Consider the following 286,067-nt stretch of genomic DNA (forward strand, 5'->3'; position numbering starts at 1 on the left):
TCTCATTCACCAGGGCCCAATCCTAGGAGCCTTTATGCTAAGACACAGGTAAGGACCTGAATGTGCCTTCTACAGGAGCCTTGGCAGGAAGACCAGGAAGAGAATCTGGAGGACCAGTCCCCACCTCCCTCCTCCTCCTCCACAGAGAAACAAGATCACCCCCCAACACAAGCTTCTCCTAATGCTCCCATCCACCTCAAGTTCTCGGCTATGCCTTCCCTGCCCTGGCTCATGGTCTAACCGAGTCACTCACACCTCAGCTTCCTCCTTGGGAACCTAAGCTGCAGAGGGCTGGCTAGGTTCCCTGCCACCTCTCCTATGCTTCAGAACAGTGCCTGATGGGGCAGCTGTGGTCACACACATACCTGCAGATTTCAAGTGGCAGGATAGACAAGGTCATGAGTTTAGAAAGGCTTTAGGAAGGTAGGCCAGGAAAAGCCATTCATAGACAGAGGGACTAATCCCAGCCCACCAAGAAGTCCACGCAGCTCAATTTGGTGAGGAAGAGCAAAGCGAGGAAGACCCACCCACATCATGTAACAAGATAGGAAAACTGAGGCCGAGCAGCAGCTCACCCACGGATGTTGGGAATTTAAGCCCCCTCTATCCTGACTTACAGACTCCGTGGGCAGCATAGGGAATGCTTTTGACCATCACCTCTCAGGCACCCCTTCTCCTATAGACCTTATGCCAGAACAGGGATCAGAAGTCCCCTCCTCAAAATGGATGAAAAGCAAATAAACTCAAATCTTCAGGAAAAGTATTTTTCTTCCTAAACTGAAATGCGAATTAATTTATCAAGGAACGGACATAAGAACAGCTCATTTAATCCCAGTGCAGTATTCAATTTTGAGACTTTGAAACGCTTGACTAAAACCTGCTTCCCTCTAAACGGCTTAGGAAACGGAATCGGAGTTGGCAAAAATTAATCCTCACGTTACGCACCAAAGGGAGGCAGGATCTGAAAATCTGCTTCCGACTTCCGTCTGCACCCGACACGCGAGGCAAAAACGTTTATTCACCTTTGTGTTGCACAAGGGTAAGAACCACATTATCTAGATTCACTTCAGGTAACAATAATTTAAAAGACAGCCACCGTTACAGAAATTTTTAAATTGACTATTTGACAATTTATACAATAAATGAAGAAAACTGACAAAAAAACAGGTCAGTGATCACCCAACACAAAAAGACAGGTTAACAAATGTGGCCAAAGGATCAGTGCGTATCATCCACCACCTTCTCGTAACCTCCTGGCTGGGTTTTTTGTTTTTTTTTCTTTTTTTTTTTTTTTGATGGGGAGGGAGAAAGCAGGGGTAACACAAAGACAGGTTGATTCAAACTAATCCTATTAAGTATATTATTTTATACTTCTTTCTAAAATTACTGTGTGAACAGAACCTGTATTAATATAGCTCATGCAACTCTAGTTTTCTACTGCAGGTCAGGAATCCAACAAGGTAATGCTCAGATTGAGGCAAAAGCTGGAAGTAAGTGCCCTGAAGACTATCTGCTCCAATCATGAACTGCACTAACTGAGCAATTATTTCAAAATATGAACCAGATATAAAAGAACAAAAAAACAGAAGAAATATCTAATTGAAAAAACATGTAGTAGACACAAATGGATTAGGTCAACATTACCTACTTACAAATTAGACCAAATCAGAGAAAATGCTCAACTTTCCGGGGAGCCAATTTCAGTTCTGGTTGTGCCACTTAATTGGAGCAAGATCCTAAGCGGGTCAATTCGTGCAAGGATTGATTTCAAAATCAATTTACAATATTATCTCAGACCCTACAGCTAAGGATCTAAGGATCTTCTTTCTATAAGAACTCAAGGTGGGGGAAAATGTGGTTTGAGAAATAAAAGGATGCTGATCCTCGCACACCCCCAGGCGACCAGCAGTCAGCCTACATCACACTTCAAGCTCTAATGATTTAATTGGAACCTCCTTTCCCCTCTTATCCACAATACTTGACCTGGCCTCCAAAATATAAAACACAACCTGCGTTTCTTCATGGCACCAAGTGGCTAATACCTAGGTATATGAAGGATTGACTTTAAAGTTGATTAAAGAGAACATCAATTCATTATAGAAAATAAACAGAAATAACATGCTTGATTCACACAGGTTTGATGGACTTTTTGGTTACCTAGTAAATTGCAAACTGGCTCCCATTAGTGGTCAATAGAATGCTCTGCATTTGGGCTAGAAACCAGATTAAGTTAAATCAAGCCTTTATTTCAACAGTACAAACTATGTTTATTTGTGTGTAAAGTGCCAGTTTTATATAAAAATCGGTACGTAAACTTAAAAATCTGCTTTGAAGCACAGAGGCTGACACCGCCCGAGGGCCTTAGACTAACTAATTAATCGTGCTAGATCAGACTCACTTGAGTCCCCACACTTTTGAGACCTGACTGCCACCAAGAGCCACTGTGAAGTCAGTGGACAGCCAGCCTGCCCGCAAAAGCCAAACACGGCCAATATCTTTCATTAAGAATCCGAGTAGCTTTTTGTCTATGCTTCTTTCTGGGTGAGACGACTAGCATTAACTGATCAACAGGCTTGCTTATGAGGTAGCTACACAGTTTTAACAATACTATTAATGAACGTTATGGATGATTCATGGTGTAGCTGGTTTGATACACTTCAAGTAGCTGATTTTTTTTTTTTTGGATGAGAAAGGGAAAAAAAAAAATCAGCAAAGAGCACATCTTCATTCACTTAGAAGTCAGCATCCAAGGTAAACGAATTCTCTGTTGGACTTGACATCACTCCCATCCTCTGATACTCGCCTACTCTCTTCTCAAAGAAGTTAGTCTTCCCTTCCAGTGAAATATTCTCCATAAAGTCAAATGGATTTTCTACTCTGAAAACCTGAAAAGGTTCACAGGAAAATTTAAATACAGAACAGCAGTTTCAGGAGAACCAGAAGGCTATAAACAATACTGTACCTTGCTAAAACCGAGCTCCAGCATAAGTCGGTCTGCCACGAATTCAATATACTGCTTCATTAACGTGCAATTCATCCCAATGAGCTTCACTGGCAAAGCCTCCGTGAGGAACTCCTAGGGATCGAAACGCAGCTTCTCAATAGAACAGAAGCATAAAGACCTCTTCTGGTGAGCACAAGAGACCCTCCTGTATCACCCACCTGTTCTATCCTAACGGCATTGATAATTATTTCCTTCACCCTCTGCTCTGAAGGTTTGTGGACCAGGTGTTTGAACATCAGGCAGGCAAAGTCACAGTGTAAACCCTAGAAGAAAAGGTTTAAGATCACTATAAAACCAGACGTCTATCGTTAACGTGAAACAGGAAATGGCTTTACCCTTTTCTGCATTCTCCTCATATGTCTCATGCGAACATACTAAAAGCACTTAAAACTGTCAAAGGGAAAAGGATTTCAACTGCCATCTGCTCTGTGTAGGTCACGGCAGGTTCAGCCTTATCCCAAGGCCCTCAACACTGCTACCCAGGGCAATGACAGCAGGCCAAGTCTGTTCCCTGCTGCCCCATACAGGAGCACAGGACAGGGTAGGACTTCAGCTCAAAGCATTTTTTTCTACATCCGTGAGCTCTCATTTTGCCACTATTCCCAGCAGTGACTAGGCTGCTTTGAGATTGACTTGGCTGGTTTTGAGATTTACAACCTAATGGTCAGGAAATCAGTGATGCAACTGCCAGTGAATGGAGTCTACAAGTCTTAGTGCCAAGTAACCCTGATGTTCCTAGATCAGAAGGAAGAACTTACAAAGCAAGATCAACTTATTGGTCACTGGGCTCTAAGCATGACAGGGTCTGTGGCTCTGGCTTTGCCAACTAGAATCAAATGAGAGCATCTAGACATCTTCGCCTTTCCCTCCAGCTTAATCCAAGTGCAGTCAAAGACAGGACACTGGACCAGAAGGATTCTCACTTCCTTTAGGATGCTTATCGACCAACTTTGGAGCACAGTAGGCTCATACAGGAGACTGGACGAGTATTGAGAATACAAGTACTTTCAATATATTTCATGTTCTACCAAGCCCAGATATGGCTGAATTCATGTTCAATGTGGACATGAGGCAACATTTTATCGAGTTCCCTTCAGTGAACCAAAGAGTTGTAGATGTTTGGGGTGCACATTAGCCTGAATTAGACTCACCTCATCTCTGCTAATAAGTTCATTGGAAAACGTGAGGCCAGGCATCAGGCCCCGTTTCTTGAGCCAGAATATTGACGCAAAAGAACCCGAAAAGAAGATTCCTTCCACGGCAGCAAAGGCCACAACCCGTTCTCCTGTGAAGAGTTAACACCGACATGGTTCCGGTGAGCAACTGTACATGTGCACAGGAAGGGCCAACAAACCATGATGTCACTTAGAGGATGAAACTCAGGCATCCGTGGGGCCAAGTGGCCTTACCATAGGTAGCTTCTTTGTCCCCAATCCAACGCAAGGCCCAATCTGCCTTCTTCTTTACACAAGGCATCGTCTCAATGGCGTTGAAGAGAAATTCCCTAGGAGACACCCAGAATATCAGCAATTACAGCAAAGACTTCCTACCACAAACATGTAGAGAACACTGGGACCAAGGCGAAATTGAGACTCAAAACTGAAATGTTTTCTCATTACCTTTTTTGCTTCCCACCCCCCACCAAGTGTTCTTTTTAAAATCCCAACATTCATTTGGCTCCTGTTAATACCAAAATAGGTATTCTTTACTTCACAAGGAGCCCTGAGATCTACTAACCTTAAAAGTCTTAGTCCATTACACCAAGAACATTTATCGGCTTTTATTATATCAAGTCCAGGTCATGACAAAGTTCACAGGCCCTATCTTTAAACTTGAGAAGCCATAAAATCTTAACTGCTAAGACTATTTAAGCTACGCTGACCATTATCTTCCTAGGTAGCACCATCTTCACTAATCATATCGGGCTAATTATATAGGCCCCAAATGCCATATGGATATAATAAAATAATTAAAGCCAATAAACCGAATAATCTGAGCTTGCTTCCTACTTATAAGTCTATACTTACACTGATGATCCCAGATCAGGAAAGTAAATCAACTGTCCCCCCGACTTGCCTAGTTCTTCCTTATTATCCTCTTCCGCCTTCTGTGCCCAGCTTGGGAGTCTAGATTCCCCAGCCTGTCCCTTTATCAGGTGACCTTGTCTTCTGAACCCAAGGTCATTAGAGCAACCACATTGCTCTCTTCATTCTCTTTCCATGTCGACATCCTGAGACCAGGGTCTGCCTCTCCCTAGCTTTTGAACCACCAGACCCTCCTGATCCTACTGCCCATTCTGTTTATTTATCTCAGTCAGGCCTACGTTTATCCTTCCTCATTTCGGTCTATAAACTTGTCTCCCGAAGCCTGCCAGCCCTTCCAAGCCACCACTCATTTTTCCCCTTCACATTATTCCAGATAAGCCACAAGAGCCTACTTTACAGCTCTATCACTTCTGTACCACGCAGGACTCTCATCCTGAAGTTGACCTTGGTATCTAGACCACTCACACGGCCATTTCTAACTTTCTCCTCCTCTCCAATCTGGAAAATGTAAAACTGGCCTCAAGCTACCTTGATTTCTCCTCTGTGATCCCATAATGCAAACCCATCTCCTCACACAGTCCTGTGCCTAAACTCATCTATCAGTAAACTGCTGCCTTTGCTTCACTCTAGAATCTCTCTCTTAAACTTATTTTCTGTACCACATTACAAGGTCTTTAAGAGGAAAAGTAACGTTCTATTTGGATGTGTCCTCTATTCCCCTCCACTTTGCCCCAGCTTCTCGTTTGAGGTTAACAGATTTGCACATGAGTAAAAACTGTCAGACCTAGGATTTCCTTCATCGTACAGCCTCTATGGATGTGTTTTGTTTTGGAAGAAAGACACTGGATTCAATGACCAACAGTATACTCCCATCTCTAAAAATGGAGTAACCTCATGACTTTTTTTTTTTAAGATTTTATTAAAAAAAAAAAAAAAAGATTTTATTTATTTATTCATGGGAGACACAGAGAGAGATGCAGCAGAACACAGGCAGAGGGAGAAACAGGCTCCATGCAGGGAGCCCAATACAGGACCCGATCCCGGAAACCTCAGATCATGTCCTGAGCTGATGGCAGACGCTCAACAACTGACCCATCCAGGTGTCCCTCATGACTTGTTTTTAAGTGACTGGCTAATAAAGTGAGTTTAGGCCTCTTCCTCAGAGCACACAGGACGAGGGGCAGTAGAAACTGCCTTGTCTGCCTGCCTAGTCACTTGGAATCCTTCTACCCCTATGTAACCGCGAAAAGTTGAAATATTTTAACAATTAGTGAATCCTGAACACGTTGGCAGACCACCCAAATACTCACCTTTCTTTGGAATCTTTAATATAAGTGTCAATGAGGAGACTATACATCTCAGAGTGGATGTTTTCCATGGCAATTTGGAAGCCATAGAAACAGCGGGCTTCCGTAATCTGAACTTCTTGGCTAAACCGCTCCACCTAGTGGTAAAACACATCACAATTCAGCTCCAGGAACATCCACTCAGGATCCTGGATACATCACACTCCCTTTGCAGTATTATAAGGTTTGTTTCTATTTTTAGAAACAATACGTTTTCACTATTCTGGGGTAAAGCTGGACATTTTATGCCAAAATTTTACCTCAATTTACAGATCAGGAAACAGATAAGGTCTATTTTATAGGGATTATGCAAACATTCTTCATTTCTTCCTAGTCCACTGCAGGAAGGAACCACTCACAATAAGACATATATGGAATCAAATTTTTTTAAAAAAGCAAAGCCACAAAAAAGAAACAATGTCATAGTCATAAGGAGTAAACCTATTCCTACCACTTGACATTGTCTTTAAGCTTCTTGAGCCCGGAGGGGGGACAATGACTAACCCTAAAGAAGAAACAACTGCAAAGTAGATTATAAAACAGGAAACACCATGTAATAGAACTACCAGCTTACAAATACAGAACTTAAAAAGATGAGGAAAGAGGATTAGTTTTTTTCTGGAATGACTTGGCCCGTTTCTTTAATCTGGAAGCGAACGAAAGCAGATGTTTTTTTGGAAACTCACCAAGTTTTCATTTACTATGCCATCGCTCGCTGCAAAGAAAGCCAGAACATGGGATATAAAATATCTCTCCTCAGGCTTCAGGGATTCCCAGTGCTGAATGTCCTTGGAAAGATCCACCTGAGGTTTAAGAGGTTCACAAGGGACGGTAAGCATGTGGGGCCGTACACACACATACCTAACCCTTAGACCTTCTTCTGTTAGGTGTCCTGACACCACTTGATCGGGAACATCCCTCCCATGCTCAGCTCCCTTTGCCACTTAGAACGTCTCACATCCTCAGTGGGCAACCATCCCCAAGAGGGGCAAAAGGAAGAGTTAAGTATATTTCAAGCAAGTTGCATCCACTCCTGCAGGGGGCTTCCTCTGGGGGCAACGCTTACTACACTTAACCTTGTAGGGCCCCAGCTCCTGCCTCGGGTTACCTCTTCGGCTGTCCAAAAGGAAGCCTCCGCTTTCTTATACATCTGCCAAATATCATGGTACTCGATAGGGAAGATGACAAAGCGACGGGGGTTTTCTCTCAGCAGTGGTTCCTCCTCCGCGCTGGGGGCAAGTACCTTAGTTTTCTGTGGGGGTGAGAAAGTAATGAAATGTCTCTGGTAGGGCGAACCACATGAAATCGCCACTTTTTGCGGCCCAGCGCGTTCAGTTACCGGCAATCCCGTGTGGTTCGGCGTGTCAAGTGTCGGCTGTCACACACGGCATGGTACAGAGAACACAACCGGGGTGCAAGAGGGGAAAGGGGGGAGTGTGCGCAAGTGTGAGGAAGGGCAGACAGGAGCGGGAGGGAATGCCTTGGCGGGAAAGGAGCGCGGGCCGGGGAGTGGCTGGGTTAGAAACGCAGGGGAGACAATGAGGCTTTGGCGCCAACAGGCGGCGGGCGCCCCCTGCCGGCAGCGCCCCGCCCGCACAGGCCGCTTCCCCGCCGGCCGCCCCGCCACTCACCGGCTCGGCGGGCTCCTGGAAGATCCTCCGGGCGGTCTTGCTGGCCAGCACGCGGGTGCCGCTGAGGGCCGGGGGCTGCGGGGAGACGCGCGGTGAGGGGCAGCCCCGGCCCTCAGGTCCCCGCCCCCGGGCCCGCGCGCGCGCTCACCGTGTTCTCCTTGTCCGCCAGGCTGAGCCCCTTGAGGGGCGAGAGCTGGAGCTGCTGCTGCTGCTGCTGGGGGTCCGCGATGGTGGCGAGCGGGACGCGGACGGAGAGCATGGCGGCGGCAGGCGGGCTCGGCGGCGGCGGCGGCGCAGGTCCGGGGAGCCCCCGCGCCGCCGGGCCGGCCTTTAAAAGCCCACCGCCGAGGGGCGCGCGCGGTGGGCGTGGCCAGGCGCCGCCTTCCCATTGGATGCGCCGCCGGACGTCCGCGATTCGAGAGCCGCGCGGGAGCCCCCGCCGCCGGCCGCCCCGGACCCTGCGCGACCCCTCGGGGACCCCCGGGACCCCCGGGACCCCCGGGCCCGCCCACCGCGCGAGGGGCGCCGCCGCCCGGCCCCTGCGGGCCCCCGCCCGGGCGAAGGGTGCAGCCCCCGCGCGATTCGGTGGCCGTGGCGCGCGCGGGACTCGCCTACCCGGGAACCGCTCGGGATTGAATGAAGCAACGCGATTGGAGGCCGCCCGGGAGCGGGCGGGAGACCATTCCCCCACCCCTGAACCGTTTTCGCGGGTTGAGGCGAGTGGTTTTGCAAATGAGGTTGGTGCAAATGCCTGGAAACGCCCCTGGCTGCGAGAGACGAGCGCGGGGTTGCGACCGTTTAGGTACGTGTCTCTGGGTGGGGGGTTAGGGGTCCTCGAGTTCCGGCTGACCTGGCGGCCGGAGGGTCGGCGACAACCGTGCTGCCTAACGGTTAGGGTCGCTGGCCACGGAGTCCCGCAGTGCAGTTGCTGTGTCCCTCACCTGGTTGTAAAACATTCCTTGCCCTCCTTGGTAAAATGGGACTTGTCGCCCGACCTAACCTGTGGGATCATTAATAAAATGAGATCAGTGCGATAATTCTGGTAAAAATGCACAGTCCTTTGTAAAGCCGAGTTAACTAAATGCCAGAGAGGGCCTTTGGTACAGTTTGCCCCTGAACTTGTGCCTGGTGTCAGACCACCTTCCCCTGTGTCAGCATTTTTAAAAATCAGAAGCTGAGCAAAAACATCTTGAAAGCTTGAAGAACTGGGAATTCATCTACTGCTTATTGGGCATCAAGTAGTCTGAAGAGATTGAAAACCTGCATTGTCATGAGGCAGACACGAATTCATTAACAGTTTTTGTTTTACTTTGTATTTGGTTTTTCAGATTTGCCAGACATTTGCCGTGCAAGTGGCAAAATGCCAGAAGTGAAGAGAAAGAAATGTTAATAACCAAGAAATAAATGATTCCCCTGTGAAAAGTTCCAAAATCTGCAAACACTCTTAGGGCTGTCACTAAGAGAAACACTGGACTTTTTACAGGGTCTTTTCTAGATATTATAAAGAGGTCAGAGGTAGGGAAGATCCCCCTCCTCACTTGGGTCTGTTTCTTCCATTTCTTAGTACCACGTACATACTGTGTTTAATGTATTCTCAAGCCTCAGAGAAAGATCAGTGACGATCCTAGCCCTTAGACAAAGCAGTAACTAAAACTTTGGTCTAGCATCCTTAGTTTTAAAGCAACTCGCAGGCATTGTCAATGCCACCTTCCTTCAGCATCCAGCTCCAGAAAAATGGGTATTGTTAGAGATGATTTTATGGCTGATAAAGCCATTATCACATCTAATAAATGTATCAAGGATGCCCTGGTATCCTCCACTACCCAACTCACATTCCGATTTCGCATCATCCATAACCGAAGTGCTCCTTTCGGTTGCTGTCTCGGGCACCATGTGCTTTTTGCTTAGCTCCTGTTATATACTCTGTATGTACAGGAACCCATGAAAGTATCACTCTGTGAGCCAGCCAGAATTTGACTTCGTTCTTAGCTTCACTTTTTCCTGACTCCCCAAACAACACGGGTGCACTGTAGAAAACTGGGAAAGACCAGAAGTAGGTAGCACGAGGCAGAAAGAAAGGTCGCCGCCATTCTCCCCTTCAGCCCTCCCGACGGTGAGTCACGGGGGCACGTCCCGTGCTCCCTCCTCCGCGCTCCGGCTGCTCGGACTTTCCAAGAGGAAGCGGGCGCCGAAAGCTACGTGGCCCCGCTCGGAGGTGGGCTTCGGGCCCCCGGTGCCTCCTCTCTGCCCTGCGGCCGGGAGAGAGACGGGGGCGCACGGCCAGACCGGGGGACCCGGGCGCCGCGACGGGATGCGCGCCGCGGCCGCCACGCGCCAGCACCAGGCACCGCGCGTCTGCGGTTCCTTTTCGTTTCCTCTGGGCGCCCGTTTTGACATCTGCTCCACGATTGGCCGGCGGGAGGGAGAGGCTCCGCCCCCAGCCTCCAGAGGGCGGGGCCTCGGCGCCCAGCCCCGCCCCCCCCACTTCCGGGCCCGCGCTCCCGCCGCCCCGCCCCTCGCGGTTGCGCCTTTACCCATCCTCCTCCCTCCAGCGGGCAGGGCGAGGTGGCCCCTAAGGGGTCACTTCCCCATCCACCCCCCACAGGCAGAGGCCCGGGCCGGGAACTCAAGCGGCTTTCTCAAAGCCACTGCTCACTCCCCCAGACACCTGCCAGGGACCGCCTGTTAACCCTCATGGCGACAGCCACCCCGCAGCCCCTGGGTACCTGAGCCAGGTGCTTCGGGCTTATAACCCAGACAACCGTGTGGGGGGCTTTCAGGCCTTTTCGGGTGAAGAAAGGAAGGCCAAGGAGGCAAGGAGACTGCCCAAGGTCACACAGCTCCAACCGCACAGCTAGAATTTTTCTGCCCCAACTTCTTATTCATTTTAGAGGTAGGATTGAGTGTTCATCAGTTGCACAGAACACCCAGCACTCACTCCTGCCCTCCTGAAAGCCCATCACCCCTAACCCCGTCCCCCTACTCACCTCCACCCCAGCCACCCTGTTTATTTCCTGGAGTTAAGAGTCTCTTATGGTTTACCTCCCTCTCAATTATCCTCTTACTTTTTCCTTCCCTTCCCCTATGTTCATCTGTTTTGTTTCTGAAATACCACATATGAGTGAAATCATGGTATTTGCCTTTTTCTAACTGACCAGTATTGCTTGGCATGATACCCTCTAGCTCCATCCACATCACTGTGAATGGCAACGTTTCATTCTTTTTCATGGCTGAGTAATATTCCATCGTAGGTATATACCACCACATCTTTTTCTTTTTTAAGATTTTTATTTATTCATTTGAGAGAGCAAGAGCACTAGCAGATGTGTGTGTATGGGGGAGGGGGTTAGAGGGAGAGAGAGAAGCAGACTCCCCTCCCCCACGCAGGGTGCCTGACCTGGGGCTCAATCCCAGGACCCCAGATCAGCACCTGAGCCGTAGGCAGACACTTAACTGACTGAGCCATGCAGGTGCCCCTACCACATCTTCTCTATCCATTCACATGTCAATGGACATCTGGGCTCTTTCCATAGATTGGCTATTGTGGACATTGCTCTAAACATTGGGGTGAATGTACCACTTTTAGTCACTTATCTTTTGGATGAATACCTGGTAGTGCAATTGCTGGGTCATAGGATAATTCTATTTTTAACTTTTTGAGGAACTTCCATACTGTTTTCCAGAGTGGCTGCATGAGTTTGCACTCCTACTAACAGTGTAAGAGGGCTCCCCTTCCTCCACATCTTCACCAACATCAGTTATTTCCGGAGTTGTTCATTTTAGCCATTCTCTCCCTCAACTTTTTATTAGGAATATTTCAACAGACACAAAAATGGAAAGAATTCTCCAGCGTTCACCCACCACCAGTGTAGGATTCAACAATCATTTCCCCTTTGCCATATTTGCTTTCTCCCCTTCACTGGGTATGTGAGGCTTTTGTTTTTTTCTAGATCATTTGAAAGTGAGGTGCAGATGCCATGCCATGTCACCCCCAGACTTTTCAATATATCTCAGCAGGTATCTCCTGAAACTAAAGACATTCTCTAAACATAACCACAGTAACATGTTCACACCTAAGAAAACTAACATTAATTCCTTAATACTATCTAATATCTAGCCCATAATCAAGTGTTCCCAGGTATTTCAAATATGTTTTTTCAGTTTGTCCATTTTAAGTGCACACAGTACATTTGGTTATTGTGTCTTTTTGTTCTCTTTTATTCAGAACAACTCTCCTATTTTTTTTTTCCCCGTGACATTGACTTTTTAAAGTTCAGGCCAGTTTTCTTGTAGATTGTCCCACATTCTACACTGGCCTCATTGGGTCTCCATAGTGTCATTTAACTTGTTTTGCTAACCCCTGTATTTGTGTGTGTGTGTGTGTGTATGTGTGTGTATATATATATATTTTTTAATATTTTTAATATAAAAAATAAATATATTTATATATATAATGGGAGTTCTATCTAAAGGCTTTATTAGATTTAGCTTTTTTTTATTGTAGTAAAATATACATAAGCTATGATTTACCATTTGAGCCATTTTCAAGGAGCAAATCAATGCCATGAAATTCACTACACTATTGTGCAACCTTCAATCACCACCCTGCATCTCTAGAACCTCTTTGTCCCAAACCGAAACTCTGTCCCCATTAAACACTAGCTGTCCATCCTCCCCGCCCACCAGGCTCTCATAACCAGCATCCGTCTTTGCCTTCCTGAACTTGACTAAGTGCCTTAGGTAAGCGGAATCTTAAAATATTTCTCCTTTTGTGACTGGCTTATTTCACTCAGCATAACATCCTCCAGGTTCATCCATGTTGTGACCTGGGTCAGGATATCGTTCATTTTTAAGGCTGAATAAGATTCATATTTAAGAAGAATAATAAGAATAATGATAAGAATAAGATTTAATAAGAATAAGATTCATATTTAAGGCTGAATAAGATCATAAGATATGCCGAATTCTGTTTATGAAATTTCCTTCCTACAACCCACCTGTCCCTTCTGTCCGGGGAGTTCTTTTGTTTCCCAACCACGAGGCAGCAAAGTCAGCCATTCTCAAAAACTGTGAACTGCTCCCTGTGTGGCTCCAGAGCAGCCCCTTCCTCCCTCTGAACTTGACATTCGCCTTTCACATCTTCAGGATGCTCAGAATCCTGTTGAGGAAACTGCCTTGGAGGGAAGCTGGAAAACAGAATACTCCATCCCAAGTGTGACTTGCTAGCTGTGGGACTGCAAGAGTGGGGCGGTGAGCCAAGAGTAGAGTTGGGTCAGCCTTTTTCTGCCCTCCGGTCCTCCTCCGTCAACCACAGAAAACCCAACTGGGGACCTCCCCCTCCACTCATCTCTCATGAAAATGCTACCCTCCTGCTCCCTGCAGTTTGCCCCAGGGCCCTCTCTTTCCCTCCCTCTTTCTGGGCCTGATCACCAGGGCTTTCCCTACCAATCCTCAAACTCACTACTCTCACCTTCCTGCCAGGCCAAGCCCCTCTCCAGGCTATGTCTGAAAGAGGATTCCAAGGTTGACTTGAAAAAAGAAAGAAAAATAAAGGGCGCCTGGCTGGCTCAGTCCGTGAAGCATCTGCCTTTGGCTCAGGTCATCATGATCTCAGGTTCTGGGATAGAACCCCTGCATCTGGGCTCCCTGCTTAGCAGAAAGCCTGCTTCTCCCTCTGTCTCTGCCCCCCAACCCCCATCTCTCATGAATAAATAACTAAAATTTCAAAAAGAAAGAAAAAAATAAGGATGGAAGGGCACAATGTTGTAGGCCCAGGATAAGTTTATTTCCTCACAATCAAGATCAGCTTCCTGTTGGCTTATTACTGATAATTTTTTCTTAATCGCCTCCTTCCCTGGATAAGGGGCCACAATAGTGAGTTCTTTCTAGGTACTGTGGTCACATACATGTATGTTTGGGCGGAGAGGGGACAGCAGCTGTAAATGTCATTCTGAACTGGTAGACTTAGAGCAACCTATGCAAACGGGTTTGCAAGTAGGAACAAATCCCCATGGGGTGGGGGGGAGGGCTGGGAGGGGAGGGAAGGGAGGGTGAAGTCCTCAGAGAAGAACCCAGGAGGCCATACTCACCTCTCATGCATTTGAGCTAAATGATAACTTCAGAAGGAGGAGAAGCAAAGCCCAGGCAAATCAATCCTCCAAAGCCCTGAAGACAAACTTCCTAGAAGTTCAGCTGCTTCCAGACTCAGTCAGTGTGATGGAATGACGGGGACCAGCCCTGGAATCAAGTCTGAATTCCAGGCTCGCTTCTTATTTATTAGATGACCTGGGACAAACCTCTTGATATTTCCGAGTTGGTTGCTTTACTGATAAAATGGGCATGATAATTCCTACTACATGGGGTTCTCCTGAGGATTAAAGGGAGCAGGATATTTAAAGCGCCTTAAAGGTGTTTATGAAAGTCCAGTCCTCCCCATTTAGCAAGCCTTGCTGACCTCTCCTAGTCTCCTGAAAGACAAAACTGAAGCTATTCCAATGTGTCTTTCCTACTTCATTTGCAGGTCCCCAGTGACCCACAGCCCTGGTCATTATTTCAGCCCCTCTGTCCCATCTTTCTTCTGTCTCCTCCCCCCCACCAGCACAGTAGTCTCTAGGCAGGCAAGCAAAGCAGAAGTGGGGGCTCCCACTCAAACCAGAGGTCCATGCTGCACCTCTGGCCATCACAATGGGGGGCCAGCCTTCCCCCAAGGAAATGAAGGAGTGAGTCATGAGCAAGAGGGGCCAGCCCTGCGTGTCTCCATCCACAAAGCCCCACACATCCCCCCTCTGGCCTGATTCCTACTCCCGTGAAGCATCAGGCCCCCTGACAGACACGTGAGGCTGATCTGAGGACACCCCCCGCCCCCAGGTTTGGTAACATCCATGCTCAAGTGTGTGCCTGGCCTGGGCTGCCACCTTGACTGCTTTCTCCACACCGTGTGCCAACAGTGTGCTGCAGAGCTGCCTCGTTTTCCTCCCTGGCACTGTGCACCCTGTTTGGATCGGCCCCCTAAGCAGACAGGTAGGGCACGGTGGAGGGGAGGAAAGAGGCAGCCCCGGTGAGCAGACATTGGTTGGATTACATGAATAGGGAAGACGAGGCATCGTGGAAGAGAAGTCGTGAACCTGGATGGAGAATCCCAACTTCACCAGTTAGCGGCTCCTGAGAATTTCCAACACATTGTCCTTGCCACCCTGGGTCAAACATGGCCTTGCACCAGACTGCGGCACACATAGCCTCCGCCCAGAACACGGCAGAGATGTAGAACCCTGGAGAGCAGCTTGGGGCAAAAGCCCAGACTCTCGCTTATTTAGTGAGCAGGAGAAATTTTTTCATTGCTCTAAGGGTACTAGCATTTGAGAAAAAGAGCGTCTCTTCTTAGATTCAATGTTAGCTCTTTAAACTCTGTTTTGGGGACACCTGGGTGGCTCAGTCGCTTAAGTGTCTGCCTTGGGCTCAGGTCATAATCCCAGCATCCTGGGATCAAGTCCTGTATCGGGCTCCCTGCTCAGTGGGGTGTCTGCTTCTTTCTCTGCTCCTCCCTCCTGCTCATGATCTCTCTCTCTCTCTCTCTCTCTCTCTCTCTCTCTCTCGTTCTCTCTCCCAAATAAATAAAAAATAAACAAACACACTCTGTTTTGGTATTGGGAGCTGTTACAAAGGAAAACACAGGCCCCCAAATGGATCCACTCCTATTAAGATCCCCTGGTCAGCAAACCAAGATTTAATACCTAACTGCAGTTGCAACATCCCCCCCCCCCAACACCGGAATGTAACCTTTAATCAGGACACCTGGAACCCTGACACTAGTAAGCACTTGGAAAGTTACAGAAGTTACAGACAGAATCTTTCAGTAAGTTACCAGTAGGAGGACACCTCACCTGAAACTTAGGATTCTTTGCTACTAATTTTCTTTTCCTCAAGTCCTTCCTTTAAAAACACTTCCTTTTCTGCAGCTCCATGATACTCCCCTCTGCTTGCTAGATGGGATGCCGCCTGATTTCATGAATCAATTAATAAGGCCAATCTGGGGCTCCGGAGTGGCGCAGTCGATTAAATGAGGGACTCTTGATTTCAGCTCTGGTTGTGATCTCAGGGTGGTGGGATCAAGCCCCGCAAGTAGCTCCATGCTTAATGAGCAGTCTGCTTGAGATTCTCTCTCTAACCTCTCCCTCTGCCTCTTACTGTCGCTTGTATGCACGCACTCTTTCCCTAAATAATTTAATTAAAAAATTTTCCAAGATTTTATTTATTTATGCATGAGAGACACATAGAGAAAGGCAGAGCCATAGGCAGAGGGAGAAGCAGGCTCCCTACAGGGAGCCCATATGGGACTCCATCCCAGGACCCCGGGATCATGACCTGAGCCCCTAATTAAATATTTAAAAATAAACAAATAAAGCTGGGGCACCTGGGTGGCCCAGTCGGTTAAGCGGTTAAGCATCTGCCTTCGACTCAGGTCATGATCCCAGCATCCTGGGATCAAGCCCCTCATTGGGCTCCCTGCTCAGCAAGGACTCTGCTTCTCCCTTTCCCTCTGCTTCTCCCAACCCTGCTTGTGCACTCTCTAGCTCCATCAAATGAATAAAATCTTTTTTAAAAACTAAAAAAAAAGTCCGATTAGATCTTTGAAATTTGCTCAGCTAAATTTTGGTCTTTAACACAAAAAAATGAACTATTACTTCACTCAGACATAAATCAGGGCCATGTGCATGGTAGCCTCTTAAGCCCAGGGAGCAGCTCCCTGCTTTGCTCCAGTCTCTTTAGGTTAAAACTTTGTAGTTAGTTTCCACGCAGCTCACTCAGTCCTGGGCAGGAAATGGTTAAGCAGGAAGCTCTCCCATTCCCTGGCCCATGCCCCCAAATGGGTGAAGCTTTTGGATGTGGGTGTTAGCCACAAAGTGACCCTATTTTTGTTTCTCCCAAAGAGGGGCAGATGCATTTTTAAGCTTGGATTCCAATCAAGAAATTGCTTTCTAGCCAGAGTGTAGACAGTTCTTGCCTCACAGCCTTAGCAGAGCTCTAAACCCAGGATGTGCACACTCAGAGCTTGGGCCTTCAAGAGGCCAGAATCAGGCAGCCAGCACAACGCAGGGCTGGGGTCGGTGTCTGCTTTTTACTTCAGTAACCCCTAAAACGGTATAGAAAAGTGATGTGCCTCTTTGCATACACTGAATTGACATTTGAATTTTTTCATCCTACATTTAAATAGTTGCAGGGGGTCAGCCCTGGTGGCTCAGCGGTTTGGCACCACCTTCAGCCCAGGGTGTGACCCTGGAGACCCGGGATCAAGTCCCATGTCGGGTTCCCTGCATGGAGCCTTGCTTCTCCCTCTGCCTGTATCTCTGCCTCTCTCTCTCTCTCTCTCTCATGAATAAATAAATAAATAAATAAATAAATAAATAAATAAATAAATAATTGCAGGGGATGTAATTCCCACCACGTTGCAAATACTAGCATTTTTAAAGCTTGACTGGCATGACTTTTAGAACCTCACATCCACAGACTTTATTTATTTATTTGGAAAGGGAAATACTTTTATTTTTTTAAATAGAAAGCACCAATTTTAACAGCACTAATAGATTTACATAGTTACTTTGTAAAGTCATATGTAAAATCTAAGCTCATATTTAAAACATAATAATAATAATTAAATAATAAATTAATAAATAATTCCTTACCCAAAAAAGAAAAAAAGAAATGACAACTGGATTTATCTCAAAAGGCTTTAAGATAAAAGAAGTTCTTATGAGATTAAGTTTCTTTTTTTTTTTTAGAATTTTTAAAAATTTACTTAAATTCAATTAATTAACATATCGTGTATTATTAGTTTCAGAGCACAAGTCAGTGATTCATCATCTTATATAACACCCAGTGCTCATCACGTCACATGTCCTCCTTAATGCCAGTCACCCAATTACCCTGTCCCCCCCAAACCCTCCCCTCCAGCGACCCTCAGTTTGTTTCCCAGAGTTAAGAGTCTCTTTATGTTATGTTTATTCTAAATTCTTGGTGTGTCCCTTCTAATCTCCAGTTTTTGATGGTATTTGGAATCCAGTTTGTTGTTTTTCTTTTGAAGTAGTTTTACTTTGGCCTGTGATCTCCTGTTCCCTGGGGCGGTGTCAGCTGCTCAGGGAGAAGCCAGCCCTGAAGAGGCCTGGAGAGGGTGGCCCACCACCTACCAGGAGTCAGTACCTACTATAGCTCCAGGACATTCTTCTACCTTTACCTTCTGGGGCAGGACCTCAGCCAGAGGGAGACACTCCCATAGCAATGGGGATGGGGAGTGGAGCAAGTGCCCGCAGCTGTTAAATTCCTATCAGGTGTCTCTCTCTCCCTCTCTCCCTCTCTCCTCTCTCTCCTCTCCTCTCTCTCCTCTCTCTCCTCCTCTCTCTCCTTGCTCCTCTCTCTCTTATATGTTTGGGGTCTGTTACCTTTAAATATCCTTATAATCTCTCCAATCATAAAAGTGATACATTTTGTATTGTAAGAATTCAAATAGTATAAAAATGTATAAACAAAAGAGTAAATGTTTCCCATAATAGCTAGCCCCAAAGATAAAGTCAGAAGTTTCTTTATATAAACACACTGTTGTCTGGGATCCTGTTATACATACTGATTTTCTCACTCTAATAACACCTGCACATCCGTCCACATTGGCACTTGGAAATGTGGTATTTGGCTAAGGGTACAGTTTCTGGACCCAGGCTGCCTGGATGCGAATCCCAGCTTTCCCACTTGATAATGAATATGTTTCCCCAGTTGTGAAATGAGCCTAACAGGACCTAGAACCTATTTCATAGGATTATTATGAGGATTAATTGAGTCGACACATGTAAAGCACTTAAGAAAGTGCCTGGAACATCAAAAGCCCCAAATAAATATCCATGGCGTTTATTCTATTTTGTCTAACCAACTGCCTGTAACGAACATGTCAGTCATCTCTAATTTTCCACTATTAAAAACAGTGCTGCAGTGTAGGTCTTTGTATTTCTTGGGTGTAGAATTATTTGGTCAAATGCTGTAAACATTTAGCATTTGAGTTGGTGCCATCAAGCTGCTTGCTAGAATGTTGGCCAGTGGGCACGTGGGTGGCTCTATGGTTGAGCATCTGCCTTCTGCTCAGGTCGTGATCCTGGGGGTCCTGGGATCGAGTCCATATCAGGCTTCCCAGGGGAGCCTGCTTCTCCCTCTGCCTATGTTCCTGCCTTTCTGTGTCTCTCATGAATAAATAAATACAATCTTAAAAAAAAAAAAAAAAAGAATGTTGGCCAGTTTATGCCTACCAACAGTAAGTGGGATGCCCCTTGTCTATAGCCTGGCCAGTCTTGTATAGATGGAAACTAATATTTGCTTATTGTCTTTTTTTTTCTTTTCTTTTCTTTTCTTTTCTTTTCTTTTCTTTTCTTTTCTTTTCTTTTCTTTTCTTTTCTTTTTTAAAGGTTTTATTTATTTACCTGACAGAGCGCACGGGTAGGCACAAGCAGGGGGAGTGGCAGGCAGAGGGAGAGGGAGAAGCAGGCTCCCCACTGAGCAGAGAGCGGCAATGAGAGGCTTCATCCCAGGACCCTGAGATCATGATCTGAGCCAAAGCAAACACTTACCACTGAGCCACCCAGGCGCCTTTGTCTTCCCCCCCCCCCCCCGCCCCCGAGATTTTATTTATTTATTAGAGAGAGAGAGAGAGAGAGAGCAGGGTGAGGGGCAGAGGGAGAAGGAGACTCCCCACTGAGCAGGGAGCCCAACATGGGACTTGATCCCCGGGCCCCAGGATCATGACCTGAGTGGAAGGCAGAATGCTTAACCCACTGAGCTACCCAGGCACCCCTGATTGATTATTAATGAGATTGAATATGGACACATGGATATTTGCCTAATGTCCATTTATGTTTCTCCTCAGAATTACCTGATACCTGTCACTACATTGATTGGGTTATTCACCATTTTCTTATTGATTTATAGGATCTCTATTTATTTTGGATGGTACCTCTTTTTCCATTACATATACAGCAGTTATATTTTACTAATTTTTTGTGTATGTCTTTTTAAAAAGGATAACTTTCTAATTTCGAAATAGTTTAAGACACCTAAGAAGTTGCAAAAGCAGTACAGAGTCCTGGCATGCCCTTCACGCTGACTCCCTCAAAATCTTACATAACCGCAGTGAATTGTCAAAATCAGGAAATTGCCATTGGCGCAACTCCATTAAGCACATTTTGAAGATTTTTTTAAAAAGATTTTATTTATTTATTCATGAGAGACACACACACACACAGAGGCAGAGACACAGGCAGAGGGAGAAGCAGGCTCCATGCAGGGAACCTGATGTGGGACTTGATCCCGGGTCTCTAGGATCACGCCCTGGGCCGAAGGCAGGCACTTAACCGATTAGCCACCCAGGGATTCCCACATTTTGAAGATTATTTGGATTTCAGCAGTTTCTACATGCGTTTCTGAGAGTGTTTGTGTGTAGATGGTTCTTGGAAATTGGTCACGTGTGTAGATTTGAGTAACCATCACCAAATCAGGATGCAGAACTGTCCATCACCACAAAGAAAGTCCCTGTGTTACTCCTTAATAGTCCAGATCACCCCCCTCTTCAACTGCTGGCAATCAGCAGTCTGTCTCCATCACCATAATTTGTCACTTAGAGAATATTATATACATGGAACCATGCAATGTGCAGGGCTTTTTGCACTCAGCATAAGGAGCTTGAGGTGGATCCATGTTGCTCAGTGCATGAGTAGTCTGTTCCTTTTCATTTCTGAGTTGGTATCCCATGGTACGGATGTGCCACCATGTGTATAACCGCTCCCCTGGTGGAGGACATCTGGATTTTTCCCCCAGGTATTGGCTATTACAAATAAAGCTGTTGTGAATACTCATGTATAGATTTTTATGTGAATATAAGCTTTCATTTCTTTAGGATAAACATTCAGGGGTATAATTGCTGGCTCAGACACTAAGTGTCTGTTTAACTTTACAAGAAGCTGCCAAGCTGTTTTGTGGAGTGGTTGTACCATTTACCTGTTCACTAGTGATGAACGCTAGTTCCAGTCACTTCACATCCTCACAAGCACTTGATATTGCCGGTAGTTTCTATGTGACCATTCTAGCAAGTGAATAGTGATGTGTCGATGGAGCTTTAGGGATTTCCTTCCTCGTTCATGGTAATGAACTTTTCCAGTGCACTTACTTTGAATTCACACATCCTCTCCATCGAAGTGTCTGTTTGGGTCTTTTACTCATTTTCTACTTCAGTAGTTCTCAGCTGGGCGTGATTTTGAGCCCCCAGGGACATTTGGCAATGTCCGGTGACATTTTTGGTTGTTTGCTTACTGTTGAGTTTAGAGAATTCTTTATTATATTTTGGACACAAGTCCTTTGTCAGGCAGGTGGTTTGCAAACATTTCCTCCTGGTCTGTGGCTTTTTCATTTATCTTTTAATATCACTTATGGTGTCTTTTACCATTCAGAAGTTCATAAGTGTTCATGCGGTTAAGCTGTTAAATTTTTCCTCTTCTGGTTTCTGGTTTTGCTGTCCTGCTAAAACACCACACAAAAATACATTCTCGTGCAGACATTGATGACTTACTTTGTACCCTTGACTCTCTGGTCTGCTGAATAAGGTTGAGGTCTACTCTACTTTTTAATAGCTGAGCTCTACTTTTCTTTTTAATATTTTATTTTTAAGTAAACCTGACACCCAGTGTGGGGCTTGCACACACCACCTGAGATCCAGAGCCTTGTGCTCCACCAAATGAGCCAGCCAGGTGGCCCTGAGTTCTACTTTTTAAAATCAATTGGTTATTGTTCCAATATCCATATTGTGTAATCTACTTATCCTTTCTATACTAATTTTAGTTGATAGGTATTTTATGTTTGTTTTGTTTTGTTTTTTAAGTAAGTTATACTTAGCTCAAAGTAGAGCTTGAACTCAACACCTGGAGACCAAGAGATGCATGCTCTACCAACTGAGCCAGCCGGCCGCCCCTTTTTCTATACTAATGTTAAATGTATCTCTATCCTATAAAATACAGTACTAAATTTCCATATGTATGATTTCTGAATGCCCAATTATGTGTCATTGATCAATTACCATATTCTTTTAATTTTTGTAGTTATGTAATTTACTTTTTATGTCTGCTGGGGCGTGACTCTCTCATTCTCCTCCTCCTCTTCCTCCTCCTCCTTCTTCTTCTTTTTTAGGCTCCACACCCAACATGGGGCTTGAATTCAAGACCCTGAGATCTAGAGCCACATGATCTGTGGCCTGAGCCAGCCAGATGCCTCTATTAGTCTTTTATTCAAGTATTTCTGGACTATTCTTACACAGTTACTTGTCAGATGAATCTTAACAACCCATTTGTCAAGTTCCAAATTAAAACAGACTAGAAACAACAACTAGAATTTTTAAATTATAATCACACTGAGTGTGTAGATCGTTTGGGGGAAAATATTATCTTAAGCAATGTGTCCACCCATTCATGAACCTGATATACTTCTTCAGTAAGGTTTTGTTTAACAACTACCAGTGAATCTTATCATATTTTTCTTGTAGGTTCTGCACATTTCTCCTTGGATTTAATTCTCAGTAGTGCTTGTTAGCTTTATAGCTTAGTGCTTGTTACTTCTTTGTGTTTGGTGGCCATTCCAAGTTGAGCCCACACAGAGCCCTCAGGGTAGCTGTTCTCAGGGTCTGAGATGCCCTTTCTCCTGGTCTCTTTCACAGCCCACTCATCTCATTCTGGTCTCAGCATACTGTCACTGGCTTGGTCACTCTGGCACACCCCCCCCCCCCCCCCGATTGTAATGTTATGCATAGCACTTGTTAATCACTTGAATTTTTTCTTGTTTAGAAAATAACCTTATGAGAGTAGGACCCAAAAAAACTGTTTTTCTTCTGCATTTCCTGCTTGGGATCCCAGTATGCAGTATGTTCTTTTTTTTTTTTTTTAATTTTTATTTATTTATGATAGTCACACAGAGAGAGAGAGAGAGAGAGAGAGAGAGGTAGAGACACAGGTAGAGGGAGAAGCAGGCTCCATGAACCGGGAGCCCAACGTGGGACTCGATCCCGGGTCTCCAGGATCACGCCCTGGGCCAAAGGCAGGCGCTAAACCACTGCGCCACCCAGGGATCCCTTTTTTTTTTTTTTTTTAAGATTTTATTTATTTATTCATGAGAGACACAGAGAAAGAGAGAGGCAGAGACACAGGCAGAGGGAGAAGCAGTCTCCATTCAGGGAGCCTGACGTGGGACTCGATCCCCGGTCTCCAGGATCACACCCTGGGCTGAAGGCAGCGCTAAGCCGCTGAGCCACATGGGCTGCCCCCCAGTATGTTCTTGATAAATATTCATTGAATGAATGAATAACAAGAAAGACAATCTATGATCTGGCTTCACTTCATCTTCTTTATCCAGAAGCATCTGTTGTCAATGTTTGATACATATTCTTTATTACATTCAATAAGTGTCACAGTACTCCTAGATCACAGAGAGCTTTTATGAGAAGTGTTGAATTTAATCAAAAACTCTTTTGGCATCTACCAAGAAAACTGTGTGATTCTTCTCCTTAAGTCTGTTTAAATGTAATTTGCTACATTGCATCCTGGAATGATGTTAATAATAACAGCCAACTAATATGCAGAATTTACTATATACTGGGGTTGTCCTAAGCACTTTTTGTATTTACTTCTTTTAACTCCTGACAACTGCATGAGATAGGTGTATAGTAGTGTACATATTTAAAAAATGAGACAGAGGAGTTAGGTATCTTACCCAAAATCAAACAGGTGAAACTAGATTTGAGCCTTACAGTCTTGTTCTTGAATCTGTGCTATTAACCACAAAGTTAGTCTTTGTCTGTCATGGTCTTCTATTCTTTTACTACTCTCCTGGAACCGATAGGATTATTGAGATTTTGCATCAGTCACAAAAAAGAAATGCTAATATTTAAATTATGTTCTTTAGCCTCATGTAGTTTGGAATACAAGTAGTTTCATTAGAATAAAATTCAGAATCTTTACACATTTTTCTTTGCTCTAATATAGTTTAAATGATCTCTCTCTTGTAAATTTGATAGAATTTGCCTGTAAAAACTATCAAGGATTGGCACCTTTTTCTGTGCAGAAGGAAGTAAATTTTTGATAAACTTTTTCACTTCCTTCTACAGAGTATACATATTCAGTATTTCTATCTGCATTTCAGTTAAGGGTCATTTGAGAATAGCAGAAACTTCTATAGCCAATTTAAGCATAAAAGGGTTGACTAGGGGGAGTTAATGCTCACAAAATTATAGAAAGTGCTAGAGGGGTGGGCTCTGGATGGAGCTTTCAGGAGCAATTCCCAGATGCTGTAGAACTGCCCACCTCAAGGGAGCTGCTATCATGACCAGAGGACTGGCATCAAGAGGCCAAAGCCAGCCCCAGTGCAGGGTTCAGGTCCACACTGCTTAGCCAGGAGCCTTGCCACCAATTGGATGCTCTGTGCCTTTCCTCTTGACACCCATGTAGCTACAAGCTGCTTTGAACTTTTTCTTTTTTTTTTTTTTTGAACTTTTTCTTTTGAAATAATTTTAGATTTACAGAAAAATTGCAAAGATGTTATAGAAAGTTCCCATGTACCCTTCATTTAGCCTCCCCGAATAATGACATCTAACATTTGTTAAAAGTGAAAAAAAAACTAACAATGATGCAAAATTATTAACCACAGATTTTATTCTGATTCTACCAGATTTCTCGTTGTCTCTGTTCTAGCATCCAATCCGGGATCCCACGTTGTGTTTAACAACTTTTTGTTTTGTATGAAATCATTAATGCCCTTATATGTTCTTTTGAATATATTTTGGCTAAATTCCACAGGTTTTAGTGGGTTTGGTCTCATTTTTACATTCTTTTCCTAAGTAGTCTGAATTTTTTATTTTGATTTCCACCCTGATCAGAGTGGCTCAGAAAGTAAAAAATGTTAATTATCCATACAACTCAATTTCAATTTTAAACATCTTTTCATTTCCACTCTCTTTTTATTGCATTCTGGTCAGAAAAGCAGGCATGTACTTTTTCCTTTCTTCCACATTTTTTAAAAATTAAAAAAATACAAAGAATAATGTAATTTTAAATTTTTTGAGGGACTGCCATGGTGTTTTCCATAGCGACTACATCACCTTACATCCCACCAAGAGTGTATAAGGGTTCCCTTTTCTCCACATCCTCACCAACACTTGTGATTTTATGGTTTTTTAAAACAATAACCATTGTGGTTTGGGTTTACATTTCCAGCATTAACTTTTATAGGAGCATTTTTTTAAAGATTTTATTTATTTATTTGACAGAGAAAGAGAGAGAGAACACAAGCAGAGGGAGTGGCAGGCAGTGGGAGGGAGAGAAGCAGGCTCCTCATTGAGCAGGGAACCCAACATGGGACTTATCCCAGGACCAGGATCATGACCTGAACCAAAGGCAGATGTTTAACTGGCTGATCCTCTCAGGTGCCCCTATAGGATTATTTTAATAGGTTGACAGTATAGAATTTGGAACAAAATTGATTCTGTTATCTGTTGCCCATCACATAACCCTATATGGTGAAAAGGTTGACATTGTTTGACAAGAGACCAGCGATCCATTTGAGGTGGGATGTGAAAATACAGGAGCCGTAACTTCAGCACCTGGGCTTTGAGTCACACAGACCTAGTCTCCTGCCACATCCTGGCTGTGTAACCGAGCAAGCTACCTCTTCATCGAGCCTTACCTCCCTCATCTATAAAACGGGGACATTGATATTTCAGTAGGTTGCGAGAGGCTTCAGTGAAAGAATTTATGGCATCTAGTGCAGTACCTGGCATTTGGTAATCCTCAGTAAATGGTAGCTATTATGAGGATTAGGAGTTTTGTTCTAGGGTGTTCCAGGTCTTCCCCCTCTCCATCCAAAAGCCCCACTGCATTGCCTGATGAGACCCAGGAGAGGTGTCACTATTCTTTCTCTGCTGGTGCCTGATGGGCAGGCCCAGGGAAGCTTATCTGGGCTTGGCCCATGGCTGAGGACAGCAGTGTGGGGAGATTACAGAGGTTAGAGACTGGTACTGCTAGATGGGCAGGTTCAAAACCTGCAGAATCACACTTTGGGTGGGTTAACATAACCCAAAGTGTCAAGAAAGTGTTCCAGGAAGTAGAGGGCCAAGATGCCTGCATTGCACACCCAGCATGGGCCCGATCACTCTGACTTCACTGGTCTCATCTTGGGCAAGTAGACATCCAAGTCCTTGCAAGGCCCTCAAAGCCCATGGGTCAGCTCCCCACTTGTCTTTCTGGTCTCCAAAGGTATAGGGGGGAAGACATGACCCTGGCAATTTCTTGGCTCTCAACCCATTAGGCATGGGCAACCAACTCAAGCCCTGGGCCAAAGAAGCCCAATTTCAGGCCATTTGCTGGCCATGGGTGGAAAGAGAAGCTCTGATGTCATGCTGCGTTTGGAGCTTAGGAGAATTAAGTCTGAGATTCAGAAGCACAGAATGGAAAGTGGACTCAGTGCAGAGCCGAGCAGAGTGAAATGAGAAGGGGACATAGAACTCTACTGGTTCCAAGTGATAAGACACTTGGAGCAAAAAGGGTGTTTATTGATTTAGGGGCCTGAAAAGCCCAGAGTAGCTGTCCCACCCTGCCTGTCCCAACCCCCAGCACCCAGCGGTGCTGTCAGTGTGGCTGGTCACCCTCTACCTCCACCCCATCTCTGGTACCATCATTTGGCCGTGCTCATGCACTCACCCCCTGTTAATTCCCAAGCATCTTCTTACATGCAGCCCCCCTTTCCTGCCCTCCTGCCCCTTCTAAGACCAGAGGGTGTGTGTGTGTGAGACCCTCCAGTTCTGTGTTAACAATTCAAGGAGAGCTAAAGAAACGGTGCAGAAAAGGTCTAAACATTACTTACTGTTACTTAATTAAAAAAAAAAAAATCCTCCCGATATTTAGTTCTTTAAAATCTGAACTTTTTACTTACTTCCTCATAGAGACTGGCAATTACTTTAGGCCCTAACAACAAAAGACATGTCTGGAATTTAGACAATATTCCCTTGAAGACATGTACACACACACACACACACACACACACTCCTACCCTTTCTGGAGCACCCAGCTCAGGCATCATGTCTAGGAAACCGTCTCTTGTCCTCCTGTCCCCCTGCACTGGGCTCTGTCCAGCTTGGTTCTTGGACGTGGCCAGGACTGATTTTCAGAAGCACCAAGGACAGCGGCTGTCCCAGCAGGCTGCACAGAGACCCCCCCCTCCCCCAAAGCCATGGGGCTCTGTTTCCTCCTCTGAAAACTTATCCCTAAGACATACTCCTTGACAAAGGTTCTGGGAAATGGTGCCTCCTCATCTCCTCCCCGGAGGCCACATCAGCGGATTGAAGACCCAAGACAGTCCGGGAAGAGGGGCACCGCGGACGGTCGGCAGGGGGCGCGCTCGGCGCCGCGTCGGTCACCGGCTCTGGGCGTCTAGGCTGGCCACAAAACCCCTGGAGACCTCTGGGGCTGCCCAGGAGCTGGGAGGCAAGCCTGCCTGGGAGCTGGGAGGCAAGACCATGTAAAACAAACAAGGGTCGTGGAAGGGGAGGTGGGTGTGGGGGTGGTAACTGGGTGCCTGGCACTGAGGAGGGCACTTGATGGGATGAGCACTGGGTGTTATACTCTATATGTTGGCAAATTGAATTTAAATTTTAAAAATGTAAAAAAAATAAAAATGATTATCTTAAAAAAATGACATAAAGGAGACGCTGCAGGAGGGAGCTCAGGCTTCACGTTCGCCTGAGAGCAATGACACAGTGTTTGTTATATAGGAGACGCTGGGACACATTTTTATTGCAAAGGAGACATTTTTATTCCAACCATTGGTGATCGATACAGTCCTGCTGAACTCAAACGGAGCGGGATTTTGGACAGGAGCAGCTGTGTGACTCTTGGCAAGTTATTTATATCCTCTCCAGGCCTCAGCTTGCCTATTAGGAGAGATGGCATTTAAGTGTCCTTTGAGCTGCTGACAACTGATTTCTACCCCACCTGATGGTTCCAGAGCCAGAAGGTCCCTGAGAAGTCAGTCCTACCTGTCACGGGGACAGTGGCCGGCATGTGGCTGGTCCTCCAGAAATGTCCACTGAACTGGTACCAGGTTGGAGCCGGTTATATGTTCTCAGTTCTGTTACCAAATTTTCTCAGGAGCTCTAGGGAATAATTAATTTTTTTCATTAATTTTCTGGGGAAAAATGCATTTCGAATTGTCAACAGTCACCTTTTACAAATGCATTTTTAGCTCACATTCTTTCGAGTGCTTCTTATGTGCTAGACATTATTGTGTGCCAATGGCTTGAGATGCATGACCACCCTTAATTGCATTCACTTCTCACAACAACACGACCATGCAGGAATTATGAATCCCCATGTGATGGATGAGGAATCTGAAGTGCAGTGAGATTAACTAATCTATCTGGAGCTACACAGATGGTGGAGACCAAACTCATACCTGAGAGTCTTCGTTTGCAAGCATTACTGCCCCATAAAGCTAGCATTTGAGAACAGACCCCATTTCTGTTTTGACATTGGCTGGGCAGCATGCATGTAGCCAGACATATTTCTGCTCTAGGAGAACAAAAACCTATGAAAGAATAGTTCTGTGCTCCTCTTTGTCTCTGGAGAGGAAAAGGCCATCCTATATCCTTCTGGCCCACTAATCATTGACTCAACAAGTGGTCACTGACGTCCAGGTACTATTCTAGGTGCTGGGAGCAAATGGTAGGGAATAATACAGAAAAAATTCCTGCCCCCAGGAGTTTACATTCTAGCAGGAGGAAAACAGAAGCCAACAATAAACTAATAAGTATATTAAATTGTATATTAGAAGGAGAAAGAGCTATGGAGAGAAAATAGAGCAAAATAAAGAGGGTCTGAAATGTAGGGTGGAGGGTTGATTTAAAATAGGCCTCCCTACAATGATGAAATGGAAGAAAGAGGGATCCGTCCATGTGAATGGATGTGAGTAGTGCAGCTTTCTGAATGAGTGACAGATATAGTCAGTGCAAAGGCCCTGGGGTGGGCATGTGTCTGGCATGATTGGGGATGGGCAAGGACAGCAGGGAGGCTGGCAGAGGAATGAGAGGGGGTCATGAAGGTGGTCAGAAATGACCAGATTCTGGATCTGTAACTGGAAGGCCGAACCAAGGGAACTGCTGATGTTTGAAGGTGTGTTGTGACAGAGAGGAGGAGTCAGGGATGACCCAAAGGTTTTTGGCCTGAGTAACCCGAACAGTAAAGAATCTAGGTAAAGGCTGTAGTGTTAAGAAGAGGCCAGCTGCTCTTCGCTCTGTTTCCCCGCAGCTTCCTGGCCTGAGTGACATGTTTGTGTCACCCTATGGGAGACAAAGAATCAAGGCAGTCTGGCGAAATTAGTTTATGAGGTCCCAGGATCGGAAAGGAAGTATCTCCTTTTATGCTAACGAAGAAAAACACACGGTGTTTAAACATTTTATTTTGAAATAATTTTAGACCTATGGAAGGCTTGCCTAGATAGTACAGTGTTTGCATGGGGCACCCGGCTTCCCTTAGCGTCAACGTGTGGCATGACCACTGTAGGATTGCGAAACCAAGACCCTGACTGTGGACGATACTATCAACGGTCCTGCAGACTTGATTCCATGCCCTGAATATTCCCTTACCGTCATTTTTTGTGACACAGGATCCCTGCCACCTCTCCTCACTGTCTAACCTGAGACAGTTTCTCCGTCTTCTTGTTAACCGCCTGGCACCTCTCTTCTTTCCTGTTGGGCACCAGGTCTGGGCACCGGTCTGGGGCGAGTGGCACCTGGAGCTCCGGCCACGGGCCCAGGCAGCCAGCACCACGAGGGGAGCAGCCAACACAGGACTCTTTCCCTGGCCTGGCCCACCGCCCTGGTCCCCGGCTCGCTGCAGCTCTTGGCCTTGGGGACTGCCAATCCTTGGACACCCTGGCCACATCTGATCAACACAGCTTGGGGGGCACCTGGCTGGCTCAGTTGGTGGAGGGGGTGTATGGCTCTTGATCTTGGAGTTGTGAGTTCGGGGCGCATGTTGGGTATAGAGATTGCTTTAAAAAAAAAAAAAAAAAAAACACCAAACAACAACAAATCAAAATCAGAGCTGGGTCTAGAAGGCAGCAAAAAGCCCCCTTGTGATGCCAGATTCCCCAACAAACACAGATGGCTAAAGAAAAGCTCTGCTGGACTCCACCAAGATCAAAGTGTTCCTGAGGCTGGAGAACACGCAGCTAGTAGGGAGAGACTCCCCTACCCCGCCCCACCTCACCCCCGCGGGGCACCCCCACCCAGAGTTCTGCAACCAGAGGCTGACTCACCCCAGCGCTGGGTTGTAGAGATAAGACCAGGGCGCAGTTGCTGGCACTATTTAAGTCAGGAAGCATCTGATGGCCCAGTTACCACAGCAACCAAAGTTTGCTTTGAGAATAGCTGGTGCTCTGATCTTATCTGGACAGTGAAGAGACGCAGAGATGCATGTCGCCAGGACGGTCAAGGCTCCAGACACATTCAGATAACTCTCTTCTGCAGTCGGCCACCAGAGCTGGGCACGTGAGGGCCGGGTGATGCACACTGAAGATGGACTGGGATCTTTCTAAGGGGTGGAAGATGCTGGTACGGCCTCAGTCTGCAAGAGAGGCTCCTCAGAGGACAGGGGCACGTGCCACATAAGTGCCACCAAAGCCAGTTGTGCTACTGTCGGCTGGTCTGCTAGTTGGGGTGGCTCACTGGTGGTGGAGGGCACAGCCAGGGGCCAGGACACGTGGGTGTTAGGGGAGCATGGGCTCTGCAGTGGGACCGCCCAAGGCTCTGGCACTGATGAGCTGTGTGACTGTGGGCAAGTGTCCTGGGCTCTCTGAGGGCATTTGGAAGGAGGTGCCAGCTCTCATCTCTCTGCCCTCACACCAAGCTTCCCAATATCCCATGCCTTCAGAACTCTGCTTTCCAAGATGCAACTTCTGCTCCTCTTTTAAAACCCAGCTTTGGTGTTTTCCTTGTGATGCCTTCTCGACCACTCTTAGCGTTATTAACTCATGTTAATCCTCCTTCCTCTATATTTTGTATTTGTTATTTCCCAGGTCTCCCTTTATTTTAATTTTTTAACACTATTGTCTCTCCCACTGGTCTCCCAATTCCCTGAGGGTTGAGATTATGGATCATTTGTTTGTTTATCCCCCAGATTTATCATTTTATGTAGAATTACTCGAATATATGTGGGGTATATACTCATTCAAACAGATTGAGTTTCTTTTCTGATGGTTTCATTTTGGTATAAGTTTGCTTTTAGTTTAAGGAATCAAAGCGTAATTGGATATGTATTCAAATAACTTGAAATGGATTCAAATAACTCTTAATACATCCCTAGTGTTGATGCTTACAAAAACTGGAAATAGATTTTCCCCTTTGTGTGTGAATAAGAGAAAAAAATGAGGGGAATGGAATTGCTTTCAACATTTCACCTGTAAGAAAAAAACCGTAGAAGTAAAAATATAAGGATGGCTTGCAGATCTAGTTTCTGGCTCATACAAAAGAAGGAATTTAAAAATTGAGAAGGCTGGGGTGCCTGAGTGGCTCAGTAGGTTGAGTGTCTGCCTTTGGTTCAGGTCATGATCCCAGGTCCCGGGATCAAGCCCCAGGTTGGGCTCCCTGCTCAGCGGGGAGTCTGCTTCTCCCTCTCCCTCTCTCACTCCCCCGCTTGTGCTCTCTCACTCTCTGTCAAGTAAATAAATAACCTCTTTTTTTTAAATAGTTGAGAAGGGTGATTTGTCTACAAGAATCTTTTACTTTGTATTTCATAGTTCAACAAGCTCACCCAAGGCCTTGGGTGAGAATGTGCTGTAAGGTACAAAGGCAGAAATAAGTCACTAAAAATCTTAGGTGGTTAATATTAACTTCCTTTGCTCGCAGGAATAAGCTATATCATCTGGAACGACTGGGTGAAACTCAGAGGCCTTTCAACTAACCTGGGAATTGTCACAATTTCTGGGAAGGGCCAGATGGTAAATATTTTAGGCTTTGCAGGACAAAGGGCCTCTGAGGCAACTACTCAACCTTCAGAATGATGTAAAACCAGAGGAGGGCTGCACATGAAAAAATGAGGGCATGGCTGTGTCCAATAAAATTTTATTTACAAAAACAGGTGGACGCTGTTTTGGGCTTGCTGGCTGTAGGTTGCCGATCCCTGAACAAAATAGCCCATCATCAGGTCTACCTGTCTCTTCTCTTAAACACATCAAGCACAGATGAGCAGAAGCCATGTCGACCAAGGTGTAAGGTTATTATGGGGTGCAGTTGTTTTTTTAAGATTTTATTTATTTATTCATGAGAGACACAGAGAGAGGCAGAGGGAGAAGCAGGTTCCCTGTGGGGAGCCCGATGGAAGACTTGATCCCAGGATTCCGGGATCATAACCTGAGCCAAAGGCAGATGCTCAACCCCTGAGCCACCCAGGTGCAGTTTTAAGACAGAGAATCCAGTAAGTGAAAACAACTAAACCTCTCAAGTCTGAATGGTGGTTACTGATCCAGAAGGATGGCTGGCCTCTTGTCCTGGGTAGAGCCCCGCTCCTGCTCTCACGGACCCTTTCCTTACCATCTGCCCCACTGTCTTCAAGATCCGAGGTCTGCTGAGCCCAGAAGGGAGGCTGCTGGCCGTGCTGATCTATGGCAGTGTTGGGACAACACCGAACTATGCAGAGAAAGCCCCATGCTGCCCCAACCAGAAAGTGCTAACTTTTGATCAATGTAGGGAAATAAAATTTGCTTTCTTTATTTCTCAGGGATTTTACGAGGCTTGGTGTATTAGCCAGGGTTCTATAGAGAGCAGAACCAGTAGGATATGCAGAATGCGGTATATGTAAGAGGAGGCTTACTATGGGGACTGGCTCACACGGTCATAGGGGCTCAGAAGTCCCACAATCTTCCATCTGCAACCTGGAGCCCCCAGAAAGCTGGTTGCATAACTCACTCTGTGCCCGAAGGCCTCAGAACGAGGAGCACCAATGTCCAAGGGCGGGAGGACATGGGGGTCCCAATGCTAATGTCTTCTGGAAACACTCTCCCAGACGCTCCCAGAAATACTGTTCTACCAGCTATCTGTGTGTCCCCTAGCTCAGTGAAGTTGACGCCTAAAATTGACCATCACAAGTACTATTAAAGTAACTTTTATCAGAAGAAGATTATGGTCAAAGTTTAAAGAACTTCGTTTCGAAGAATGTATTTAAGACAAACCCTCTTACAAAACCTATTTATGCTTAACAATCTCAATGAGATAGACTAGGGTGGTCTTCGGAAACTACCAATCCTACTCTACTCCTCTCCAGAGGCCTATGCACAGCTCACAGAGTCAATGTCCGTTTTTTCACCATGGGGTGCTGTGGGGCTAGGTTATGCCACGGCAAGAAGCAACCCCCAGCAGAACAGGCTTTTGGCAGCAAATATTTATATTTATTTATATATTTTTTAAGATTTTATTTATTTATTCATGAGAGACACACAGAGAGAGGCAGAGGGAGAAGCAGGCTACATGCAGGGAGCCCAATGTGGGGATGCGGGCCGATGCAGAGGGGAGAGCATGGCTGAATTGTAGCCTCTACTTGCTCCTTGGCCAGGCACTTTTGTTCAGTAAATCACCTGTAGAACCCTACATGTGGGGCAACGGACTCATTGGGTGAAAGTCCCACAACCCAAGAATACCCTCAGTCCTGAACAAAGAGAAATGGTCAGTCACCTTACCTACATGGGTAGCCCTGGGTACTAGGTTGGTAGCTCCTTAGAGCTCAGTTGTGCAATATTTGGGTATAGCTAGCATAATGAAAAGACCATGAGGACCAGACAGGCTTGGGTTTGAGTCCCACCTTTGCTACTTACTGGCTTCTGCTGCTCCTCTGAGCCTCAGCTTTGCCATCCATAAAATGGTATCTACCTTATGAGGTTGCTGAAGGGCTCCTTTAAGGAGCCAACGTCTCTAAAGGGACCAGAAAGTGCCAGGTGTCCTCCCTGGGTGGTGGTTGATTGCATTCCACAGGCCAGGTGGTCCTTCCCGGCAGGAGGACCTGTACAAACAATTCCCAGGCATCCATCCGAATGAGCAGGCTGAGACTCAAGGCTGCTAAACAAATTAAAACACTATGAACGAAAGGGCCAACAAACTTAATGTTTAACCTGACCTTTAATAGGAGTCCTCTGTTCCTTTAGCTGATCAATTCACTGGGGAATTCTCAGGTCTTCCAGAAGAAGTTGGAATGTAGTAAGCATCTCCCCAGCTCTCTGGGACCATGCACTGGTTCTGTGCAAAAGCTACCAGAACAGGGTGGTCTCACGTTGCAGTTGCCCTTCACGGTGGGGTTGTTCGGGCTTAAAGTTGGATGTTTCGTGTTTGATGCATGGTCTTTTTTTTTTTTAATATTTTGTTTATTTATTCATGAGAGACAGAGAGAGAGAGACAGAGAGAGCGAGAGAGGTAGAAATGCAGACCGAGAGAAACAGGCTCCCTACTGGGAGCCCAATGTGGGACTTGATCCCAAGACCCCGGGATCACAACCTGAGCCCAAGGCAGACGCTCAACCACTGAGCCCCTCAGGAGCCATGATGCATGCTCTTTGGCCAGTGGTATCGCAAAGGTTAACTTCCATAATCAAAACGTGTTAAGGCCATGTTCGCCCTGGCTTCATTGCCCCCTCCTGCCACTGCCCTCTCCCTCCTCCCTTCTCCCCTCCTGCTACACAACTTTCACAGGATGAAACAGAACTCTCACAAAGCCTAGAGTCTAAGTAAGCTTTGAGCAGCCTCTAGGTCTCCAACTCCAAGTTGTGTGTGTGGGACAGTGAGTCAGGCTCTGGCTGTCTGTGCAATGGACCTACAAGGGAGAAGGGAACAGGTCCCCTGAGACCAGCAAGCACGGATGCTGTACTGGACAGTCGTGCTGCTCGCCCTGTCCACAGCCCCAGCCACACAGGCTACGGCACCATAGCTCACTGGGCCCGGTGTGGGCACCTGAACCTAGCATAGCCCAACTCCAGATGGCCTGCTTCCTGCCCCTTGTGAACACCCCACAACCAGAGCTCCCCACTCCAGGTAAAACCTCACCAGGAAGTGTCTTTTTTGCACAGCAGCAGAGCTCTGCACCAGTGACCCCATCCTTTTTCCTTACCCGTGAGCTGGGTGAGGTAAAGGATGATGCACTGTCAGTATGAAGACCTTCCATCAATCTTCTGGTTTGTACCCCTACTTCTTGCTCCCACTTTCATTCATACGTGCTGCCCAAGTCCCCGAGCCTCACTGTTGGAAGACTGACTCCTATCTCCTCTTCAGCCTCTGACATCACGGGCTGCAATTTCTCTTCCTGTTTCATCTGGACACCCTCTTCTCATGATGAAAATGTGCCAACTCTGAGGATTTAAAGATTTCTTATTTCCAACTAAATACTGCAAAAGAGTTTTGTAATTCATTGGTTATCCTTAATGAATAGCATCAACTCTTCCTTACACTTCTCTCCACCCGCTCAGCGGTGAAGCCATGAAACCAAATGCAAAAGCGTGGACACTCTGCAAGAAGACAATAGTAATTCTATGACATCGCTGCCATCCAAAGGTATCAGCAATAATTGATAGCATCGTGGCTCTCTCAAGTTACTGATTCAGCATTAAAAATAGAAACATGGCTTGCCTGTGTTTCAAATGCTGTTTCATTTTTCACCTGAATATAAATATGATCTTTCTGTATATTCATAATAACCAGAACCTGCACAGTGTATCTCGCCTCACACAATCCCTGGCGATGTCAGGAATGGTGGATGATTATAGAGGTCCTGAGCAGAGATAGTAGATCTGTAGAGTCCCTGAAGTAGGGCACTCGAGTAGGGCTTAAAAAGGGGGGTGGAAAAAAAGGGGGGGTGGTCCTTGGGTTGTGGTAAGTAGAGTACCTGCTTCATCTCCAGATGTCAGGCTAGTCCTGTTGCCAAGGAAAACATCACTCAGGACACATGTCCTGCTGAAAGTATCAACAACTACAATTCTCTCCCAAAGTTTAATTTGCTCACTGCAAGGAAGTTATTACTTTCCAGGAGTTAAGCAGACGGCTCCCCAGCTGGATCTCATCCTCCATCCCCCTCACAGCTACCACCAGGGTCACTGCATAAAGAAGTCCTTTCGCTGGAGAGGTAAGGTTGCCAAGATGCCTCCGTAAGAGGGATTAGGCCTCATTTCCTATGTCCCAATATTCCTGGGATTTTGTTAACCCCTTGGGACAGAGAGAGTCTTGTTTATTTCTAGAGATGATCTTAGGAGGCATTAGTCATGTAGGAAAACTTAGGTTGTTTGCTTACTATGGGAAACTACTAATAAAATCAATCTGGGTTTTTAGCATATTTGTTGGAAGCCAGGTCTCCAAAGCTGGATTCTTAAACGGATTCTCAGAGTGGCAAGAACAGTCTTTGGCTTTACTGTCATTGGAGCAAAGCAAGCTAGACAAGTCTGGGGAAAAAGATTGGGATCTAGAGCGGTCAGAAACATCAATTGCCCTGGGAGGTGAACACAGGGAGCTCTGAATATAGTTAAACTGAGTCACATGACTAGACTCTACTTGGGCAGAAGTAAAACATGTTTTCCTTTAAATGATTAAACTTAGTTGAACTTAGTTCAAGAAAAATGTCTTTCCCCACTGAATGTTTCTCTTTCCAGGCTTAAAGAGTTTCAAGATGAGATTTGTTTTTTTAAACAGAAAACTTCTATCAATAGCTTCCAAATTAGACACATCTGTAGACTTACAGCACCCAGATGACTTCAGATAATGTATTTGGCCCATCTCCTACATCTGGATGGTTGAGGCTGTATGTCAAAAAAAGAAGAAAAAAGGTGTGTGTGGGGGGAATGTTAGAAAGATTTCCTTGGTCTGTTGATAATAACATAAATAAAAATGAACTTGAGTCCCATGTTTATTCCATCTTCTCTGGCATAAAGCTTTTAATCCCTACTCGTGGAGCGATAAAACAGTAACATTTCAAGTCCATGGTTGGAAAAGGTTAGCCAACATTTCACCTCACCAACTGTTCTGCAACTCGGTCAAGATTCTGCTTGACGCCAAGTCGAGATGGGTGAGTGAGACTCACGATGTTGGCATTTGTCTTACTTTGGAACCAGAGTTGGGTTTTTAAGTAAGTGGAAAAGAGGAAGAAATCAAGTCTAAACAATACAGGCAAGACCAACAATAACATCGCTGGGGTTGAAGCAGACTGTTTCTAGGAGCCTTCTGCCCTTATTTTGGGGTTAGTTCATTTAAAATAATAACCATTTTTCTTTTCTTTACTAGCCAATGACCAAAATCTAGAATTATGATTAGTATCTACCGGTCTTTCCTTTGCTTTTTTTCCTGGGTGGGGGGATGCATTCTCTATTCCCTCTTTTATAATTTTTCTTTCCTAACAGTGGTTGCTTTTTACTATGAGGGTTTTGGAGAAGGCTCAGGGCTGGGGCACTGGTCTCGGATGGGGCAGGAGCATGGACCCAACGAGAGGGCCACCCTGCCTGCTGCTCGCCAGCCAGCCCATAGACTGGAGGGACTGTCCCCTGGGAGGGTGGCCCCTTCCCTCCTCCAGCGGAGGGAGAGGGTGGCAATTTGAGGCCTAGAGGCCACTAGGGTAGAAATCCCACGCATTATCAATCCTCAGGCGCTGGCTCCATCTGAGGAATGGGAGGCTTGGCGAGGCGACGGTGCCCACCACCCACCCAGGTCTGGTGGGGCAAGGCTGTGATGTCACCTCTCTACTCTCATCACGTCCTCATGCTGTGTTTTCCATAAATGAACCAAAAGCCCTGCGGAGTTTGTCCCAAGGCCTGTCGGGCCCCGGGCTTCCAGTCCCAGGCAGGGGGGACCTGGCTGACCTGAGGGTCATGGAGCCAGAGCCTTGCAGGTGGACCTGCGAGGGGATTCCCACCCTAGGCGGGGAGGAGGAGAGCGGGAAGGAGACTGAGGAGGAGGGGGCACTCCACCCTGGTATCCCCGACCCCCCACCCCAGTGCCCCGCACCGGGCTCCAGCTCCCAGCACAACCGCGCACAGGCCTGGGTGTGCCCTGCCTCCCGGCCTCCCCTGGCCCTGGCCCTCGCCCCGGGGTCTGGATCCCTCACCCCCGAGCCGGATCCAAGCCATCCCTCCAAGCCCGGGTCTGCACCCCATTTCCCGGGCGGCCCCTCTCTCCTGTGCCCTCGCTCTCTGTGCCCTACACTACCCCTCCAGGGTCTGCACCCAAAACCCCGGCTGCGCCCCCTTCCGTGTCTCCGCCCCCGGATCCCATCCCTGCTCTACCCCTTACCCTCCAGGCCCGGAGCCGCACCCCTGCATCTCATTAGCGCTCCCCCCCCAAACCCAGATCTGCATCCCCATCCCCTGGTCGCCCGCCCATCCCTCTAGCGCCTTCACTCCCACGCCCCCAGGCCCCGACTCGTACCCCAACCCCTTGCGGTGCCCTCTCCCGCGTCCCCGCCCCCAGATCGAGTCCCCCCTACTCTTCCCCCGCCCCGGCCGCACCCCCACCCCGGCCGCGCCCCCGACCGCGTCCCCGCCCCCAGATCCCGTCCCCCCCATCCCGTCGCCCCCCGCCCCCATCCTCGGCAGGACCGCACCCCCTCCCGCCTCCTCGTGCCCCCCCGCCCCCCATCCCCGCCCCGGCCGCGCCCCCGGCCGCGTCCCCGCCCTCACCGAGCTCCCGCCCCCGGATCCCGTCCCCCCATCCCCGGCCAGGACCGCGCCCCCGACCGCGTCCCCGCCCTCAGATCCGTCCCCCCCCGCCCCCCATCCCCGGCCAGGACCGCGCCCCCGCCCCCAGATCCCGTCCCCCCATCCCGTCCCCCCATCCCCGGCCAGGACCGCGCCCCCGCCCCCAGATCCCGTCCCCCCATCCCGTCCCCCCATCCCCGCCCGGGCCGCGCCCCCTCCCGCGTCCCCGCCCCGGCCGCGTCCCCGCCCCCAGATCCGTCCCCCCCCGCCCCCCATCCCCGGCCAGGACCGCGCCCCCGCCCCCAGATCCGTCCCCCCATCCCGTCCCCCCATCCCCGCCCCGGCCGCGCCCCCTCCCGCGTCCCCGCCCCGGCCGCGCTCCCGCCCCGGGGCCGCGCTCGGGCGGCGAGACCCGCTGCTGGGCGGGCGGCGGGGGCGCCATGGGCAGCGGCAGCAGCCGGAGCGGCCGGGCCCTGAGGCGGCTGCGCGGCCCCGACAGTCGGCGGGCGGGACCCGGCGGGGCGGCCCCGGAGGGCGGGACGCGGCCTCTGGCCTCGGCGACGGCGGCGGCCGCCCGGGAGGAGGCCGGGGAGGCGGAGGCGGCTGAGCGCGCGGCCCACCCCGGCCCCGGCCCCGGCCCCGGCCCCGGCCCCGGCCCCCGCCCCGGCCCCGCCGCGCCCCCCGACGGCGGGGACGAGACCCTGCGCCTGCTGGACCAGCTGCTGGCCGAGTCGGCGGCCTGGGGCCCGGGGGAGCTGGCCCCGCGGGGCCCGGAGCCGCCCCGACCCGCAGCCGGCGCCGGGAGCCCGGTGAGTGTGGGAGCCGCGGCGCTGTTGGGGCCGCGCCTGCCCCCGCCCCAGCCCCTGCCCCAGCCCCTGCTCCCTGACCCCAGCCCCTGCTCCCTGACCCCAGCCCCAGGTCCCAGGTCCCAGGCCCCAGCCCCAGCCCCAGCCCCAGCCTTGCGCTCCCTCCCTCCCTCCTCCCCCCTCCCCCCTCCCCCGCCCCCAGGCTCCCCTCTGTCCCCAGTGTCACCCACCGCCTCTGTGCCTCCGAATGCCTCCGAGCTCTGCGGCCCGCGCGGCCTCTCCTCCCCCCCCCCCCCCCGGGCTGCGGCTTCTGGGTGCGGGTCTCCCTGCGTCCAGTGTGGGGTGCGGGTGCTGGGAGCAGCCTGCAAGAGCAGGGACGCGCATCCCTTGGCAGAAACGCGTCCCCCGGGCTGCCTTCTGGCCAGAGCTCCGCCTCCCCTTCCCCTTAGAACCGGCGGCTCTGGAAGCACAGGCCGGCCCGGCCCCTCCAGCCGCGGGGCGCTGTCGGGGTGCTGGCCGTCCTCTCCAGCGAGGCTGCTAAGTGGTGGCACCGGTAGCCACGCAGCGGTTCACAAATGCCCTGCGTGTCAGACACATCCAGAGCCTTGCCTGGCTAGTCAGGCCATTCACATGCTACCGGCTATTTTTAAGATGCTGTGGAATCTGTTTTTGGCTTCGGGATCCTCTCTTCCAGAACACTTGTAATAACAGCCCCGTTGTTCTACAAAAACAATAAAAACAAGCCCTCGGCTTTGGCAACAGTCTTCACTCAGCGGAGCAGCAGGAACAAGATCTTTACCCTCGGCTCCTGGGCTTCAGGACGGTGCCAAAGGCGGCACCTCTTTCCCTGCAGCCCCGCAGGCTTTGCTTAACTGCTCGGACCGGGAAGCGGGAAGCGTCTTCTGGGGCAGCCACGGAGCAGAGAATCCTGCAGAGCCACTATCCCCTCCCGGGATAGGCCCCCCCCCTCCTGTCCCCCCCTACCCTCCCGAACTGATCGGCAGCAAGCAGGGCTAAATTCGTTCGCAGGATTCCTTCGAGACTACGTCACCATTCGGTTATATAACACTAGAAATGGATAAACAGTAGAGAAATTTGGGGGAAATTCTGAGCTTGGAAGCGATCGTCTAGTGTCCAAGTTTCAAACGCCTTGGAAACTTTAGAAGTGAAAACGAGAAGAAAAGAAAAAAATGGATTTGCCCCTGATATACTGAGCATCAGTGGCTCCCCGGGTGCAGGGCTGCCGGACTCACTCTTTCCGCTATGTCTGTGTGCCCGGCACCCCTCTAGGCGCTAAAGCGAGCACAGATGGCCCCCGATCCTTGCCCAGAAGAAAGCCACAGTCTCTTGGGTGGGGGGTGGGGAGACCCGCAGACAAAAGGCAGAGCACAGCTCGGTGAGAGGTGCACCTGGGTAGCGAGTCCAAGGGGGAGTGACAGATCCCCTGGAGAAGTCAGGGTGGACTCCTGAAGGACAGCACTTGACCAAATCTGGAAGGATCTGTGGCCTTAGGCAGGCAAACGAGCAGAGATGAGCATTTGTGCAGAGATAATCCTGGGTGCCTGTGCGTGTGCATGTGTGTGTCAAAGGCGATGGGGTGGGGCCTGCAGTGCACAGGCTGTGGGTGGGGGGTGAAGAGGCCCTGGAGGGCACGCGTCATGCCACCCTAGGTCGTGCAAGGGGTTCCCCACATTGAGGAGTTTGGACCTCCCCATAAGAGCTGTGGCTATCCCTGAAGGGCTAGGGGGAGCGGTGCTTTGTGTTCTAGGAAGCTGACACCCGGGGCTGTGGGGGGATGGACGGGGCCAAGTCTGAGGCCAGCGTGGCCAGCTGGGGGCTGCCCCGGTGGTCTGGGTGAGCAGGCCCCGGAAGAAGCAGGACAGTCGGAGGGCCGAGGAGATGGAGATAGGAGGGAAAATTGGCCAGCCGTGGCTGATCGTACGGATGTGGATTGTATGTATCCTCTGGGCCATAAATGTTTCTTGAGTGAATCCTAGCATCTTAGATTATTAGGTCTGTAAAAAAGCTCCTGGAGTCCAATTTTTTCCGGGTGTGGGGAGACAAAGCGAGAAGGTCAGGGCTCCTAATTTCTTGATTGTAAAGGTCGCGGAAGGTTAACTGCCTGTATATTCAAGTGTGAGATGTAGGCTTTTTGCTAGATTCCGTCCTTTGATAGATTGTCTCGGCAATTGTACCTCTTACAAGACTGAGTTAACAAGACGTCATTGAGCTAGGGAAAACTTGGTATGCACATGGATCAATATTGATCCAACATTTAATGTGCACTTGGGTCTCAAACATGCATTAACTCTTTTCATCTTTAATATTATTATCGCCCATTTTGACAGATGGGAAGGACAGAACACAGAGAGGTTAAGGCACAGAGAGGTCAAGAACTTCGCTAGAGCCACACAGTATGGCGGAGCAGAGGTCAGCCTCTGGATGGCCAGGCTGCTATACCCTTCTTACCAAAGTGGCCCTGACAGCTGAGACACTTGCTACTGGCTCTCTGCCTCGGTCCACGGTCTTACCACTGTCGCGTTTTAACCATTGTCGGTCTACAATGCAGCCAAGCAAGCTTCTCTGAGTCCCCCGGCCTCGTGGACGCCTCTCCGAGCTGCCCTCGGAGGGTAGACTCACATAACCATGCCCGCTAACTCTGTGTTTAAAGGAAGAGCAGGGCCCTCCGAGGGCGGGCCTGGGAGATGCTCTTTCCTGGCCCGAAGAATCATCTCTTCAGCCAATGGGCTTTGTGGCAATTATTTTAGTTGATCGAGTGCTCGTTTTTTGTCTTATTTCTTAATGATTGGTTGTTTTCCTGACACAGTTAAGGGTGCTGGATCAGAGTGAGGTATTGCCGTATCCTAAAACTGGAATTTTGCAAATTAAGTCTTAAGAAGTATTTTTATTTATTTATTTATTTATTTATTTATTTATTTATTTATTAAGACAGGGAGAGCTGGAGGGGATGGGGTGGGAAGGGGCAGAGAGAGAGAAACTTAAACTCGCTCCACGCCCAGAGCCTGACGCGGGGCTCTATCTCATGACCCTGAGATCATGACCTGAGCGGAAACCAAGAGTCAGACACTTAACTGACTGAGCTACCCAGGCACCCCTTTTAAGAGGTGTTTAAAGCAATCATATACATCTCTATATATGATCGATCGATCAATCGACCTATCTAGGTGTATGTGAGAAATGTATATCTACATGTATGTAGGGGCTACTTCAGTGGCCCTAGTGACATTGTGTTGTTATCACTGAAATTATAATATTGTGTTTTGAATTTTTATACTTAAACTATCTCATAAATGGCTTTTTATATTGCTGCATGATATTCATAATTATTTTAATAAGTGCAAAATATCCATCAAATTCATGTACTTCAGTTCTCTAAACCGTGTCCTCTTGCTGTCCTGGATTAATTCCCAACCCTGTGCCTGTGCCGTGTGAGGTGTGAGGAGAAGAATTCCTTTTCTAAAGTCAGTGGACCTTGAAAGTCAAAAGCATTTTAGTGGGATATTGAAACCGAAAACTATTTAGGATGGGAAAATCATGTGAGAAAAGCTAATGGTTTGGGTTTGGGTTTTATTGAGTTATTTAATCAAATTATAGTTTTTTTAAAAAATGTAGCAGTACCTCTACCACTTAGTGCTCTATTAATTGAGAAAATGTACTGTCTATTGATCCATGCATTCAGCATATATTTTAAAATATATTTTTTAAGACTTTATTTATTTGAGAGAGAGAGAGAGAGCATGAGTGGGGTGAAGGGCAGAATAAGAAGCAGGCTCCCCGCTGAGCAGAGAGCTCGATGCAGGACTCATCCCAGGACCCCAGGATCATGACCTGAGCCAAAGGCAGGAGCTTAACCTACTGAGCCACCCAGGTGCCTCCATTCAGGTATGGAGCGTCCGCACGCGTCAGGTACAGTTCTTGGTGCTGGTTATACATCAATGAACCAGGTAGACAAAACCTCTGCTACCATTCTGATTGTATAAAGTCCAACAAACTAAAGTATAAAGATCAATAAAGCAGGGCCACCTGGATGGTTACGTGTCCGACTCTTGATTTCCAGTCAGATCATGATCTCAGGGTGGTAAGACCAAGCCCCTTATCGGGCTCCCTGCTCAGCTTGGAGTCTGCTCAGGATTGTCTCCCTCCGTCTCCCACTGGCCCTCCCTCACCACTCTCTCTCTCTCTCTCTCAAATAAAAAAATACCTTAAAAAAATAAGTCAGCAGGGGCTGGGGAGAATAGGAGTGCATCTAGATTGTCATTTTTAATAGAGAAAGTGTCACCGAGGAGGTGGCACTTGGCGAAGCCATGAAGGAAGCGAGGGCCGTGGTGCTTCTGTGGGAACCGGTGTCGCAAGCCGAGGGGTCGTCCAGTCAGCAGTCCTGGGGGGGGGAGGACCTGGAGGGTCTGCTCAAAGAGCAGCGGGTCGGGCAGGGTGGCTGGAGTGGAGAGGGCGCGGTCAGGGTAGTGGGAGACAGGGTGGTGGCCCGGATGGTGGCCGGCGTTTGAGCAGAGCACAGTGGTCCTCTGGCCACCGTTAGGCCTTTGCCTTTTATTTTGAAGGAGGTGGGAAGCACTGGAGGGTTTTGATCAGAGGACACCCGATTTGTGCTGAGGCTCACCCTCGGGGCCGCGTGCTGGCGACACAGCGGGGGGCGGCAGGGCCACAGCCGGGATCCCTGAGCCGGAGGCGGTGTGAGCCGCGGGACCAGGGGCTGGCCTGTGGACGCAGACCAGGGACACGGGCAACCAGGTCCCCAGGGGATTGGCTGGGGGGGGGGGGGATTGTGAGAGGGAAAGGGCTCAAGGACGACCCCAGAGTTTTCGGCTTGGGCAGCTGGGAGGATGTCCTTGCTATTGATTAGCTGATGTGGAGACGTGCAATGCGGTTTTGAGTGTCTGTTAGACACCGACACAGAGAGGCAAGCGAAGGGGTCTCTGCAGGAGGCTGGCGCTCAGGGGAGAGGTGGGTTTGGGGCTGCGAGTGCGGGACGGGGAGGCCCGGGCAGAGCCCCGCCAACAGCCACACCCGCCGACGCCCCGAGCGCCCGGCGCTGGCCTGGGGCCGTGGGTGTGCGCCCAGACAGGAACCGAGGAGCCGGGCCTCGGTGGGCCCGCGGGGACCCCAGTAAAGGAGGGAGAAAACCAAGGGATGGCATGTCTGGAAGCCGAGGGAGGACGGCGTCTCCAGCTCGCAGCCAGCAAGGCCCTCCGGCCCAAGGCCGCAGGTTCAGGCCCCGGCTCCCCTCTGGTCCCGAGGCCCGCGGCCCGGTGGCCTCCAGGCGTGAGTCCGAAGGCGCCCGAGGCCCGGGGACGCGCACGTCTCCTTTCCCGGAGGCTCTGGGGCTCGACCCGGGTCACCCCCTCGGTGCCGGGGCTCAGGGCGCGGCTGGGGCGACCCAGGGCGTCGGGCCAAGTCCCCAGTGCTCGTCACCGCGCCGGGGCATGCGGACGTGCGTTACGGGGCGCGACAGCCCGGCACAAACGCGGTTCATCGTCCCGTCCCCGAATCCCACCCCTCGGCTCCTCCAGGTCGGCCCGGCCGTCTGTCCCTTTGGCAGCGCTTGGCTCAAGGCAATGGCCTCGTAGCGGAGCTGGGTGCTCTCAGAGCCACGGGCTTCTTTTGGGAAAAGTCCGGTTGTCATTATACGAACGGGGATGGCGGTCCCCGCGGAGCCCGCCTGGCCCCCGGGGCGGTGCAGTGGGCGTGTGCGGGCGGGCGCGCCCCCTGGCGGCGGGAGGCGGGAGGAGGGAGCTGGGTGCGGGCGGGCGCGCCCCCTGGCGGCGGGAGGGGGGAGGAGGGAGCTGGGTGCGGGCGGGCGCGCCCCCTGGCGGCGGGAGGCGGGAGGAGGGAGCTGGGTGCGGGCGGGCGCGCCCCCTGGCGGCGGGAGGCGGGAGGAGGGAGCTGGGTGAGGGCGGGCGCGCCCCCTGGCGGCGGGAGGGGGGAGGAGGGAGCTGGGTGCGGGCGGGCGCGCCCCCTGGCGGCGGGAGGCGGGAGCTGGGTGTGGGCGGGCACGCCCCCTTGCTGCAGGAGGGGGGCTGGGTGCGGGCGGGCGCGCCCCCTGGCGGCAGGAGGGGGGCTGGGTGCGGGCGGGCACGCCCCCTGGCGGCGGGAGGCGGCAGGAGGGGGGCTGGGTGCGGGCGGGAGGGGGGCTGGGTGCGGGCGGGCGTGCCCCCTGGCGGCCGGAGCGGGGCTGGGTGCGGGCGGGCCGGAACGCTGGGCATCGCTGAGGCTGAGGGGCCAGGTACCAGGCGTCCCGGCCCTGCTCTCACTGTAGGGGTTCAAATGTCCATAATGAAACACAGAAACGCCCAACCAACCGAACCAACCTGGGCTTCAAAGAAGGATAATTCTTTGACAGTGAAGAAGGGGAAATCTTCCAAGGCTGTGGAATAAGGACCCAGCGATAAAAGGGAGTAAACTACCGGGATGCCTGGCGGACTCAGTCGGTGGAGTGTCCAACTCTTGATCTTGGGATCCTGAGTTCGAGTCTCACATTGGGCACAGTAAACTATTTTTTAAAAGGTTTTATTTATTTATTTCATGAGAAACACAGAGAGAGAGAGAGGCCGAGACATAGGCAGAGGGAGACGCGGGCTCCCCACGGGAGCCAGATGCAGGACTCGGTCCCAGGACCCCGGGATCACGACCTGAGCCCAAGGCAGATGCTCAGCCACTGAGCCACCCAGATGCCCCGGACACAGTGAACTATTGATGCACAGTGTGGGCAGATCTCAGAATCGTTACACTGAGTGAAAGAAGCCCGGGAAGGGGTACACACTGTAGGATTCGCGCGTCGTGGCTTCCAGAGGGGAGAGTGCACGCAAACCTGCAGTGACCCCAGGCAGATCCATGGTTGCCTGGAGTCGGGAGGGCGGCGAGGGAAGGAGGAAGGACCACGGCGCTGAGGGACGTGTTCGGTGTGCTGGCCACGGTGATGGTTTCACAGGTGCACACATACGTGCTCGCCCAGCGAACCGAGTATTTACACATCTGTGGCTTGTTCTGGGTCAGTTCTCTGCATCATCCGTGTGTACGTGTCTATAAAACTGGTCAACGTGAACAGTTAAAGGGGAGGAAGGCTCTCTAGACAGAAGAAGCAGGACATACACCTTTTGGCAAATAAAAAATGCAGTGGATTTTCTAGAAATTAACCATTGATACTCACTTTTTCCCAAAAAACCCCAGTTGTAAGAGCGTGAGGAGACCGTAAAGATTGTCTGATTCACTTCCTCCCCCTTCCTGCTTCCCCTTCAGCTCTGGTGTGTTCCTCAAAGCCCGCGTGGGCTCCGGTGACACCTGCCGCGCCGCCCAACACGCTCACGCGCTCCCCGAGCTCGCCGGTTCCCACGCCGGCCCCCCCCCGCGCCGCGGCCCCAGTGTCCCCTGTCTGTGTGGCGCACAGGTGGCAGGCCGCCAGCAGGCGGGTGGCGGGGAGTTGTGTCTGCCCTGGGCCTGGAGCCACGGCAGGGGCTGCTGTGCTTCTGGGAGGGCCTCTAGCACATTCCACAGCTGAGAAAGTCAAGGTAAAGGCGGAGCCGAGTTGACAAGGAGAGGACTCCGGGGTTCAAACCTGGGGCACAGACAGAAACATCAGGGGGACGGGAGCAGATGTGACAAGGCTGAGCCATCAGGGAAACTGCAGAAGCAAGAGTCCAGTGCTCCTTCCGAACCCCAACTGTAGGGTGTGCGGTTCACCCGGGTGACGTGGGCCCGGCTGCCCCACCGGGTGCCCCGTAGGTGGGGGTGGAAGCAGCGGGAAGCAGAGACAGGCTGATCCCGCGAAGGTTTGACTCTCGGTTGCCCTCCCGATGGGAGAAACTGCATTTGTAACAACCTTCACGGAGCCTGGTGATGAGGGGCAAACCAAAGTAGGTGACAGCAAAAGCCGGTTCCAGCTGACAAGCGGGCACAAGGGTGCAAATAGGATGACGTCATAAAAAGCAGCTCAAAGACAACGGGGTGAAAGTACGACCCTTCTTCTCTGGCGCCCCTGGGAGCGTAAGCAGGCGCAGTGAACGAAAGCTGGAGGGAGGCAGTCTGGTGGCAGTGCAAGGGAGGACTGTCATGTGTACCCAAGGGAACTGAAAGCAGGGCCTCAGAGAGATCTCTGGACACCCATGTTCACAAGAGTGCTATTCACAACAGCCAAAAGGTGCAAGCAACCTGACAGACTAATGGAGAAACAAAATGCGGTGCACACTCATGACAGGATATCATTCAAAGGGGAGGAAATTCTGGCATCTGCTCCAACGTGGATGAACCCCACGACATGCCAACTGAAACCAGCCAGACACTTGGCTTGGGCTGAGGGGTGCAGCCCCTCAGTTGGGGATGGGAAGTTGATTAATGGGGACATCGTTTCTGTTTTGCAAGATGGAAAGAGCTCTTGAGATTGGTTGCACAACAATATGAATGTAGGTGATACTAAAATATACACTTCAAAATGGTTAAGATTGCAAATTTTAGGCTATGTGTATTTTGTCACAGAATTTTGTTTTTAATGAAAAAGAACATTCACAGGCACGTGGGTGGCTCAGTCAGTTAAGCATCTGACTCTTGATCTCAGCTCAGTTCTCAGTCTTAGGATCGTGAGATCAAGCCCCACACTGGGTTCCACACCCAGCATGGAGCCTACTTAGGAAAAAAACAACATTCAGATGGTCTGAGCTACTCTGAGGTGGGATGGGGGGCTTCAAGAGGCAGTGGAAGTGTGTGTGGGGGGGAGGTTTACTTCCCGTCCTCTTTCTTTGCTCCATCCCACTCTCTGTCCTTCTCCCTCTGTAAATTCTTTGGTAACTCCAGGAGTCGTCTCCTCTTCATCCTTACACTCCCCAAAGGCAAAAATGAGCGTCCAAAGAAATGTGCCATGATACTGATGCCCCCAAAGCAAGATCAGCAGCCACAGTCGACTCTTCAGGGCACCCCCAGAACAAGAGTGCACCTTTGCTCTGGGGCCGGCCTCCACTTGCAGTGTTGCACCAGCAAGAACAACTTTTTAGGGCAGTGCGTTGAGGCTGGCTGGCCTTCCACTGCCCATCCCCTGGCCTTACATCAGAGGCCATACCCAGTGTGTGCTTGCTTCCACTTGCCACTGCTAACGTTTTCAAAGAAACACATAAGAACTAATTTATCAGGGAGGAACATGTATGGGAACCTCTCCTTATACCTTGAAGACCAAGATGTTCCCTGGGCTCACCTCATCACACACTCTAGTTATCTTCCAGTGGGGCTTTATCAGAGGTTACTCTAGATTACACATTGGTTCAGATACTTCAAATGATGTTTAGTGGTCATCTAGAGGATAGGTGTTACACTAAGGATGAGCTGGATGGATAATCTCTCATCTCACAGTAGCCCTGAGGGGTAAGTCCCCATTATGCAGTTGGGTAAACTGATGCTCAGAGGGCCTCACAATTCCCCCAAAGACATATCATTATTGAATGGCAAAACTGGGATTCGAACCCTTTTTTGAATTATGCTATTTTGACTCTACTATGCCAACTGCTATATAGACCTTAAACTCAAGATTATAACAACCCAGCAATTTGACATTCAACTTAATTTGGGAAAGACTTCATGTTTATCCTGTGCCCAGCTTGGAGAGCTGTAAATTTGGGAGAAGTGGTACTCTTGCTGGGAAGCGCTGACTAACGCTAATGGGTTAATAGCTAGAGAACGGCATGGTATAGAGCATTGATCTGTATAATAATAATATAATAATAGAAATAATAACAGCTAATGTTTACTGAAAACTTACTAAGTGCCAGGCACTTTGGAATGCTTTAAAGTATCCCACAGTAAGCTTGCTTTACACATCAGGAAACCACTGCTTAGAAAGGTCAGAAAAACTGCCCAGAACTACATGGCTGGTAGGGCAGGGTTTGGTCTGTGTCTCTTTCAAAACCCAGGCTCTTAACTGCTCACGATCTCCAGTTGCACATTTTATAGCAACACCACCTCCCTCTCAACTCTGTGCTCTTACACATCTGGCTATGTGTTTAAGACTTACTTCTCTGGTGACATTGCCAGCGCCTCAAGAGTGTAGAGCCCGCTGGGCGTGCTGGGTAAATGGCTGGCGAATGATTGATCCATGTGGTTACATCTCTGAGTCAGAGGACAGAGGGGAGCTTTACAAGAGAATTTGGAGAGAACGTAAGCAGCTTCCTGTGGGGGCAAAAGCCCAGTTCCCTCTCTTGGCAGTGTAGGATCACGGAATGAGGGAACACAATTGCGCCACTATTAAAAGGAAAAAATGAAACCTTCAAAACTCCCCAATGTCTGCAGAATAAGTAAGGTCACGATGCCCGGCCTGAATGCGTAGATTTAATTTCAAATGGATCCAGACTGGAAATGCTCATGAGGTATCTGGCAAAAAGCCATCTTCCTCTTAGGCCTCAGAGAAACTCATAAGAAGTTTCCAAGGATAAAGAGCAGCAAACAATAAAAAATAATCAAGTGGGGATCCCTGGGTGGCTCAGCGGTTTAGCGCCTGCCTTAGGCCCAGGGCCTGATTCTGGAGTACCGGGATCGAGTCCCATATCAGGCTCCCTGCATGGAGCCTGCTTCTCTCTCCTCCTGTGTCTCTGCCTCTCTCTCTCTCTCTGTGTGTCTATCATAAATTAAAAAAATAAATAAACAAATAAACAAATAAAATAAAATAAAATAATGATGTTGGGGTGCCTGGGTGGCTCAGTAGGTTAAGTGTCTGCCTTTGCCCCAGGTCATGATCCCAGGGTCCTGGGATGGAGCCCTGCATGTGCTTCCCTGCTCAGTGGGGAGTCTGCTTTTCCCTCTGCTTTGGCCTCTGCCCCCTTTCCACTGCTTGCATGCTCTCTCTCAAATAAATCTGTTTTTAAAAAAGACATTAAAGAGACCCCTGTGTGGTTCAGTCAGTTAAGTGTCTCGCTTCAGCTCAGGTCATGATCTCCAGGTCCTGGGATCAAGCCCTGCATCAGGCTCCCTGCAGGGAGCCTGCTTCTCCCTCTGCCTACTGCTCTCCCTGCTAGTTCTCTCTCTCTCGAATAAATAAATAATATCTTTAAAAAAACACATTAAAGTAGCCATGAATGAATGGAGAAACAGGCCCTGTTTATAAATCAAAAGGCAGATTATTATAAAAATATCAATTCTCCCCAAATGATCTAAGGTTTAGTCCAACCCCAACAAAATCCCCCAGATTGTTTTTTTCCCATAGAAGAGGCCAAGCCAATTCCAATACATATATGGGGAAATGCAGAGTAGTCAAGACTTTTTTTTTTTTAATTTTTATTTATTTATGATAGTCACACAGAGAGAGAGAGAGAGGCAGAGACACAGGCAGAGGGAGAAGCAGGCTCCATGCACCGGGAGCCCGACGTGGGATTCGATCCCAGGTCTCCAGGATCGCGTCCTGGGCCAAAGGCAGGCGCCAAACCACTGCGCCACCCAGGGATCCCAAGACTTTTTTTGAAAAAAGTGGGAGGACGTGCATGAGGATGTCTAGGCTCATTCTGAAGCTGTGGTCACTGGGACGGGCTGGTGCGGGCATAGGGCCAGGCTTGACTACAGACGTGCGCTCCATCTAAACAACCCTGTCTCAGGACAGAGAAAGCTTGGCAGGGCCCAGGGGAAGGCGGATGTGACCCCTGGAGGTGAGAGATGGGGGTGCAGCTGGCCAGCTGGCCACAAGGCAGGGAGTTCCTCGTGTGAGCTTTGTAAAGTCACCCCTGCCCCAGCCTCAGCCTTCCCACTGGTGAAGAAAGCAGGTGGAACTAGGAAGCCAACGGGGACCTTCCCAGCTCTGCTTTATCCAGTCTTGTGTGTGTCGGACGTGGTGGCCATCATCTGCGGCAGAAAGCCAGAGCAGACGATGCTGCACCACTGACAACCTTTTGATGCTTTTTTCCTTTTGTCCTCCTCCAGGTGCCCTCAAAACAGAGCGCCGGCGAGCACCCAGAGGGCAGCAGCGTCTCCAGGTAGGTGCCAGGATGGGGCAAGCGCGTTTCCTCTGCCAGAAGCCACAGCTTCTTGTGTTGGCTCCAGCTGCCCACGGAGCCCTTGTGGCTCGCGAATCCCAGCTCCTCCACCAGATGCAGCTGCCTCCTGAGAGGGAAGGTCCCAGCCATGGGAGTGTGCAGAAGCTCCATGGCCTCACAGCCACCTTGATCTTCCTCCTGAGAGAGGCCCCGATGCAGATCATCCGGGGCGTGCCCAGTCCTCGCTGCTTCACTCAGAAATCATGTGCAGTAGCACGTCTGTGGATGAGGCTGCACGAGTTTGCAGCTACAGGGAGGGCAGGTGGTCCCCTGTAATCCCATTACAATTTTATCAGTAACATGCTTTTAAAACCCCTGGGAAGTGGGGGATCCCTGGGTGGCTCAGCGGTTGAGCACCTGCCTTCAGCCCAGGGTGTGATCCTGGAGACCCAGGATCACATCCCACATCAGGCTCCCTGCATGGAGCCTGCTTCTCCCTCTGTCTGTGTCTCTGCCTCTCTCTCTCTCTCTCTCTCTCTCTCTCTCTATGTCACTCATTCGTGAATAAATAAAATCTTTAAAAAAATAAATAAAATAATAAAATAAAATAAAATAAAATAAAATAAAATAAAATAAAATAAAATAACCCCCCTGGGAAGTGTTAGTGAAGGAACCCAGGCCCAGAGCCCAGGCCTTCGGTGTCTGCTCCAGGCCTTCCGCATGGCTCCGGGCCGCCTGAGGATTTCAGGGCAAGAGAGGCCCAGCACGAGGCTGGGCTGGGATGGCCTTGGGCCCCTGGCCACTCTGCCCCACCCTACCCATCTGGTTGCCTTACCTCTAAAGGGATTACAGTGACCTGCCCCCGTCACTGGGTTGTGGGTGATTCTGGTCCTTAAGACCGTGGATGTGAACAGGTGTAACACTGAAGGCTCACGGAGGAGCTGGTAATGATTAAACTGGCCTGAAGGCCAGGTGGGAGTTCACCCAGGAGACAGGAGGAAGAATCACCAGGGGCATCAGGAAGGGGAGGTCGGAGCTGGCATCTGCAGGCAGGTGGCGGTTAGCACAGGGCCCCGCGGGGCCTGGATGGCGGGAAGTTCCCCGAGGGACAGAGGGCCTAGGTGCCAAGCTGCAGCCACTGGCCCCCACTTTCAAGTGGGAACATCCTGGGACCCCTCGGAGGCGTAGAGGTGAAGCAGTGGGAACCCTTACCTGCCCCCCACCCCCAGCCCTGGCATCCCAGGCCCAGAGCCTCCGCCAGCATCGGGGAGAGCCCCGGTGCTCCCTCAGACCCTCCTCCTTGGGTCGTCTGGATCGCCGCTAGCCGTGCCCGCCCCAGGGTGGTCTCGGGTGCCGGGACAGGGAGGAGTCCCACTGCAGCAGCCACCCCAAGGGCCCAGGCCACTGCACTGGGCTGAGCCAGATGCCTGCACCCAGAGCTGTGCTGGGGACCCAGGGACACGCCTGCCTGAGGCCCCGCAGGACCACTCAGCTGCCACTGATTCTAAAGAGCAGGAGCGGTGACTTTCTTCAGCTTTCATCAACCTGAGGAATTCAGAAGGGTTAAATTCTACCTGGAATGAATTAGCTCTTTCTTCTGCCTTTTAAATGAAGAGGCCCCTGCAGCTGCGCACTCCAGGAGGTGCTTCAGGCCTCCTCACCACCCTCACCAGGACTCCCCCTTCCCCCCTTCCCTCCCTCGCTCACCTGCTTTCCTGGGAGGCTCCCTCAGCCCCCCTGCCCTCCTCCCGCCACCCCCACTGCAGACCTCGGTGGCTTCGGGCCCCCATTCCTTCCCGGCCTCCTCCCCTCCCCCGGCTCTGCTGTCAGAACCCAGCTGAACAGCATTTCTGGGAGAAATGTCCTAACATCTGCAGGTTACTTTGAAATACCTCCAGAAATCAGATGAAGTTAGATGTCTGATAAAGTAAATACAGGGAAAAATGTGTATTGAGTTAATCATTGAATCTACAATTTCAACCTCTCTGTATGCTTCGAAGTCTTTGTAATAAAATGTTGGAGAGAAAAATCCTTCAAAGCCCAGTTAAAATATCTTCCCCCAAACTCTTGCCCTGCCCTCCATCCTGGTCAAGCTGGTGTCGCTCCCTCCTTTGTCAGCGCCCAGCCTCCACACTTGTGACCTGTGAGGCAGCAGGTACACACGGCCTGTCTGGCTCCTATCCTCGCTCAGCCTCACGAAGGCAGCACGGGCATCTGACTCATCCCTGGTCCCTCACCACACCGGGCACATGGTAGGTGGCTCATGGATGCTGGTTGAAAGGACCGTTTGATGTGAAACTGGGCCATGAGGGCCTTGACCCGAGTCCTGATCATCCTTGATGACATCTGTGTCCTTCTCCTGAGGGGCCAGGTCGGAGAGACATGGAAGCAGCAGGGCTGAGCCGGTCAGGCTGGCTTGAGGACAGGGCTGGCCTGACCTGAGGTCCCAGGACTGGGTGACAGAAAGTGAGGGCCCATGGAGGGGAAGCCTTTCTGCACCTGCTGCTGAGGATCACCTGGCCCAGCTGCCTGGGTTCACAGGTGGGGAAAGAGGCCACCTGTTTGACTGGCAGAGGAGCATGGGCTCCTTCTCTAGCACGGCAGCAAGCCTCCGGCTGGCAGGTGGGAGGCCACTGTCCCACACCTGGCGGCGGGCAGCTCTGGGCTGCAGACCTCGCATCCCCTTCAGAAGCAGCCTGACCCCACGCCCACACCCTCCCACCTATCAAAGGTTCTGGGGAGGCCAAGGCCAGTGCCAGGAGAGCAGCCTGAAAGAAAGGAAACTTTGGGGTACAGCGACCACCACCCAAAAGTCCCTGTGATGTCCAGAAAGTCAGAGAGTGGGGTTGGGCCACCAGGTGTGGGCTGGGGAGAAGCACTTTGTGGAGCCCGGGCAGCAGGAACAGGGGTCTGACTCTGGTCGCTTCTCCCATGCCCGCGCCCGTCCTGCTGCAGGAGCTCCTGTCTGACCCCACAAGGGTGCAGGCGCAGGGAGTCAATCAGGAAGCGGATATCTCACAATGCAGCTCACATTTGCTAAGGGCTGAGCAGCGTACAAGATTCGGTGTCATGTGGTGCATTAGCTTTTTTTTTTTTTTTTTAAGATTTTATTTATTTATTCATGAGAGAGAGACAGAGACACAGGCAGAGGGAGAAGCAGCCTCCCTGCAGGGAGCCCAATGGGGGACTCGATCCAGGGACCCCGGGATCACTCTCTGAACCAGAGGCAGATGCTCAACCACTGAGCCACCCAGGCGCCCCTCTGCATCATCTTATTTATGTCCCAGAGTGAACGCCGTGCATACAGTTCTGTTTTAGAGGAAAAAACAAAACAAAACAAAAAAAACACTGATGCTCAGAGATGCAAATGCCTTGTCCAAGGTCACAAAGCTAGTAAGTAGCAGAGCTGGGATTCAAACTCCGGCCTTTCCACCCTGAGGGCCCGACCCTCAAACGCCCCGGGCGCTGGCTTCCTCGCAGGGAAGGTCCCATCTGGGCGACACCGTCCTAGGCCACGAGCCAGAGGAACAGGCAGAGGCTGCTCGTGTGAAAGATGGAGAAGGTATCCCCGGGGCAAAGGCTTTCGGTTTTGGTTTCAGGACGGATCAGAAGTCCCTGAGGGGCCCTCATAGAGATGACGCGTTTAAAGGTGACATCTTGTCTCCTGACCCCCCTGTCCATGTTTCTGGCCCACAGAGCCCCGGGCGGCAGCCCCAGGAGGCCCGAGAGGCAGCCGGGCACCTCGGTCATCTCGTACGACTACTCGGAAGAGGAGCTGATGGCCAGCATCGAGCAGGAGTACTGTCGCTGAGGGCGGGGACAGCCCTCCTCGGCCACCCGCCCCCGCCGGACTGGGGACTGGGCCTGTGCACCCCCGCCTGCCCCTGCCCTGCCCAGGCTGTGGCTGGAGCTGAGCCCCCTTAGACACGCGGTTACGCCGAGCTCCTTCGAAACATGCGGCTTCCTGCTTGCAGCGAGGGGGTCAGCTGTGCAGCTCGGCCCGAAGGCGGCACGGGGCTGCCCCAGGGGTGCGGGCCGGGTGATCCCTCCCACACCCCTCCCTGGGTCTCTGGGGAGGGCTCGGCCACGAGGTTGTCCCGCAGCCTGCAATGCTTCCCCTCCCTGCTGGCCCTCTGCCCCGCCCGGGACAGCTCAGACTGGCTCCCAAGGCACTTCCTGGCACGGGCAGCAGGCTTGCTGAGCTGGCGGGAGCCCCCCTGGTTCTGCACTAGAACCACCTGGTCCGGGCCTGAGAGTCTGCATTTCTAACCAGCTCCCGGTGACACCCAAGCTCCTGGACAGCCGCCTCACTCGGGGGAGGAAGGATTGAGTCCAAGCTCTAGACCTTATGTGACTCTTCCTTCCTAGCGCTGGGGCTGCTCAGAGCCACAACCCCCCTGGCTCTCTGAAGACAGGCCTGTTCCCCTCCTCGGCAGGTGTGGCGGGCGGAGAGTGCACGGCTGGGAGCTGGAGCCCTCAGTTCTGATCCTGCAACCACTTCCACCCTGTGGGCCTCAGTTTCTCTCTCTAGAAATGGGGTCCTGACAATCTGGGGTTAGGCAATTCCAGGCTTCCCCTTGCCTGATCTCTGCTCCCTGCCTCCCCCCCACCCCCCACCCAAGGGCGCAGAACTGCCTCTGTTGCTGCAGGGGAGCACCCCCGCCCACCTGAAGGAGGTCTTGAGGAACACCTGCTATCACCACACCACCGACTGCCCGGTGGGACCAGTTTACTCTCCTCCCACTGGGTAGAAGGTCAAAAGTCACGGCCATGAGGCCAGGAAAGCCCCAGAACATTCCCATCTGACAGATGAGAAAGCCGATTTGCCAGAGATGCCTGTGAGTCCCAGGCAGGCCCAGGAGAGCCACAGCCAGACTGGAAGATGGGACTCCTGCAGGGGCCCAGGCGGGGCCGGCCTGGGAAGAAGGCTCTGGTGGCAGGCGGTTCGGGGAGCAGCGGGGAGGGTGTCGGAACAAAGGGGCATGTGGGCGCGACGTCAGCTTTGGCCAAAACCAGAATGGGTCTCAGCTTGTCACATTTACCACCAACTCAGCAGCCTCCCTGGCATCGTCTGCAAGATGCAAGAGCTTTCCGGATGCAGACGCAGGGCCCCTTGGCACTGTCCCCAGACCCACAGGCCTGTTGCCGTCACAGGCAAACGGGTGTTTCCATGAACTTTTATTACTTGGCAAGACAGTCTTTGATCAGATGTTCCACGGCTGGAAGATTCTTACTGCCGAGCCAGAGGGTGGCGCGCAGAGCCTTCCAACTACTGCCCCTCGGGGAGCGGCTCCAGACCCACCCCCCCACGCCCCCCCCCCCCGAAGCGAGAGCTACTCCCCACCCAAGCCCAAATCATTTCTTTTGACCAAAGATGAAAGCCATTACCATTTTAATAATATAAATATTTCTTTGAAAAAGACAATAAAATTTTATTTCTCACCACCAGACCAGGTCTTCAATTTAATGATGCAAAATGTTTACAGTTTTACATCGTTATTCTGTTAAAACGGAACATGTTCAGCCAGTTTCCTGAATTTTCCAGTGGAAACCTCATACAACTCTTAATGAGGTAAAAGTGATAAGAAAAAGAATAAATTTCTCCTGTGGTTACTATGGTCTGTGTCCATGTCAAGGTGAATGCGCACAATCGAAGCAAAGCAGTTGTTCTCAGGCCTTTTTTTTTTTTTTTAACTTCCCTGAATTTGGGCAAGTGTCTTCTGAACAGTGGCCAGCCAAATAAAACCGTGGGTTCCAGCTGCGAGGTGGAGGGTGGCCAAGTGGCCTCGGGAGAGGTGCTAGCCCAGGGGGGTGCAGGTCCAGGGGGTGCCGGCCCAGAGGGAGTGCCAGTCTGGAGGGGTGCTAGCCCATGGGCAAGGGGGGGTCCAGGGACGCTGGCCAGGGGTGTGCCGGCCCAGGGGGCGGCGGGGAAGGCCTGGGAGTGCTCTTGCGTGCACTGCTTCAGCCCTTCCCGGGGCAGCTCGGTGTGCCTCCCGCGCCCAGCCTTCGGCTCTGGAGCTGAGTGCAGGACCTGCTCATGGGCGGGGAGGAATGTGGCTGAAGCAGAGGCAGGAAGAATAAGGCCTCAGAGTCTGAAGTGACAAGGACACACATTGGTGCCTGGGACAGTCTAAGCAGTGCACGTGCATCTCCTGGTTTCCGTGGTGGACACAGTCCTGTGAGAGCCTGCAGAGTGCCAGGAATTCAGAAAACACACCTGATTCCTGGCTCTGAGAAACGTCGTGGCCACTCTCTTGGGGGAGGAGCACCATCGCCGGCACCTCCCTCTGCCGTTGTCCGTGTGTTCCCAAGCTACTCCTCTCGGGCACCCTCCTCCTCACTGTGAGATGAGCTTTCCTGAGACACGCCCCTTTGATGGTCCAAAATCTTTTTTTAAAAAAATATTTTATTTATTTGAGACAAAGAGCACGTGAGCGAGGGGAAGGGAGAGGATCTCTAGCAGACTCCCCATGGAGCGTGGAGCCTGATGTGGGGCTCAATCTCACGACCCTGAGGTCAAGACCGAGCCGAAATCAAGAGTTGGATGCTCAACAGGCTGAACCCCCCGGTGCCCCTGGATGGTCCAACTCAGAGCCACTCCCATGGGCCGCCCATCATGCACCAAGCCAGGCCCGGTGAGGCCCCGGAGGCTTCCCTCTGTGCCCCCGACGGCCCCGTCTCCTGAGCCCCTGCTGCCGGGAGCCTGGTCCTCTGCCGGATGCCCAGGTGGCGCCTGAGCAGGAGCTGGTCTCCGCCCCCGAGGCCATGCCGTCTCCGGGGTGGGCACACCTGTAAACGTACTTGCTGCGAGGGGACGGGCTCGGAGGAGCGCGGCCGATGCCCCAGTGGAGGCCCAACCTATGTGCTGGAGGCTCTCCCGCTCTGGCCATGATTAGGAGAAAAGCCTTCTGGGGGGCCGTGGAGAGGACAAACCACATCTGAGGCTCTGAAGGTCGGTGCCCTCCTCTAGGAAGGAGGCCACCCCAAATCAGCCCTTTGGTGTGGTGTCATTGGGACCCCCTGGGGACAGATCTGACCTTCACAGGTAGACAGGGCTGTTTTCTGTGATGCAAGCATCCGTTTCCAGAGCTGGGGAGGCAAAGCTGCTTTTTCTGTGAGGTGTGGACCCTGGGAAGGGAAGGTGACAGGAAGTGAGCATCCCAGTGGCAGCGCAGGTCAGGACTGCCTGGCTCTGTCCCTGGGGAGCTGCCGCTGGAAACTTCGGGTGAGCTCAGCCCCAAGAGGTTTAGGACAGTTTGTAGGAAAGGGGAGGAACTGCAGAGGGAAGGGCCGAGTTTCCTACTAATCCGACAGGAGAGAATCTGAGTGGAAAATAAAAACAGGGACGCCTGGGTGACCCAGAGGTTAAGCACCTGTCCCTGGCTCAGGGCGTGATCCGCGGTCTCAGGATCGAGTCCCACGTCGGGCTCCCTGCACGGAGCCTGCTTCTCCCTCTGCCTGGGTCTCTGCCTCTCTCTCTCTCTCTCTGTGTCTTTCATGAATAAATAAAATCTTAAAAAAAAAAGAAAAAAAGAAAAACAACACGACCTTGGTAGCACCTATCGTGAGCTTACAGACATTGTGTGTGTGAGAGAGAGTGTGAGTGTGTTCACAGTCTGTACAAGTGCCTGAAGACGAGACGAGTACTGTGCAAGCCCAGGGGAGGGACCGGGAGCCGCTGCGGCCTGGCTCCTGCGGCCCCCGCTGCTCCCTCGCCCTTGGAAAGGGGGGTCGGAAGTAGCCGGGCTCCCTGAGGAGGCTCCCTGAAGAGGCCGATCTGCTTCTCTCTGCATCGAGAGCCGGGAGGGGGTGAGCCAGGAGAGGCCTGCGTGGAGGAGGAGGCCCGGACCCCACGCTCGGCCCCACTTTCCAGCAAGTGACCCGGGGACCGTAGCTCGCTCATCTTGTCCCCGGCAGAGGGCCCCGTCCTTCCTAGTGCCCACAGTTCCTGGGAGGCCCGCACGACAAACGGCTGGGAGCTGTCACTGCCCAGCCCGTGCGGGTAAGAGGTGGCGGCCTGGTCGCGACGGGGGCTGTGGGTGGAGGAGCTGGCCTGTGCTCCACAGGAGGCCGGCTGGGCCTGGGGCTCGGCGTTTGGTCTGCCCGGAGGCACAGCTCTTCCTCAGGGACACCCGGAGGTTACGAGCAAGGACCCACGGCTTCGAGCCCCTCCTCCACTTGCCAGCAGGAGTTGGGCCTTTTCCAGGTGTTCCCTCTCTTAATGTTGCAGAGGTCCCCCCCGCCGTGGTCTCACTGGGCTGGGAGCCCGTGCTCGAGGGGCCCCTCGAGGCCAACCGCAGGCCTCTGGGCCCTGGGAGTAAATGCAGCCACTGCAGAGCTATCTCAGGGTGGTTTGGGCAAGGGCATGTCCCCTCTGTGATGCTTCGGGAGGGGTGTCCCACAGCTGAACTGCCTGGGCACCCATGTCACAGCTCCCTGGGTTCGCACAGTGCATCCCTGGGTTTGAACGTTGAGCCAGGTGGGCATGGGGTTGGGGCCTCGGGCTCCGTGGGCACAGTTGCCTTGGGTTTCAGGCTGTTGCCACAGGTTGCTCAGGGCCACCCTGGGTCGGTCTCCAGACTTCTCTGCATCACCCCCTCTTCCTCGGCACTCTGTCCTTCCACCACTCACCACCCTAGAATCCTTGGGCCCTCGGTGTCAATCTCCTCAACTTGGGGACTCCTCTGGGTCCTGCCTGCTTTCCCCTCCCTCCAGGGCACCCTGGAAACGTCCTCAAGGCAGCAAACTGGGGGCGATCGCAGGGTTCACCCCACTTGTTTCCTCTCAGGGGTGACTGGCTTTCATGGCCTATGGTCCAGTTCCTTGAAAACACTAGGATGGCGATTTTATCTGGGTGGGTTTTCTCTTACTCGCTCTTTCATTCTTCTTTCCTTTTCTTTCTTCCCTCCTTCCTTCCTTTCTTCTTTCTTTCTCTTAAGAGTTATTTATTTACTTGAGAGAGGGGAGAGAAAAAGACCGAGCACGAGTGGGGTGAGCGGGGGAGGGAGAGAGAATCTCAACCAGACTCTCTACTGAGCAGAGCCAGATGCCAGGCTCGATCTCAGGACCCCAAGATCACCACCTGAGCCCAAACCAAGAGTCAGATGCTCAACGACCTGGACCACCCAGGCATCCCCTCCCTTACTCTTTCCGCTGAGAGGGTGTATTCGGTTCTTGTTACTCCATCTTGGGCAGAAGCAGAATTTGTATTTCTATTATTTTAATGTTCACATGGTTCGCAAGTTGGCCTGTGCAGTCCCTTGGAATGACTCCTTTGCTGTATAGCACGGTCCCTGACACTCTTGAAGGCAGCTGGCAACACGAGAATACTCTAAGCTTGTTCTGACGTTTCTGTGCCCCTTCAGGGAGCCCTGGCTCTTTTGGGTAGGAAACAACGAAGCTTTTTTTTTTGTTTAAGTAGGCAACAAACCCAGCATGGAGCCCCATGGGGGACTTGAACTCTCCACCCTGAGATCAAGACCTGAGCTGAGGTCATGAGTCAGATGCCTAACCCGAGGAGCCCCCAGGCGCCCCACCTAAGGCTTTCTGCCACATGCAAAATAAAAGCACCAGACCCTGAGATAGATGCGTGGCCTCTTCAGCTTAGGCCTCATTTCATATGTATGGAAATTAAAGTTTAGAAAAGTAGAGTATCTTTCAGCAACAAAGGAGTCGGCCTGCAGCAGGCCAAGTCGACACTACCTACCAAAGCAGCCTGCAGGGAATCCGGGGCCTGTCAGACCCCTTCACGGGAAAGAAGGCCTCTCGGGGCACCTGGGGGTGGGGGGTTCTGGTGGGAGAGGACTCAGTCTGTTAAGTGACCGACTCTTGATTCTGGCTCAGGTCACCATCTCGGAGTCCCAGGATTAAGCCTCGTGTTGGGCTCCACGCCTATGGGCTCCATGCCAAGCGGAGAGTCGGCTTCAGGATTTTTGTCTCCTTACATCCACACGCCCTACAAATAAATAAATCTTTTAAAAAAAAAAAAAAAAAAAAAACAAGGAAAGCAAAGAAGGCCGTTCTCTCCCATGCCACCTCTGCCCTGGGCCATCCACTGGTCTGCACGCACGCCCTTGGACTGGACACTGGTAGACAGGACTGGCTACCTCCTGGCTTTCCCCATCAAGACCCCACAGCCTTTGCTGCTCAAAGCCGATCTATTTCTTAGCATTTTTCTTCTCTCTGCAGGTCTGGAACCTCCTGACTGAACTCCTGCCCCAGCCTCATCACTCCAGCTCCTCAACCAGTGCAGCCTGACTCGAGCTGGAACTTCTCTCCATTTAGCACACGCTGAGGGAGTCACCTGCCCCTCGAAGGAGGCTAGGTCTTAGGGACAAAGACCAGCCACGAGGAAGGGCTGCCCGCCCTGTCTTCGGGGAAGCCACAGTCTACAGAAGGGGACAAACAGGTAAACAACAGGTGTGAGTACAGTGACAGGTGCCATGAAAGATTGGGGACAGTTAATTACTCAGGAGAGGCGGTAGAGTGTTGGCATGAAAGGAGGTTCGGGAAAGGGGGAGGAGGGGCAAAGACCCACACCTTCCCCAGATCCCTCATGGGAACCCAGGTGAGTCTGCAGCAGATGTGGGCTGCTTCCCTACTCCCACCTGCCCTGGGGAACCCTCAGCGATGCCTGCCTGGCCCTTAGGGAAGGCATGAGGCTGCCGCCCCGGCAGTGGCCCCTCCACTTACACCAGGGCCCTCACACTCCACCCTCTGGCACCTAGAGCCTTGGGGCTGAGGGGGTTGGACATTGGCATCTTTGTCCTGCGCTAGCTGCTGTTCTGGTCCAGGGCCTGGAAGCTGGAAGACCTTCCCTTCACCTTTACTTCCCATGTTCCTCCAGGAGACCTTCCAGTGGTACAGGCAATCAGCCACTCACTGCACAGTGCTCCCTGACCCTTGATCCTCTTTTATTCTGTGAAATGTTCATATGTTTTCACATCTTACCCGCAGGATGAGCTCTTTGGGGGCAGAAACTAAAACGACTCATCTCTGGGTTTCTGCTCCAACAGGACAGTTCATTGAAAGTTGTTGGATGGTGGATAAATGGATGGGTGGACAGGGAGTAGATGGGTGGATGGATGGGTGGGTAGGTGGATGTGATAGGATCCCCGTCATATGGGAGTCTGTATTTCAGTGAGTTTATTAGGTTTGCAATAAAACTCCAAAAAATACAAGTTTTAGACTTCAAGACAGAACCTGTAGGGATCCCTGAGTGGCGCAGCAGTTTAGCGCCTGCCTTTGGCCCAGGGCGCGATCCTGGAGATCCAGGATCGAATCCCACGTCGGGCTCCCGGTGCATGGAGCCTGCTTCTCCCTCTGCCTATGTCTCTGTCTCTCTCTCTCTCTGTGTGACTATCATAAATTAAAAAAAAAAAAAAAAAAAAAAAAAAGAACCTGTAGGCTCCAGAGTCCAGAAAAGGGGTGCCTGGGAAGGCTCCCTGGCTGCCATCAGAACTGCATACTGAGAGCTGAGGAGGACATGTGAGCACTGTCACTATATATGACTGTCATTGCATCGTACATGTGTTACCTCCTCAGTACTCAGCTTGTGGCATCTTGTTTCCCCTTTATCATCTTGCTTGTTGGCCAATTTGTCCTCTGAGCTCAGCAAGACACGCTGGGAAGAAGCCACAGAGCCAGCTCAGGACAATCCTGGAACCCACTGGGACCCAAGCTTCTTAGGGACTGATAAGAGGCCTTTGGGAATGAGCCTTCCTTCAAGGGGACTGTGTCTCACCCCTCTAGGGTGGGGAGTCCCGGTACCTGGGCTTTCTCCCAGGACAGGGCCTGGCTTTCAGGAAAATGTCTCAAGTTCCTCTCCATAGAAGTCCCTAAACAAAAAGGCAAGTGGAAAGCACAGGAACAGTGGATGTTAAGCAAGGAAGCAGAACCTTGGTGACAACAGAGGAAGAACAGCAAGTACAAATTCATGAAGCTTGAAGGTACCACACTTGTGGCTGTTCCCCAGAAACAAAGATGTTTGGAGTTGGAAAGACTTTTCCAGGGGGACTGCTGAATGCAAAGCCACCCCGTCCCTGCCACATGCACACACGACCAGGAGCAGTGTGGCCTTGGGAATCACACCCCAGGGTGGCCAGCTTTGGAAGGCAGGGAGTCCACAGGACTGCGACAGACTGAGCGTCAAGTGAGGGAGGAGTCCAGGTGATGCCAAGGTTTTACACCTAAACACTGGATGGACTCACTGTTCTTTTTAAAGACAGTGGGATTGACTGTGAGGAAAGTGAGCATGGGAGAGAAGATGAGCTTGGTGAAGTTTGCGATGCTGAGAGGACACTCATCAAGTAGACAGCTGGGTATGGTACTCGGTGCTCACGGGAGACGCGCAAAGGGCAGATACACAGGGGTCTCCACGGTCGAGAGGGTCTTTCTATCTAAGGCCCAAGACTAGAAAAGACCACCATGGTTGTGAGGTGAGTAGGAAAAGAGTCAGGGAGAAGGGGGGCGACCAGCAAAGGAGCGGACAGTGCAGCACGAGGAAAGCAAGAGAGTGTGGCCTGTAGGGGGCGATCAGCTCTGTCCAAAGCTGCTGGCGGACAAGGCCTGAGCTGGAAGTCTCCGCTTCTTGAGTGAGCAGTGGATGCAAAGTCCCAGCTGGAGCAGGCTCAAGAGAGAACATGCCTCCAAAAGGGAGTGAAGACCACGGTTCTCTGACACCTGTAGAGCCTGGGCCGGGGGTGGGGCATGGGGGGTGGGGAGTGGGAGGAGAGACTCCCTCCCACGCCAGCTCTTGTCACAGGTTACCCAGCACACTCAGTCCCATCCTGTGACAACTGGACCGGTGTGAGAGGGGTCACACAGAGGCAGCCTCCTTGCACATATCTTTCATATAGAACCCTCCAAGGAATCTAAAGGGAGCCCCAGGAAACAGAGAGGAGGGTTAAGGAGGGCCCAACTCTTTTCTGAGAAGAGACTGGGTACATTCCGGTGCAGCTGAATAACATAGGACACGAGTCCGGTTTGCAAATCAAAAAAGGTTTATGGGATTCAAAGAAAAAAATTACATCACACATATTTAAATAATAAGTCAAAGTCTGTTACATAAAACGTAATTCCAAAACGTCTTAAATTTTATTACTGAAACTAACTAAAAAGGCTCAAAGTCAAAAAAGATCAGGCAATAAAGTGCACCGGGGGAGGCTGCCGCACGCGCCCTGCTCCTGACCCCCAGAGCCGCCGGCGGAGGGCCTCTGTGCTGAGATCACACCAGGCTTCTGGTGCCCAGGACAGTATTTTTCAGATGGAAACTCTCCCAATTTACGGTCTTTCAATCAACAAACGGGAGTCGTTTACAGAAGGTATTTCTATATCTAATCAGGAAATGGAAGTGTAAATCAAAACCATTTTTAACACATCTATTCTTTAGAAACACCACGCTCAGAGAATGAAGTTTAATGTGACAAGTAATCCAGTATTCAAAGACCTTGTATTATCCACCAGAACATTAGTCGGACCTCCAATATTTTGCATAATTAAGAAAAATATCCAAATTTAATGCCATTCAACAGCATATACATAGTCAGAAATGCTTACACTGATTTCAGGTATAAGTGGGAGAAAAGACTGGGCGGTGGAGAATGTGAGCTATATACATTTAATCACTGTTCTCTTGCAACTGTATCATCCCATGGCCTGCAGGGGAAACTCAACTACGAAGTGTCCAAAAATATTAAAGCCATCTAAACATAGAGCCAGCACTCAGACACGTATGTCGATTAGGAGCTGGTGCAACTTACTGGATATCAGGCGACACAGTGACTGACCAGGTGATGGTTACCATAAAACCTAATTGTATTTATTCCATATTTCAACCTCACCATTATTTTAATAAAAATAAACGTCAACAACTAAGACACAAAGACAAAATCTAAATACATATACAATAAAAACCCGTTCCCAGGCTCACAAAGCAGTGCAACATTCCTACGTTCCTTGCATGAGCTGTGCTGCCTGGATTCCCAAAGCCGCCCAACGCAAGCAATCTCAGTGGCTTCCTGGACCCTGGGGCTGCGGTCTCTGTAGAATTAAGACCAGAGATCACACGATTCAAAGTGGTACCATGGGTCTATTTTCTAAGCAGACTGCAAAACACCTCATTCCGAGTAATTTTGTTTAATCAATTTCCTTCAAATAAAATGAATGAAAGAAAAGCTGAGTAGTATTACTGCCTTTAGCGTTACTTACATTTCCTATAGTCCTTAACACTTAACAAATAAATGACATCCGAATATTGGAGCTGGACTCTCTGCATGTACACTTCACCTCAGACAAACTGTATTTTTAGTGGAAAGTTCCTCCAACCAATAAGGACATTTTCTTCTCTAAGATACTCTACCCACAAAACACTGTTAAGGCCACAGCAAAAGAAGTCAACAGACAATTAACAAAGTGGCTGGATTTGAGTGCTTACATTATCTTTTTTTTTTTTTGGTGTTTGAGGTACAAACAGGAAACTGAGTAGGTTGCTCTCAGCAGAGCAATGGCCCCCAAAGACACAGACACTCAGATCCTACGGCTCACTGTTCACCAGGTATTTCTCAGGTACTCTGAATGACCCTCTGGGGCACATTCTTCACAAGTCACACCATGGACATAGGTAAATGACTAGTTCTACTTAACCAAAATTTTAATTCCTCGGGCTACAGCCTTAAAGGAATTGTTGCTTGGAATTTCTTGAAAATGCTATGAAAAAGCTAAATGCAAATTCTTCCCCTCCCCCTCCCCCATTTAAGTAGCCCCTATTCAAACCAGTTCTGGTTCTAAAAAATTCTTAGATCTGAACAGCCTGATTACAGACTTGTGGGTTGTTGTTTTTTTTTTTTATTTTTTTGGTGGCTGAAAAACATGTCAAATTTACTAAAAGTAGAGTTATTACGAAAACCATCTGAAAAGAAGACCATAAGATCACCTATCTAGGTGATTTGAATACCAACAATATAAATACTTTAATAAAAAACAGTATAAAAATTTGTACCCTGTCTCAGTTTTACAAAACATGAATAGAAAGGCTGTAAAAATCCAGATTTTGTAAACTTTATTGCCGAAACGTCGGTTTGAATGCTGGTGATTCAGATGATCAAATTTTCTTCCATTTCCTCAAAAAAACTTCTGAAACTACAAAAGATACTGAACAGGGTCCCAACCAAAAAGGAAAAGCTAACATACTTTCATCAGAACCAGCTCCCCACTTTCTCCTACCCCCTAATTTTTTTTTTTTTTTTTTTTTTTGAGAGAAAACCATCAGTTCCATTCCTGAAAAAATGCTTTGAAACTCCCATTGGCAATTCCCTGGCTGACCTTTCACACAGAGGCTGGCGTGCTTACTGGGGGGCTCCCAGGTTTCTCTGCTGAGGCAATTCTGTTCAGCTTGCCAACCTCTGCCTGCCAGCCCGGGATCTTCTTGGTAGTCATGTGGCGCCGGGCATGTTTTGTCAAGTGGTCACTGCGCATGAAACGCCGATCACACACCGGACACACAAACTTCTTCTCCCCAGTGTGAGTTCTTCGGTGGCGAGAGAGTTCGTCGGAACGAGCAAATTTTTTATCACAGCCATCCCAGTTGCAATTAAAAGGCTTCTCTCCTAAAAGGGAAGAAAACAGACACTAAAGAAAACGTAAATGCTCAGCACCTTATTGGAGGGGTTAACCCACGTCAGTTTTAAATTCCGTTCTTCAGGCCGACCTCCTAGTGGAACAGTAGCACGTCTTGACTCTAAATTCTGTTCTTCAAAATCTAAGAAAGCAATGTCCTGTTAACCTGGTATTGAGGTGTTCAAAAGTCAAGAAATCCTCTCCATTTCTTTTTGCCACACCTAAGATACATGTCAGGGCCCAAACCTGTCAAACGAATCTCACATTTCAAAAGTTTTTTGTTTTTTTTTAAGACCCATTTGAGAAAGGCAGCGAAAGCATGTGCACGGGAGAGGGGTAGAGAGTCTCAAGCAGACTCTGCTGGGCATGGAGCCTGATGCAGGGTTCAATTCCATGACCCTGAGATTGTGACCCAAGAGCTGGACACCCAACCGACTACACCACCCAGGTGCCCCTCAAAACATATTTTTAAATAAAAATAAATCTCTCATTGTTATAAGTTTGGGGCAGGGGGAAGATTCGTAAAAGGAATAATTCCTTCCCTCAAAAATAGAGCCCTTTATGGGCACCCATTGCTCTGATGCAGCCGTGACTGTCACACCTAAATACTAGACTCTGCTTCATCTGGTGAGTGGGAGCTGCCACGATTAGAGCGATCACGTGCTAACTAGAAACCATCAACCTGAAATGTATTTTTTTTTAAAGATTTCATTTATTTATTCACGAGACACACAGAGAGAAAGGCACAGGCAGAGAGAGGAGAAGCAGGCTCCCTGCAGGGAGCCCAATGCAGGACTCCATCCCAGGACTCTAGGATCATGCCCTGGGCCAAAGGCAGACTCTCAACCACTGAGCCACGAGGCGTCCCAACCTGAAATGTATTTTGGAAGACGACAGGAACTCCCTGCAGTCCAGCCCTTCCTACGCTGTATTCTACAACCCACTGTCACCCTCCTTTCCCTACAGTTACTCATGTTTACAGAATGTGAAGTGCACATTTTCTAAGATGCAAAAAGCCTGAGAAGTCTACTGCAACGTAAAGAGAAAATAACACGAGCATCACCCTAAAAATGTATCAAAGGACCACGAGCTTAGAACTACACTACATTTAACATACTGGGATGAGCACACGGCACATTCTAGAAAAAAGTGATGGGTGTACTAATGTGAACCCCAATCCCTACAAGACTATGAAGGCTTTTCAGAGCCAAAGAAAAACAGCCAGCTCTCCACCTTTTCCAGTGGTTCTTGTGTTTCCCTCCCACTCAAGGAAGGCTCAGGGTGCATTTCTTAAACACAGGATCTGGTGTCCCGATGCCCTACCTGCCGTGTACTCACCTGTGTGGGTGCGAAGATGGGCCTTGAGGTGGGAACTTTTGAAGTAGGTTTTCCGGCAGCCTGGGAAGTTGCAAATGTAATTTCTCCGTCGGGAAAAGTCTACCTGAGGGGCACAGTTTTGACCAGAGGCGATGAACACTGGAGCAGGGGCAAGGGGCAAGAACCTGGGACTCCCCACAGCCACTACACTGGATGAAGAGGTGGCAGGCTGGGGGAGGGCCACCTGGGGCAGAACCAGCATCACAGCTCCCTGAGGCACAGGGGGTCCCACGAACACAGGCGAGGGCACTGGAGCAGCATGGGGCAGGATGGGTTTGACGGTCCCTGCAGACACCTGGGGAGGAGGCTTCAAAAAAGCCGGTAACATGCCACTCTGTCCAGTCACAGGGATCATTTGGCAGAAGACAGGGGAACCGGAGACAGGGACAGAAATCAGAGGGGTGGCTTTCCTTGGCAAGTCACTTTCATAATTCTTTGGTGAGCAGGTTTGAATTGCGACAGGCCATCCTGCCTGCTGGCCTCTGTCAGCGAGCAGCAGGCCACCAGACTTGTGCAAGCAAGGCTGACACGACACCGGGTTAGTGTTCAGCAGATTGTCTGTGAGTTGTGTGTCCAGCAGAGCTGTGGTATGTCCCAACAACTGTGCTTCTCCTTCTGGGTCGACAGAAAGTTGGCATTCTTGAATGTGGGCAGCAGGAATGTGGCCAAGAGCAGGACTCCCTCCAGTATGGCGGATGACACTCGTCACCATGGGCCTGCAGGAAGGGCCAGGGGCTGGTTCCTGTGGCCCTGGCTTCAAACCAGGAAGGCCCCTCTCCACTTTCCTGCTTGGCACTTGGCCTGCCTCAGCGGAGGCTGGGGGGACGGCCGTGACCAAGCATGCTTTGGAATCAGTTACTTGGGCAGGAACAAGTGTCCCTGTCAATGGCTCCACAAGATCAGGGCTCTGAGGAGGAGTCATGCACTTAAAAAAACAAACAAAAACAAAACTGTGTGAAAAGGTTGTTTTGGTTAAATTTTAAAAAGGACTTACTTTGATCACAATGCCCCCAATGCCTTTAAAAACTATCTAGAAAAGACTCCTCTCAGCCTGCTCACAACAGCACCCCGTGGATTTCAAGTCTATGTGAGATACTTTACATTCCAGGCTTTTCCCCATTTCCTGATCTCTCCCAAACCAATCCACTTGCTTAGTTTTAAGAATGTCAGTGCCACCCCTGGGCTTGCACAGTTACCAAACTGAGCAATTAAGTATTAGGACCACAAATGAGAAAGCAAATTTATATTCAAAATAAGAGCTTTTCACAATATTTTTTGATTCTCATTTTTTTTTTTAATTTTAAATCCCAGTGCTAATCATTCAACACACACATATCCAGTCCCTACTAGTATCCCTACCAGACACTAGTAAGAATGGGGCACCTGGGTGGTTCAGTGGTTGAACATCTGCCTTCGGCTCAGGTCATGAGCCCAGGGTCCTGGGATTCCTGCAGGGAGCCTGCTTCTCTCTCTGCCTATGTCTCTGTCTCTTTCTCTCATGAATAAATAAAATCTTAAAAAAAAAAAAAAAAAAAAAAAAAACCAAACCTATCAGAATAATCCCCCAAAGGTCATGCTCTCACCAGTGGCTCTGCCTGAACCAAGCGTCTCCTGCAGCACCCAACAACTCCCACTTATTGTCAGCCTCCCTGTAGAAGAGCTGAAGCCATATACCTCCGCGAGGTGCTTGTACAATTCTCTCCACTGCCCACAAGTCCCTTCTCATCCCTCTTCCCACATCTGCTTTCCACATTCTCCTTCCAGTGCAAGCCTCTAGCCTAAGACAATCAGATTCTAATTTTCACTTCTGTTAGCCCATTCTCAACTTCTCCAAGCTGAGAAGCCATCTCTACCAGCCCTTGTGTAGCTCTAGCAAGTTAGGAAAACAAAAACCATGCTTGACTGGACCCAGCTCACACAAGTAGAAGTGGGTTGCTCCAGGGAAGCAGGGGCCAGTATTTCAACCCAGCTAATAAAGGCTGGTGCCAAAGCACAGGCTGTTTCTAGCTGCCACCCACGTATCCTGATCCCAGAATGGGTCATCTGGGGGGAAGCTAAGCCCCCTCTTTGCAATTCCCCAGAGAAGCAAGTACATTTTACCATCTCACATCAATCTGTAGGAGTCTTGTGAACATTTTAACCCTGTGGCTGCAAGCTATGATCTATTAATGGAAAGAACATATTTTCAGTAAGTAAGAGAAATTTTCGCCCTTAGGACCCACCTAGAGGAGGTTATACACTTGCCTACCAGCAGCCCGATGAACCCACCCATAAGTTCTTCAGCACATTTATTTAATATACTTCAGTCACTACACAAAATGTTCTCCTCCCCACTTCTTACCAGAGTTGATAATGAGTCGAAGTCCTTTGGTAGCTCAGGCGAGGCTGAGTCCACATGCACAGTGGTGGTGACATCCCCAGGGTCAGAAACAGGTGTGAGGGGTCTTATCTTTAATAGGTCACCTTTCTGGGATCTTTGACCCCAGGAGCTCATGCAAACAAGAGCCTCAACTGCTTCAATGTCATTCTGCTCCAAGATGCTGCATGTAGACCTTTCGCTATCATGCCTCTTCCTCTCCAGGATTGACTCACAGATGTCCATGATGTCCACCTGAAGGCGACACAACACAACGGCTTCTCAGTTCAGGGGAAAAGAGAGGGTAACCCCAATGGGAAAAACGGGTACACACACCAGGCGCCTGCACTATGCACTTTAACACACACACGATACTCCACGCACAACACAATCTGTATTCCAGGAAAACATGCCAACAGAACATTGATGACGATTTCACTTTTAAACCAATGTTCTGAAAAGTGAAGATGACTGGACTTGAATGGCAAGCATGGAAAACCCTGATATTGAAGAAAAGGTAAGTTTGTGTGTTTTCCTTTGGTAAATGATCAGTAAGACTTGAATCCCCCAGGTGTAAGCCAAAGTGGCCAGTGTGACACTGTCCAGCCAAGAGGAGAAACTGACACCAACTCTTCAGTTGGCTAAGAGGACACATGGTTCTTTAGAATTGGCAAAGCCACCAGAAGAGTGTCCCTACAGATGCATTTTTGCCAACTCTCTGAAGCACTCAGCACGGCCTTCTCAAGTCAGGGCATCACCATACACAGAAGTTTCCAGTGGCTCAACTCCATGGGTGCCAGGAAGTGGGGAGCTCATGCTGGTTGAGCCTTGTTCCTCAGACTGTGAGGAACACTCAGTAACTCCTTACTGCCACAAGGCTAGATAAGATAGAGAAGATAAGAATTTAAAAAATTTTAAAAAACCAGCACAGCCCAGGAAACAGATGTCCTTCCTGTGGGTCACACAGGTCCTTTTAGCAGGGGGAGGGATGAAGGGGAAGAAAAGCAACTGGAAGCAACGGATCTCTTCCCAAAGACCCTTTACATCTATGAGGATACACGTTTCCACTTGGCTCGCCCAAGCGCCAGGTCTCCCCCACTTCACGCCCGGAACGTAGCAGCCTTTGCAAGTGCAGCTCTGACCCAGCTTCTGTCTGCACCCCAGGCCTCGGAAGCCTGAGGTCACAGACATGGGGCTGCCGTCTGCCTGCTCGCTGGACCACCAGGGGCGCGAGGTCTGTTCTGGAGGCGCACAGGGCTCCCACACCTCTCTCAGGCCCTCAGGGTGCTCGAGTCTCCATGACCAAGGTCCTGGGTCTAGGCCGCCAACTCCCTGCAGCCCTCAGGCCCGACACCCGGCGGCCTGGGTGAGAAGAGAGCCCCACCTCAGCGCACTCAGCCCCCTCCTTGAGGGTGCCATCCCGCCAACCTGGCTAGCCTCGCCCCGTCCCGGTCCCTGAATACCCTCTGCATTCCAGCTTCGCCCGCCCCAACACCTTTCCAGTTTGGCTCCTCCCCCTGCGCAGGCCATCTCAGCCCCGCCCCTGCCCCGCCCCCCGCGTGCCACCTTCCCGCCAGCTTCGCCCCGCCCCTGCCCGGCCCCCTCGCCGCCCCCTGCCCCCCGGCGCGCCACCTTCCCGCCCGCTCCGCCCCGGCCCGGCCCCCACCCCTTCCCACCGCCCGCTCGCCACCCGCCGCGCGCCACCTTCCCGCCCGCTCCGCCCCGCCCCAGCCGCCCCCCCACGCGCCACCTTCCCGCCCGCTCCGCCCCGCCCCTGCCCAGCCCCTCCCCCGCGTGCCACCTTCCCGCCAGCTTCGGCCCCTGCACAGGCCATCTCAGCTCCGCCCCGCCCCTGCCCGGCCCCCTCTCCCTGCCCACCTTCCCGCCCGCCCCGCCCCTGCCCCGCCCCCTACCCCTTCCCACCGCCCGCTCGCCGCCCCCGGCCCCCGCGTGCCACCTTCCCGCCCGCTCGCCGCACCCCCGCCGCCCGCGTGTCGCTCTCCCGCCAGCCGCGCCCCGCCCAACGGCCGCCTCCTCGCACGGCCCGGTGACGTCATGGCTGGAAATAGCCCCGCGCCGGGAGCCGGCGGCCGCTGCGGAAACGCCAGACAAAGCTACGCGCAGGGCGGCGCGGGGCACACGCCCCCGGGCAGCCGGCGCGTCCCCGCGCGGCCGCTGCCCTTCCCGGCTCCGGAGCCCGCAAGGGCCCCCACCGGTGCGGACGCGGGTGCGGATGCGGCCGGGCCCCGCGCCCCCGCCCCCTCCCCGCGCCCAGGCCCCGCACGGGCGGCACGTCCCCGCCTCGCCCCTCGTTCAGATGGGCGCTCACTCACCGCACGCGCGTCGCCCGCGCCCCCGGAGCCCGCGGTGTGCATGGTGCCGGCGGCCCGGAGGCAACAAAGCAGCCTCGGGGCGGGAGCTCGGCGCGCGGCTGCAGCCGCACGTGCCCCACGGGCGGCGGCCACCCGGAGCTGCTGCGGCCGGCGCGAGCCTCCGCCCGCCCGCGCCGCTCTGCCCCGGCGCTGCCCTCGCGGTGCGGGAGGGGCGGGGCGGCCGCGGAGGGAGCGGCCGCGGGGGCGTGGCGCGAAGGGAAACCAAAATACACCGCGCCCCGCGGGGGCGGGGCCGGGCGCCCGCCAGCCAATCCGCGCGCGGCCTTTGCGCCGCCGGCCAATGGGCGCCGCGGGGCGCCGCGTGATCGGAGCCTGGCCGCGGCGTGATCTGGCAGGGCGGGATGCGGCACGTGTTTTGGTCGGAGTCGGGGGCGGGGCCTGAGGCCCTGGAAAGTAGGGGAAAGGTCCCGGCCGCCGCGGCGGCGGCAGCGCTGGCGGGAGCCCGGCTGGACGGCGGGGCGGCGCCCAGGGCCGGGGGAAGTCCCGGGGCCGGCAGGCTGGCGGGGCGCGGGGCGTGCTTAAGGGGGTCCCGCCCGCGGCCGGCCTGGTGCGGGCCCCGGACGTGGATCGCTCCCGCGCGGAGATCTCACCAGGTTTTGCTTGGTGGTTTGCGTTCCTTTATCTCTGGTTGGCTCCTAGGAGCGTATCCCTGATGGGGAGGAGTTTCGAAAGCGGGCTTGGCTCCAGGTGACGTTCCCGCATCCCCGGCTCCTTTCTGCGGGCGCCCAGAGCCCAGTCTGCCTTTGACGCTCCTTCCCAGGCAGCTCTGGGCTCGTTTCCACTCTCTTAGGCAGGGAGAGGGTGAACCAAGACCTGAAAGGTGCCTGGCGACACCCTCCCATTCTTCCCAGACACCGTGTCAGCATCGCCCCCTCCAAGAAGTCCTCTGACTTGAATGAGAGAGAGACCCACTGGCATCTTTCTCCCTCCCTGTACTTGAGTTGCCCTTGCCTGGGTGTGGCTTACCCACTTCTGCAGCTCTAAGTTCTTGCAGGCTGTGTTTACTTGTACCCCTACAACCTGCAGCCCCACCCCCACCCCCGTGGGACAACACTTCATCCACCCACAGGGCGCACAGTTGCTGAGCTGAGATACGGGGTTGGTGCAGCGGAGGGGCAAAGGCCACGGGGAGGAGTCCTCAGCCCTAAAAGCAAATGACTGGGAAAGCGGAGGATCCCATCCCTGCACTGTGGAGACTGTGCTCTGAGCTCTAGAAGCCCAGGGCCCAAGGGACAGGCCACAAGAGCATGCAGGGCTTCCCCTTTCTGCTAGTAAAGCAGTGGGTGAGGCCCAGGGGTCTATGCACTGCCCCTCCCCGCAGGCCTGCTCTGGTGGGGTAGGGTGGGGGGTAAAATAACTCCTCTCCGCTTCTCTTTCCGCCCCTTCCCGGCACCTTTCATGATCTGTCGCTTTTCAATTTTAGTTATTTGTTAATAAGCTCCCCGCCAGAAGGAACTCTCCCTAGGCTAGGGAGTTTATCTGAGCCACTCTGAAGCCCTGGTGCCTGGCCCAGTGCAGGCACACAGTTGCCATTGGTTGAATGAGCGAATAAAGGCAAACACGGCTCCCTCCCAACCCCCGCCCACGCCCCACCCAGTCAACTTGGACATCCTGCAGACACCTCTAATTCCATGTCCTTGACACTGAACTCACAGTCTATCTAGATCTGGACTTCTCCCCTCTGGAAAGGGCATCACCAGATACCCAGAAACTTTACCCAGAGATCAGAGTCACCTGGACTCTTCCCTTTCCTGCACTTGCTTCCCTTTGACAATTCCTTCATGTCCTTCTCTTTCCTAAATATCTTTCACGTTACTAGCGCCTTCTATCACCCACTCATGCCCCAGCCCAGGCCACCATCCTCTCTCACTTGAGTTGTTGCCAACTGCCTCCCAGCACATCTCCCTGCCTCCGGCCTCACTGCTGACCATCCGCCACCCTTCATCTCACTGCTAGAATGATCTTCTCAACGTAGAGATGGTACCAGAATGGTATGAAAACTCACAGCTGGAAGCGAAGTAGTTCCAAGACTGAACCTCACTTCTTAGGCAAGAGTCCATGACTCTGCATAACTGCCCCAGGCCAGAGCTTTCTGCATCATGCTGACTAGTTCCCCAAATCCCTTTTCATGCCTCCGTTGCTCCAGTACAGAACTCTGTGCCTACAGTCCCCAGCCCCACGTTGGGTCAAGTCACCCTCTTCTGCTTTGCACATGGTGTGCCTTATGCACAGCACATGGCAACCCTTCTCTCCTTTGACTGTGAGACTGTGACTCCTCAGTGAAGCCCTCCCTAACTTCCCTACAGCAGGAAGACAACTCAGCAGAATGCCAAGTGCAGGGCCTGGAAGTCAGACCTGGATCCAAACCCCAGCCGTGCCAGTGTGGCCAAGTCATGCGGCTGGAGTGTCTCCGTAGAATAAGAGATGGCAGCTGCTCGCTGTGAGCCTGGAACATGAGCTTCTCTACATCAGGCTCTGCGCTTGCTCCCCAGACAGCAGGAATATCTGGAAACTTGGGCAGCAGGCAGGCCCAGGGCTCTTCAAGCAGAAGGCTCTATCCTTCCCTTGTCTAGCCCATGTGACCAACAGACAGACAGACAGGTCTTTGCTCATGCCAGTCCCTCCTTATTCCTCTCTCACCTCTACCCAGATACTGCTTCTCCACGAAGCCTTTCTTCACACACATACATGCACGCGAGGCTGTGGTGACACCAAGCCCTGGATGCTGGTCCCACGTGGCATCAGAGGGATAGTGGCATGTTTGTAAACCTAAGACAGCTACAAGTCATTCATTCACTGGGAGACATCACTGAGGCCATCATCGGCACCAGCCCCTACAGGCTCAGATGGGTGTGGACAGACTGGATGTGGGCACACACAATGGCCACTGACCAGACTGCCACCATAGTCCATTGTGACCTTCCAGAATCTGTGCATGTGCAAACATGCCCTTGCACGACAGTCTTCGTGCTTCTTCTGAACCCTGTTTGGTCATTTCCAAGAAATAAATCTCATGACTTGTAAGGGTTGAATAATGTTCCATTATATGAATGTATCCTAACTTACTTAAGCACCCCTGGTTAAATCAGCAGGGTGTTCAGGTTAATTCCAGCTGCCAGGACGTGATGTCCGAGCATAGCTGGCCCATGTACGAGGACATCTACAGGATCGCCTCCTACAATTGGAATGGCTGGGTCAATTGTCCCAGCATTTCTTCTCTGCCCTTTTTCCTTTAGATAAACTCCAGTGAAATACAGTACAGATCCAAGAAAATGTGGAAATGAAAGGGTACAACTCACTGAATTTGCACAAGGCACACACTTGATGTCACTGGCACCTGGATCAAGAAACAGAATATCCTAGAAGCCCCACCCTGACCCCAGCTAAGACAATCGCTATCATGGCTTCTAACACCAGAAACTTTTGCATATTTTGAAACTTGTACAGAGAGAATGCTTTGGTTCTCTTTTGAGTCTGGTATGTAGTTGTGTGTAGTTGGAATTATTGTATTCTTGTTGCAGAATGTGCCATGATGCATTGGCCCATTCTTCTGTGGACTTCAGGATTGTTTCCAACCTGGGGCTGCTGGGAATACGGCTGCTGTAACCCTTTGGATACATGAGTACGTGCATTTTAAATTTAGAAAGATGGTCATGTTTTCCTGTAAACGTGAACTCGTGCCAATTTATCCCACCAACAATGGACTGCAAAGCCAGTCCCTTATTTCTTCACTAATCCTGGGCCTTCTCAAATTTTCTGACCTTTACTGAGCTAAGTGGAAAAAATGAGAGCTCATACTATCATATTGCATTTCTCTGATGGGAGTTTCCTTCTGAGTTTTTCATATGTTTAGAAGCCATCTTGATTTCTTTTTCCGTGGACTTTGGAAGGAATTTTAAATGACAGTACAGAAACTTGAGCATGTTTATATGCTGAAGACAAGGGGCCAGTGGAGAAAAGTGAATGATGCAAGACAGACAGGGGTTGGGAGGACGGGGGGAGGGGGTGAGGGAAGTGTGTTGGGGAGGGCCAGGGGGACACGCGACAGGAAAGTTGGCCCTGAGCAGGATGAAGGGCTTGCCTTGTGGGAGAACATGGGAAAGGAGAGGAAATGGCTGGAGATCCAGGATGATTCTGGGATGGAGAAGATAGAAGGCCCAGCCAAGGTGTTTATGTGTGACCCGCCTTCCTGGTGATGTGGGAGCTGTCCCTGGGGAGCAGGCCCTGGTGGGATGAGAAAGATTTGGAACAGACTCAGACAGTGACAGTGATTGCCCGCCACCCTGAAGTCCCAGTCATAATGGTGGAGTGACCCTGGACCAAGAATTAGGCTCTTGTCCTAGCTCCAGGGATTAAAGTGCTGGGTCACCTGGGGTGGGCCTCTTCCTCATCTTTGAGCTCAGTTATCTGACTCAGCTCTGTGATTCTAATCAGTCCCAAACTATGATCCAGTTCATTGCCATGGTTTTGTTGCATTTTTTTCCTCACCTAGCAAAGTACAATTTAAGGACTATCGTTTATTACAGAGATTATATCCTCTTAATTTTTTTCTTGTTAGAATGTCCTGAGTCTTAGGAAGAGGTAGTGAAAGCAGATGGTACAGAATGCCTTAACCTGTGAAAGCAAAACATTGGCAGCTCCCCAGATTTTTTCTGAAGTTTTATGGTCAGTGAAATGCCCAAATGTGGGAATCTGTAGGCTAGATGTTTCCAGAGGCCCATTCCATCTCTGACAGCCAGGATTCTACAAGAGCTGGCTGGACTCCTTTCCATGTTGAACCAGGAGGAGCTGATTTCAAAGCGAGATCAGAAACAGGTGGTTGGAGGGGCGCCTGGGTGGCTCAGTCGGTTAAGCATTTGCCTTCAGCTCAGGTCATGATAGCAGGGTGCTGGGATTGAGCCCCGAATCCGGCTCCCTGCTCAGTAGGGAGCCTGCCTCTCCCTCTCCCTCTGCAGCTCCCCCTGCCTCTGCTCTCTCTGTCAAATAAGTGGATACAATCTTGAAAAGAAAGGAAGAAATGAACAAACAGGTGGTTGGAGCTGACTCCACTGCACTCTGGCCCCTGCCTGGGTGCAGCCGAGATGCAAAGACCCACGGCCAGCAGACCCATTCCTCCTCCTGACCCTCAGCACCTCTCCCATGGGGCACTGACTGGCAGTCCCAGGCCTTGCCAGCTTTTGAGGGTTTCAGCTTTGGCCAGAGCCCAGCTGTGCAACTCAGAGCAGCAAAGCAAAGCAGGCAGGGGGCAGGGTGGAGGTGCAGGTGGAGCTGACGTGAGGGGGAGACCTGGCTCCCGTGGGCCCGGGTCCGATCCTCCTCTCTTCCTCCTGGGTTGGGCTCACTGGCTGGAAGCCACACAAGGACCAGAATGTGCTGCAGACCGACTAGCTGGTTGACTGTGGTCTGGTTTACTAAGCGACTTACCTCATTGCTGACTGATGAGAAGATGGATTAATGAATCACCAACCCATACAATCTCCCATCTGTTGGGTAATCGATCCACCAACCTGGCAGTGGGTGTCTGTCACCCCTAATGCCTTAGGGCCCCTGTCCCTCTAGCCCTGCCAGGGTGCTGGCACTGGGGCAGCAGAGGGGCTCGTAGGGGCAGCTGAGGCACACATCATCCTAAGCAACCCCTTCATTTTACAGATGGGGAAATTGAGGCCATTTTACAGATGGGGAAATCGAGGTATAGTCTATGTGGAACCACTTTGCTCAGAAGAGAAATAATAATGATGTCTGATGCACTTGAGTTATAAAAAAGGTTCAGCTCAACAGATGTTAATTAGGTACCAAATATGAGTCAAGAATTGTGCAAGGTGCCAGCTCTTCCTCCCTTTTAATCCTCTGGTTTGGCCCCATTTTACAGTGAAGAAACCAAGAGCTACAGAGGTGGAGCCACCTGCCTGTCTGGTGCTGCTGGTGCCATTTGTGCCACGGCCCATCTCCTGGACTTGAGTCCAGGGCTTCTTTTTATGGACTCTCTGGCAAACAGGCAGTAAGAAGACAGGGGAGTCCCTGTAAGTGGGCCCAGGTGACAGGAGGCGCTGCTGCAGCTCCCACCAAACACAAGGGGATGGCTGGATCTCGCCCCTCCAAGGGAGCGGGTGAGGAAGTAGGTGGTGCCTGGTCATGTCCTCCTGTGACTGTGTGTCTCCAGGCTGGAGCACAGCCTATATATTATGCCTTCAAACCTTCCAAGAGGGAGAACCAGTTTGTACCTATGGGTCAGGTCCCCAGGCTCCAGAAGCAAAGCCATGTGGGCCTCAGGCTGCAGCTTTTGCCAAAGGAAAGCCTCAGGATGGGTCCCCTGGAGGCTTCTTTGCAGGGGGGCCTTGAGAGCCCAGGCGCGATATAGTCTCTTGTTTTGGGAAGGAGACCCCTACTGTGTGCTGGGTGCTCCAGGACCACAGAGGAAGACCAACTCTTGCCCTTGAGGCTCCACTTGGCGAGAGAAACCGATCCACAAACAAGGGAATGTACTATCCACCAGGCGCCTGCTGGAGGCATGAGTGCAGGCGGAGCAGAGGAGTCCTGGCTCCCTCCGCCTGCAGAGCTGGGGAGAGTAGTCCGGCACGATTTCCCCCAGGAGCTGTCATCGGAACTAAGGAGCCAGTGGGTGGTAGACATCTGAGGAACGGAGGGGACGTTTTAGTGTTGATGACACACCGTGTCCACATTGCACACACAATGGGTGCCCGAGAGAGTGAAAAGGCCTTGGGAAGAGACCTTTGAGAGTATCCACGCCAGCTGTCCTCACACGAAGCAGCACCAGAGTTCCCTGGAGGGAGTGTTGTTAGAACACAGACTGCTGGGCTCAGGAGGTCTCGGATGGGGTCTGAGAATTTGTGTTTCTAACAAGTTCCCAGATGTTGTTGACACCACTCTTCTAGGGCCCCTGCTGTAAGAACCACTGATACAGTCCAACCGCCTCATTTGGGGAAGAGAAACAGACCCAGAAAACAGAGGCATCTTGTCCAAAGTGTACACAGAGAAGCTACTAGAACCCACACCTCCAGACTGACTTACCAGCTCGGTGCCCTCCACCAGGTGGTAAGGCCCCCTAGATGGATGCTCCAAGGCTGCTGTCCTGGGGAAAGCCCAACAGAAAGCCTTTGGCAGCCGATGTGGCCCTGGACAACAGCACAAACTACCCGCTGGCCTGGGAGGGCGACGATCCAAGTATCCCCGTGGCCACCCAGCCCGCCTGCCTGGCCACCTGCCTGGAGCTGGGTAGGCTGCCAGCACGGCTTCTGCAATCACCCAGGGCAGGCCTGGCCGCAGCCTGGACAGGCAGCGGGGCCAGCGGGGCGGCGGGAGAGGAGCATCTCCCGGGGAACTCGTCCCGCCTTCCTGCCCAGGGCCTCCCAGAGCTCTCCATGGCCAGCAGCACCAGCAGAGGTGGCACTCGGCCCCCTGAGGCCCCCCTGGCAGGAGGCAGAGGGAAAGGCAGTGAAGCGGCTCCCAAACCTGGAGCCCTGAGCGCTTGCTGCTCCCAGCTCTGCTGACGCCCTGATGACGGAGTGGAGGCCCAGAGAGGGACCCAGGCAAGGTGCCCAGGCAAGGTGCCCGGGACAAGTTGGGGCGCGAGGGTCTGTCCCACTTCCCGCTCCTGCCCTCCGGGGAGCACCAGGCTGAGCCTCTGGCCGGCTGCCCTGTTCCTGTGGCCCTGCTGGCCTGGCCCTGACCTGCCGTAGGGTTGGATTATAACTCTTTGCGGAAGATGCCCCGGCCCAGGGCTGAGAGTGGCAGAAGCAGGAGCCGGCTGGCTGGCCCCACTGCCAGCTGCTTGCCCGGCCACCAAGAGACTGGTGGTGGGGGCCCCAGCTAGCTGTGCTACCCCCTCCACCCAGGCTGCCATCCGTCCCCCTCTTCGGTGTCCCCATGGGGCGTCTCTTCACTCACATTTACCATCATCACCATCTTCTACTTGTCTCTACCCTGAACTGGAAGCTCCAGCCACTCTGACTGGAGAGCAGGAGGGTGTTGACCGGGCTCACTCTTCACCAAGAAGTTAGCGACCCGCCTAGCCGAGATGAGCTTAGGAAATGCCTCACGCCCTGATTTGTCCTGGGCACCTTGCCTGGGTCCCTCTCTGGGCCGGTCCGCTCTGGCATCAGGGCATCAGCAGAGCTGGGAGCAGCAAGCACTCAGGGCTCTAGGTTTGGGAGCCGCTTCACTGCCTTTTCCTCTGCCTCCTGCCAGGGGGGCTTCCGGGGGCAGGAGTGACACCTCTGCTGATACTGCTGGCCACGGAGGGCGCTGGGAAGCCCTGGGCAGGAAGGCAGGAGGGACTTGATGGAGGCAGTTATCAAGACAATGGCCTGGGGGTTTGCTGTGTTGCAGAGCAGGCATGTTCCTAAGGAAGCCTGGTGCTCTGCTAGCCACTGGGGAGGGATGCGTGTGACACAGTTCCTGCCCCCATGGAGTTCAGTCACCACCTGGGTGATCTTGAGCAGGTTGCTTAACTTCTCTGAGCCTTTTTCCTTATCGGTCAAAGAGGGATAGTAAAAATATCTACTTAGAGGAATGTCATGGGACGCCTGGGTGGCTCAGTGGTTGAGTGTCTGCCTTTGGCTCAGGGTGTGACCCCGAGGTCCTGGGATCGAGTTTCACATTGGGCTCCCCGCAGGGAGCCTGCTTCTCTCTCTGCCTATGTCTCTGCCTCTCTCTCTATGTGTCTCTCATGAATAAATAAATAAAATCTTTAAAAATAAAATAAAAGCAAAAAATAGAAGAATGTCATGAGGATTAAATGAGGTGATGTTCCTATAAATTCTTGGCAGAGATGCCTACCACATCCCAATTACTCAATAAGTAATGACCCCAAAACTGTCCTGTGATCAGAGGCTCACAAGGAAAGTAATAGTAACGATGTGGTCTGATAGGTGCAACAGGAGAGGAACGTATGGTGGGCAGTGCTGTTTAGCTACTCAGCTCTAAGGTTCTCCAAAGAGGAGATAACTCAAATGCATCGCAATTAAGCAAACAGGAGGGAAGGGACAGTTGTCTGGTACAGAAGAATCCCAGTAATACGTAGAGAGAACCCCCTCCAGGGAGTGGAGCTTCAGTCTTCTCCCCAGAGTGAGGGCTGGACTTGGTGCTTCTAACACAATTTAGAAAGGGAAACCTGGGTTTCTCAGTGGTTGAGAGTCTGCCTTTGGCTTGGGTCATGATCCTGGGGTCCTGGGATTGAGTCCCACATCGGGCTTCCATGAGGAGCCTGCTTCTCCCTCTGCCTGTGCTCTGCCTCCCTCTCTGTGTCTCTCATGAATAAATCTTTAAAAAAAAGGGGGTGGGGGACAGGTAACTTCCCTAGAGGCGAGAGCTGATAGACATGACCAAGCCCAGGGGGCAGGGGCTACCCTCACCGGGGCTCAGGTGTGTTGATGTTATAAACCCCTGAGGACACTTCGACCCTGTGTGATTCCTCCTGAATTCCACAACCCTGGTCGAATCATGAGCATTGTCGGACAAACCCAAATCAAAGGACACTCTACAGAATGCCCTGACTCTTCAAAGGGGTCAAGGACAGACCGAGCAACCAACCTAGATGGGAGGAGACTAGAGAGCATGAGGATGACTGTGTTGTGGTCCCTTGACAAGATCCGGAAATCGTGAGAGGGCACTGGTGGGAGAACTAGTGAGAACTCCGAATAAGGTCTGTGGTGTGGTCTGTAGTGTTGTCCCAGTGTTGATTTCTGGGTTCTGACCCTGGCATGTAAGATGCTAGCACTAGGTTGGGGGGAGGGTGTGCCAGGACTCTCTGTACTATCTTGGCAACTCTTCAGTAAATCTAAAATCATCACCAAAAATGTGGTTAAGTAATGCACTGTGAAAAATGCCTTGGAGCAGGTTTTCCAGGCAGGGTGTGTGTGTGCGCACACGTGTGCATGTGCAGGTTGGGGAGTGGTACTTGTGTGCAGAGTGGCCATGGAGACTCAGGGGAGCCATGAGCGTGGCTGGGTCTGTGTGCGAGGGGGTCCTGGGAGGCAGGCAGGGTAGCTAGGGGCGCAGGCTCCGGGAAGCCACAGTGAGGAGTTTGGATTTCCAGGGAAGGGATGTGTTGTGCCAGCCAGAGCTGACAGCCCAGCTCTCGGGGGAACTGAACGGATGCTTGAGGTGCTCCATCAGCAGCCATCAAGTCCCTCGGCCACTGAGCCCTCCTGCTCCTGAGACGTAAGGGAATAGCTTCAAGTGCTCAAGTACAACCCTTGTCCTGGTTGGAAACCCACATCCTTCTCAGCACCATCAGGGACCTCCAGGGCCACATCCCTCCCTGCTCGTGCAGATTCTTCCTTCTTTCCTCATCGCCTGGGCCTAGAGTCCTCTTGGACCAGCCTGATCCTTCACAGCCAAGCACATGGACACATGTCACAAAGGTCACAAAGAGGAGGGGGTACAAGTGAAGGCTTAACACAAAGCAGAATGATCCTGTCATAAAAGCCCGAGTCCTTGGGGCACCTGGGTGGCTCAGTCGGTTAAGCGTCTGACTTTGATTTGGGCCCAGGTGCTGAACTCAGGGTCCTGGGATCGAGCTCTGCATCAGGTCCCTGCTCAGGGAAGAGGCTGCTTGAGATTCTCTCTCCGTCTCCCTCTGCCCCTCCCCCAGCTTGTGCGTACACACACTCTCTTTCAAGTAAATAATCTTTTTTTCTTGTTTTTTATGATTTTATTTATTTATTCACAGAGAGAGGCAGAGACTCAGATATAGGGAGAAGCAGATTCCCTGCGGGGAGCCCGATGTGGGACTCGATCCCAGGACCCCGGGATCATGACCCGAGCAAAAGGCAGACGCTCAACTGTTGAGCCCCCCAGGTGTCCCTCAAAGAAAGAAAAGCCTGAGTCCTCCATCCTCCAGGAGCTGCTCTCCATAGGCAGTGCCCCCATGTCTCTCCTCCCCGCCTCCCAAACCCCGACCCTCTCCAACCCCACAGGGCTCAGGCCCCGGGGCCCTCTCTACAACCAGTGACCCACAGACCTAGGCAGGTCTCTCCTCCAGGAATGGTTCAGCGGCCAGCTCCCGGACAGACGGCCTTTCCTCCCGCTACACGTGAATGGGGAAGGAGGACGACAGACCTCCCCCCCAGATGGCCCCCGAGGGGCGAGCTCCCCGGCAGGAGGCCTACCTGAGCCAGGCCGGGCAGGCGCGCACCAGGCCTGAGAAGATTGCTGCCTTGTGGGGTGGGCTGGCTGCCCCGTGGGGTGGGCTGGCCGCTGAGGCCCCGAGCCTTGGGCAGTTCTTGCCAGAACAGGGGAGCGCCAGCAGCCGGCCTCCCTGCCCCTGGCAGCCCCCCGCCCAACGGGTCCCTTCCTCTGGCCTGAGCTCCCTCTGCGTCTGCCACGGCCGCGCACCGGGTCCTAGCTGGGTCCCTCCATCCCGGCGTCTGCGCCAACCAGCGAGCAGGGCCCAGCGGTCATTCGGACGCTCAGGGCCCCCCACCCCGCGCCCGCCGAGATGGCAGCCCCGAGGGCTGGCCAAGGTCCAGGGAGGAGGCCCAGGGCCCTTGTCAGTAGCTAAGGGCCCTGGGGCTCCCCTGGCCGGATCGGTCAGCGTGCATAGGTCCCCGCCTCCCTGGCTTGGGAAGCCACCTCAAGGCCCAGCAGGAAACACTAACTTGCCGGCAGCCTCCCGGGCCCTTCCCCCTCTCCTGCTCCCGGGCAGCGGCAGCACGTCGGGCCTCCCTTACCGGGGCTTCCTGAGGCCTCCGGCCCTGCTGGCGCCTGGAGAGCCTGGTGCCTGGGCCCAGGAGGAGGCCCGACGTGCCGGGTGACGCAGCCGGGTGACACAGCCTCCTCGCCCCCGTGGGAGGACAGCTTCCCAGAGGCCGGAGTCCCTGACCTGAGCGGTCCCCGCGGGAAGCCTGACTTTGTCCAGGTGGGAACCCCTGACCTCTGCTTTGTCCGATCCCCAGGCCTGACCCCAGGGCTCAGGCAGGAGTTAGGGGCTGTGCACGCTCGGGCTGTAATGGTGTCTCTCACGCACAGATTTACAAAGCACTTCTCCTTCATCACCCCCTCCTGGTCACAGGTGGGGACATCTCCACGGCGAGCGAAGGAAGGAGGCTGAGAGAGGCCAGGCGGTTCAGCCTGGGAGGGGCTCTCGTGTGTCCCAAGTGTCCAATTCCGTGGTGCTCTCCATGTAGGGTTGCTGGGAGAACCTTGCAGCTGGGCACACTTGTCTTCACCAGGCCTTTAGGGTCAGGGGCTAGGATGGCGTGCCCCTCAGGGTGGGCCACCAATGCGCCTGGCCAGCCATTCAGAACAGTGGCCGGGGGATGAGTCGTGGAGGAGCACCCAGCAGGGCTGGGCACAGGCTGTGCAGAAGAGGACACGGGCGGGGGATTTAGAGCCCGAGGCAGATGGCTCTAGACAGTGGCAGGCTGCTCCTGTGTCACCAGCACCACCTGGTAGAAACAGCCTCCAAGGCATGTGGGCTGGTCCCCCGATGCCAGGCTGACTCTCAGGGAGTGCATGGGGGTCCCCCAGAGGGTTAGTAGGGCAAGATTGCTGAGTGGCCAGGGGGTGTCTGTCCTTCCTCAAGATGGACCAGTGATGCCACCTGCACGGATGCAAAGGTGACCGGCTATGACTCGTGCGTACTTCCCACATGTGAATCCAGACCACCTCTGTTCCCTCTGCCACGAGGACGGGGCACCCTCAGAGGCAACACCAGCTACTTGCTCCTTGAAACACCGAGCAGATCTTCTCCATCAGTGCCAGGTGGGACGCGGCCTCAAGGTAATGCAGACAAACGTCCCTCCGGAACCTTTAGCATAACACGTGTGGACACTGATAAAGCTTCAGACTCCGACGTTGTCACTCCTACTGTGAGGAGTAGGAACGATACGAATACTAATAGACAGTAAACAAAAAGTTAATCATATTCCCCACTATTTGTCACACGAGGTGCACCTGTCACTGTCGGCACACTTAAAAAAAATTATTTAAGAGAGAGAGTGAACGAGAGAGGGAGAGCGATCACAAGCAGGGAGGAACAGAGGGAGAGGGGGAAGCAGGTCCTTGTTGTGCAGGCAGCCGGAGGCAGGGCTCGATCCTGGGACTCCAGGATCATGACCTGAGCCGAAGGCAGACGCTTCACCCACTGAGCCCCACAGGTGCCACAGGGCACGTGCTGACTTTGCCTCATAGGTGCAAATGACCCCCATCTTACAGAGGACGAGGAAGTTGGGGAAATTGCCCCAAAATCATGCAGCAGGTTGGGGGTGGTGCAAGCCCTGCCTTTTGCCTCCCACCCCGGCCCCCCGTTTCCTCCAGGCCCACACTGAGCGTGCCCACCAAGCCATCATGCACTGTGGCCTGGGAATTCCTGGGTTAGACCCTTAAATGGTGTCTGGTTGTGGCTGGTCCAATTGAAGATTTGTTTTAGTAATTTATGTAATAATTCAAATAAATGCGAATATCATTATTGCAAAAGCAATTGTCCTCATTATACAAAAGAGAAAGACACAGAAATGCACATAAAAAAATACAATTTCTCTTCTCCCTCCCCCTCTCTGCCTTTCCTCAGTTTCTCTCTCCCTGCGCTCACGCTGTGGACAAACAGCACAAGTCTTCCCCGCTTTCCAGCAACCTCCCTGGGACCCTAATCAGTGCCAGGCTTTTTTCTATATGTAAACACACACATGTGCACACGTGCATGCACACACACGTATGCACAAGCCCGCGTGCACCCCCTACCCCCACGTTTTCATTGGGTTGGGTTTGGCTTTCTGCAGTCACACACGTCTCCAGGGTGGTAGGTGTCACACCGCGGTTCTCTTTCCCTCCTGAGCATCTTCTGTCCAGGCCAACACTGACCGCCCTCGCCCTTTTGTTTTCTGGACCCTTAGGGGCCCACTTGACAGCCCAAATCCTGTCCCTCCAACTTGAAGATGGGAGTCATCATACTTCCCTCCGCATAATACCCTCTAGCTCCAACCACACCATTGCAAATGGTTCAATCAGAGGAAGACAATTGTCTTATGATTTCATGCATGTGGAATATAAGAAACCTGGTCAAACAGAGGAGCATAGGGGAAGGGAGGGAAAAATAAATGAGACAAAATCAGAGAGGGAGGCAAACCGCAAGAGACTCTGAACCCTAGGAAATGAATAGAGTGCTGGAGGGGGATGGGGCCACTGGGTGATGGGCATGAAGGACCCCACGTGAGGTGATGAACAACGAGTGTTCCACGCAGTTGACGACGCATCACCGAACTCTACCTCTGAAACTGATAATCCAGTAAATGTTAATTAATTGCTTTTAAATTTTAAAAAATGTAAAAAAAATGAATACTTCCCTAGCTGAGTTGTTTTAAGAACTAGAGGTTTTGTTCCACAAAACAAGGCACCTATAGCAATCCAGTTGTGCCCACCCGGAGCAGGTTATCTTTTTGGTTTCCTTGGGCCCAGCCTTCCCCTCATGTCAGGACTGGCTTGTGCATGATGTTGGGTGGAGGGAGCTCTTTATTTTCTACAGAGGGCAGAAGGCGACAGCTAGCAATCTCACTCTGGGGGGCTGCATCGACTGTCCTGAGTGTGGGACCCCAAGAAACCCTGGTGGGGGCAGAGCAATCCCACAGGCAGGGGGGGCACCTCTGGAGCTCGAGGGCAGAAAACGAGCTCCCTGAGTTTGCACGCCCAGGCTGGCAGGCCGGCCCCGGCTGGGTGGTCCCCGGGTGCTCTCAGGGAGCACGCTGTCCTGCAGCCGGGCCTTGGTGCATCTTTGGACACAGTCTCACTCTGTGCTGCTCGGGTGCTGCAGCCCAGGGCTTGGAGATCTTTCAAGTTCCCAACCCTCCGGCTCCCTGGCTCCAGTTCACAAAGCTCTGGGTGGGGAAGGGAGGAAGGGGACGAGGGTGTCACAGGCCCAGGGCATTCTTCTGGGTGGAGGCAGGTCGGAAGGGGTGCTGGAAGCTCCCTGTCCCACAGTGTCCCACGGAGGGCTTTGTCTAGTAGTCAGGGAGCAGGAAACTCCCCACCCTGGGGAAACTCCTCCCCACACATGGGGGGGGTGCCCAGCCACCACTTCCTCTGCAGAGGGGTACACCCAGGCTGAGTGCCTCAGCAGCCAGCGGGGAGTGGTCCCAGGGAGGCTGGCCAGTCTCTGTCCCTGACTCAGTTTCCCCTTCCAGCTGTGAGAGGACACTGTCAGTATGGTGGCAAAGGGCCAGCAGAAACTCAGCTTAAATAGTCCACGGAAGCTTCCAGCCTCTCAGGATTCCAGCAAATGTCTGGGCTCCATATGCCCTGGCATCCGTATCGACTTTGCTCCCAAGATCGCCCCATTCGTGCACGCCTCCCACCCCTCATCTAGAGGGCGTGGACGGGTTAAATGACCCCCGCCCCCAGGGATGGGCATGCTATCCATTAATATGCTCCCCCGTGAATATCCATGCTATTCACTTCAGCAGACCTCTGAGGTAGCAAGCTTCTGCTGTCTTCCCAGGGTACACACACAGTCTGGGGGAGTGTGGGGGGACATGCAGGTGACCAGGGGTTGGGGGTGGGGCCAGAGGAATTGTGTGAGGCATGGGAGCCGGCGGCAGACGGTGCTCATCCCAGGGTCAGAAGGCTGCCTCCTGGCCATGTCTGAGCCGAGCTTCGAAGAGGAAGGGGAAAGAGGAAGAGGAAAGGGGTGTGTGTGTGTGTGTGTGTGCGTGTGTGTGTTGGGGTGCGGGGCACAGAGAGCCAGAGGAAAGTGAGGAGATCACAAACATCTGAACATGAGAAGTTGGGGGATTGGTCTCCCCCCCACCACGGATAGGTGGGAGTTGGTGAAAAGGCCCATTTATAAGATTAGGTTATCGGGGGCCTTACAGGCCCTATAGAGGATTTGCATTTTATTCTGACGACCAAAAACAGTCATGATGGATCTCCACCAGGGGAAAAGGTGATCATGTTTGCACTTTGGAACCATGCTTCTGACCACAGCGTGGAGAGTGGGTTGGGCTGGAGACTGGGGCCAACCGCTCTGCAGGCAGCTGCAGGAATTCTCTGCCGCAGGGACAAGACAGGGGTGTTTTAGCTCTCTACGCTGTGTGACAAATTACCACAAACGTAGGTGCTTAAAACTATATGCATTTATGGGATGCCTGGGTGGTTGAGCATCTGCCTTCAGTCTAGGGCCCGATCCTGGAGTCCTAGGATCGAGTCTCATGTCAGGCTCCCTGCATGGAGCCTGCTTCTCCCTCTGCCTGTGTCTCTGCCTCTCTCTCTCTGTCTCTCATGAATAAATAAATAAAATCTTTAAAAAACCCACAAAAGCAATATGCATTTATTGTCTCAGTTTCCAGGAGTTACTAAAAGAGCAATCTGGATGTGGCTTAGCTGGGTCTTCAGCCTAGGGCTTCAGTAATCTATACTCAAGGTGGCATTTGGGCCGAATCTCCATCTGGAGGCTCGCCTGGGGGAGACTCTGCTTCTGTGCCCCCTCAGGCTGTGGGCACAACTCTTCCACTTGTGGCCGCGTGGCTGAGGGCCAGGCTTCCTGCCGGTGGCCGCCCTAGGTCCTCAAGGCCGTCCGCAGCTCCTGGCCGCAGGTCCTCTCTCTAGTCCTCTCCCACAAGTGAGTGGGGGGCAGCCTGTCCTTGTATCTGGCTCCCAGCTCCCTCTCTCTCCCTCTCTTCCTTCTGCCTCCCCGTCACCATTCACCCCTCTTCCCAGCTCCGGGTTCCAAAAGCCTAAGCTCACCCTAGAGGGAATAAAAAGGATTCAGGGCACCCCGTGTTCATGGAGATAAGGCTTTTCCACAGCAGCATCTGCCGCACAGTCCTGGACGTACCCACCTACCTCAACCCTAGAGCAGGAAAAGAAGCCCCTGCCTCGGCCGAGGGCCTGGAACTAGGGCTCTTTGCTACCGAGATCCACACTCACGACACAAGGGTTCTGGGCAGCCCCAGCGTATCAGGGTTTCCACCGGAGAAACAGAAGCAGCGTGTTCGTGTGTATGTAGATACACGTAGATACCCTCATATGTGGGTGTGTAATGCAGAAGCCAATTCCTTGCAATACATTGTTTTAGGTAAGTCTATAGATGAGATTTACATATTCAATACAGTATTAATATGGAGAGAGAGAGTGAGAGAGAGAGAGCGAGAGAGAGAGCACAAGGAACTGATGGGCACTGCTGGGAGGAGTCCACGAGGTCAGCAGCAGGCTGGACCCTCTTGGGCGGGACTGTTGCCACAGTCCACAGGGGGAGTTTCTTCTTCTTTCTTCTTTCTTCTTTCTTCTTTCTTCTTTCTTCTTTCTTCTTTCTTCTTTCTTCTTTCTTCTTCTTTCTTCTTCTTCGAAACTTTGTTTGTGCCACCCAGGCCTTCGCAGGGTGGGTGAGGCCTGCTTACACTCCCTCAGCTGGCAGTGACCACCTGGACGACGTCCCTTCCCAGCAGTCTCTAGCTTCCTGCTGCTTGAATAACGGGATGTGTGTGCATGTGTGTGTGTGTGCATGCACGTGCTAGAGTCTGGCCATGTTGGCACGTGAAAGTGGCCACACTCCCCGGGGCAGAGAGCTGCTGGAAGACAGGTCGGGAAAGACAAGCACCAGAGCCTCAGCCTTGGGGACCATGACTTTCGGGGGCCGCCAGCCTCACCCAGGCCATGGCCTGGTTCTGCCCTCCTGCTCTGGCCTTCATCCTCCAGCTTCCCAGGGCTGCTGTGCGTGGGTGTAGGGGAGGTCCGGGGTCACAGAGCAGGCTGCCCCGTCCCCAGGGCTTCATGGAGATGTGCGCAGGTTCCCCCACAGCTCAGGGCTCGGGTGAAGAGCTTCCCGTTGGCCCGGGGCTGAGCTCAGCATCGCTTCTCAGGCCCTCTCTCCGCTGAGCAGCCATTGCCCACAGGCCCAGAGGTGGGGAAGAAGCTCCCATCCCCAAGCCCCGGGCCCTGCCTCTGCAGCTCGAAAGGAAGAGGAGACCCCAGAGTGCTTTGCACCCTGACCCCCAAGATAAGGCCCAGCCCGGAACTCTGCGTCCTGAGGAGAAAAGTGTTTCTACCTCATACAGGTCGCCTGCCTGGAGCTCCGCTACCCCCTCCGAGCTGCTGATCCCGGCTCTGCAGGTGGTCACCTGCTGGAGCAGCTCGCACCTGCCACTGCCCGCATTTCCTCAATTCCAGGTTCAGTGATCCCAGCCTGAAATCAGCCCCGATGGGAATGTTGGCAGACATCGGCGGCCGCTGCAAACAGCTCCCTGTCCCGCAGTTTAGAAAGTCCCTGGGCTGCCCCCGCGCACAACCTGCCCGTCCTTCAGTTGGTCACCAAGCAGTTAAGCCTGGTACCCGTTGCTCCGCGGCTGGAGCTGGAGCCCAGTGGTCCCCTCAAGCTCAGAGGGTGGCTCCCGTGTGACTCCTCACCGGTGCGCCTGCAAACACCCTCAGCCGTCCCCAGGACGGCCCAGGCTTGGCCCCTCTGGCCGGGATGCTGACCGTCCCCCCGCCCCCCCCGGCCGAGAGGCCTAGGAGGGCAGGTCCCACCAGTGTGGTCCCTGCTGCACCCTGTTCCCATGGCCCCGGGCCTGGGACGTTTGCATGAACAGCTGTTGAGCAAGGGAGCTGAGCAGCACACTCGTGTGCACAAACACACAGGCGATTCTCGCAGCCTGTGGACGGGCCCAGTCTGCTCCGGGTCTCAGGGATGTGCAGTGCCCGGGGTGGGGGGCGGCTAGGAATCCCGGGGTGAGGGCGCTGGCACCCCAGCTCCTGGGCCCTGGCCCCTTCCCTCTGCTCAGCGGCGGGGGGGAGGTGGGCCCTGTCCCCGGCCTTCCCTCCCAGAGCCAGGCCCCGGGGCCCCGGGCAGTCGGAGGTAAGGGAAAGGCCGCGGGGCTGCTGTGTGGCTCTTCCAGGAAAAGGGGGCCGCCCTCCCAGAAGCCACCTGGCCTCGCTCTGGGGAAGGGGGCGCCCTGCGGCGGGCGATCCCGGGGCGCGGGGCGGCGCGAGGTGGGCCCAAGCCCCCTGCCTCCCCTCCTCCAGAGGGGCCGGTCGGCCAGGGCTGAGCGGCCTCTCCCTCCGCGGCTAAACGGCCTCCAGCCTGGGTCCGGGCCCCACTGCACCTCTGCTCGCAGGGCTCCCCCTGCTGCCCCCTCCTGCCCCTCCTGCCCCCCCACCCCATCCGGGACTGGGTCTCTACCGTGGCCTTCCCAGTCTTCTCCTACCCCATCTCCTGCCTGCCTCGTCCAGTGAAGCCAGAGTCCTCAGGTCTAGAATCTTCTTGCTCAAGGCCCCTCAGCGGCGGCCCCCTCCTCCCTGGGAGGGAACTATTCGGGGCCCAGACCCAGCTCTGCACCCACAGCTGCTTCCTGGCTGAGGCATGCAGGTGTCCAGGGAGGGCCTGGGGAGGGTGCCCGGGTCAGCCGGCAGAGGCAGTGGGAGGGCAGCCTGGCACTGAGGGGCTCAGCTTGTGCCCACCCTTCTGGGGAAGGAGATCCCTGGAGCCCCTTGAAGGAGCCCCGAGTGCCCGCACTTGGTCCCCGCATCATATCTGGGCCCACCCTTCCCAGGAGGCTCCTGCCAGCCTTCCTGAGCAGCAGCACTGTCACCTCCTCCATGAAGGCTTCCCAGATTGTGGCTGGGCCCCCAGCCCTCCCTGTGTAGCCCCTAAAGCTCTAGACGCTGCCCAGCTCTCCAGGATTTCTGAGACACTGGGGACATGTGCACACGTGCCCCCTGCCCTTCTTATCTCTGGGGGAACCCTGGTCAGGAAGTCTTACGGGGGCAGGCTTGTCTCTTTCTGCAGAAGCACGGGGCCAATCCTCCCCACCCCACCGGTGACTGCAGCCGAGCCTCCACACCTGGAGGGGGGCCCAGGGGGCCGGGTGGGAGCCCTGCATCCACCTGTGACAGGGTGGGGGGAGGACATGTCCTGGGCAGCCATGGGCCTGCTTCTGGGACACGGCCTTGGCCATGGCTCCTGCCATGGCTCCTGCCCATTTTCTCACTCTGGTTCCTCAGCTTTCCGCCTTCAAGAGTTTTCTTTCGTCTGAAAGCAGGAGCCATGCAAAGCCAGGAGAACCCCCCAAACCCGGCAAGGCCCAGCTTCGAGCCCAGGAAAAGGTAGCCTCATCCCTTCCTCTCCTCCCTCAGAAGGCCGCACCCCGTCTCCAGGCCCACGGCCCCTCCTGATGGCAGACTTCCCTGGGGCAGAAGTAGAACAGGCGACAGCGTCCCAGGAAGCAGGCCGACCCTGTATGACTTCCCAGGGATTCCGGGGTGGCCTCAGGCAGTCCCCGTGCCCCACTCTTCCTGAAAGCTGTGGCCAGGGCCCTGGCAAATCTGCCCAGCTGACCCAGCCACCACCACACACACACACACACACGCACACGCACACGCATTCGCGCACACATGCACACGCATACATGCACGGATGCACACGATGCTCATGCACCTGTCGCCACCGCTCCTCCTCTGCGGGAGGCCTTGGCTGCCACGTGAGGTCCCACGGACCCCGAGCCGTGCCTCTCGCAGCACCGCCGTCGAAGGGGGCTCCTTTGCTGAGCACCCCGTTTCAGGATCACCTTCGGCTGGGTTCTCTAACCATGCTGGAGCCAAACCCGCTTCCCTCCCCGCTGCCCCATCCCCTCTGCCCCTCGGGGTCAAACACTGCGCCCCCCGCCCCCTGTTCCTATGAGGCCCCCACCGCAGCCCCCACAGCTCTGCCCAGGCCCGCCCGCAGCTCTCAGGCCAGCGTCTGTGGGAGGTGCTCCCCGCGAATCCCCCTCCAGAGCCCTGGCTTCGTCTACACTGGCAGGCCTCTACTACCACTGGTGAGGTACTACCACTGGTGAGTACCCCAACCGGAGAGATCCCCGAGTGGATGTCAGACCATATTTGACGAAGCTATCAGGCCAGAGAAGTCTCCGGAACCTTCCTGAGAGGGAGGAAGCCCGGCCTGCGCCCCCAGGGGGCTCCTCGAAGCTAGAATCGGGGGTGACGTCTGGGGCAGGAACATCTCGGGCTGGGTGCGTGTCGTTCTGCGTGCGAGCAGCTCAGAGCCGAGAGTGGCTTCTCCCATCACGATCATGTTGGCTCCGATCGCTTGGCTAAGGTCACGTCTGCCCGGTTCTCCGCTGTACAGACACTTTGAGTCTGTGATTAAGAAATATTCTGAGGGGTGGTACTTGAGGGTGTGTAAATAGCTGATTCTTTTTTTTTTCTTTTTATATTTTATTTATTTATTCATGAGAGACACAGAGATACAGGAGAGGGAGAAGCAGGCTCCCTATGGGGAGCCCAATGTGGGACTTGATCCTGGGACCCCGGGGTCACACCCTGAGCCAAAGGCGGATGCTCAACCGCTGAGGCCCCCAGGCTGCCCTAAATACCTGATTCTTAATAAAATTCTGATGTGTTCCTGTGTTAGTCTATAGTCGTGTGGGGTCGTGATATTGTTTTGTTCTGTGACGGTCACTTATTCTGAAGCTCCAGTCATTCTAGATTCGCCCAGTGGAACCCCTTCCAGGTGGCACTTGGGCCCCTTTGCCATGTCCCCAGGCTCCTTTGAGCATGTTCTTGCTTTTTCTGCCCAACAAAGTGCTCTGGGCTCATCTCATGCGCTCCCCCCGCCTCATCCCTGGGATTGGCCGCTTCCCCCGGGGGCCCTGGCTCCTTTTGGTGGGAACGACTCTGAGAAGCCCAGGTTCGGGCCCCAAGTGTACACGCTGTTATCAGGGCGCACAGCTCCCAGGCCCTCTCACCGAGCCTCGGAGAAGAGCAGCACGCACACACACTCACACATATGCATGCACACATACACACTCCTGTAAGCCTCCACACACACACATGCATATATGCCTATAGTCACATACACACATATACAGTGCACGCACACACATACACACATACACACATGTAAGCCTGCATGCACACGTACATACACATATATATGCCTATACTCACACACATAAACAATGCACACACATGCACATACACGCATGTAAGCCTGCATGCACACATACACACATGCATATATGCCTATACTCACACACATATACAATGCATGCACACATATATGCATGTACATACATACATACATATATGCATGTAAGCCTGCCTGCACGCACATGCATGCACATGCATGCACACATATACACACATGCCTGTACTCACATGCATGCACACATACCTACATACGCCTATACTCACATACACACATGCACGCATACATACACATATGCCTGCACTCATGCATGCATGCATACACATATGCACACATACACATGCATGTCAGCCTGTACTCACACACATGCACACATACCCACATATGCCTGCACTCGCATGCAGGCATCCACGCATGGTTTGCCTGCACTCACATACATGCATGCCTGACCTCATACACACACACACACACACACACACACACACGCCTATCAACATTTATTCCTCTATCTGTAAATACTGAGAACTTGGAGTTCCCACAGGGAGCTTCTCCAGTTCCAACCAACAAGGTAGGTCCGCTCCAATTTCCTCTGCTCCCATGCTTGTAACCCTGCTCCCAAGGGGGAAAGCCGGCTTCCTTCCATTATGTATCCCCCTCACCGGCCGGCCCTCCCCGGATCCACCCACCCATGTGCCCTCCTCTCAGCTGGCACGGCCCACAGTGCTGCCCCCGGGCCAGGGCCCCTCGCCCGATCGGGGCTCTGACAGCTCTCATCAGCCCCCCACCATGGGGACCCACTGCGCACCCTCCACCCTGATGCTGCCCTCACCCCGCTCGGGAGCTGCACCCACCCTGGGCAGCACCTCCTCCTCTGCTGGGACCTGGCACCACGCCGTCCCACCTCACTGCTCAGTCTCCGACCCCGGACCAGGCCGTCTCCCCTCCCTCCCACGGACCTGTCAGGCTGGAGGTGCCCCCCTTACCCCGCTGTGTGCCCACACCCGCTCTCACCACAGTGTCCCCCAACCAGACAGACACCTCCCTTGCACCCCCCTAAGGACTTGAACCCAGTTAGGCTTAGGGTTAGGGAAGGAAGTGAAGGGGATGCTGGCAGGGGAGGGGAAGAGTTGCTGTTTTGTTCTTTGTTGTTTGTTTGAAGTAGGCGCCGTGCCTAGCTCAGAGCCCAGTGTGGGGCTCGAACTCACGACCCTGAGCTGAGATCAAGACTTAGATGCTTAACTGACCGAGCCCCCCAGGCTCCCCTGGTTTTTCTGTTTTTGTTTTGCTTTTTGAGCTGCTATTTCTTGAGAGAAAGTGGAGGGTGGAGCCTGTGTGCCACGAGCTCTGGTACCCCTGCCGTCCCGGCTCACACGCGGCAGCCACACGGGGCTCAGCCCCTGACACGCACCGTCTCGGTCCTCACACGAGGCGACGAGCTGGCTTTATCACGGCTCGGTTCTCAAACTGCAAGCCCGGAAGCTCGGGGAAGGCCCGCGAGCATCCCGCCCCGCGGCAGCCAGGCGCCGGCCCCCCGGGATGTTTCTGGGTGCCCGCGACACATCTAGAAATACAACTGGGTTCCCGTCTCCCTGTCCCAGGCTCCCGAGCTCTGCGCCCTCCTCACTGGGAACGACATCCTCTCAGGCTCTAGAGAAGGGCTGCAGCCACCCACACCCCGCAGCCTGTGAGCTCCCGGGAGCGGGCCCCTGGGGGACAGGAAGGCAGGGAGCAGCCCCCCGGGAGCTGGACGGGTGCAGGGGGACCGGCGCTTGCAGGGCTGGGAGCTGGCGGAGACTGGCCTGGGGAGGGCGCAGACCCAGGGGACCTCCGTGGGTGGCAAGGGGACCCCACCTCCTGGTTTGCTTGCTAAGGCCCACTACTCAGAGCACTGGCTTGACTCCGGGGCCTCCATCCTGCAACCCCCAAGAGGCTGGGGACGCTTCTGTTGCCAGGCCTGACAAGACAGCAGGCTGGGGGCTCCTTCAGGGAGTGGGGGTGGGGGGCGCCTCTGATGTCTGCAGGCTTCCATCTAATGGGGTTCCCTGGGAAGCTGGGGCGAGAGGCGTGACCCAGGGAGGGTAGCTCCAACCAAGATGATAGAGGCAGGATCGGGGCCTGGCCCTGTGCCCTCTGGGAAGAGGCTGGGAGCCCCTGACTCCATGCAGCCCAGCATCCCCCACCCAGATGTTTGTTCCAGGGTCCAGGCAGGGCTTGGGGTTGGGGCTGGGGGTCTCCAGGGCTCAGTTTGGCCCCCGTTTACCTCTGTGCCTTAGTTTCTCCATCCTCAGTCTCACTCCTGGAGTGGGAAGACCCACAGTCCTACCTGGGCCCTGCTGCCCCCACCGTGGCTCTTTGGGAAAGCCCCCACCCCAGCCTGTGTTGTCACTGTCTGTCTTGAGGATGGTGTCTGGGGAGTGAGGGATCGGGAGCCTCGTGGGGCAGTGACACGGCCAGGAGCACCAGCAGCTGGGTCTGTGGTGCCCAAGGCCGGGGGAATTAGAAGCAGCCAACAGAGTCTGGGGACACAGGGAGGGTCCCATGATGACTGGCCCATGCTGTTGGCAGCTGAGACAGCGGGTCAGGACCAGTGCCCACCAGGGACATTTGGGGCTTGGACAGGTGCCTGATGATGGACAGGGCAGGCACCATGCTGATCTGGAGCCGGTGCTGGGGGTCCTGGAGCACAGAGGGTGGCCCATCATCCTGCCCCCGCCCGGGCCCCAGCCTCACAGGCCTGCGATGGGCCTCCTCGGGGGCCAGAGTTCTCTCCCCTCCTTGCTCGTGATCCTCCGGCCCAAGCAAGTAAAGGGGAGGCAGGGAATGGCCTGGGAGGCCCTGTGCCAGCGACATGTGACTCCTGCAAACTTTAGGGGCCTGGAATCATCTGGAGGCCCTAGCTGGAAGTGGGGGAAAGGTCTCAGCGTCGCGCCAGGCGTGGGCTATGCGCCAGGGGCAGCAGGAGAAAGGCAGCCGCCGTCCAGCTGGGCCAGACGCCCACAGGCCAGCCCCTGGCTGCCAGCCACCGGGGAAGGCTGCACAAGCCTCACACAGGCCCGGCCAGCGTCTGGCCTCCCAGGCCGGCAGGCACAGTGTGAGAGACCGTGGAGGGAGGCCTCGTGGCAGCCGTGCATCCCCTCCTGCCTCCGACCCACACTTCTCCCCTGGCTTCCTAACAGGAGGGGTCGCTGGGGCACCTTTGCCCTCTGGAGCCACAGCCCTCCAGCCCGCATGGTCTGCAGGATGTTTGCTTATTCTTATCACCGCCAGCATGCAAACAGAGATGAAGTGCTCCGTGTTGGCACCTGGTAACTGGGCCATCGGTGTGGGCCGCCAGACTCACCACGGGCTCCCTCTGCAGTCAGGGGACAAAATGTCCACTCCCCGGTCTGGCCCAGCAGGACATGGACATGGGAGCACCCAACTTGTTGGGAGTTGAGGAACTGTAGCCAGGAGAGCTGGCTGGCCTCAGGTCCCAGGAGGCCAAGGAGGGCTGTGTCCATGTGCAACACCCTCCCTGCATGGCTGAGCCTCAGGTCTGGTCACACGGGCCACCCACAGTGCCCACGTGGGGAACAGGGTCACCCCGAGACACCACCTAGGGATGGGGAGCTGGGGAGGTGGCCTGCACACCTCCCAAAGGGGTGCTCTTTGACCTTGCATTTGACCATAAGTCAGAAACGGAGGGCTGGCCGGGTCTTCAGGGCCCTTGGCTTATTCCCGGGCATCTCAGGCCTGAAGGGGAGCAAGCCTGTGCATTTGTGTGTTTAATAAAATTGTTTTATTAAGACTTTACTTTTTGACAGCAGTGTTAAGTTCATAGCAAGATTGGGAAAGCACAGAGATTTCCCATATACTTTTCCCCAACACACGCACGCCTCCCCATTATCACATCCCCACCAGAGGGTGTATTTGCCCCAAGTGCTGAACCTACACGACACACCATCGTCACCCAAAGCCCACAGCTGACATTAGAGCTCATTCTCGGTGCTGCACCTTCTACGGGTTTGGACAGTCGGATGACGACGTGTGGACATGGATCCATCATTGTAACAGCCTAGAACACTCTCGGTGCTCTGAAAGTCTTGTGTTCACCTCTTCATCGGTTCCCCATAAACCCTGGAAACTCTAATCTTTCTTACTGTGTACGTTGCTTCACTTTTTCAGAATGCCACCGAGTTGGGATCCTGCAGCATGCGGCCTTTGCAGGTCGGCTCCTTTCACCTAGAGATATGCATTGAAGGTTCCTCTGTGTCTTCTCCTGGCTTGGAGAAGCGCAATTCTTTGCAGCACTGAAAATATCCCATTGTCTGGATGGGCTGTGGTTTATTTATCCACTTACCTACTAAAGGACACCTGGGTTGCTCCCAAGTTTTGGCAATTATGACTAAAGCTATTATAAACATCTGCGTGCAGGGTTTTGCATGGATATAGGTTTCCAGCTCCTTTGGGTAAATACCAAGGAGCGTGACTGCTGGATCCTATGGTAACAGAATGTTTAGTTTGGTAAGAAACCAGCCCACGGTCACTTCCAAAGTGGTCCCACCGGTCTGCATTCCCACCAGCGGTGAACGAGCATCTCTGCGGCTCCCCGTCCTCGCCAGCAGGCGGCAGTGTCCGTGCTCTGGACTTGGGTCATCCTAGGAGGTGTGCAGGGGCATCTCTGTTGTTTCCGTTTGTGATTCACTAATGACATATGACACGGAGCATCCTCCCACATCCTTACTTGCCATCCGTGTATCTTCTTTGGTGGGGGTGTCTGTTACGGTCTTTGACCTATTTTTTAATAGAGTAGTTTGTTTTCTTATGGTTGACTTTCAAGAGTTCTTTGTATATTTTGAGTAACAGTCCTTTATTTGATGTTTCTTGCAAATAGTTGCTCCCAGTCTGTGGCTTGTTTTCTCCGTTCTCTTGACATCGTCTTTCACAGAGGAGATGTCTTAAATCTCAGTCAAGTCCAGCTTATCTGTGATTTCTCTCATGGATGTGCCTTTGGTGTCAAATCTAAAAAGTCCTTGGCACACCCAAGAAAACCAAGGGTTTTCTCCTCTGTTAGCTTCTAGGAGTTTTATGGTTTTGCACTTTACATCTAGGCCTGTGATCCACTGTGCTGGCTTTAAGGTCTGGGTCTAGAATCATTTGAGGGGAGAGCTCTGTCTCCATTCCAACAGGTACCACGGGAAGTGCACTCGGGCCCTCCCGGCAGAGCCGTGTGTGTGATAAACTCCCTGGTGAGTTTTAAAACCTCTGAGACCAGAAGGAAATCATGGGTCACTCCTGCAGATGGTTGTTTACAGGGAGAGGCCTCTCCCAGCCTAGAGAACAGGCCAGCTGGAGTTCTTAAAGCATTTTTGCATCCGATAACTTCCCTGGTCAGTGGTTTAGGTCCTGACATACACTGAGACAGAAAGGGAGGGTGGGAGAAAAGAAAGAGAAAGAAGGAAGGGAGAGAGGGAGGGAAGAAGGAAACGGAAGCAGGAAAAGGGGGAGATCCTGGAAGGAGATAGGAAGTAAAAAGCAATTATTTTGCACTGTTTTACTTTTTATCACTTAAGATTTTCCTGAAAATTAAGCAGACTATGTTTTTACCCCCCAGTAGAGCCAAGAAACCAGGTCATGCGAGAAATTGAGAGATAACCACAACGTGACTCTGACCTGCCGTGTGACTTCGGGAGGACCCTGCACTCGGGGTGGCGTGCGCTCATGTGTGAGGCAGTTTCCCTGGGCTCTGGGCTTAATTTCCTATAATGAGTAACAGGAAAATCATGCGCTGAGAGGAGGAGAGGTCAGAGGTCGCTGTGACCACTGAACTGACCCTCCTTCGAGGACACATACAGCACTTAAGCCTGATCACAGGTGTATACCTGCTGGGGCTGCTTCAGGGAAAGAAGTCACATCCTCTCTCCCAATCAGCAAAAGAAAACCCAACCACCAGATTCACTCCCCTTCCTCAGCATTCTAGAAGTTGGAAAAGAGAGCAGTAGAGCGTCTCTGTAGTAGCAACATACAAGAGAATGTTCAGGAAAGTGGGCGATCTTCCAGGGGTTGCCAACCATTCATTCATCTCACAAACACTGGACTGATTGGTTCCTTCAGACAGTGAAAATTTATTATTTTTTACTTTAGGGAGAGAGAGAAAGAGAGAGCGAAAGGGTAGGGGGAGGGGCAGAGGGAGAGAATCCTGAAGTGGGCTCCATGCTCACGTGGGGCTCGACCCCAGAACCCTGAGACCATGACCTGAGGTGAAATGAAGAGTCAATGTTTAACCAATTGAAGCACCAAGGTGCCCCCCAGTTTTTTCTAAGTTTAAAAAAATTTTTTTATTCAAGTGAGGCTCAAACTCATGACCTGGAGATCAAAAGCCCCATGCTCCTCTGCCTGATCCCACCTGGCACCCCAGTCCATGAACGTGTATTGATCATCCTATCAACCGGTGCCTCGGCAAGAATGAGACGGCACGCTCAAGACATCGTAACTCAAGGAGGGACTATTTATAAAGGGACTATTTGCCAAGATGGAGGGAGGCCGACACCACGGATCCACAAAAGTATCTACAAGGTGCCAGGCATTTCTGTAGGCATTTGGGACTCGTCAGTGAACAAGTCAGACTAAAGCCCTTGTTCTGCTAGAGGGAACATTCTAGCAAGGATGGTACATGGTAACCAATGAGTGTAATAATCAAGTATAATATATGGCAGGTTAGCAAGTGGCATGCTATGGAAGAAACAGAGTCTGGGGTGGGGGGTAGGGAGGGAGGGAGACAGGGGTGGGAGGCTGGGGGTGGATCACCCGGCCTCTGTTTCTGTGGCTTTTCTCCCCTCTGCACACAGGTACTTCCTAAGTGTCTAGGGCAGTTGCTATTTCCTACTCAGCTGATCACAGCCTCATCAAGGGTGGGCTGAGTCCACGTCCTGTGGATATAAGGGAGGCTCGTGACGTACAGGAGGCCCTACAGACGGGCCTGATCAGGGCTGGAAAGTCAGGACAGTCCCGAGGTCGCCAGGGAGTGTAATGTTGGCCCTGACAGCTGGAAGCAAACGGCCTCGGATGAACTTTCCACACAGGGATGTGGAGAAACGAACTCGCCCACAAGGGCAAGCCTCAGACTCAGCCTTTCACTCACCTTCTTAATGCCACTAACATCCCATCAGGCCCAGAAAACGTGAATCTTTCTCCTCAGTAACATGACCCAGATTGGGCAGATGTCTCAGTCGTGGTGGTTTTATTAGGCTGACACCTGCTGTCGACATCATGTAACCTCAGGAGATGAAGCCGCGACGAAGGGGTCAGTTCCAAACAGTGAGAAGGCTGGAATGGCTAAAGATGAAGAGAGGGCAGAGAGGGTAGTCCGGGGTGACGTCAGAAGGGTGAGTGGCACAGAGCCTGCCTACGTTAGAAGGGCTTTGGCTTTTCCTCTGAGGGAAACAGGGAGCCACTGTAGGGTTGTGAGCTGGAGTGGTTAAATCTGATTTACATTTCAGAAAGATCTTTGTGACTGCTAGATGGGGAATAAAATGAAGGGGCCCCTGAGTGGAAATACTGAGTCCGGCTGGGTGATTGCTCAAGTCCAGGCAAGAGATGGTGGTGAGCAATGGCTATGTTCTGGGTATGTTTTCAAGGGAGAAGCAGCAAGACTTTCTTAGAGATTGGGGGCAGGATGTAGAGAAAGGGAGGTTGGTGATGGCTTGTGGGAAATAATATATCCTGCGAACACACTTCCGAGGAGTCGTTTAATAGAGTTAATTAGGAGAGGATTAACAGTTTCTGTTCTGGGCAACTGGAAGCACAGAATGACTATCTCCATTTGCTGGTGACCTTCTCTCTGCTGAGACCCTGCTGGGCACAGGCTCATTCAGAAAGGCCCGGGCATGCGTTCCAGGCCCTAGCAGTCTGGGGCAGGGGTGGAGAGGAGTGTGGCCGGACGGCTCAGGAGGTAATTACCACATGACACTATGGAGGCGCCAAGGGGGATGTCAAGACTGTGCTGGTGGGTGCGGAAAGAAAAGTGCCCAGCAAAGCTCTCCAGCTGGTGATGGGTGAGCAGGGTCACAAAGGATGGAGATAGGAGCGCCTGGGTGGCTCAGTCTGTTGAGCGTCTGACTCTTGACTTCCACTCAGGTCATGATTCTGCGGTCGTGGGATCAAGCCCCGTGTCAGGCTCCATGCTCAGTGTGAAGTCTGCTTCTGATTCTCTCTCAAATAAATAAAATCTTTACAAAAGAAAAAAAAGAATGGAGGTAAATTCTCCAGCCAAGACAGGGAGGAGACCCTGAGGAAGCAGAAAAGATATGGGCACCAGTCAAGAGGAGTCGCGAACGAAGGGCAGGACTTCTAAGCTTGGGGATGGGCTCTCGGGCTGGGGGCTTGAGGACACAGCAGGCAGGCAGGATGAGCCATTTGTGGTTTATCCTGACAGCGTCTGACCCACAGCTGAGGGAGCCCGATAGCCCAGAGGGCCCGGAGGTGGGTGAGCTACAGGCTACAACGGAAGCTATTGCAACATGGAGACGAACGAGGAGGAACGGAGGAAGATACGCCAGCCCCAAAGGTCCGGCTGGAGGTGGGGGATGACAGAGAAGGCAGTCAGCAGGGACCACGGTTTCCGGCTTGGTGGTCATCACGGTGGGAGCCCCGGGAGGAGGCACATGATCGAGAAGGACGAGGTTCCTGGAAGCTCAAGTGTCTAGCGGTGAATGTCCAGGAGGTGGTTAGATCCAGAGCTGAAGGGAGGGCTCTAGATTGGAGAAAAGAATCTGGGAGTTGTGGCTGTTCAAGTGCCCGAGATCAGAGGACTGAGGAGACCACAGACTGGCCCCTGGGGACAGGGACACTTCGAAGCAGGAGTGGGGTCAGCAAAGGGGTAGCCGGAAGTGGGAGGACCAGGGAGTGTGCTGCCAGGTAAACATTCTTCCCTCCCTTCTCTGCCTCACTCCCCCCCTTTCAGTTTCCCCAAAGGCCTAATTTCTCTTTGTGAGGCTGTGCTTGAGAGAGGGCTCCCATCCCGGGGCCATGATGGTTCACCAATGGACATTAAGTGGGGATGATCCAATTGGAGAGAAACCCAGGATTTTTGCTGGGAATCCTGCATCTAGGATTTCTTCCACTTCCGGACTTGAAGCAGGGGACACGTAGTTTAAGGAATTGCTGGCAACCACCTGGAGACCACAGAGAGCCAAACTTAGGATGAGGACCCCAAAGGAGGAAAGAAATTAGGTTGCTGGTGACACCGAGCTCCAAGATCGAGCTTTGCCACTTTTTGTTGACTTCTGTGTTATGGAAGTAGTACTTCCCTCATTGTTTAACCGGCTTAGAGTATTTCCAACACCTGCAGCAACCCAAACCTTCCAGAGGACATGCCTGTCATGAAAGCCACAGTAATCGGAAAGGTTCTTCAATGGCCAGTGCCCCAGAGATAAATCCAGCAATCAGGTACCCGGTAAGCGGGGAAAGAGATTCCAGGGAAACAGCACAGGACAGTGGAAAGAAATGGTTTGGAGTCAGATGGGCATGTCTGTCTCTTCCTAGTGGTGTCATCTCCTGAACCTGAGTGTCGTCTGCAGGGTAGGGCTATGTCCCCCTTTCATTAGATCCTGTGAGGATTAAAGGGTGTCGTCAAGGAGCTGGTACAGCGATAAGTGGCAGGGCAATGTCGGGTTGCAGTGAACCGAAGTGCACAAGAAATGAGAACGGAGGGATCCCTGGGTGGTGCAGCGGTTTGGCGCCTGCCTTTGGCCCAGGGCTCGATCCTGGAGACCCGGGATCGAATCCCACGTCGGGCTCCTGGTGCATGGAGCCTGCTTCTCCCTCTGCCTATGTCTCTGCCTCTCTCTCTCTCTCTCTCTGTGTGACTATCATAAATAAATAAAAATTAAAAAAAAAAAAAAAAGAAATGAGAACAGATTATCTCCTTCAAGGGCAGAGGCACACAATTGGCAGAAAATGAAGTTAGCAAAAAGCCCCCGAACGTGCAGTTAGGCTCAACTTCGCTCACACAGAAAAGCACAAATCAAAGCAGGAAGATGTCGGGAATCAAACGCTCGTGCTCAGTAGGAAGGCGTGTAAATTGGTTTCGCTGAGGGCGACCTGGCAGTGTCTATAGAACGTTTACTGAACATATTCTGATTTGGCATTCTTCCGCCAAGAACTCATCCTATAGTTTCCCTTTACAAGTGTGTAAGGACAGACACGTCAGCCTGTTTCCTGCAGCAATGCTTGTGATGGCAAAACCTGGCCTGGACGTCCGTCAGTGGGCTCGGATTAGGGAAGAACACAGAGGTGAGTACAGTGCGGTCATTAAAAACATATCTGAAAGATAGTGGTGAATGGGAACCCTTGCAAAAAAAAAAAAAATAGTACACTATTTGTGAAACAGCATGAATAGCACATGAGTTTGCAGCAAGGACTCCTGCACGGCCGTGGAGAAATTATTGCTGGTTATCTATGGGGAGTGGGATTAGGGAGGTAGGAAATTTCCCCGAGAAATCTTCCCATGGAGCTCAATATTCATTCTAATGGCTTGGTTTTTCTTCTTCCTTAGCATGTGTTAGTTACATTTATAATATGACGATTAAGACAAAATTCGGCTACGAGAGTTGAAGGGGGTGATGGCTGAAGAAGTTGAAGGCCAAATGTGTGGGAGGCAGGAGAGACAAGAAGGGAGAGAAACCATCTGTGTGCCTTCTGTGCCTGGAGAGGCAGGAGGCGTGGGTCCAAGCTCTGACGACACCCTGCACTGACCAGGGGGCCTCCACCTGCTACATACTGGGGACCGAGATTTGCAGGGGAGATGCACACAGTGCTAACACTGGATGACACTGCTGTACTGCTTCCTTACGAGCAGGGGGCTAGAAACCGTGCCCAGGAGTGCACTCTGCACCGTCCCACCAAGGCACAGTCCTGCGTCTGCCTTCTCCTGGGGTTCCTTCCCTACCCTGTCTCGTGGGCCTCAGGAAAGCACCTCTTCTTGAGCACACTCTCTTAGGGACTTCTGCTCTGTTGACTTGATGTAGGCAATGTCTACCCTGGGGCCTGCTGGTCCAGGTCGAGGCCATACTGTTTCATGAGCTTCTGACTTGTAAACAGTCTCTCTGCTGTCAAGGGAGAAAGAAACACAGCTGAATATGGGAAGTTCAGGGGAGCAGAAGGGAACCTGTGGAGCTCCTCGGAGCTTCGGTGAACATGGAGTCCAGCAAAGGCTCCAAGCTGGGCTCTGGCACCACCGAGTGACGAGGAGTGGAATCTGCCCCGAGATTCTTGACCTGTGGCCCGAGGATTAGAGTGGAAAATGAAGAGATGTCACAGGAAATCTATCAGGGAGTTCACTTCATTAATTTGATCATGTATTCATTAGAAGTTTCTATTAGCGTTTGTCATATTTAGGCCTTGGGTTACCTGAATAAGCTCACAACTGCTGTTTGATTTAGAAAGTCTGGTGAACTGAAACATTATTGGTCAATTTTAAATCAAACATTTTCTGTAAAGCTTTTAAAAACTAAGAACACTGAGGATCTTAGGTCTGAAAGTGTATACCTTTAGCTTTAGTGGTTAAATTTTCATTACAAGCTGAAAAATTATTCAGGGCTCCCTTATTTAAGAGCTTGGGTCATTTCAGACATCCATAAGGAAAAATCAAGATGAAGGAAAACACAGGAGTATCCATTTGAGAAATGAGAAGAAAATGCTAAGGAGATTCCTTTCAGCTCTATTAGTTTAAGATCTCACATTCTGTATTACTAATGAAAGGATAACGTCAAACGGAGCAAGAAGAAATGACATGTTATGAAATAGACATATAAAATTTAATCCCTTTGGTTTAAAATACATCTTCAATGATACAATTAAAAACAATAAAGACAAAAACTTATTTCATAAACAAAATATAAAATAGTTATGACCCGTGTCCCATATCTTATCTTAGAAAACCAGCAATTTAGTTCACATACTTCATTAGAGTATTTTAATGTAAAAATGTCACCATCAATCCTACTTATACAAATGACCTATTCTAGCTCCCTGAACCTAGATACCCGTGATTTTGTTATAAAATTACACTTTAGTACTTTCATATATTTAAAAATGTGTACAAAATGTTCCCCTGCCATAGTAATACAGTATCATAAACTCATGAATGCTTTCTAGAATTGTTAGCATACAAGTCAATCAAAGCATGAAGGCTCTGAAACATGATAAAATAGAAATCATTTCCTACAAGAGGAAGATGAGAAAGGACTCCACTTTGGGTTGTATCACCTACTACACAACAATTGCGTGTGTTTTGTCATAAGGACTGTGTGTTCACTCTCTTAGGTACGTAGGATTGACATTAGCCTACATAACAGCTAGTAGTCGCAGTAGTGTTTTTTCCTATACTTCATTTGTTAAACAGTGCAGAAATCCGAGTAACACTCTCAAGAGCAAACAATCTATGCCATTTGAGAAGGTTTTGCTATGCTCTGGGATGACTGCTGTTTAGGAAAACACATCTTAGTGAGTTCCACTAGGCACAGTACTCAATCTGCTTGGTATACATTATCAAAAATAACTTAACCTTTCATTTAGGGGAAGTCTTCAAGGTAGACCTTATTGCATCTCTTCACTATATGTACAGACACCACCTTTATATATTATCTATTTGTATTAGACATGTATATACACATTTACAGACACAGGCCTTCAAAAATGTATTGCACTTATATACAATGCAGCGTTAGCTTAACTGATTCATACTGTAACCCATTTTTCAGTTCTTCATAAGAAAGGCGGTTGATATGTTCAAGAAAGTTGCAAAGGAAGATTCAGTAACATGCCCTATTTGAGTAAACATTTTCTGGAGGCTGAGAGGCTGAGGGAGAAAGGGCGCATCCTCTCCTCTTTGGACGCTACTCCCGCTAACCTGAGGCAGGCAGAGTTACACTGAGCTCAGGCAAGGGCACGAAATCCTTAAACCCAAGCCCGCTGCCTTTTCTGACTTGCGCTAGTGAGCAGGCCCACCGACACTGAAGAGGCAAGGTACATATCCCAATATTTTTATAAATAATGTAGCAGATCTTCCAAAGGTTCCCAGAGAGTCTATTAAATCTTAGAACAAAGTTTTCACTTTTAATCCTAAGTATTTATATCAGAAAATTCAAACATAATGGTGTATGGATTTCTGTCATCTGAAAACGCCAATGTAGATGTGGAATGCTATCTATAAGCCACATGCAGCACCGTCTCCAACTCGAGAGGAGTCCCTTCCGTTGACATCCACCCATACCTGCGATGTACCTGCAGCTTGCCAAACAGTAGGAGCTACGTCACACCTTCCCTAAGCTCGCTGGGAGTGGCAGGCCAGTGTGCCCTTAGATCTCGGTGAGAGTGAGTCTGTAAGACCCCCCCGCTTCTTCAATCTGCAGCTGGAAGGTATCTTCATTGGAGTAATGCTTCACGATGTTGTCGTCCATGTTCACCAGAATACTGGAAGAGGAGAAGCAAGACAGGTCTACTCACTCCTGCCAGCTTGGAAGTCAGGCAGACCCCAAGGCAGCGTGGCTGCTAACCAGCTGCAACATGAGAGGTGCCTTCTTCATACAGCCTCCTGTAGCCCCGATTCCCTCATCTATGAAATAGAGGTAGTCTCAGGGCCTGTCCTGTGAGACTGTTTGAGGACTACGTGAGGGACTCAAGTAGAGTTCCTTTTTTTTTTTTTTTTTTTTTTTAATTTTTATTTATTTATGATAGTTACAGAGAGAGAGAGAGAGAGAGGCAGAGACACAGGCAGAGGGAGAAGCAGGCTCCATGCACCGGGAGCCCGATGTGGGATTCGATCCCGGGTCTCCAGGATCGCGCCCTGGGCCAAAGGCAGGCGCCAAACCGCTGCGCCACCCAGGGATCCCTCAAGTAGAGTTCTTATAAGAGTGTCGGGCCAGCGATAAAGCACACTAGCTTATTTACTGTTATTACTGCAGCATGTAGGAATCACTCATAAACAGGAGCTATTACGATGCACAAAATAAGTCTACAGAAGCACTTCATTGATCCAGCTTTAGAAAGTATACCAGTAAAATTAACCGATGGGATCTGAAGCCACAGCTCCCTGACCAATGATCTTCCCTGGTAAGTTATCCTCAAAGTTTAACTGAACTACTAGTAAGTCCAACCCTTCCCATTGGGTTCACCAATTAGGATTTGCTTTAGAATGAAGTCAAACGATTCTTAAGCCATACTCTGCTTATCCATATCAAACAGCATAGTCACTTAAATGAAACGGAACTAAAATATTGATTTCTAGACAAAGAAGCAATGTTCTACGATTGAAAATGTGAACAAGGGCAGGAGAATACAGTAGAAGGAGCATAAGTTGAACCTGAACTATGGCCTTGGCACTAACCTGCTACTTGATCCGGGACATACCTCAGACATTCCTCAGCTGCCTTGTCTATAAACTAATGAATATCACACCCAGCTCAGAGGATAATGTGAAAATTAAATAATATGTGAAGTATCTGATCCAGTGCCTGACTCATGACAGGGGCTCAACAAATGGGGTAGTGCTTGTTGTTATCCTTACTAAATTTCATAACGTGCTCTGGAATTTGGAGCTACTTCGCAGCTGCTAAGCAAAAGAAGAGCAAATAAAAATTGTATTTGAAAAACAAAGTCCACAAAGATGTCTTAGAAAGGTAGATCAATGTTGTGTGGATAATTTAAGGAAAAAATACATCCTTGCATTCACGTTTCTGTAACTTTTTCTAGACTGAGCACAAATGCATGTGAATCGCATTAATGTCACATAATATTAACATTATTCAGAGGTTACTAGGAATGCCAATTAACACTTACCCTTTTTTACATTTCTTGAATATTTTCCCAATCTTATCATGGGGCACATCATATTTGTCTGAGATCTAAAAGAACAAAGAAAAATAATTACAAAATGCTGATCTCAAGGCTTTAAAACACAAACTGTAACTATAAATACTGTGGTACAATCACTTAGATTTCTTTCAAGAATGCATGTGCAAAAACATGCATATCCCAGGGAGGGTGTGTCACCTGCCTCTGGAGGGAGCTGCGGTCAGGTGCTTGACATCTTTCCCTAGCTTACTGATGCCTCTCAGTGTATTGTATGGTCATCTTTTTAAAAAATGACTACTTTATAAGCAGTTTTAGGCTTACAGGAAGATTGTGTAGAAGATACACAGCTACTCACTGCCCCACAGCCCCCCCAGTACTAACATCTCGTATCAGGGTGGTGCTTTTGTGATCATGATAAGCCCACATCGCTACAATATTATGAACTAACACCCATAGTTTACAGTCAGGCTCATACCTTACGGGCTGTGAGAAATGAATAATGACATGTACCCACAACCATCACAAGTACTTTGATTAAGTGCATAAAGACCCTGCTTTAGGGTCAGACACATCTAGTTTGAATCAGCTCTGATTCACTTTCAACACGAATAACTGTTGGGACCCTCAGCCTCCCATCATCAGGAAAGTGAGACTCTCTGTGTGCCACAGGACTGCTGCAAGGATTAATGCGTGTTCAGCACAAAGCAGGAGTTAACTTCAGATACAGAATTACGAGAAGGAAAACATTTTAATGTCCCACAGCCCAGAAGAAACATAAAAGTCCCTGATCACAAACCAAGACCTGTGCTACTGTCAGTTCTAACTAGAGCTTCTCTGAGAGCAGTGAAGACTTCGCAAAACCCCAAAGGCCTGGCTGACGTGGCTGCGGCTGCTGGGGTATGGCCTTCAGGCCCTCCTGAGCCTCAACTCTCCCACCCTCCCTTTTATGATCTGTGAGGATCCACACAGCAGTGAAATTAGTGCGGTATCAAGTGTTTAGGTTTCCTTTTAGAAGACAGAGGCTATCTTTAAGGAGACAGAATGAATTAATCCAAGAATAAGCTAATTCAGTCTACACCAAATGCTTTATCTGGAGTTGTGCAAACTACCCCCAAACGGGGGTTACTGCCAAGCCTCCATCTTACAAGACCAAAATCAGAATAGCACTGAGAAAGGGGTCTTCGGAAGCCCAGCCTGCAGACTGCCTTCCAGCTAACAAAAACACCCATTTCAAACCAAATCTAAGCTCCCAATATCCAAACAAATCCATTTTTTTTCTATCACTGAAAATAATTCCTTGTGGATCTGTGAAGCACCGATTAGGAAACCCCAGTCCTGAGAGACACGACACTGACAAATTTTTTACGGGTTGTGAGCACATTTTATTTGCACAGTAAGTCTCAATGTTTTTCATTTCTTTTCTCTCCATAATTAAGAATTTGTGCACTTCTGAAAACATGAGGCAAGGTTATCAGAAGACAGGGTAGACAGAGTAATCTAGGAGAAACTGCACAATGCTGAGAAACAACAGAAAAGCAGAGGCTAATAGTGGTGTTGGCTTTGGCAGGGAAGGGAATGTGTTCAGAGATGCCTGGGAGCTCAGGGACCCCGAGAGACCATGGCTCCCCCAGTCTATTGTCCCCTCACCCTACTTTTTCTTCATTGCATTTATCAGTGCCTGGAAAATTACTTCCTAGTTTCTCTGCCTATTTTATTGACCCTATGTTTCTAACTGGACCCTAAACTCTATTGGGCAACGTGTCACTTACTCCTGTAACTCTAGTAGCTAGAACAGAACCTGATACAAAGCAGGTGCTTAACAAACATTTGCTAACTGAGTTCAGCATGCTACAGTTGTCCAGGAAACCAAGGGAAACACATTTCTAGCCCAGCAATGCACATGCTTTGAGCTCAAAGATGCCTATGATTTAGGGGGTTATTCCTAGGATACATTGCTGATTCCTTGCCCTGTATCCCAAAGCAAAGCCAAAATGGCCTTCTTCTCATGATATCTCTTGCTGTAATTCCAGAAGGGCAGGCTGGGGTCAGCTCAATGCTGAGGTCTTAGTGGGAAGGATTATGGTTATCACTGGCTATACGTCTACACTTTCTCAAATAGGCTTTGGGTAAGGACTGGTCATTCCCCAGGATCAGGAGTTTCAAAAGCAGACCAAGGAACCACTGTTTTTATGCAGGAAGTTTTTAAAGATTTCTATTTGATTAATTATAAGTTTCGTTAGCTTCTAATGATTTGTTAAAGTGCAATTTCCCTTTAACCAAGTATATTAAAGCTATTTCAAGGGTGCCTGGGTGGCACAGTCGGTTAAGCATCCAACTCTTGATTTTGGCTCAGGTCATGATCTCAGGGTCCTGGAATCAAGCCCTGAGTCACACCCTGTGCTCAGCAGGGAGTCTGCCTGAGATTCTCTCTCTCCCCCTCCCTTTATCCCTCCTGCTTGTGCTGCCTCTCTCTAAAATAAATAAAATCTTAAAAACAAAAAACAAAAAACCCCAAGAACCAAATTAACAAAAAACCTTATTTCAAAGATCATCACAAAAGCACTCAATTCAGTTGATAAGACATTACTCAGAAGTCACTATATGCCAGCTAGCGTGCTGGGTGCGGTGGTGTGAGGCCCTGTGGTGATGGCCTTGCAGATGACTGAGGTCTACACAAGATTGGATGAAACATGGGCTGTATCACAGGCACAGGCCTCAGAGATTTCAGTATAACTAGGAATCTGGGTCTTCTGATAAAATTTGTTTCAATGGAATTCTACTTAAGTTTAACTTTCTAAAAAGGGTTTCCAAGTTTATACTACTTACAGCCTCCATCAAGCCTTTCAAAGATGGAGTCTTGAGCATCAGGGCATCAAAGACTTCCTCTGACTCCTTTCGCACGTAGAGCAGCACTAATTCCCAGCCAGGAGTAAGGAGGGGGGAAGAAAAAGGACAGAGTTATTCATATAAGCAAAATAAGAGAAAAATCTGGATACTTGTTAAAATAGAGAGAGACATCCACATCAAGAACAGTAAACAGGAACCAGTTTCAGATGCAGCTTGAAGAATACAGCTTCTTTTAAGTCTGCTGTAAGTCCAAGCTTCAAGCCAAGAACTGGTCTAATGGAAGAATATTCAAGAAAATCAAGCTAGACAAGATTTGTTTGAGCGATTCAGGCCTTTGATAGATTCAGAATTCACCTCTATTTGACAACTCCCACAAGAAATGTAAACCAACGCACCTCTCTTTGGTTCTTCTATCCGAGTCAGCTTAGCAGGAGGTGGAATTGCAAAATCTTCCTCTGATCCATAGGGACCCCTTTTTAAGTTAGATCTGCAGGCAATCCAAATGATGTGATTAGTGACTTCAACTTAAATCACTTGCAGAAACAAAAAAGAACTTTACTGTCTATCACTCAAGTTTAGATTTAAAATGACCGTTCTTTTATCTGGTCCAGCTTCCTTAGTTGTGGATGAAAATCTGAGGCCAAAGGAAAGACACAGACTAACCAGCTCATACTATTTAATGGCAGAACTGGGACTATACTCAGGTCATCTGCCAGATGCCCTACCCCAACTGCTCTTACACTAGATCAAACTGGCTTCTTAGGAATGGAGGGCTTCTTTTCAGGAAGCATTTTATGGAGGTAGGATTTGAGAGAGAGATATATAAACAAAGGTGGTAACAAAGGAGAGAGAGAACATGTCAACAGCATGGGAAAGTGTGGCCAGCAGAGCTAGGCTAGATAAAACAGAATGCCCCATAGGAAGATAAATCCAGAAGGGCAGCCAGGACGTTAGAGTGAATATCTTAATATCTTGATCATCCGGCTGTAAGGAATTTTAGACTTGTGCTGCAGGCTTTAGGAAATCTTTCAAAGTTTTGTGAAATGGGAATACTGTAATCAAAGTGTGAGGTAAAGACTGGAGGAGACTCCAGGACCCACAAGCAGAAGAATCTCTGAGAGGACTCTGGGGACGATCACAGCATAAAACTCAAAAGGATCTGAACACGGCAGCGTCAGTACAAATAAAAAGAGGAAACAGACACCAGTGTGTCTGAAGAAAGAAGTTATGGGGCGCAAGCTCCATGCTGTGAGGGGGTTCAGTGTGGGTGAGCAAGAGACTAGTATAGTAAGTGAAAATGAAGAAAGTGAGTGCTTGGTTGTGAGCAGAACAATCACTTCAAGAATAGAGGCTGGGCCTTAAAATACTGTCTGTCTGAGTTTCCAGCACATACCAGGCCTCCCATGAAAGCACCTGCAGGCAATGTCTGAGCGCACAGAGGAGCATGGCCTTCAGAGAAAAGGCTCCCTATGTAACACAGGTCTGAAAGGGGAGTCCCAAAGATGGGATTGACCCCTCAACATGGTGGAGCACTGATAAGGGTGGCTGCCGGTGTGGGCAGTCAGGGCCCACATGGGCCGGGGAGAGGGGTACCCACATGTCAGGGGCAGCAGCACCTCCACAGCAAGGAGCACACCCAGGGCCGGGTTCCTATTCCAAAAGGAACCAGGATTTCTTGGAGAAGAAGCTGATCCTCAGGTTGGGGAAGGGAAAGCACAAGTCCCTGGAAGACACTGTGCCTGAATGCGATGGAGTGCTCAAGAGGGAGGGGAGCACCCCAAAGGGACTCAGGAACAACTTGAAGGACTCCGCTGACCCTCGGGGACAATTTGAGCAAATGATAGCTATGATTTGCAACAGGAGTAAAGCTGGACACTATGAGTCCATACGGATAATAAAGAAAAAAATGAGTAACTTGAAAGTCTGATGAAGAATGAGATTTTTACAAAGCTTACAAAGCACCTCCCCGCAGACCACTTCTTACAAGAGGAGGACAAGTGCCCTCGCAGTGGAGAGGCCTGGGAGACACCACCTTGATCAAGTGATCAAAGTGAACAGCATTAGCAGGAGGTAAGTCAAAATTATGCCACCTGACAGGACACACTGAGAACGCAGCATTATGTCCACGACATTCCTGCCAAGATGCATAATTACCTGAATCTAATCACGAGAAAACAACAAATAGACCCAAACTGAAGGACATTCACAAAGCAAGTGACTTGTAATCTTCAAAAGTATTAGGTCAGGAAAGTCAAGGAGACATTGAGACTGTTCCAGACTGAAGGAGATTAAAGAGACAACTATCTACACGGTGTGAGTCTGAACTGGATCCGTTTCTGCCATAAAGGACGTTTTTGGAACAACTGTCAAAACTTGAATGGGATGTGAGGACTGACAGATACCAACATCTTGTTAATATCCTGGCTTTGTTATGTAGGAGACTGTCATCCTTTTTAGGAAATACACACTAAACTGTTTAGGAATGATGGTCACTGAGTCTGCAGCTTACTTTCAAATGGCTCGAAAAAAATGAGTTCTTTGTATTGTACTTGGAATTTTTCTGTAAGTTTGAGACTGTTTAAAAGAATTTATTAAAATAAAATAAAACATAAACCTTACCCTTCACCCTCCAATTCTTCTGAGGCAATAGGAAGGACCTAAGACCAAAAAAAGAGAAAAAAAACAAAGAACAGATTGCTTTTCTAGCATATGCTCAAAATATTTCAAACCGTAAGTAACTTATTTCTAAAATGAAAACAATTTTAGGGATCCCTGGGTGGCTCAGCAGTTTAGCGCCTGCCTTCAACTCAAGGTGTGATCCTGGAGTCCCAGGATCAAGTCCCACATCGGGCTCCCTGCATGGAGCCTGCTTCTCCCTCTGCCTGTGTAGCGTCTCTGCCTCTCCCTCCCTCCCTCCTTCTCTCTCTCTCTCTCTCATGAATAAATAAAATAAAATCTTAAAAAAGAAATTTTTGAATTTGTCTAGTCCAGTACAAAATCCCTTAGTCTTGTTTTTCAGTAACCAGATTCTTACAGGTATCTTGAACTCTAAAGCAGGAGTTGGCAAACGAGGGCCCATGAGCCAAGTATGGCCCAACGCCTATTTATATAAATATTTATTGGAATATAACCACACTCATTCACTGGCAGGTTGTTTATGGGTGTTTAGGCACTACAATGGCAGAGTGAAGAGTCACAACAGATACTATGTAACTCCAAAAGCCTAAAATATTTACTATCTGAGCCTTTACAGGAAAAGTTCACTGATCCCTGCATACCCCAAAGCTTCTCATTAGAAACTGGATACATGGTTGGGGTGCCTCAGTCGATTAAGTGTATGACTCCTGACTTCGGCTCAGACCATGATCTCAGGGTTGTGAGACAGAGCCCTATGTAGGGCTCTGCATTCAGTGACGAGTCTGCTTGAGAGTCTCTCTCCCTCTGCCCTTCCCCTGACTCACATGTGTGCTGTCTCTCTCAAATAAATAAATAAATCTTAAAAAAAAAAAAAAAAAGGAAAAGAAACTGGATACATTGGCAATACCCTCCCAACCCCAAGAACTGTAAAAAAATCATTAACCCGTATAAATCTGTGTATGGCAGACTATCTTCATATATTTTTGAGCTCTGCATAGAAAGCTCTGCATAAATATGCTCCACTCTATCCAAGCTGCTATCTGTACTAAGCTTCTGCTCAAAGCAGGCACGGCTAGTTGTGAACTTTTACATTAATTGCCAAGATAGGGCCATCTATGTGCCAACTATGATTCAGTAACTGGAACCATGAAAAGAGCCTTCGGATGTTCTTTCTGATGTTAAAGTGACCTACCCTAAGTATTCCTCTGGCTTTTCCCTCCTGCTCAGAACCATGTGAGGTAAATCCACAAGATCACAGATTCAGACTCTAAACTATATTACTATTCTAGCATTTTGAAAATGAACTAAGACATAAATACATACATACATACATAGTGAGGTTGAAAGGTTCGGTACTTCATTTTCAGCAATAATGCTTATACCTAGTTTACTGCAAGGACAGCATGTCACCCCAACTGAGTATTCCAAAGTGACCCATAACACTGGTCAAACCTCACTAAATTTTGGTTTCTGTTTACCATGAATGTCAAAGACTCCCTTGCAGCCACCCTGGGGTCCTGGTTACCTACGTGAGTACCCCGCTGAAGGTTGGCAAAGTGCACATCCGGAATGAAGAGGACAGGCTGAGTATCAAGATCAATAAAGGGCTTGAAAACCGTGATATCCATTCGTTTGTGAGATGGAAGCAGTGGCACTTTAACATCAGAAACTGGAAAAAAAAAAAAAAAGAAAACACCATAGTCAACCACTTACATATACATAATGGATGCAGGCCATAGAGATTTAGAATTTAGAATTCTCTTCATAGAATTTAAATTCTCTTCAAATTTAAGAAACTTAAATTGTAGCACTATATAAGGTACAGGTCATGTTGCCTAAACTAAGAGGAACATCACAGTTCATGTGAAGAAATATGCTGCTTGTATTTATACTAAAATCAACCAAACATCTTAGCAAAATGAAAAAAGGCTATTTTTAAACATACACAGAAAATGTGGAACAGAGGCAAAGCATATTTCATTTTTGTCTGAAAGGCTAAGACTTATAACTGTATAAACATCATTCAGAACTAATTTCACCTTTGCTACCCCCTGATTAAATAATTCATATTCTAACAGCAATGTACTCTTCACCTTGAGAACATACACCTTTATATTTCCAACTTAACCTCACAACTTAACCTCAGAGAGGATCATAGTAAGCGTGACTGTCTAGGCTTTTTATTAAATTATAGACTCCTCTTTCTCCTGTCATTTGCCCTGAAGTCCTCAGTGATGAACTCTCCTGGTTAGCTCTCTCTGAAGTGATATTGGGAGTCCGTACTTTGATGCTAGTTGGAGAACCTAACGTGCTGGGCTGCAGAGCAAATGTCTGCTGAGCCAGATACTAGCAGCCCACATACCACAGATGAAATACTACTGCCACACTGAACAGCATGGCATTCTTCCCCCTTAAAGCTGGGAGATACAGGATTTTGTGAATATGAGTACTGGTCACATAAAAAAAATAAAAAATAAAGAAACAAAGCTTTCCTGATGAAATGTCCAAACAGGAGAGCCCTACAGATTCTGAAACATTAGAATACTATACATAAGAAAACTGCACTCATTTAGAAGTAAGATATCCTAAAGTCTCAAGAGCATTATTATTATTCTTAAAAATCTAGACAAGTCCCAATTTTATCATCAGTTATTCAGACTAGAGGATATGTTATTTTTCAGGACTGGAATCAGTATCCCAAACTAAAGCTAAGAGCCAAAATAGTCTGAACTCCGGAAAAACTCAAGAATCCTTTTCTGTAGTTCCCCAAGAAAATTTCTTAGATCAGCCATTCATCTGATTTTGCCACTGGTAAAGGAAGGAATGCTAGCACCTCACACATTAAGTATCTACTACTGTATCTTTTACGTGAAAACTCTAGTCACCATTCTGAATGGAAAGGTCTGAAACACTTGGTGGAAACATTTCTACTTACAGGCATTCAACTGGGAGCTGGGGTCAGTACACTTGCCTTTTCTTTTGCTTTGTTTTCGTTCTTCATCCCTGATTTTCCTTTCAGCTCCCTATATGTCAAGAGAAGACAAGGCACAACTCTATTTAACTAATTCTCTTTAAAATAGTTCATTCTTATCTAATGGGGGAAAAAGATCTCCCCTTTGGAGATGAATTCCCTTAATTATGATATTTATGGAACTTATCATAGTAGTTGCCTCTAAAAGTCCATGTTTTTTTTTTTTTTTTCCATTCCCAACCCCCCAGCTTTCTTTAAAGAGTGGAAGGGGAAAGGGGTAAAGGGAGGAAGAGAGATTCTTTTTTTTTTTTTTTTTTGAGAGAGAGATTCTTAAGCAGGCTCTATGCCGAGAGCAGAGCTGTACTTGGGGATCAATCTCACAACCCTGAGGATCATGACCTGAGCCAAATTCAAGAGTCAGATGCTTAACCAACTGAGCCACCCAGGTGCCCCTAAAAAGCCCGTTCTTAAAACTACACTTAAATATGTGAAATCATAGGGAAATAACATTTACTTAAAAAACGAAAGCAAAACTCCCCTCAACAATGGATGTGATCAGGTTAAATGAAAAGCTGAGAAAATCTGCTAATGTACTACACTGCCTTCAAAAACATGAGTGGCTGTTCCCTTTGTCTAGTAGAGAAGTTGAACCTGCTTTGAGTGTACTTTCCTATATGGGCAATGTTATCGCTGAAAACTAAGATTCTGTCCAAGGACTTGGCATCAATCAACTGACAAAAATGACCAACTATAACTCCCAAAAGCTAATATTTAAGTAGAAATCTGAATAATCATTTAAAAGAGAAAAAAGTATACTCCCAACCCTATTAAGAGAACATATGTACACAATATATATCAACTATACAAAGAATGGCAGTGCCTTGCAATTGAACCCACAAAAATAAAAAACCATACTATATGACCTATAATCAAGTATAATAAAAATATAACTATTAATCATTTTGTTTCACCTGTTGGGATTTTTTTTCTGGGTAGTACAGGTTTCTTCACAAAGTTACCCAGTTAAGTATGAACAAGTAACTTGTTTTTCTGCAAATAAACTCCCTGATATCAAAGTGAAGCAATAAAAATCATCCCACATATCTTGGCACTATTATATAATAAATATAATAAAACCACATTTTGAAAAACAGAATACAAACCACCTTCTGCCTCTTATAGAAGGTGTAAATATACTAACATATTGGTAAACATACAACCTGCTTTTTTTTTTTTTTTAAAGATGTTTTAATTTTATTTTATTCATGATAGAGAGAGAGAGAGGCAGAGACACAGGCAGAGGGAGACGCAGGCTCCATGCTGGGAACCCGATGCGGGACTTGATCCTGGGACTCTAGGATCATGCCCTGGGTCAAAGGCAGGCACCAAACCGCTGAGCCACCCAGGGATCCCCTACAACCTGCTTTTATACAGATTGCTCTGTTATGCTGATGCAAACACCATATTCTTGACACAGAAAAACAGGTTGATATCCCCAATCTCCCACCCATTACCATATAGTTGGTCTGTATCTCTCTCAATTCTTTCCAACAGTCTAACAATTACTTCATTTGGAAGGTAGTTTTAAAAACTAAGACATTAGAAAAAAAATGAAAAAAAAAAAAAACTAAGACATTCCCCTCCATATTTATCAGCTACATCCATAAAGAATAAAGAACTTGTGCTTCTGTAAAGATGGGACTGGACTATCAAGGACCAGACTCAGCCTCTACCCTGAAACAACTTCAATATAAAACAGACAGATGCATGAGGATTTTTAAGGTTAAGGCCACCAGGCAACAAAGAACAGGGATCCATGAGAGAGAGGAAAAAAGCAAGATGTGAGCTCTTCAGGGGCTGACTGCCTTCACAATTCCCAGGCTGTAGCACAGGGAGGGATGTCCAGAGATCTGCTCCATCCAGGTTCCCTGGATAGAGAAATGAGTTGAAAATCCAGACAGGGATCCCTGGGTGGCGCAGCGGTTTGGCGCCTGCCTTTGGCCCAGGGCGCGATCCTAGAGACCCGGGATCGAATCCCACATCGGGCTCCCAGTGCATGGAGCCTGCTTCTCCCTCTGCCTATGTCTCTGCCTCTCTCTCTCTCTCTCTCTCTGTGTGACTATCATAAATAAATAAAGAAAAAAATATTTAAAAAAAAATTAAAGAAATTAATCTATATTGAAATAATATAATTTAAAAAAAAAAAAAAAGAAAATCCAGACAGATCATGGAAGCAGGACGAAGTAGCAATGCAGAAAGAGTTACATGAGAAACAACCCCAGAGATCTTTGGATGGTCCCCCTGAGTAGTCAGTATAGTACTGAGAAAGAAACAGGTATAAGGTTGGTCCCCCTAAGGTTGAGGGAAAGCCCTCAGAAAAGACTAGAGGACAGTGACTGAAACTCACACAGGGAAAATAGTGCCTCTTCCACTGGAAAAACTTCAAATCCCCAGGGTAATTGGTAGAACAGTCAGGAAAACCTCAACTCAGTAGTGGAGAATAATGAGTTGATACTGAGCACTATACCAGACTCACCTATCAGACTGTAGAAGTAAGACTTGAAAGGATCAAAATGTTTCCAAGTAACCTCACAACTTCACTAGCTCTCTCAGGACAAAGCTCAAGAAGATTCATAAGATTATAAAACCACCTAGAACTAGACAACATAAAACTCACAATGTCTATCTCATTAGGTTACTGGGCAAGTAAAGAAAGAAGCAGGAAAACATGAATGTATGAGGATACCAAACCACTGAAACCAACCCAGAAATGACACAGAATTCAGGCAAAGACATTAACATGGTTATTATAACTGTATTCCATATGTTCAAAAAGTTAGTGGAAAAAAACACATATTAAGACACAAAAGATGTAAAACAGACCCAAATTGATCTTCCAGAGACAAAAATTACAATGTCTGAGATGAAAAATACTCTGGATGGGATTAACAGCAGTTTAAACAGGGTGAACAGAAACACTGATGAACTTTAGGACATTACAACAGGAACTATCCAAAATGAAACACACAGAGAAAAAGTAATCCTAGAAAGTGAAGAGCAGAAAAAAAAAGAAAAGAAAAAGAAAAGAAAAAAGAAAAAAGAAAAGAAAGAAAGTAAAGAGCATCAGTGAGCTTGTGGGGACTTTAAGCAGCCATACAAGTACATGTATAACTAGCATTCCCAAAAGAGAATGAAAGAACAGCCATGTTTCAGGAAACAATGCCTGAAAAATGTTCAAATAGGTTGAATACTAAACTCAGAACATGCAGCTCAATAAACTCTAAGTACAAGACACTTAAAGAGACACATCAAATTGTTGAAAACCAGCAAAAAGAGAAAATCTAAAAAGAGTCATAGAAAAATAGACACATGAGATACAGAAGAACAAAGATGATGATGGCAGATATATCACTAGAAATGGAAGCTTGGGGCGCCTGCATGGCTCCATCAGTTAAGCATCTGACTCTCAATTTTGGCTCAGGTCATGGTCTCAGGGTCGTGAGATCGAGCCCCACATCAGGCTTTGCACTCAGTGGGGAGTCTGCCTGAGATTCTCTCTCCTGCTGTCTCTGCTCCTCCCCTAGTCATGCTCTTTTTCAATAAATTAATACATAAATAAAATCTTACCCTCCCCCCAAAAGTAAGCCTGACAACAGCAGAGTTATGTCTTTCAAACATTGAAGGAAAAAGTAGTCAGCCAGAATTTTATACCCAGCAAAAAGATCTTTCAAAATCAGAGGTGAAATAGTTTTCAGACATAAAAAAGCTAAAAGAATTCATCAGCAGTAGACCCTGCAAGAAATGTGAAAGGACGTCCTGTGAGATTACAGAGAGCCATTTATTCACACTTTTCTGCTCTATCTCTCTCTCTCAACAACTAAAAAAGGCTGATCTTGCTCCATCACCTCACCTTTTTAGGCAGTGACCTAAAAAGTTAATCTATGACATCCGTTCCTGATTATAGCCACAGTGGATATTACTCAGATGGAGAAAGCTATCTGCAGGAAATAAAGGTCAATGACTTTTTTCTGTATAAGAATGAACCCTAAAAAAAAAAAAAAAAAAGAATGAACCCTAGATATACAGATATATATAAGCCCACAGAAAGAAAAGTCACCAAATTTCCATTGGTTAGAGATCCAATTCTTGTTCCCGTTTTCTCTGAAAAAGTGTTAAACTGCTGCTGCTTCTGCATTAAGACAAAGTTCCATTTATTAAACCAGTCGACCGATTCATAATAAAGTACTGGTAAAACCTTCTTCTTAAAAAAAAATAAAAACAAAAAACAAAAAAAACCCTTCTTCTTAGGAGAGAAAAACAACGTAAATACCTCTGAAGGATACCAAAAGATGTCTTATTTCTAGTTTCTTATTGTGGATGTGGACCAGACTCATAAGATATGAGAGTTTTAAGAGCAAACACAGAAAAATGAATTGACGGGCACCAAATAACAGGTAAGTCAAATCTCAGAAAGGAGAGCATCAAGGAGGCAGGTGGGATATTCCACAGAGAAGAGGTAGCACCAGACAACCCAGAACACCAAAAGCAATCACAGTCATAAGGGACGACAGAAGTTAAAACAAGATGTACGAGGGCAGCCCGGGTGGCTCAGTGGTTTAGCGCTCCCTTCAGCCCAGGGTGTGATCCTGGAAACCCAGGATCAAGTCCCACATCAGGCTCCCTGCATGGAGCCTGCTTCTCCCTCTGCCTGTGTCTCTGCCTGCCTCTGTCTCTCATGAAGAAATAAAATCTTAAAAACAAAAACAAGATATACAAGAATCAAGAGTGGGTGTGAGGTCACAGAGGAGTTTCATGTGGTTCAAAGAGTCAAGGACTTTGAAAATTAATTATACGCAGCAATATATAATATTTTCCTCCCATGCAGAGTTTTATATCAACCCATAACAGCTCTGAGATTAAAACCCAAGGATGAAAACAGGATGTAAGTTTACCTCCCATGTCCCCTAACCCCCTGTGATTATATGACACACCACTGCTGTGTGCCATAAGGGCTGCAAAAGGGGAAAAGAGACCAACAATTGTCATCCCTGAGATGATCTCTGCTCCAGCAAAAAAGGAATAAAAAATGGGTCAGCAATATTTTTAGGGGCCTTAAAAAGAAAGCCATGCCTTTGGAGGCTGAGGGTATGTGGGCATCTAGATAGGCCACACAAAGCACTCTTAGGTGAAGATGCCTGGTTTCTACCAGGTTTCTACAATACCACGGTGTTGTATGATTTCCTTTTTACAACAGTCCAGAGCTTACACACATTATGAGAAAATAGTGACTGGCCTGCACAGTGGACATCATATGTGCGACCTTGGATAACACGCTCCTACGACATGGGATCTAAATGAACAGGTGAGGAGGCAAGCAGCAACTCCAGAAGATGAAGTCAGGTGTCACCCCAAACCACACTCAGTTTTGCAACTCTGAAGAAAAGGCTTTCTGCTTCACCAGTATACATTAGCACACATTCACAAAACAAAAAACTGGTTTGTAAATTTTGTACAACCACTGATTAATAACTTTGTAAAATTCATGAAACTTTCCCTCTGCTTCATTTTCTAAATCAGCTACCAATACAGGAGCTTCCCTCAAAAAGTCTCTCATTAAAACCAAATTTTATTTAAGATCATGTATTGATACTGTTCCTGCTCTGCAAAACTGCTTATACAGCTTTTGCCATCAGATATAGAAAACTCCAGTTCGTGCTGATTCATGCTGACATCATTTAATACAGCCAATATTCTAAGTGTTTGATCCATGGACCGGAATCAGTCCACAAACTGTTACAGTCCGGAAAGATATATTATAAAGAGAGTAGGCACTTGGGAATTAAATAGAATAACTTTATGCCTGTTGAATCAAAAAATTAAAAATTGGGGGTTACAGTTTGTATCTCTTCTTCTGGCTCAAAAAAGGAATGTGGTGTGAAGGAAAGAAATCTGAGAGTGAGGAATCCCTGCTCCCCATTTGATGTGACTCGTCATTTGTCAAATGCAATGTATGTGGAGAGTGCTGTGCTGGGTAGACGAACAGTCCCTGAAGCTATCCACACCCAAATCCTCAAAACCTGTGAATATGTGAGCTCACACAGCAAAGGAGACATAAGGGGGCTAATCAGCTGGCATTCCAAGAGGGCAAGTGTCCGAGATCATCTGTGTCAGCCAAGGATAATGGCAGGGGTCCTTAAAAGCAAAAGAGCCAGATGAGGAGATGTGGCAATGGGAGCAGTGCCAGAGGGATGTAATGTAAGGCTCCTGGCTCTGAAGGTGGAAGGGGCCACAAGCCAAGGAATGTGAGTGCCTCTAGAAAGTACAAAAGCAGAGAAACTGATTCTCCTCCAGAGACTCCAAAATGAGATGTGGCCCTCTAACAGCTTGATTTTAGTCCAGCAAGATCTCAGACTTCTGACCTCTAGAACCATTCAATAATAAAAGTGTGTTGTTTGAGCCACTAAGTTTGTGGTATTCTGAAAACTGCAACAACAGAAAATGAATACAGCCTAGCACATTACCAGGCACACGGTACTCAATAAATGTTACTGAATCTGGGTGTATCAGAAGGCTTTCTGGGGATCCCTGGGTGGCGCAGCGGTTTGGCGCCTGCCTTTGGCCCAGGGCGCGATCCTGGAGACCCGGGATCGAATCCCACATCGGGCTCCCAGTGCATGGAGCCTGCTTCTCCCTCTGCCTGTGTCTCTGCCTCTCTCTCTCTCTCTCTGTGACTATCATAAATTAAAAAAAAAAAAAAAAAAAAAAAAAAAAAGAAGGCTTTCTGAACTCAGAAGGTCTCAGGCTGCTCCACTGAGGCCACATACTATGTTCTGGTCCCCAGTGTGAAAATCAGGACAGCAGACCTCTGATAGCACGTACACTTCCAGTTTTCTAGTACCTTCTAGAAATCTTAATAACAGAGAGGGCTGTTTTTTAAACAGGATAAAAAGAAGGGACTGGCCAAAAATATGGTCCAGTATTTCCTAAGTAAGAAAAGTTAAAGTCGCCTCAGTCTTATTTCATTGGAGCACTTGTTTCTCTGGGGCTGCTGCTGAGTTCTTGAGGAGAATACAGTCTCCAATCTTCGAGACACAGTGGGCCTACTAGCTGCTGTCTGCAGTTCATTCCAGCTGGGCCCCTGGCTCTGCACCTGGCAAAGTAACCAATTCTTCTCCAGATAAAAGAGATGACATTGAATTCGTTTAGGCTTATACTTTCTCTTCTTGCCTACCTGCTACTCTAGAGACGAATCTGAATCTCATCTGATTCAGTGAGCTGGCTGACAATTTACCAAAAGCCCAGAGGGAGGTAAGCTAGTTAAAGGACAGCCCTTTACAGTCATCATTCACATGGAGCCCTCAGACACAAAGCTCCAGAGCTACTGCAGCCCCTGCCTACAAGTCTCAGTAAGCAGAGGGGCCACCCAGGACTGAGCATAGCCCCACACGTATTCCATGTGCGCCACCCGGATTCTATCAGACATGCCCAACAGAATGGATTCATTGGCCCTTCAAATTTTTCAGTTAAAACAAGATTTTTTTTCCCTCCCCTGTATAACGTGTCTATGCATGGCTAAAACAATAATTTCTAACTTTAAATAAGCTATTTCATATTTTATCAGCAATACATTTATATCAAACTTAAATATGAAAAAGACTCTTGGTCATTCTCCATGAGGAAGAGTATATCTCACATGCTTTATTCTTACTGTCCCTACCCAATCTGACAAGCTTACCTTATCACAGAAGACTTTTATCTGGCAGTATGCCCGATGCACAGGCTTATTGCTACGGTTGTTATAACTATAGGTGTCAATTTGAATATTAAGAGGCAACCCCTTCACGCCTTTCTGAGAAGAGAAATCTGTGCTTAAGCAGTTCACAGAGATGAAAACCTGAAAAGGAAAAAAAAGGTATTATAAACAATAGGCAGCAACAGTCAACCTTAGCACAGCTTGTAAAAATACCAACATCCCCAAAATTACTCAAATATGTTCTAAATAAGAGGTCAGCTGCTCACTCAAAAAAAAAAAAAAAAAAAAAAAAAAAAAAAACTACAACAACAACAACTTTTTTTTTTTTTAAATGAAGGGCTTATTTTAAAACTACTTCTGGTCATAGGAATGGCAGACTTTATTTAAAGGTAAAAAAATAGCAGCTTTGAACCTGTTGATTTTCCCTTCTAGAATATTTACTTAGCATCAGACTATGGAAGAGTCCAGTTGTCTTTCTTGATGTCATTTTTACCAATGTTACCAATAGCACAGAGATACAGAGATGTTTTATAGCTTAGTACAAACTCTGGGAACCTGCCTCCATTTATGTCTACACTATCTCTAAGGATAACTGTAGCAACCAAAGCATGCCCCAGTATTCTGGAATTTATGAACTCAGTGAGTCACATTATTAAAAGTGGCATGTTATTAAAGAGGCATTACTTACATTATTAAAGTAAGTTGTTAGGAGAAACCCAAGTGAATCTTTGTACAGCAAAAAAAAAACAAAAACAAAAAACAAAAAAAAACATGCTCCATTTCCCTCTTTCTTTTTAATTGAATTTCGATTTGCCAACATGTAACACCCAGTGCTCATCCCATCAAGTGCTCCCCTCAGTGCCTGTCACCCAGTTACCCCATCCTCCCGCCAGCCTCCCCTTCCACAACCCTTTGTTCGTTTCCCAGAGTTAGAGGAGTCTCTCATGTTTTGTCACCCCATTTCCCTCTTTTTTTGTGATTATGGATTTTAACCTCGCCACACAAGGTCACAATCAATGTACAAGAGCTCCCTTTCAACCATTGAGCTTTGTAATTTATTTCTGATGCGTGAGCACCACACAGTGGGGACTATTGGAATTACAGTTGTAAAAATCAGTGCCTTTCATAGACCAGCCAAGACCCTCCCGCTGGATTCCTTCTGGTCCAATGGCCAACAACCCCTAAGCCCCAACAACCGAGAACAGATCTACCACAAGTAGTGTGGGGTGCCACTGGCTGAACCAAGACCCAGACACAGGGAGAAGTTTAAGCCAGAAAAGCTGGGGTAGGGGAGCTTCTAAGAATGTAGGTAAAGAGAAGGGGGTGGACAGGTAAGAAAACTGTAACCATAACGACAAAAAACGCTCTCTAGAAGGTTTGCAAATACTGAAACACAGGGGTTTTATTCTTGATCTAGTCTATATGCTATTTCCAAGAAGGAAAAGACCCAAACACCCTACAATGACTGAGAACTCGTCCACATGAACAGACTGAAAAGTCATCCCTTACCCTGTCCCTGCATTAGCTCTCCACTCAGGCCAGTCTACTCATGGCCCCTAAGAACACATTTTACTGCTCACTCCTGCCTCTCGTCTTTATCCTTGTCCTTCTCCCTCCTACTGTGTCCGTCCTGTCCCAGTCCAAGTCACCCCGCATGTCCTCTCTGCGTCCCCACATCTGCAGAGGTCCAGCTCTGGAGCCATCTCCACAGAGAGTTTCCATTCACCCCAACCTGTGTTGTAGATGCCACAGCAGTGCATACTTAGGGTTCCATACCGGCACTGGGCACCTGCTTTATACACATGATCTCATTTCACAACCTTGAGAGACAGTGTTAATCCTTTTATGGGTGAAGCCCAGAGAGATTTAAAAAAAAAAAAAACTGTGCCAAGGTAGAAGGCGAAGGGCTGGAATTCATATCCACAACTTCCCCCCCTTTATGCCCTGCAATCTGTCTTTCCCAAATCAATTTTTTACCCTAATCACTTTTTTTCACTACGGGGAATGGTTTGCCATTTTTACATGTTTTATGTTTTATTTACCTGACTAGACTGCAAATATTGTAAGGCTAGGTCCATATTCGTCACGTGGAAGCTATCTCAACACTTTTAGCACAGTGCTGGGTCTAGGGCTACCTTTTCTAGCCCACTATGATTTTTCTTTCCAGTTAACCCATTTTCAGGAAATAAACAAAATGCTTTCATTTTTAAAAATACCGAAACCTAATATACAGGCAAAAAGTGGCACGTATACATTTCAAATCCATTACAGAAACTTTGTGCTTTGACTTTAAATCTTTTCCTATACTGTTGACCCTAGAACAATGCAAGGGTTAGGAGTACCAACTGCTTGCCCCCCACCAAGAGCCAAAAATCCACATATAACTTTTGACTCCTCTGAAACTTAACTAGTGGCCTGTTGACCAGAAGCCTTCCCAATAACATTGCCAATTAACACATGTTCTGTAAGTTATACATATTCTAAACTCTATTTTTACAATACCTTTTTCTTAACTTTCTCAGTTATCTCTAGGCTACGCAGTTCATCTACAACTTTTTTCAAAGTGTTACAAATCTCAAAAAAATTTTCCATTTATTGGAAAAGACCAACATATAAGTGGGCCTCTGCAGTACTGTCCAATGGTCAACAGTATGCTGTTAAGAAACACTTCATATACAACTTACAAATCTGGGTTAAGGAGGTAGGTTATGAAACAGACAAAAGATAAACAGGCACAAGACAAAAAGAAAGGCCAACACACAGTAGTCCATGCAAACTAAGCATATCAAGTAACCAAATCATCATATTTTTCATTTTACAACCAAATGAGAAAGCTAAATTTTTCTCTATCATTCAAGGCCACATGGCTCAATTTATGACTCAAAAACAGCAGCCTGGGAAAGTTACACTTAACCCTCAACAATTCCAGGAAGTCTCTGACCCAAAGTGATATTCCATTTACAAGAGGATTTCATGGTAATCCAACCTAAAACCTAACCTCCCCTTGCTTCCCAGTGTCGAGTTTCTATTCAAAGCAAAAATAAGCAGGAACCAAATCCTAGGATCAGTATAAACATGGAGTCTTCGGAGAGATGTTACCCTATTACCCAGGATTATTTACAATCGGTTTCTTAAACATGTTCTTCTCCTATTTTTAAAATCAATTCTTTCCAAACTTGGCACTGTTTCTAAATGCAACAAAGAAAGTTTACAGCATTTCTAACTCAACATTAAAAAACACCACCTTGTCTAGATAAATACATAAACACACCAATAAAGTGAACAAGATGTGCGATATAAACATGCCAGCCAGGGACATGAAGTACACAGAGGACAGTGGCCAAAGACCTGCAGGAGAGAAATGAAGGCAGTGCTCATGAAGCCTCTTGTAGCAGGCTCCACAGCAAGAACAAACAGGACAGTCATGGGTACGTGCTGCTACCAGTGAAGGGGACATATTTGCTAGTTTAAGCTTCAACCAAAAACTAGCAAGGGTCCAAGATGCCTTATGTATCATGCATCAGTGGTCAACAGGAAAGGCTTTGGTCTGAAAATGGAAGCATCAGAGTTTTAGTTCCATCACTAATGAGCTGTGACCATGGAAAAGGTCCTTACCTGTTAAATGCAGGTTGAATTAGATGGGGTCTAGATCACTTCTAACTCTTGAGTCCTATTATTACATTTATATTAAAAGATTATGAATCCTTTATCCCTAACTCTGTATTTATTAGTGACAATAATTTTGTATAATACATTTATCAATTTTTTTTTACAAATCATATTATTTTAAAAGAACCATGTAAAGTTTCCATTTCCAGTAACAACACGAACTACTCACATAGAATTAAGAATCTTATAAAGCAGAGATTCATAAAGCATGGCGCCAGGAGCATCAGCACTGCCTGGGAAGCTGGTTGCTTCATACCCCTGACTCAATGAGAATTACCCAAAGAACATCAGCCCTTACTAGAGACAGTAAAGCCACATCTAGAGGTTCTGCTCTCATTGGCCTGGGTGGGTTCCAGACACAAGGCCTTCTTGGGTGCTCCCTAGGCAATTCCAGTGACCAGTCAGGATAAAAGCCACTGCTGTCAGGTGATTAATCTTATTAATCTTCTATATACTTGTACTTTGATCCACCAAACATCTCCTTTAGCTCCCAAACTTTGAAGTGATTAAAATGAGCTCTCTCAGTTTCCTTTCTTTAAAGAATTCAGATATTCTTACATGTATTTATAGGTATCCTATCAAGTTTTTTCATTTAAAGAATGTTAAGAGGTACAGCCCTATCAAATAATAATATTCATTTAACCAAAGGAAAGATAAAGATTAAAGGGTCTGCTCAACCTTACTATTCAGTAACACGATGCAAATTTTCCTCAAGAATTCATACTTCATAAGATAGTGACCAGAAAATAAAAAAAACACCTAATAAAAATCTACCAATCTATGCTTCTGTTTATTCCTCACAGGACATTTAATTTTCGCAGGGGGTGAACCGTGTGTTTGGGTGACCTACGGTGTCATCCCACCAAGCTGCAAAACCCTGGAGACAGAATGTTCCTTCAATCCTGTTTGTTCTGGTGCCTGGCGCACAGCACATGCTTAACATGTATGTTTTTGACCAAAGATGGAAAATGCAGAGAGAGTAGTGAATAAATATGGCTGAGAGGAAGTATAATGCAAACATATATACGATGCAGCTGTCATTTATTTACCTAAACCAGGAGACGGCTGACTTTTTCTATAAAAGGACCCAATGGCGTTTCAGCCTTCATGGATGATGATGTGCAACACAATAAACCCCACAGTAACAGTGCAAAAGTAGCCACAGACAATAAGTAGACAAGTGATGCGGTGGTATTTCAATAAAACCTGACTTACATAAACAGCAGCTGGCTGGCCAAGAGTTTGCAGAGAGCTGCAGTTTGCTGAGCCCTGATCTAAACAAACCCTTCCCTAAGGTGCTCAAACAATAATTTACCCTTACATCATCGCACTGTAAGTTAACAGCAAGGAAGTATCATTTCCCTTTCTGTCATTCAATATTTCCACTTAGCACACAAGTGACTTCCTAAGAAGGACCTCTCGCTGTCACTCACACATGGAGCCATATTCTTTATCCATACCCACACTCACAGAGGGGACTGGGGTAGTTTTAAGGGAGAAGCTGTTTCCGGGAATCTTATTGAGGAAGGTGACAGATCTTTCATCCGTAGCACCCAAATGCGTGAGAGGACAAGTGTAGAAACATGAGGCAGAGCTCCCCTCTAGGTCCCGGCGCAGCCACAAGACAGGCAAGGTCTGTTCCTCACAGTGTGAACACTTGGGGTCGGTTCTACCCAATGGGCAGCCCCCCAAAAAAGCAGAACAGGCTGAGTCACCCAAATCTGGATAAAACAAAAGTTCAGGTCACAGTCACTCTGCAGAGAAAAATACTTTCTGTGACACAGTTACAGAAAAACTGCATCTCTCCTCTGAGGGTAGGAAAGAGGTAAAAACTAAGATAATTATTACAGACCTTCAACTCCTCTATAAAAACACATGCAGTGATGACCCTTTCTCTGCTTTCATGCTTCCTTGCCACTGATTTTGAGGAAACATTTGCTTTTATTCAAACAAATGAAACATAAATCTTACAAGATGAGCATCTAATGTTCCAACCAAAATTATTAGAAGAGAAAAAAACTAACCACAAAAGAAAAAAAACTGCTCAACAGGTCAAAGATGCTCTGCAAGATTCCTTTTCAAATGTCCGGCCCAGTTTTCTAACGTAGTTCCTCATTCTTGGCTGAGAATTCACACACTTAAAACTTTTCAAAAGATTTAATTTTGTTTTCAAACCTCAGTTTAAAAAGTGAGGAAAACAACAAAAATAAAGATTTATATTATCAAAGGATTAACTTGTATAGCTTTTTTTTAAATTCCAAATGCTTACAAGCGCAGAACAAGAAATTGGATCTTGAACTAATTTATGATGATTCTTCCAGGAAGCATACGGCAGCCGTGCACTATTGTTCAAACAGCTAGCTGGTCTCTCTACTGCTACTCCTCAAAAGGGAAAAAGGGAGTGGGCAAAAGACACCAGGAAACAGTAAACTCAAAACACAGGCTGCCACCAGAAGTTCATTTTCCCAGCCAGTGAAGGGAATGCAACTGAGGACACATTTTACAGACCCAACTCACTCTTTTTGGGCAAACCAAGGCACAATTCTGGTAAAATATGGTAAAATATGCTAAAATATGAAAGAGAGTAGTCAGATATATGAGCTTTAACAGGTGAATTTCATTTGTGGGGAGAAATTATAAAAATATTTTTCACCCACCTAATTCACAGAAGGTGTTAACAAAGCATTTAAAATTTATCAGTCAAAAGTCACAAAAATTTTAAGTAGTTGAGTCAGAAGCTAAAGAGTGAAATTGGCTGACTTAAGTACGCTAATTAGGATATTTTTCATCAACAAAAAGGCTGTTCCTTTAAAAAAAATCTACTATAACCATAATACTCGTTCTATATTATCATTCACATATAAGAATCTGACATCCAAATAATATAGTCTTAAATTTTTTCCCCACTGAGAGATTTGAGTAGAATTTTGCATGTTTTTATAACACTGCTGCTATAATGGTGAAGATAATTTTCTTTTACTTTCATAATTTGGTTTATTCAGTGAGTGGAATAAAAAATTTCAAAATGTGAATCTTCAGATTTGCTAAGAATATGAGCCACCCTCATAACAGCTTGGACAAAGTTTTCTTCTTAAGAGATCTGATTTTTAAACTAAAACAGTAACAAAGTGTGAGGCTCATCAGAGTATGTGAGAGGTCACAAGAACTCATCTGTGTAACATCACCCTGACAGCCAGGAAAATGAAAGAGGCCAGAAAAATCATGAACACTTTCGGTGGTCCTCCTCCCTCTGAAGGAATTCAAATTATCCAGAATCTAGCTCCAAACTCCCATTCCAGTTTCACCCATCATTGACAGGAATTTCTACACTTTGGAGATCTGGATTTTCTCTATCCCTCAACTTTAAAATAACTTTTATTCCATTCTCTACTGATGTGGCTCATTGAAAAAGACCCAGCATCAGTTGATAGAACTGCTCTGAGAAGCATCCCCTAATGACCCAAATAGAGTTATAGCCTCATTTTACTACTACTTAGCAAGTAGTAAGTAGCCCCCACTCCTCCCCTGCACCCAAGACTCTGCACTTCAATTAGAGTAAAGAGCCCATCTCTCTATACCCCCATCAATCACCTAGGTCAGGAAAAGGAATCAACAAGTGCCTTGAACATGCCACCTCTACTCTTCTGTCACTCTGTACACTCTAAGTGCTCTATGTCCTTCCATGGCAGAGACTGTTACCTACCCATTTTTAAAGTGCTTTCCAGTGTTTAGTAAGTACATTTTTTTTGTATTTTTCCCAATGTCTATTACAAAATGGTCCTGAATTAACTGTCAGTAATGAGAGAAAAATCATGGGAATGCAAAAAGTCACATATTACCTCCAAATCCTAACCTTCAAATCCTCACAAAATTTTAAATATACACAATAGTGCCCCCTACAAAACAAACAAAAACACTTAACAAAAAAAGAGCTAATATCAATTTGCACAAATTAACCCTTCTTTCTCCCAACCTCTAGTAAAGAGCCCTCTGAACAATAAAATGGCTACAAATCAGATAATGAAATGAAAAGAGACTGCTTCGACATTAGGCAATTGTCAACTATAGTATCACTGTGAATCTTTCATTCATACTAAAACACTTCCTATAGCTCACCACTGTCTACATAATAGGGACTAAATTCCTCAGCATTCAAGATGCCATATATGTGACACCAATCTACCTTTCTAGCCATGTTTCCTACTACCCTACTACACTACTTCTCAAATGTGAACATATATATTATTTATTTAAAGATTTTATTTATTTGAGAGAGAGAGAGAGAGAGAGAGTGTGTGTGTGTGTGTGTGTGCAAGAGATTACACGAGAAGGGGGAGGAGTAGAGGGAGAGGGAGAAGCAGGGTCCTCCCGAGCAGGGAGCCAGACACACAAGGCTTAATCCCAGGACAACGGGATTCTTTTTTTTTTTTTGACAACGGGATTCTGACCTGAGCCAAAGGCAGATGCTTAACAGACGGAACTACCCAGGTGCCCCTATGTATCCTTTTTAAAAGAGAAAAAATGGGGGCGCCTGGGTGGCTCAGTCAGTTAACATCCAACTCCTGATTTCTGCCTCTGTACTCAGCATTGAGTCTGCTTGAGACTCTCCCTCTCCCCCTGCCCCTCATCCATACTCTCTCTAAAGAAAGAAAGAGATAACACCCCACCACCCTCTCACCACTGCTCACCTCTGACCTCAGTCAAGGTCCAGCAGTCTCAGTTCTGCACACCTACCTGGCAAGACTACTGGCCCATTCTGGGCTCTGAACGCTTGGCTATCTTTTTATCAACAGTGTCATCTCACTTCTCTGATCCTTTTTTAAAAAAAAATGTTTTACTTTCTCTCTATTGAGACAGAGCACAAGCACAGGGGAGGGACAGAGAGAGAAGCAGACACCCTACTGAAGTTCTATTCCTATATGTTTCCTTCTATCAATATACTTACTATGGTGGCAATCTCTTCCACTAAATTCTGAGTTTTCTGAGACCTGGGCCATGTCTTCCTTATCTTTACATTCCCAAAGCACCCTGGCAGTGCCTGGTCAATATGAACCACGTGTTCACTAAATGAATGACCCCAAATTCCTAAACTGTAGTCAAATAAAACAATACACTGCCATGATATTTGAGCTATATTTACTGCATTCTTACAGTGCACCTGACTCTGGCCCTCAAAACAACCTATAAAATCAGTACTATTGTGACCTCATTTCACAGATGAGGAAACTGAGGCATAGCGCTTACATAACTTATTGCCCAAGTTCACAGATTTTTTTATGTTCACAACTTTCCTCCAAGTGGACCTCAACACCTACATCATCTTGGTAGAGAGCAGAATGTCAAGCAACTTTTTACACATACTAGACATAAAATAAATTATCTGTTGAATGGATAATTAAATAAACATTTCAAGGCTCACTGACCATATACATATCTATAGATAAATAGAGAAAGAGAGAAGGTAAAAGATAAAGCCACATCATAAGCTATGAGGTGATTTCCCATTGCATTTATCCACTTTTACACTTGAAAATGTTATCTACAGTGACCATATATTACGGAAATTGCAGGTAGCTGACAATTTTGCATTTGATAAATAAATATGTTATCCCTCACTTGCAGCTTCATGCCATACTAATGGACGTGGTACTTTCTACAACTTTCTTAGATTCGAGTGTTGTAGAAGACCAGTCCCAGCTCTTGTTTTTACTCGACACAATGTCTAGGCCTCTATATGTCAAAGCACCTCTGTAGACTAAGCTATTCCAGTTGCCTCCTTTCCACTTAAATTCACAACAGGTAATCTGTGAGGAGGGGGAAATAAGGAAAAAAGGAAAAAAAGATCCAATCAAATGGACTTTGCAAAAATATTCAGGTCCAATCTTTCAAAAAATCACATCAAGAGCATTCTCTGCCATAAGCCTTCTCTGATTCCTTCAGTTGAAAGTACTTTTTTTCCTTAGACATCGTCAACATTTTTTTTTTAACCTCACTTATGACCTGTATCATTACAGAGACAGTATGATCTCTTCTGAGGACAGGCTTTATGCTTGAATCATTTATTTATGCCCTCACAGTTCTTGCACAGAGAAGTACAATAAATGCTGAATGAAAGAATGAATGAATGTATAGTTAATAAAGTACAACCCTTTACTTGACTTCTTAAGCTAGTTCTTCTACATAGTAGCAACAGATTAATTACTTTGTTAGAATTTCCTGGAAGGATGTTAGAAATAAATTGGTCAATAATGATTGAAATAAAACAATCCTTCAAGAAAGAATGGTGTTTTGCTCCTGCCAACCAGATTATACTCAGTAGACTTTTGGAAAAGCATAAGCATATGGAGCTGAGAGCATGCCTAATTACCTACGTCAATGTTATATACTGCCATTTGTGTATTACCATGCACAGATAGTTCAAATGAGTTTCAACTGTCTGGTAAACATAAGCAAGAAAAGATCTGTTAGAAGGAAGAAAAGAAACAAGAAAAGTGGGTTCATTTATCTATGGAAGATGCTTCAAAAAACTGGTAACTGAAAAATATTTTATATTCCAAAAATGTACTTCTTTATTTGTTGTATACCCTAAAAACATTTACCTTTAGCATGAGCACCATATGGTTCAGACTCTGGCTACTCCACACCTTCTAACTCAACAGAGATAATGTTCAGTTGTCGCGCTCTGAAGATACAGTGAAAGATATACGGGAAATAGAAGGCAAAGACAAAGCCAGGACCCATGTCTCCTACTCCAAACTCAGGGCTCTTGAAACCACACTGCCACCATAAAGCACAGAGAGCTGAAGAAGCACCTCATGGAAAAATTATGCAGGGAAGCAGAAAAGCAGGGAAAAAGTGACCCCCAAATGGCTATGAGCAGAGGTTGTTTTTTGATCATAAGGTATGAAATTAAAGGTCCCTTTCCTTCAAATCAAAGGGCATTCTACGCCCAATTCCGATTTGGCTTCATATAAGTCAGAAGGTTTAGCTGATGACGTGGGTCCTCAGAGAAAGCTGCAGCCACCTTGGATATAGTCCCAGTTGCCTCTGGGAATCTTTATTATTTTAATCCAATCTGGTATTAAAATTCAGCTTAGTCAAATACAGATATAAAGTTTATAATTCTATTCCTAGGATGTAACTGATCTACTAAATTGTACGTAGACATCCTGGAACAGATTTTAATTTAACTGCTTCCCAGATCAGTCAGAAGATCACTCCAAAACATATCTAAAAGAGCTCTTCTTAGTTAGAAAACTCCTGACATATGAAATTACAATGTGAGGTCAAAAACAAAGTTTATTTGCACCTTAAAATCCAATAGCTCTAAAAAAAAAAATCCAATAGCACTAATTATTGAGAATAAATCACTATTTTTCCACTATGTTGATATGAAGTTATAAATGTCGACTGAAGCCAATGATAGCAGGAACCATTGTAAGCCAAAGAATCAAGATCCAATTCTTGGCTAAAGTCTAAGTCGACAGGAACATTTATTGAGCATTATATAGCAGATGCTTAATCCTAAACAACATTCCTCCTATCCAACCAAAACCACACAACTAAACTAAACAAACTCTGTTTATTGTAGTTCTGTAAGATCCCTATAGCTCCTCTACTTATTCTGTATGTGCAGGCCTAATTAAGCAAGCCCAAGAAGGTATCAAAGACTGAGTCATAAACTCAGAAGTAGAATCCAGTTCGGCTACTGATATATTGGATAGTCCTAGGAAAGTCATACTTCCCCACTACTCTGATGATGTGAGGTGATTTAAAAAAAAAAAAAAAACCCTCTTACAGAATGCTCACAGCCTGAACTAGAAGCTTCCAAATGTGACACCAGGATTTGTGTTGTTTCTCAGACTATCAAATGACCATCTAGAGGTAAGAAAAAGAGTTGAAGGACTGAGGATAAGAAGGAGAAGGATCTAGGAAGAGCAAGGCACTAACCTAAACTCTTCTCACCTCTACGTGGGATGTTTCCCTGAAGAAAACACAGGCTCTGGTAGTCCTCACCCTTCCTGTGGCCTCAGTTCTGCCTTCCCACACCGCCCACATGGCAGCTCCAGTTTCTACACAGACTGCAGAGAGCCAGGGGAAAAAAAAATCACAAAGACAAAGAGAAAAGGGGGAGAGAGAGAAACAGAAAAGATGATGGGAAGAGACACACGCAGAGACATTCCAGAGGTTCCCGCATACTAACTTCCCTCTGTCATATCCTTGAAGCAGGACCTGATGAACTTAAGGATACTTGGCAGATACAGTGATTTGGCACCTGTTGTCCCAAATAAGTAGGATGTTTGTTGTGAAATATGCAGAACTGGATGCAGGTGTGACACAAGACAAACACAGATCACATTCCAGCATCTCTAGGTTTAGAACTGACGGGTAAGCATATGGGTCATAAGGGCTGACTTTGGCAGCAGGCAAGCTAACTTCCAATCAAAATTCCTAATTATAAGATATTTTCCATCTTTAAAAAACTAAAGAAAAAAGTCCTGAAATGAGTAATTAGAGAGTTCACTTATATTTATTAAAGGATTTGGAGTCTTGCATGAAGATCATCAACCATCTGAAAGAAACATGAACTCCAAGGCCCCCTACTGCTCAGATAAATGCAGTCACTACTAATAATGTCAGGCCAGAGTCAGAGCTCTCCAATTATCTCACAAGGAGCAAAATTGGTTGAAATGACAGATTTATAAAACCACTTTAGATGGAATTTCTAGGAAAGACCTGGAAAGGAGAGTTGAGGTGACAAGTTGTCAAAGGACAAAGTTCTGTAGAGGAGCTCGGTGTTTCTTGACAGTGGCAGGGTGGTAAAAGGAGCAAAATTTGACAAAAAAGAAAAAAAAGAAAAGAAAGAAGGAAGGAAGGAAGGAAGGAAGGAAGGAAGGAAGGAAGGAAGGAAGGAAGGAAGGAAGGAAAGAAAAGAAAAGAAGAGAAAAGAAAGAAAAGAAAAGAAAAGAAAAGAAAAGAAAAGAAAAGAGAAAAAAAAATATAGGTGACAGCACAAATGGTGGCTAAGCAGACATGATGCCTCAAACCTGTTTCTCAAGATACAGGTTTCACTACCAAACCAAAGCTTTCTTCAGCTGCCAAGTGTCTCCCTTATCCAATCAAAAACATCATGCGCTAGGCTCTTACCCTCAGGCATGTGCTACAATAAATGTGTGCTATTGTTACCTGCGGATTCTGAATTTCCACCAGCATTCAGTGCATTTTATTTTCCATCTAGTTGAACCTCTCGCTTAGATGCTAGAGTATACTAGTGAAATACTTTCAAGCCAGAGTCCAACAAAAAGAAATGTAAGAAGTTTCAAAGAGAAACCTTCCTTACAATCAGACCCAGAACAGTTTCTTCAAAGTAAACTTTCTAATTGCTAAAAATTTACTCCGTACCAGCTAATTAAAGGCATTCTCCACAATTTCCAATTAAAAACTTCTTGCCATTTCCAAAACTGATCAAACTAAAACTCTAAAGACTATTCATTTCCTATAAAGGAATGTGACTATGTTTCTGGCACCAAAAAAGTTTATTTTTTACTTTGATAAATATGTACTTTCAAATTGCATGAACGGAAACCCCTGGAGTCAAAGGTAGGACAATTCAGAAGCCCGCTCAGCTACCACCCTGTATTCCCCCTCCTCACCCTCCCCACCACCTGGGTTCCTTAAGCCAACACAGGGATAATTCCACTCAGTGGAGTCAGCCTTGTATCTGCCTAGACATTACAAGTCCTTTGTTTTAAAAGCAGCAATGCTTCCCGACTTCTATTTAGGCCAGGGAGTATAAGCTTTTGTTTTAAATCACCTGCGTGCATTTAATCGCAATTGCAAGTAAAATACTTGACTCACTTCTCTCCCTCCTCCCTCCCATTCACACTGGAAATTTAAAGTTGTGAAACAAACCGAACCTGTCCCTACTTAATGCAACCAAACATGGCAACACCTTACTTTAATAGAGCACTTAATTGATGCTTCACTAGAATGGAATCCCTATAAATGCATGCAATATGCTCAGTCCAAACAAATTAAAAATTACTCTCACAATGAATTCCAGATATTATGCTTAGACAAAACAACAAACTGTTATTAAACTCATAAACCCGCATCCCACAAGCACCTACAAAAAGTCTTAAGTTCAAGTTACCAGAATGGTTACACCCCTCTGACAGAATGAACTCTGCAAGCCTCAATAATCCCTCAGCAGGAACTCCACCACTTTCTGCTGAGATGAGAAGACAAAAGGAAAAGATACCAATACTGCATCCACACAGGCCCCTCATGGTAAAACTGTTCAGAACCCCAGTCAGGCTGTGCATTCTATTTTAATCCTCTTCCTTTTGTAACATGAGCCTCTCCATGACACATAAAACATTTGGCTCAGAACGCCTCGGCGTTCCTTCTTAAGAGTTGATCGATCTAATCAAAAGTAAAAGCACAAAGTGCTCTCATTGATAGGTCTTTTTCCTCTAGAAAATGGGAATGCTCTGGTTTTATCTTATTTCTGACTGCCCCTACCTTCCCTTCTCACTGACCTACAAAACATGTAGAAATTGGTTCTGTCACCCCCACAGGTTAAGATCAGGCCACCAAGAAAAAGATGTCGTTCTGTCCATCTGCAAAAAATCCAATCACAGACTGAAAAGGAGCGCTGCCTTTGAATGTCTAACGAAGACTCTTTACAGCCCTGCAGGTAAAAGGCCAGGTTGTCTTAAGCCACGGATGCACTAGACAATGAAACGAAACGAAACTCCACATCTAACTTCTTGATGTTGCAGGAGCTTGATGCACATCTGACAGTAATCTCTCTGCTGGGGAGTTTAAAAACCAAACTTGTCAAGGGCAGCTGCACCACAGAACACCTTCTGGTGTAAAAATTGAGAAGTCGGGGATCCCTGGGTGGCGCAGCGGTTTGGCGCCTGCCTTTGGCCCGGGGCACGATCCTGGAGACCCGGGATCGAATCCCACGTCGGGCTCCCGGTGCATGGAGCCTGCTTCTCCCTCTGCCTGTGTCTCTGCCTCTCTCTCTCTCTCTGTGACTATCATAAATAAATTAAAAAAAAAAAAATTATTTAAAAAAAAAAATTGAGAAGTCATTTTGGGAAAAAAATCTGTTAGATATTTTGTATCCCTGGGGTCCATTACATCTTTAAAAGGTTTGCTTTATATTTGGGGTGCCTGGGTGGCTCAGTCAGTTAAGTGTCTGACTCTTGATTTCAGCTCAGGTCATGATCATGGGCTCTCTGCTCAGCAGAGAGTCTGCTTGAGGGATTATCTCCCCCTCACCTTGCCCCCTCACACACATGTGCACATGCACGTGGCTCTAAATAAAAATCTCTGACAATAAATAAAAGATTTGCTTGATATTCATGGAGATCATAGCTACATATAGATGATCAAAGAAAGCTTGAGCTCTGCTCTGAACTACAGCTATTTTCCTATTGCCACACTGTCTAGGTAACTATAACTCATTATGTTCCTATTCCATCAACAGAGATCCCTTCCTATTAGTGTTCCCCTGGGTGGAACTGGCTGGCTGGCCGAGTTTTCACTCGATTCCAGTACAACTATAATTTCTATTTCTCCGTAGTCAAACATCACTTATCCAATAATCAACATAAATTATTTCCTGTTAGCAAAGCGCTCTTCTACTACAGAAATTTTTATGTTTTCTTTTTTTTTTTTTGATAAGCACACAGTGAGAGAGAGAGAGAGGCAGAGACACAACAGGCAGAGGGAGAAGCAGGCTCCATGCACCGGGAGCCCGACGTGGGATTCGATCCCGGGTCTCCAGGATCGCGCCCTGGGCCAAAGGCAGGCGCTAAACCGCTGCGCCACCCAGGGATCCCTACAGAAATTTTTAACAGTGAAGCCATAATGCTATTCTATTAATAAGAATTGTTATACTTTTAAAGATTTTATTTTTTAATGTAATCTCTACCCTTCAACATTGGGGCTTGAACTCACAACCCCGAGATGAGTCAAGATGAGTCGTATGCTTCACTGACAACCAGCCAGGTGCCGGTTTGTCAAAAGCACTTTCTGTCCATTTCAAGGTCTAGATTCTTGCCTCTTCAGACAGCCTCACTGTGATGACCAAGTAGCAAACATGTACTCATCCAAGGGACTAAGTGCTTTTTTTTTCTGGGTACTGAAAAGGTAAGCACTGCCTCATTAAGTACAAACATAGGTAAGACAACTCAGCACAGTGCCTAGCATAAAACAAGCATTCAAGGAAGTTAATGAAGTTAATTCTCTCTCCCTAACTTCTGTTTTCTCTATTTATTTTAGATCTTCAGGCTTTGAGAGGCCCTTACCTCCTATCACTAACCAAATCTCAATGCTGTTGTAAACTCTTACGTTTACAACCCAAGCAAGAAATAAAACTCAAGGCCAAGATGTGCAGGCTATCCAGAATTAACCACTGAGTTCTGGAAATACTGTAATTGGATAGGATAGATAGTCCCAATTTAAAAATTATTAGCGTCTCCGAAGTTCATCTGTGAAGTGGCATAAACACCCTTTCCCTTAGAAATCATGATGTTCTATTTAGGATCTCAGGCTTTCCCACAAAAACCTATTTAAGCCTACATCTGAATTATAACACTGGTGTCATTAACCTGGATTTAGCACAGTGCCTTGTTCATGGCAGGCACTAGCTATTTGCTGACGTCATGAATCCCTGCGATGCAGGAGGTGTACAGTGAACTCTGGACAGAATCTTTATATAGCCCAAGAAGGTGTGTACCTTCTCTTATCTTCCTCATGCACCCTTCTCACTTCCTAGTCCTCTTTCCCATGTGACCAATGCCCTCAGAACTCACAAATTCTAAACTTCAGCACCTTACCAGAGTTCGACCTTTTACTGTTTCAAAGGTAGATGCTTCTCCCTGCCAAAATTACCTCAAGCAGCTGATCTCACATGTACATCGGAAGGAAAGAAATCTGATTATAAAGGTATTCCACAAGGGATTTTGAGTGTCTGATGGACTTTAATTTGTCCAGAGATTTCTGCCTCTTTAAAAGAAACCTGGCTACTTAGACAAATCTAACTTCATGTGGAAGACAGGTAAATGAATTCAAATAGGTCTGCACAGTAGAGAGGTTAGGGCTACCTAGGGGACTGTTCCTAAGCTATCTCTGCTTTCAAAGCAGCTTCTTCCTCCTTGCCACTTTGAAAACTCATGATTTTTCACAAGTTCCATAACTCCTTCAAGTTCCTATGGTAATACAGGTATATGATAACACTGATGGATGGGAGCGTATACAGGGACAGCGTGAGGTAAGTGTAGTTTGGGCAGTGTTCTTCCCAAACTGGAACATAGGCCATGGCATTCAAGATTCAACCTCTTATGTCCTCAAAACAGTCACCTCCAAAGAGAGATACAGAAGCTAAAGGAAGATTTAGATGTCAACACTGGGCCAGAATTCTGGTTTTACTCATCCTGGCATGGCCAAAAGAGGATATGAGATTTTTTTTAAAGCATACTGGGGGAAAAGGGAATACCACATATATACAAAAAACCCTTATGTTTATGGGGGAGAATGAACAGGAATTAAGAATCAACAAATGTATTCTAAATGAGAAGAAAGTGGGCGAAGAAAGTAGGTACTTTTGAAAAAGAACTAAAAATAAAAAAAATCTACACAAGATTCTGCATGTACACTTGTTCACTCTAGCTGCCCTGGGGCACCAATTACTTTAAGTGTAAAAACAGAAAACATCAACTTGGCCAGGACAAGCAGAGAATCTAGGTACTGAATTCCACCACATGCTTGAAGCTATGCCTGATAGCAGCATCAAAAGGTTAACAGCCTCATTAAGAAACGGCACCAACTCCTTCTGGTAGCAGGCGGTTTAAAAAACCAAGTCAGTGCTGGGGGTCTGGAAGGCGAAATGAAAACTGAATTTACCTACATCAAGGAACAAGTAGCTATTAAGGCTACTTAAGACACACCTCCAGCAATATCTCTCCTTAATACCAATATGCCGAAGGTCCTCAGAATAAAAGCAACCATTATCCTGGCCCATCATCTGGGCTTTCATTACTCCCACCCTGAAGAGTGACACATCAGACAAACAAAGCACCCTGCCCACATGCAGGGCCTTTCCGCCCAGATCTCCAGGCACTCTGACAAGTGCTTATTAATCTTGATGACATGCCAGTGAGAAAGAGAGTTGGCCACCACAGCCTTCTTATTTTCCTAGGGGGATAAAGGGGAGAAAATTGAGCTAGTGAACTAAGGGACTAAAGCTCAAGTCACAGATAGGACAGAAAAGTAGACTCAGGACTTACATGTTCCCAATCACTTCCTCCACAATTTCTCAATTAGTCCCTAATGGCAAACAGGAAGTCCATCTCTATTTTGCTTTAAGAACAGAAGCACCCAGAGGGCACAGGGCCAAGCGTTCTGAGTCCTCCTATGATATTTAATTTCAAAATAACTGTAACAACAATTATGTAAAATGAAAAGTTTCCTTTTCCTCCTAACAACTCTTCTGTAGTGAATTCAGGGTTTAATCAAGCGCCAGCCTCTGGATACAACCTGAGGATACTCGTATAGGATTGGGGTGATGGTTGGCAAGAAGACCTCAGCGCAACTGCAATTGCCTGTGCTTCCTTACAGACTGGCAGACCTGACTCGCCACATCCTCCACTGAAGACACACTTTTGCCTTAGACAGGATGTCCCCAATAAGAAAGGAAAGCAATTCTAAATTATAACACCAAGTTAACAAACATGGTTCTCAAGAATCCAGTCATATGATTTTTTAAAAAGCAACCCTATGGACGCCTGAGTGGCTCAGTGGTTTAGAGCCTGCCTTTGGCCCAGGGCGTGATCCTGGGGTCCCGGGATTGAGTCCTACATCAGGCTCCCTGCATGGAGCCTGCTTCTCCCTCTGCTTGTGTCTCTGCCTCTCTCTCTGTATCTCTCATGAATAAATAAATAAAATCTTAAAAAAAAAAAAAAAGCAACCCTAGGCAGTAAAAAATCAAATTATGCAACAATACCTAATGCTGTCTTATTTCATCATTGCTAAAATTCCTGTTGAGTAAGTAAAAGAAAAAATAAAAAGGCTGAGAAGGACAGGAAGATGGTCCTCCCTTTGCACCTGGTCCCTGACGTAGAGCAGTGCAATGCACAGTGCATGTCTGCAACATGTACTAACCATCTGCGCCACCCGGACTGCCCACAAATTAATATGTTTCTATGGTGATCCCTGAGCTCCCAGTTTTTAAACTAACCTAAAGAAAACACTAAACACCAAAGCTCTAATAATTCAGTGAAAGAGGAATTATACCGAAAGAATGCTGTAGGAAGGGCAGAGATGACTTAGTATGCTTAATTTTTCTTACAAGGACCAAAAGCTCTGAATAGAATGACCCAAATGACCATGTGAACTGGAGGTAATTCTTCATGAGGAAAAGCCTCAGAGAGGAAAACCGTACTCCAGCTGTATGTGAAAGTAACAGTAGGAGAGTAGAGCTATCAATAACTTGTATATAAGGGCCTTTCTGAAGAACTCCAATAGCTTCACAACCCACACAGCGTGCCCGCAGGAGACAGGAGGCAGGTATTAACGTCATTCTGCAATGAGGATAAGGAACACAGGGAATGAGGTGTCAGGCACCCCAATAAGCAGTGCAAAGTGGCAGGCTCCCCCCCCCAGTCTGTGGGATCACACATTGCAACACATGTGCTGACGCAGGTCGACAAAAACTGTCCCTTTTGGAGGAAGGAGAGGGAACAAGGACAGCTTCATAACATCTGGGAGAAGCTGTACTTTCAAAAAATGTAAAATAATGAAAAGAGAGAAAGTTGAGAACCCAGCTGGGTCTGCTGACTCAGAAGGACAAAGCTAATGAGACAACAGCTACTACTTCTCCCAAAGTCTTATCTCATTTTCTTTTTTTTTTTTTTTATTTTTTTAAAATTTATTTATGATAGTCACAGAGAGAGAGAGAGAGGCAGAGACATAGGCAGAGGGAGAAGCAGGCTCCATGCACCGGGAGCCCGACGTGGGATTCTATCCTGGGTCTCCAGGATCGCGCCCTGGGCCAAAGGCAGGCGCCAAACCGCTGGGCCACCCAGGGATCCCTTTGTCTCATTTTCATGCACTTCATGACTTAATGGCTCTGGTCTATCTTCTTATCCAGCTTATTTTCCCTATTCCTTAGCAAAAGAACAAAAACATGTAAAAACCATTAAAAAAAAAAAACAGTTGTCAAATCATTAAGCTTCTCCCACTTTCCTTCAAAAAGCTGGAAGCAGAGGAGGAGCCCCTGGACTCCGTTACCTACCTTTGCTTCATCATTAATGTCCCAAGTGAAGGAAATGGCATTATACGCAATCTCCTCAATGTTACTGATGGTATTGAAGCTCTCTTTATAGTCAGCTACATGAGCGATGAAAAAGAAAGAGAAATCATGATTTCTGATTCCATTGTGAGATTCTAGCGGTTCAAAGTAAGATTCCACTCCCCATATTATTGCCTCTGAAAAATTTAAATTAACATTTTGTTGATATTTTTAACCCTTTTTAGGGTTCACAAAATGAAGAAAAAGAATCACAAGATATTTAAAATAGAGGTAAGCTTAGACAGATTTAATTTTTTCTCATTATGTCAAAATTGAGATACTTGGAACTAAAAAGTTTAAGTAATTGTCCCAAGGTCACAAAACTAGCCTGGAGAACCAAGATTAGAACTCAGCTCTTTTACATTTTCTGAAAAGAGAATATCATGTTACAAAAGATGAAAGAGTAATGCTAAGATTAAGGGCCATCTTGTAATATAGACAATGGTTTTATGCAAAAATTATACACATGGCAAAAACAGACATTCTCATCAAGCCACTTCATTAAATATGGATTTGCACAGGTCTGTTGCTATAACCCAAGAGATCCATCTCTGGGTCTCTTTAAAGACAGAAGAGTCTAGCAGTGCAGTTCAACATGTAAATGAGAGATTGTTAGGTAAGTGCATGCCAGCAGTATTTGCTTTTACTTGTTTATTTAGGTTGTTTTCTCCACTCTACCATCATCTACGGATAATCTGGTATCTCTTAAGACTCTTCACCTCAAAAACTCTGCAGACCAAAGAGCAGGACACTCTTATGTGAGCAAGCTATAAAGCTTCTGGTCCCAGTGTCATTTGGAGAGCCACCGCCTGTGCCATATGTCCTTATGAAGGAAGTAATGTTAAATGCACTGATTCCAGGAGGCCGAGAACAGGGTTTGGAACAGATCAGTAGCTGGCATAAAAATTCAAATGCTTTCGGCAGGAAGCTGATCACTGCCAAAAATAATTGGAATGAGAAAACTGGATGCGTGCACCTCTGGGAATAAAAGCAGGCCCCACAGCTCCTTACCTATATCAATGCATCTTTGTTTAGCTGTGTGCTGTCGGGAGTGCCAGTACTTCCAATGCCTTAACTGATCTTCTCTGCTTTTGTCTTCTGCAAAAACCACCATGATCACACTCTATGAAAGAAAATGCATTATCACATAAAGACACTAAACGGTGAGTCTCTTTTGGCAATCTTACTCAGTGTTATATTTTACAGTTAGGGCTAAAAACTGCAATTTTGGATCTTCATTTAGATCTTCTTCAGACCTGGGACTATTAAGCTCTGATCAGCTTTCCCAGAGAAGAGAACTAAGAACAGAACTTACTCGGACTTTGCTGATGGGCCGGTGGATCCCCTCACTGCTGTTCACCTCTTTCAGAGTGACAGGATAAAACTGGCCTTTGTTCAGGTATGTCATGGTGCTATCTCCTGGTTTCTGTCGAAGTGATTTTGAGGCTTCTAGGGTATATTCAAAGTTGTTTCTAAAGAACAAAAAAGAGTCACAGCTCTCTAATCCACTCTTTTGGAAACTTTCTTTATGCTTTAGCTCAATCTTGAAATGCTTCTATGTGGATGTATGCAAATAGCCAACTATCAGGAAACATACAACTGACTGTCGTATTATAAATAGCATTCGCTACTTCTTACACCATAAATATAACCTTAAGCAATGCAGATATTCTCAACTCTCTCATTTGCGAGGCTACAAAATGCCAACTAGAAATTCTATGAAGTAATAAAGTCAAAAATTCAAAGTTTGGAAGCTAAGGATATTAAAGATAGTAAAGTAGCCAAAAAGGACTTTGGAAGGCAATCTCACAAGATACTACTGCCAATTTGGTATTTACCCAGCAAAGGTTGCAAACAGGTGGCTGGTAGTCCTCTGATTAAATTCGATTTGGTCTGCACAGCACTTTTTTGTTGTTTTTGCTTGTAATTTAAATGTCTTTGGATGAGCACTGCACAGTTCTCTACAGCTAGTATCACCTTAAAGTGACATGCATGTATCTCCCTCAAGTTGTTTAATAACCTTCCTAGACCAGGGATTGAAAATTACACCTATTCTTATAAATAAAGTATTATTGGAATACAAACATACCCTTTACTTACGTACTATCTATAGCTACTTTTGTAATGCAGTGGCAAAGCTGTGCAGTTGCAACAGAGGCTCTAAGGCCCACAAAGCTTAAATATGTATTAGCTGATCCTTTACAGAAAAAGTTTACTGACCCCTATCTTAGATCCTACAGGCATCTGAGTTTGTGACTCCTGCACCTTGAGGTAGATCTTTAAGGGAAGTCTAAATTTCCATAAAATCCTAGACTTTTAGAAATCAACTGTTTTTACTTCAAGATATAACATACAAAAAATGCATAAAACAAAATTATAAAATGAAATCGTAAATGCTTTTAAAAAGCAATTGAAGGTGTTTGTACATTTTCATAATTAACTTGGAAGATATTCATATTCCCAGTGAGAAGTACAATTTTGTGAGGTTTTAAAAGAAGAGGCTTTCAGGTCAGAAAAAAGCTGACTTCATTTATTTTACCATGAGTGAGGCTAATAAATAAAAGCCTTTATCCACTTGATGTTATTCCTAAATTCTCACAGAATTATATGCTTTAGGAAACAGAAGGGAGCTCAGAGATCTAATTTAATCGTCTCATCTCTTCTTTTAGACTCCATTCTACTACCATCACATAAAGAAACTGAAGGAAAGAAAAAGCACCAACACCAGGAATTAAGGAAACATGAAACACAGTAGAGTTCAAAATTAAATGCACTAAAGCAAATGTCCTCTAGCAAAGCTAATACCACCAAAGCCACCTCTGATTTTCCAGTATCAAATTAACAAAAAAGTCATAAAAGCTGAAAGTTAAAAATCAAATTAAAAGACAACTATTACCCAGAAACACTGTCAAAAACATAGTCCTCTGAATTCATGCCAGGCATCCGGAGACTGAGATCCGAAGGGAAGAAAACCTGAAATATCAACGTAATAAGCCACAACTATTTAACTGGTTATCAGGCTTACTAAAGACCAATATGTGGTACAGCACAGAAGTATGTGGCTTACAGCAACCCACTACTCATTCAATATTTGTTTTAATAAGAATTTTAACTCTACAAAAAAATTCTGAAAGAAAAATATCCGTTTTTATATGCCACTTGATTAGATGAGGACAACATGCAGGCACTCCCCCAGAGTGCTGTCTTACTCCCCTTTTCCCAACTTCCCCACACATCTCAATTCTGTTCAAACTCTAGAATCTGCAACCGAAATCCTGCAATTACAGGGATCATCACACCAAGTGAAGGTACAGTATCAGGTCTGCACCACCGATGATGGACTGGTGCATTCTTTCAGAAAAGGCTATTCTATTCCTAACTCCATAAGCCAGAGGGATGTTCCTTTCCCCCATGAGACATTAAATATAGCTTCTTCACTCCCTAACTTTTTCATCACCACAAAACCCCCAAAGCATTTAGAGTTAATCTGTAAATTTTACACAACGCATTTATCATCAAGACCTACTGCCTCCCTGACTATACTACCAACCAAGAGAGACCAAACAAATACATAAGAAGTCATTTTATATTGAGACCAATTACAGGGATCTTGTTTTGGTCTAGGACAAAAGCTGAAAACAGACTTATGTGGAGATATCTGTTGTTGATGGAAGATTATGTATGGGGTTCTCTTTTTCCAACAAATCACTTAGCTGAAATCATAATTGTTAACTCAAATGCTGGTAAGATTAGCCATGTGCCCTTGATAATAATTTCTGGTTTTGTAGGTTTAGTTTACAAATTATACCCATGGGCCTTTTCTCGTTTTAAAAAAAAAAAAAAAGGAAAGAAAAAAATCTTTTGTTCCTAATCCATTCATTTCAGGCTGAGTTTCAAGCTTACATAACAAGGAAGAGGTGGAACCCAATACTTATACAAACACACAAAAGTCTTAGGAAGATGCTTGCATTTCCTGTACCTCCTGAACGCCTTCCTTGAAGGTCTCTGAGAAGGTAGAGTCTGGAGTTCGCCTTTGAGCATTTGGGGGTTGAGCACCAGAGCTGAACTGGTCAGCATTAAGATTCCGGTCGAAAACCACCACCCGCTCAGTGGGCTCAGGATGATACACTGCTGGAGAGATTCCCACAGCAAAACCATGGGGCTGGGTTTCTGTCTTGATGGAGTGAGTAGGCATTGTTGCTATGGAGACAGTGACTGTAGTATCAGGAGCTGTTAGATGGCCTCTCTTATCAATGCCCAGTTGGTTGCCATGGGGAAGGACAATGTTAAATGGCACATTTTTCAGTACTTGCACTCTGTTTTCTCCAGCAGAAATGAGGGACTGCTCAGTCACATTCGGTATGCTGTTTCTTTAAGAAAAGAAAAGAAAACTGTGTTTTCAAACTCAATGAAACTCACTACTTCCCCACACATACAGTTCTTTAACAATTTTTATTTTCCTAATGGCAATGGGCCATTGGGTCCTGTGCAACAGTAATAATAATTATTATTAATAATAATAATAATAATACACTTGGAAGAAACCAAATAAATAGAAAATGGCAATGACAACCCATTACGAGAACAAGAAAAAGAAAGACTTTGTGGTCATAAAATCCAAAAGTGTCAGGCAAAATTTCATTGAAGTATAGAGAACTCAGAGCTCTCCTCTACTACACTTTATTTTCAATAATCCTAATACAATGGTCATATTTCACTAGAAGCCTGAAGCTACAAATGTAACTGGCTGGAGCTTCAAGCTTCCACTTTGGTTCAAATTCTGTGACACTTATTTTATCTCTTCGTAAGTACACATATTCATCTATAAAATGGGGGTAATAAACATATCTATCCTCACAAGGTGGTGATGAGGATGAAATGAGATGATACACTGAAATATGTATAATAATGCCTGGCACACAAGAGTTCAGGAAGTATGAACTATTATCACTTGGCCACCACTTTTCCTAGTACCTATGCCTATTGGGCTTTCTCTACCACTAAAGAAAAAAAAATACCAATGTTTACACTGTACAGGTAGATATATTTGCATACAATTACTTTTGGTTTAAATATCCTGGACAACAGAAGATGATTTCTAGTCCACAATAAAATTAATGAATTTTCAAAGCCCCCTCAAACAATATAGGCTGATACCTTTAAGGAAGAAAGCAACTTGGCAGTTTTGTACATTTTGATCAATGAAATGTTCAAACCTGAGAATTTATGAAAGAAAGAAAGGAAAAAGCTTTCTAGAAAGTTGTTTGTTGAGGCTCTGTAGTAGAAAAAAATCACAGCCTTAATGTTAGGATAACTAAGTTTTGCTTCAAACTATAGCAAAATAAACTAATTGTTAATTTAAAAGTTGGAGAAGAGGGAAGAGTAGATCAAACAGGAGGAATTACGTTAGTAACTGTTGAAGCTAATAATGATACACATAGGCTTATATTTCTTTACTTCTGTTGTTTGAAAATGCCCATAATAAAAAGTAACATAATAAAAGCCATAAGCCCTTCTCTAAAGGGTAATTATGAAGATTAAAACAGCAACATGGAAAACACTTATGGAAGGGATTAAGTAGAAGAACACCAACTAACAAATGTTATCTGTGAATACAACCACAACCACATAAAATGTGCACCAATACCCAAATAGTAAATAAATAAATGGTTCAGATAGTGGGATTATGAGTGATCACTCTTTCTTTAAAAATATTTTACTCCTGGGGTGCCTAGAAAGCTTAGTGAGTGACCCGTTTGACTCTTGATTTCATCTCAGGTCATGATATCAGGGTCGGGAGATCGAGCCCCATGCCGGGCTCTGAGCTAGGCATGGAGTCTGCTGAAGATTCTCTCTCTCAAGCAGCCCCGGTGGCCCAGCGGTTTAACGTTGCCTTTAGCCCAGACCCTGATCCTGGAAACCCAGGATCGAGTCCCGTGTTGGGCTCCCTGCATGGAGCCTGCTTCTCCCTCTGCCTTTGTCTCTGCCTCTCTCTGTGTCTCTCATGAATAAATAAATAAAATCTAAAAAAGATTCTCTCTCTCCCTCTGTCCCTCCATTCTTGAACTCTCTAAATAAAGAAATAGATAAATAAATTCTACTCTTCTATTACTAATAGAACACAGGGAAATTTAAAACGTGTGTTTAATTTTCTTTTTTCATGGCTATAAAGTCAAGCCTTAATGTTCTGAAAGTTTTAACCTAAAATAACTTCAACAGAAGTATGGAATACTGCTGTGTCATCAAGTTTTACTTAGACCATTATTCAACATCATTGGTACTTAATTTGTTTTAAAGGACCCCCACCTTTGCCTTAAGCCACACCCTTCTTAAGAGAAACTCAAAGACAACTAAGGGAACAGTTCACTTACATTATTACTAAAAACATTCCTCCACAGAAAAAGAAAGTTAATGCTTTGTTTTGCAGAAAGGATCTAAAGACACTGGCAACTTCTCAGAGCAACAGAATCATAATTATCACCTAGAGCTTTTTCACTTAAACTCCTGCTTTATTTTCATAGGAACCTGTGAAAATACAATAGTACTATTCTATGCTATTAGACATTACCTTTTGCTGTGGTCTGGTTCTGGGTGCTCAACATCTGGCTTTGCTGTTGAAGACCTCCTCTCTCTTGGCACCTTAGATATTAACAAACATAACAACAATTTAGTTCTCACTTAGTGGAGTATAAATACAGCCTCTTAATTTTCAGTTAGTTCAACCATTCATGTCTACTTGATTGCCTACCAAATGCCAGGCTGCAGGGATACACAATGAATAAGACAGTGTCTGTCCTCAAGAGCTTACAAATCTGGTCACCAGATTAATATGTAAAAACTGACAATTCTTTAGTTGCCAGATAAACTCAGGGCATCACAAATTTACTTTGTTATTGAGTTTGGGTTTCATCTCGTAAAAGACATACCTCTGGCTTGGTTTTACCCATTTATCCACACAACAGAATAAAGAAGTTACTGAAAATACAATTGGACTCTCAGTGTTCTCACTCCTTCCTTTCAGATCAAATGCACAATCAAAAGGATCAGCTATACCAACAGTTCATTTCCAAGATACAAGTGCTGGCTTCAAATGACAAATTTCTTCAGATACTCTGGGATTCACACTACCTGGTACCCAAAGGACAAATCGAACTCAGTTTGTTGTTTTTGATTCTGCTCTTCTTTACACAGGAAGTGAAAGGCTAACCTTACAGGCGTAATGTAGACATCAACCCACCTGAGACTAACTCCAAACATATACCCCAAAACTGCTAAGTGTTTGAAACTGTTTTCATTGTGAATGTATGAATATAATTACCTTTAAACACAAAATAAATTGTTTTGTGCGTTAATGTGCTTTTAAAGCTTTATCAAAGCTATTATGTAGGGGTGACTGGGTGGCTCAATTAGGTGTCTGACTCTTCATCTCAGCTTAGGTCTTGATCTCAGGGTCATGAGTTCAAGCCCCAGGTCAAGCTCCACACTGGGCATGGAGGCTACTCAATTATTATACAAAAACAACAGAAATGCTTATATCCAAAGAACTGAAACAAATCAGTTCATTTAAAAAAGAAAATATCACTACACCTATCACAGGAAGCCTGACATATTAGTACTAAGATTGTTTACCTTAATGGACAGACATGATGTATAAAATATTTTTTTAAAGATTTTATTTATTTATTCATGATAGACATAGAGAAAGAGAGAGAGGCAGAGACACAGGAAGAGGGAGAAGCAGGCTCCATGCATGGAGCCTGACGCGGAACTCAATCCCGGGACTCCAGGATTGCGCCCTGGACCAAAGGCAGGCACCAAACCGCTGAGCCACCCAGGGATCCCCTATAAAATGCTTTTAGGATCCTTTATTTAAAGCACATACACCTACAACCCCAGCAATCATTACATCAGTCTTTGTCACTAAACTTGTTGGTCTTCTCTCATTTTCAAAAGTTTAGTTAAAAATATGTAACTTCAAATTTCATAATTAATACTTAGAAACTTACGATTTTTACACTGATTGAGTCAATAAAACAAGCCATATGAAGAACAGGTATCTCATAAGTTCTACTTCAAAGGAATTCTTTGGCTCTACTTCCCAGGCAAAGATTTCTTATAGTTATCATTAGTTACTACACAAGTTTCCCTTCACATTCAAATTAAAAACCAAGACAAAACTTACCTCAGTCTCTCAAACACAACAAGCTGGATACATGTCCTCATATCAGAAAATAATTAAATCTTTTGTTTAGGTCCCACCCTAATTTGGTAATCATAATCAAGCTATCTTCTTTGCGTTTTTCCCTCTGCAGTTCTTATATTCAGGAAGGAATATAGTGCCAGAATGTAACAAAAGGCAAGCAACTGGTGAATCTAGGTGAAAGTATCTGGGCGTTAATCATCCAATTAAATTTAAGTTTTCTCTAATCTGGAAGTTTTAAAAACAAAAATATGGCAAAAAATAAGCTGTGATATATAGCCATCACCACATACTATTATTGGGCAGAAAGAAGAATGCCAAAGAATAAATCAAGCAAAGTACGTTCCATAGGAGACAGCATGGCAGCTGAAGAGGATGACTTTGGCACAATCCAGACCAGGCCTGAAATCCTGGATGTAACACATACTAGTTGTGTGACTTGAGAACTTAATTTTTTTTTCCCATCTGCAAAACAGGGATCATACCACATATTTTGCAGGCTTTCTGGAAATCAGAAATAACATGTATGCTGATAACATGTCTAGTGTGATACAAATAATCAGTAAGTGGTAGCTAGTATTATGAGGACGATGATGAGGATACAGATCTCCAGACAGGAACATCACATAAAACTCCAGGGAGAGAACAGATTACTCAAGACTAATCTATAGAAAAGGCAACAAAACACATCCCACTCTTAGAACTAGAAACTCCAAGACTAGGAAATAGCTTTTTTTACTTCACAAATCCTACAATCAAATCAAAAGGCTCTGTAATATCATGTAAAGAAAAGGAAATCATCCCACATAAAGGTTGGAGCACAGGTAAATGAACCACTCTCTACTCTTCGGGGCACCGAGAAGCACCTTTAGTAAAACGTTCAATCCCAATACGATACATCTACCATCTTCTTTTATGATAGCTTCACCTTTCAGATTGAGCTAGAACAGCTGGCTACTTCACCCATTTTAAAAACAACCCTTTGATTCTATGATCGTAGATTTTCAGCTTTGAACCACAGTAAGTCAAAGCACTCATTAAACTATTTATAGTCACTAGAGAAGCAACTTGCATTACATTCTACCAGCAAATTACTGTTTTACACGCTGTTGAATCAAGTGCATCTTGGACTGTCGTTAGGTTTTTAAAAGAGGAGGCACGTCTACCTTGTAATAGTCATAGAGCAAGCCCAGTGCAGCTGCACTGTCTTCATCTCCATTGATGCTCATCATCGCTTTGGTTGCTGCAGTGAGAGGGTTTTCCAGGAAAGATTTCCAGGCTTCATCCTCACTCGTATAGGAGCGCCGCTGTGGATAAAGTGCTTCATTCTGAAGAACCAACACTGGCCGTTTGCTTCAGAGAAATTAAAAACATATATACACATATATCTCATACTTTTTACCACAAGGCACCATAAGCTAATTTTTAAAGACCGAAACAACCAATTCTTTGATATTTCAATAAAACAGCCCAGTGACCCACCCCAGCAAAGTAAATGAAGACAAGACCAGTAGACAACCCACTTGAATGAATGCCAACAGGTCCCCAGTAAGATATATGGTATTGAGGCAGCCAGGGAGCCTGAAGTCAACCTATATATGTGACCCAGGATATACTATTTGGCAAAAACAAAAACAAAACAAAAAACACTCCAAGAAAATGCCAGGCTATTCAAACATTTAAGTAAACAAACACAAGGACAAAGTAAGGCAAAACAGAACATTTATTCTCCTCAGACATCTGCAGACAGGACTGTACCCTCTTAAAGAGAGTATACACGATTCAGTCATCATGCTGCTACATGTTACTTCCCTCTTTCTTCTGTTGATACCATGCCTTAAAAACTTTCCTACCCACAAACCAGGGAGAGAGGAGGAGGGGGCGGAAAGAAAAAGAGCTATTTCGTTTAATCCTCGGGGGTATATGAGAAAGTTAGAATATTCTACTGATTACCAGCAGATTGAGATGGAATGTGGCCAAAGGGGACTGTAAATCAATAAGGAGGCATAATTTTCTGGCATGGGAGTTAACTGTTTATCTCAGAGATAAACACTTAAGAATCTACAACAATAAATAAAGCCACTGAACAAAAAGAGCTTTTTAAGAAAATAGGTGGGAAATCTGTTTTTAAAAATCTTTACTAGATTTTCACACTGGGCAAGAACGGTTTCATTTTAACACTGTAGTCTGGTGAGAAAAATCCAGAAAATCAACGGAGATCTTAGTCAAGTCTTACAGAAGATTTAATTTTAAAGATTAAAACAAACATTACTGATTTCCAAAACTTGAAATGTAAACAGTCTCAACAACTGTTCAGTTGGTATTATTTAATAAGTCAATAAGAAGAAAAAGTGGAACATGAACTCCAGCAAAATGAAAGTTTTTTTTTTTTAAGGGAAAAAAAATTGTTAATGTCCAAACCTACTCTGAATTATCACTATCCTAACAAGTATATTTAAGGATCAGCTCTCATTGCAACACACAAATGAAATATGCAAATGGCCTAAAGGTGACCTACCTACTCTAAAAGTGAATGTAGAAAGACTGATTATCTGTTCAAGTAATCAACAAAGGTTAGGGTTTGTCAGTCACTCCGGCCCTTTAAAAAACAGATACAGATTTTCAAAAAGGAGAACATCTTTGAAATGGGGTGGGAACTCGGACCAACAACTTAATTTATCCTCAAAATTAGGTTTTATTTCAAAGTCAATGTTTTAAACTCATGTCTCGGCATAAACTCCAAGGCATAAAATCCAAATACTAATTATATTTAGTAGGAAAAGCAAGCACTCTTGAGGGGGTATATCATTCTAACACAAAACAAACAAATGAAAAAACAATGAAGCAGTTTATTTAAAAATGAAGGCTGCGTGTATTAATCTCAATTTCAAAATAAATAAACACACACACACACACACACACAAAGGGGCATTCCCTACACCTTTAGGAGCAGTGTGTAAGTAAGAGCCACTGAATCAGTGGTATCTTGAGGTGATTTACTGGTGTACTGCTAAGCTATTATTAATAGTGTAATAGCTACTTCCAGAAGATTATGACAGCACTTGGCTCATTCGATTCCCGTAATGCTAGTTTTTCAGCTTCCCTCTCTCTCCCACCCCCATCCCAAATTTGTACAGGCAACAGAAAATATTTTCTGCAAATGGTTTTTGTTTGTGATCACCCTGGAGGTGTCTTACATTTTCAAAGCATGCCTAAGGCCAAAATTTTAGCTTTGGAAATTTGCCTTATCTAAACCATAAGTCAAGAAATAAACAGTAACCAGGAGCCTTAGTCTACTTCCTCATATGACAGTCAGGCAGTTGCTAGTCCCTAAAGGCCCATCACTACCTCTCCTGAGTCTTAAACTCCCTCCACCAACGATCTCTCAAAAAACTTCTGAAATGTATTTCAAGTCATGATTTAACTGCACATTCTACAACACGAGATCTAATCCACTTACGGTGTCCCATACGGTACCTAACCTCCCAAATCAGAAAAAAAGAGCACGAAAAAAAGAAAAAGAAAAAAGAGCACGCTTAAATAATAATTCTAAAACTAGAAGGAATACCTCTGGTCTGGATTTACTGAAGTATACGGATTGGTTTGGTGCACAAGTTGCTTTTTTCTTTCCTTAATTCATGCTTTAAACTCGGAACAATTTTACATTTGCAGAAAAGTGGCTAAGACAGAAATATGCCTCCCCCAGGGTCCCTTTGATGTGAACATCTTTACATGGCCACCTCGCGTTTGTCAAAAATATTTCTTTAACCACAAACTCCGAAAGACGTATTAGTACAGTACGTTCTGTTTATCACGGTGATTTCGAAGATTTCACCCTCTTGATATTTTCTGAGGATTTTTAATTACAGTAATCTGTAATTACCATCAATGATGCAAGTGGCAAAGTAACTCCTACAACAATTTTCTCACTCACACAGCCAGCGGGGGGGGGCGGGGGGGGGATGATGCCAGGACATCAGAGCACTTCAACTTTTCCCTCAATTTCTCCTTTTGGAAGTTCTAGCAGGCGGACCGAAGGACACGGACAAGGGATCGATCACCCGAGACGTCGTCTACCTCCCGAGCCGGGGAGCCTGTCCCAAAGAGCTGGCCGCGACCCCCTGAGCAAAGGGGACCCTGACCCGGGCGGGGGGGGGCAGCGGGACGCCCACACGTCGCGGCCGCAGCCCGCGGGGCGCCCCGTGTCTCCCTCCCCGCACCCCGGCCAGCAGCAGGGCGCAGACGGGGGGCGCGCCCGCGGGGAGGCCCCCCCCCAAGGCCGCTGAGGCGGAGGGGGCTGAGGAGAGAGGTCTCCCCTCCGGAATCCAGTCTCCAACACAAGGGCCCCCCCAGGGGCTTCGGGGGAACAAAGGCGCGGGGGGGGGGTTGCCGAGCGCCGAGGCCGCTGCGGGGAAGAAAGTGGACGGCGAGACGCGCGCCCCCACACGCGCGGCCTGCTCCGCGCCCCCTCCACCCGGCCTGCTCCGCGACCCCCCCCGCCCGGGCTCGCCTCGCACCCCCGCCCCCCGCCCGGGCTCGCCTCCCACCCCGCCCCCCCCCGCCCGCCGGGCCTCGCGGCAGGTGCGGCCGGCCCTGCGCGCCGCGGCGGCCTGAAGCCGCCTGGCCGGACCCGCGCGCCGCCGCCTCACTCACTTGTCGTACTCCTGTGTCATCGCGCTTGCTCGCCGCTGCCGGGCCGCAGAACTGGACTTTCGGGTTGGGACAGTACACCCGATCCGGGGGGAGGAGGCGGCGGCGGCGGCGGCGGCAGGTCCGGAGCGGCGGCCCCGACGGGTTGGGTTCGCTTTTCTCGCTCTGAGCCGGCTCGGCGCGGGCTGCGCGCTCTGGGCGCCCGGGCTCGACCGCCCATTGGCTGGCGGCGCGCCGGCCCGGGGCGGGGCCTCGTGGCTGGGCGGCCGGCGGCGCCGCCTGATTGGCCGGCGCGGGGGGCGCGGGGGCGGGGCCCGCCGCTCCGCGTGGCCGCGTCGGTGCGGCGCGCCCCGCGCTCCTGGCCTGCCTCCCGCCGGGCCCGGCGTGGCCGCGCGGGCCCCGGCGCGCTCCTCCCGCCCCGCCGCCCGCCCACTGCCCGGCGCTGCAGTCGCGGCCCTTGGCGGCTCGCCCGAGGGACTGGCCGTGCCTTGGCGCCGCCTTCTCCGGCCTGTGTGTGTGTGTGTGTGTGTGCGCGTGTGCGTGCGGGGGGCGGGGGGTCCTTCCTCCGCCGGCCCACCGGAGCCCTCCCCGCTGCGGCGACGGAGCCCCCGCCCGCCGTCCCCCCTCCGTCCGCGCCCACTTATTTACGAGGCTCCTGGCTTTTACCTGCGAAAGCTCAGACGTCTGGGTCCTCGCCGAGCCCCCCGCAGCTGTCGGGCAGGAGAACCGCCCGCGCGCCCATCTTCCATTGTCCGCTATGTGACGGCCTCCTGACCGCGGTTCCCCCTCGCGCGGCCGGGGCGGGACCTGCCGAGCGGTGGCATCAGCCTCCAGCCGCGGCGCCGGGTCCGGTGCCCGCGCGCCCTTCTTCCGCGCCGCCCCGCGCTGCTGGCCCTGCCCGTCTCCCCCCTCTCCTCCCTGCGCACCCCTTAAGCCCGTCGGAAACCATCGCCCCATCGGGGCTTGCACCTCTCCCCCCTCCACCCCCCCCCCCCCCCCCGCAGAGCTCCTTCCTGGGGCTGCATCTGCCGCCCGCCGCTGGGCCTTCCGCAGCCCTGTAGCCGGCCCTCACGTCCACCCTGCCCTGGCCCCAACTGTCCTGAGCTGAAGCTCTCTCCTTCTCCAGGGTCTGCTCGCTGGCTCGACGAGTCTGGGTTGAGAGAAGTCCTGTACGCCAGGCATCGTTGTAGATGCTGGAGATAGATCCTGAGCACGTCTCCCTGCCTGCCTGCCTTCAGCATCCTGGGGTGGAGGGGGGGCGCGGACAGACCATAAACACAATGAGTAAATTGTATGGTGTGTTGGACAGTGGCAAGTTCTGCGGGAGAAAAAGCAGAGCAGGCCGCTGGAGAGCACGGGTGGAGCCCGGGTTGGAAGGCTGAGGAGGAAAGTCCTTCGAGGAAGAAGTGGGGGAGGAGGTGGCGGAGAGGCAGAGGCACACTTTTGCATAAAGTTGTGAACAGTGCACGTCAGGGGTCCCCCGTGGCCAGAGGGGGACAAAGTGGAGGATGGGGAGATGTAGGACTTCGTGCCCACTTTGGTTTTTACTGAGCAAGATGGAGGGCTTGGAGTAGAGCAGTGACCTGATCTCACCCTTTTCTTTAAATAATCTGGGTGGTGGGGGCACAGAGGTGGGGGCGGTGAGCCCAGACCAAAGATGACAGTAGTGTGGCCTTGGGTGGGAGAGTGGAGTAGTGAGAACTGGTGGGATCTACTCTGAAGGCATAGCTGGCATGATTTCCTGAAAATTTGATATAAAGTATGAGGAAAAGGGAATCCGGATGCCTGGGTGGCTCAGCGGTTGAGCATCTGCCTTCAGGTCAGGTCAGGTCGTGACCCCCGGGGTCCTGGGATCCAGTCCCTCTGCATCAGGCTCCCCACGGGGAGCCTGCTTCTCCCTCTCCCTATGTCTCTGCCTCTCTCTGTGTCTCTCGTGAATACATAAATAAAATATTAAAGAATAATTTTTAAAAAAATTTTAAAAAGAGAGTCAAAGACAACTATAAGGTTTTCAGGTAAAGGCTGGAAGGAGTGATTTGCCATCACTGAGTTGGGAAAGATTGCCGGCATATGTCTGGGGGAAGTCAGGAGTCCCATTTTGGACATAAATTCAAGACTTTTATTAGAGATCCAAATAGATGTATCGGTAGGTTGGAAGTGAGTGTGGAGTCCAGGGAAGAAGGGGCTGAGTGACTGTGGGGGAGTCATCAGCACAGAGATGGTCTTGAATGTCAGGATTAGAAGCATCTCCACTTTGGCAAGGGAGGAAACAACGGGACCAACATGGGATCCTGGAGCTCCCTGGGAAGGCTGGGAACAAGAGGAGCCAGCAGAGGAGCCAGAGGAGGAGAGATGACCGAGGCAGGAAGAGAATGGAAGCACGAGGGCTGAGTAGGGAAAGTGAGGCAGAAAGCATGGTCAGCTGGGACACGTGCTCCCTGGAGGTCTCATGAGGTGAGGATTTAGCAGCACGGGAGGCCCCTGGGGTCTTCATTCAGCACCAGCTGCCCCTCAGCCATTCCCACCACTTTCCTGTTCCCCTGGGGCCCTGAATCAGCATCCACAGACACTTCTCACTGTCCCCTTCCTGCTGTTTCCTGCTTCCATCCCCTAATCTTGGGTACAACACTAGAGCATGGAGTCTGTCCTTTTTTCCCCTTATTCATTAGTTTCCTGTTTAAATAAATTGTACTTTTTAAATGAGAGAATGTAGGGAGAATACTGCTAATAGGATAGGCGGGAGTCATCAGGGTTGCTCTGCTTGAAACGACTCACAGTGGGAAACTGTCTCTGCCTCAACTTTCCTCTTCTTCCTCTGCTGCACCTCCAGATGTGGCCAGGGTCATCTTTATAAAGCACAGAGTTTAGATGGCGTCACTCTAGTACACTCAGATGAAGTTCGAGCCCCTTAGCAGCCTGTGTAGATGAACAGCTCCACCTGCCCTCTTGCTATGCTGCTCCTTCAGGTGTTGCTCAGCACTGAGAACCACCCCTGCCTCCAATTCCCTGCTCCTCAGCTTCCCACTTGGCCCACCCCGCTCAACCTTCCAGACCCAGCCGGGACTCCCCGTTGCTCCAAGGGGAGCTCCCTCAACTCCTAGGCTGGGTCACACGTCCTGTGCGCACCCACCGTCCCTTCTGCATCACTCCATTACTGCGTTTACCACATTCTGTTTGTAATAGGCAGATTTTCTGTTTGTGTCTCTCTCCACCATGTGGGGGCTCTTCATGAGAGGGCAAGGATTGTATCGCTTTCATCTGAAGGTCCCCAGCCTCGTGGTATACACACAGAAAATATCCAGTAAGTGTTCATTGAATGGGCACATTCCTCTGCAGGCACCTGTTCTGACTCTCTTCCCTTCTCCATCATGTCTTCGATGGATCTAAACGGCCTTCCTGTTACAAACATTCTTGCCTCAGTCCCACTGCCTGATACAGGGTAGGTAGGCACAAAGTAAATATGGGATGAATTAATAAATATCAAGCCATAAAAGCAAAAAGAACAGTAAGGGCCTGAGGTTGTTAGACCTTAGGTGTACTAATAAAAACATAGGGTCTATTTTGTAAATTTTAATATAGGCTTATTGAGCTTGTCTCTAAGAGTTCCCTCAAACAGAAGTTAAGATCTATATATCTGTTGGCAATACTTCTATTATTTTTATTATTTTTTAAGTTATAAAGCTCATATGTGGTCATAGTTTAACAAAAAAAGCAAAAAAGAGAAGTAAAGGAACAACAAAAAATAAAGAAAAAGTAAATTTAAGCAACACAGAAGGTTTAGAGCACAGAGCCTCTCCTTCCTCCATCCTATCCCTCTCCCCGGAGATAATCCCTGTGAACAGTTTTTGTTAGCTTCTTAGATAATGCCTCCTTGTATCTACAAGCATACATATGTTTTATTTTCTTACATGAATGGGATTCACATGGTGCACGACCCTCGTCAGCTTGCTTATTTCCATCTCTTATGGTTTAAACATTTTCCACGTGAGCACATACACATCTACTGCACTTTAAAAAAAAAGCTACATATTATTTCTTTGTATTGATGTGTGATCATGAGACCCTGTGGGTGAGCAATTAGGGTTTTTCTCCTCAGTTTTTCACAATTATAAACATTCTGCAATAAACATCCTTTTAACTATCCACTTTGCACACTAGGTTGGGTATGGCTACTGGGTAAATCCCTAGAACTGGAGCTTCTGTGTAAAAGGCATGCAAAGCTGCAATTTTTAGAGATCTTACCAAATTGTCTTCCAAGAGGTTGTCCCATTTGGATACCAACCAACAGGATATCGGAGAGCCTAGAGTGCCTTACCCTCACCAACCATGGCCATTATCAAACTTTGCTTTGCCAGTCTGTTAGATGAAAAATAGTATCTCATTGTTTGATTTGCATTTTTTAAAATTATGAGTGAGGTTTAGCACCTTTTTATTTGGTAATAATTCTTTTAAGCTCATGGATGGAGTTGTGGGGGTTTTGTTTTGTTTTGTTTTGTTTTTTTGTTTTCAGAGAAGGAGGATCTTTAAGGCACCTTCACAAGTCATGGGTTTCCAAGCAGAGAGTGTGGAGGTAAGAAGGCAGGGCTGATTAGCTTACGTGGGCTCTGGCCCAGGTTCTACTGCTTTCTGGGCCTCAGAAGAAGGAAGACTGGCCATCTGGTCCCTTCCACCTCCATGTCTCATGACTCGAAGGATGGCTGCTAGGAGTAGTTCTGATCTTAGCTCTCCACGGTTTATGGAATTGAAGTCCAACCTCCTTAGCCTGGCATTTCAGTTCCTTCTCCATCCAGCCCCTACATTCATTTCCAAGTGTATGTCCCAGTTAAAATCCCCCGGTCAATGCTCTGGACCCACTCACAGTGTTCCCTGAGATGTCCTGTGATTCCAGGCCTCTGGTTGCTTCTGCTTTTCCTTTCCCTCTCACCATCCCAACCCACCCTGGCCTTCACAGCCACCTCCAATGCCATCTCCTCCAGGCACCCCTGCCATCCCGTCTGAACTTCTCCCTCGGCACCTCAGCTGTGCTGCTAACAAACCGCTCATCACAAGCTGCTCTGCCCTCCTGTTCATTGGGGTCTGCGTGAGTTTGAGAGAATGGCTTTCAGGCCATCAGATCTGGATTCAAATCTCAGATCTGCCTTGTATTTTTACCTTGAGCAGTCTACCTCACTGCCAGTCCTCAGCTTTCTCTTCTGTAAAACAAGGAAAACAGTATCAAGTTTTGTGACATGAAGTAAGACCATGTGGTTAAAGACTCTCCCACAATGCCTGGCACAGAGACACTTGATGGTCGGCCTCCGTCTTCTTTAGAGATGAGGGAACCTAGTCTAGTTCCTCCAAGTGTCTCTTCGTTGGCTATGCCACCTCACCTTCATCACCTGACAGGCCATCTGCAGGGCTCATCACGTGCAGGGCCTTCGCTCTGATGAAGCAGCCCATATTGGAGAGACAGTTCAAGCAGTTGCAATGGCAGGGCCTCCAACGCCTGACATTGGAGAGTCAGACCCGCCCAGTGTACCAGAGCTATCGTGTCTCTCGTTGTGACATGAAAGCCTTCCACTCTGGAGACATGGGGTGTGGAAGGGAGAGTGTGGAATCCCCACCCTTGCCTCCCAGCTCTGTGACTTAGGAAAGTTACTTAACCCTCAGCCTCAGTTTCCGCAACTGGGGGATGTGAGGTACTAATTCCTATCACCAAGGGATTTATCTGTTTTGTGAAACTCAAACTATGCCAGACCTATTGGAATTCAATAAATATGAAGTGTTCCACCTTCCCATTTCTCCTCACTGTATTTATTACAAGTTGATTAAGGGACAAAAACTAGATCTCATATAAAAAACAAAACAAAACGAAACCCAACCCTCCTCATCTAGCGTAGCAATAAGCATATTCCAGAGAATCAACAGTCGTTATTCAGGCTGTGATGACATTAGCCTTCTTTGGGCAGTACTCATTGATCAGAGATCATACCTCGGGTCCTTTGACTCTTAAAACAAACCTCTGAGGTAAACAAGGTTATGCCCCACCTTGTAGATGAGAAACGAGGTCCAGAGAGATCAAATGACATATTCAGAGTCTCATAGTAAATTCGGGACTTGAATCCGGACCCTTGTTTCCAAAATCTGCACATTCCTTTCTTGGTGGTGGCACTGCCAATATGAGACTATTTCTGTCTGACATTCTGGGTTTAGCCTGTGGCCCCATTATCACACAGCCTGGACACTTCACATGTGGCAGAGCCATGGCTGGGACTTCTAGTGACAACATCTGGTGCAGGGGATGGCAGTCAATTATTCCCCTAAATAGATTCTCCAATTTTGAGAACATGGCAACTCATAGAACTCTCTCTCCATTTTGGGGTATCCAATGCTCTATCTTCCAAAGTCCCTAATGGCCCTGTGCTGAACAAGCTTGTTCACTGAGGCTTCGCCCCTTCCCTCCCACATCAGCCTGTCATGCCAGGATGACTGCAGTCTCAGGTGAGTCTTGTTAAATACCTGGGACTCCATCCAGACTCTCTCCCCGTTTCTGAATGGAGGCAGAAGAAGCTATGTCAGGTTGGGTGTCACCCTCTTGCTGGCAACTGGAACCTAGATATCTCACATTCTTTTCTTATGGCTTCACACAGATCGATCATTCCAGTGAAGGCTCAAGAGTTACAACACAGCTGCCAGAAAGCCCGTGGCTTAGACATGCTGGCCTTCCCCCCTCAGTAAACCTCTCTTGTCTGTGACTAATCCTGAGCAGGGAGGAGCCATCATGCTTTACAGCCATCTCAAGAAAGCGCTCCAGGCTCAGGAGTGGGAGGCCTTGGCTCGCTTGCTGGCTCACATTTGCATTTTTCACTCTTTGAAGAAAAGGTGGCTAGTGGTAAAAACATCTTCATTATAAAATGTCTATTGAAAATGGTAGCATCTTACCATATTTTAATAAGAGAGAGAGAGAGAGATTATCCTTCCCTTTATAGGAAGGGAACAAGGGATTAAGTTGCTTCCTCAAAGTTTGACATTTTATTAACTCATTTTTTCTAGTAATTCTTCCCCAACTGAGTTTCTTTTTATTTGAAATTTGAGTATTTTGTGATTCACCTTTGGTTATCTTTGCTAAACACTCCGAAACTGTCAATTCCAATAACTGCAATTTTGAATTACTCTTTTTGGTGATAGGTAGAAAAAGGAAGAACTGGGGGTTGAAAAAAGGAAAAGGAAAAAAAATCAAGAGAATGTCATAAGAATCAAGAGAGGGAAACAACATGGAAGCAGGATTGGGGTTGCAGGATTGTTCTTCGTGGAGGGACAGGGCTGTGTGTGCAGTCTGAAAACACCACGAGCACCACACTGGTTATATCACTTTGGAATTGAGAGGCAGCGGAGCATTACTTCTCAGGTGTTCTATCCTCTAAAAGCTCCTCAGGGCATCACAAAACTCCAAGTGACTCTATCTGGGGCTGTCGTGGGGATTAGCAGATGGGGGCACTAACTCTGAGATAGGAAATCAGAGGGCTTTGAACACATAGATGAGTGGGCAAAGCACAAAAACTGCTTCTTGGAATGCACACGATCCTTAACAAAGCAAAATGAAAGTGCTAGCATCGCATTGAAAATGCAGAGAAGAGAGACCCTACAAAGTTTCTGGTGGGTGGCAAGTAGAAATTAACTGTATGGACTTCATCATCTGAAATTAGGTGTGTGAAATCTCCTAGATGTGCTTCTTCTTTGGCACGTTACTTATATTTTTTTAATCTCTGTGAACTCTATTTTTCATATAAGACCTCAGGTTTTTTACCCTTAAAATCTGCTACCCAGGGGCACCTGGGTGGCTCAGAGGTTGAGCGTCTGCCTTTGGCTCAGGGTGTGATCCCAGGACCCTGGGATCAAGCCCTGCATTGGGCTCCCCACAGGGAGCCTGCTTCTTTCTCCCTCTGCCTATGTCTTTGCTTCTATGTGTCTCTCATAAATGAATAAATAAAATCTTAAAAAAAAAAATCTCCTACCCAGCTCAAGGGTGCATGTATATACATGACTAACTCATGGTCTGGGGTCCAAGTTGCTCAGTCTGGAGACCTGGGCGCATTAGCACTAATTTGTAAATGCCCTAATGGAGTGTGTGTCGTAGGCTTAGAGAATGATGGATTCTGACGGGGGAAGTCGAGGTGAGAACATGGCATTTGAGCAGAGTCATAAAGGAAGAATAAAGGGTCCCCTGAGATGAGGGGAAACATTTCTGATAAAGGATAAAGCATGAGCAAAGGCCCTGAGGTGTGAGATGTTGGGGTTGTCCGAGAACCCCTTCTCTGCGGTGGCGGCAGCTGGGGTGGGGCAGGTGACAGGAGGCACTATGCAGGAGCCACAGGCTGATGGCCCTCCCAGGCTAAGCCATCAGGCTGTCAGCACCAAGGAGCCATCAAAGAGTGCTGAGGCTCAGAGCGTCATCAGATCTATTTTGGGGACTTAACTAGCAGGGACAGGACAGGGTCAAATGAGAGTGGTTGTGTGCACACCGGGCGGGAGATGATGAGGGCCTGAGCTGGGCAGGGACTATGTTGTCAGAGGATTGGACACTGGCCAGAGAGGTCCTTGGTGGTGGAACTGTCAGGGCTGAGTGACAGAGATGTTGGCTGACAGACTGGGAGGGGTTGGCGATTTATAGCCTAGGCGATTAGGTGAATGGTGCTGTAATTGAGATCCAGGGAGCACGGAGGACAAACAGGTTCGAGGCGGAGGTTTGGAGGAGGGGGTGGTGAGGAAACATGCCAGGCATGATTGCTAATGTTTTTTCCTTCTTCATGGTAGCATGTGGGCTCCTTTGATTCCAAACTGACTTCAGTGGGGCTTGGAACTTTGAGAGGCAGGGCCGTAAGTTGAAGCCCACAGGTTCTAGTCTGCCTGAGATCAGCACTTCTCAATGTCCTTACTTGTCAAATAATGTGCTGCATCGTGGAATCATTCAGGGATGAAAAGAGGTGATATATGTCGAGTGCTGAGACCGGTGCCTGGCATATTCCAAGCGACATGATAGCTGTAGTGTTGCCATGGGTATACCTCAAGCCAAAGTCATGCCCTTTTTTCCCCCTTCTGTTTTAAAAATACTTCAATTTGGGACACTGGGTGGCTCAGCAGTTGAGCATCTGCCTTCGGTTCAGGGTGTGACTCCGGGGTCTTGGGATCGAGTCCCACATCAGGAGCCTGCCTCTCCCCTGCCTGTGCCTGTGCCTCTCTCTCTCTCTCTCATGAATAAATAAATAAAATATTTTTAAAAATAATAAAATACTTCAATTTGACTCCAAACCAGCATTTGGAAGGCCGACAACCAGGTTCATTCATCAGGCAGTGATGCTTGCTGTGCACAGCCGACGTAGAAAGTAGGAAGGTGTTCGTGATCTTTCCCTTTCTATCATCATTACTTGCATCAGAGCCACTTACTGAGCATCTGTGGGATGCGGGGTTCCATCCAGAGCATGAGGAACGGCCCCGGTCTCAGAGGCTCACCGCCTGGCCAGGTCAACAGGACACGTGCGGAAGTAGGCTCCACTAAATGCTGAACGTAGGAGGTGTTGTAAGAGCTGAGGAACAGAAAGAACTCTCCCTGATGCTGCGGAAGGACTCGGTGGCCTTTCAGCCAGAGGGAGGACGACGTCAGCCAGGGGACCTAGTGAGCTGGGGGCCAGACATGGGGACCAGGTGGCAGGACAGACAGCAGAATTATGGTGCGTGGGGGGTGGGTTGCCAGGTGATAAAGCTCAGACTCTGGGGCCACCCCACCCACTCTGACCCCCAGGCTGTGATGAGGAGGAGGCGAGCAGGGGAGGCAGGAAAGGTCTTAACAAGCGCCACCTTGGTCAGACGCAGATCCCTGGGCTGCACTTGGAGAAATTCAGCAGAGAGAGACAGTGAGAGGCGGAGAGGGGCTGACACATGCAAACTGTTTCTGGCAGGATGGCCAAGCGGGGAGTGGGAGGAGAGGGCCCAAGCAGGGTGACAAGGAACCCCAGGCCGAGGAGATCTTCCCAGGGAGACTTTTATTCTGGCATGGATTTCAAAGGAGAGAAAGGGGAAAAATAAGTCAACATGTTTATAATATGTTCTTATCCTTCAACATGGTAAAGAACACATTTTTTTCTACTTTTAACCTTTGAGTTAAAATCAGAGACCACCTTTTTCATTTTAGGTAATGTTTAACTTAATCACTTAATCTGAGTTAATGTAGACAACAATGGTGACAAAAGGTAATTACATTTAAGTGGAATTCTAACTTAAAAATTCTTTTGGAAATATCCATGAGTCACCCAGATCAACGCAAATATCCATAAAAACCATACTAATTGTTCCAGAGGAAATAATTGTTGCAGAAGGGCAAAAGGCCAAGTGAGCTGAAATACCAGGTTCTTAATTTGTAAAGTCAATAAAAGCACTCTTTTGTAAGTTCTTCTCAAGTCATAACATATTATCAGGTAAGTCTGGCCCTAAAATCACTTTATGCTTAAATACTTCACCAGGGCATAAAACAAGGGAACATACATTAAGAGCTTATTGAAAACATTTTGTGAGAGACTTAATTCTATGGGAACTTAGCTTTCAAGAATATAGAGGCATTTAAAATGAAGGGAAAAAAAAGTCACTGGCTTCATACCCAACATGAAAATATACACTTTTAATTATCTGCAATATATAATGATTCACAGAACTTTGGAAATTCTACTCAAAGTTTTAAGACTTGGAAATAATGCTCCTTCTCTCCTAAGCAATAAAGGTTCCTGTATAAATACAGGGTTGAAAAATACTGAGGTAACAAGGAACTAACTACAGACACTCTGGGTAAATGTGCAGACTCTGCTGTCCCAGCCCTGGGCTCTCCTCCTTCCTTCAAGCTCTAGAAGGCTCCACGTCTGTGTGGCAATGACAAGGCTCTTCTGGCCCCAGAGAAATGCTACTGTTCAGTGAGGTAAGGGACATAGCAGCTCTTCACCCTGCTAACCAGCATTAAATCCCCATAACAATGTCAATTTACCTGATGCAGGAAGAGCCTAAGTTGGCAGGTGGAAGACCCTCCTTTTCCTTTCAAGTCAAACCCAGAATCTCAAACTGCCAAAGAAAGCCACATTTTCCTTTGAAGGACTAAAAAAACAAAACTAAAATAAATAAATAAATAAATAAATAAACAAACAAACAAACAAACACCCCAAAAACCCAACACCTATGCTAAAAAGTTATGAGATATCCTTGTAGAGTAACAAAATATTTAGGTCAGTGTTCTGTATTCTTTTTTTTTTTTTTTTTAAGATTTTATTTATTTATTCATGAGACACAGAGAGAGAGAGAGAGAGAGAGAGAGACAGAGACACAGGCAGAGGGAGAAGCAGGCTCCATGCAGGGAGCCTGATGTGGGACTCGATCCTGGGTCTCCAGGATCAGGCCCTGGGCTGAAGGCGGCGCTAAACTGCTGAGTCACCTGGGCTGCCAAGTGTTCTGTATTCTTATGGGAAAAAATTCTCATTGTACCTCACTGGTTTAATTCTTTAATTTCAAAAATTTAGAAGTTTGTATGTTAATCTACTATGGTCAAACTTTTAATTCTGCAGATGAAGAAGGATAGATTTATCTGGAGACAGTGAGAAAACATGCAAAATGTTCAGTAGGTAGATAGATGTGGAGTAAGTGTGCTTCACACAGCTGTTTTCCATGAGGTTTTGATGATCCAAATTTGATAGACAATGAAGAACATAAAATTCTCTCTACTTCAGCACATATATCCTGTATTTGCATGGCTCTGAGCATAGACTGATGATCACTGACACAATTGAAAGACTGTTTTCCCAGCAGTAACTTGCTTTCTATTCTCACTCCCCTGGAAGTATCTGCTTTCCCACTATTACAATAGTTACTGGAACTGAGATCATATGAAATATTACTTGGTTTTATTTCCCTTTAGGGTGGTCACCTAATTTGTAAAATTGTATTTCATTGTAGAGGTAAGGAATTTAATTAAAAAAAAAAAAACAAGTTTTGTTCATAAAAGAGATGCCACCCAAATCAACAAATATCACAAGTCACTCTAGTGGCAAAATAATTTATTTGCTCCCCCTGAAAGGAGATTAAAAAGTTGCTTCCTGCTCCGGGCAGGGGCAGCCTGGGAACAGGGGCACACCTCCCCGGAAGCCCAGCACTTCCATGCCACCTCTGCCAGCTGTGTTCTCTCTTCCTCCTCTGTGGTGCTGCTGGCCTCGATTTGTACACCCGGCATGGCACTCAGCCTGCTTCTCCCTTATTTCATCATTGCGCACCTTTCTAGTTTAGAAATAAACTGAGGCAAGTATTCAGGCAGAGATAGGCTGTGAGGAGACCACTTCAGAGTGCCCTGTGCCAACATGGTGGGGGAGGGCTCCAGCAAAGGAGAAACGGCTGTCCCCTCTGCTAAGGCACCCTTGAGCATGGAGGTGATGCAGAAGCACCTTCATTCTCACAGTCAGAGTATGGGGGGCGCTGGTGGAGCTGAGCGCCAGTCTTTCTGAGCTAGTGGGGGCTGAGCAGAGGGATCAGCACCCATGACCATCTGCAGAGGTGCCAAGGCCCTAGAGGACACATATAGGGTGGAGCTCTTCTCTCATCTCACCCTTGAGCCCAGAGGCCATCTAGGGAAGATGGATGAGAAACAGCCTTAATAGGGATTTCAACTTTCATTTTGCTATTTATTCCGAGATGGCTGTTTTAACCCTGAAGAGATGAAGATATCTTTCAGTGGTAAGACTAAAGATTCAAAGCAGTATCTTTGCTGCCCTCCACCCTTCTCCTACAGAATGGAGAGTAGGGAAATTTACAGATAATAAAATCAAGTGGCATTAATTTTGCCTATCGAATGTGGTGAAATAAATTTTGACACTGCTGGGGCACCTGGCTGGAGCATGTGACTCTTGATCTCAGGGTTGTGAGTTTGACTCCCACGTTGTATTTAGAGATTACTTAACAAATCTTTAGGGACACCTGGGTGGCTCAGTGGTTGAGCGTCTGCCTTTGGCTCAGTGTGATCCTGGGGTCCTGGGATGGAGTCTCCACATCAGGCTCCCCATGGGGAGCCTGCTTCTCCCTCTACCTATGTGTCTGCCTCTCTCTGTGTGTCTCTCATGAATAAATAAAACCTAAAAAAAAAAAAAAAACTTTAACAAAAAATTTGACTCTTCTAACATTGTAAACTTTGGGAGCAAAGACTAAGTCTCAGGAAAGAGTGTAGTACAGCAGTTTATTTCTAGCCTTGCTGTGCAACTTTGCTCAAATTATTCAACCCCTCTGTGTCTTGGGTTTCCCATCTGTAAAATGGAGTAATAGTGCTTACATCATGCAGTTGTTGTGAGGATAAATAACTAATCTATTAATTTGACTCCATTGTTAATATATATGAAAAAATATATGAAGCACTGAGAAAAATGTCTGGCACATCAGACATTATGCAAGCATTTATTACTATTAGGTCATTCTGTAAGACTAGAACAGATCTGGATGCTAAGAGTTAGAAAGCTCCTAACAGAATGCACTGGCGGTAGACAATCAACAGACATTAGGAATTGTTTTACCCATAACATCGTATTTTGCACATATAAAATGTTAAGACTAGAGAGGAGGGCCACATGTACAGACATTTCTTATTGCCTATCAACAGTCCCTTTGCCTTTCCCTAATTGCACCCAATTTTGCTCAAATATTAGAAAAAGATCCTTCAGCCTAGGGTAGGTAGAAATGCCTACCATGTCATGATCAGCTAAAGCAGTCATGGTGATCCTACTCCCCTCTGCTAGGGATGGTGCAGTTCTGGCCAATGGAATGTAAAGGAAACTCTGCCGGGGGGCTTCTAGAAAAGGTTTTCTCATCAAAGAGACTCTTGAGAAAGTATTTAGTCATAGTTCCCTCTTTCTACCAGGATTTGTTTGTGTGGAATCGTAGCTTCCATCTTGTTTGTGATTGTGAAGCAGCAGCTGAAGAACAAAAGACCAACATGCCCAGAATGGCAGAGCAAAAACAATCTGGGTCCTTGATAACACTGTTGAGCCACTGAACCAAATCTGGAATGCCTTACTTCCAGAACATTTCTTATGTTACAATAAAAAAACACACACTTCTGGTTTGATAGTTAGGGATTTTGTTAATTGCAGCCTAAAAGCATTTCTTCCCATTCTATGTCGTTTATTTTTGGACCTTACTGATATGTGATTCAGCAGTGGTTTTCACATTAGTGTGCATCAGAATCACCTGAAGGGTATGTGGAAACATAAACTGAGTGTCCAAATTGGCAGGTCAGCGATAGGGCCTGGAATTTTGCATTTCTAGTAAGTTTTCAGGTGACATCAGTGTTGTTGGTACAAGGATCACACTTTGACAACCACTGTGATAACTACTCAAGACATTTTTATTGAATTAAATTTACCAAAATATCTACAACTCTTCCTTCTGGTAATGGAGAAAAGAAAGCTACAGAACATTTCTTACAAACATGGATGCAAAAATTCTTAATATTTCAGTAAATCAAACTCAACAATATGTAAAAAGGATGAAAGATCATGACCAAATGGGTTTATCCTAGGAATGCAAGGCTGGTTTAACATTTGAAACTCCATTGAATTTCTTATTAACCATATTATGAAAGCCATATTAATTGGCTAAAAAAGAAAAAAACATACTATCATCTCATAGATTCAGGAAAAGCATCTGAAAAACAACAACAAAAACACAACATAATTCCTGATTAAAAAAAAAAAACAAAAACCTCACTGCAATCTAGGAGTAGAAAGCAACCTGGCTGAACAACAATTGGCATTCATGGAGACCTCAAACTCTCCAGAAGATCCTATCTGGCTTCACAGTTTTTTTTTTTTTTTTTTTAATTTTTTTAAATTTATTTATGATAGTCACACACAGAGAGAGAGAGAGGCAGAGACACAGGCAGAGGGAGAAGCAGGCTCCATGCACCGTGAGCCTGATGTGGGATTCGATCCCGGGTCTCCAGGATCGCGCCCTGGGCCAAAGGCAGGCGCCAAACCGCTGCGCCACCCAGGGATCCCGGCTTCACAGTTTTTAAATATGACTTATATTCTGATGCTCCCTACATTTACATTACCCCAGACCTCTGAACTATAGACCCCTTGCCCCTCCAGCTTTAGACTTGGATATCTCTCTGATGTCTAACAGGCATCCCAAACTCAACATGCCCCGAACACTTCCCGATCCCCACTCACCTGAGTTCCCCTGTGATGTAGGGCCTAAAATTAAGGCCTGGTATCACGTGCTGCCTTGACATCTGGTGAAACTGGGAAGGCCCCAAAATGGCTTAACTTTGACTTCCCCTCCCCACTCTGGTCCCACAGATCCGGGGGCCTTAATCAAACACACCTTATCAAGAGGACCAGGGGAATTCCTGCAGGCCCATGGGATTATTCAAATAAGCCAGTCACACCCTCTGGCAGGAACCAGGGGACACTCCATTCCCCAGTACAACAAAGCCTGCCTCCCTATCCCTGGTTGTTCACTGTTCCAAGCATGACCCTCGTTGGGCCTGCATAGTGTGCTACATCCTCTGCCAGGTGGGAAGTACATGTGATTAATTACTTAGTCAATCTCATCTATTCAATGCTGGGTAGCCTGTTTGGCTATTCCTGCAACCCTATAACACAAACTGGGTGATTAAGGGGAAATTAAAGCAGCCCCATCTTAATAAATGGTACAGGAAAAAAATTGGGGCATTTTGATTTCTCACACAACCAATCTATCACCAAGTCCTTATTTCATAAGTGTAAACTATACCCGGGACTTAATCCCTTCTTAACACTTCCACTACAATCTCTGTAGTTCAAATCACCATCTCTTGCCCAAACCAGAACAGTAGTCTGTATTGTGGCCTCTACAATCTATTTTCCCCTGCAATCTATTCAGTACAGAGCAAAGTAGTCCTTTTATGACATAGATCTCATCACACCATTCGTTTGCTCAGAATTTTCTAACGGCTTGGCTTCCTGAGACACTCTTGGGATAAAAGCCAAAGCTCTTACCATGGCCTTGAATGCAAACTCTTCCATTTCATGTGCTACTACTTTCCCTGACAACCCTAACACTCCAGCTGCCCTGAACAGCCTATTCCTTGAATCCATCAAGCGGAAATAACCTTCCCCCAGAGGGCAATGTGGCTTACTCCCCTGATTGAACTTCAAACCAGTTGATTTCTGCTCAAGGTCACCTTCCAGGCACCTTAACCACTTTTTATAATCACCCCTACCTACCTTGCTTTTTTCTTCATTGCACCTCATTGGCCCAACTATCATATATTTGTTTACTATCTGCCCCCACCCAATTAGAATAGAAGAACCTTAAAGACAGGGACCTCGTTTAACTATTCCATCTCCAATGCCCAGAATATGCCTGGAACACGGCTGCTATTTGTTGCACGAATAATCTCTGAACAAGAATGCCTCATTTTTCGATATCCTCACCAGATCTTATAGACCTTTATAAATCTCTGGTAATCTAACATGTGGGAAATAGTATATATTTTAATTTGTATCATTTTTTTGGGTTGGCCTTTGTATCTCTTTTCTTCCCCTTGAAGGCTATCTTTTCATATTCCTTGCTCAGCCTGTCTTTTTCCTCTTGCTTTGCAAGAGCTATTGATACTTTAAAGAAGTTATTCCTTTGTCTGTCATATGCTGCAAATATATTTTCCTAGTTTGCCATTTGCCTGTGACTTTGTGGTCACATTATCAATTTTTCCTTTTTGGCTTCTGGTTTGGGGGCATGCTTAGAAAGTTCTCCCCTGTTTCAAGATCATCAAAGCAGCCATACTTGTTTTCTTCTAATACTGTAATATATATGTATATGTAAAACATTATGATATTTAGATCTTTGATCTGGGATTTTCTTTAGGGCATAAAGAGTAAGGAAGTGATCTAGTTTAAAAGCAAAGTTAGCCTAAAAAAAGGGCAAAAAAAAAAAAAGGCAAACTTAAAATACAATGAATAGAAATTTCTGGATACCATTTATAAAACTTACTGTTTTAATCTTCCCAAAAAATATTCATAATTTAAAAAATAAATTCAAACACTGTTTACTTATTTTCCAATACACATGTTATAAGCACATTTGATACATATATATGTGTGTACATACAATAAAATTCTATTTTCCATAATTTTCTAGAATATTATAATTTGACATTATTATCACTATTAAAATATTTTCCCAAGAAAGTTTGTTTCATTCTTCTCAGTTACTTTCTCCCTTTCCTGGATCTTGATTTCTTTTTCGTTTTACTATATTTTGCTTTAAAAAGTCTCTTTTCAATTAAGCTCACTTCTTCATGGAGAGAAGATGTCTTTATTCTTAGCAGGAAGGAGAAGAGATTTATTATAAACTGATAGCTCCGTGAAAAATTTGATTCTTCATAGGTTGTCACATGTTTACAATAGCTAGAAAGGGAAGAAAAATAAGTTATCTTAAAATGACCATATGAAAAAAAAAAATGACCATATGACATGTATCTATCCCTGAAACATCCCCCAAACTAGCAAATACATATAGTTAGGCTTAAAATAGTACTCAGAGTTGGAATGAAACTTGGAACAATTTGGTAAAACAACTTAATTTTACAGAGGAAAAAATGTTAGCACCGTCCCTGGGTTAGCTACCGTGCCAGGATAATAGAGCCAGGTCTCACAATTCCTTACCCACAAGTCCTTCCATTCCAAATGGGCTGCTTCTTTTTACCATGCTCAAGGCAAACAATAGCACACAGGAAGAGATTCTGAGCCTATTTTTAAAATAATCCCTAATCCCCACCCAAAATAACACACCAGACATGATAATGTAGCCTATAATCTTGCACTATTATAGAAAGAAGAGATTACAAAGCAATTTCACTTATCTTAAAAGTAGATCAAGTGCCCAACTACCACCAAATCTCTAATTATGAATCTTTAACACCCCATCTCTAACTATACCAAGGTGTAGGCAATCCAGGGGACAGAGGAACATGTTAAATGGTATCAGAGGTTGTAATCAGCAAAAGGCAGACTACGAAATTGTATAGGACACAAGACCTGGATTATTCAACAAGTAATTTTTTCCCTGCAGGGAAAAAAAAGACCTAAAAGGGGAATTTACCAACCCCAACAATTAAAGGATATCTTAGCTACTTGCAAAATAAGGCCCAATGTATGGGCCTTATTTGGATTGGCTTATATTAAAAATTTCATAGCAATTGGGAAAGCCTAAACATTGACTGAATGTTTGATAATATTAAGGAATTACTATTCATTTTTTTAATGTGTGATTGATGTTTATTGTGGTTTTGTTTTTAAAAATACTATGACATTTGAAAAAAAATACTATGACATTTGAGATATGCTTCCAAATAATCTGGGGGCAGAGGTGGAGGAGTGGGTTGGCATGTCCAAAGCAAGTCTATAGTAATATTGACAAATGTTAAGGCTGAATGACAGGCACATTATACTATTCTATTTTTTAATATACTTGAAATTTTCCATAATAAAAAGCTTTAAAAAAACCTTAACCCTACAGAAGATATGAACCTTTAGATATTAGGACTTATATAACATATATGGTCCTAAGTTCCTGAAAGTTTATGCATGCCTGAAAGTTTGTATGTACATCACAAAATTCTGCCCCCAACAGTTGTGACTAGGATAACTAGGCTTAGTTCTCTCACCTGTAAAACAGGAAAAAATAACAGTGCCTACCTCACAGATTGAACAAAAGTATCGAATGAGAATACATATCAAGCACTTAACCCAGTGGTCAGCACACAGTAAGGGCTCAAAAATGTTCACCTCCACTAGGTTCTTTTCAAATCAGTTTTTGTTTTCACTTAAAAATCTTAAGATTACTTTAACAATCTACAATAAAGCCAAAACCCTACCATATTCACTAATAGGGCATTTAGCCTCAACTACTCATTGCGGTAACAGAAATCAAATATAAGCCATTCACAGGAATTCTCACAAACTGGTGGCCTCTTGCTTTTCTTTTCTTTTCTTTTAAATTTCAGCAATTGTAAGAGAGATTCTTCCAGACAAACAGTTATAACAAAAAGGGTAAAAAAGTAATGTTTCTTTTACTTAGGGAAGCTCTATTTCTACACCAGAAAGATAAGGTATACAAATTATTTGCTCCCAAATAATTGAATCATGAACAATACCTTGTAAGAATTACACTCTTTATCACAAACTCAGAAAACTATCCTAGAGTTAAAAGCCATAAAACTGAATATAACATACAATTTGTTATTGCCAAGTATTTTGCTGTGCATAGAACATGTGCCAACAGATGTTCTTGAGCCCTGACATGGAAAATAAATGTGTGGCAAATGGATGCTGTCAGAATACGTTCATACAATTTTATGCAAAGGGATAAGCACAGGTTTACATTTAAAAGAAGGGTGTAAAGTCTTTAAAAATAAATAAATAAAAAAATAAAAAATAAAAGAAGGGTGTAAAGGTACATTTGAACTTCCTTATGAGAACTTCCTTGTGAGAAGTTCGAATGTATGCAAAAGGTATAGTCTCCCAAGTCCGTATACATATAAAAATAAATAAACCTGCTAACACAAGTTAATGTTTTGGTGGTCTGAAAGATACTAGATGTTCAAATTTGACATATGATTATTTGAGTACTTTTTTTTTTTTTTTAACTCTAAAGTATTAGTTAAAATCTTTTAAATTCAAATCAAATGTTTGTGGGATGTGTATGTATGGGGGAGTAAGAGGGCATCCAAAGCCTCTCCATTTCCTGTGGATGGCAATTTGAAGTACTTCTTCTTATGGAAGGAAAGAGGAACCACCTGCCCTACTCACGGAGGCCTAGGATAGATACTTGATTAGCCAGCGCCTACAATGGGTTGTTAGACCTAGCTAATTGTCAGTAACTGGCCTACTTACAGATCGGTACTTCTACAAATGTGAGGAATATTAAGGGTATTTAAATTCATGAAGACTGTTAGTTCTGCCTCAGATAAGAAGCATAAACAACTTTTTGTATCTGAAGTGCTCTTATGGCCTTTCTCTGCTTAGTTCTTAAGGCTTGAGTGTGAATGTTCTCATAATTATTTTACTGTACGATGCTTGTCTCTTGAACCCTCAGACATGAGTCCTTCTGTGGAACAAAATTCTCTATACAGTTGAAGATTTGCTTTCTGAAGCATCAAAACACTTCATTTTAACCATATTGTATGGACATCTTTTAAAACTGAGTTACATGCTATTTGGTTATTTTAAACAGAGCACACAGCATTTCTTTCTTTTTTTTCTTTTTTTTTTTTTTTTTAGCCTTTACAATTATGGTATTATAAGTTGTTCATTTTTACTGTAAAAACATTAGAAAATACAGCTAAGAGAAACAAACCCAAAGAGAATGCACACAGCATTTTGGGTCATGCTCTGTGTTATAGCTGAGACCCCATTAGGCTTATTTTGTTAGGTGGAGCAATTAAACAGTGGTCATGAATGAACTTTCAGTCTGCTGGAACTTGAGTTCTTTTGTCTGCTTCTGATTCTGATGCTGGCTCCTCTCTCGTTTGTCAAGTGGATGTCATTTATGTTTGCAGTCAAGATGATTATCAGCAGAGCACCTCACAGTCTCCGTCCTTTGTTTCTTTTGATGATTAGGAGTTTGGAAATCAGACATCTCAGCCTGACAGAAACACACCTGAAGGCAGAGTAAGCTGGCTCGGAGTGAGGGGCTCAGAGGTTTTCTGAGAAAAGTGCATTAGCTCTAGTCAGGGACTTTGTGACATTTTTATTGGTTAGCAGGAGCCTTTTTGGCTTACTCTGTGGTTCTAGGCTATGGTCTAAATAAGCAAGGTTGACAAAATTTTGGTGCATAAAGTCATGATATCCCTAATGCTTCATCTATAGGTTATAATTTTTAGCCTTATAGTTCATGCAGAGAAAAAAATCTCAGTTGTTTCATCTCCAACTATACAAGGTCTATTTGTAACTAATTTTCTTATATTACTGTATTAAATCTGTGAAGATTTAGAAAGACCTAGAAATACACTGATTGCACCATAAAGGTAGAAGCTCCCCCCTAACTCACTCAGGACTAATTCCGCAGGCATGAGAGACAGAAGGGTGCCAGAACACCACTTCCTAACTTACAGGTCTCATGCCGGTGCTCCTCACCAGCCAGCACACTACAACCTTTTCTCTTCCTTCTGATGAAATCTTAAAATCGGAAAAAGCCATTGCACTGACCATTGCACAGGAATGTAACACCTCAGACGTGGAGTTGACCCTGGGGTTTGGATTCCAGCCTTTCCCTGTTCCTGTTGTAAAGACAGCGCCACTCTGTAGTCATTCTAGACTCAGCTAAACTTTTGGTGAGTAGTAAATTTTCATACAAATTGCTTCATTTTGTTATCTCCTAATGTGTTTTCTACATTTTACTTATCTTTGATTGATACTCAACTCAGGAAGAGAAACTCTTTAATAGAAAATTATGTTTTATTTAAAGTAATGATCAGTTACCATGTATTGAGAATTACTATATGACAGACACCAAAATCTCATTTAATTCTCATACTCTATTTTCTACACATTCAATCAGCAAAAGACTGGTGAGCACCTACTATATACTAGGCTCTGTTCTAGCCTCTGGGATTTTTCATTAATTAAGACAGAGTCTCTGTACTCAAGGACCTTATATTCTATTCTAGTGTGAGGAGGTAGACAAAAAAGCAAAATAAATATATAATAATCTATTCAATACTGATAAGAGCTTTAGGAAATAAAACACAGGCATGGGGAGTAGAGAATGATGAGGTGTGCATGTGAGGGTGAGGGGAGAGTAGGTGCTATTTTAGACAGGATGGGGAAGTGGAATTTGAGCAAAAACCCAACAGGACTGAGTCCATGTGGATACATAAGGAAAAGCATTCCAGGCTGGAGGCCTAACATGTGCAAAGGTCTGTGTGGGAAGTGTGCTTAGCAAGTTCAGGGAACAGTGAGGAGGTCGATGTGAACAGGGGCAGTGAGCACAGAGCAAAGGAGGTAAGCGAGGAAGGTCAGAGAATTGTAGGGGCCTGTAGGTCCCTCAGGGTCTTTGAACTTTACTCTGAATAAGATGGGAGCCATTGGAGGTTTTAAGAAGAGAAAAAAGATCAGTATTACATGCTCTCTGTGCCATGGGAAAAAGATAAAGATATAAGCTCCCTCATAATTCACTCATAGGCTGGTTTTACAATTGGGACGAGAGAGCTACAAGGATGGTCAACAGCTTTCTCACAATAAGCAAGCAGCAGCGTTGGGATATGAACAGCCCAATTCATTCGCACGTCCTCTTCACTGCTGGGAAATTGCCTTATAAACAATTTCTATGTATCAAGAGTGAGATTAGTATAAAATGAAATTAGTATAAAAATATGAGGTCACAATGAAAAAAGTCTTTATAATCTAAAACTTTTTCCAGCTTTATTGAGATACTTTCAACATGCAATGTTGTGAAATGATTATCACAATAAGGTTAGTTAACACCTTCCTCCCTAAAACTCTTAAACAAGACTCAATGTATAATCCCAATTTTCATGCTTATAAGCCCAACATCTTCTAATTCCAAGAAATAACCTATCTGGTTCTTATTATAGTCAACTGTAATTTTACGTGATTTTTTTTTTTTAAACTAGAAAAGAATACTACTTCATGCCAAACTGGATATTTCACGATGTTTTTTTATCCTTTGATTTCTAAAAGCATCACATACCTTCTACAGAATTTCTGTGTGCTAAGCCAATATAGTGAATTCTTGGTTGTCAGTGACTGGCCTTTCTTCTTCAGAATCCCCTGGAGGCCATGTCCGTGGAAACAGGTTCTTGTAGAGTCTCCTTCAGTCCAGTTGAACTGAAAACTTGAAGGCCTTTTTTTTTCAACAGTTGGTACTGAATCAACAAGTGTGCTAAATTGTTTTTGTAGATTCACCACCATTTCTGGAAATGGAGGACAAAAGGAAAGAAATCAAATAAAAAGTAATGTTAAATCATAGATGAGTTTAGTTGTTAGTCAAGTACTAATATTACTTTCTTAGTTTTGATAAATTCATCATGACAATGCAAGAGGACAACAACAGGAGGGAGTTGAAACTGGATGAGGGGCATTGGGGAACTACTTTAAAAAGGTTAAAATGGTAAATTTTGTTATATATTTTTAACACAATGAGAAAAAAATGAACAAGACAATCTACAGGCAATTCTCCACTTTCTCTCTGAAAGTCATACAAATATAGGGTGATTTTAGATTTTGGTGGGAACTTAAGTTCTGTTTTAAAGAATGCAACGTTCCTGAAACAGATTCCTCTGGAGATTTACGGAGGATGATATTTCTTTGGATGAGTGTTGGAATATTTGTTGAAGAAGTAAAATAATCCCTTAGTTTTTTTTAAGTTTATTTATTTATTTAAGTATTCTCTATACCCAATGGGAGCTTGAAACACAACCCTGAGATCAAGAGTCACATGCTCTAAAGACTGAGCCAGTCAGGTGCCCCTAGGCACACTATTCAAGATATTTATTTATTTTTAAAGATTTATTTATTTGAGAAAGAAAAGGAGAGCAAGAGAGAATCACAAGCAGGTGGGAAGGATAGAGGGAGAGGCAGACTCCCTGCTGAGCAGGGAGCCCAATGCAGGACTTGATCCCAGGACCCTGGGATCATGACCTGAGCCAAAGGCAGACACTTAACCGACTGAGCCACCCAAGCACCCCAAGTCAAGATATTTAGCTTTTCTTTCTTTCTTTTTTTTAAAATTAATTAATTATTTATTTATTAGAGACATAGAAAGAGGTAGAGAGAAGCAGGCTCCTCGAGGGGAGCCTGACATGGGACTCGATCCCAGGACCTCATGAGCCAAAGGCAGATGCTCAATCATTGAGCCACCCAGGTGTCCCGATATTTAGCTTTTCTACAACAGTATTGCTATATGGTGTTAAGAGAAAATGCAACTCACCTCTTCTTTTATATACTACTGCTTTGTCAATGGATGAGTGGTAGAGGGGCTTTTCGCTTTTCCATAGATACCTGTACAATATAGAAAAACATTTGGAGCAGGTTGGAGAAGAAATATATACAATGGTTTTCTGTTTTCTCATGGTATGAGAATTATTTATACATTCTGGATACAAATCTTTTACCAGATATGTAATGTACACATATTTTCTTCCACTGTATGGGTTCTCATTCTCTTAACAGTGTCTTCTGAAGAGAAGATATTCTTTCTTCTGATGAAGTCCAATTTATAATTTTTTTTATAGATCATACTTCTGGTATCATATCTACAAAATTCTGCCTAACCCAAAGGCTGCAAAGATTTCCTGTACATGCCTTTAAATTTTCCTCCATGTTCTTCCCAACATCTTCCATGACAATGGGAAGTCATCAAAGCAACCTCTTAAGCTGTTATTAGGTTTTCAACTACTGTTTACCAGTGTTTTTCGTAATCTCATACATAGGGACCCATACTTAGCTACAGAAATTGCTTTAATAACCTTCATCTGACAACATGGAAGATGATGATCAGAATAACAGGTAAAAATTACAAATTTATGTCAACAGTGAGGGTGAGGTAGGGTAAAACAGACAGGTAACAGATCACATACACAGGGGCTTTGTGCCCAAGCCCTAGTCAGCAGTGACTTACATATGGTATCTCACTTAGCCCAAAGCACCTACTCTATACAGAAGAATCTTGGTAATGTATCCCCTGGACAATCTCTTCCCTGACCCCTGGGCTCTCCCTGGAAGATGCCATTTTAAAAACAGACTCTCTTTGGTCACTAAATTCTCCCCAAAAGAGTCACTAAGAGTCACTAAGTCTAAGATGTGTAACTGAACACTGCCCAATTTGGGTTCTAATAGCTATGTCTGCAGTGTAAGTTGGTGCTCAGCTTGAGCTAATGAATTAATTCCTAGTTACCAATGAGATGCCTGAGTGGCATCATTGTTGAATACCTGGCCTCAGTATCAGTCAGGACAATCCCTGTTGACGCCATAAAAAGGAAGACCCAGTGGCTGGTTCTCCAAGATAGCCTAAGACAACAGAATGAACTTCTGTTCTTCCTGCTACTCTTGTACCACTGAGACCCAATGACTAAAGAGACATTCTTTCTCTGACAAGGAAGAGGAAGGACCCAGTTTCCTGGGTACCCATAGGCTGTCAGAATAAGTTCACACCCCACCTCTTTTCTTTCATCATTGTGTATCAAACCTGAATAGTGAGAAACTACTACACCTCTCCCCTTTTTGGCAAGGAGCCTCTTCCCCACAGTGCTTTATTCATCCCCAAAGTCTGTTTCTCTATTTAAAAGCTCTCTTAATATAGATGATAAATAATCCAGTTCTACCTGTGAAAACTAAATTTAGTTCTCAGAACACAAAGTGGCATTACTATCCCTATTTCATTGATGAGGATCCTGGAGCTGAATGAATTATCATTTTAACTAATTTGAAGAGCCTTGATTTTTCTCAAAGTATATAAGGTTAGTTGATCAAATGAGTATTACCATAAAGTTACATGAAATCCAGAGATGTTAACTTTTTCTTTAAGTCTTGTAAAGACTCAAAGTTCTAAGGATAGATATAAAACTGTTCAGAGATTAATAGAAAGATCAATACTCTATATTATGTAAGATATAGATAGCATCTATGAAAATTTATGAGCAAACTAACTTTCAGTGCACAGAGGCTAAGAAATCAAGCAACTTGCCCGTGGTCACACAACTTGTCTTAGTGCAATCAGGATTCAAACCCAGCACTGTCTGTCTCTACAGCCATCCTCCTTCCACCCTATCAATGAACCTACATCAGAATGAGAGTTCAAAGTCAAATGGCAAGACTTACTGAATTAAATATCCTCTCTTTGTGCTTTCCTCCATTTTGATTTTTGTAGGGATCTTTATTTGGGGGGAATATGCCAATTATGTATGTCACAGACTGATATTTATAATCTTTCTAATATTGGAAAACAGACGGGAAATGATCAACTTTAAGAAAGGAAGGAGGAGGAATATGAGAAATATAAGTGTGACTCATGCAAATTATAAAAAATTAATAACTAAGTATAATGTGGTACTCTGGATTGGATCCTGGATTGGAAAGAGGACATTAATGGAAACACTGGTCTAATCCAAATAAAATCTAGAGTTTAATTAATAATAACATACACACACAAAAAAGTTAATGAGAACACAGGGGTTAGTATTTGTAGAAAAAATGTAATAATGCTAAGGAGTCTAACTGATGAAACTTCAGCTTTCAAATACAAGGTAACAGATTTGGAAATCAAGCAGGTAAACCTAAAACCAGAAGAGACAACATACTTAGCCCTGGCTTCCTCCCACTTTTGTTTTTTCTCATCAATAGATCTCTTCATAACTTGGTACCATTTTCTGAAATCAAACCATGGCTTATCTGAAAGAAATGAAATCCTTGATTAGTAACCAAATCAGTCACATTTATAGCCATATATATTACTCATTTGAGTCTTCATGCACTGATATAACTAAACATTATGGAGTCACTGTCTCCTTTAACATGACTCCTGAATTCCTATCTATACTGTGGCCCTACCCAGATTATACTAAAAACTATCTTTTTTTTTTTTTTTTGAGACAGCATAAGAAGAGACATTAGAAGATACCTTGTTCAACCTTTTACTTTGTGTAGAGGCTGACATGAAGCAATGTCACAAATTGACTTCTAGCATTAAATCCAAGCTCCTAAAACCAATGAACATATATGTGAAATCTTGAAAGAAAAGTCAAACTCTTAGAGAGTAGAAAAGTAGTTTCCAGGACCTGAGGGATGGGAGGCTGATACAAGGGTACAACATTTTGGCTTTAAGATAAATAAGGTCTGAGAATCTAATATAAGACGTGGTGACTGCAGTTGATCATACTGTATCACACCAAGGAAGTCTGATAAGGAAACAGGACTTAAATGTTTACAAAAGGGACTCCTGGGTGGCTCAGTGGTTGAGTGTCTGCCTTCAGCTCAGGGCTTGATCTCAGAGTTCTGGGATCGAGTCCTGCATTGGGCAGGGAGCCTGCTTCTCCCTCTGCCTGTGTCTCTGTCTCTCTCTGTCTCTCACGAATAAATAAATACAATCTTAAAAAAAAAATGTTCACACACAATTACAAAAGATAAAAATGTGAGGTGATAAATGTGTCAATTAACCAGATAGGAGAATCCTTCCCCAGTGTACAAATATATCAAATTATCACAATATGCACTTTAAAGATCATATATTTTTATAGGTCAATTATACTCAATAAAGCTGAAGTTTAATTTAAAAACAATGAACATAAATCCTAGTGAGGGAGTTAAGAAACTAGAATTGAATTTAAGAACTCTTATCTACCCAACTTTACCAAATTGCTCTTAGACCAGACACTGTTAGGCACTAAAGATACATTAAATAGGGGATGCCCAGGTGGCTCAGCGGTTTAGCACCTGCCTTTGGCCCAGGGTGTGATCCTGGAGTCCCGGGATGGAGTCCCACATCAGGCTCCCTGCATGGATGGAGCCTGCTTGTGTCTCTCATGAATAAATAAAATCTTAAAAAAAAAATACATTAAATAAAACATAAAAAAATAAAAAGATGGCCCCTCCCTCTAGAAACTCACAGCCTACCTATCTTTCTATCATTTATCTTGTGCTTTACTCTACATCAGCTATTCCTAGCACTTTACAGGTACCGGCAGTCTAACAGGGATAGACACATTCGGTCCCCCAGTTTTAATTCCATGTGCTAAACCTGTAACAGATGTGTGAGTAGGAGTGGTTGTGGCAGGAGTGATTAGCTCTGATTGGAAGTGGTGAGGTCAGGAGTAGGTGTGAAGAGAAAGTAGAATCTTGAAGAATAAAGGTGGATGTGAGAGGGATTGAGGGAGGTGGGGAAACATTTCAGGTAGAAGGACCAGCATGAGCAAAAGTTGAGGCATTTGAACAGATGGTACAGTCACAAAACTGCCAGTATCTTCACAGTCTAGTACAGCTAGTGAAGAGAAGCTGGGAGTAAAAAAGCAGGCTGCTCTTTACACATAGTAGGAAATCACTGAAGTTTAGCAGCCTAGGTATATAATTGGATAATTATATGAAGAAATAATTCTGGTAAAAGGTACAATTTGTATACATGTGTATGTATACGTGTACTTGTATATTTTTCAAAGTTTCTTCCTCACATTTATTGCATCTTTTAATCTACCACTTACAATCACTTTGAATTTGAATGATAAAAAATTAAATACCTTCTTTGTTCTTTTCATTATATTTCTCAGCAATATTAGATAAAGTCCTGGAAAAAAGCAAATCAATTTATTTTGAAGTCACTTGTTTGAAGATAAATTTTGAATTCTGAAAAAAAAGTATGGAATACTTGAAACTGATGCTAATTTTTTTTTTTTTTTTCTGATGCTAATTTTTAATGGAGAAGCAATCACTATACACCCTGCCATTGTTTATTGGCATTTTGGGGGAAGAGACCCTTTTGTTTATTTTCCAAAATAAATAAATAATAATCTTTGAAGTTACATAGCACCAGGAACCTAAAGGCATACAGAAAAACTGCTACGAGATTCCTTAGGATTTGTGTATGATGATTTAAACTCAGGAATCAGTGAAGCAAGAAGAACATGTGATGTACCTAAAAAATAGGAATAAAACATGACACAAATAACTTACTAAGGTAGAATTAACTCTCTGACAGCTGAGTCAAAATTCATGTTAGAAGTAATTGTCACTACTAGTCAGTGTTCTATAAACAACAGAGGGCCTCTATTTTCTGTTGAGATAATATGTGGATTCCTTTACTCTGAATAATCAGGTGAAAACAGTACAATTTTTTCTTCATAAAACTGACATACACTTACCATTCTAAATTGTCATCCAATAAAAAGAGCAGTTTCAATACTACTACAATGACAGCAACAGCTTGAACATCATATTTAACAGTTTTTGCCATTTTAGCTATGGGATCAAATGTCAGAAAATCCACTTCTCCTATTCCAGTCATTTTTACCACCTGGCAGGTTAAATCATTCATTTCATCTGTTGAAGAATAAAACAGTAAAATATGAATTAAATTCTTCGCCTAACTAGATCATATTAATGTGTACCTCTGTAAGATAAGCTTTATCATCTTAAAACAGGGTACCATGCTAGAACTCAGGATGTGAATAAAATAAACTAAAAAATGATATCTGTATAGAAACACTAATGGTGGAGTCCTGGCAAGGCCTCTCTTTTCCTATTTGGACTTCCTAAAAACATCTACTATGTATAGGATACTTTCTGATACCTAACACACACCACAGGCTAGTTTTCTATCATTTTATACAACTCTCCTGTCTGTGTTTCTATAGCAATTTACATTTACTTGAAACAAAATCCCCTATAAGACCAAAAGCCTGTCTAGGAATGTATACTAACTAGCTGGCTGGCACCTTGGCTAGCACACTAGAAGCCTCAATGTATATTAAACTTGATGTACTGTTTTCCCAAAGAAATTATATGGTACCTTAGCCTCCATCCATTATTCAAGGCTGAATAATGTGGCACTTGGAACCAGAAAGCCTACCTAGTGCCTATATATTTAGGCTTTCCAATCATCAGCTTTGTGACTCTGCATTAGTCACTTAACTTCAGTTTCTTCATTTATAAAATGGGTTGTGAGAGAGTAAATTGAGATTAAATAAGATAGTGTAAGTGAATATACTTTGAAAACTCTAAATTACTAAGCACATTTCTTTACTCAGTAATCTAAGTACTTAAGATTTACAACGTTCTATTTTAATTAATTTTAAGTGAACAGTTAGTTATTATTTGGAAGAACATAATAAATTATACTGAATTAAGTTGCATTTCCTACACATATTCAGTCACCATGTCCTGCGGACTCTAGTCCCCCTCTCCATCCAACAGCAAGCATAGGAACCAGACCTTGCCATGAGCCAGTCTGTATCAGTTACATTTTGATAATCCCTTATGTTCTTTCTATTACCTAGTACTACATTTGTATATATATACACACATATATGTATGTTTGTGTGTGTATATATATATAACATATATATGTTACTACATATTTATTTTTATTTTTACTGTTGGAATTACACTATATATATGTATATATATATATAGTTTTGTATATTGCTTTATTAACATATGTATTTTCCTTTCCTATTAACAATATCTTCAATCATTTTTTATATTGCTTAAGCAATAGGATAGCCACACCATGTTTGTATTTTCTCTTAAGAATATAAGTCCTGAGGGGGATCCCTGGGTGGCGCAGTGGTTTGGCGCCTGCCTTTGGCCCAGGGCGCGATCCTGGAGACCCAGGATCGAATCCCACGTCGGGCTCCCGGTGCATGGAGCCTGCTTCTCCCTCTGCCTGTGTCTCTGCCTCTCTCTCTCTCTCTCTGTGTGACTATCATAAATAAAAAAAAAAAAAAAAAAAAAAGAATATGTCCTGAATTTCTCACATTTCTAGTTTTGTGAGAAATTCAGGGATGGATTCCATCGGCAGATTCCATCAGGTTACCTGCATCTTGGTATACTGTGAACAAGGTCTGTGTTTCATTGCCTTAAAGAGTTCACTGTGATCCTATCAGACTTTGACCTCCATTTGTTTTAGGGACTGGAAATAGCATTATGTTACCAAACAATAAAAATATTACCATAAGTTAGTTAACTTCTGCCATACTGTTTATTAGAATTCATTATATAATAATCATGCTTCATGTAAATGATGACTTGCTGTTTTTTTTTTTGGGGGGGAGGAAGGTGTCCAGCTGATTAATTATTGAAACATTTGTTACTTTAATTGTACTCAGCAAACTTACTGTAAAAACCAAGCATATCCCCAAATCAATTATTTATGAACAATGTCCTTTTAACATTTTTCAATAGCCTGAAATATTTTAAGAAAGGATTCTGAAATTAAGCTTCATGTTATGATGGACTCTGTCAGATGGGTCTGTGATTTGAGAGGATTCTATATTTTGCTCATTGTAATTCTACAATTCTATAAAAGCTTCCTCACCACATACACCACACGTACCAGGGAGATTGACTTCCATCAAGTATTTCATACACAAGATGTTTGGATGAAGATAGCAGTCTTCAGTTATGTCTGGAAAACGTGGCAAATCTAAGAATTTGCCAATTTCAATCGTTTTTTTATAGATATCCTCATAAGTAGGCCAAGACTGAAACAAAAAATAATCAAGGTAGCAACTTTTGCAACATAAACTATTTTTTAAAATATTTTCTGATTTTAGAAGTAGTATGTATTTACTGAATGAATTTTAGAATGTGGAGAAAAGTTACATTAAGGGGAAAACACCCATAAATCCCTAATATCCTAACAGCAATTTAAAATAGTAATAACACTAAATTAAAAAACCACTAAAAAATTCCATTTGGCTCATAAAACTCTTACTGGTCTTCCCCGTGATAGAGTGAAATCATTACTCCTTGCCAGTCACAGAAGAACCAGGGGAAGGGACAAAGCTGTGACCAAACTAGAGATCTAAAGCCGTCAGGACTGCTCTACAGAACGACTTCCCTCTCACACTTCCTCGCCACACCCTCTCATTCACCTTCAAGTTCACGGCTAACAAATTTAGCTGTTTCACAATATTCAGAAGCTTCTATGTGGGAGCTAACACCAGGGTTTAAGTCTAATAGTTAAAAATGCATAATCCAGGGACACCTGGGTGGCTCAGCGGTTGGGCGTCTGCCTTTGGTCCAGGGTGTGATCCCAGTCTGGGGATTGAGGTCCACATTGGGCTCCCTGCGGGGAACCTGCTTCTCCCTCTGCCTGTGTCTCTGCCTCTTTGTGTCTCTCATGAATAAATAAATAAAATCTTTTTTAAAAAATTAAAATACACAATTCAGGGATGCCAGGGTGGTTAACTGTCTGCTTAGGTCATGATCCCAGGGTCCTGGGATTGAACTTCCCTGTGTGTCTCTCTCTCACAAATAAAAATCTTAAAAAAAAACTCTGCATAATTCAACTTCATGTTCTCTCATGTAACTGCATATAAAATTGTCTTATAGAATCCAGGAAAATCTATGAGCTACTATTAATAAATTTGTTTCTGTTCACTTTAAGATTACCTCTGTAGCTCATCTAGTATGCTATTTTTATTTTTGCAACTTATAAACATCCTTGAAATTAATACTACATATGATTTTTCCTCATTTCCTCATCCATTTACATAAAAACACTTGATTTGGAATCTATGCAATGTACTTTGGGAAATGTAAAGATGAATAAAACAATGCCTTTAAGGGGTTTATAATCTAGAAAGGGAGATAAGGTGCGCGAACATATAGTATAAAATAGAAAGTTATCAAGTATCTCTAGTAAGATGGGTTTTTTTGTAAGTCTTGTGGAATTTTGGAAAAACTAACATTTCTGATAGGGTAGAAGTCTATTACAATTGCGCCTGAAGACAAACATTTGGGAAACCTGTTTGGCAGTATTAAAGTTGAGCACATGTACATTCTGTGGCAAAGCAATTCTACCCCTAGCTACATATCCCCAAAAGAAATGTGCATGATGTCCAGGGAAAGACATGGATTTGAATGTTCTTAGCAACACTATTTGTAAAAGCCCCAAGCTGGAAACTACACAAATGCCATTAACGGTAAGAAAATTTTGATATAGTCTCATAATTGAACATTTTATAGCAAGGAAGTGAATGCTCTGCCTGCAACAACATGAATGAGTCTTCAAAACATCATGTTAAAAGAAAGCAGACAGACGCAAAAGAGAATGATTCCAGGTATATAAAGTACAAAACTCAAGCAACTCAGCACCAAGTTCTATAGAGTGAGAAGCCAGGGTAGTGACTACTCTGGAGTGGGGGAGGTAACGAAGGGAGTGAACATCAGGGTGGAGCTTCAGGGGTGCTAGTAATGTTTCTCCATCTAGGGACTGGTTCAGGTTGTGAAAATTCATCAACTATGTACATTTGTGATATGCTTACTTTTCTGTGATCTAGTTTACCTCAAAAAGTGGCAAGGAAGGAAAGATAATACCAGGTAAGTAAAACCATGTTGTGTAATAGAAATACTTCATACATCACTTTGTAGGAGAAATAATCTAACTGGCCTATTCAGAATTGGGGACACCCTTAGAAGTTTATGGTCCAACTTTACAAAATCCCTAGCAGGCAGATGTCTGACCCCTCTTACAAATCTCCAGGGACAGGAACTCAATACCTTCCCCAAAGGTAGTCTATTTCACTGTTAATGGGTTTAATCATTAGAAAGTTCATCTGTATTCTAAGAAAAAATTTTCCCAATTTGAGCTAATAGTCAATTAAAATTCCCCAAGTTGTTTGTGAAAGTACGGCTGTTAAATCATGTCTTGCCCATCTTCTAAATGTGTGAGTGTGTTTGGGAGCCAACTAAAGGAATAAATATTTCTCTGCTAAATTTTACTTTGCAAATTCAGGTAAAGCACAAGGAAATGCTTTATAATGGTACTGGGATATGCTTATAGAAAACAATTACACTGTTAATTTCTAGAAAGTATAAGTGTGCTTGATTTTACTTTGCCTGAAGCTACAATCTCATTTGTATTTATTTTGCATTTATTTTGATATCACTATTTCAATATCTAAACTTTCAAGTTTTATTAGAAAAAAAGGTCTTTGGTTTATGCTGTATTATTAACAAATCATCAACCTGTAGCTGAAGACTACAAAATAAATTTCTGTCAATCCAAAGTAACAATGTTGCCTTTTAAGTTTTTTTAAAATGTTGAGATGGAATAATTCTACTTGTACACTCAAGTACTATAAACTGTATTCTAATCTGTGAATTTAAAAGAGAAAAAAAGGAAAAATTCTCAGTGACCTTTGGGAGGAAGTAGTCTTTTTTCTTTATAAAATGAACTCATTTAGAATGTTGCTTCATTTTGCACAAGATCTGAAGAATCTTCTCAAGATAATTTTAACATTACTGACAAGACTTATGGCAACTAATCCTTTCAAATAATGCAGGTAGGAGACGTAATTAAGCACTTTTATCTGCAAACAAAATAAGCACCAGAGCAGTGAATGTTTCCCTTAGAAAAATAATCATCTCAAAAAATCAATTTAATGTATGAATTCATGGACTAGTAATTGTAAGGAATGAAAAGGAATTGTAGTAAATGAAAAGGAATCTGTTAAGCCACAAAGATTTAATGTATTTTCAAATGTCCACCCAAAAAGCTGATATGTCAAACTAAGTATCTGGTGAAAAATAGGCTACCATTCTTTCACATGTGAACTGAAGATAAAATAATTATTAATAATGAAGGTCTATAGATTTATATTATAGTTTACAATAGGTTCTAGATTCTCATAGTCTCAAGTCAGTATGGTAGACTTCACTTTCAACATTTTCATTTATTCTAAACGGAATTTTCCTTTTTGAATAACGCTGAAAACTTTTTTTTTAAGTGCCTACAGAGTTTTCAATATCATTCTTATTTTTTTTACCAATCTTCAATCATTGTTATGCATATAAGTTGTTTCCAATTTATAAATAACTATAAATAACCCCATAATGAATGTATTCTAGCAACACTTAAATTTGATTATAAAAACAATACATGATTACAGAAAATTTTTGAAATATAAAATACTATGATAAAGACAATAAAAATTGCTCCTAACTTAGAGAAAGCCATTGTTAGCATATTGGAGACTTTTCTCTCAGCTGTTTGGGGCATATCCACATTTATAACACTGGGAATTTCAATTCAACAGCCTCTTTGACACCTCCACTAGAATATCTTTCCACTATGTCAAATGTACATGTTCCAAACTGAGTTTTTCATCTTCCATACCCCTGAATCTTATCCCTCCATCAGAGTTCCTTACCCTGTCACAAAACCCAAACATTTAGGAATCATCCTTGGCAGCTCCATTTCCTTGCACACCATATGCACACGCACTGTTTACCTCAAAGCTGAGTCTAGAATGCTATTTCTTATCACATCCACAATTGTTTCCTACACTAAGCCTCCAGAATGGACTCCCAACCAAACAGTATCCCCATATCTGCTTTTGCCACTTTGAAGCTACCAGCAAGAGTGATATTTCAAAATCCAAATCTGATATGTCACTCCTCTACTAAAATCTAATCATTTATCTTGCTCTTAGGCTAAGCTCACATCTGTCTGAGAACCTTTGTACAAACCGAGTTAGATGTAAATGGCTTTATCTCCTACATTTTCACCTAAAATTATATTTTGTATATATTTTCTAATGTCATGAGATAGCCTTTGAAAACATAATTTTTAGTGGCTGAAAAATATTTCCCTCTATGAACCCATCACTTCCTTATTATTGGGCACCTATGTTAGGTATACATTACATACATACATATTAAACAGCTATTAAAAAGTGTTTTCACAGGCTGTTCCATGACTTAGGAAAATACTCATAATGCAATACTGAGTTTTAAAAAGCAAGAGAGAAGTTTGTAGATAGTCTTGAAGTCTAATTTTGCAATTATGTACATTAAATAAGACAATCAAATATAACAAATATTAATGGCACCTAGGAGAAATTGGATTGTGGGTGATTTTTATTTCCTTCTTTATACATCTCACTGTTTTCTACATTTTTAAAATCACTCTGAATATATTTCTTTTATAAGAAAAAATAAATATTCAAAAACACAGTGGTCTAAAAAATTACACATAGAATTACCATATGATATAGCAATTGTGTTTCTGTGGAGATGCCCAAAACAACTTAAAGGGACTCTAACAGATATTTGCACACTAATGTTCATAGCAGCATTATTCACTATAGCCAAAGGTGAAAACAACCAAAGTGTCCAAGGATGAATAAACAAAATGTAGTATATACATACAATGGAATATTATTTAGACTTAAAAAGAAATTTTCATTTCTGACATATGCTATAACACGGATAAACCTTAAAAACATTATCCCATGTGAAATAAGTCAGACATAAAAAGACAAATATTATATTATTTCACTTACATGAAGTACTAAAATATCTACCGAATCTCTTGCTCTGGGTCTCTTTATATAGGAACTATTACTTAATGGTTCTAGTGCAATACCAAAAGGGATGGTCTTTTTACCGCCTCAAATGAGGGAAGAGTCGGAACTGAACATGACCACTGGATGCCATTCCTGACCCAGAGGACATCATCAAAAGAACCAGAATGCTACCCTTAGCTTCCAAAACACTTGAAGTGGTGGTCCAACTGTCCTTAGAGGGCTTGGCTATGAGCCAACCAATGTATACATCTGCTCCAATTCCAACTAAGACAGGCTAATTTGTGGGGCCTGCATTGCTAGTGCAGCAGAGTACCTAACCTCGGGCAGGAGACTGGGAGCACTGTTACATAGTACTGTTTTACAGAATAAGACCACAATGAAGCTTTTTTGTTCCTATCCCGTTGTCCTCAGCCCACAGAGTTGAATCAGGCTCTCATTTTGACAGGATTCTAAAACATGGATAACCATCATATAATATAGTAAACATTTAATGGCTGGGTTAGTATAGTCTTACTTTGGACTTAGAAAATGCATTCATGTAGAAAACACACCCAAGGAAAGGGTCTCACAGAAGTTGTAGGTATTCATACCGTATTTTCATTTGGTGTATATAATCTCCGGGATATTCAAGCAGAGTAAGAGGACTACCAGAATCCTGTTTAAAACTCTGCAGGTATAGTAAGGTATAACGACATTCTGTTTGATACTGGCCCTTTGGTTATCTAAGTAGTCTAATTCTACCTGGAATCTTCTGTGCAACAAGATGGAATAATAACAAAAGAAAGAGAGAAGACTAGTCTGTACTGTCCAAAGCACCATCTTTATCAGAATCACCTGCAAGATACTTGTTAAAAATGCATATTCCAGACTTAATGAATTTCTGACATCCAGTCAAAGAATCTATGCTTTAAACAAGCTCTCCAAGATATTCTTAAACGCACACCTCAAAAATAATAAAATAAAACGCAGTGGCTTCCAATCCTCATTTTTCTTGCAGCCTAGAAGAGAGCCTCAGATGGCTTTACTTCACAAGCTTGAAAAGAGAAGTGTGCCCACAAATCCTAGTGATGGTTAGGATATGGTGGGAGGTCAGGGACAAAAGAAAACATCAGCTGGTTTCTATTCATGCTGTCTGGCAGTGGTGACTCTGGAAGGAGGAGTGGGAGTGAGGGAAACTGAGAACACCTGTTCTTATTACACTCACCTCAATTTCCCTAGGGTAGATTTAAACCTGCCAGGTTATTACTCTAACAAAGGTTGCACAAACTATCTGAAGAGCTGCATATGGCCCACAGAGTAAGATGGCAAACAAAGCTAGGGTGAAGTTGGAAGACTCAAAGACCTTCACTTGGAGGTTCTCAGGGAGTAACCGACAGCTCTGGGGCAGTCTTTTTTCTCCTTCAACCGACAGGGACCTAGTTTCACAAAGGTGTAAGACTGCTCCAAGCCAGGATGAATCACCTTGGCAAAGTGCCACTCCGTGGGTTTGGCTAAACCAGCATTACATCTTTTCTTTTTACTCATTCAGAGAGAAGATCAGAATGTTGCTGATCAACATTCAAAATACGGGAGATGTACTTCAGAACGAATTTCCAGTTTCCTCCTTATCCCTTCTTGCTGAGTCTGGTGAGGGATGACGAAATGCCTAACTCTGGAGAGGATTTAGAAACACTGTCAAGGAGCACAGCAGAGTAACATGTATATGACATATTCTCTGTGTAGAAATCAGTCTGTGAGTTTAACATATCTAAAAATAAAATCAATACTGAAAAGATAGAAGTATCTTACTGTAAGTCATCAGCAGAATAAGGAGCACCTGTAATAGAGACACGTGTGTGTCTAGGCTCAGCTTTAGTTTGAGCTGTTTTCTGATTATTTGGGACTGCACAGAGATGGTCCCTGAAAGAGACTACATTTTTACCTTATTCCCCCAGAAAACCTGAAAGATTTTTGATAGAAGTAACTGATGCTCTGAATCAGCACCATGCTCCAGAAACTGAAGTCAAAAATAAAACAGCAAAAGAGGCAGAGGCAAAAAAAAGAAGGAAGAGGTTATTTTTAAATTAAATAAGTAAATAAGATGAAGAGCCTATCCACGTGGAGTTAGGAATGGGAACTCAGAAAAAGGAGACGGTGTGAAACACTAAAACTTGACTCGCACACCTTTGCCTCTTCTCCTGAGCTTTGCTCTTCAGGGAGAGTAATGGCAGGAAGACTTAAGTGCTCACGGCCTGCTTGGAAAAAGAAAACAAACCACATCAATGCTCTGTATTCTATAGTCCATTCCTCTCGGTTTTAAGTGAGTTCTGTCGGATTTCTTGTCCCTGGGACAGAGGAGCCCACTTAAATACTAACGAACAACTTAATGGAAAAAAAGAGGTCACCCAGTATAAAGGTTCAAGGGTCTTTAAAACTCTTTTTGGGAGTAGTGGTTTGTTTTTAAGGTGTGCTCAACTTTCTAGAATAACAAAAACAAAACAAAACCAAACACAGAAGAAAAACAGTCCCCAGCAGCCCACACACAAAACTCCACCAGCATTATCTTCACCGCCATCTCTTAGAACAATTGCACCTTTTGTCATTTCTGGTGGAGGTACAGCTGCTGAAGAAGCCAAGACTTACTGGAGAAAGCGAAGACATGGAAGGAGGGAAGAAAATGCTTCCTTTGTTAACAAAAAGCCATTTCCATTGAAAAGTTTCAACATACTATGGAACAGTGAATGCACTTTTGTGAGCAAAGGCAAAACATACAATGAAGAAAAGCTGCCTGTCAATTAAATAAACAGTCGTTTGAAGATATCTCAAACCTTCACCCTTTTTCTTGAAAAAAGGAGGGGACAGGAGAGGGGGAATGTGAACTATTACTAGACTTGGCCGGAAATATGTCTAAAAGGTACAGTAAATATGATACATAAGACTTCTGTAGTGATACAAATTCATTTAATTCTAACAGTAAGAAATCACAAGGTTAATATGTTTTTTAAAAGACCACAAAGCTATAATAAATTCTTGTAGCATGCATTAAAAACGAAGTGCTTGGGAAAGCATTTTATTGAATTTCACAAATATTCCAGTGAGTTTATTTTCCTTCATGAGGCAATGCCTTGAGACAGGTAAGGACAAGCTAGAGTTTCTGTTACACAACAGCAGGTTCTGGTGATAAACCTGATTACAATACCCTGTCAGAGGTGAACTTCCTGCTTAGCTATTTAAAAAAAAAAAAAAAAAAAAGTACAGTGCCTCACCCTTACTTATTCTTATGATTGTTTTGAAGCAAAGATTCAGCTAAGAAAAAGCTAGCGAATGGTACATGCACCAGTATGCAACCTCCAAACTTAAAACAAGACTTTCTATTATAACGGAAAATTAGTAAGAAATAAAAGTAAAGTCAGAAGTAATGACAAGGTATGTAATATTTATGAAGGAAGAATAAAATGATTTCCACATGTATTATGATTCACAAAACAGTTCACTTTGCATTTTTAGTCTGCTAGAATTATCTTAATGATTGTAAATTTACCATGTAGTAACATAAAATACTTTTTTATGTTCATAGTTGAGTCTGGAAGTTTGTGGTGAACACATTATTTTATGTGAGCTATAGTCTTGGTCCTGGGGATGAGACTATTTTAGAAATACATCATCAACTTGCACAGACAGACCTTTTGAATAAACACAAATTTACAAACTGATAACCAATTAGGACTTGTCAACTAGATGGGAAATTGCAATTTGTTCTGGGCCCACGATGAGAGCTGGGAAAAACCTATTGGAGTCCACCTTAAGATGTCTGTTGTCTAAATATTCTCCTGACTGTTGCTTAGCTATATTCAAATTTCACATATCTGTACTAACGAAGATTAAAAGTTAGTATCCAGAAAAGCACATGATCCCCGAATAATCTCTATTTGATTTTGGAAGGGTTATGCAATTATTTTTGCAGACTGACTTCTGTCATTATCCAGTTTTCTTTAGGCTAGTGTAAAACCTATCACTCCATCTCTCTTCTCCTGGGAAATAGAGATGAGGGGAGACCTGGGCTGAGCATGCTGGGTCCTGCGGATACTGGCCAAGAATCAAACTAATTAACAGATAATCCACATGAAATCACCAGTTTCACATAGCAGATATGAAGTATAATTTTCCCAAAAGAAGCATCCTCGACGTAGCCTCACATACGTATTTTCTGACCAGAGTAATATATTACTGGTTTCAGTATGTTGGTGAACAGTACAAATTAACTGATGAGATGATTTCTCTCACACACTGGTATTCATGAGTGATACTGACACACCCATAACTTGCATTTTTCAATGTCCTTGTTTATACATCGAAGTCATGTCCCTTAAATACTTATTGCTAAAATATCAGTAGAATGATTTTTATTTTTTCCATCAAATGCCACTATCTAATGGCCTCCTCATATTTTATGTAATAAATACATCTGAAAGTTTCCTAATAGATGAATTTGAAATCTCCTGAAAATAAAGCATTTGAATGTATTCTGTTTTTTAGCTTTTTTTTTTTTTAAGATTTTATTTTATTCATGAGAGACACTCACAGAGAGAGAGAGAGGCAGAGACACAGGCAGAGGGAGAAGCAGGCTCCATACAAGGAGCCTGATGTGGGACTCAATCCCCGGTCTCCAGGATCACTCCCTGGGCTGCAGGCAGCACTAAACCGCTGCGCCACTGGGGCTGCCCCTGTTTTTTAGCTATTTCAAATCACTTAATCAATAAACACAGACTGAATCCTTGCCATATATTCAGAATTATATTAGGTCTTATGGATAAAAAATAGAAGCATTAAATATAGTTCAAAGAGTAGTTGAGGATGCAGGACATAGACAAACCCATGCACCACATATTGCATGTTACTTCTATTTTAGAAACTCTATTTGGACAACATCTTCTAGTTGCCTTTACAGTCTTGAAAAATATAAAAGAATACATGTAACATATCTGTAATCTTGAAGCATGGTAATAAAATAAATACCCATAAATCCACTACCTGATTTAAGAACTAGAACACTGGATCCCTGGGTGGCTCAGCTGTTTAGCGCCTGCCTTTGGCCCAGGGCGCGATCCTAGAGTCCCGGGATTGAGTCCCACGTCGGGCTCTCGGCATGGAGCCTGCTTCTCCCTCCTCCTGCGTCTCTGCCTCTCTCTCTATCATAAACAAATAAATCTTAAAAAAAAAAAAAAAAAAGAACTAGAACACTACCAACGCTGCTGCATCTACCAGTAACCTCCTTCCCTACCCTTCCCTCTGCTTCCCCTCCTTTTACATGTATAACTAGTATCCTGAATTTTGCTCATCACAAACTTACTTTTTAAAAAATACTATCATACACGGGCAGCCCAGGTGGCTCAGCGGTTTAGCGCAGCCTTCAGCCCAGGGCGTGATCCTGGAGACCTGGGATCAAGTCCCATGTGGGGCTCCCTGCATGGAGCCTGCTTCTCCCTCTGCCTGTGTCTCTGCCTCTCTCTCTCTGTCTCTCATGAATAAATAAACATCTTAAAAAAAAAAAAGATCCCCAACTTACTTAAAAAAAAATACTATCTTACACTAAACATACCTAAATAAATATACTTAGTTTACCTTCTTTTTGAGCTGAATACAAATGACAACATACTGTGTATGTATAGTTTGTGAATATTGCCATTTATACTCAACAGAATGTTTTTTAGATTCATTTTGCTTGTGGCTGTAGCTGTTTAATATACTAGCATCTGAATGTCACATTTTATCCATTTTCCTGTTGACAGACATTTAGATGGCTTCTACTTTTGTTTGCTTTTTTTCATTACCTAGCTGCCTTCTTTAGGCTTTTATCACCAAATACAAAACTCCATCAATAAAGAACTAGTTAAGTAAACTATGGCATATTGTATAGTGCAGTTCTTACAAAAATGAAGAGTTAACTAAATTGTAGTTATATAAGACAGTATCTCTATTCTTAGAAAATATACACTAAAAAATTTAGGGGTAATGAGCCATGATAAATGTAACTTACCCTCAATGATGCAGAAATAGAATTGTGCAGATACTCAGACCAATAGACAGGCAGTGAGAATTGCACAAATGATAAAACAAAATGGGATAAAATGTTAACAGCAGTTGAATCTGGGTTAAGGAAATATGGCTGTCCTTTGTACTATTTTCATTTTTTGCAACTTTTCTGTAAATCTAAAATTTTTTCAAAATAAAAAGTTTATTTCAAAAAATGGTAAGATATAAGCAGAAAAGGCAAAGTGCAATGGTTATTGTTACCAAGATATAATCTCATATTATTTTTATGTTTATACTTTCTACCAAAATCTCTATAAGAAATCACTCCCTTATCTTACCCTTGTCCCCTCACTCAAGATTAACTTAAAAATAGTTAAAAGATATTATCACTAGGGCAAGTATTTTGTGTAAACAAAAGCCTATAACCATGACCTTCCACTAATATGGTCCAGCGAGGGGAAAATTTTTAAGCAAAGATCAGACTAGTGATAACATTCATTAGTAGAGATTATAGTTTTTTTTTTTTTTTTAATCCAAGAATGGATGAGTAGTGAGATACTTTAGCCATTCAAGAAAGAATTCTCTTTTAGGTAACACTCCCCTAAAAAACATTTGAATATTGAATCTATTTCTAAATGTCTAAAAATTAGTATTTGGCACTTCCATTTCTGCCCATCAAGGAAACCGACTTCCCACTATAAACAGAGAAGTGGAAAAATTCATGAAATAACAGTTTTAGGCAATGGACAACAGGAAGCATAGGACTATAATCCCTGAAATAAGAGAAGTAAAAGGCCTAAGTTTACTGCCTGGAGGCAGCTTCCAAACTGTAGTGCAGGGAGCCAGGGAGTGAAACAGAGCCCTGTGGTCTTGCTGATTCAAGGAGACAGAGATTGGAGCTCCCAAAAGCTGAGGTGGCTACACTTTGCAGGCAGAGTACCAGCAAGGATAAAGCCACATACAGAGAAAACTCTGGAGATCTGCAGAGATCCTCTCAAGTCTTTGGCTGAGTACTGATCCATGCATGTGTGAGGAAATACCTCAGGCCAAGAAAAAAAAAAAATCATTGGATTCTTTCCGAGTGAATCCAAACAATTCCCAGAGCTCATACAAGGCACCAGCTGCAGTGGAAAGACTGTGTTAATAACACTGGGGGCACTGGATAAAGCCTTCTGAGGGAACATGCCATAGTAGAAGGGGTAAGTCCCAGAATAAAGGCCCTGGGCCAGCAATGAAACAGCTTTAAAACAAGCTTCTACAGGATCAAACTGATTTCTATGTTACATTACACCAGAACTAAAATGCAGTATTCAACAACATAAAATTTACAATGTCTGCATCCAATCAAAAATTACCAGGGATGAAGAGAAGCAGGAAAACATGACACATAATCAAGAGATAGACCAATCAATAGAAACATACGCAGCAATAACAGACACAATAGCATAAGTAGACAAGAACCTTAAAACATCTGTTAATAAATATTGTCAATGCACTCAAAGAGGTAAAAGAAAACAAACATAATTAGGGAAATGGAAAAAATAAACTAAAATGAAACTTCTAGAAAAGCACAGGATCTGAAATAAGAAATACATTTATTGGGTTTAACAGCAGATTAGACATTCAAAAACTAAAAATCAGTGAAACTGAAAACTTGACTACAGAAACTGTCCAAAACAGAACACACTGAGAAAGAAGATATAAAAAACAAACAAAAAACAGAAGTCTTAGTGAACTGTGGGCACTATCAAATGGTCTAACATGTAATTGGTATTCCAAAAAAAAAAAAAAAAAACAAAGGGAAGATAGGAAAAAATATTTGAAGAAGTAATGAATGAAAAATTTCCAAATTTGATGAAAACTATACACCCACAGACAATGAATTCCAAACAGGAAACATAAAAAAAAACCATGCCAAGGTACATCGCAATCCAACTGATGAAAAAGAGTGATAAATAGAAAATTTTAAAAAGCAGCTGGAGGAAAAAAAAAACACATTACATAGAGAATAGAAAAGATAAGACTGACAGAATGGAAAAGATAAGAATCAGAAATCAGGCAGGCCTATTTCTGACAAGCCCACAGCTAACAGTATATATATATATACTCAATGATGAAAAGCTAAAAACGTTTCCTCTAAGATCAGGAAAACAAGGATGCCTACTCTCGCCACTTTTATTCAAGATAGTATTAGAAGTCCTAGCTAGAACAATTAGGCAGGAAAAAGAAATAAAATGCACCAAATCAGAAAGGAAGAAGTAAAATTGTCTCTATTTGCAGATGACATGGTATTACATCTAGAAAACACTAAAGACTCCACCAAAAAACTATTAGAACTAGTAAAGAAATACAGTAAATTGCAGGATACAAAATCAATATATGAAAATCAGTTGTTTCTATACACTAACAGAAAACTATCAGGAAGAGAAATTAAGAAAACAATCCCATTTACAATGGCATCAAAAAGAATTAACAGGCACCTAGGTGGCTTAATTGGTCAAGTGTCTGCCTTTGGCTTAGGTCGTGATCCCAGGTTCCTGGGACTGAGCCCCACATCAGGTTCCCTGCTCGGTGGGGAGCCTACTTCTCCCTCTCCTCCCTGCTTGTGCACTCTCTTGCTATTTCTCTCTCAAATATATAAATAAAATCTTAAAAAAAAAAAAAAGAATAAAATACCTAGGAATAAATTTAACCAAGGAGGTAAAAGATCTGTAAACTGAAATCTATAAGGCACTGATGAAAGAATTGAAGACACAAATAAATGGAAAGATATTCTGTGCATGTGGATTAGGATTACTACTGTTAAAATGTCCATACTCCCAAAGCAATCTACAGTTCAATGCAATTCCTATCAAAATTCCAATAGCATTCTTCACAGAAGTAAAAAAACAAAACAAAACAAAACAAAACAAAACAACACACACAAAAACACAAAAACATCCCCAAAACCCTAAAATTTGTGTGGAATCACACAAGACCCCAAGTAGGCAAAAACAATCTTGAAAAAGAAGAACAAAGCTGAAGGTATCATACTTTCTGATTTCAAACTATGTAACAAAACTTTGGTAATCAAAATAGTATGGTAATGGCATAAAAACAGACACATAGATCAAAGAAACAGAGAGTCCAGAAATAAACCCATGCATATATGGTCAATTGATTTACAACAAAGGAGCTAAGAACATACATAGGGAAAGGATAGTGTCTTCAATAAATGGTGCTGGGGGCAGGGGCACCAGGGAGGCTCAGTCAGTTAAGCATTTTTCTTTGGTTCAGGTCATGATCCTGGAATACTAGGATTGAACCCTGCACTGGGCTCCCTCCTCAGTAGGAAGTCTGCTTCACCCTTCCCTTCTGCCCTCCTCTGTGCTTGTGCTCTCTCTCTTGCTCACTCTCTCAAATAAAAAAATACATAAAATCTTTTATAAAAAGATTTAAAACAATCTGCTGGGAAAACTGGACAGCCTCAAGCAAAAGTATGAAACTGGACCACTATTTAACACCATACACAAAAATCAACTCAAAATTGATTAAAGACTTAAATTTAAGACTTAAAACCATAAAACCCCTAGAAGAAAACACAGGAGGTAAGCTTTGACAATGGTTTTAGAAACGAGTTTTTGGATTTGATACCAAAAACAAAGACAACAAGAACAAAAATAAATAAGCAGGACTACATCAAACTAAGAAGCTTCTGTACAGCAAAGGTAATCAACAAAATGAAAAGGCAATCTATGGAATGGGAAGAAATATTTACAAATATGGTATTTGATAATGAGTTAATATCCAAATAATATAAAGCACTCACACACCTTTATAGCATTAATACTCCAGTTAAGAAAAGAATAGAGGGGGCTGCCTGGGTGGCTCAATGAGTTGGGCATCTGCATTCAGCTCAGGTCGTGATCTCAGGGGTCTTAGGGTTAAGCACCCTGTTGGCCTCCCTGATCAATGGGGAGCCTACTTCTCCCTCTCCCTCTGCTCCTCCCAGTCACTTGTGCTTGATCTCTATCTCAAATAAATAAAATCTTTAAAAAACATAAAAATAAAAAATAAAAAATGAACAGAGGAACTAAATGGACATTTTCCAAAGAAGACATAACAATGACCACCAGGTATATGACTCAATATCACTAATCATTGGGGAAATACAAATCAAAACCACAATGAGATGTCACCTCACACCTGTTAGAATGGCTACCATCAAAAAAACAAAGTAACCGGTGTTGGTGAGATTGTGGAGGAGGAGTACGATAAAGGAACTCTTGGGCACTGTTAGTGGGAATGTAAATTGGTACAACTATTATGAAAAATAGTACGGAGGTTCCTCAAATTAAAAATGTAGTTACCATATGATCCATCAATCCCATTTCTGGGTATACATCCAAAGGAAACGAAAACAAGATCTCAAAAAGATAACTGCACTTTCATGTTCATTGCAGCATTTTTCACAATAGCCAATATACTGGCTAAGTGTCCATCCACAAATGAATGGATAGAGAAGGTATGAGATACACACACACACACACACACACACACACACAATATAACATTATTCAGCCACAAGGAAAAAGGAAATCTTGCCATTTGTGATGGCATGGAAGGACCCTGAAAGCATTAAGCTAAGCTGAATAATCTAGAGAAAGACAAATACTTCATGGTATCCTTACATGTCAAATCTTAAACACAACAACACCCCCATCAAACTCATAGAAACAGTGAGTAGAAAAGTGGTTGCCAGGGGGTGGGGGTTGGAGGAACACAGAGAGGTTGGTAAAAGAGTACAAACTTTCAGCTATGGATAAGGTCTGAGGATCCAGTGTAAAAACATGGTGACTGCAGTTGAAAACACTGTACTATGTGATTGAAATCTGCTAGGAAGGTAGAATTTAAATGACTTCACACACACACACACACACACACACACACACACACACACACACAGACAACTATGTGAGGTGATGGATGTGTTAACTCAATGCGGGAATCCTTTCTCGAGCTATATATAGAGCAAATCGCCATGATGTACATTCAAAATACCTGAACATTTTGTCAATTAAACTTTAATAAAGCTGGGAACGAGAGGAGTGGAGAAAGAAAAAAACCAGGCAGGCCTGTAGAAAATGAAACATCTTTAAAGTGCTGAAAGAGGGGATCCCTGGGTGGCTCGGCAGTTTGGCGCCTGCCTTTGGCCCAGGGTGCAAATCCCTGAGTCCCGGGATTGAGTCCCTGAGTCCCGGGATCGAGTCCCGCGTTGGGCTCCCGACATGGAGCCTGCTTCTCCCTCCTCCTGTGTCTCTGCCTCTCTCTCTATGTCTATCATGAAAAAATAAATAAATCATTTTTTTTAATAAAAAATAAATAAAAATAAAGTGCTGAAAGAAATTAGGTACAAACCCAGAATTCTGCACTAGTGAAAATATCTTTTCAAAAATGAGGACAAATAAAAACATTTTTAGACCAAGAAATGCCAAAAGAATTCACTGCCAACAGATCTGTACTGTAAGATATATTAAAGGAGTTTTTAGACAGGAAGAGTGCCAGAAATAGCAAATATGTAGGTAAATACAAAATCATTTTACTCGTTTTAATTTCTTAAAAAGATAAATGAATTTTTAAAGCAAAAATAATCCAATGCATTGTGAAAATTATAACAGATAAAAGTAAAATGTTTAGGGGGACCTGAGTGGCTCAGTTGTTAAGCATCTGACTCTTGATATTGGCTTAGGTTATGATCTTGGGATTGTAAGACAGAACCCCACGTTGGTGCCATACTCAGTGGCAAGGTCTGCTTGGGATTCTTTCCCTCCCCTTCTCCCCGGCCCCCCAGCTCTCTGTCTCTCTCAAATATAAGTAAATAAATAATGAAAAAAAAAGTAACATGTCTGACACTAGAGGATGAGAGCAAGGAAGTGAAAGTATATTGCTGAAAGGGTCCTACACTAGTATTTGAAGTAGACTGTGATAAGTTAAAAATGAATGTTATAAACTCTAGAGCAATCACACACAAAAAAAACCCCACAGAGGTATAGTTAATATATGGAGTGGAGATAAAATAGAATCATAAAAAAAGTCAATTCAAAAGAAGGCGGGAAAAGAAAAAAAACAGAAGACTAAATGGAACAAATAATAGCAGGATGGTATATTTAAACCCAATCATATTTATAATTATATTAAATGCCAATGGTTAAACATATAATTCTAAGGTAGATAATATCAGACTGCATAAAGAAACAGCTGTAATCCTAGGATGCTGGAGATTTTAATATACCTCTCTTGGTAACTAATAGGATGAGTAAAAATTAGTATTTGAATGGTTTCAGAGCAACTATAAAACATGTAAGTAAATATAAAAAACTCATTTTGTTTCTTAATTTACAAAATTTAAGTTTCAAATTATAAAAACTTAGGAGGGGCAGAGAACAGTCTAGATTCGATACCATAGTAAGAACATAGTATTCCAGGCTGACACTCCAAATCACCAGAAATGAATGTGGATATAACTGCAGGCACTCCTTCCCATACTGCCCATAGGAAGGCAAAGCCAATCTTAGCTTAAGACTTAAGCGAGGCTTCTGGGAAATATAAGCCACATTGGCTACAAGAGTAGTAGTCCCATGGTTCTGTGCATTATGTCACTCCTGCAGTCATTTCAACATTTGGCAATAGTGGACAAGGTATTGTCTGAAAGGACAAGGTATATATTTTTTGAAATAATTATTTTTATAGAGTGAAATTTGAGTGTCTATGTGAGTATAAAATGAAACCAAATTTCTTAATTCAAAAGAAAATTACTGGTTACCTACCACTCTCAAACATATAAACTCAGCCCAGGAAGCAATATCCTTTGCAAGAAGCTGAATTTATGTAACCAAAATTATAAAACACTGTAATGAAAAGCAAGAGTCATCCATGAACTTCCTGGCACCTCCTTGTAGCAAACTTAGAAATAGGCATATTCAAAGATGTTTTTTTGTTTATAACAGAGCTCTATTTTGTTATTTTTTAAAGATTTTATTTATTTATTCATGAAAGAGAGAGAGAGAGAGAGGCAAAGACACAGGCAGAGGGAGAAGCAGGCTCCATGCAGGGAGCCTGACGTGAGACTTGATCCCAGGACTCCAGGATCATGCCCTGGGCCAAATGCAGGCTCTAAACCGCTGAGCCACCCAGGGATCCCTATAGCAGATCTTTAAAATGCAAATCTTAATTTCCAAAAACAATACATTTTTTTCTTCCAAGTAGCTTGAGGATAACTCTTAATCTTCTCCACAGAGAAAAAGTTTTTCTATCCTGGGACCTAGAAGGAATGTCCATTTCAATGTCTATCATATACCTGCATTTTGAAGATATTATCTCATATAATCCTCATGAAAACCCTAATGAAGTAGAGGTTTACCTATTCCCAAATCACATTTTTTCTTAGGCCTGTTCCCTTACTAAAGAACAAAGAAAATGGACCAAGTGATGTCTAAATTTCCCTTCAGCTTTAATATTTTATGATCCCATATAAAAGATTCTGGTGTTTATTCCTGAGAAGCTTACAATTTGGTTAGGGAGTTAAATACAAGTAAGTAATTTCAGGCACCAGCAAAAAGTACAAATAACCTCAACCAAGCAAAAATTATCAATATAACTTGAGTGGTGAATGGTTCCGAGAAATCAGGCTAAAGCTCAGTTACAACATAAGATACAGAATGTACTGGAGGCTAAGGGAGAGGAGAGGGATGGGGAGAGGCAAGGGAGAGAAGGGTAGACGGAGAATAAGGGAGGGAAAGATAATTTTTTGTTAGCCAAGACTACACTGGGGAGATTAATACAAAAAATGATAACAAATGTAAAGACACCAAGAATTACTGAACTAAATGTCTTTTCCTTTTATTTTTATTTTTTAAAATATTTTATTTTATTTTATTTTTTAAATATTTTTAATTTTTTTTTAATTTTTATTTATTTATGATAGTTACAGAGAGAGAGAGAGGCAGAGACACAGGCAGAGGGAGAAGCAGGCTCCATGCACCGGGAGCCCGACGTGGGATTCGATCCCGGGTCTCCAGGATCGCGCCCTGGGCCAAAGGCAGGCGCCAAACCGCTGCGCCACCCAGGGATCCCTTTAAAATATTTTATTTATTTATTCATGAAAGACACAGAGAGAGAGAGAGAGAGAGAGACCCAGGCAGAGGGAGGAGCAGGCTCCATGCAGGGAGCCTGATGTGGGACTCGATCCCGGGTCTCCAGGATCACGCCCTGGGCCGAAGGCGGCGCTAAACCACTGAGCCACACAGGGATCCGCATGTCTTTTCCTTTTAGCAGAACATTTAAACAAGGCTCAGATGACTAGCTACGACCAATTTTTTAGCAACTAAATTTGAAATTACTAATTAGTGAATTATACAGGTTCTCAAATCAATCATTAAAAAAAAAAAAAAAAAAACCCTTCTATGTGGCAGTTTTAGGGTAGATTCAGTTATAGTCCAAGGCATGCCCAGGAAATCCAGACACGTCTCACTGAGCATGGGATGCCATTTAAGAAGATGAAAAACCAATCAATCTTGAGTGCAGGCTGGTTCTGAAACTAAAAACTTGTGTTTTTCTTTTCCTAGAGGCAAACAGAGGTGGCACGGGGCACTTTGTACTTTGTAAATACCTCCCTGACTTTCAAGTTCAGCTATCCCACCACATCTCTGACAAATTACTTGGGGTCTGGATGCGGACTAGAAGAACAGGATGTGTCCTCTGTGTCCCCAGTCCTTTAAATAAATTATTGCAACCCTCCACAGTTACAGAATGAGTAAGTCACCAGAATAAGATGTATAGCATAGGGACTATAGTTGTGATACTGCAGCAGTGTTGTATGGTGACAAATAGCAGCTATGCTTGTGCTGAGCATAGTGAAAATGTATAGACATGCTGAATCACTCTGTTACACCTGAAACTAATGTAATGTTGTATGTCAAGTATGTTCAAATTTTAAAAACTAAAATAAAAGATAAATTATCAGAATCCTGTCCAAGCTAAGAAAAAATAGACTAATCTCCCATCTTTCAGGAAGGCTCCCTAGCCTGTGCTTCATGCCAGAACACATGGTTTGCACATTGTCACTTCTAGCCTGGACTATCTTTCAGTTGGATCCTCTATACCCTGTCTTTTGGTTCTGGTTGCCATCTCTACCACAGGGCCACCTCTTGGTTTTGGTAACCAGTCTAGAGCCTAGTGAGGGGCCTGAACTCAAGACCTGAGATCAAGACCTGAGCTAAGATCAAGAGTTGGACACTTAACCAACTGAGCCACTCAGGAGCCTCCAAGTCCAGAGCTTCTTTACTATCTCAATAACCTACTTCCACTTCCTGCCCCTGTTCTCCCTGTCCCACCCCTCATTGCTTGCTTGGTACAGTCCCACTTTTTTTGTCTCCCTACAAACCAAGGCTGCCTTGGCCATGCTGGATTATGTTCATTGTGAGAGTACCAGGCAAGTTACCTAATTTCTCTGTGTCTCAGTTTCCTTATCTGTAGAATAAGCATAATAATAATATGTATTTCACAGGGTTGATATTAATAATAGGAGTTTATAAAATATGTAAAACAGGGCCTACCTGAAAAAGCACTACCACTATTATTATTTCTTCTTTGTTTTTATCAGGTTAAGAGGTAGATGCAGCCATACCCACCTTCCCTGTGCTGCCCATGGATGTGGGCCACTGCAAGTGCAAGCGCGCATGGAGCTCGTCCCATCATCAATCCTGGCTGTAAAATAAATGAGGACTACATGGAAGCAGCCCTGGGAACCCACCTCCAAACTTGCTTTCTCTCTCTAAATCCATAGAACTGCTCCTGCATGAGTTGTTCTGACAGTGGAGCCATTTCTAGTTTAAAATTCTAATGTTCCCTACAAATCATTCGTAGTGATCAATACTCTAAATTCAATGCAGATGTAAAATGTTACAGAATGTTGCAAGCTTGTTTATCTGCATTTCCAATCATCCATAACTTCTGGCTCAATGCTTCAAAATTAGTATTTTATATAATTATATTTTCATAGCACCTACTTAAGGGTTTAGAAGAACCAGTGTATAAAGAAGGGCAGAATGGCAGGCAAACAGCCAAAGATGATACAGGAGCAAAAAGCTGCAAGTACTACAGTCCCAAGTCTGGGACCACCAACCATATGGCCTTGGCATTCATTCTGTCTTCCTGAAGTGTTTGCTCATGTGTAAAACTGAGATGACAGTGAACCACGATTATGCAGAGGTTTAGTAAGGATCACAAATGTCTCTTGAATTAAACTACAAACAACAGAAGGCTGTGAAGGTTAGGAAAGCCTATAAAAAAATAATTCCTTGGGATCCCTGGGTGGTGCAGCGGTTTGGCGCCTGCCTTTGGCCCAGGGCGCGATCCTGGAGACCCGGGATCGGATCCCACGTCGGGCTCCCGGTGCATGGAGCCTGCTTCTCCCTCTGCCTGTGTCTCTGCCTCTCTCTCTCTGTGACTATCATAAAAAATAATAATAATAATAATTCCTTAAGTGGCCAAATGGTAATATTTAATGTCAATATTTAAGATACTGAAAAGCTTCGGATGAAGAACAAAGAGAAGATAATCTTTGAGCACTATAAATAGTGATAAAGACTCATAATTAAAGGACAGAAGTCCTTCCACTGGAGACCTCTGAAAACAGATCTAGAAAAAGACCAACAAGTAAACAACTTATTAAAATAGTACCTCTTGAAACAAAAGAATAACTTTCTTCTCTTTTCTCAAAAGCAACATAGTATGCAAATAACAAAAAGCTTTTTTAAAAAATTTGAAATTATGGGGCAGCCCTGGTGGCTCAGCGGTTTAGCGCCGCCTTCAGTCCAGGGCATGATCCTGGAGACCCGGGATCGAGTCCCACGTCGGGCTCCTTGCACGGGGCCTGCTTCTCCCTCTACCTGTGTCTCTGCCTCTCTCTCTCTGTGTGTCTCTCATGAATAAATAAATAAAATCTTTAAAAAAAATTTTTGAAATTACCTAAATGTCTCTATAGAAAACTTCTAGGGATCTCTGGGTGGCTCAGCGGTTTAGTGCCTGCCTTTGGCCCAGGGCGTGATCCTGGAGTCCAGGGATCAAGTCCCACATAGGGCTTCCTGTGTGGGACCTGCTTCTCCCTCTGCCTGTGTCTATGCCTCTCTCTCTCGTGTCTCTCATGAATAAATAAATAAATAAATCTTAAAAAAAAGAAAAAGAAAGAAAACTTCTAAAGTTTAATCTCACCCAAACACCTATTGACAGTGCTCGCACCTCACACCATAGCTACATGTTCAGGACAACCGAAAGGATTAGAAGAGACCACATGAGGAAAATAAAAAATAATAATTCCACTCCTCATTAAATTATAATTAATGTTCTACATATACACAGAACAAAAACTAGATGCCATTTTCTAAAACTTCTAACACCAAATAATAAGTCAAGAAATAGAAATTATACTATATTATTTTTGTGTCTTATTAGTGAGTACAAAGTAAAAAAGAAATAATAACTTGCCTCTATGGCAAAGATTCCTTTGTCACGCCCATATAATTTCATCTCTTCTGGAAAACGCTGGAAAGCATGTATGTAAGGAATATGGCCCTCTTCAACAAATCTGCATTTAAAAAAAAAAGTGTTAATAAGAGATATGCACTGACTTAGCAAAGTGGGATAAAAGCTGAGGATGTGTTTCAAAGATCAGGTGAGAACCAGTTAAAAATGTTCCATCTGCCATGTTTTTAAGGATGATAAATCTGAAAAGATCTATTATTCTCTGTACCCATGTGTGGAGAAAACATTTAGCCAATTATCTAATGGTATCTTAAGTTTCTAACTAACTAGATGAAATATCTCTACAAAGTATGTATTCTTTTTTGTGAATTCACCACCAAGCTTGCAACACAGCATCCTTCTATCTCTGGCTCCCCTCACATGATTGGCATCTACTCTTCTAAATCACTTCCTTGGGGAGACCCTCCTTGATCCATTTTCCTTGTTGGAAAACCTCCCTTGTCTACCTGCCTGTCCTCAGTACCTATCATAGTAGACAGTAGATGCTTGCCCTCAGAGATATTTAAGGGAAAGGACCTTGCTCATTTGTTTATCACTCCATCCCAACATCCAGTACACAGCAATTAATCAAATATTTTGAGTAAATTATTGAGTTTGAAGAAAATAGCACATATATATAAGTACATATTTATTTACAATTCATTCATTAAGTCAACAGAAATTTATTAAGTACTAAAACTCAGCACTACTTGAAGCTGTGGGCACACAGCAGTGAACAAAACAGGAAAATATTCTTGTTCCCAAGGAGTGTATGTTCTCATGAAGGAAGATAACAAAACAAATGGATGAAATCTATAGTCTCTTAAGAAAAAATGGTAAGGAGAAAAATAAAATAGGGAAGAACATGGAGTGAAGAATGGTGGTACTGCAATCTAGGCCATATATATGTATCTATTAGATTTTTAAAATATGAAAATGGTTAAGGAAAATAAGATAAAGACAGGAATAAGTTAATATACAAATGTTTTGCATTAAACTCTTTCTTGTTGGGGTGCCTGGACATCTCAGTCACTTGAGCATCTGCCTTCAGCTCAGGTCATGATCCCAGAGGGGCTGGGATCGAGCCCCGTGTTGGGCTCCCTGCTCAGCAGGGAATCTGCCTCTCTACCCCCCAACTCGCTCATGCTCTGTATCTTTCCAGCGTTTTCCAGAAGAGATAATAAACAAACAAATAAATCTTTAATAATAAAAAATTTTGTTCTTGTTCAAGCTAAACTGACATCTAGCTTCTGGCTTTCTGTGTGTGAAAGAATAACATTGCTTCAGCTTTAATTTCAAATTAAAAATGTGACTTCCTCAATCAGAGAAGGACAAACATTATATGGTCTCATTCATTTGGGGAATATAAAAAATAGTGAAAGGGAATAAAGGGAAAAGGAGAAAAAATAAGTGGGAAATATCAGAGAGACAGAACATGAAAGACTCCTAACTCTGGGAAAAGAACTAGGGGTGGTGGACGGGGAGTTGGGCGGGGGGTGGGAGTGACTGGGTGACGGGCACTGAGGTGGGCACTTGACAGGATGAGCACTGGGTGTTATTCTATATGTTGGCAAATTGAACACCAATAAAAAATAAATTTATTTTTTTAAAAATGTGACTTCTTTAACTTTTTAGTCTACTGAAAGTTGAGAATTAAAGTAAATATTATATAAAAATGGTGTTTTATGAAGTTTAATGATAAAGCATGCTTCTTTAGAACAGTCCTACAGGGAAAACCATCCTCACCTAGGTTTTCATTCATTTCTTTCATTTACATGAAAGTATTTGTGCATAGTGATCAGTATTCATATTATTTTGGAACTACATTCTTGGTTTAATATTATTTTATATATAGGATATATTGCATGCTTATCATTTTTATAACTATGTAGTATTCCACAATGTTAACAGATTTACAATTTTTGTAGTCACTGCTCCGGTGTGACAATATACATATGCTTGCCCTGTGTTAGGGGTTAGTTCAGAGTCAATAGAACATGAAGAGTCCCCACCATGGCCCTAGCAAAACAGGCAGTGGCCCACAGAGGCACAGGCACAGTGCTGCAGGAGCAGAGGGGGAGCAGAGACATCCACACACAGCAGTCTTGGGCATCTGGAGTTTTAACAACTTTCACCATTTCTAATAGTGCTGCTTGTAACCTCTTTCCAAGTTTGGTGGGTTTTCCAAAAATTTCCTTTTAGAAATATATATACTTTTCCAAAGAATAGCTACTGAATAAAAGCTCTGAATTTTAATTTTGTTAATAGTATCAGATGAGTCTCTGAATCAACCCAGGAAGTTGACAGAGACTAAAGTATCCCATATGCCCTTCCTGGCCATGTCCCCCCGAAAAAAAGAGTCTCATTTTATAATTTTGTTGCATTTTTCAAAAGTTTTAATCTGTGATAGACTGGAAATTTAACAAATTGGTTCTTTAAAAAAAAAAAAGATTTTATTTATTTATTCATGAGACACAGAGAGAGAGAGAGAGAGGCAGAGACACAGGCAGAGGGAGAAGCAGGCTCCATGCAGGGAGCCTGATGCTGAACTCAATCCCGGGACTCTAGGATCATGCCCTGAGCTGAAGGCAGATGCTTAACCGCTGAGCCACCCAGGTGTCCCCAGATTGGTTCTTCATCACAAATAATTTAAGCAGCACTGCCCTGCAGTTAGGTTGTGTCTACCTGCAAAACATACCCAGAGCCCACTCAGCTTGTTCCATTTCTATTGCCACCATCCTCCTCCAGACCACTATCTCTTGCTTGAAATACAGCAAAAGACCACCTGGTCTCTCTGCTTTCACTCCTGCCTACCTAGAATCCATTTGCCTCATAGCTGCCTCCCTTGCTAAAATCTTCTATCACACTCAAAAGCCAAATTCCTAATGGGGGTTTCCTTCTGGAGTGATGATCTGGAAATAGAGGTGACGGTTGCACAACTTGTAAGTATCCTGAAAACCAGTGAATGGCACATTTAAAAGGGTGAATTTTACTGGACATGAATTATATCTCAATGAAAAAAAAAATCCAAACTCAGCCTGGCTCACAAAGACCTGTGCCTAGCCCCTGCTTATTAGCTCTCTGTCCTCACCTTCCTACTGCTTCTTCAAATTCTTATTCCTATCAAGCCTCCTCTGCTCCTTGATCACAGACCTGGATCTCACTTTAGGACTTGATGCTAGCAACTGCCTACCACACCCCCTGCCACCACTGCCACTGCCGCCGCCGCCGCCGCCACCGCCACCACCACTTGGAGTGCTAGTACTGCTGATACTCACTCACCTGCTGGGTCAACTCCCATTCAAAGTACTTCTCAGTGAGGCCTTCCCTAATGACCAGTCTAAAGTAGCCATCATCTGATTTCAATCTTCTACATTAACACTTCACTGTTTGATCATTTTTTATTCATTTAAATGCTCATCTGTTTCCTCTAGTCCTGAACTTCATGAGAGTAAGAATTTGTTCTATATGGTTTGCAACTGTGATTCAAGGATCTAGACTCTAGAACAATACCTGTACCTAGTAGGTGGTTCAATAAATATTTGTGGAATGAATACATATTGACTATTTTTATTTATTATTGTTTTTACCACTAAGTAGGTAGGGTTCTTTATTTTTTTTTTAAAGACGTATTTATTTGAAAGAGAGAGAAAGAGAATGAACGGGCAGGGTGAAGGGCAGAGAGGGGGAGAGAGAATCCCAAGCAGACTCCCCACTGAATGTAGAACCTAACTTGGGGCTTGATCCCACAACCCTGAGCCGAAATCAAGAATCAGATGCTCAACTGATTGAGCCACCTAGGCGCCCCAGACAGGGTTGATTAAAGTTTAAGAGTTATGAATTAATCCTAAGGACTATGGATGCAGCAAAGGAATTTAAACTGGAGAGAGACACGCTGGATGTATAAGATATATAATAAGTACTGGGGCCAGGATAATAATGTATTTCCCTCACATCAATGTTTTTTAAATACTTTTTTCCAAGTTTGGCAGTGGTTCTCAAACTTCAGCATCCATAAGAATCCGCTAGCTGAAAAAAAAGAAAAAAGAAAAAAAAAAAAAAAGAATCGGTTGGCTGGCTTATTAAAACAGAGATTGCCAGGCCCTACCCCCAGATTTTCTGATTCAGAAGATCAGAATGGGTTAAATTTGGTTAGAATTTTCATCCCTCATAAGTTGCCAGGTGATGCTGATGCTGCTAGTCAGGGAATCACAATCAGAACCTATGACTTGGGAGCTCTTTCTCTGAGAAAAACAGAAAGAGGATCAGTGGTAACAGTCCCCTTTCCTGTTGCTCCAAATACTAAGGCTCGGTTCCCAAATTTGTATGTCCAACAGAGCAAAATAAAAGCCCTCCAGCTAACTAGATCCAATCTCTATGAAGGCTCTTCAGAATTCTCCTTTAAGGGAGAGCAGGAAAGAGGGAGGAAGGGCAACAGAGAGGGAGACAGACAAATGTGTAGGATCTTACTCCCATCTTTCCAACCACATCTAATATTCTCTTTAAGAATAATTATGGGTAAAAAAAAATAAAAATAAAATAAAAAAAAAAAAAAAAAAAAAGAATAATTATGGGTGAATATTATTTTCTCCATCTTGTCAGGTCTCTAGGAATCTTGTTACTCCCTTATAGATTGCCCTGGGTAGTTGGACAGCCCCTTTACCCAGCTCTAGCGACATGATTTGATCAGTTTCTCTAAGACCCCTGGGCTATGGAAAGGAAAACGGACAGGAATGGCACAAGACTGAAGCACAGGGCCCACTTGGGAGGTTGCTAAGTAATGCAGGAGAAGATATGGAGGGGATGGGGAGAAAAATTGTTTCAAGCGTTGTTTTGGAAGTATAATTGACAGGATATGACTGACTATAGATGTGGAGAGAGGGAAGAGTCAGGGATGAATCTTAGGTTTCTGGATAGGAAGAAATGGAGTGTGTGATATTTATGAGGAAAGAAAACACTGGAGAAGGAGTTGGGTTGAGGAGAAAAATGATGAAAGATGAACCTCTTTTTGTCATACTGATTTTGTGATACCATAAAGACACCTAATAGTGTCCAACAGGCAGTTGTATGTATGAATATATGGGTCTGACTCTCACTAGACAAGTCCGGGCTGCAGATATAAATTTGGGCGTCGTCATCATCATATAGATGGTAATTAAAGCCTTGGGAGAAGATGAGATCACCCAATGAAGGCATATAGAACAAGGTGAGGTTTTTAACTTAATAGTAAAATTCACTGAATCATGTACTATCTGTATGCAGGGCAATCACCTCTGAGAAAAGCCTTGTTATTTGGTTGATGTGGCCAAATTCAAAGGCACTATCATCATTTACTGGAGGCATTTTATTTAATCAAAAGGCCTAGTACTGATGATGATGATGATGATGATGATGATGATGATGATGAAAACAAAACAATAACTAGCATTGAGTTCTTATTATGTGCTAGGCACTGTCCTGAGTGCTTTTCATGCAGTAGTATTACTGGAAGTAGTTACAACTCTGTGAAGTAGATGTTATTATCAGCTCCATTTCACCAAGGATGACACAGAGTCAAAGAGAAATTAAATAATTTACTTAAGGTCACATATAAATGGCATAGTCAGGATTCAAACCCAGGAGTCTGGTTCTAAATCTGTGCTCTTAAAATCCCTCTAGACATCGATTAAACCCAAATGTTAATATTTAGAATACATATAAAACAAGGGAAACATGAACATACTATGATTTTGGCACATCTTCTATTTAATGGGAAAGTCTTATACACAATGCCCTATTTACTCATTAACTATAAAACGCTATAAATTATCCTGAAAAAATGTAAATATTGACCATTCACTAACGGGTTTTTCTAATAGTTTTGTTTTTAGTTTACCTTACAAACACCGACAACCTATATTCTAGCTCTTACCAATACCAACATAAGCTGCTATGGAGCTACTAACAACCATTTGCCAATATTCAGCTCTTTCTTAGAAATGCAAAATAATTAATACTACCACTCAGGTACTTAAGTGTCACTTTTCATAGATCATTTTACTCATATTGCATAATTAATTTTCCAACTACTTGTGTAAGGTAAATACCATTATTTCACTATATAAATAAAGAAACCAAGGAGATGAATTACCAGCCAGAGGAGGATTATATTTTAGATCTAGAATTCAGCTACCCAATCTTTCCTGTCTCTTCCTCAATTTAAGCCTCCTTGTAAAATTCAAGATATCCAAAGGTTGTCCCCTGGTTCACACAGATAATCAGCAAAGACATCATCATACGAGAGGTCAAGCTTACCGCAAAAGATCTGAAAGAGTAATTGTCTCTCTTTGCCACAGTAATGACAGATAGCAAAAAGCAAGTGTCCTTGGCACCGTCATCTTCACAATTCCTTTCTCCTTTTGTAGCGAATATGTAACTCCATCAAGAGATCCAGAACAGATGGATGCTGTTTCTTAGGGGATAAATGGAGTTGTTTGTTTTTTTAACTTAAAAAGTAAAGTAACTGTTTGAACAACAAAAGAAGAACAACAACAACAACAAGAAAAAAAAAATCCAAAGAGGCATTTTCAATATCTTAAAATCAAGTTATAATTGATACAATCTTTAACAAAGAACAATTTGGCAATAAAGAACAATGACAGCTTAGAGGAAACTGACCAAAAAGGTAATTGCTGGTTCTTTATGGGAGTGGGATAAGTGGTGGTATGAGCTGAGATTCTAAAGAGGGATGTGACCTGCTTGAATTTTTTACAATGAATAGGAACAATTCTTCAAATAAAAGAATAAACAATTAAAGCAAAACAAAAAGTATGTAACTGCTCTTGATCCAGGCCCCAAGCCACATGTCCCTCTAAAGCTCTGAAATACTCTCCAAAACGCTAGCTAGGGCAGCACCTCATCTCACTCTCATCCTCCAGGCACCTTAACCATAGGACCATTATTTTTCCTCCCTCATTCATTCAACACTCATCTCATTCTTTGTACCACCGTTCTAGGTCTGGGGAAATGACAGGGAACAGCATCTTGTGTCCCTTGGAACTTCCATTCTAGTAATGAGAGATGGTCACTCAACAGGAAAAAATTACAACTGAAAGACAGTGGTAAGTGCTACACAGAATAGTAATATAGGGGCATACGAAGTGATGGGAAGAGGATATAGGTGATACTTTATATGGGTGGTCAGTGAAGCCCTTGGAGAAGATGGAATCTGAGCAGAGACCTAAATGAATTCAGAGTAAGTCTTGAGAATCTCAGGAAGAACACCAAGTTCATTAGCAGGAATGAACTTAAAGAAACAAGGGGACATGTGGGTGGCTCAGTTGGTTGAGTGACCGACTCTTGGTTTCGGCCCTGGTCATGGTCTCAGGGTTGTAGGGTCCAGCCTACATAGGGCTCCGAGCTCAGCACAAAGTCTGCTTACGATTCTCTCCCTCTCCTCCTGCCCCTCCCCCACTTGCATTTTCTCTAAATAAAATCTCTTAAAAAAAAACGAGCGGGGGGTGGGGGGGGAACAGCAAGAAAGCCAATGTGGTGAAAGCATCCTGGGTGAAAGGAAAGTAGTAGGAAATGATGTAAGAGGGCGCCTGGGTGGCTCAGTCGGGTAAGCATCTGATTCCTTTTTTTTTTTTTTTTTTTTTTTTTTTTTTTAGCATCTGACTCTTGATTTCAGTTCAGGTCATGATCTCAGGGTTGTGAGACTGAGCCCTGCATAAGGCTCTGTGCTGGGCGTGGAACCTGTTTAAGATTCTCTCTCTCCCTCTGCCTCTCTCCCTCTCCTCTAAATGAAAGAAAGAGAAAGAAAGAAAGCAAGAAAGAAAGAACTATATTACACAGGGCTTTGTAGGAGGTCATCTTTTGTACTTTGGATTTTATTCTGGATATTATAAGGAGTTTCTGGAGAGTTTTAAAAAAGGGGAACAACCTGATCTCATTTGTGTTTTTAAAAAGCTCTCTCTGGCTGCTTTAGGAGAATGGAGCCATAGGAGGGCAAGAGTGGATATAGACCACCACCATCCAGGACAGCGATGACAAGCACTTGGACTGGAGTGGTAGCACTGCAGGTGGTGAGAAGTGGTTGGAATCTGGACATATTTTGAAGGCAGGGTCAGAAGAATTTGCTGGTGGATTGAATGTGAAGTAGGAGAGAAAAAGAGGAGTAGAAAATGTGATTCTGAGAGTTTAGGCCTGAGCAATAGGGAGAATGGAAATGCTATTTACGAGACAAGGAAGATAGTAAAAGAGCAGAGTTGATGGAAGAAATCAAGATTCAGAACTGCACGTGTTAAGTATAATGTCCTATTAACTATACAAATCGAAATGGTAAGTAGGCAGCTGAATATAAAAATCTGTAGTTAAAAAAAAATCTGTAGTTCAGAAGAGAACCTAGAGATAGAAATTTCTGAGTTGTCAGGATACAGCTGGTATTTAAAGCCAGAAGTAGGGTAAGTAGCAAGCAGGACTAAGAATGACCCCAAGTAAGAGACCCCATGCTTTCTTGGACAACTCTCTAAATTATTTCTCAAAATCCCTTTTTCCAAATCCTACAAATCCTTTCTTCATAGCATTTATCATTAACTGAACCTTTTTTTTTTTAAAGATTTACTTATTTATTCATTCATTCATTCATTCGAGACACAGAGAGAGGCAGAGACCTAGGCAGAAGGAGAAGCAGGCTCCATGCAGGAAGCCAAATGTGGGACTCGACTCTGAGACCCCAGGATCATCCCCTGAGCCAAAGGCAGATGCTCAACCACTGAGCCACCCAGGCATCCCAATAATTGAACTTTTGAATAAATGTGTGCATTTACTGTCTAGCACCTCCCACTACAATCTAAGTCCCTTGAAGGCAGACAACCTTGCCCACCACTATGTCTCCAGTGCCTAGAACAGGCTAGCACAAAGGAGGAACCCAATAAATATTTGATGACAAACAGGCTAGCAGTTCAAGATTTTCACCCTAGTGAAATGTTTTTTTTTTTTTTTTTTTTTAATTTTTATTTATTTATTTATGATAGGCACACAGTGAGAGAGAGAGAGGCAGAGACACAGGCAGAGGGAGAAGCAGGCTCCATGCACCGGGAGCCTGATGTGGGATTCGATCCCGGATCTCCAGGATCGCGCCCTGGGCCAAAGGCAGGCGCCAAACCGCTGCGCCACCCAGGGATCCCTGAAATGGTTTTTAAAACATGCAAAGATTCAAAGTCAAGGCATGTTGTAGCAGTACTGTTTATAATATGAAACAAATTTAAAACAACCAAAGTGAATAGAAATTTAATTAAATAACTCTATGCAATGGAATACTAATATCAATTCACTCAATGTTTAAGTCGGTGTTCTCAAGAGTATAGTCCCTAGACCAGGTGTATTAGCATGACCTGAGAACTTATCAGAGATGCAAATTATTGAGCCTATCTATCTGTGGTCTAAGAAGGATTCCAGTTGATTCCAAGGGAATTTAAAGTTTGAGGAGGATAGTTTTAAAAGAATTATAAGAATACAAATTTCAATAAAATATTATGTTAAAGTATACACATAGATATACATATATATACAACAACTTGTAGAGGCTTTCAGTTAAGATGGCAGATTGAAAACACATAGTAGCCTCTGCTCTGTCTCCCTACAATTATATATAAACTCAAGAACAAACAACACAGAAAAGGAGACAATAGTAATAAAAATTTAAAAGCTAGAAAGCTTACGTGGAGGTGATTACTGCCTTAGCAGTGTCAAGAAAGCTGGTTCAAAGCCAGAAGAAGGGAAAACCATAAAATAACAATTTTTCCCTGGGGACTGCTAAAGAAAGCTCTCAAATTGGTTAAACCCTGGAAATTGGGTGAAAATAGGTCTAACACCAGAAAGATCGCCCAAAAGTCTGATTGAGAAGCAGTCAGACACTCAGACTCCTACCCCAACTCTATGTAGCAAATGTCTGCCTGCCCCTTCCTAATTGGAAGTTTCTCCTCTGGAGACAGTAAAACAAAGGGTCTCTGGAATAGGGCATGTCAGTCATATACACAATTAAGCATAGGGTATATTATTAAAAACAGGAAGATTAAGTGAAAGTGTACATATTGAGTACAGAGAAAACCCCCACCCTCTACACTCCCCTGAGGCCTTCTACCCACCCAGTTCCTAGAACAGCCAGGATTACACACTCCAAACAGATGACTCAAAGAGATTTCTCTTGAAAATCCTATCAGCTCAGGGGGAAAAGATTTAAAGATGATAATGCTGGAAGCTTGTTAAGAAAATAATCCAGCTAGATCATGCACAGCACAACTGACAAAACTCAGCATGGGTACAAGGCTTTCACTCAATTTTTTAGTCTCCATTTTTAAGAAGACTAGTCATATTAGGATCCTAAACATTTGAAGAAACCCTCTAATTCAAAAAGCAATGGCCAAAAGAATCAAGTCGGGGGAACATAATCAATAGCTTTATCAATATCCTCAGTAAAAAAAGAAAAGATGCGCCACATAAATGAGAAAGCAAACCAGGAAAGATGAAATACGATCAAGGAAATAAGGAATTTAACAAAAGAGGAGTAAGAGAATCTTCAGGATGTTGGTGAAGAGATACCAAAGATAGCTGGGTCATAGGTTTAGAGATATATCATTGTAGATTAGAGTAAGTCAGAAGTTCCACAAAGACTTCTTCCAGAAGATGAAATTGGTAGAATATCTAAGAAATTGAGAGATTTTCAGAAATGGGAGGGCATGTGGAAATACACTAGTAATAAATTATAGATTAGTAACAAGCAAATAGAAAACTAAACAAATAATGAGGCAATTACCAAATGTGGGAAAACAAAAAGATGTACAGAAAGTGTCATCATAAGCTATATGGCTCACACTAAATACTGGACTAGTAAAAAATTATAATTATATTGTGAAGATAGAGAAAGAGAAATGCACAATTGTCTGCTGATGACTACATGGGGACAGGGGCGGTGAGGAATGTGTGAAAGAGCCAAGACTTCATCTTCAATAATGGTAATTTAATAGCTAATTTCCCAAAGCAGAAATCAAGATATAGTATTAGAAGCTATGGAAATTGCAGAAGAGCAGAAAATGAATCCCTCTCGGGAAAAGCACATTTAGGGGAATAATGAAACAATGAAACATAATATTAAACATGAAACAATGAAAATAATATTTTCATAACAGACTTTGTAAAAGTCTTTTTGAATTATATCCATGTAAAATTCTGATTAGAAAATGTAAAGAATGAAGAAATAGTTCACATTTTTTGTAAAAATAAACAATAAAACTCTTTCCCTCTCTCCCTATAAACACATGAATAAAAAATTTTCTGGAATGATCTACCACAGGAAAGTGGTTATTTTCAGATGGTACACTGGAGATTTTTTCTTTGTGAATATTTGTATTTTATAGTTTTAAAATAAGGGTTATATTTGCAGTTACTTTAAACGTAAAAACTAAAACAAAGCTGTAAGGATCATCATTTACTAAAAAACAAACACACAAACAAAAACTCTTAACATAGGTAAACAACCATGGTGCTCTAAAAGGCTTGGATGATTTGAGAGTCCTAGTCATCTGGGACAGTTTTAGTTCAGGCTTGTCTGAAAGCATGGAGCTAGAAACCAGAGATTCACTGCTGCTCAATTACTCTATGATCCTAACTTCTTCTTTGGACACAGAAAGTAACTTATCTGATATCTGTGTCACTGTGCAATCCAGCAAGTAATGCGGATATACTGATAAAAGGAATTTTTACTCTGGAGGGCAAGAGGCTTGCAAAGCAGTAGTCCATACAAGAAAGGTTTTGTTGAAAATTTTATATAACCGCACAATCTAGTTACCCACAATCCCTAACACCAGTTTGGAAGCTATTTCCCAAAGAACCCTGTCAGCACACATCAAGATTCTAGTAATCTATAATAAGAACTTGGTCTGTTCTTTGAGGTCTGTTTTCTACCATGTTGCTTGGAAAAAAAAAAAAAAAAGTAATCTGGAAACAATAAAAATCACGAATATATCCTTTAAGAAGGTCTCTGTTACCTTAAGCATACTTCTTTTTTATTTAGAATTATGGAATTAAATCAGAAAGTAAAATTCACACACATACATATGATATAATAAGTTTTACTGCAGCCTATGCTTAGAAATTGGGCATATCATCTTTGATTCTTACCTATCTGACCATATGGCTAAGATCTACCATCTCTCTATTGCAACTTTTCTTTGAAAATTCTGAGCCCACACATATGTGATCTTTGTTGAGCTAGCTTCTTTCTCTCTGGATCCACATATTGTTAAATCTCCTTAAAAATCATACAAAAATACTCGTGTGGAAACAATGTACCTTTTTAAAAATTCCACTAAGGTTTCATTTATTTTACCTTTCTCCTAGCCATATTATTTAGCAAATCATTCTTTCTTGCTAGGCCAAGTTCCTTTCCTTGGAATATGAAAAGATTAGACTAAATTATTTTTAGGACATATTACTAGCTTTAAAATTCTAGGTAGTCTGATTCTCATTTTTACCTGATTGTGATGTTCTGCTGATGGGGAAAGGCTTCTGAGTGTGGCCATCAGGCTTAGAGTCTGTTCCACTTTCAACAAAAGAAGGGCAGCTAAAGTCACTCAGCAAGTCAGGCTCACTATCCCAGTCTGAATGACTTGGGTTATCTTCTAATACCTATTTGTAAAATAACATACATAAAATTATTACATAAGAATTTTTTTTAAGATTTTATTTATTTATTCATGAGAGAGAGAGAAGGGCAGAGACATACGCAGAGCGGGAGAAGCAGGCTCCATGAAGGGAGCCCGATGTGGGACTCGATCCCAGAACTCCGAGATCATGCCCTGAGCTGAAGGCAGCCGCTCAATCACTGAGCCACCCAGGTGTCCCGCTTATTACATAGGAATTTAAAATGCAGTTAATTTCCATGAGCTTAACCAAGTCCTGCCCATCTGAAACACCACAGAGTAAACTATTCTAGAAAACTGCAACCATTTACCAAGTTCCTAAAACCAAAGGATCTTTAGCTCTGCAATGTGCTCCCTGGCTGCTCCTGGCGAAAGGCTACAGATAAAGGTGAGCAAGGAAACAGGCTGCCAGCAGACACATCAGGATTCCTTCTCCTCTAACATCTCTCCTATAGCCCTACTAGCTACACCAATAAAAACATCAATAATGACTCCTGCACAATGCTGGCTTCTCTTCACTGAGCTTACCTGGGAATTTTCACTTTGATCTTTGCTAATTCCATTTCTCCTACCTGGGTTATCTTTTCTTCTCTTTCTCTTCAATTTCTTATTTACTCTATCATGCTTTCTAACCAACTCTTCTTCAATGAGTTCTCGATTCCCTGAACTCATCTGGTACTTTACTATTTATAACACTTAATTGACAAGGATATACTATTTGATAGCACTGTTTAATTTTTTACACATATACTGTTGAAATGGTGGTCAGAGTGTCCCTAAGAAAGCCAGATGGCTGGCTACCCAAAGGCCTCATTAGCTGACATTACTTTGGGGAAATTGATCACAGTCAAAAAGCCATGTTATCAGCCACATGGACCAAAAGACTCAATCTTATCAACAGGAAGTAAAACTCATGTTAAGGAAACTCACAACAGAATAAGGAAAAAAAAAATCAGGGAAAAGATCCTCTCTCTACAGGTAAGCATATAAGACAAGGTATGCCATAAGACTGGCAAATAAGCATGGACTCAATGAGAAAACTGAAGCAATCACAGAAGAAAATGTCTACAAGCTTATGTAACCAACCATCTGCCAGGAATTTGACCACATACTCTACTCTCTGATTCTTCTGGTTGACTATCCAAGCTCCCATCTAAAAAGCCAGTTTCGGAACACCTGGGTGGCTCAGTGGTTGAGCTTCTGCCTTCGGCTCAAGATGTGATCCTGGGGTCTTGGGATCATGAGTCCCGCATCAAGCTCCCCGCAGGCAGCCTGCCCTGCCTATGTCTCTGCCTCTCATAAGTAAATCAATAAAATCTTTTAAAATATATAATAAATAAATAGCCAGTTTATCCCTCTGCACCTAATGCCACCCTTTCTACTCAAAGATTATCCCTCATTTCTATTCTCTCTATTGAGAATTTCTTCTTTCCTATATCATTTCTATCAAGTACACAAATATGCTATCATTTATCTCACTTAAAAAAATGTCCTTGACTCCAGCTACAAAATAATTTCTGTGTATTTCTTCGCAGAAAAATGCCTTGGAAGAGTTATCCAGACTCGCCATCTCCAATTTCTCCCTTCTCAGCCTATCTTATACCTCATTCTAATCAAACTTGCAGCCCCACTGCTCCACTCATCCATTTTTAGCCCTTTCCCTTCCTGACTGGGAAGCTGTATTTCTCGGTTGATCACTCCCCTCTTCTTGAAATACTTTGTTCCTTGAATTCCAGAACACCCCCTCCTCACTCTCTAGGCTTCCTCCTAATTTACCAGTTGCTCCTCAGACTTCTTTGCTGGTTCTGCTTTTATCCCAGATATCTTTACCCTAGAGTGGCCCAGAACTCAGTCCTTGGTCCCCTTCTGTCTTCACTCCTTGTTAATGTCACCTGGTATTGTGGTTTTAAATACTACTTACTACATTGTTTTCAACTCTAAAGTACACTGCCTCTCCCCATATTTTAGTAGCCCTGACATCAGGGTGTATCTTACAACCAATGGTATGTCACAGTTTGATTTGCAGCATTATTTTCTTTCTTGGGGCACATCTTCCGAACAATGGCATTTAAGATTTGAGGATTATAATGTAGACTGACAACATCCAAATCTGGATCTCCAACAGTCCTCTTTCCTGAATTGAAGAGTTGTAAATCTGAGTACTTACAATTTCCTCTTAGGTGTATAACAGCTATCTCAAACTTAATGTGTCCAAAACCAAACTATACATCTTCCTGCTCCACCTGTTGCGTCGGGTCCCAAATTTAAGTCATCCTTGATAACTCCTCATTTTCTCTCACATCCTACATCCAATCCATCAGGAAATAATGATGACTCAATCCAAAGTTTATCTAGAATCTTAGCGCTTATCGTTTCCATTGCTACTACATGGCCCCAGCCACCACCATGTCTTATCTGGAAGAGGGCTTCTCAAACTTTAGTGTGCATAAGAAGCACCTAGGAACTGTGTTAAAATGCAGACTCTGATTCAGTAGGTCTGGGTGAGGCCTGAAATTCTGCATTTCTTCCCCTGGATAGCCTCATGGCTTATTCGCACCTAAGATTCCTCATCAGGGAGAGGAGACTTTCCCTGATCACTCCCCATGAAATAGCACTGATATTAGTGATTCATCAGCTGCATGTAACACTCAGTGCTCATTATATCAAGTGCCCTCCTTAATGCCCATTCCCAGTTACCCCATCCTTCCCCTCCTCTCCTCCAGCAACACTCAGTTTGTTTCCTAGAGTTAAGAGTCTCATGGTTTGTCTCCTTCTGATTTATTTCATCTTATTTTATTTTTTCCTTCATTCCCTGTGATCCTTTTTCTTAAATTCCACATATGAGTGAGATCATATAATAATTGTCTTTCTCTGATTGGCTTATTCCACTTAGCATAATATCCTCTAGTTCCATCCATGTCATTGCAAATGGCAAGATTTCTCCTTTTTGCTGGCTGAGTAATATTCCATTATATATATATATTCCATTATATAATGGAATATATTCCATTATATATATATATATATATATATATATATACACACACACACACACACACACACACACCCCACAACTTCTTTATCCATTCATCTGTTGATGGACATATAGACTTTCCATAGTTTGGCTATTGTGGACACTGTTTCTATAAACATTGGGGTGAAGGTGCTCCTTCAGATTGCTACATTTGTATCTTTGGGGTGAATCCCTAGTAGTGCAACTGTTAGGTCATAGGATAGCTCTATTTTCAACTTTTTGAGGAACCTCCATACTGCTTTCCAGAGTGGCTGTACTAGCTTGCATTCCCACCAACAATCTAAAAGAGCTCCCCTTTCTCTGAATCCTTGCCAGCAACTGTTGTTTCCTGGCTTATTAATTTTAGCCATTCTGACTGGGGTGAGGTGGTATCTCATTGTGGTTTTGATTTGTATTTCCCTGATGATGAGTGATGTTGAGCATTTTTTCATGTGCCTATGGCCATTCGTATGTCTTCTTTAAAGAAATATTTTGTTCATATCTTTTGCCCATTTCTTGATTGGATTATTTGTTCTCTGGGTGTTGAGTTTGATTAAGTTCTCAAGATTTTGGATACCAGCCCTTAATCTGAAAAGACATTTGCAAATATCTTCTCCCATTCTGTCAGTTGTCCTTTTAGTTTTGTCGACTGTTTCCTTTGCTGTGCAAAAGCTTTTTATATTGATAAAGTCCGAATAATTCATTTTTGCCTTTGTTTCCCTTGCCTTTAGAGAGGTATCTAGCAAGAAGTTGCTGCAGCTGAGATCACAGAGGCTGCTGCCTGTGTTCTCCTCTAGGATTTTGATGGAGTCCTGTCTCTCATTTAGCCCTTTCATCCATCTTGAATCTTTTATGTATGGTGTAAGAAAATGGTCCAGTTTCATTCTTCTGCATGTGACTGTCCAATTTTCCCAATATCATTTGTTGAAGAGACTTTTTTCCATTGGATATTCTTTCCTGCTTTGTCAAAGATTAGTTGACCATAGAACTGAGAGTCCATTTCTGGGTTCTCTATTCTGTTCCATTGATCTGTGTCCATTTTAGTGCCAGTACCATACTGAAGACTAAGCTTCTAACTTAAAGTACGTGCTCCTTTATCCTTTCAAAAGAGAATATATTCAAAGTAGCTATACTCTTCGATAAAAATTATATTAACAATTTGTTTATCAGGTTAAAATTTTGCTTAGTGCTTATTTATTCCTCAAGAAGATTTTAGTGTGGGGGTGGCTCAGTTAGGCATCTGCCTTTGACTCAGGTCATGGGATCGAGTTCTGCATCAGGCTCAGAGCTCAGCGAGGAGTCTGCTTCTCCTCTCCCTCTGCCCTCCTCCCCAGGTCCCTACATCTGCTCATGTTTGCGCTCTCTTGTGTAGTCTCTCTAGCATAGTAAAATCTTTAAAAAAAAGAGAAGATTTTAGTGATACTAATATTACCTTAGACAGATGTTTATTCGAGTTAACAAAATCTTTTTAAATATCTTAACCTAAAAATGTTAAAATGTCAAAGAGAATTCCAGGTTCTGATTCAAATTTTCTATGTGCTAGGCAAACCCCCAGTATAAAAATATAACCAACCAATACCTTAACTATGTAATTCTAAAGATCAGAATTTTTAATAAAGATTTTATTTACTTATTTGAGAGAAAGAGAGTGTGAGTGCAAGAGGGGGAGGAGGGGCGGAGGGAGAAGGACAAGCAGATTCCCCACTGGGCAGGGAGCCTGACATGGGGCTCAATCCCAGTCCCCCAGGATCATGATGTGAGCTGAAGGCAGATGCTTAACCAACTGAGCCGGCTAGGCACCCCAAGATCATATTAGTTTATCAAACTTGCCTTTTTCACCAGTGGAATCCTCTCCTACCCCCAAATAAAACTTCCTATGATATACTCATAAAGTAGTTAAAAGCAAACTAAAAATATAAATGCTTTGGAGGATGTGGGAGGGGGTGATGAACCAGCCAGACTTATTTTTCTTCACATAAAGACCGCTGAGTAGAGAGAACAAGCTGAATCATGAAATATGAGGTAGTGGATATTCCAAGCAAAAGGAAAAACATGCAAAAACAAAACATTTTAATACTACAATAGAAATTCCTTAAGTTTCTACTTAGAAGTTAACTACAAATTTCTTTGTTTCAACTAGTCGAATTAGAAGTCAAAATTAGAAAAAAAAAAAAAAAAAGTCAAAATTAGTTCCAATGTCTAGATCAATAACCCTGTCCTTCTAGACTATGAGAGAAACCTCTTCATTGATAATTCTGACAAGCATCATAAATCCAGATGAAGATGAACTTGTCTTCATCTCTATCTCACACTAGGAATATCTTTTCATCCTGCTTCTCAGACTTGTGACTTACCGTAGCTTTTCTTTTACTGGTATAAACTGGGTTTTTACAATACGCCTGCTTGCTCTTCTGAAGGTAGCGCTTCCAAAAATTATGTAAAACTTCATTCTAAGGTAGAAGGGACAAGAGTGGTGATTCAGGTTATGACAAATACACTGATAAATCTATACCACCTGTATTTTATATATTGCCCTCTATCTAAATGTATTCTTAGCTTTCTTACCTACTTTTCTGAAAAAGAATTATCATTACAAAATCAGGTATATGCGAAATAGTGAATAAATTCTTAGTGAATAAATTCTTCATTCTTCCCTTCCTTTTGCACATTTAGTATATTGAAAATGAGAGAAAGAAAGTAACTTATCTGTAACTACACATCTAGTTAGAGGCAAAGCTGCTACTAGGTCCAAGTGGAAGAAAATAAGATAACAAAACAACTTTTCTATTTATTCATCACCTCCTAGGTAAGAGGCATCCATTAGTTCTAATACAATACTGCAAGAGAGCTACTATCTCCTTTTTACCACCAAAGAAACTGAGTAAATTGGCCACAATGACCCAGCCAATAAGTAGAAAATCCATGAATAAGATTTGAAGCCAGTTTTGATTCCTGAGCCTGTGTTCTTAGCGTAATGCCATTCCTGTGCTATTGGAATGGTCAGGTCTAAACAGTTATATTCATTGGCTAATTTTAGACAAACCATTTTCAGGATTAACCCTGATGAAGTATGTAGAAAACTATACAGGAGTAAACCTACTGTAATTATTTGGTATAACCATACGAAATTATAAATTAAAAAGCATTTATAACATAGGATGACTTGAAACAAACCAGATTCACAAACCCCCAGACTACCACCATGGGTGCCATCTGGTCTCATGTTTTGTATTTTTAATTCCTATAATACTTCTCAGGGTAGGCCCAGAGTCCTTTTAGGCCATGCATTGATCTTGCCCCAAACACTGATTTGAACAGCAAAGGCTCCTTTACAAATCTTTCCTTGGTCACTTCAGTGCCAATTGATCTTTCTGCCTTCTCTTTCCCCTTAATGTCACTTATGAGCACATTGTTCTATCATTTCATGTTTACTCATTCCAGGTATACATTAAAAAAACCCCTCTCTCCAACTAGGCTGGATCTCTTAGAGCCTGGTTTCCAATAATGGGCATGAAGCAAGTGTATGATGACCACTTGCTGCTAAATAACTAGCTTTTTAAAGAATTCCTGAAATGGTTTCAACCGGATGAAAAAACATGAAATTCACACAATAGCAGAGATACTGTGCTACTCTAGAGGGGCAGCAAAGTCCAAATGTGTACTCTGGACCAGCAGCATCAGTGTCAGCTGGGAACTTGTTAGAAATGCAAATTCTTGGGCCCTACTCCAGACCTATTGAATCAGAAACTCTAGAATGAGGTTCAGTAATCTGTGGTTTAACCAGCCTTCCAGGTGATTCTGATACACATTCAAGGTTGAGAACCAGTGGTTTAATGTATCACTCCCTGAAGTACATTCTAGAACTCAAGTCCTAATAGATGCTACATTATATACACACACTACAGGATTTTGTTCTCAAACTGTGAATACTGCACACTATACCCTGAGCAATCAAACAAGCACATTAACACACAAAAGACACCAAAAAGGCTGCAAATTTATTTGTTTTACTTTATTTAACCCATTGTTTCCTAAATTTCTAAAGAGTAAAACGTTTTTTATTTTCTTTTGGTTGTATTGCTTATTTATATCCTGTAGAACACACTTTGGGAATCAGTGATCTTAAAAAAGAATTAAAGCCAAAACACAAAAAAAGGAAAAGATTTTTCCAGTAGCCCTAGCGTCATTACTGATAACCATACTTTTCTCCTTAGTTTCATTCTAAATCTTACTGTTCTTCAAACAAAACATAAAGCTAATACCTAGGCACAAATGGACTTACCTTTAATTCTGGGCCTACTCCAAGGGTCTTTAAGGCTTCTGCTTGTTGATAAAGTATCTGCTGAAAACCTTCACACACATACCAATCCCAGCCTTTCTCTAAATAACAAATAACATGTTTCAGACATTTGTACTCCTATTTATTAATATGCTACTACATAGTTACAACCGTGCTTTACACATTACAGCTAGGATTGTTTTGTATTCCTGAAGAGGGTTTCCATCCTTACACTCTCTTGGCTCCAATCCAGCAAATATGTACACAAATGCTGAAGCTAAACTCCATTTTTAGAATTTTTCAGATTTTAAATATTTTAAATTATCTACAATTTTTCTAAAATATTAATGTAATTACAAGGTAGAAAAATGAATAGTCACCATGTTAAAAAATTAAATAAGCTTTAAAAGTGTGTACTCAACGATGAAGTATATCGTACTGGATAATACCCAGCAGAATCCTGAAGGAAAGCATGCTCAACACTCAGCCTTTGCTTCTCTCCTCCTCTGTTCCAACTCACAAAGAAAGGAAACAATGAGTATTTGGATAATGAATGAACAAAAACCAAGATGTGATGGTCCAAGAGTACAAGAAAGGGCAATAAGAACATTCAGACAAAATAAACTATTTGATGGCACTCTGCTTTTCTGGAAACAGTTCCAGTATAGAGGGAGATATTGGGAGCAGGAAACTAATACTTACTGGGACCTGCCTAGGCATCAAGTATGTACTAGGTATTTTAAATAAGTTATTTTCTTTAATCTGCAATAAAACCATATGAGATTGTGAAGAAATATGCCACCACCAGACAGAGCTACATGTTTAAAGAGAACTACAAGTTAAAGAAAAATATTAAAATCTGTTAAGACCCTAATGTAGTACCCCTCCCTGCTGGATAAATGTTACAACTCTTTGAAAAACATACTATCGACACCTTTAGCACGTAGCTTATGAAGTCTATTACTAGGACTCCAAGATCCCCTCTCCACTGCAGAATGTCATAGGACTCTTCTTCCCTACCCTGTGACTACCTCAATTTCTTGGGTTGTATATGAGTGAAAGAGGAAACCTCTAATTTTGATGCATTCTGAATGTGAGGAAGTTTAAACTTCTCAAACTGTATACCTGTGCACTCTTCTTCCAGAACACTACTCTTACAAACTGGTAAAGTTGTATTATAAATTCTGAGTTTTTGTTTTACATAACAAATCGTATTACCATCCTCATTTTAAAGATAAGAAACTATGCAGGGTCAAGTAAGTTGAATCTAAGCCAGTTGATAGCTAATTTGAAGCATCTAAATTTCCTGCAGCAATTAAAGTTGAAACTATACATTTTAATTAAGTCAAATCCAAATTAATCAAGTTATACTCTAATAAAATTTAATTAAAAATTAACCAGCCTAATAAAAATAGTCACTATTAAAAGGTTAAACAGAAATAATAAACATTCAGGCATTCTCTCTGCTATTCTATTAAGAATACCAGTGTATTTCACATAGATATTTCACTAACACTTACATATCTAGGTTTCATGTGTGTGCAAACTGAAAGCTACCTCCTCTACAAGAATCCACCACCCTCATTAGCCTGGTTCCATACTGGAGAATCTGGCCCTAGATAGTTACAGAAACAAAAAGCATCAGTTAGACTTTACCTCAGATTCTTCTCTATAATGGTCATTCTATGTACTCACTGGATTAATGAAGTCGATTACCTTTAAAAAGCACACCCATGTTGAGATTATTTTAAGGAAAATAATTTTCCTATTTTAATAGAGTGTATTCAAAATTCAATGTGAGAAGTGGATTTCTATAAGTTGAACATCATGTTGAACTTGTCTAACTTGACAATTCCATACTCAAATCATTTTAGAAAGCATCTCTCTTAGAAGCACAGAAAATCATATTCTTAATAGATGACACAGAACAGAGAAACATATGTCAACAGATAAGAAGGAATACACTCCATTATCATTTTTTGCATAATAGTTGCTCCACTGGAAAAGCAACTCACAACCATAATCAGGATAAAAACAGGATATGCTTAAAGACATTTACTTCCAATTTTACCATCAACAATTACTCATTTTAATTCCACTTTGGATGACCTGTTTACAAATTTGGCAACTTCTTGACAATCTATTTAAAATTCTACGGGACACCTGGGTGGCTCAGCTGTTGAGCATCTGCCTTTGGCTCAGGGCATGATCCCGGAGTCCCAGGATCGAGTCCCACACCAAGCTTCCTGCATGGAGCCTGCTCCTCCCTCTGCCTATGTCTCTGCCTCTGTGTGTGTGTGTGTGTGTGTGTGTGTGTGTGTTTGTCTCATGAATAAATAAATATTTTTTAAAAATAAAATAAAATTCCATTGCATATCCCTAAGCACGTATAAAGAAAGGGCTTACCAAATTTTCTTTTTCTTTTAAGTCCCCGGTTGATGGCTTGTATTTTAGTATTAGGAATATCCCCAGTGTTTATAACTTCCTTAGATCGCTGCAGGAAACAAACCATTAAAAAGTAGTTTTACATCTCCCTAAATAAATTTCCAAGCACGCTCTTGGAAGCATAATGAACCAAACTGCAGGACCAAGGACAGTAACATTCTGGTTAACCTTTACTTTGCTTTTTCATTCAAAATTTTTCACTACTCAAAACAGTACCTGGAACACAGTAAACACTAAATAAAAGTCTGATAAATGAATACTTATTTATTTATTTATTTACTCACTCACTCTTTTTTTTTTACTCACTCTTTTATTTTAAATCACTTTAAAATAAAACCTGAAGTTAAAATCAAATTTTTTCCATTTTTCCACCATCCAACCACACTCTGGAATTAAGAGAACTGTATTTTTTGTAACCAGCAATGCCTATGTTACATACAGATTCATTTTATCCTGCTTTTCTATGTATTTGAATAATATAGTTTTCATTTCTGAAATTATAAAAGTACTACTTTTTATTTTTAACCAAACCTACACAATTTTAGAATGACTGAATAGGGACTATAACTCATCCCATAGTCTTCAACTCCAAGTGCTCTCAAGGGCTGCTGCCTAAGATTCTGCCTCTCTCATAACCAAAATATAAAAGAATTAAGTCTTGGGCTAGTATCCAAGATCTATAAAGAACTTATTAAACTCAATAGCAAGGAAACAAACAATCTCGGGGTCATGAGATCAAGCTCCACATCGGGCGCTGTGCTCAGCCAGGAGTCTGCTGGAGTGGAGATTCTCTCCCTCTGCCCCCTCCCCCTGCTTGTACTCTCTCCCTCTCTCTAAAATAAATAAGTTAATTTCACAAAAAAGAAAAGAATGCTTCTTTCTTGACAAGTTACTCTATACAGGTTCTCTTTCAAATGTAGAACTCGGTAGTCCAGTAGTATTAAGATCTTTCAAGTTAAAATGACTGCAGTAGATTTTATCATTTAGAATCAAATAGGAACATTATCAAAGACAGAAATAAAAGAGGCAATTAGTTAATGTAGTTTAATTTCTACAAAAATAGCACACTGACTTCATCTACTAATGGCAAACAGTCCAATTAGACACAATCTTCCTTCACTACCTTTACATTTGCATTGCTGCTACAAAAACAACCGTGGGTAAAACTGCTAGTGCCTTACATGCATCAAAGCAAAGAGGATCAAACTGCATATATTTAAAGTGTATGCATTGGGGCCCCTAGGTGGTTCAGTCACTTGAGCGTCTGACTCTTGGTTTTGGCTCAAGTCATGACCTCAGGGTCATGGGATCAGGCCCCAATATGCTGAGTAAGGAGTCTGCTTGAGAATCTCCCTCTGTCCCTCCCCCACTAGTGTTCCACACACTCTTTCCCTCTCTCTTGAAAATAAATAAATCTAAAAACTAAATAAAGTGCAAGGGCACCTGAGTGGCTCAGTCGGTTAACTATCTGCCTTCGGCACAGGTCATGGTGCCAGGGTCCTGGGATTGAGTCCCACATCGGGCTGCCTGACCAGCAGAGTATTTCTCCCTCTGCCTCTCCACAACCCCCCCCCCCCCACCAGCCATGTTCTCTCTTAAATAAATAAATAAAATCTTTAAAATAAATAAAGTATATGAGTTAATGTGTATATGTATGCATATTCATGTATCTATACAAATACATACATATCTATACATCTTTACAAAACCATCACCATAATCAATGAAATATCCACCATCCACAAAATTTCACTGTGCTAGCATCTTTTTAATATTCTGTGTAACTTAAATGAAGCAGGCACAACAACTTCAGCTGCCTACTGAAGAACAATGATTGTTTCAAGAAAAGCTCTGTATAAGAAACAAAGTATATTAGGCACTTTCCCCAAAGGAAATTTTTTTTTTTTTTTTTTTTTTAGTTTTTTTATATATTATGCCCAAGTTTTCAGTTGTTTAAAGTAGGAAAATAGGGATCCCTGGGTGGCGCAGCGGTTTGGCGCCTGCCTTTGGCCCAGGGCACGATCCTGGAGACCCGGGATCGAATCCCACGTCGGGCTCCCGGTGCATGGAGCCTGCTTCTCCCTCTGCCTGTGTCTCTGCCTCTCTCTCTCTCTCTCTGTGACTATCATAAAATAAATTTAAAAAAAAAAAAAAAAAAATTTAAAGTAGGAAAATAAATCTAGTCCCTGCTACTCCATCTTGGCCAAAAGCAGAAGTCTACACAGTTACTTTTATCTGTCTCAAATTTGCCTTTCTTAAGTCTATGTGGTAAATGTAATATTTGTTCTTTCCTGGCTTTGGAGACTTTGAGCAAATCTTTTTCCAAAGTGGAGCCCTGGCATGTTTACCTGTCCAATAGCTGACTGTCCACACCCTTGATTATTTTGGTTATATTGCCCTGAATGTGTGGTGATTAGAACAGGACCTAACACTCACTCCCAGTGTGAAGGGGGCCTCATTTACCAAGGTTATATCAGACAGTATGACAATCTCTAGTGTAAGAGGCAGGTGTGATGGGGTAAAATGAGCACTGTAGTCACAAGACTCAGGTTCACGTCCTGGCTCAACACTTTATACTTGTGTGACTTTGGCAATCTCATTCAACTCCTGAGCCTTACTTGCCCCATCCATGGATTGGCATGGTACTATATCTCACAGGTGTTTATGAGGAGGAAATGAAATAATGAATAAGACTTTGTAATTTCTAAAGTACTGTACAAAGATAAAATGATAATGAAGCATATTTCCAATATTCCCGTCTTCAATCTTTACAACATTCCATCTTCCAAACCTCTAAGCTACCACAACACATAAAAACTTATATAGGTATTAACAAATAAAGAGAAATGCATCACCTTATAAGTACAATTTTAATTATTTTCCCTTATATTACACAGTCTGAATCATGAAATTATTTATAAATGCAGCCCAACATCTTTTCAAAAACCCATCCTAAATCTAATTCCTTAACTCACGTGTAAACACTTGAAGACTACTTACGTTCTTGGAATTTGGGCAGTACATGAGTGACAATGATTATTTGGGAACTAGGCTACATATCAGGCTAAAATAGCAATTTTTAAAACATTAGCAGACTCATAAATGATCTATATTACTTACTTCTGTAACGTTGTGGCAAGAAGTGCAATAATATTTGCCTTCATCAGTAAGACCCCAGGAGACAGCAGCACACTGAGTACATCTTTCCTTGAACTCTTTCTATAGAATATAGAAAAGCTGTTACTATCAAGCCATATTCAACACACTGCACCTAAACCCTGCAGTTCTACTTAAAGGGTTCCCTGGAATTTTAACCTACAGATTAAAAGAAAAAAAGGAAGGAAGGAAGGAAGGAAAGAAGGGAGGGAGGGAGGGAGGAAGGGAAGGGAAGGAGGGAGGGAGTGAAGAAAGAAAAATGTATCCAAGAGATTAACTATAAACAAAGAGAAAGAAAGAAAAATGTATCCGAGAGATTAACTATAAACAAAGAGAATAGTTCAGTCTTTTGAATAGTTTGAAGTGGAATTAAATGATTTAAAAAGTTTCTAAAACACAGTGTGTGAAGGGGGAAAAAGAGGAAGAAAAGGTGGTAGGGGTAAAATGGGAAAAAAGGATGAGTTACTAAAACTGCAAAGTGCTGTGAGAAAAAAAAAAGAGGACAAGATTTAAGTAAAGACAAAACCTTAAAAATAAAAACTGCAAACCATTTGGAACTTTCTCAATGATACTAGAAACACATACAGCAAAAGAACCAGATTTTTATTGGGGTTGTTCCGAGTTTCGATTTATTCATCCAGCAATATAAGGAGCATCACCTGTGTACGCACGAGGCATTTAACTAGGGGCCGGGGATTCAGCGGTGAGCAAAACAGACGTGATCTCTACTCACAGCAAACACGGGCTAATGGTGAGATACAGTCACTAATTTCATTAACCCAGCACGTACGGACGTTAGCCTCCATCATCCAACAAACATTTATTGAGCATCTATAACAAGTAAGGCCTTCTATCACCCTAACGCTTCTGTACCTACACAGGCAGACCCTAAAAGGATGGGTCTTTGACCTTCTCTTTGATCTAATTGCCGAATACTCCTTTACCGCAGCACAAGAGAGCAGTGGTTGGCGCAGTGTGTCAACAACAACAAAAAGGAATGCGGAGGGGCACCTGGGTGGGTGGCTCAGGGCGTGACCCCGGGGGGTCCTGGGATCCAGTCTCGCATCAGGCCCCTCCCTGCAGGGAGCCTGCTGCTCCCTCTGCCTGTGTCTCTGCCTCTCTCTCTCTCTCTCTCTCTCTGTGAGTCTTGAATGAATGAATGAATGAATGAATGAAATCTTTAAAAAAAATGAACCCGAATTTATTTCAACAACAATCAATAAATAAAATCTTAAAAAAAAAAAACCGAACCCGAATTTATTTCAACAGGCCGGTGAAGTGTGCGGTGCCCGCGTCCTGATCACCTGGATAAATTACCCTGGAGAGTTTGGAATCACCGGACGGTGGCGGGGATGCCGAGGGACAGTTGCGGGGTGGCTGGGGGGGGGGGGGGGGGAGACTCAGGAGCCAGCCCGTCGGACCCGGCTCTCCCACGCCCACCCCGCCGTCCAAGGAAACTTGCGGGTGGCCCGGTCCAGAGGGGATGGGCCCGTGGGTGGCCACCCCATAAAACCCACAACTCCGTCCTCCTCCAGAAACACACCCACGTGGACGCCCCGCCCTCCCTCACCCCCACGCTCACCGGGCCCGAAACGCCGGCCTCTGTCCCCGAAGCGCGCGCCCCCCCCGCCCCGCCCCGGCCGCGCCAGCGCTTTCCCCGCCCCGCAGCCTTCCGCCTGCCCCGCTCCGGCCCGTGCTCACCGCCTCCTCCAGGTCCATAGCGGTGGTGGTGCCGCCGCCGCCGCCCCCCGGCCGGGCCCGTTACCCGGGCAGCGAGCGCAGCTTCCGGGAGCGCCGGAAGGGGCCCGCCGGGCGGAAACCCAGACCGCGGCTTGGGGTTCCGGGCGCCTGGGGCTGCGGGTTCGTCTCCGCGCGCTGCGGGGAGCAAGCCCCGCGCGCCCTGCAGCCCCAGCCCAGGCTGCTCTCCTCCGCCCCGGCGACCGCCCTGCAGCCCACATCGGAAGGAGGCCGCTCGCGCCTCCCGCTGAGCCCGCCGGGTCCCAGCGTGGACGCCGCCGCCCCGTCGGGCTTTCACAGGCGCGGGAGCGGCGTGGGCTCCGGGAGGGAGGCGCGCGCTCGCGGAGCTGGGCCCCGTGCAGGCCCCGTGTGGGCGCCCTGGGCCTCGGTTTCCCCCGCCGTCAGACTCGGCTACTGGCTGCCCCGGGTAGTTGGAAGCTGGGGGAGGAGTCTACACCGTCTGGCCCCTGCTTTCAGCCCGACGCTCGAGGGGAGAAGAGTCCGACCGGGGCAGAGGCAGAGGTGGAGAGAAGGCCAGGTCCGCGGGGGCTTGCGCAGGATGAAGGTGCGGGAGACCGCGGGAAGCTCGGACATTCTGGAGATGCGGGCTTCGAAGGGCCACGAGGATGCCCGACGGGCGGGAGGAGAGAGAGGCAGGGATGACCGCAGGGTCTCGGGCCTGAGCGGCCTGAGCGCCTGGGAGGGGTGAAGCCCGACTGAGCAGGGCCAGGCCGCGCGGGGACAGCGTGGGAATCGGGGAGAAGAGGAAGCAGGAGGCCCAGGTAGGATGAGAGGACAGCTTGATCAGGGAGCCGAGCGCTCCCAGGTGACGTCTGGACTGGGAATGCTCTCGGCCTCGATGGTATTTAAAGTCCTGAGACTTTCGAGATCATCAAGAGACTGGCTCTTCGCGGCGCCTGGGTGGCTCAGCGGTTGAGCATCTGCCTGCAGCCCAGGGCGTGACCTGGAGACCCAGATCGAGTCCCACATCGGGCTCCCTGCAGGGAGCCTGCTGCTCCCTCTGCCTGGGTCTCTCGTGAATTAAATAAATAAAATCTTAAAAAAAATAAAAATAAAAAAAGACACTGGCTCTTTATTCACTCACTCCTTATTTGCTTGTCTATTTATTTATTTCACAGTTATTCAACATCCACTCTACGCCAGGCACTGTGCCAGCTATTGGGAAATGAGAGGACAGAGTCCCTGCCTACAAGAGCCATCCAGTCCAGTGCAACAGTCGGTCACATTATTTTATCATGGCACTAGACAAGTGTTCTGTCCAGTTGTGTCACCCATGTCATTTGCCAGGCTTGCCTCTGTGCGACTTGAGACTCTTTCTGAAAAACCTTACCTATCTTTACAGCATTAAGGATTGTCCTAGAAACAGCTTGACCATAAGCCTTTTCTTTTCTTTTTTTTAAAGATTTTATTTTATTTATTCATGGGAGAGAGAGAGGCAGAGACACAGGCAGAGGGAGAAGCAGGCTCCCTGCAGGGGGCCCGAGGTGGGAATCTATCAGGGTCTCCAGGATCATGCCCTGGGCTGAAGGCAGGCACTAAACCGCCAAGCCACCCAGAGATCCCCCAGCCTTTTATTTTCTAGATCAGCCCTGATTTTAAAATGTTGAAATGTTAGAACAGGAAGTGACAGTACTGAATGCGCTACTAAAGAGTTTAGGCATTGAACTAAAATATGAGACCAGGAATCTTTGTCTTTTTGTTTATTGCTATATATCCAGGGCCTGGAACAGTACTTAGCTCACAGGATGCGATCAATAAATATTTGTTGACTGGGTGAATGACTTTGTAAGATGTTCATGTATATGCAAAATAGTTTAAATAGATGACATACCTTGATTTAAGACTTTGGTCTGGGGGTGCCTAGGTGGCTCAGTGGTTAAGCCTCCAGACCTTAAGGCCCAGGGCATGATCCTGGAGTCCTGGGATCGAGTCCCACATCGGGCTCCCTGCATGGAGCCTGCTTCTCCCTCTGTCTCTGCCTCTGTCTCTCTGTCTCTCTCTCTATCTCTCTCTGTGTGTCTCTCATGAAAAAATAAATAAAATCTTTTTTTTTTTTTTTATGATAGTCACAGAGAGAGAGAGAGAGAGAGAGAGAGGCAGAGACACAGGCAGAGGGAGAAGCAGGCTCCATGCACCTGGAGCCCGATGTGGGATTCGATCCCGGGTCTCCAGGATCGCGCCCTGGGCCAAAGGTAGGCGCCAAACCACTGCACCACCCAGGGATCCCTAAAATCTTTTTTTAAAAAAAGACTTTGGACTGTGGTTGCACAGAAATGAGTCACAGAGTTTTCCAGCCATTTTTCACAGAAAATTGAGTGTTTTAAAAGAGCAAAGTCAGCCCTTTAGAAGAAAATGTTTTCATAGCCTATAAGACTTATAGGAGGATTTTAACAGACAAGCTTTAGTACGCAGTTCTTAAAACTCTGGCTCAGGTGGCCATTTTTGTCCAATTGACACAATTTTTTATGTGTAATAGAAATGATCAGTGGTGGAAGCACTCAGTGAGCTGGACTCCACCTTATGCTGCAGGTGAGCATGAATGTGTTTTTTGTTTTTTGTTTTTTTAGGATTTTTTTTTATCCATTTGACAGACAGAGTGAGAAAGTATTGGGGCTGGGGGCAGAAGGAGACTTCCCACTGAGCAGTGAGCCTACTCAGAGATGAGCTAGATCCTGGGACTCAGAGAGCACAGCCTGAGCCAAATGCAGACACTTAACCAACTGAGTCACCCAGGCACCTCATGGGTAAATTTCTGAAGAACAGTTGAGCTATATACAGGTGATATGGTGGAGCAACACTGGGGTAACCCCAAGAAGAGAAAACAAAAATAAAATTAAAACAGAGATAATAAACCTTTAAAGGGACCCAGGAGTCTGGGCCAAGATTTGACTGAACATATTAACATATAAAGGAAGAATGTGTACATTAGAAAAAGATACATTTAGCCCTTCAAGCCTAATAAAGGTGAGCCTAAATCTTAACAAGGACCCAGCTCTGCTATTTTGCACCAGCAGCTACTATACCCACGGTTCCACATAAGTGACAAACACAGAACCCAGCACTAACCATTACTCAATTCTGTAATAGGGCCAATAACTCTAGGTCAATAAATTTGAAATTTTGATAAGATAGATAAATTCCTAGAAAAATACAAGTTCCCAAAAAGCCTATGGAAGAAAGAAAATCTGAGCAATTCTATATGTAAAAAAAAAGATTCCATGTATAAAAAAAACTCACTAAGAAAACCCCAGTTTCATATGGTTAAAGATGGTAAATTCTGGGCACCTGGGTGGCTCAGTGGTTGAGTGTCTGCCTTTAGCTCAGGTCATGATACCGGATCCTGGGATGGAATCCCACATCAGGCTTCCCACGGAGCCGGCTTCTTCCTCTGCCTGTGTCTCTGCCTCTCTTTCTGTGTCTTTCACAAATAAATAAAGTGTTTAAAAAAAAAAAAGATGATAAATTCTACTAAATGTTTAAGAAAGAAATGGTACCCATCAAAAACAGACTCTTCCAGATAATGGGAAAAGTTAACACATTTACCAACACATCTTATGAGGCCAGCATGACCTTGACATCAAAACATGGCAAGAATATTTGAAGAAAAGTAAAAATTAAAGTCCATTCTGTTTCAGAAACATAGTTGTAAAAATTTCAAACAAAATATCAGCAAATTGAATGCAAGTCCTATGTTATATTGAACAATATATATAAATAGGTTAATAAATCAAAACCAAGTTTATTCTAGGAATGTAAAGTTGTATATAAGTCAAACAGTAGTACAAGAAAAGGCCTAAAGATAAATGGAACAGAATAGAAAGTCCAGAAACTGAAAGTCCCAAAACATGTTAGATAACCTGATTTACAACAAAGGTGCTACTAAAATTCAGTGGGGAAAGTATAGTTTTTCAATAAATAATTTTGGATCAACTAGACAATCATATGAAAATTATTGACCTCTACATCACATCATATACAAAAACTAATTTGAAATGGATCACAGCCCCACATGTAATAAGGAAAGCCATAAAGCTTCTAGGAAAAAAATCAGAAAATATCTTGAGATAGAACAGATTTTCTGAAAAGCACCCTAAAAGCACTGTCCATGAAAAGATTAAGTTGGACTTCATTAAAATTGAGAACTTCAGGGATCCCTGGGTGGCGCAGCGGTTTGGCGCCTGCCTTTGGCCCAGGGCGCGATCCTGGAGACCCGGGATCGAATCCCACGTCGGTCTCCTGGCATGGAGCCTGCTTCTCCCTCTGCCTGGGTCTCTGCCTCTCTCTCTCTCTCTCTGTGACTATCATAAATAATAAAATAAAAAATAAAAAATTAAATTAAAAAAATAAAATTGAGAACTTCAGTTAATCAAAAGACATGAAAAAGTAACCACTTTTTTGGAAGACATATGTGCTATACCACATTTTGAGAATGGATATTTGCAAATATTTCCATTGGTATGAAAGTCAGTTTGCCTGGTTTTAAGTCAGGATGCCTGGGTGGCTCAGGGATTGAGCATCTGCCTTTGACTCAGGGAGTGATCCTGGAGTACCCTATCAGGCTCCCTGCGTGGAGCCTGCTTCTCCCTCTGCCTGTGTCTCTGCCTGTCTCTCTCTCTCTCTCTCTCTCTGTCTCTCATGAATAAATAAATAAATCTTTTTTTTTTTAATAAATAAATCTTTAAAAAAAAAAGATGATATTGAGGTTTGGCAAAAACATGGATAATCTCAGTCTCTTCTACATTGCTGATGGGAGTATAAATTGGCAGAAACATTTTGGTAAGTTGTTTGGAAGTAATGCTAACTGTATGCTAATTATGACTTGGCAACTCTACCATTAGATATATATATATACCCAAGAGAAATTAGTACATATGTTCACTAAAAGATACATACAAATATTTTCATTACGCTTTATTTATAATAGCCACAAATTACAACCAACCAAATGTCCATCAATAGGAGAATCAATAGCAAATTGTGATAGTCAAACCATGGAATCTTATACAGTAATGAGAAAGTAAATACCTGCTACAGGCAACAACATGGATGAGTCTCACAAAATGATGATGTGCAAAAAAAGCCTGGTAGATTTAAAAATGGACTTCCCACTCTTCCCATTGAAAAATGAGGTCCATCTCCCTGTCCCTTGAATCGGGGCATGGTCTTGTGAGCAGCTTTGAGCAACAGAATGCTGAGTCACTGGTATTGTATAACCTCCAAACTGTCTTTGCAGGTTTTGTTTTTAGTCAAATGCACTATCCCGAAAGACAGTGGTGAGAAGTCCAAATCCCTTGAGACAACCATGCTGTGAGGAAGCCCAAACTTACTACGTATATTAGCAAAACTACACAGAAAACTGAGGTGCCCTTCACATGAGTGAAGCCTTCTTGGATCTCCCAGCCTGGCCCTGTCACTAGCCCCATGCAGCTCCTACCCCATGCGAGGTGAAACAGAAAACCACCTAGCCAAGCCCTCCCCAAATTCCTGACTGCAGAATTCCAAGTCAACAAAATGGTTACTGTTTTTAAGTCACTAAATTCTGACATACTTTGTTATACTAGATAGTAGTTTGTTACAAAGGAATAGATAAGCCACAGAAATTGGTTCTGGAAGTAGAATGTTATGTAACAAAACCCTAAAATATGTGCCTGGATCTAATCCTATCCAAGCATCTCCTCCTCTAAATAGCAACCTCTCAGGAAAGAATTTTGAGCATATATCCCCATTTTAAAGATATGTATTTTGTATAAATTATGCATATGCAGGATTCTTCTTTTGATGTATATTATAGGACACTCATAAAATCAAAATAAGCTAACAATATAAATTAGTAATGTAAATAATCTCCCTTTCAATGAAAATATTAGTAATACCATAATTAGAGTAATATTGGCTTAATGCTATGTGATACAGGGGTACCTGGGTGGCTCAGTGTTTGAGCATCTGCCTTTGGCTCAGGTCATGATCCTGGGATCCTGGGATCAAGTCCCACATCAGGCTACCCACAGGGAGCCTGCTTCTCCCTCTGCCTGTGTCTCTGCTTCCCTCTCTGTGTCTCTCATGAATAAATAAATTAAATCTTTAAAAAAAATGTGATACAGAGATTTGCAGTTCTTGTCCTAAATTTAGTTTACCTTAGTACTTCTTTTTAATGGGGATCATAATGGAAAAAGATACCTCGCAAAGATACAGAAAACCAAGTATTTTCATACCAATGTAAACATTTGCAAACATCCATTCTCAAAATGTGGTATAGCACATATGTCTTCCAAAAAAGTGATTACTTTTTCATTCTTTAAACAAAGGAGTAGGGGATCCCTGGGTGGCTCAGTGGTTTGGCACCTGCCTTTGGCCCAGGGCGCGATCCTGGAGCCCTGGGATCGAGTCCCGCGTTGGGCTCCTGGCATGGAGCCTGCTTCTCCCTTCTCCTGTGTCTCTGCCTCTCTCTCTCTATGTCTATCATAAATAAGTAAATAAATCTTTTTAAATAAATAAATAAATAAATAAATAAATAAATAAATAAACAAACAAAGGAGTACCTAGCATGTGCTAGACATTGTTTTAGTCATAGAGAATAAAACAATGATCAAACACAATCTCTACCTCATGAAGCTTACATTCTAGCTGGCAGAGTCACATAATAATAAGTAAGTAAATCATTATAAAATATGTCAGGTGGTAAATAAAACTTCCAGGTGGAAAAAGAAGGTAGAATATGAAAAAAAAAAAAAAGAGTAGACAGGCTGAAAGGAGGTGGGAGTTGTTATTTTATTTTATTTTTAAAGATTTATTTGTTTATTTTAGAGAGAGGGGAGGGGCAGAGGGAGAGGGAGAAACAGACTCCCCGCTGAGTGTGGAGCCCAACACGGGCTGGATCCCAGGACGCTGAGATCACAACCTGAGCTGAAATCAAGAGTCAGCTGCCCAACCAACTGAGCCACTCCAGAGCCCTGGGAGTTGCTAATTTTAGACAGAGTGGTCTGGGAAGGCCTCTAAATATTGAGTTTCTCTTTCTTTCTTTCTTTCTTTCTTTCTTTCTTTCTTTCTTTCTTTCTTTCTTTCTCTCTTTCTTTCTTTCTTTCTTTCTTTCTTTCTTCTTTCTTTTTCTTCTTTCTTTCTTTCTTTCTTTCTTTCTTTCTTTCTTTCTTTCTTTCTTTCTTTCTTTCTTTCTTTCTTCTTTTCTTCCTTTCTTTCTTCTTTTTGGTGGGCAGCAAATCAAGTTTATTGAATGATAGTACAAGGCTCCCAAAAAGGGAGGGGACCCGAGTGGGTTGCCCTTGAGAGGAGATTTAAAAGAAAGTAGGGGACTGAGCCATGCAAATAGGTGGGGGATCAGAACTTCAGGTGCAAAGACCCCAAGACAGTGAGGCAGCCCCGAGGAAGCAAGGAGGTGGGTGGTAGAGGCCATGAGGTGGGAGAGGGGCCATCACTGAGCTGAGGAGACAGGATGGATCTGCAGCTCAGACAGAGGGATTGGCCTTAGTGTAGACAACTCCACCTGCGATAGGACCAGGAAGGCCCGGTGGGGATGTGGGGGAAGGGCTCCTCTAACGCTCCTGGTGAAGTGGGAAGGAGGTCAGGAGCTGAGGGTGAGAGTCGGGAGGGTTCCTTGAGGTCAGAGGTGTAATACCTCTGGGGAATGGAGAGTTAAATCAGAAATCTACTGAAGTGTCAGGCACCTTGAGGGCGCCCCCTGGACATCTGAGATCATAAATACGAAGATAAGGCCAGTCAACACACCCAGCCATTCAGCTGCTGCTTTGTGAAACATCCCCTTTACCCTGAAGGGACAGATTAACTGTATTCACAATTCCAAAAAGACCTGCCAGGCAGTAATACTACTGACAGCCACTTGTCCTTGCAGAAATACTTGCCTTTTCTTTTAAGGAGAAAAAAGATAACTCATCTGTAAGTCTGACAGGTCTTTTAAGTGTTTTGCCACAAGATACACAACAGCCTTCAATGTGGAACAACGGACTTTTATGGATCTTCCACTCATTACAGGTTAGGGTAAGGATCCATGACACCTGAAAGGTCCTGAGTTTATAAAATCAACTATGTCCATGGCATCCCACAGCCAGCATGCCCCTCTGCCTGTAGCCTTCGCTGCCATTTGCTGCTGGTGAAGGAGGTGGCGGGCGAATCTCCTGAGGCCTGTCTGCAGCCTCATCCCAGGGCTCTTCCGCCATTCTAGTCAAAGGGGTTCTAGTCAGTGGTTCCATGGACAGGGTATGGCCAAGTATCTCTTGTATAAAAGACACAATTTACTGGGAGAACACATGTTCTCTGAAGCATCTTCCCCTGGATGGCCCCTCAGAGGCCGTCCTTCCTACGTTCCACAACTGAAATGGAATCCAGTGACCACTCTGAGCAGGGACTTGTTAGAAATCTCTATATTTTATCCTGCTGGATAGCAAACCTTCACAATGCGAATCTGTGTCATTCTAATACATGTTTTCTTCTAAATTTTCAGCAGTTTCTGTGTCTTTCAACAGTATTTGGAACAGTGTTTGTCATCTGCTCTTTCAGCCATATCTATCATGGCAGAATGATAGAAACAAATAAATACAAAATATAAACTTTAGGGAATGATCCATGCTTTAAAGCCATATAGGTATATATGGTGACTGGGGTGGGGTGAAGTGAACAGAATTTTTAGAGGCTCATGAGGAAGACTTCTCTGAAGAAGGGCCAGTTGAGTCAAGATGGGAATGCAGTGAGAGCCATGCAGGAATGTGGGGAAATGTATCCCAGGGAAAGGGAAAAGGCCCTGGGGCTGGACTAGGCTTGATGCATTTAAGAAACAAAAGGAAGCCAGTGTGGCCAGGATAATGGGTAAGAGGTAGAGCTGTGGGCCTCAGGGTGAGAGCACTAGGCAGGGCCCTGACTGTCCCCAGGTCTCCTGGACCCACAGGGCTGTATCAGCCAGTACATCCATAGTTTGTCCCATGCATTATCCCAGATGTCCCCAGTAGATCCCACCTCCTGGCCACCATCACTGGCTCTCACCAGGGAAGAGGGAAGGGAGAACCTCATGAATCAACCTGGGGCCAGGCAGCAGGCCATGGCTGCCTTGTACTTCCCACTTAACCCATGCCAGCCTGTAGGGATGATAACCTTCATGGAGTTTTGGCTCAGAGAGAGCTGGGGAGAGCAAGGGAGCAGACAAGGAGGGAGCCCACACAGGTACTAGCCAGGTATTTGGGGCTTTGTTGGAATAGCAGCACTCCTTCCACTGGAGGTAGGCTGCAAGGAAGGAAGGGCCTGAGGATTCCAGAGTGTAGCTCCCACTTTTCACTATTCTTCCTGAATTTCACTTCCATTTAAGGGTGTATGTTTATTAAAACCCACCACAGGCCTTCTAATCAAGGGCATTAACAACAGTGTTCTTTGGTAAAGTGAGAACTAATGTATATCTAGCATTTTCTGAGCCAGGCACCATTCTAAATATGTTAATTCACCATTAGCCTCACTTTTTCAAACAAGAAAACTAAAAGAGAGGTTGTCTAGCATTTGTGTAAGTGTCTGAGCCTGGAGTTAAAACTGGGTAGCCTAGTGGAGCATGGAGTTTTGGCTGCCATATTCTGAGCCTCTCAGGAAGCATTGGGCTCAACATCATTAGACATGGAACTCCACAAAAGGGTTCTGTGGCTTAGCCAATAATAAGATATTGAATATGAAAGAATCTCAGAATCTGATACTGTGAGGATCAGAAAATATTTGAATATAATTACTCTCGATTGAATAGCAACTGAGAGACAATTTATTACCACAAACAATATTGTTATTGACAAATTCTCTATGTTGAGACTACAAGTTAACCTAGTGGTTACTGGGACTACCTGGGTGGCTCAGTGGTTGAGCATCTGCCTTCAGCTCAGGTCATGATCCTGGGGTCCTGGGATTGAGTCCCCTATCAGGTTCCTTGCAGGGAGCCTGCTTCTCCTTCTGCCTATGTCTCTGCCTCTCTTATGTGTCTCATGAATAAATAAATACAATATTTAAAAAATAAAGAAAGGTAGTGGCTACTGATTTATTGGGGAAGTTACTGGAAAAGTTGGGTGCATTTCTCTCTGTCAAACCATAGCTCCAATAGGGGCATTATTTAATTAGTGAGAACATATCAAAAGATCACAACAATAATTTCTGAAAACCAACAAGTGACTTAGAAATTATGAGACTGATTTGGTGAATGCTCTAACTTACATCATTTTGTTGGCAGTTTTGTTACTTTTTCAAAGATTTATTTATTTATTTCAGAGATGGCAGCAAAGGAGCAGGGTGAGAGGGAGAGACAGAAGCTCAAAAAGACTCCACATCCAGCACAGAGCACCACTTGGAGCTCGATCTTGAGATCATGATCTGAGCTGAAATTTCTTAACCAACTGAGCCATCCCGGTGCCCCCACAGTTTTATTCTATAAACAGATTTAGTTTGATATATTTAGAAAATAAAAGGGAATACATTTTAAAATTTCCATTTATATAAACTCATATAGATGGATATATTATTGAATATGAGTGTTTTGAATATTCCTTCTGAGGCCATGGTTAGATATTTCAATTTAATTCTAAGTGTGCTGAGAAGTCATTGAAGGATTTTGAACAGAAGAGTGGCATGGTCTAATTTACACTTTGAAGTGTTGTTCAGGTCTCTGTGGGGAACGGACCACAGAGGAAGAGGAATAAAGATGACTCACTGGGAGGATCAGTCCTTGGTTTTGGGTACTATAGAGGGCAAGGAGAAACTTAGTATAGTTTATCTTAGTATAGTATATCTATACTATACTAAGATATACTTTGAAGGTGATGCCAATGATGGATTGGGTGTAGCTGTGAGAAAAAGAGAGGAATCGAGGATGGCATAGTGAGGTCACAGTGGAGCCCTTCACTGGGATGGTTGTGGGCAGGCTGGTGGGGGAAGATCTAAACTTGGGACATGTTAAGTTTAATATAACTGTAAGAAATACAAGAGGAGATACTGAATAGGAAATTGGACCAGTGAGTCTGGAATTCAGGGGAGGTGTTCTGGCTGGAGATGTGAATTGGGAGCCATGGTGTAAACATAAGATTTAAAGCCCAAGACTAAATGCAGACACCTAGGGAGTGAGGGTAGATCGTAGGTGAGGGGGAAAGGACCCTGGCTGAGACAAGGGTATATAACAGGTAGAAGTCAGGCAGACAGGACAATCCAGCAAAGGTGGTAGAAGGAGAACTAGTGGAGGGTAGTGACCAGAGTCACATGAATAGAATTTCAAGAAAGAAGAAACGTCAAATGCTGTTAAGAGTTCAGTGAGCTTAGCCTAGGATCCAGCAAGATAGTCATCATGGACAAGATGATTTGTCCAAGTATGAAGAGTAGAAGCCTGCTTGGCATGGGTTCAAGGCAGGACAGGAGGAAAGAGACAGTAAAGACGAAGCCTGTGGGAGTTTTGCCGAAAGGAAGAGTAAATAAAGAGTTGGTCAACCATGTGGGGAGACACAGTGGGGTTAAACAGGGAATTGTGGCAGCACATTTATATGATCATGGAAAATATCGGCTAGTAGGAGAGAGAGGGGAGATCGCAGGCAAACTCCAAGCAAAGCCTTTGAGTGGGTGAGAGGGACAGATCTGGCCCCTGATGAGCCTGAGGGGCTGCATTATTCTGTCCTGACCAGGCCATGGGAATTCCAGGAATGTGACCACCACTCCACCAGGCAGGGACCCTGGTCTGGGGCCCTGGTGGCCACATTAGAGCTGGTCCCACTGCCTCCTCCAGACTTCCTGATGCTGCCAGCATCCCAGGGCTTGAAACCCAGGACACCTCAGCTAGAAGTTTACTCAAGGGGGTTCTACGAAGTGTGGAAATAACTAAATACTATTTCAAGGAGGCAACAGAACAATAAGGAGAGTAGATTCGAATCCTGGCCCTGATATACATAGGGTAACTACATGACCTGGACAGGTCACTTCTCCAGGGCTGTTTTCTCATCTGCAGTGTGGGGATAATAACTTTAACAAAACACCTTCTGAGATTGTAAGGTACAAATGAGATGATGGACGTGCAAAGGCTGTTGAAAATTGTAAAATGGAAAGTGAGAACAAATGCCATAAAGTGTCATGAGGTTAAATTTACTAAATCATTGCCCCCATTTATCTCACTCAACAGGCACAGCTTGTAGAAGAGGCATTTCTAGGGACACATTCCTGTACCACTTCTCTCTGTGGGCTTAATTTTCATAACTAGACTTTTAAAGTTGGTGGGGTTTTTTTTATAAAGAGCAAGTCTTGGCTTCTTGCAAGAGCCTCTAAATTTCATTACAGACAAACATGTATCACTTGAAGATCATCTGTTGAAAGGGACGGGAGACATATTATTAACTTCAAAGCTTTCTTGAAACCTATTAAATGTTAATCACAAAGCACAGGAGTGTTCCTGAAAGCAAACACCATCCTCACACTTCTTAGATGCATGAGCCTTCCTCCTTAGGTACCCATCAACATTTCTTGCTGAAGGGAAGAGAGACTCTAGTGCATCCCCAATGAATGGACCTTCTGGGTATTCCAAGGCCTGCTTGTGGCCTGATCTGTCCACAATTGAAGCTGAAATCTTTTGTGGTTTGCCTAGTGCTGGGAAGAAAGCTGAAGGAAAGCATACTTGCTGGACCCATTGTGTGTCAGGCGCTGCATCAGACCATTACACGGGTCCTCTCATCATTGAGCTGGGAGCTAATTATTCTCTTCTCATCAAACAGGAAGAGAAACTGAGATTCAGGAGGTCAAATCAGGTCATGCAGCCAGCAGGAGAAAGAGGGGGGATCTTAACTCAGCTACGCCTGTTCTAAAGAGCCCACTCTCCTCCCTCACAGAGGTGAGGTGCTTCCTAAAGGCTTCTTTAGTGAATGAGGAGATGGATGAATAAAGTCCTCTGGATGCAAAATTGCTTTGTCAAAGGACATCAACAGCCAGAAGGCACAGCCTCAATTAAACAGAAGCAAAACAACCTTCTAAGATTGTGTGAGGTACTCAGAGTTTGCCTTAAATAACTCAGGAGTTTCCCAGACTGTTGAGTGATAAGATCTCAGGCAAGTTGCAGAACCTGTTGGGGGCTGGTTTATCCATTTCTAGTCATGGGGCACTCCTCACCATGCTCCTCCCTCCCTTTCAGGAAGCAGACTCAACCCAGCCAAGGACTTGTAACTCTAGATATGGGCTGGAAAATCCTTGAAAGAGGAGTTCTGGCTGGTGACCATCCCCTGGCCAGGACTACCTACATAATTCATGGGGCCCTGCACAAAATGAAAATGTGGCACCCCTTGTTCAAAAATTAGTAAGAATTTTAAGGTGGGAACAGCAGAGCACTAAACCAAGCTTGGGACCCTTCTGAGTACAGGGTCCTGTGTGACTGTAGAAGCTGCACACTCTTGAAGCCAGCCTTTGCCTATAGCCATTGATTCAGGAGAAAGGGAGAAGAAATCTTAGAAGGAGACTGGTGGGGAATGCACCTGGGTGGCTCAGTTAAGCATCCAACTCTTGATTTTGGCTCAGGTCATGATCTCAGGATAGTGAGATCGAGCACCCTGTCTGGGCTCTGCACTGGATGTGGAAACTACTTAAGATCCTCTCTCTCCCTCTGCTCCTCCTCCGCTCCCAAAAGAAGGGGATTGGTGGGACATCATGAAAGCACCAAAAATATGATAAATAAAATAGCCCTGGAGAGACATCTGGGTGGCTCCGTCGGTTAAGTGTCTAACTCTTGGTTTTAGTTCAAGTCATGACCTCAGGGTCTGAAATTGAGCCTTGCATCAGGTGTCCTGATTAGTGGGGAGTCTGGTTCTCCTTTCCCTCTGCCTCCCCACACTTATGCACTCTCTCTGTCTCTAAAAAGGGATAAATAAATCTTAAAAAAAAAAAAAAAGTGAAGATCAGGTTCTGATTTCTTGAAACATACAATTTTCCAGAATATAAATTTTCTGAAATTCATCTAGAACTACTCTTCCATTTTATGGATGAGGAAGTTGAGATTTAGACAGAAGTAGTAACTTGGGGAGTCATGTTGCCCCACAGAGAAGGCACCCCCTCTCTAAATCTCAGTCTCCTTATCACTGAAACAACACAGGTCAGGCTGAATAATGCATTATTTCCTTTTTTTCCCTTCCCCAACTCCCGCTAAAATAGCCAAATAAAAGGGTCCACAAGGACCAAGGAAATGGAGGAGGCATGGTAACTGAAGAGGCATCGGAGAGTGGGCGGGTCAGGTAGAAGGAAGCAGAGGCAGGAAAAAGGGGGAGTGAAAATCTGAATACTGCCCTTAACTTCCTTCCCAGAATGTCAGTAGCAAGTTTACATCTTCCCAGGTAGGAGATGAGCATCTTCTCTGGTGTAAATTCCAGAGACTACCATTTGGGATTCTTCATTGTGAATGGGTTTGAATTCTGTCCTATAAGCCAGAAGCCCTAAGCCCAAGTCTGGCTTATGTGCAAAGAGCTTTCTAGGCTCCTAAGTGAGAGCTGATGGCGAAGCACCTTTGGACATGGGAAAAAGCTTCTAACTTGAAAGACAGATAACAAGTGGAACAGAGACCTCGGAGAAATCCGACAGCTTAAAACCTGAAAATCTCCCTAAGAAGTGTGAGGATGATACTGTGTCCATGAAACAAGAACCAGAAAGCTTTAAAAAAAAATACCACCACCTGAAAAAAAGGGAAAACCTCTGTAAGGTTAAATATATGAGTCAAAATAAAAATTTTATTTAAAATTTATGTTAAGTGAAAATATTTTTATTTAAAATTTATATTAAAATATTAAATTTTTATTTAATATAAAAATAAATTCAGAGAACATTCCAGAAGATAGAACAAAAAGATGGGAAAATACCAGAGAAAAGATAAAGCAAGAAAATAAGTCTAAATGGTTGAAAACCATCTGCTAGAAAATACCAAGAAGAGAGCCAAGGGGATAAAATTATCAAGGAAATAATACAAAGAGATTTCTGAGAACTAAAGCATAAGTTTCCAACTCAAAAGGGCTAGCACAAGGATTGAAAAAGACTGGAGTCAAGTAACATCATTGTGAACTCTCGAATATCAGGGATACAGAGAAGATGCTATAAACTTAAAGGGGGAAGAAGAAAATCGGAACCTCTCCACAGCATACTGAATTCTAGTGGACAAGGGACTGACACCTTCGGTGTTCTAATCTACACCCTGCACCTCTATATTCAGCCAAACTATCCATCAAATGAAGGTAAAACATTTCAGACGTGTAAGAATTGATATAATTTATTTCCCTTGTACCCTTCCCTTGTGCCTTTAGTGGACTACTAGAGGTAATGATCCAATAAACATGGGAGTAAACCAAGAAAGGAACCCCGTAGAATGGAGGAAGCAAGGGATCTAAAACATACGAGGCAATGTGAGTCCACCTGATGATAGTGGATAGAAATTTCCAGATGACATCTGTATAATGTCCAGGCTAAATTGAAGAATGTGGAAGGAAGGCTCTGAGAGGACAGTCTCCAGGAGTAAGATGCATATAACATATTAGAGATTATGGAAAACATAGATAGAATTGAGGTAGACTTTATTAAAATTTTAGGAAAAATAATGTGTAGAAAATCAAGCACATGAGAAGAAAAGGAGAAAACGAGTAACCATAATAAAAGTGAAGGACTGAATAAGAAATTTGATATGAACATAGTGGTAACGTGGTTCTCTAGTAAATGCCATTTGGGCATCATGATCAAGTATATACTGACTATTGATATAACTAAAATTGTTTTATAACTATGTTAGGGGATAGGAAAGGGGAAGTAGAGAGGTATAGGAGATCTCAGTCCTTATTTATCATTGTGGGAAGTCAGTATAGTGTCTCAAAATGTAAAGTGATACTTTAAGAAATATGGACAGCTCCAGTCCTGTGGTTTTAAATATCATCTATAAGATTTCCATGTTTAAGATGGTGAGGAGATGTTCCTATTTCTCTCAAAAATTTACTCTCAATTTTTTGATTTACTCTAAAAAATTACCTCAAAACAAAAAGGAAAATAACAAACAAAAATACAAACTCTACCCTTGACATCAGAAGACACTGCAATTCTGAACCATTACATGTGACATCAAGTGGCTAAAAGAATGACAAATGACAAAAAAGTGAACAAAGGTGAATTCGAATGCCAGTAGAAGTATAATTTATTAACAATAAAATTCACTAATTTTAAGTGAAGTGATGAGCTTTGACATATGTATGTATATATATATATATATATATATATATATATATATATATATATATATATACAACCATTACCCAAAATAGTCAGTTCCCATCTCCAAGCCCAAACCTCTAGGAACCACTGATCTGCTATCATCACCATATACTTGTCATTTCTAGAACTTTGTTTACGTACATACAGTGTGTAGGGGTGCCTGTGTTGTTCAGTCGGTTAAGCATCCGACTCTCAATTTCAGCTTAGGTCATGATCTCAGGGTTGTGGGATTGCATCAGGCTCTGTGCTCAGTATGGAGTCTGTCTCTCTTCCTCTGCTCCTTTTCCCCACCCAACCCCCCCTACTACTCCCACTCTCTCTGTCTCTCTGTCACTCTCTTAAATACATACATACATACTTTAAAAAAATACAATGTGTAGTCATTTGGATCATTTGGATTTGGCTTTTTTTTCCCCTTAGTAATGGTTTTGTGATTCATCCATGGTATTGCATGTATCAGTAGTTCATACCTATTAATTGCTAAGCAGTATTCCATTTAGTTATAGATTTTTTGTTATTTATCAACTGATGGACATTTGGATTATTTCCAGTTTTGGGCTACTCCAAACAAGGCTGTTATGAGTCTTCATGTACAAATCTTTGTGTGGACATATGTTTTCATTTCACTTGAAAAATATCCAAGAGTGGAATTTCTGAGTCATGTGGTAAGTAAATGTTTAACTTTGTAAGTAAATGCTAAACTGTTACTTCACATTGTAGCCACCACTTGGCATTGTCCATCTTTTAAGCTTTATCCACTTCAGTGGGTATGTAGTGGTATCTCTTTTTGGTTTAAATTTACATTTCCCTGATGACTAATTATATTGAACATCTTTTTATGTGTTTATTTGGCATCTGTATTTTTTTTAAAGATTTTATTTATGTATTCATGAGAGACAGAGAGAGAGAGAGAGAGAGAGGCAGAGACACAGGCAGAGGGAGAAGCAGGCTCCGTGCAGGGAGCCCGACATGGGACTCGATTCCGGGTCTCCAGGATGGCGTCCTGGGCTGAAGGCAGGTGCTAAGCCCCTGAGCCAACCAGGGATTCCCCCCATCTGTATTTTTTTAATAAAATATCTACTCAAATCTTTTGCCTAATTTTAATTATCCTTTCTCATTATTGAGTTGTGAGAATTCTTATATCTTATGAATACAAATCCTTTATTTTATGTATGTTTTGCAGATATGATCTCCCAGTCTGTGGCTTGCTTTTTCATTTTCCTGATTGCACTTTCAAAAAGCAAACATTTTTAATTTTGATGGTCCAAATTATTGATTTTTCTATGTATCATATTTATTTATTTTTTTTTATTTTTTTTTATTTATTTATGATAGTCACAGAGAGAGAGAGGCAGAGACACAGGCAGAGGGAGAAGCAGGCTCCATGCAGGGAGCCCGACGTGGGATTCGATCCCGGGTCTCCAGGATCGCGCCCTGGGCCAAAGGCAGGCGCTAAACCGCTGCGCCACCCAGGGATCCCTATGTATCATATTTAAAATATTTTTGCCTAATTCATGGTCATTAAGATTTTCTGCTGTTTTTTCAAAATAAGGTTTATTGTTTCAGTTCATTTTTGTGCAAGTAGCCAACCAATTATTCTAGCACCTTTTATTGAAAAGATTATCCTTTCCCCATTTAATTGTCTTGGCATCTTTGCCAGGTCAGTTGACCATATTTTTGTGGGGGTCTCTTTCTGGACTTTCTATTCTGTTCCATTAGTCTAAAATATATGTATCTTTAGTTCAGTACCATAATACCTTGATTACTGTTACCTTTATAGTAGGTCCTGAAACTAGTCCTCCAACTCTGCTCTTTTTCAGTTTTGTTTTGGATTTGCACATACATTTTCAATTTGCTTACTGAATTTTAAAATAACCCTGCTAATATTTTGAATGTCACTGTGTTTAAACTATGTATCAGTTTGTGGGAGAACTGGCATTTGGCGTTGGGGGGAACAGGTGAGAATTGACATTATAACAAAATTGAATCTTCCAGTCCAGGAATATGGTATATGTCACCATTTATACTAATCTTTAATTTCTCTCAGTAATGTTTCATGGTTTTCAGAGTATACTTATTGCACATATTTGTTAAATTTATCCCTATTTCATAATTTTTTCTCTTTCCCTCTCTCTGTGTGTATGTGTGTGTGTGTGTGTTTGAGAAAGAGAGAGAGAACGAGGGAGGGAGGAAGAGAGGGAGTTTCCTCTATGTTTCCCAAAGTTGAGTAAAAGAAAATTGGTTAATTAAGGATTGTGGTTAGCTGAATTCCAGTTAAGTCATATTTTACTGTATTTGGCATTCACACTAATAGCTCTGATTATGTCACACTCATGTTCAAAAACCTTCATTGGGAAATAATTATGGGATGTGCTCAAAGAATGTAGTATCAATTTACAAAGGAGAAAATTGGAAACAACTGAGCAGACTGATTAACTAGATGGTGTTGTATTCTTACCATGTAGCCATAAAAATGATGTGATGCAACCGTGGTTTTCAGAATGGGGTCAGGGCATTTTACAGGGTCAGGCAGGCGTCAGGGCCTCCACTCATGTTCTAATCATTGTAGCCTTATTTTTATTCTTTTCAGCTTTTCAGATTCCTGGTAGGATTTTGTTTAAAAACAGAGTTCCAATTTATCAAATGTTTAAAAACCATTATTGCAGAAAAAAATTTAATGACCAAGAAAGACATATGTGGAATTATAATAAGATTAGAAAAGAATCAGTATGTTGTGTCTCTGGGGGAAAAAGAAGATATATGTGTGCAGAAAGGAATTGGAAGTTTATACATGTATCGAACATTAATAGCAATTTTATTTGCACAGATTGTAAATTATTTCTAAATGTTCTTGTTTGTATGTTTCTAAATGTGTACAGTGTATGGTGTAATGTTCTTTAATGAGAATACAAAATCCTTAAGGGGCCATTCAAGGCTCTCCACTATCTGACACTGAACATCTTTCCAGACTCCCTGCCACACTGCAACTCCTCACTGAACCACAAGGTTAGCCTCACAGAATTACTCACCGTTTCCTGAGTTTCCTGTACCCACACCTTTTCTCCAGTTCTGCTAAGTTCTTAGCACAGCATTCCCTAATCACACACCATCACTTCCTACTGGAGTTCAACCCATTCAAAATGTACGTGATAAAATGTAAGGTAAAGAGAAAAAACAGTTCAAAATTATATTAAGACTGTGATTTCAGGAGATCCCTGGGTGGTTCAGCAGTTTAGCACCTGCCTTTGGCCCAGGGTGTGATCCTGAAGTCCTGGGATCGAGTCCCACGTCAGGCTCCCTGCATGGAGCCTCCTTCTTCCTCCGCTTGTTTCTCTGCCTCTCTCTCTGTGTGTCTCTCATGAATAAATAAGTAAAATCTTAAAAAGAAAAAAAGACTGTGATTTCAACTAGTTCAAGAAAAAAATGCAAAGGAAAACTGGAGCAATATAAATCATTTACAGTGGCAATACCTGTGTATTGGGATTATAAATCCTTCATTTTGTTTGTTAGCTTGGTTTTTGCATTTTATTATACTTTCCAGATCTATGATGACCTATTCAAACAGGAAAAAAAAAATCATACTCATCTTAATCCTATGTCAAATGTTAACACCTCCAAAAGTCTTTCATAAAGAACAATAATAATACATTTCTTGAACACCCCTAGCCTGTGTCTCCCAACAATTTAACTGTATGTGTGTCACAGAACCCTGAATCCAGAGGCAGAAGACTTCACATTTAACACTGGCCTCTCCTTACTGAAATCACCTGACCTCTCGGAGTTTCTGATTCCACTCAGGGTTGTAGTAAGGATTAACTCTGACCATGTGAATATGCTCTGTAACTGTAAAGTGTTGTACAAATGTAGGCCACGTCTGATTCCCCTATGAGGCTGAGGCTCAGTCACCCCAGACTATCTACCAGCGGTGACACTCAACAAATGGATATTTTAAATTTATTTTATTTTATTTTTTAAAGATTTTAATTTATTTATTCATGAGAGACACAGAGAGAGGCAGAGACACAGGCAGAGGGAGAAGCAGACTCCATCCAAGAAGCCTGATGAGGGACTCGATTCCAGAACCCCAGGATCACCCTCTGAGCCAAAGGCAAACGCTCAACCACTGAGCCACCCAGGCATCCCAACAAATTGTTATTGATTTAAATCTTCCCCCAGGAAGACTTTTTTTTTTTTTTTTTTTTTTTTTCAAAAAATAGAGCAAAAATCTCTGTATCCTGAAATGTTAATAGTAGCCTGGGATTTGATATAGGTCTGTGCTGAAGAGAGCCCATGATTTTTATCAAGATTTGATTTTCCTTTGCTGTTCCCAGGAATTGTGGCATTAATAAGCCACTTAGCACTGGGTCAGCAATCAGTGGGCTCTGGCACAGCCCTGCAGGGTGCTCTTCAGAGTTATTAGAGATAGAAAACTATAGGCTGGAGCAACACTTAGCCTGAAGATGGCTCTGCAGCCCTGGGCAAAAACCTATTCCTTGTCAATTTATCTAAAAAAGATGGCCTAGAACAGAATCAGCCTGTGGGTTGGCCCAGCCATGGCCTTTATCAACTGGACAGACTTCCAGAGAGACAGAGGGGTAACCACCTGAGTTGTCCAGTCCAGCCTCCCGTTCCTTGGAGGGTTCTTAAAGCCCCTAGAGAGGAGGTAGCTTGCCAAGGGCACATGCTAGTTAGTAACAACTAGTTAGGACTGGAACTAGAGCTTATATGTGTGTTATTTGGGTCAGCTGAGATTGCTCTAAGGAAGCGGAATTCCCACTCTACCCCATACCCTTCCATACCAAGCAGGGCCTGGCCATAGCTGGTCCTCTGTGAGTATTTGTGAACACAGCTGTGCACGAGCGAGCGTGTCTCTTTCCTTGAGATCCAACTACTGCCTGCCCTCAGAAAAGATTCTTTCTAGACTAAGAAAGATTGAGCCACCTGTCCAAGACCAGAGCTCCCTATGCTTTGGAGTGATGTAAACATTAGTTACCATGGTTCTATTACAGGTAGAAGCAACCATGGAAATCACAATGATGAGAACCAAGCAAAGCAGACACACCACAGAAGGAAAACCTGCTAAACAGAGATAAGAAGGCTCCAGTTTTGCCAGAGCTTCCAGATTTCTTTGGAAAAACACAAATCAGAAATCCTCACTTTTAAAGAAGTCCCTGGATTTTAAAATGCTGGCTTAAGATGTTTTAAGACAATCTGAGGCCGAACAAAAGAAATTTGCCCACATGTGTCGCTACTTCCATGATGGAAATTCGTCCTGCCAATGGCCAAGGAGTCTTGGCTCCCAAGCCTCTGTGGTTGGAGGGAAGGATCCTTGGGAGTCAAATACTACTGGCAAGTGTCTAATTCATCTGTCTAAGCCTTCAGGTCCTGATGATAGAAAAACCATGAATACCTACCTTGTGGAGTTGTTGAGAGAATTAAGTAAGATCATGCAGGAAAAAGTCCTTTGTAAACAATAAAGCAACATACCAAGAGTGAATACATGAATAATAGTAATATGTAATATAATCTCCTTAAGCACATAATTGCAGTAATTACCTCTTCGACCTGCATTGAAGACCCTAACTGTGACTACTACCGAGAGGTAAGCATAGGTGTGCTCAGGATGAGTACATCCAGATCATAATCTGCACCTATTAGTATATTCATCCCAACGGCAAGGTGTGGGAGATGTAGAATTGCAAACCAGAATTCCACCCCAGTGTTGCGACCAGAGCCATGTGTCCCCTGGGTAAGTTCTTCCTTTACTCTGGGCCTCAGTTTCTTGATCAACAAGGTGAACATACTGGACCAGCCTCCTTCCAGCTCCAGAGCTCTTAGATTTTAACATTTACATCAGTCGTTTTAAAAAGTAAACAGGACTAATGATAAAAACATAAAAGTAAACAGGACTGAGCCAATGAGCTCTTTTCATGTGCCATTCTGATATTTCTGAGAGGGAAGGGAAGAACCCTGACTCATGCCAGCTCAACTTTCTGGTGCTCCAATCTGTACCCTGCTGTGGGGGACCTGCCTCTGCTGACCTGCCTACATGACCTGGTGCTGTCACCTCACAGCCAGATGCCAAGCAAGCCCTTGAGACTCACAAGGACAATATTCTAGACACTTCTAAAAGTCTCTAATTCACAAATACAACTTCTACGAACAATGAACGCCAAAAACACTAGAACTGAAAACGTTCACAGGACCCGTTGGCCCCTTGGTGAGGACAGCTTTGCTGCAGAAGCTGAGCAGTCCCACAGCCATGCAGGGGTCATGACTGGTTTGGGCACCTGTCCCCAGCTCTGTGCCTGGCCACTCCATACTGTGTCAGGAACACAACACCTCACCATGTGTGGCAGCTTCCAGGAGAGCTCATGTGAAACAGAGACTCTGAAAGCAAGACACCTCCAGGGACACTTCGGGTCCTTAAGAGCTAACATGCATATTCCCTGCAACCAGGAAGCCCTTTTCAAGATTTCTCACAGTATTTCTGTCAATTTCCACATCTTTGTGTGTGTTTTTTTTAAGATTTTGTTTATTTACTTGAGAGAGAGAGAGAGATAAAGCAGGTGAGTGGGAGGGAGAGCAAGAGAGAATCTGAAGCAGACTTCATGCCGAGCGCAGAGCCTAACACGGGGCTCCATCTCATTACCTTGAGATCACGACCTGAGTGGAAACAAGAATGGGGTGGGCGCTTAACCAACTGAGCCACCCAGGCATCCCATATCAATTTCCACATCTTTGAACTCTTCCCTGGAAAATGCTGCACGACAAAACAACAACAAAACCAAAAAAACACAAAACCATTTTTGGGGTGTTTCACCACTGCCATGAAAACTGGGGGACCCTATAGTGAGTTCTTTTTCACCATACTCAGAACTGGGAGAATGGAATAACAGGAAAAGATGCAGTGTGCATGACACCCTGTCTTTTTTTTGGGGGGGGGCGTGTCTCCATCCTGGCAGAAGAGGGAGATGCTATGAGACAAAAAACCAAATGTGAGGTCTGGCTCTGTCACTACTCAGTTCCTTTCAGTCTGACAAATATTTATCAATAGCTTCTGTCTGCAGGACTCTGTGCAAAGTACCTGGGGGAGCCACCCCAGCGAACCTCTAGGAGAAAAAGCAGCTGGAATTACCGAGTACCTGCTGGGTTCCCAGTTATGCCAGAAGATTTTCACAGCGATTGTTTTAGTTCATCACCATGCAACCTTATGAAGCTGCTTACAATCATTTATGCTTTTCAGAATGAGAAAACTAACACTGGACAAGAGGAAGCAGCTTACCTCCAAATAACACCTATAATAAAATGGGTAATCCAGAATTTTAATGCATTCCTACGTGTCTGTAAAGCCTGAGAATGAGTGAAAAGGAAAGGGTCATTTTCTGTAAGCATAGCGAAAACACGAGAAGGAAACACTAAAATGGCAATGATGCTTCTTTCTGAGTGGTAGGGCCACAGGAATTTCTTGTGCATCCTTATGCTATTCCATCTCCCATCCTTTCTCTTTTCTTGGACTGTAGAGGATGGTATTAATCCACTCCTCCGTCCGTGGTAGACAGTCATCATTGGTCTTTAAAAACCCCTCCATCCTAAATGGAGCCAGAGAGTATTACACTAAGCAAAATAAGTCAGTCAGAGGAAGACAAATACCATATGATTTTACTTATGTGGGATTTAAGGAACAAAATAAATGAGCAAAGGGGAAAAAGTGAGAGAGAAAGAGTCAAATAAACAAACAGACTCTTAACTATAGAGAACAAAATGGTGGTCACCAGAGGGGATGGGGATGGGATAAACAGAAGATGGGGATGAAGGAGGGCACTTGTGATGAGCACCAGTTGTATGGCAGTGCTGAATCACTAAATTGTGCACCTGAAACTAATATTACACTGTATGTTAACTGAAATTTAAATAAAAACTAAAAAAAAAAAGAGAAAAAAACGTAATTCCCTTTATCCTCATTCCTTACTCTCACACGTTAGATGCTACCACTTTGTGCTCTTGTAAAGTGTATGCTGTTCTGTGTATAGATACTTCACTTACCTAAGTGGGATCAGCTAAAAATAAGTCTCATTTTGCTTATTATGTTTAAAAACACTCACCACAAGGGGTGCTTGGGTGGCTTTGTCAATTAATCATCTGACTCTTAGTTTTGGCTCAGGTCGTTGATCTCAGGGTTGTGAGATCGAGCCCTGAGTCAGCTTGCTTTCTCTCTCCCTTTCTTAAAAAAAAAAAGAAAGAAAGAAATACTCTCACACAAAATTATTTTAACTACAGAAATTTTCAGGTGTTTAAGAGTAGAGAGAATAATATAGCCCCAGACATATCTATTACCCAGCATCAGAGATTGCTGGTCTGTGGCCAATCCTGTCTATATGTACCTCCTCCTCTTAACCCTCTGGTTTATTTTGAACCAAATCACAGACCTACTATTTCATCCCAGACATGTCCCAGACATAATATTTCATCCAGTAGTTCTTAAAAGTGACTTAAAAGTGATCCATTGTGATTATTTGCTATATTTTTTCAGTCTGCCAATCTGTTGACGTCTCCTCTATTTTATTTTCCTTATAATTTTTTTGTTGAAGAAACCAGATATTGTCAAATTTCCCACACTCTGGATTCTGCTAATTGCATCCTGTGGTATTGGTTAACATGTCCCCCGATTCTTGTAGTTTCTGTAAATTACTGGTTAGATCTAAAAGTTTTTCAGGCTCGGGGTTGTTTTGCTTGGTTTCGCTGTTTTTGTTAGCTTGGAGAAGACCGCCACCTGAGTGGGAGCATTAGGAGGTACCTATGTCTGGTTCTCTCTCTTTTGTGGTGTTATCAGCCATGATGATCATTGCCCAGATCCGTTCATTCATAAAGAGTTGTGAAATGCTGTGTGTATTCATTAGTCTTCTCGGGCTGCCATAATGGAATACCACAAATTGGTGGCGCCTGGGTGGCTCAGTTGGCTAAACGTCCCACTCTTGATTTCGGCTCAGGTCGTGATCTTAGGGTTGTGGGATGGAGTCCCACGTCAGGCTCCCACTCAGCACAGAGTCTGCTTCTCCCTCTCCCTCTGCTCCTCCCCTGGCTCATGCTCATGGGCTCTTTCTCTTTCTCTCTCAAATAAATAAATAAAATCTTTAAAAAAAAAAAAAAGGAAAGAAAGAATATCACTAACTGGGTGGCTTAAACAACTGAAGTTATTTTCTCAGCCCTGGAAATCCAAGATCAATGTCCTGGCAAGATTGATTTCTGGTGCTCATGCTCATGCGGCTGGCCTTCCCTCTGTGAGCATGATAGACCTCTGGTGTCTCTTCCTCTCCTCATAAGGATACTAGCCCTATTAGATTGGGGCCCCATCTTAATGCTCTCATCTAACCTTAATTACCTCCACAAGGGCCCTATCTCCACACGGGAGGGTTAGAGCTCCCATACGTGAATTTGGAGAGAAGGGGGGCAAAATCCAAGCCATAAGAGTGATATTTTAATTTCCTTCATTCTTTGTTAGTTTATTAGTTGGAATACGTAAATAAAGAGAAACATTCCTTTGTCACCTATTTGGTTTAACTCTGAGGTACAATTCATATCAGAAAAGCAGAAAAAATACTTAATTTTTTCCCCTTACTTAGCCACTTTCAAAATAATGAAGCAGTTTCCTAGTGTTGTCTAAAGGGTAATCAATATGTTTTTGCTTGTTTGTTCTTTCGTTATCATTATAAACTCATGAACATAAGCACGTTTGATTGTCTTCATCCGTTTCAATGATCAACCCTATTAACGCTCAAATTGTCTTATCTTTGGGCCTGTAGGGCTTTCTTCAGGTTTGATGCTGTCCTTTAGCGACTGATCTCTTCAGTTGCTTCCTTCTGAATCTGCTCTGACCTACCTCGACCTGGAATCAATCATGACCTTCCCCAGGGATGGGACCACAATGAAGACCACAAAGAACATCCTTGTCCTGTGGAGGCGTGGCATCACAGGGTCCTCTACTGGATTAACCTTATTTAGAATTAGGTTAAGGAATTCGATTACAAATTTCCAGATCACTCCAGAGGATGGCTGCACAAATTCACAATCTCACCACCCAGCGTAAGAAGCATTTGCCCACTTCCTGCCTCTCCCCAGTGCTTGGTTTATTCAGCCCTTTGGTGTGGGAAACTGTTTTGTTGTTCTGGTTTCCTTTTCTCTGATTACTGATGAATTTAGCAGAGCATGCTTGCTTGCCTTTCATGTTTCTTTCTTGTAATATGTCAGTGTACCTTTGGAATAGATTATATGATGTTAGGTAAGGAACTAGTTTTTTTTTTTCCTCTATATGTAGGGAACCAATTTTCCCAACAACATTTACCTAGATGTGTGTGTATATATATATATAATCTTTTCACTATTGATAGTGATGCCAGACCCTTATACTAGGTTGCCAAATATTCTTGGGTCTGTCTGGTATCTCTTCCTCTCCTTATAAGGACACTAGTCCTATTAGATTAAGGCCCCCCATGGGTCTGAGTGCTCCATTCTCTTGCCTCCGTCTGTTGGTCTGTTTTAGTGCTATTTTCCTTAAAATGGCTTTGTAGTACATCTTAATTTCCGGCAAGGTCAATCCTCTTTCTACCCAGTTTTAAAACCTGACTTACCTATCCAAGGATCTTTTATACCTCTAACGTAAATGTTAGGGTAAATTTACAAAGCTTCTGTAAAACATCTCATTATTTTAATCTGGAAAAGTTTCACAGCCAGTCTCTCTTTGTCTTTTGTGACACCGACATATCTGAAGAATACAAACCTGTTATTTTGAGAAGGTCTCTCAATTTGCATTTGTTGGATTGATTCCTCAAGATCTGACTCAGATTGTTATTTTGGCAGGAATGCTACCTGACTGACATCGTGTCCTTCTCCATCCATTACACCAGGAGGCATGTGACGTCAGACTATCCTGTTATGTTCATGTTTACTCTGAGTACTTGGCGAAGGTGGTATCCTCCAGATTTCTCCATGGCAAAGATACTGTTCTTTTCTCTTATTTATTTATTTAGGAGAGAGCACAGGCAGTGGTGGGGGAGCAGAGAGAGAGGGAGAAACAGACTTCACACGGAGCATGGAGCCTGATGCGGGACTCGATCCCATGACCTTGAGTTCATGACCTGAGTAGGAATCATGAGTCAGACACTTAACTGACCCACACAGGCGCCCCCTTTTCTCTTTATAATTACTAAGTGATCTCCAGGGAGATGATTTGAGGCTATAAATATCTAGTTACCCAACACACTCAATGATTTTAGAATTCTCATTTGAAGCAGGGATTCAACAATAGTTGTGAAATGTTTTTCACGCTCTCATTTTCTACATTGGTTGTCTTTCTGCTATAAAGAAAAGCTTTCCTGTCTCCCCCAATTTACTTGTATGTTTGTTTCATTGTTTCATTTGTAGAATCAGCACAGACTCCTGCATTCTTGTTGATCCACGTATTAGAGTCCATTGCTATTATCATCCTTCTAGATGCTTCTAGTATCAATGTATTTACCCATTTTCTCAGTCTTACAATACACAAAAATTGTTTCAGAATTGTTCTATCTCTCCCAACCACAAAATTATTAAGTAAATTTATGATTTTCTTTTTTCCAGGTTTTTTTTTTAAGATTTATTTATTTGAGAGAGAGAAAGAGAAGGCAGTGGGGAGGGGCAGAGAGAGTGAGAGAATCCCCAGCAGACTCCCCACTCAGTGCAGAGCCTGATGTGGGGCTCAATCTCACAACCCTGAGATCATGACCTGAGCCAAAATCGAGTCAATGCTCAACCGGCTGAGCCACCCAGGTGCCCCTCCTGTTCTTTTTGTGTTTAGACTGAGGGTATAAAGTACTGTATTCAAAGTTATTTGAATCAGTTCTTTTTCTTGTGTGGTTATGTTATCTATTTGTTATAGAGTTTTGTTGTTTTGGCTTTTTCAATTTTAGAGGTGACCTCCCCATTCATACTGATTTAATTTTATTTACTGAATGTGTTACACATCAGCAAGGATCCAAAGTTTGCCAAAACTAAGCTAAAAAGATGCAGTCAGAGAAATATCATTCTCCTTTCCCCTCCACTCCATTCTGACCCACCCTGTTAAGTTATTTGCTCAATTAGTTTCTAGTTTACCCTTCCCGTGTTTCTTTTTTGCAAGAACATGCAGATTTATATGTATATGTTCTTATTTCTCTTTCTTATGGAAAAGATAGAATATCACACATACACTTTATTTTTTTCTACTTAATAGATCTTATAAATCATTCCATGGCAGTTTTTAGAACTCTCTCTCTCTCTCTCTCTCTTTTTACAGCTGCCTAGTACTCCATTTTGTGGGCCTACCACATTTAATTCATGCTGTCTCAGATTATGGCATTGAGGCAGTTTCCAAGAATTTGCGGTTATATATAATGTTGCAATGAATATCCACGTGCCTATGTTTGTTCACGTTGTTGGAAACATATCTTCAGGATAAATTCCTAGAAAGGGGGTTGCTAGGGCATAAATACATATCTAGTTTTGTTCAGTATTGTCAAATCATTTCCAAAAGGCTTTACTATTTTGATTTCCACTAGCAATGTATGAGAATGCCAACTTTTCTATGGCCTCTCCAACACAGTGTGTTCACAGGCTTTTGAATTTTTGCCAATCTGATAGGTGAAGATGCCATTTTAGTGTAGTTACAATTTTTAAAAAGATTTTACTTATTTATTCATGAGAGACAGAGAGACAGACAGAAACACAGGCAGAGGGAAAGTTCCTCTCAGGGAGTCCGATGTGGGATTCAATCCCAGACCCCAGGATCACGCCCTGGGCCGAATGTAGACACTCAACCATTGAGCCACCCAGGCATCCCTAGGGTTTGTTATGATGTATGTTTCTCTAATGATGAGTGAAGTTGAACATCTTTTCATATGTTTCAGAGCCATTTTATTTCATGTTCATGGTTTTTTATGTAGTTCACTATTGGAATTTGGGTCTTTCAAATTTTAAACTTTTTTTTTTCTTTTTTTTTAAAGTAGGTTCCATGCTGGGTATGGAGCCCAATGCAGGGCTTGAACTCACAATGGTGAGATCAAGACGTCAGCTGAGGATAGGAGTCGGATGCCTAACCAACTGAGCCACTCAGTTGCTCCTCTTTCAAATTTTAGAGTTCTTTTTTTTTTTTTAAAGATGTTATTCATTTATTCATGAGAAACACACACACACACACACACACACACACACACACACAGAAAAGCAGAGACACAGGCAGAGGGAGAAGCAGGCTCCCTGCAGGGAGCCTGATGTAGGACCCGTTCCCAGGACCCCAGGACCACACCCTGGGCCGAAGGCAGGCGCTAAATGGCTGAGCCACCCTGGGATCCCCTAGAGAGATCTTTAAATATTAACCATATTAGTCCTTTATCTTTGATATATATTACAAATACTTTCCCCTAATATGTCATTTTGACTTCCCTTATACTTGCCACGTAAAAGCATCTTTTCTTTCTTTTTTAACATTTAGGAGTAAGATTTATTATTTTTTTGAGACTGCATCTGTGTTATATTCAAAGTGTTCGCTGGCTAAAGCATTAATAGCATCCCGGTTAAATCCTTTGCAAACAAAACACTGGCTTAACTAGATTTTGTCAAATGCCAGTAATTCTGACCTAATCTGCTCCTCCGTCTGAAACTATTATGGCAAATAACGAACAAGACTTCCTCTTATAAAAGGCATGTATATAAACCATTGGTCTTAGACCTACAGAGACACAATTCTGAGCTGGCTGCGATTAAGATTTATCACAGAACCTTGAATAAGTGACTTACTTCGTCTCACTGAGCCAAAAACGGCCCCTGGCTCCGAGTTCAAACTGTAGTCACCTTCCCATTTCAGTACAAGGATCTGGGGTAGGACAGAGCTGAATGCTAACCCCAGGCCAACTGGCCAACACGTTGTCCCCGTGAATTAAGCAGCAGATGGCCTTGGGAACCAGAGAAGGGCCCTTGATCAAAGGGGGCTGATTTTACTGGCGATTCCAGTGGGCTTATTTCTCTGATAGGATTTGAGGCACTTCAGAGGCTTCTCCCTCCCACACTTGGTCGTCCCCAGCTATTGGTTGGCCCTTCTGCCTGACATTTCACTACTGGTCACTGCTTTGGACTGGGACAGTGAATGCGGGAGGTTCCTGTTAAAACACCCTCCGCCGCCGGACAGTGCTGGGCGTGCACACGTCACCGGCTAATGCAGTGGCACCGACTGGCTGGTGGGCTCATCAGCGCGCTCTTAGAGCTCTGAAGGAATGGGATGGAAGGAAGTCTTCCAGAGGAAGACCGAGGCTGTGCTCAGGGCTGGTGCAGGGCATCGACCTGGGAGGAAGTGTCCTTGTGTGGCCACCAGAGAAGGATGTAGAGCTAGTAATGATCCTGGGCAGCGGACCAAAGGGCATGGGGAGAAGGGGCGATGGGCACAGTCTCTGCTAACTTCCTCTCTGCCCCCCTTCCCCATCCAGCCCCCCCAGTTCAGGGCACAGCTTTCTTCCTAGTCACCTGTGGTTTCCCCCATCCTTCCCTCACATGGAGCCTTTCCGAGGCTCCCTGTCTCTCCTGTCCTGAAGAAACTCCGTACCCTAGATTTTTAAAAAAATATTTTATTTATTTATTCCCGAGAGACACACAGAGAGAGGCAGAGACGCAGGCAGGGGGAGAAGCAGGCTCCTCGTAGGGAGCCCGATGTGGGACTCGATCCCGGGACCCCCGGTCACGCGCTGGGCTGAAGGCAGACGCTCAAGCGCTGGACCACCCAGGTGCCCCTTACCCTGGTTCTTAAGGCCTGTCTCTCTGGGATCTCATCCGCAGACCTAGGAATATTCTCTGAGCCACACTGGGGCATGTGAAATGACAAGAACAAGGCATCACGACGAACTGTGATTTAAAACTAAGACCTCTCTTCCAAATCCGGGCTGGGGCCTATCAGGGTCGGGAACCGTGTCCGCAAGACACGCTTTCTCGCCGCAGGCTCTCCTAGGGCTCCCTGGCTTTGAGGGTCCTTTCCCCGTCAGTCACCGGGCTCACTGAGCCCAGGCACCCTGAAGGCCTCCGGGATGCCCCTCTGCGCCCCAGCCCTGCCCCCAGGCTCCTGGAGGACTGCGGGGGCGGGGGTGGGGAGTGGGGGGGTGGTCCCCGACGGTCCTGCGAGCAGGGTGCGGGCGCCACCTCGTGGCCGCACGCCGTCATCGCACCAAAGGCCCTTGACCCACGGATCTGAAGATCCCGAAGTTTGGGGGCCCCGGACCCAAAAACTCACTCTGCCAGTCTGCCTGTCCTGACACCCTACCCCTGCCGGGACAGGCCACCGGGGTGCGCAGGGCCTCCTTCCAGGGAAAAACGGCATTAGCCCTTGGAAGGGGAAGGTCTCATTGGTCCTGTTCCTACAGGTCCTGATGCCTCTCCCTCCTTGTCCCCTTCCCCCTCCTCCCCAGACCTGCGCAGGGTTGCACCAACTCTGAGGCCACCAGGTAGGATGCAGTGTGGGTGGGAGATGAGGGTGCGCTTGGGAGGCAGGGAGGCCTGGGGTGATCAGCTCTGCCATCTTTTGGGGCCTTGGGCTTTCATTAGAGCACCTGGGTGGCTCAGTGGTTGAACGTCTGCCCTCGGCTCAGGTTGTGATCCGGCGGGGGTCCTGGAACCGAGTCCCGCATCCGATTCCCTGCAGAGAGCCTGCTTCTCCCTCTGCCTGTGTCTCTGCTTCTCTGTGTTTCTCATGAATGAATAAATGGTCTTTTTTAAAAAAAGAAGATAATTATTTATACCCTGGAGTTTCCCTAAGAATTGGAGACAGGGATGTAAACTCTTGGCACCTAATAGGTGCTAAACATGGCAGCTGTTAACATTATGAACTTCTCTGGCAGCCGTGGCTTCTTCTCCAGGAGCGCGGTCCCTGCTGTCTGGAGGTGTCTCCCTTCAGGGGCCCCCGGGTGCCCTCGTTGGGACACACACCTGTGCTGTGCGGCTGCCCGCTTGTGGCCGCCCCACCCGGCCTGGGAAGTGGTCAGTGGCAGGTACAGGATCATCTTCCACAGCACCAGGCACCTGTCTCGGGTCAGAGGCGAGTCCTGACACGGAAGCTGTTAGGCCAGTACATAATGGATGAGAACTTTGTCCGCAGGTCTCCTAAGACACGGTCAGTGAGTGAAGAAGTGGGGTGGCCTGCACTCCCCAAGTATCTCTCAGGAGAACCTAAGTGTTGAAACTCCGACCAAGAGACCAGAGCATTGCACCAGGGGATCCAAGCAGAGGTGCCCGCCCTCCCACTGGAAGACAGCTACAGAAAATGCACCTGCACCCCTGCTGCTCACCAGCCACAGGCCATGAGGATTGGCCGGCAGGGCTCCTGGGTCTGGGTGTGATCCAGGAAAAACTGAACTGGATTATTTACAGAACTGTCTGGGGAAAAAAAGGACTCCTACTCCCAGCCTCCTCTCCTCATCTTTCCAAACAGCCTTCCACCTCCATGTGGAAGAGGAGGCAATGTAGGGCCAGTGCTGGGGGCACTGGTCTCAGAATGCCTTTGAGTCTCCATCAGGATGGGGTGGGAAAGGCCGTGGGCCCCGCAGTCTCTCGGTCCCATGTTCCCAGGCACCGCTCTTGCTGATGCCTGGAGTGCTCCCACTCAGACCTCACTGGAGTCATTCCTACAGAAGAAATCACCTTCCTGTCTCCTTCCACCTAGCTTGATTCACCTCCACAAATATTTTCCAATCACCTACTCCACGCTAGGCCTTGTGCTGAGTTACAGTGATGATGGAGAACACAGACAGGTAAACAGATCCTATCAATGAAGCCACCCCTCCTTAGCTTGGCTGGAACCCCACTTCCTGGAGAAAGCCTTCCCTGAGCACTCATGCGTAGTTGGTTGACTTGAGAACAGGCAGGCACTCAGCACCCAGTGGCACCTATGGCTGGTATGGACATCCTGCCGCCCCCATGGGCAGGGCACACAAGAAACTTCTCTGGGGTCTGGTCTGAAGGCCCCTCCGCTCGTTTCAGTCCTGGTGGCTGAGGCAGACAGAGGGCCCTGGGAGTCTGGTCGGCACCTTCTCTGAGCTGTTGCGCCACAAGATCCTTGTGGCCTCACTGCCAGGCACCTGAGGGCGAAGCCTGAGCTGCCATCCTTCCTCCAGGACCTTAATCGGGAAGCATATGGGGCCTTGCCACCCTGAGGCCCAGCTTCCCTCAGGTGGTGGCCGGGGCTGGATTCTGCTGATGGAATCTAACAGCGGGACAGGAACAGCAAACATTAACAGTGACACAAGAGAGCATCTGCCAGGAACAGGCCAGGCACAAATGAGACACAAATGGAGCTCTGAGTAGCGAAGTAGTGAAATGACTTGTCCACGGTCACACAGCCAATGCAGGCGGATGCCTGGTTTAGTAATAAGTCTCCTGCTCCCTCTGGCCAACCTCAGGGATTCCCACACATTCTTGAAGACAGGGGGTCTGTTCATTTCCTAGGGCTGCTGTAATAAGGTTCCACAGACCAGGAGGCTTAAAACAACAGAAATGTAGTCCCTCGCAGTTCTGGAGGCCAGAAGACACCAAAATCAAGGTGTCAGGCCACCACGCGTCCTCGGAGACTCTGGGCAGAATCCTTCCTGGCCTCCTGCCAGCTTCTGGCCCTCAATCCTTGTCATCCCGTGGCCTACAGCTGTCACTCTGGTCTCTGCTACATGGCTCTCTCCCTGTTTCTGACTTTACATGGAATGTGCTCTTATAAGGACACCAGTCATGCTGGATTTAGGGGCCACTTTCGCAGCCTTATCTTAAACTGGACTACATCTGCAAAAACCCTATTCCAAGTAAAGTCACACTCACAGGATATATCTTTGGGGAGTGGAGGGCACAGTCCAACCCATACCAGGGAAGAATCTGAGCTGCGGTGAGATCAGACACGGAGGTTGGAGCTAGGAGCTCCCTATTTGAAGTTTCTTTGAAGCCTCAGTTTTTATCCTTAAAATTCCTAACTTTTTAACACCATTCTCCGTTATAAATTCATGTTGGTTTGAATATGAAATCATATCTCCTCTGATCTTTGACACTTTGGCAAAGCGACATGTTTATCCTATGGCTTCATGAGCCTTCAGTACGTTTCTGAACTTTTTCAAGTGAATTCATGGCCCAGTTGGAAAAGTATAAACCAACATCAATTCACTTAGTTCCCATAAAAACCCAGCGAGGCGGGTCTATTTAATGCAAGAGGAAACTGTAGTTCACAGTGGTTAATGAGCTACTAAAGTCACATCCTACTGGATCAGGGGCCAGGACCAGAATTCAGAGCTCTGGCTGCCTCATCAGCTTGTCTGCTATTCACATATGACAGGGGGGGAGATGAGGGAAGGGGGAAAAACCCCGTATGTCCTCCCAACATTGCCACATCTGGGGAGAGGAGCTTTTGGCACTTGTTGAGAAAATCAATGACGTGAATTCCAAAACAGAAACACTGTCCTAAATAAATAAATAAGTAGATAGATAGATAAATAAAAAGAGAAGAAAGAAAGAAGAAAGAAAGAAAGAAAGAAAGAAAGAAAGAAAGAAAGAAAGAAGAAAGAAAGAAAGAAAGAGAGACACAGTTCTCCGCATGGCAAAACCCATACCAATTTCATTAAGATAGAAACAACAACAACAACAAAACCAAAACCCCACTCACACCACATTCGAATATCATATTCCCAAATATTCATGTTAGAAATGCCCTTCAAAGTTTCTACGTGAAAAGGAGGGGGCGCACCGTTATTAGTCCCGCTCGTTATTTGGAGGTTGCTTCAAAGATCATTAAGTGTGCTCTTTTTTAGAGAAACGTTTCTGGTCACTACCGTGAGCGTCTCTAAGTGAGGTTCCTCGCTGGAGCGGCACCACCACTACCTGAACCCACCCCTCTGTCCACGTCCACGCAGCAAGCCTCCCCAGGCACCTATAGCTGCACCAGGAGGTTCACCCCTGAATGACATGCACCCCTGCCCGGGTAGGAAGCCCAGACATGGAGAAATAAGGGTCGGTGTATCCTAAAGAGTAGCAAACGTTGATCCACACGTGGGCAGGGGGGCGTTGTGTGCTGCGCTGTCAGTGTGTGGGCGAGGCTGAGTGTGCTTCCCCCCCCCCCCATTAACCAGGTAACTGCCTGTCTACTCAGTTTCGCCCGTCACCCCAGTCCCCTCCTATAATCTACTAATTTAGGGCGGATGAAGCCAGGACACCTGCTGCAGACGTGAGCACCTGCCAGGTTGCCCTGTGCCTTTCCCAAGTCAACCCCCAGGGGAATCCAGGCTGGGACACCTGGACACCCCCTCCCTTCCCCCAGGGATGTTGAGCAGCCTAGTCCCTGTCTTCCTCCGTGTTTCCAGGCTGGCCCCAGACAGCCTGTTGTCCCTTTGTGCTCCCAGGAGCCAGCGACCTTTCCTCTGGGGGGTTTGTGAGCCCCTGGTTTTCACCCACAGATCCCAAGGGTTCTCCAGGCAGGATTTGCTAGAGGAGGGAGATCGTTAAGGCAGCACCCATTCTGGGTGGGTCAGGGTGAGCCTATGGCCTGTGTGGGAGGCTTTTGTCTCTTAGTTATACCATCTCATTGGGTGCGGGAACATCAACCACTATTTCTGAGTATCTGTGCAAGGCCCGGTGCTCGCCCACTGCACTCTTGCTAATCCACTCGACAGGAATTACTTGTTTCTTTTTTTCAGAGAGGTTGACTAACTGACTCATTGTCTCCCATCCAGGAAGTGGCGGAGCAGGGCTGCCTGCTATACGCTGTGGCCTCTTGGCGATTTCAGCTTCTTGGTGCTGCCCTGGGAGAACAGCCACCAGCCGGTCACTAGCCAAGGGCCACCCTGGGGACTGAGCGAATGCCCACCAAGTGGCTTCTGGAGCTCTTGGCCAAGCTGCAGGGTTGAGCCACGAGAAGCTCAAGCAGCAGATGCCCAGGAGGTGCACCCAGAAGGACTCCAAGGGCCCCAGGGCATCTGGGTGGAATGGGGGGAGTGTCCACTGCAGGCAGCAAAACTGAGGAAGGGGGCAAGGGCCAGCCAGGTTCTTCCTCGGACCTCCGCAGGCCCCCACTCTGACTTTATCCCCACTGCTCTCCCAGCCCATCTCGAAGCCTCAGCCTCTTGGGCTCAGTTTTCTCCAGAGACCCTTTCGCGAGATTCCAATGGAAGGTAGTCTCCTGGCTACATGGTGGGGGAACATCTGGGGGTCATTTCCCTGAATGAAGACTTCCCCTCCATTCCCCTCTTTTCGATGCCAGGCTTCTTTTTTTTTTTTTTTTAAAGATTTATTTTCATTTATTTATTCATGATAGACAGAGAGAGAGAGAGAGAGAGAGAGAGAGAGGCAGAGACACAGGCAGAGGGAGAAGCAGGCTCCATGCCGGGAGCTCGACGTGGGATTCGATCCCAGGTCTCCAGGATCGCACCCTTGTCCAAAAGCAGGCACTAAACCGCTGAGCCACCCAGGGATCCCCTCAATGCCAGGCTTCTGTGCTTCCATCCACCTCACATGCTGCAAGAGTTGTCAGTGGTTCTGCAGGGCACACTTGACCTTATCACTGCTGTCTTGCTCTGTGGGCCCTTGTGTAAAACTTTGGTGCTGCTCAATTGGTCGCTTCGCCTCCCTTTGCTTCCAGTCTGTGAACTCTCACTATTGTCTGTCTTTGTGCCCTCATCATCCTCCGGGGGCTAGGGGAACTGTGGGTGACATGCACAGGGCCCAATCTGTTGCTGTGCAGGGAGCTGGGCCCTAACTGTTCTCCCATCGGCCGGCCTGGGACCGGTACCCATCCCGGGGTCAAAGGCAGAACCAGACTTGGGGTTTGGAGCCAAGGTTCTGACTTGAGCAGAGACAGGGCTTGAGCCAGAAGTTAGGGTGGAGGGCTGAGGCCCCACGTGACAGCCAGGCCAGCCCGAGGTGGGTGTGACAGGCTGGCCAGGAGAGGGCTCACAAGCTGGGGCTTTGACTGGGGCAGGGTGACCAGGCGGGACCACCCGCAGAGGCCAGGCCTCAGGTTGTAGGGTCAGGACACATCCCAGAGGAGCGGGCCTGAGGAAGCTGGTCGGAGGTGGTGGGTAGTGGAGCTCCAAGCACCGCAGGAGCAGAACAATGGAGTCAGAGACAGGAGAGATGGAGGTGTGGGAGGGGCTGGATAGGCCTGGCAGGCCGTGTCCCTGCGCTGAGGCAGCAGAAGCAGTGCCTCCTGTGGTCGGGCCTGGGGGTCAGCTCTGGTTTGGAGCAGAAGCTGTTTGTCCATAGCTCTCCATGACGGCTCCTGGTCCAGGTGGGCCATTGGCACCACAGCTCGAGGGGAGGCTAAACAAAGGTGGTGGGTTGGGGAGAAGAGGCCAGTGGGCACAGGTCACATAACAGAAAAAAATGAGATTGTGCAAGGGCTCGAGGGAGTGTCACTCTGGAGGAAGCCACGCAGTGGTAAGTGAGTAAAGAACATGGGAGACTTTCCTTGGGGAAGCCTAGAGACCAGGGGGCTCCACCCCTTGGGGGAGACTCTCAGAGGAGAGGTGATTTATTCAGAGTTCCATTAAGATTCATCTTTGGCTGCACCATGGTGGTGAGAGGCAGCGTGTGTGGCACAGGCCACACCAGGACCTTCTACAAAGCCCGTCCTCAAGCTCTTCCTACGGTGTGAAGGAACGTAGAACTAACAGCCAGTGCAGGCAGGTCAGGGAGGGACAGTGTGCAGCGGAAACGGATGGGCTTGCTCTCTCCCAGAAAGGCTGCTGCAGGGCCTGGTCCTCCCAGCCTTAAAGGACTTACCCACCAGGGCCTCTGGGTACCACCAGTCCTGCAGGCTCAAAACCAGATTTGTCAACTGGCCATAATGGATCCTTCTCTCACAGAAGGAGTCGTACCAACCCAGTTCCTGTGACTCATATAAAATGTCAACATATCCTTTTCTATTGAGAAATGAATGTCCTACAGACCAACTTTTTGCACAGACGTGATTAGTGCATTTTTGTTTCTAGGAAGCCAAAGTCCACTTGATGAAAATGGAATCGGAATATGGGAGTTGGAGCACTTGGATACTTAATGGCCTTAGACTGTTCCAGCCGATGTAGTCAGCTCCTCTGTGGGGGTGGCTTCGCCAGCTGGCCAGATAGTCTCAAGTTGTGTTAACTAAGCTCCTTGGACTGTTTGAGGGATGTTGCCAGCAGTTATCCCCGTTGTTTCTTTTCTCTTCTCTCCATGATTGAACAAGCTCTTAGCCTTAGCGATTAACACTTTTTTAAGAAATAGCATTTAAAAAAAAAAATTCAATCAAGGGGCGCCTGGGTGGCTCAGGTCATGATCTCTGGTTCCTGGGACCCAGCCCCACACCAGGCTCCCTGCTCAGCAAGGAGTCTGCTTCTCCCTCTCCCTCCGCCTGCTACTCCCCCTGCTTGTGCTCTCTCTCTGTCTCTGTCAAATAAATACAATCTTAAAAAAAAAAAATCAAAAGAGAAAAACCTTTCATTCTGTCTTATCAGAGTTTTTTGACTGCAAGAGGTGAAACTTTGATTAATGTAAGCAAATGTTAATTTATCGGAAGGATATGTGAGAGACTGTATCTGGGTTCTGCAGAGAAACAGACGAGGCTAGGAGAGAGGGAGAGAGAGAGAGAGAGAGCTAGAGAGAGGGAGAGAGAGGCAGAGACAGAGAGGTGTATTTGAAGCAATTGTGTCACATGGTTGTGGGGGTTGGCAAGTCCGCATTTTGCAGGCTGGCAGCCTGGAAACTCAGGCAGGATTTCTCTGGAGCAGCCTTGAGGAGAATCCTTTCAGCCTACCTCGTTCTTCTCACATTTCAGTTCTGGAGGCCAGAAGCCCAGGGTCCAGGTGTCAGCAGCACTGGTTACTTTGGAGGGCTTTGGGGGAGAGTGTGCTGGGGGTGGAGGGGGGGCCTCCTCGGCTCATAGACGCGGTCTTCATGGTCACAGTGTGCTCTCCCAATATGTATCCAAATGTCCCCTTTTCTAAAGATACCAGTCATATTGGATGAGGGTCCCACCCTGCTCTAGAACCTCATCTTAACTCAGTCTATCTGTCGCCACCCCATTTCCAAATAAGGTCCCTTTCTGACGTCCTGGGGGTTAGGACTTCAATATTCTAATTTGGGCGAACACAATTCAACTGGTAACAGAGACAAATTCAGAGGAGAGGAGAGGACCAGGGCTCAGGCATGGCCAGAAGCCAAGGTGGTTCTAGAGGCTTCTGAGCAGGACACACGACTGACGCGGAGTCTACACAGCCAGGCCGGCTGCTGCCTCTTCGCTTCCCAAGAGGACTGGCCCACGATGTCCACTCGCTCTGGGCCTCATTCAGAATTCAAACTCTAGGAGGGAGCAGGTGGCTGGCTCCTGTGGTGCCACCAGGACGTGTCCCATGTGCGTGTGGGGGTCATTCTCGTCTTGCACACGGGGAGCTGTTAAGAAGAGGGGATGGAGGCAGGTAGCAAATACATCAGTCCTGGCTCCCTTAAGAGGCCGTCACCCTGTGTGTCCACTTCATGGCCTGGTTCTCAGAGGTTTCACATTTGTGGACTCTGAGGCTCGGAGGCCTTGGAGTGGCTTGTGGTTGGAGCGGCCAGAGGTCTGGCTGGGAGCCAGGAGGCCCGGGGTACCCATGTCCTCCGGTCAAGCCAGGGGACATTGCAGCAGAGGTTAGGCAGAGACACCGCCACCCAGCCCTGGGCATGCCCTGCCCCTCCCCCAGCCCTGGGTATGGCCCTGCCCCTCCCCCTAGCCCTGGGCATGCCCTGCCCCTCCCCCCAGCCCTGGGCATGCCCTGCCCCTCCCCCCGGCCCTGGGCAAGCCTTGCCCCTCCCCCCAGCCCTGGGCATGCCCTGCCCCTCCCCCCAGCCCTGGGCATGCCCTGCCCCTCCCCCCAGCCCTGGGCAAGCCCTGCCCCTCCCTCCAGCCCCCCTCATGGCCCTCCACCCCCCAGCCCTATAGCCCAGCCTTTGGTCAGAGAGGACCCTGCCTGTGGCCAGCCTGCCGGGCAGCCCCTGAAGCCCAGTGTCTGAGGGGCCACGGCGCCTGGGATGCGTCAGAGGAATCAAAGGTGCCTGAGCTGCAAGGAGCCTTCGAGGCTCAGAGAACGGTGGGCACTTGGACAACTGGCGGGCAAACCAGACGCAGGGCTAGTCCCCAGGCCCTGACTCCTGCTCTCTGAATGTTTCTCAAGCGGGGTCTTCCCGGGTCCTTTTGGGAGCCCAGGAATTTTTTGTGAAGAATTTTATTTGGGTGTTTGTAATCCAAGAAAAATCTAAACAGTACCACCTGCATCCTGGACCATCGGACAAAGCTCTTATAAAGGGGATGGGGGCGGCAGCTGCCTTGGCCCGTCGGGCCCCCACCTGCTCGGGGGCACTAAGCCCGGGGGCTGTTGGGACTCCGCGGGCTGAGGAGACCTGGGAGAAGCCGGAGGATGTCATGGCCCGGAGGGAGGCCACGGGGAGGGCAGGGGCCTGTGGCTCGGACAGCCTCTGGCAGCTCCTGAGCATGCGCCTCCCTGCCACAGCCCTGTGATGCAGGCCTCAACCTGGCTCAGCTACTGGGGCCCCGAGCCAGGGGCAGAGTTTTCTAGGCCGCGGCAACAAGATCAGCCATCCCGAGAGCATTGGCTGCGCCGAGGCTGGGGGCGGTGGAGGGGTGGGGGGGCGCGGCAGCAACGGGGAGGCTCTGAGTCACCCCGGGGCAGCAGGAGGCCGGGGGCCTGGGACTGGGAGAGTCACAAAGTTAAACTAGCCCCAGACACAAATGGCGCCCTCCGCCCCAGGCTCTTACATCTTCTGTGCCCCCAAATGCCTCTGTTGGCTGCTACCTACTCTCTATTCACTGAGAGGAGTGTTAGAAGGAGGAGTCCTTCCTTCATGCCTGAGGACAGCCTCGGGGTGTCGGGGAGGCTGAGCCAGGCACCCACCAGGAAGCCCATGGCAGCCATTTGTGCCCTGTGAGGAAGCCCCCTCCCCCCTCCCCCACCTCAGGGGACTCCCCTCCCTCCCCTCCCCCACCTCAGGGGACTTCCCTTCCTCCCCTCCCCCACCTCAGGGGACTCCCTCTCCCCTCCCCCAGTGCAGGGGGCTCCCCTCCTTCTCCTCCCCCACCTCAGGGCCTCCCTCTCCCCCTCCCCCACCTCTCCTCCCCCAGCAGGTTGGGTCCCTGTGATGTTGGTCACGGATTCTGTTGAGGCCTCTGAGAAGCCACGTTTGCCCTGCCCCGGAGGTGTTGACAGAGTGGCCTGGAAATCTGGGTCAGCAACGGGCAAGTCCCTGCAGGCGGCCCCAGTGCCCGGAGAGGGAGACAGGCCTGGCTCTAAGAGCGGTGAGCTCAGCCGCGACCCAGAACCCGCTGCTATGACACATCTCATTTCCGTGCGCGCCCAGAAACCCTTTCTGCGGAGGCAGCATAGCATCAGGAGAGGACAGGAGCTTAGGAGTCACCCAGACTCTGGACCCGGCTCGGAGGTTTGTCTGTGGGTTGTCACATCATCCCCCGTTCCCTGGGGAGCATGCAGGGTCCCCTCTGGCCAACCCTTTGGCCAATGACTTCCTCTGAAGCTGGCCGGCTGGTCCTGCAGCAGAACAAGGAAACCCTCACAGGTCTCAAAATCCTTCCCCCCAGCCTCCCCAGGACAGCGGCCACCACCAAGGACAAAGGTCCACGAGGGCCGCTGTCGGTAGGGAATCCCAAGGAGACAAGGAGCCTCGAAGGGGGACAGGCCGTCGATTGACTCCAGTTGAAGCCAAGCTCCGAGGAGCCTAAGAAGGCCCTAGGGTTCTGCAGGCAGTGGGTACGGAAGTCCCTTTGCTACAAATGCTCTGAACAATTCATGAATTTTTCTCACCGACACCTTTATCCATCCACTTGTTCCTCTGGCTCATCTGTTCGGGAACAGAGCAGACCGGTTATGTCCTTGTGTCCTGTGTCCTTGAGGCTGGAGGAGTGGCCCTCCTGGTTCAGCAGGCCTGGAGACTTCTGGCACCAGAGCTGGGGCAGGAGGCCCCAGGGTGACAAGTAAAGCCCTGCGCTGGCGAACCCAAATCCCCAGGGGGCAGAAATGCACGTGATTTTCCCATTTCACAGATGAGAAAACTAAGAGAGGAAGGTGTCTGACCAAAGTCGCAGACTTTGGGAGGTGGAGATTGAGCCAGGAACCTGGAGAGGCAAGAGGGGAGGGAAGGAGGGGAGGGAGGAGGGAGGAGAGAAGGGGGGAGGCCCCGGAGCCCAGGCTGGAGTCAGCGGGGGAAAGTGCAGAGAGGCTCCCCGCCCCAGCCGGCCGGACCCTGGGGTCTGAGGCACCCCTCCCGCCCCACGGAGGCCCGGCTCCGCCAGCGCTCCAGCTGCTGTGTGCCCCTGCCCTCTGGTGGCAAGATCTGGAAACGTCACCGCTGCCCAGGAGCGCGTCTAATGGAAAGTGGATGCAGGTCGGTCCAGCAGCTTCTGTGTGCCAGGACCTGAGCTGGGGATCCAAGAAAGAGGAGAATGGCCTTGTGTCTGAGAGTGCACCATTTAGGGGAGAAGCTAGAGGAGGAATAGACCCTGACAATACAATGAGGGATGGTCATGGCTGGGGGGAGCTTGGGGTGCCACAGAATAGGACTGTTTTAAAACAATGTGGCGGCCCCAAATCTATCAGTAGGAGACTTTCCCAGCTGAAGGCCCCACCAGACCCAGGAGAAGTTCGCCAGTCCCTGCTCTGGAGGCCCTAGGCTGCCCATCAGGGTGGGGTTCCAGAGGGTGCATCTGAGAGAGGTTTTCAGCTGTGTCTGCAAAGGAGCCTCAGGGTTTGTGGGGTGAGTGGGATGGGCCCCACGCCTTTTCACTGGCCTACCAGTGGGGCACAGGGACTGGAGCCTTCCTCCATCTCAGCATTCACTCGCCACTGCGGCAGTGACTGTAGGGAGGCCCAGCTGACAGTAGAAGCCACCAGGCCCTGACCTTGGCCAACACCCCCTAGAATTTCCAGGTCCTGGAACCTATGCTACCCAGGGAAGACACGTGCATCACTCTGCAGTTCACCTGAGCCCAGGGGCTCGAGACACTCTCACTCCTCCATCTTCCCACACTGGAGAGGCCAAGTAACAAGTTGGTTGGGGCCTTATGGCATCCTGTGACCTTTAGACATTTTCTTGGGACTTCAGTGTCCTCATCAGTGAGATGCTGATAAGAAGACTAGTGCCCACTCCGAGGGATGTGGATGGCGCCATAAGGATGAAAGGTATTGGCACAAGAGAAGCACATAGAACAGTGTTTGGCAGCTGGTGAGTGCTGTTTACACCAGCCCTTCTTTCTTTTGGCAGATGGTACCTATGAGGACCTCTGGAGGCCCAGGAGAAGGAGGTGCCTCGCCTGAGGACACCATGCAAGTCAGGGCCATGCTGAGTGTGGAGCCTGAGAGCAGGGCTCCATCCTGTGTGCTCCTGAGACCATGCCACAGCCTGGAATTGGTACAGCCCCTCGTGTGAGAGTCCCTGAGCAGCTCTCTTCACTGAGGACTTAGCTCAGGAATCTCCTGTGGGACCTGCAGGGCAGCTGCCATCTGGTTTCAGAGCCACATCACCCACAGTTTGCACTGGCTAAGGGCAATATATCTCCCGAGCTTGTCTTTCTGGAAGCTGATGAGCTCTCAAGCCTCACTACTCGGAGTGTGATTCTTGAACTAGCGGCATTGATATCACCTGGGAGCTGGTGGGAAATGCAGAATGCCAGGCCCTGCCCCAGACCCACAGAGTCAGAATCTGCATTTTAACAAGAGCCTGAGTGATCGGTGTGCACGGTTACGGTTGGAGGAATGAGTGTCTCAAGCACCTGGGCTCAGGTGGGCCATGAACTGCAGGGTGATACTTGTGCCTTCACTTGGGCAGCATCTATGCCAGGATCTGGAGATTCTAGGGGTGATGGCCAAGGTCAGGGCCTCATGGCTCCTCCTGACAGCCAGGCCTCCCCACAGTCACTGAAGCACTGCAGCACTGGCGAAGGAGTGCTGAGCTAGAGGAAGGTTCCAAGTCCCTGTGAGCCTCCATCTGCCCCAGGGGAGTCAGGAATCTGAGCTGGCACTTGAGGGGAAAATTGGAATTGGCCAGGCAGACCCATGGAGGAGGGTGCTTCAGCGAAGGAAGCCGCCTGTACCAATTCCCAAGCTGGTGTTTTCAGAGGACGGGGTTGGCAGACCTTACTTGAACACCGTCAGAGCCCAGGCCCATGCGTTCAATGTCTACACATTCAAAAGTTATAAATCAAGTTCATAAACAATGAAACTATGTTCCAGCCTCTTACCTTGACAAATAAGCTTCATAGGGACCTAGAAGTCCAGGATCAAATTTAGAATTTTTGGCTTTCTTGGACTTATATGCCCAAATGGGATGGTGTGGAGTGAGCCAGCCCCTGCCCACCCTCTTCTTGCTCCGCACCCCCACTGCACCCCACCTGGAGGACATGTGCAGGCAGGCACACAGCCTACCCATCATGCACACCATCCTACACACAGATCTCTCCCCGGTGTATGCAAAGGGCTGGGTAAGCTCCAGGGTAATAGATGGGGTGGGGAACCCAAGGAGTCCCTGGAAATGAGGGGGAGGTGGGGTAGGGCCTGGGAAGACTCATCATAACCCCATGAGGAAGGCTCCAGCTGGAGAGGCCCTGTGACAATTAGACTGCAACACAACCTCACTTATAAGATACACTGATTTCAGGGATATTAAAATGTGGAGAAAAAACATGCATCTCCTATTCAACATCCAGTTGCCTTCTGATTCTCTGCCCATGAGAGTTTGTTTAAACTGAACATTGCATTGCATCTGTAGGTCAATTTGCCCAGCACCAACAATATTAGCAATTTTAAATCTTAACAATATTAAGTCTTCCAATCCATGAACATGGGCTGTCTTTTCATTTATTTAAGTCATTTAAAGATGTTTTGCAGTTTTCCAAGTAAAAGTCTTGCACTTTTTATTTATTTATTTTTTAGATTTCATTTATTTATTCATGAGAGACACAGAGAGAGGCAGAGACACAGGCAGAGGAAAAAGCAGGCTCCCTGCAGGGAGCCCCATACAAGACTTGATCCCAGGACTCCAGGATCATGACCTGAGCTGAAGGCAGATGCTCAACCACTGAACAACCCAGGTACCCCCTTGCTCTTCTTTATAAAGTGTTCTTATATTCATTTCCTCTTTGGAGCCTTGCAAACCCTCTGTGAAGTAAGTAGCTTGGTGGTCATTATTAATTCCATTTTGTAGATTAAAGAAGCCTCAACCAGTTAGTGGCAGAGCTGAGATTTGAACCTGTGTCCCCAGTCCTGCAGCAGAGCTAGGCCTTGGATTTGCTCTGGTGGTGGCAACTTATTCCAGCTTCTCCCTGCACAGGGGCAGGACGTCTCTCCTCCATGCTCCGTGGGAGGAGCTGACTGGCCAGGTGGCAATCTCCTCTTCCCCACTGACTTGGAGGGAGGAACAGAAGCAGGGCTGGAGCCAGATGCTTAGGGTCAGGGAAGGACGTCCAGAGGAAGGTTCTCCACACAGGCCACAGGCAGGGAGGGAACCTCTTTTGTTTAGTGTCCTCTGCCCTTGGCTGCAGTAAAAATCATTTGAGTGCTTTAAAAATTCCCAATGTCCAGGCTCCACGTCAGACCATTTCAAGCCGAAGTCCAGGGAGCAGGGCCCAGAACTTGTGATTTTGAAGTGTTTAGGTGAGGTTGCCACCAGGGTGGGAACCAC

The 286,067-nt window shown here is 45.5% G+C and overlaps 5 protein-coding genes and 9 long non-coding RNA genes across 41 annotated transcripts; 7 read left to right on the forward strand and 7 right to left on the reverse strand.

Annotated features, from left to right (window-relative positions):
• Positions 1–980: 980 nt before the first annotated feature.
• Positions 981–8,352, reverse strand: RRM2 (ribonucleotide reductase regulatory subunit M2). Its single transcript, XM_072771116.1, has 10 exons — positions 8,175–8,352; positions 8,027–8,101; positions 7,504–7,647; positions 7,082–7,198; positions 6,360–6,493; positions 4,414–4,508; positions 4,156–4,289; positions 3,163–3,267; positions 2,963–3,076; positions 981–2,885 (listed from the first exon to the last, which is right to left on the reverse strand). Exons 1-10 carry the CDS (start codon positions 8,283–8,285, stop codon positions 2,733–2,735), a joined length of 1,182 nt encoding a protein of 393 aa, XP_072627217.1. The 5' UTR covers positions 8,286–8,352; the 3' UTR covers positions 981–2,732.
• LOC140601764 (uncharacterized) lies at positions 8,239–9,568 on the forward strand. The gene is made up of 2 exons (XR_012004825.1): positions 8,239–8,828; positions 9,355–9,568. It is a non-coding gene; the product is annotated as an uncharacterized lncRNA (long non-coding RNA).
• A 3,142-nt stretch (positions 9,569–12,710) lies between these two features.
• On the forward strand, positions 12,711–13,779 carry LOC140601766 (uncharacterized). The gene is made up of 3 exons (XR_012004831.1): positions 12,711–12,766; positions 13,172–13,276; positions 13,508–13,779. It is a non-coding gene; the product is annotated as an uncharacterized lncRNA (long non-coding RNA).
• A 14,094-nt stretch (positions 13,780–27,873) lies between these two features.
• LOC140601765 (uncharacterized) lies at positions 27,874–40,784 on the reverse strand. Of its 5 annotated transcripts, none has more exons than XR_012004828.1 (5): positions 39,830–40,784; positions 36,847–36,906; positions 30,401–30,530; positions 28,122–28,238; positions 27,874–28,016 (listed from the first exon to the last, which is right to left on the reverse strand). It is a non-coding gene; the product is annotated as an uncharacterized lncRNA (long non-coding RNA). The 5 variants fall into 5 exon arrangements; XR_012004829.1 differs by having other exon boundaries at positions 33,950–36,906; XR_012004827.1 differs by lacking the exon at positions 39,830–40,784 and adding an exon at positions 29,727–30,133 and having other exon boundaries at positions 33,950–38,314.
• CYS1 (cystin 1) lies at positions 39,204–57,190 on the forward strand. Its single transcript, XM_072771117.1, has 3 exons — positions 39,204–39,602; positions 51,522–51,574; positions 55,271–57,190. Exons 1-3 carry the CDS (start codon positions 39,234–39,236, stop codon positions 55,383–55,385), a joined length of 537 nt encoding a protein of 178 aa, XP_072627218.1. The 5' UTR covers positions 39,204–39,233; the 3' UTR covers positions 55,386–57,190.
• LOC140601767 (uncharacterized) lies at positions 56,533–60,384 on the reverse strand. Its single transcript, XR_012004832.1, has 2 exons — positions 58,948–60,384; positions 56,533–58,702 (listed from the first exon to the last, which is right to left on the reverse strand). It is a non-coding gene; the product is annotated as an uncharacterized lncRNA (long non-coding RNA).
• Positions 60,385–61,513: 1,129 nt separating this feature from the next.
• KLF11 (KLF transcription factor 11) lies at positions 61,514–76,109 on the reverse strand. 12 transcript variants are annotated; one of them, XM_072771105.1, is made up of 5 exons: positions 71,967–72,177; positions 70,908–71,177; positions 68,528–69,491; positions 66,896–67,179; positions 61,514–61,529 (listed from the first exon to the last, which is right to left on the reverse strand). In XM_072771105.1, the coding sequence occupies exons 1-4, from the start codon at positions 72,111–72,113 to the stop codon at positions 66,899–66,901; spliced, it is 1,662 nt and encodes a 553-aa protein (XP_072627206.1). In that variant the 5' UTR covers positions 72,114–72,177; the 3' UTR covers positions 61,514–61,529; positions 66,896–66,898. The 12 variants fall into 12 exon arrangements, with proteins under 12 accessions (XP_072627206.1, XP_072627216.1, XP_072627210.1 ...); XM_072771115.1 differs by lacking the exons at positions 61,514–61,529; positions 71,967–72,177 and adding exons at positions 64,558–65,614; positions 72,880–72,940; XM_072771109.1 differs by lacking the exons at positions 61,514–61,529; positions 71,967–72,177 and adding exons at positions 71,681–71,800; positions 72,189–72,392 and having other exon boundaries at positions 64,558–67,179.
• Positions 76,110–106,959: 30,850 nt separating this feature from the next.
• On the reverse strand, positions 106,960–159,875 carry GRHL1 (grainyhead like transcription factor 1). Of its 4 annotated transcripts, none has more exons than XM_072771120.1 (16): positions 159,778–159,875; positions 155,628–155,814; positions 152,830–152,900; positions 150,241–150,631; positions 149,158–149,234; positions 147,577–147,733; positions 147,273–147,384; positions 146,205–146,299; positions 126,209–126,367; positions 118,474–118,525; positions 117,032–117,171; positions 115,485–115,522; positions 113,261–113,352; positions 112,845–112,930; positions 110,004–110,068; positions 106,960–108,638 (listed from the first exon to the last, which is right to left on the reverse strand). In XM_072771120.1, the coding sequence occupies exons 1-16, from the start codon at positions 159,858–159,860 to the stop codon at positions 108,524–108,526; spliced, it is 1,920 nt and encodes a 639-aa protein (XP_072627221.1). In that variant the 5' UTR covers positions 159,861–159,875; the 3' UTR covers positions 106,960–108,523. The 4 variants fall into 4 exon arrangements, with proteins under 4 accessions (XP_072627221.1, XP_072627220.1, XP_072627223.1 ...); XM_072771119.1 differs by having other exon boundaries at positions 118,438–118,525; XM_072771122.1 differs by lacking the exon at positions 159,778–159,875 and adding an exon at positions 159,115–159,303.
• On the forward strand, positions 147,268–153,550 carry LOC140601769 (uncharacterized). 2 transcript variants are annotated; one of them, XR_012004833.1, is made up of 3 exons: positions 147,268–147,424; positions 147,505–147,660; positions 153,283–153,550. It is a non-coding gene; the product is annotated as an uncharacterized lncRNA (long non-coding RNA). The 2 variants fall into 2 exon arrangements; XR_012004834.1 differs by lacking the exon at positions 153,283–153,550 and adding an exon at positions 148,931–151,901.
• Positions 159,876–173,483: 13,608 nt separating the features above from the next.
• Positions 173,484–240,167, reverse strand: TAF1B (TATA-box binding protein associated factor, RNA polymerase I subunit B). Of its 3 annotated transcripts, XM_072771126.1 has the most exons (16): positions 240,033–240,100; positions 238,296–238,394; positions 235,137–235,224; positions 232,734–232,831; positions 230,806–230,901; positions 225,271–225,424; positions 219,053–219,209; positions 212,723–212,822; positions 210,868–210,943; positions 190,207–190,354; positions 188,015–188,192; positions 187,394–187,440; positions 185,465–185,555; positions 183,097–183,167; positions 181,858–182,080; positions 173,484–176,552 (listed from the first exon to the last, which is right to left on the reverse strand). In XM_072771126.1, exons 9-16 carry the CDS (start codon positions 210,883–210,885, stop codon positions 176,354–176,356), a joined length of 975 nt encoding a protein of 324 aa, XP_072627227.1. In that variant the 5' UTR covers positions 210,886–210,943; positions 212,723–212,822; positions 219,053–219,209; positions 225,271–225,424; positions 230,806–230,901; positions 232,734–232,831; positions 235,137–235,224; positions 238,296–238,394; positions 240,033–240,100; the 3' UTR covers positions 173,484–176,353. The 3 variants fall into 3 exon arrangements, with proteins under 3 accessions (XP_072627227.1, XP_072627225.1, XP_072627226.1); XM_072771124.1 differs by lacking the exon at positions 210,868–210,943 and having other exon boundaries at positions 240,033–240,167; XM_072771125.1 differs by lacking the exons at positions 210,868–210,943; positions 235,137–235,224.
• On the forward strand, positions 219,142–223,888 carry LOC140601771 (uncharacterized). 4 transcript variants are annotated; one of them, XR_012004838.1, is made up of 4 exons: positions 219,142–219,422; positions 219,754–219,858; positions 220,725–220,818; positions 221,773–223,888. It is a non-coding gene; the product is annotated as an uncharacterized lncRNA (long non-coding RNA). The 4 variants fall into 4 exon arrangements; XR_012004837.1 differs by lacking the exon at positions 221,773–223,888 and adding an exon at positions 221,396–221,571 and having other exon boundaries at positions 220,725–220,821; XR_012004836.1 differs by lacking the exon at positions 221,773–223,888 and adding an exon at positions 221,396–221,571.
• Positions 240,168–252,820: 12,653 nt separating the features above from the next.
• On the forward strand, positions 252,821–267,904 carry LOC140601772 (uncharacterized). Of its 4 annotated transcripts, XR_012004840.1 has the most exons (6): positions 252,827–253,090; positions 254,905–255,313; positions 256,886–256,999; positions 261,344–263,646; positions 266,138–266,417; positions 267,192–267,904. It is a non-coding gene; the product is annotated as an uncharacterized lncRNA (long non-coding RNA). The 4 variants fall into 4 exon arrangements; XR_012004841.1 differs by lacking the exon at positions 267,192–267,904 and having other exon boundaries at positions 252,821–252,939; positions 266,138–267,108; XR_012004839.1 differs by lacking the exon at positions 267,192–267,904 and having other exon boundaries at positions 266,138–267,108.
• An 11,091-nt stretch (positions 267,905–278,995) lies between these two features.
• Positions 278,996–282,433, reverse strand: LOC140601773 (uncharacterized). Its single transcript, XR_012004843.1, has 2 exons — positions 282,197–282,433; positions 278,996–279,773 (listed from the first exon to the last, which is right to left on the reverse strand). It is a non-coding gene; the product is annotated as an uncharacterized lncRNA (long non-coding RNA).
• On the forward strand, positions 281,636–283,984 carry LOC140601774 (uncharacterized). The gene is made up of 2 exons (XR_012004844.1): positions 281,636–281,816; positions 283,653–283,984. It is a non-coding gene; the product is annotated as an uncharacterized lncRNA (long non-coding RNA).
• Positions 283,985–286,067: the final 2,083 nt, after the last annotated feature.

Source organism: Canis lupus, chromosome 12, assembly GCF_048164855.1.
Source record: "Canis lupus baileyi chromosome 12, mCanLup2.hap1, whole genome shotgun sequence".
Taxonomy (NCBI): Eukaryota; Metazoa; Chordata; class Mammalia; order Carnivora; family Canidae; genus Canis; species Canis lupus.

Excerpts from the sequence above, each read along its gene's own strand:
- RRM2 (XM_072771116.1), bottom strand. The coding sequence starts at position 8,285 with ATGCTCTCCGTCCGCGTCCCGCTCGCCACCATCGCGGACCCCCAGCAG. Across the intron at positions 7,648-8,026 it reads TCCAGGAGCCCGCCGAGCCG|AAAACTAAGGTACTTGCCCC; the intron begins GTGAGTGGCGGG and ends TCACCCCCACAG. Across the intron at positions 4,509-6,359 it reads ATTAAAGATTCCAAAGAAAG|GGAATTTCTCTTCAACGCCA; the intron begins GTGAGTATTTGG and ends GGTGTCTCCTAG.
- CYS1 (XM_072771117.1), top strand. The coding sequence starts at position 39,234 with ATGGGCAGCGGCAGCAGCCGGAGCGGCCGGGCCCTGAGGCGGCTGCGC. Across the intron at positions 39,603-51,521 it reads CAGCCGGCGCCGGGAGCCCG|GTGCCCTCAAAACAGAGCGC; the intron begins GTGAGTGTGGGA and ends GTCCTCCTCCAG. Across the intron at positions 51,575-55,270 it reads GAGGGCAGCAGCGTCTCCAG|AGCCCCGGGCGGCAGCCCCA; the intron begins GTAGGTGCCAGG and ends TCTGGCCCACAG.
- KLF11 (XM_072771105.1), bottom strand. The coding sequence starts at position 72,113 with ATGTCTGTGACCTCAGGCTTCCGAGGCCTGGGGTGCAGACAGAAGCTG. Across the intron at positions 69,492-70,907 it reads TCGACTCATTATCAACTCTG|TGCATGACTCCTCCTCAGAG; the intron begins GTAAGAAGTGGG and ends TGTTTTTTTAAG. Across the intron at positions 67,180-68,527 it reads CCATCTTCGCACCCACACAG|GAGAGAAGCCTTTTAATTGC; the intron begins GTGAGTACACGG and ends CTTCCCTTTTAG.
- GRHL1 (XM_072771119.1), bottom strand. The coding sequence starts at position 159,860 with ATGGAAGATGGGCGCGCGGGCGGTTCTCCTGCCCGACAGCTGCGGGGG. Across the intron at positions 155,815-159,777 it reads AGACGTCTGAGCTTTCGCAG|CAAACGGCCAGTGTTGGTTC; the intron begins GTAAAAGCCAGG and ends ATTTCTCTGAAG. Across the intron at positions 108,639-110,003 it reads TTCAAGAAATGTAAAAAAGG|TATTCTGGTGAACATGGACG; the intron begins GTAAGTGTTAAT and ends CTCCTCTTCCAG.
- TAF1B (XM_072771124.1), bottom strand. Across the intron at positions 232,832-235,136 it reads TAAAAGAAAAAGAAAATTTG|AGAAAGGCTGGGATTGGTAT; the intron begins GTAAGCCCTTTC and ends TTTGTTATTTAG. Across the intron at positions 219,210-225,270 it reads CAGCAGAACATCACAATCAG|AAACAGCATCCATCTGTTCT; the intron begins GTAAAAATGAGA and ends TTATCCCCTAAG.